Raw genomic sequence first — 272819 nt, 5'->3', positions numbered from 1 at the left:
GTTTGAGAATAGTGCTCTGCATGCTGCAAAACACTTTTCTTCCCCTAAAATGTGCAACCAATTTCTAACTATTAAGGGATTCACCTGCTGTGGGCAACATGCTCTTGCTGGTTTGTTGGGTTTTTTTTGTTTGTTCTTGGTTTTTTTCAGCCCTGAGCAAACTGCAAAGGTTTTGTATCCCTCCTTGATTGCATCATCATTAATGGCATCAAACTGTATGCTTGAAATGCATTATTTTATTGGGAATGAAAATTTAAAAAGGCAGGAAGATGAGAAAAAATTAGAAAGGCAGCATGTAGCTGCATGCAGTCTGTATTTATGTAAATGGACTAGTTCCTGAAAACCAGGTCATGAATGAATTGGGAACTTCTTATAAATCCCATGTGAAATACTTTGGATTTTTAGCTTGTGCGTGCTTTTTTTCTCTCCTTTTTTTTCTGTCTTGTGTCTTATGCTGAAACTGTAAATTCTTAACTAATAAGTTGCTAGGGATTCTCCATGACAGATAATGCAATGTTTATAATCTGCATAATAAACAGTAATTTACTACTTTGACCTTAATTGATTAACTGGCTTCAAAATGCATATCAGAATATTTGAGTATGTTTGGGTTGTTGTTGGAGATTCGGATGAATAAGCATTTGTTAAATGCTAACGAAATCAGAGTTTAAGCAAGTAGTTTTTTGCTTTAACATGGAAAAGGCAGATAAGTAAAATGTATGAAAATGCGAAGTGTAACTTGAAGGATTTTTCAGTTCCTCGCTGCAATCTTGCTTTAAAACACTAGGGTGAGCTCACGATTCATGGTTTCTTTTTTCCAACCTCCTTATGTTTTCCTAATGACAAATAAAAGAGAAACTTTAAACAAAGTGTTGCTTTCTACTCCCTATTGTAGCAACTTTTTTCTCACTGGTTGAAGTGTCATTTAATACAAGACTTAAATAACATTTTCAATAATGAATTAACAAAATTCTATTTTTTTACACATTTGGATGTATTTCTCATCCAAATCCTGTTTGTCGTTGTTGTTTTCAGTTTTGGTTTCTTTGGTTTGGTTGGGTTTGGGTTTTGGTTTGGTTTCTTGGTTGGTTGGGGGTTTTTTTGTTGGGTTGGTTTGGTTGTTTTTTTCACAGTAACAGTTCCAGGTGTTTTGGAACCCATTTGATACAGGGTTTTTTTATAGGGCAGCACAGGCTTTTTAGTGTAATGTTAGAATTTTTATCATGCATTTTTTGAATATTTTCTCTGTCGTAGTGGTCCCAGCTATTCTAAATTTCCGTTGTGGTATTCGGGAGCATTTGGGTAAATGAACCACAAACAATAATAGCATTTCCGTTCCTTGATTGGATGAGCAGTTCTGGCATGAATAACATACTTGTGTGTGTACAGATATAGTCTTTGGAGCCCCAAGTATGCACCCCTGAGATCTTGAAACTGATTTCTTGTAAGTATTTCTGCTAAAAAAAGGAATGCTTGGGTATTTGCTGAGAGCCAATGTAAAAGGTTGTCTGTCCCCAGGTCCTGCGGGAATTCGAGCCTCATTGCATTTGTTACACTATAATTTGAATCAATTCCAGTCCAGCAGATTAGAAACTCGTTCGGGTTTTGTACTCGGAATGTGTGAGAAATTAAGTTTATTGAGATCTGCAGAAAGTACACAGTAATTTGAAATGGTTAATGTTTGGATTGAAAAATAAGGCTGAAGTTAGACATAGGTTTGCAAGCATTTACTTTAAGAGTCATGTATGTGCATATAGGAACAATCATATGGTTTCTCTGGCTGCCATCCTGGCCATTTCTTTTAGTCTTCAGCATTTCCCACCACCAAACACAAGGCAGCTGTGCTGTATATTTTCACCACAGCCCTGGATTATGGCAAACTCCCAAACAATCTTGTTCTAATAAATATGTTTGATTCAGAATTTGATTAACTGATCCAGACCCTATCGCAGGGTTTAGAGTCCAGCTTTTGGAGATAATTCCATAATTTGGAGTACCAAGAGGATAAAATTGTGGGGTTTCTTAGATTCAATCTATCTAGGCCATACTGGATATTTCAAAAGAAGGTACAAGAAAAACTGCAGTGGTCAGGTCTGGCAAAACCTTACTTCTGTTCCTGAAGTCATTATTAATGGCACCCAGCAGACCTCACTTTGATTGGATTCTTTCTTACATTAACAGGTTCTGGAGGTGGGGAAAATCCATCCATGCCTAAAAGATTTTAAAAGCAAAGATTCACAGAAATTTCATAAGGAAGGAGTTTAGTGAAGTCCATAAACAGGAAGTGTTTCTTTTTAATTGGAGAAGAAACATCTCTCATGCAACAGCCCTGGTCACACAGGTTTTGCTGCACACATGAGCCTCCAGAAAAGATTATTAGTTTGGATGTTACCATTTTACCAATTACTTTCCCCATGTTTTAAATTCCAACTGAGAGAGAAAGCCGAGTGGGATCTTCAGCTTTCAACCATAGAGGCTTCACAGAACTGGGCTGTAAGTGCAGAAGGTCAGAGCATAGTTCTACATACTTGCTTCCAAAGAGGTGTCTATCATCTTTTTATTTTGTCCCATTGTTTGTGGATGTTCTCAAAATTTAATCCTTTATTTACTGAGACCTAAGCCCTTCTTATGTTTATGCATGAGCAATTATCTATTTACTCCAGCCTGGCTAAGAGGCCATAAGGTTATGGTTGTTGCTAACATATCTTTTCATTTCAGTTCTTTTGATTGCTTTGTTTTTCAGGGCATTTATTTCCCTCTAACAATGCTTTTCCTTTTTTGAACAGTCGTTCTCATTAGTGTTATGTTGTTTAATAATAATGTCTAATTGTTAGAGCCTGTGCTTCCCCCAGCATTTATCCAGATGTGTGGGGAGGTTTTGTTTGTGTTACAGGACTGTTTGGTGAAAACCTTCATAGAAGTGGCATTGGATTGGAAAGTTGTGTAGGAATTAAATAATGGATTACAACGAGAACATTCAATGGAAATTAGGCACAGTGAAATTCAGGAGAACATAGGAGAAATAAATATGATTTTTAATTGAGATTTTTCGTGGAAAAAAATAAGGTCAAATCTTTCCACTTCAGACAGTCTGTAATTTGCAGCTAACCTACAATTAAAACTTTCAGATGTTAAGTGTTCATCTACTATAATATCAAACTAGTATTTTGATTCGATGTCAGTTGTTTTCTTCCCTCTTGTAACAGACAGTCCCTGAACCTTGAATCTCTTTCAAAATTCGGAGGTATTTTAAATTTGGATTTTAAATGTTTTGTGCCTGAGGTCTGTTCCTACTTCACATGTTCATCTAATTTGAATGAAGACCTTGAGGTCTGTCCAGCCATCAAAAATACTGGAATTTGCTGTTCTGGAGAAACATTACAATTCTTCACTGGGGAAGAGAAAGGTAAAATTCCAATGGAAATTGTATTATATCTTGCCTTTCCAGCAGCCCTAGCATTCATTTATCGTTCTGTTTCCGTTCTTACTGGAGGCATGCCTGCAATATTAGGAGCTTGTTATAAATTACAAGCATCCATAAGGTAGCTTTGAAACATTCATGGCTCTGAAATATTTCTGTGCTCTCTTCAGGATCATCACTCAAACTTTATCAAAAATATCTACGGTCTTATGTTCATGTTTTTTGATAGAAGCTAATTATAGATACTAAAACTAGCTGAAGTGGAGGGATTTTTTTATCTTGTGGAGGCACAAAGCCAAGATCATCATTACAAGGTTGCACAGTTTGTTGCCTGCGCAGGCCTGGGGAGCAGATGGAGGGAGGTAGAGGGACTCTCTCAAATAGAACTGGCTGGGAAACTGTACATCTGCTTCGTGAAAAATGGGGACGGTTCGAAATATGTGTGGAAGCCAGTGTGGAGCTGGGCATGGCGCTTCCATGATAAGAGTGGGAAAGAAAGCAGCTTTCCTGCAACAGCAGGCTTCGCTGCTGAAGACAAGCTCTCAAAGATGTCAAATTCTGCATTTGCAGCAAGATTTGAGCCCAGGTGTTGTCCCCTCTGAGTGATATAACACTGGGAGGGGGGAATAAGGAGAATATGGTTGTGTGCATAACTTGTTTTAAAGTTTTGTAGTCATTCTTCCTCATTTTATGGCAATTTTAGAGGACAGTGCCTTTGAGCTTAAAATTTCACTACCCAGGCTTTTAATAAATTCTGATTCATTGTTAGTTTCACCTTGGTTATACCAGCTTAATACCAAAGGAACTTGTATGATACCAGCGCTAGAGACCCTGTTCATGTCATTTCAGCTTGACAGGGGGAAGTGATCTTGCTTGAGTCAATCTTGCCTCTACTTGGCAAGGTTGTTAGAAATACAGAATTATAGGATCTTTTAGGTTGGAAGGGATCTCTTGAGCTCTCTAGTCCAAGCAGGAATAATTTCAAAGTCAGATCATGTGGCTTGAGGTTTTCATCAGCTGAGTGCTGAAAATCCCCAAGGACAGAGATTCCACAAACACTCCAGGCACCTGTCCCAGTGCTGCACCAGTCTCATGTTCAAAAAGCTGGTCCTTCATGTCCTCCTGAAATTCCCCTTGCTGCAGTTTGTGTCCTTTACCTCTTGTCCTTTCAGTGCGAACCTCTAAGGATAGTCTGGTTTTGTCTTCCCTATAACCTTCCACTAAATAAGTGAAGGCAGAAATTTGATTCTTTGCAATAACCCTTCTTACTCAGTGCAATTGAAACAGAAAAGAAGGATCAATACAGCTAAAGGAAAAGTCATATTAAGATGACCATATATTCATGAACAATTTTGACTGATGACCCAGCTCACCCAATAGAATAGACTTCAGCAGTATGCCCGTATCCCCCAGGCTAATTCCTCTAAGCAACACATATGAGAGAGCAGAATTTTCCTGCTTTTGATTTTAAATGTTCTAAATTAGATAATTACTTAGAGCTCTGACAGTTTTACAAGAGTAATTGCCTAATTTTATGATGCAGCACTACTGAAAACAAAGATTACTTGATCTAAATCATGGATCGAAAAGTCCTGCTGAAGGTGTTTGAATAACGGCTGAGAAATACACTGCCTAATGTCCAGTGAGTCACTGGAAGAGCCAGTTTAGCATCTGGACGTGCCAGCTCCTGAGAAGCATCACAGAGGAACTGGAGATGCACAAAGCATGAGACCCCTTGGTACACAGAGAAGGAGATAAGGGAAGAGAAGGACTATTGAGGGGACACATGTACAGAAAAAATGATTAAAAGACCTTGATAAATCCTTCATGCCAGTCAGCATGCTGAGTTCAATTTAAATCAGCCTTTTTTTCTATTTCTATTTTTTCTTCCCTTTCACTCATTCAAAACAGCTCTGTTCATTCCAGCAGTATCGACCCTGAGATGAGTTTGATCTGCTGTAGCTAGTGCAAGGCATTCTGTCCTCTTTCATATTGACTGGCAGCACTTTTGGACTATTAAAGTGCTGGGGTACTCTAGAAACAGTAGCTATATTGGGAAAAAAAAAATACAAAATTATAGGGTATTTGTCTCCTGTCATTGTCACACTCTGCTCAAGCATTATTCAGACTCTCCTCCCAACTGTACAATGTCATAAGGGCAGCTGTAAATCAAACAGTGGGGTTTTTGGCCTATCTGTTCCTTCCTGGGAAATCAGATGCACAAGTGAGAAGTCCCAATTACATGTGGTATTTTGTCCCCTTGCAATGATACCAAACCAGAACAGTGCCCAGATACATTTCTTACTGTCTTTAGTACTGTTTTCAACACACTGAAATGGATTCTGGAGCCAGGCAGCTTTAGCTCTGAGTCAGTGTTATTATAATTTTATTGTATTTAAACACTTCACAGGCACTTTTCCATGTTGTTTGCAGAATGGAGATGCTGGGAGAGCTAATAATGGGCTCTTCTGCACATTCACTAAATCTGCACCATAAGGAAAAGAAAAAGCTGCCTTCAAAATAAGAGGGCTTTTATACTAAGAGCTTCTACCATGAGAGCAAGTGCTGCACTTTCTTTGTAAAGTGAATGGATTGAGGACACCACAATATATCAGATAACTTAAGGAGCTGGATTAATTTATTCTTGCAACAGGGATCATCTAATTTTGAAGTAGATGCTGATCTTCTGGGTGGCTGAGCTGGGTTGCCTTGCCAGTGAATGAGGAAGGTGCTATTTAGTGAGTGATTTGTGCCATCTGTTTCAGAGGAGCATCTCAAATAGGTGGAGCAGGTCACCTCCTGGAGAAGCCCATTTCTCCATTTACTGATAATGGGAGTCTAGAAGAACAGCTGGGACCCAGTAGCTGGATACACCCACCAACTGAGCAGAGGAGTGAAATTCAATGAAATTATTCCTTCTTGGGTCTCATTCTAGTTTATTTAGTAAACTTTGGTCAGAACAAACACTTAAAGAATTAAAAAAAACCCCAAGATATTCCACTGAAGGTTAAAGGAAGAATATAAGACTGTTGCAGATGTAAAAGTGACACCTTGTCTCCTGTCTTATTCAAATAAGAAATTGTCTTTATGTTGATCAGTGATTAGTAGCACTTACAGTACTAAGGTCTCCATTATCTGTTCATATCATTTTTTTCACTGTTTACCAGTGAATTCAAAATTCCAAACTCCTGTAAAAGAAAATAGTATTTTGGCTCGGTTTATATTTGTTTGTTTGTTTGTTTTCTTCCTACTGTGGCTCTTTATTACAAGTTTTTGTTTGGTTGGTTGGTTTTTGGGAGGTCTGATCTAACAACTGCTGTAATTTTCAAAAGGCTGTGGAAAAAAGAGAACCTGATCTGTGTTCAGTCCCGTTGAAGATGAGGACACCTGAAGAACGTTGGCAGAGCCCTCTCTTTGTGGGGAAAGGTGAGGAGACAAGCAGAAGTTAAAAGCTTTGATTTAACCATTCTGATTATTAACTCATATGTCGTCTTGCTTTTGCTCTGATACAGGGTGCTGATATATCTAGGCATTAAGATTGCTGGTCTTTTAATACTGCTTACTATTGCAGTTCCCTTGCTGAAACAGTGTTTTTTTTTCAGTACCAGCTATCCCACTGCAATTTGCTATGGCAATAGAAATCAAGCACAAAAGCAATTCTTCCCAAACATAGAAAGGTTTATTTACCCTCATTAATTCAACTGCGTACTTTCTCGTGAATATTTTGGGGGTATCAGTCTCAGAACAGAATGAACTGAAAAAAAATTGCATTTAATATGAAAAACACAGATGGCAAAATGACAGATCCTAGATGTCCAGATACCCTGAGGGAACTGACTTGCAGTGACAACAAGCCACTCAGTCCCTGTTGGACTAATTTACTGTCTTGGAAAACAGATCACTACAGACTTGACTGTACTTATCTAGGACATGTCTACACTGTTGACTAACTTGGCTCCCTGCTTTCCAGGGTCTGTGACTTACCGTGTTATTATGTTATTTAATTCCCAGGCCCTCTGTAGGAGTCAAAAATCAGCTTCTCCTGATGTGAAGCTTGGGTTTGTTTCATCCCAGGGTTTCCATGGTCGGTAGAGACAGACCTGAGCTCCTCCTGTCCTCCAGTGCTGCCCTGGCAAACTCTGCTTGCTCAACCTTGTATCATGTCTCCTCCAGTTTACATTTTAAAAGCGTCTGGTCATCTGCTGCGTAGTCTGTTGCCATCAGTATTTTGAGTGGTGGAAAGATGCTCAGTACAACAGGAATTGTTTAATAGCCCTAGTAGTGCCACACAGTTGAGCCAAATGCTCCCAAAGTGAACTCACCCATTTGGGAGGAGCTTCTCTGAGAGCCTGAAGTTGCTCCCTGGTGTCTATACATTTAGCAATATAGAAGCAGTGACAGGAAAACAAAACAAAACAAAACAAAAGCCAAACAACAACATCCAACTGAACAAACAAAAAAGGAAAAAAAAAAACCCAACCAACCAACCAAACAAAAACCACAAAACCAATCAACGAAAACAAAACAACAACAAAAACTAAAATGACACCTTTTGGTGTATTCAAGCTTCTTAAAGTGCAAATGTTTAAACAGAAGACTTGCTTTGTATAAATTCTGCTTTATTGCTAAAATTATAGTCCTTTAAAACACAGTACTACATTTTAGATGTTCTTCCTCAGCGCCGCTTTAAGTCCTTTAAATCACCTCATATTGTCTGAATGCCACCACCAAATTACAGACTAAGGCTTCAAATTCCTTAAATCATTTTAGCAGAGGTATACTTAAGATGCGTTAAGTGTAGACATTCTATGTGAAAATAAATAGACCTGAACTAAGCGTGATAAAGCACTTTCTCTCCAATTAAATCCACCATGTAATTTATCACTGTTTTATTAACAAACTCATAGCTCAACAAGTGATTTTTCATACCATCTTTTAATTAAAGCTGATTTGTGTCTCCATGGAAACTCTAAAGATGAACTACCATTACCATACATTCATAATCAATCATTTGTAGCATGTGAATAGACCAATAACTTCAGATTTTTTTCTCAATATTTGTTAATAAACATTTTTTAAATTTCCCTATTTATAAGTAAATCTCTGTTCTGACAATGCATCTTGTAAAATGATGACTCTAAACTCTTTCAGTTTTCAGCCCAATCAGTAAAGCAATGATGGTAGCCTGTATGTTTACTGGAAAATTAATTTATACCATACTTAAACACAGTTTGGAACAAAGAATGGAAAAATGTTCTGATTTGATTTTATAGAGCCTTTTCTCCTGTGAAAATATCTTCTGGGAGCAATGGAGGAAGCTTTCTGTGATACCTTGAAGATGGGTAGAGAATGGAAGAAGCAGCTATTTCTAAGATCCATTATAAAGTGAAACAACCCCTCCATCCAAAATTAGATACACTCATCAAGGGGTGTCGTAAATCTAAATGGCAACATCAGACACATGCCAATGGGCTTGTAGTAAAGCTCAATCCATAAGAAAAGAAACACTTTTTAACAAGTTGATTACTATGAAAGAACATTTATAGAAGTCCAAATTCAACAACTTTCTCACTAGTGTGTCCTGGGAGAATGATGTTTCATTTGGCTGTTGAGTTGCTGATAAGAACCTGCTGGTCCATTGAAAGAACAACATCTTGTTACTACTTACTGTTTTGAACAACAATAAAAATTACTAGATCCAGCAACAGAAGTTAATAAAATATAAATTAATGACATATTCATAGCAGCAGATATCCCACCCATGCTTACATTGCTCTTCCATTCTTATAAATACTATTATTCTTATGGTCTGTTGTGTTGCTGAGAGTGTTATCTCAACCGCCACCAAGGATGTGCTAAGTAAAGAAATAAACTAATTTAAAAAATATGAATTTGGATACTTTAAGAGAGTGGCTAATGCTCCATAAAGGTTAAAGTAATGCAGTATATTTGTACAGAATTTTGGAGTACACAAGATTTGGCAAATCTTTTCCTGCTTTTGAGGAACACATTCAGATACCACAGTGGTGGTGTACGTTAGTATATAATGTAGACAAAATATTCTTTAGTTAAATTTGAAAAGATGTACTTTTAAAGATAACAAAGATCCCACCCATTCTACCTCCAGCATCGCTGGACGTGGGTGAACTATTTAGAGGTGCCAGTCTGTTCATTGACCATTGCTCTGGGTTTCTCACCTCCTTTGAAAGATGCCAACACATAATAACTTCTTAGGAATATTTCCATTGGCTTCTCACCTTCTGAACTACTGACAGGTTGGCTTGAGTGCTTGTGGCCTGCAGGCAGTTGCATTATTATGTCACAACCATGAACTGGCGCAGGGTTGGGACTTCCCACTCTCATCTGTCCCAAACTGCACCACCTCGGTGTAACTGGCAGGCATTGTTCTGCACTTTCCTTCTTTCACCTGGTTAAATGACGCAAAAAAATAAAAAAGGAAACATAAACCCACTCACTGAGCAATTTCTGGAATGAAGACAGTAGAGATGTGTAAAAATCTATGACAGAAAGTGTGGGTGTTTTTTTCATTTGTGTTTCCTAGGTCGCATATCAGCTGTTAGCTGAGGTTGCTATCTGAGGTATGAAAACATTTTGTAATATCAGCAATTGGTTAAAGGTTTAGCCATGGGAGCTTAATATCTTGCAAAATTCTGATCCTATGTCCTTCTCTGGATTACCTTACCTCATCACTCTTACAGGTCTCAGTAACACGATTCTAAATACTTTGTAGGCAAGATGCAGTTAGGCACCATCTTCTTTTTCATTGTACTCTAGAAATATGATAATTTGGTCTTAAGCTCATCTTGTGATGCTTTTTTGTATTGCAGTGGCATCCACTGAATTTCTTTTTGTTACTTTTTTCATCGCCACAATAAACTGCCAGTAATTGGAGGATGAATGAATGAGTATGATTGCAGGAGAAGAGCTCATTTGACCATATGTGTCACAGACTCTCAAGTCTTTTGAAAGAATTATGCTTCTTTCAGTGGAAAAGTAGTAATTTATGGTTAAAAGCTGCACCAGCGGAGGTTTAGACTGGACGCTAGGAATCGTTTCTTTACCGAGAGAGTGGTCAAAGACTGGAACACGATTCCTAGAGAGGTGGTCGGTGTCCCAAGCCTGTCAGTGTTTAAGAGGAATTTTCACAATGCATTTAATAGTGTGTTTTAATTTGATGAGTCCTGAATTGGTCAGGCAGTTGGACTAGATGATCATTTTAAGTCCTTTCCAATGGAAATATTCTATTCTATTCTATTCTATTCTATTCTATTCTATTCTATTCTATTCTATTCTATTCTATTCTATTCTATTCTATCCTATCCTATCCTATCCTATCCTATCCTGTTCTACTCTACCCTGTTCTGTTCAATTCAATTCTAATTTTTACAACAATATTTGGTATGTAATTTGGGAAAGGTAACTTTTTTTTTTATTTTTTTAAGTTTCCTGTCAGTTAACCTTTGATATCCTTAGTAGGATCACGTGATTTAGAACACAATGCGGGAAAGAGATCTGAAATCCTTAGCTTTCCTACAAATTCTATGAAGGTCAGTGGCAAGGACCTAGCCCACATCAATTGTTGCCCCCAGTGCTGTGAGGGAGGTCAGCTCCATCCCTGGCTTCAAGGGAACCTACACGAGAAAGGAACACTACAAACACCCTGACAGAAGAAGAGCTTTGGTCAGAGCTGAGCCTTGCTTGGAGCGGGACAATCTGAACAGAAGATGTAAAGATCATACTGAATGAGGTTTCCTGTGACCCTCTACTTGCAGACTACTTCTGTTTGCTCTGAAGACACAGCATGTTGAGATTGTGCAGCAGCTTTCTCTTCCCATCTTTGAAACATACACACAAAAAACCCAACGAACCAACCAAAAAAATAAAACACCAAAACCCCAAACCAAGCCAAACTAAACCTAACAAAACAAATACTGAGAGAGCAGCATCTACCCAGGGACTAATATTCACAGTTTCTCAGCTGTTGCAGAAATGTGCCAAAAAGATGCAGTGCAGCTTAATTGAAGGGCAATTCATTTAAAATGAGTAAACAGCCTGCCCATACAGTCAGCTGTATGAGCTTAGAGGATTGTAGCTGGACAGAAACCAGCATCTGTGTTGCAGTTTTCTTTGGCTGCTTTTATAATCTCATGAATGAAATAATGTAGTCAAAGACTGTGATTGTAAGCTGTTGAGTGACGGTTTGCCAAGCATACTGTAATAGTAATTAAGACACAAAAGGTAATAAAAATGTGGATAATTACATCATGTGCAACATGGCTTAACTGTTCTCTACAAGAGCCAGAGGAAATTTCTTCCCCTGTTAAGTGTTATTTTCTTGGATTGGAGGTTTAGTTAGGTATTCTGTTTTTCTTCATAGTATTCTGGTCTCTTCAAGAGGTGATATATGAGAGAGCAATGAATCCTCCTAGGCAAATAATATTTTTTGACTTGTGTTTCTGTGCCCATATGAACACAGAGGGTGTGATACACTCTGAAAGTCATCACCAGCCTCTGTTCTGAAGCCTGTGTGATGAAATATTGTAATAGGGTCAGTCATTGTCAAGTCTTGCTTTAGTTGAGGGTAAACCATGTATTTCCTGTGTGCGATCCACTTACTGTGACTGATGTTCTGGCTTGTGTTGACCTTGGCAGTTTGAAAGCAAACAGCAACTTTGTTCTGCTACTGCAGTTGATCTTGTCAGTAAAAGCTGTGTAAGCACTTTCTTTATTATCCAGATAACAGGATAAAATAGTTGCTAATAGAGAGTCCCAGGAGTTAAGCACTTACTGCCATGGGGCAGTAAGAAGAGGAAGGTGCTTTGTGTCTTGTAGCTGCTTCCTGAGCCTTTGTTTTAAAGTGATTGATAGAAGAATATGAACATCTAACTCCTGACAGCTGGATGAGGATCCTGCTGAATGCTCTGCAAGAAAAATTGATGCTTGGCTTTTAAAACCCTTTCCAGAATTGAGCCTATAGCTCAAAATTGCTACTTTTTTTTCTTTTTTTTTTTTTTTTACTATTATTATTCTAACAAGCAGCTTTATATGCATCCCAAATGTCATAGGAAGATTGCTGGCTCTACAGAGCATTTTTATCCAGACCAAATGCCAGAGCTGATCACCAGAACTTGACCTCAGACTAAGTGTGTGCTAATAATAATATATCCTTATGTCTGCTGGTGCCAGACCTAAAAAAATGAGTGGACAGGAGCCAGAACACCACTTCTTTACAAATGAGATAATGTAATTCTCAGTGAAGCTGTGTGTGAAGTGCAACTGCAATTTCTTAAGCTCTGCTGCTCTCGGGCAACCCAACATCAACTGGGGGGACACGTAAGATAAAAAGAGAAAGATTAGGATACTCAAGACTGCAATCCAGTCTTGCTTTACACAAAAACAATCAGTATGCCAGAGAGCTACCAACTAAATATGTTCTGGTACAACCCGAGCATTGCCTCAGTAGCAAACCTTGCAGCTTTCCTTAGAGTGTTAGTTTTTATGGTCAGGATTTAACTGTAACTTGGAACTGTAAGTGATCAACTCAGAAGGGAGAATTGTTTTTAATTAGCTGTGATTTAATTTGGAAAGGATTGCACTAGTGGTCTGAGATGCTAAATCACTCAGAGCAGCTAATTTTTCTGCTCACCTGACTTAGTTATCAGAATTCAACTTCCTCCGTCTACCACTTCTTTATAATAATTGGGACTGAGATGACAAAGAATTTCCAATCTCTGCCCTGGTGAGAAGCTCCAGGAGGGTCTGACACAGAAAAGAGTCGCTGCCATGTTCTCATTCTCAATGTGTTGTTATTTGGTGTGAAAACTGCCCAGACTCAGGACTACCTGTCCCATGGAGCTGACAGTTGTGCACATTGATCGCAATGGGAACTGAAGGAGGTGGAAGCAAACAAATTGAAAAGAATAAGTAAAAACAAGAATAAAACAGCCTCAGATACACTAACTTATATAGAAAGTCTCTCTCCTTGAGACCTGCACTTCTTTAGCACTCTCTCAAACTGTGATATGGCACAGCGGACTAGAAATTGTAAGATTAGATTTCACTGGTGGAGCAGTTCTCAGTCCTGCATGAGAAAGTCATGCTGTGGATTACGCTCCTTTGCCCTTCCTATGACACTTCAGGTGGAACAAAGAGAAAAAGGCAGAAAGAAAAATCTATTAAATGAAGTTTCTTCTAACATGCAGCTTGCTGGAGCAGAGTGGAATGGATGCTGCTCTGTCGCTTTCCCTGGAGCTTGGGCAGGATGTGGAAAGATGCTCCTCAGCCCAGTTAAGGACCTACAAGGACCATAGGCTATCAAAGTACAGTCAGTTGGTCTCTTTCTTTCTCCACTTGCCATCCTGCTCTTCTCTCAGCCAAGCTGAGGACGGCTTTGTCACTTGTAATGTGTGCCTCTATTTCCCCCAAACCTATCAGTGCTCTGCACCACTCAGAGTCTCTGGGAGGCTGTGCAGGCCATGAGAGGCTTCAGAAATATAATTTTTCACCCCAAATGACAGTGTCAGGGTGAGAAAGCTTATTGTATTTCACACTAACTGGAGTGTAAATGCATCCATATGCAGGGGAAATAGGGGAGAAGAATCAGTCACCTCAACTCGCCTTGATGAGCCTCGTGTTCAAAATAAACACTCTTTGTACTGCACTTGTCATTCATGGTTATGGGGCAGGTGTGGGACCTGGATAGTTTTGTGGCTGGAGCAATTATCTCCCTGAGTCCTGATCTTTGGGACGTGCCCACCATGAGGGAGGTCTGTGACACCCTGAACATGGTGCCAAGACTGACCCTGGATAAGGTAGGCGATCTTTGATGCAGGTGTTTATCTCCGATAGTGCCCTGGGAGAGCTGTTTGGTTGTTTTTGAAGTCTGTAGCTGTCCTTTGGGACAGGACATTGGCATCCAGTGCTGTTCTCCATGCAGAAATCTGTTACACATCCTTGTCTACCAACATGTACAAAAAAGCAGCAAGTTAACCCATGCATTGGGAAAGGAAACCTCAGAAGTGGGGATGCCATTGTAGACTGTAGCAAGTCTCTCACTCTGAATATAATTTTTTAATTCTGTCATTAGTATTGAAATTTTTCGTAGTAAATAACCACTTAAGTGCACTTTCATTGCCCTGTAATGATTTTATTTTTTTGTCCTGAAGGATCTCATCTCATTTTCAAGCACTCCACTAAAAGCAATGACTTGGAGTAAAACCATTTCATCCTATCAATTACTTCCTTTGTGAGGCATAACTATGACCAGTTTTGTCATAAACACAAAAACATGTTTCTTGGAGGTTATGAATTATTGAAATTACATTCTTAATGCTTCAAAATGTCAGGCTTCATCACAGTTGTAGCAATTTTCTTTGGCTGTAAAGTTTTCCTGTCAATACCATTAGTGCACAAGACTGTAAGCCCTTTTCTGAGAGGGAGAAAGGCATTTTAGATAAGGGAGTTGTTTTCTGGGTTAGGCTTCTGGACATGTCCCCAATGACAGTCTTACCAGCATAGTGAACAAAAAGGCTGGTGAAAAATCTAATTGGTACAAAATCATAGAATAGTTTGGGTTGGAAGGGGCCTTCAAAGGTCCTGAGTGCCTCCCAGGACCTTCAGGACATTTTCTGCAAAGTTGTCTTCTAATTGGTCAGTCCCCAGCCCATCCCAGTACATGGAATTTGCATTTCCCTTGGCTGAAGCTCATGAGATTCCTCTTTGCCCACTTCTCCTGCCCCATGGATGGCAGCACAAACAACCACCTGGTGTATGCCTTGCTCCTCCCAGTTCTGTATTGTCTATGAGTCTGCTGAAGGCACACAATCTCAACACGCAAGTAACTAATTTGTAGATTAAACAGTATTGGCCCCAGTATCAGTCCCCTGGGATATAGCACTAGTGACTGGCCTCCAAGTGAACTTCATGCCACTGATCACAACCCTTTAAGTTTGGCGGTTCAGAAAGTTTTCAACCCACTGGACAGAGGTTGCTATCATCCTGCTAGTGGCTTCTTTTTATGGATATGGGGGAGTTATTTGGCCTGATTTTCTGCTAGTTGACGTAGGCAGCTAAGTTGGAGACTTAAATTGGGTCTGTGTGGTCAACAGAAGGATACATTAGCTCTCAGGATGTGACAGCATCTCTACATTGCTTAGAAGAAAAGAAGATGATGTTTTAAGTGTCTGATGTCATATTGGGTCAGTCAGACTTGTTCTCTCTCTAGGCTTCCATTTTATCGTTCATCCTTTTATCATTCATCCTTTTGCCATCTCCCTCTCTTGAAATGTAAGCTTTCAGGGAAATGTTTTCTATCATGTGTTATGCCTGCTCCAGGCCAGGGACAGACTTGTAACAATTCTGCAGTACAAATAACACTAACTGCTTCTGCTCTTCCATTATCATGGCAACTGATCACTTGTTCGACCCATTGACTTCAGTGGATTATTCCTAAAGTATTTCTGCAAGGGAGGAATTTTTAGCTCAAAATTAGGATATAATCCTTGAAAAAAACCCAAAAAGTTTTTAAAAGCCCAGAGCACACCTGTCTGTTACCAAGGGCACAACTATCTTGAAAAGCAAATCATGTCTTTGGGGTTTGGTTATGGCAGCATTAGTAGAGGAGACTTGATGACATTGGGGAAAGAAGTGACTCTCTTTAGCTGCCAGCAATAAAGTGTTTCATCCCTAAATATGACATTTGTGTTTGTGAAATACATATTCCCTGTATAATTTGTATCTTGATAGACAGGGTTATAATATGTATTAGCTACTTGTCATATGAGTTTGAAACAAAAGGACACTTTAATTATGTGTATGTTGGGATCTGGTCAAGTGAGTTGTTAATGTTTGGTCTAGCACTGTTCTCTTGATACCACGAAGACCTTCATTCTGCTGTAGGGCTCGTATGTCACTTTTGAGTAGAAATGTAGATGTAGAAAATAAATGGCTGGATTTGCACAGAAACACAAATTAAATGTTCTCCTGTGGAAGTCCTGAGTGTAATTGCTCAAAGCATTCTGATAGGGGAGAAAATAATCAGATGTTTAGTATGATTCTGTGGAAATAGGTTGTTATAACTCAAATTTCAGTAAAATTTTGCAGATGTGAAATGTAATGAATCCCAAGTTGTAGTAAAAGAAATAGAGAGGGGAAAAAAATTCTTGCAAGGATGAATTGGTGCCCAATTTATGACCAAATTTGGAAGATCAAATTTCAGGCTGTTCTGAGAACAATAACTGTAACGAGTAGACAAAATTACCGGTACTAATTCCATTGCAGTTTGCATTTACTGACAGGATTGGCACCGAATCAGTTATAAACCGTTCCTTTGCTATTCAAACCCTCCTGAACACTTGGATGGTCACTCGGTGGGTGGGCAGACATTGCTTTCTGCAGAAGGCTTTTAGATGAGTCTGCGGCTGGTGCGTAAGTAGGGCTGGTGTAATAACGTTGCTGTGACTGTGGTGGTGAGCAGTCAGCATGTTGGGGCTGCGGTGCACTTTGACGTATTGTATGGAGGCTTCAGGCTGTAGTGCGGAGGTAAAAGAGGGAATTTTCTGTCTGACTTGAGCAAAAATACTGTAAAAAGCTTTAACAGGTTGGTATGAAGCACAGCCTGCCACTATGCTCCAAAGAGACCGGAGACATCTGGACTCTTCTCAGACTCAAGATGGATTTTTTGTGACCCTTTGCAGAAGCCATTTAATCATTTTTCCCTTCAAGTCTTCCAGTACAAAACAAGAATAACTGTCCCTTTCTAACTCTCCTTGACTCTTTCATACTTAGTTTGCAAGTTTTTGGCACCAGACTGCTCTTTTAAGGATGCTACAGCAACTAGCGTAACAAAGCCCATTCTCACTGAGATCCCTGATGCTGACAAAATTAATAGAAATAACGGATATGATGAGAAATCATCACAACCTTCTCTGAAAGTGTTTAATTTTGCAGGGCACTTTGAAAGGGACCTTCAACCAACAGCAGTGGCAGAAGCATTTCCTTTTTCACATCTTTTTGTTAGTTGTTTTAGTAGGGACTAAATTTTTCGCTTCAAAGAAAAGGTTTTGTCAAGCCATGTATCATAGAATCATAGAATCATTTCAGTTGGAAAAGACCCTCAGGATCATCAAGTCCAACTGTAACTTGGTGGACCAGTATTGCTGGGGTGAAAAACATTCAGATATTAGTTGAATGAGCACAGAAATGGGGAGTCTCTGGCTATCAGGGGAAATGTGCTATTTATTGCATTGAAATTTCTAAGTAGCCCTTGTTGAAGCACTTTCTGAAGGATCAATGTTACCTCTGTGCTTTGGGTGATGACAAATCAGTCATTTTACCAAGAACTCTACTGGACAGCCACAGAAGAAGTCATGAAAATTCCAGGTAACATCATCTCAGCAAGAAAAGTTCAATACCTGCTGAATGCTTAGAAACTGGGATGAGAATCAATGTATTGACTTTATGTCTTCAATAGATACATATAGTTTTACCTTAGTAGCAAGAATACTTGGTGATACTGTGCTTCTCTGAATTTCATTCCTATACTCTCCCAAGAAGGTAGTTGAATATATATATATATATGTAATTGTTTATTCTCTGGGAATGAACACGTTAGTTGCTCTAACATTCACATGTGTAGCCAGTATAATTTCTTGTTCTTATTTGAAAACTACTCAGAAAGAAGAACATTACATCCCTACAGACAAAAACAAAGAAAGACAGGGAAACAATAACTAAAAAGCCAAACTGTACTGGTTTTATTAGTGTTCCTAGGAAAGTGCACTAGTATTGAATCAAACAACTAGACAGATGTGGGCTACCTGGGCTGTTCTTCCAAGACCAGTCAGCTGCAAGTCCAAAATTAGCAGCTTTTGACTAGAAACAAGAAGTTAATCTTCCTCATGGCTAAGACTTATCACAGTCTTTCACAGCAATCCAGCTGTACAGTGCTTATGGCTGGCTGACAATATTTAGAAATGTCTCCAAAGGTTTATTTTTTCTTTAAATTTTATTTTTTTTCTTTTGGACAGAGTGGAACTGATAGACATCTGCCTAGAACAGCTCATCTTGCCCATACTTTGGAGATTTGTCATCCTCCTGGCTTATGCTTCTTCCCTGGTAGGAAGGAACAAACCTACTTCTCAGAAGTATCTGAGTTCAGTTACATGTCATAGCTATGGCTGGCAGTATTTTTAAGTAATCTTAAGTCCATATCCAGATGTTCATTCAACCTTACCCTAATTATGTGCAAAAATGTAAGCCCATATACATTTCCAAGTCATTCCTCATAATGTGATATTTATGTTAGATACAGGACCTCAGATGCCTATTGTGTATTATTCTTTCACTTTACACATATTTCTCATCCATTTCTTTAAAAAAAAAAAGAAACCTGAGCTCTTATAGTTCATCACTGGAAGCATATGTGAAGTTTGAGTTCATGAACTTTAATTGATACAAAAAGTAGGAAGGAAAGTTAAGAATCTGGATGATGATGGGGAAGTTTCTGGAGTCAAATCTGAGAAACTGGGCTATTTCTTGAACTATTGCTGCCAGGAATGACTGTAAAGGAATCCCCTAACTCTGCATTCTGTGTTCTTCATACTCATAAAAATGGCACTTATTTTCTTTTAGCTGGGCTTTGTCTTATCTAATGTACTTTCACATTCATAAAGCTGGAGCTTCCTGGCGTGCTGCAGCCTTGACACATCTGTGATGATTATTTGTAAAATCACAAAAGCATGTAGGTTGGAAGTGACCTCTAGAGTGTCTGTTCCCAAATCTTGCTCAGAGCAGTGGTAGCTTCTATCTCAGGGTTTTAGTGGGGTTTTGAAAATCTCCAAACAATGGATCCTTATGAAGCCCATTCAACAAAGGCAAACGCAAAGTGTTGCACCTGAGGAGGAACAACTCATGCATCAGTATGTACTGGGAATGTTCCCTTGTTTGATAGACCCCAAACCACCTTCATGGCCCTCTACTGGCCTCACTCAGGTTTGTCAGCATCTCGCTAGTACAGGAGTCCCCAAAACAGACACAGTATTGCAGATGTGTCCTCACAAGTGCCACATGGAGAGGAGCAATAACTTCCCACAGCCTTCTCAAAGTAGCCAGTATTTTATTAATGCCTGAATATAATTTTGCTGTTAGCATACCTGTCAAATCTTGGACGATACTTTCAGATGCAAGTTCAAAGGTGGTTGAAGTGAGGTGAAATTAATATCCATCCACATCTCAAAAGGAATAATTGATGTTGTGCTAGATGCAGCTCCTCCTTAATCACTTTAGCATCTTTCTGCATGTGCAGCATTTAACTGAGTGTGCAGCTGAAAGAAAATCCTGCTGCTGTCCTGTGACAGCTGGTAAAAATTCTGATATATCCAGAAAATTTGGATATAATGTCTGCAGGAGAAACCAAAGGGGACTAGCAGATAGAGGGAAATCGCTTCCCATTACAGGCAAGGTCACTTGTAGAACATCTGGAGGAGAAGAAAGAGGCATTTATTTAGTTATTTATTTTTTATTATTATTCCTGCTTCTTTGACTGTGTCTCTGTGTTCATTTGTACTCTGCATGCTTGAACAATTAGTTGTTTTTTAACTAGAGCTCGTAGCTGTTCATACAGCCCACTTTTCCCTAGGGTGCTTCTGCTTTCTGGGTTAAGCTTTGCAGTCCTGCTACAAAAGAGTTTGAGGGTGTGTGTGAGACAGGGAAGACCTACAGAGGGGAAATAGCTGGATTTGAGAAAGCCAAACTTGCCAGACAAAGTAAGCTCTTTATATCAGTTCTGGTATTTCAGGAGGGAAAATGTTTGGAAACGATTGATAATTTTCCAGCTGGAAAGAATAGCTGCTGAGATCCTGCAGGAGTGAGTTAACAAGTACAAGCTTCCTCCAGCTACTTGCTACACAGAACATGACTAAAAACGGAGTCTGCTTAGCGACCAGCACCAACCCAAAGAGAAGTCAGGATGCTAAAGGCCAGCAGATCATGATACACTTTCTTTAGCTGGGGTGGATTTTTTGTGCCTTCCCCTGCTCTGTAACTCAAGGGCCTCATCTGCAGGTGGTGTATGTGGCTGCGGGCTCACTGGCTCAATCGCTCAGACAGAGAAGATTGTTGCCCTCATACCGAGCTGGAAATTGAGAATGAAAATAGTTTTGTGGTTTTCTTCCTGAAATCAAAACAATGAGGAAAAGGTCCACTATTTCAAAATATTGGCATTCAATACTGCATTACTGACCATGTGCAGCAGTAATGGGGACCACATGCCTGTTGCGAAGAGCTTAAGGCAAAGGAACATAGGAAATCCTGAGCAACCTGATCTAGTTGAAGATGTTCCTGCTCATTGTAGGGGGGTTGAACTAGATGAACTTTGAAGGTCCCTTCCAACCCAAACTGTTATATGATTCTATGAAATTACAATTCTAAGCTCTCTTTTTCTGTGTCTGCCCCCTCACAACTGTTTCTCTGTCTGGGTAGACATGAACAGAGTGTTAGATTAACTCACTGGACCAAGGTACTAGTATGTTGTTGCATAAGATAACACACAAAGCAAAACCCCCAAGTTACGGTCAGTCTTGACCTCTGGAGAAGCAAGTTCCCAGAAGTTCAGTCTCTTGGAGCCACACAGGGATTTTCTAACACTTAAGGACCTACAGGGATCACCGGCCTATTTCCAACACTTATATCATCTAAGCTGGATTTCAGAACTATTCTTAGTATGTAGAAGACTAAAGATGCAGTTATTTCCTCCCCATACCTCCATTACATACTGACACAAGTTCTTCACACTCATTTCAGGGTCTGCTACCTCCACTCATCAGTTTTAGACCTAGAGCTTGTGAGGGAAAGATCATCTAATATACCTGTCTGAAGGTAGACCTTAGTTTCCAAGTCACTTTAGTACTTTAGAGTTTTCAACTCTTCGTGCTTCAAGACTGAAAAAATTCTGGTCTCAAACATCCCCAGATTCCTAATGGGATTTCATTCCTACTGACTGCTAATGTAGAAGCAGATTCCCATGTATGCGACTGGAGCTGGATTCACTGTCATCAAGTCTACTTGCCAGAGCCATCTATGGTACTTAGTACTGCAGAGCTCATTTTTGTCACAGTTTACTTATTCAGAGATTGTCCCTGAAAGTAAGGTTAACTGATTAGGAATGGTTTTATCCATTAGGAAGAGGCATTAAAATAGAATGTTATGGTGTTCACAGGTGTCTAAATTATATAAAGGTAGCAAATTCTGCAGTGCTTGATGTAGAAATAATAAAAGATTAAGAAACACTTAGAATAGACAGAGTAAATCACAGGGATACATTAATATGAAATAGAGTGGACCAAACTTTCAACTGACAAATCTACATATGGCTCTGTTGGGTTTTGGGGAGCTGCATTAGCATCTGTCAGCTAAAAGCTGAATCAGTTTTGACATAGGCTGAGATACAGTCTGTGTAACCAGTGTGTGTATGAGAGGCAATACTGGTTGATGGCTAAAGCAGTAGACTCAACCCTACAATCATCCATTCTCTCCATGGCTCTATTAAGAGCAAGGTAAGAGATTCTGCGTGAAACAATTGTTCTGCAGTTTCTTATCTGTGTAAATCAAAAGATGATATTGTTTGCTTGGAAGTTGTCTTTGAGCTCTTGTGATAAAAGGACAACATATAAAAGCTAAATGACATTATAATCTGTTTCCCATATCATGCGCACTTCTACCAACCTCCACGTTGCTCTTTATATATATTATATGTATACCATAAACACTTGCTGTGTTTCTAAAATTTATAGTAAAGATGGGAAAAGACTGCACAATCGTAGGGACTAGAGCTCTTGTAATTAAGAAAGTTCCAAAAGATTTGACATCTCTGACAGCACCAGACTCTTTTCTCACAGCAGACTGACTGTGCTTGGTGAAGTTCTGTATTTCCTGACAGTGCAAAACTGAGATGATATTTAAGAGATCAAATGAGGGTTTGTTTTTGTTGTTGTTGGGTGCTTTTTTTTTGTCGTTGTTTATTTCTTTGTGGAACATGTAGCTGCTCTTACAACAATTTATTTAAGCCCACCATGACATTTCTAAATGCACTTCTGCAAAATAATCCTGAAAACAGTATTTTCCCCATGCTGATTTAAAGCCAGGCTCAGGTAATCCTAACTAAACCTGTTATCAGAATCTGCAGACCATGGCCCTTTTGTGACTGAGCCCCCTTTTTTTCTTTATAGAGGCTTCAAGTCAGCTGCCAAGAGTCTCTTTAGTTCCCATCTATCAAAGGTGAACTAGCAGACCTCTGCCCTTGGCTATTTGGCTCTTCAGCTGTGTGTGGAATAGAGCCAAACGTAACAAATGGAAAGACAGGAGCCAGGAAATAAACACAAAATAAACCCTGCCGCTGCTAGAAGGGAGCAGCTGGGGAAAGAGGTGCTCAACTATCCTAAATATGTGTAATGCAACGGCATTGTCGGTGACAGCATTTGAGCTGTCTGGGCAATATTTTGAACTGGGGTGTCTGTCTAGAGGAGCAAGGTTTGTGGGATTGGACAGTGGCTGTCAGCTTCAAAAAACAGCCATGAACTGTGTTCTGTGCCAACCTGATCACATTGTCACCAATGGGCTATGTGCTGGTTTTGAATTGACAGCTACTCTGATATTAACCATCTGTCAGAAGACAGTGAAATGGGCTGTCAGCTGCTGGGAGGGTTTTGCCTGTGGGTGGTGGTGGTGGATCTGAAAATTACCACTGGCAGGAGTAAGCCAATGGATTCTGGGTGGGGGGTAGAAGTGGTGTTGGGAGGAGGGTGTCAGGGCTGGTGTCCAAATGCGCTCACAGTGAAAAGAGCTCTAATTCCAGCTGGGGTGGGGTGGGAAGGTGGCTCTGTCCATGGTGTTGATACATATCGCTCGTTAAGTAGAAGTTTTCTTCCGTTACAGAAGGAAACATTAACACGAAAAGTGCCCTGTCAATAGGAATGAACAGATCAAAACTAAATAGATGCCCTTTTTTGTTTGTGCTAAAAAGTGGGTTTTAGTGCTGACACATGTCAACAGTCAGTCTTGTGGCATGGCTTCAGCTGGTCTCTCTTAAGCTGCTCTGGCTTCCTGCCCTCATCTTATCCCTCCCTTTTTGTGGATATTTCATCTCTACTTGTTCTTGTGACATGCCTGCATCTTTTAATAGCCCTCCTTTACTCCCTATAGTTCTCTTATTTTCTCATTTTTCCCACACCATTATGGCCCTTTGTAGTGCTTCATTCAGAGTAGTAGCCTATTGTAACAATGACTAATTGCAGATGTTGTTGAGGAAGCATAGGAACTGGAAGAAATGAGGTCACAATGCAGATATTGTGGAACTCTCCATGCTCAACAATAAGGATCTGGAGTTTCTATTTATTGTGACCAAAGTATTGTAGATGGTTGATGCTGCTGTATGTCTCATTTTGGCTATAGTTACATTCTTCAGAACTGTAGTTCAGAGTTACAGTGGTTCAGAACATGCAAACCAAGCCTTTAAGCTAGCTGTTAATCTGGATTTCTGAACTGCAGAAAGATCTGCTCTTTTCCAAGACTTGCTGTTTCTGGGCTTGCTGATTTTCCAAGAGCACCTTTGAGATAAGATCCCTTGGCTGGGCTGGGTTGTAGAACCAGCAGTTCGCCCAGGGGTCAAAATCCAGACCAATGTCCACTGTGTCTTTACCCACAGGGACTGATACAAAGAAATAACTCAATGACTTGTCTTTAAGGATCCCCTGACCTTGTGGATCCATCATTCTTCCGAAGCTCTTTCTCTAAGATAAGCATGTAATGCCTACATGTTTTCTAGGCACTTCTACTTCAGAATGTGTATCAGCTTTCTTGTGGTTCTCCTTGTGCACCAAGTGGAACCCTTATTCCTTACGGGCTTTGCTAGGGCCAGATTACAACTTTTGAAAGCTTTTTCTTTTAGCTTAATGTTTCATTGCACTCAAGCTAATACAACTTATTCGAAGTGTCTTTTCCTTTCACTAAAGGCTTTTGTGTCTTCTTCGTCATGTGTATAATTATGCATTCATGTAGCCTGACATTTATTTATATAACTGCTAGCCATAATGGTACTAAAAACGGAATCAAAGGCTAAACACAATAAACTTTAAAGCATAGAGCATGGTGTCTTCAGGGCATGGCACAAAGCTTGCCTAACCCTCTGAGATTTGTTACACAGTGTGTCTATTTATCTACATTTTACAGATATCGAAAACTGAGTTCCAAATACTTTCTACTGTGAAATACCCTGTCTGAGAACTCACAATACAGTTTTGTCTTTGCTTGCCTAAGGATTTATCTTCTCTTCATGGTGGATGTGGGTGGACCACCTGTGTCTAAACTTGAGGATAGCTGAGAGGTTGACTTTTGGTTTTGCCTGCTTATGTATCAGCAAGTGCTTTTCTTACTGTCTGATAGAGAGGAGTGTAGTACCCAAAATGCATGTTGTCTCTGAACCTTTCCTGGATGAAGATTCTCATCCTTGCTGTGACTGCAGTGATGTGTGTGCTGTTTGCCTTTCTTTAGAGATACTGTAAAGTTACCTACTGTTTTTTCCACTTTCCTCTTTAATTAGCCAGAGGTCATGTTAAAAACTCCACTGGCTTCAATATGAATTATGGAGTTTAGAAACAATATGTTCCACAGATTTATTCCACTGCTTTTTCCTAAGCCTTGTGGTTGAATTTTATCCACTCTTCATTTTCATCTGGGATTTGGGGAGAATGTTTCGTGAAGATATGTAGGCCTTAGGTTTTGAGCCATGCATACTTGGGGCTATGACATCTATGACAACCTGGGCAGCAGGGACCATGAAATAGTAGAGTTCAGGACCCTAAGAGAAGGTACAAACCCTGGATTTAAGGAGAGCAAAATCCTGGTTTTGCGTGTCTCTATATATGGACTTTATCTACAGATCTGAAACAGGTTTTTTTTTGTTGTTGTTTGTTTTTTGTTTTTTTTTTTTTTTAAAAAAGGAAAAAGAAAAAGGGAGTCACAAGTACTTTTTATTTACCAATAAGTGTTTCTGTCCTCATGAGAGAGAGTGTGTAAGTCTTGAGTTGCGAGCAGAGCTCCCTAAAGCTGTGAGACAAAACTGTTCACAGTAAGAGGAGCAGGCTAACTCATCCGTAAATTCAAGCAGTAAGCTTCAGATATTTCTTGAAATCTCCTTCACAGTTATGAGTTCACACATTTGTGCTTCCTTGAACTTGCAACTTCAGTGTGAAGTGGGTAACTGTGGGGATTAATGCAGAGCTAAGCAGAGACATTTATATATGAAAGATTTATTCCAAATGCAGTTACTTAAGGCATAATCTTATTCTTACAGTATTTTGGTCACTATGGTGATGAGCAAGCTACATAATTATATGTACATATAAACAAGATTAGGTCTGTGTTAAGGTGCTTAAGTGGCAGAGGAGCTGAGAGCACCTTTTATTCAACCTCATCAGCTTCAATGCAGCTAAATCTGCTAGAACCCCTCTGTTGGAGCCCTACGTTGCATTTTTGAAAGTGGATTAAGCCCAAACAATTGGAAATGTTAAGGTATTTCATCTTTTCTGGATTCAATCGGATGTGTCGTAGCATTTTTGAGAACTCAGCAAGGAACTAATTTTAGATGTTTAAGTATGAGATAATCCAGTTAACTACATGCCAGTTTATTGGATTTTCAGCCCTGAGCAGAATAATGGGAAAGTTGATATGGGATTTGATTAGTGAAGACACAGAGGACGGCAATGCAATTTTAATGTTTGTCAGCATGGCTTTATTGAATGTAAACATGTTGGATGATGACAAACCCACCATGAGCTGGCAATGGGCACTTGCATTCTAGAAAACCAATTGTATCCTGGGCTGCATCAAAAGAAGCATGACCTGCAGGTTGAGGAGGTGATTCTGCCCCTCTGCTCTCACAAGCCCTTGCCTGCAGTGCTCCTTTCAGCTCTGGGGCCTCCAACATAAGAAGGACATGGACTTGTTGGAGCAAATACAGAGAAGGACTGTGAAGATGGTCACAAGGCTGGAGCACCTCTCCTTACGAGGATAGGCTGAGAGAGTTGAGGTTGTTCAGCGTGGAGAAGAGAAGGCTCTAGAGACATCTTAGGTACCTTCCAGTACCTAAAGGGGACCTACAAGAAAGATGGAGAGGGACTATTTACAAAGGCATGTAGTGATAGGACAAAAGCTGATGGTTTCAACTGAAAAAGGGTAGATTTAGGTTAGATATAAGGAAGAAATTCTTCACCATGAGGGTGGCGAGGCACTGGAATGGGATGCCCAGAGAGGTCGTAGATGCCTCATCCCTGGAGACATCCCAGGTCAGGCTGGATGGGGCTCTGAGCAACCTGGTCTAGTGGAAAGTGTCCCTGCCCATGGCAGGGGGGTTGGAACTATGTGATCTTTAAGGTCCCTTCCAACACAAACCATTCTATGATAGGTCTTGTCAGACTTGATAAAGGTAAATTAGAAAGCCTTATGCATAAGTATACCAAAGCATCTTTCAAACATTATTAATTAGTATTGAGCAATATTTTAGACAATAATGAGCAATAGATCATATGAATAGATATTCTTATCTGTGAAAACACTTTCAAGTGATTAAGAACAAAGGAAACAGCTTTCCTGTAGCTAATGAAACAACTGTTTGAGATGCTTTACTGGCATTTCACAAGATTGGCACTGAGCCCAGCTCTAGTCAACAGTGTCATTAATGATCTAAAAGTAAATATGCAATCACAGCTGATAAAATTTGTGGGTGTCAAAATGATGAAGCACCTATAAATAATAAAGAAGACAAGACATTTAGAGAGGGCAATTTTGATTACATGTCAGCTAGGCCTGTGCAAATGGTCTTTTTATTGCAGAGAAATGTAATCTGTTGCCTCTAGGAATGCAGGTAATTCTTGTAGAATAGGTGATAGTGTTTAGAAAACACTGACTCTGAAGACGATCTTGGATATAAGCCTGAGCAGTTCAGTCTGGCTTGGAAGTCACAGACTGGTAGTTGTATGTGGCATGGGGGGTGTCTGATCAACCTTTTAGGCATATTGGGAGAAAAGCGGTAAAAAACCCACCTTATCTGGAAGCATTGGACAGACTCATACTGGTATCTTTTAGTGTCAGGATACAGATAAACTAATAAGGGAGGGGAATCAATGCACAATATTATTTGAGGGCTGAGGAAAACACTTTTGATAAGTGATTTAATGAGCTTACTCTCTTCAATTTTTTAGAAAGGGAGGTGACCTGATTGCACCCCAGAAGTATGTTGGAGTTTTGCACATGAAATGGCAAAGTATTTAAAAGGCTGTCTAAACTAATAGCAACTTAGCAAGAACCAGTGTTCGATGGTGAGGGAAAACTCAGGCAACAAGACTTCTGTTTTTAAGAGAAGCAATCATTGCAGCCAATGAGATGAGGGGCTGAACCCTTCATGTCTCAAAACAAACTCCAAATTCTCTCTGTGAGAAATGCTGTTACCGAAAGTTGCTGGGCTTTGACCCAAGGTAGCAGTGAAATGGCAGATGCTTGGAGGTGATGGGTGACAAATCGTTTCTGGCACTCACAGAGCCTTTGCACTTCAAGCTCTACTTTCAGTCCTGGCCCAGGATCCTAAGTCAACATGGGTGTTTTGGGCAATGTCACTACTGCTGTAGCCGTAGCATCTACCAAGAGCTTTTATAGTTCTTTCAAATTGTTTAGACAAGTGCAGGAACAGTGATATGATCACATTTCATCCTGAGATATCCTAAAACAGCTTCTGGACTTATAGCTGGAGAAAGCCATGTGTGAAGCATCTGGCCACAGGGAACAAGACAAATCTGGGACCCCACTTGCCAGAATGAACCATCTTGGCTCCATTGTCCCTGTGTGCACCCTCTGCAGGGCTGGTTTTAGGAGTTACGCTGTGGACCCAGCTTTAAAACACCATTCTTCTGTACACATCCAATCCAGGTACTCTCTCATCAACTTGGTGCTTATGTGCTGCTTAATGCTTCTCTCCAAGAAAAGAGGCTTTCAGACTGTATTTAATTTTATATATCGGTGTAAAAGGATTCTTTTTATAGCTGAAGCTGCTCAGCTTCACAGTGGTGGTGAGCTCTATCCTTTTATTTCATTACTCTTTCCCTAGAGCTTAGATATAAAACCTTCCTGTTAGTTGCTCTTAATGTAGTTGCAGTCTGTTGCACTGTGTTAACTTGTAAATGCATTGTCTAGCAGACTCATTTTCATGCTAAAAGAAGGCAGGAAGGAGTGGCGGAAAGGAGGCGAGTAAATAGTGTTAATGGAGGCAGCAAGATGGGAACATGTCAGAAATCAGAATAAGCAATCATTAGTGCTGCAGCACTCTGTGTTTTGGATAACCTCTGACAACTGTGCTTCAAGTCAGAGTCTTTGCAGAGACTCCAGTGGCCTTTGGACAAGGTTCTCTGTACTGAGACTGAGTCCTAAACTCCTGCAGGTAGATCATGTGTTTGGAGCCATCCACTCAAGTGCACTTCTGCTCACCTGAAGGACCACTGGGAATCACAGAATCATTTTGGTTGGAATAGACCCTCAGGATCATTTAGTCCAACCATAATGTAAATCTAACACTAAACCATGTCCCTAAGAGCCTCATCTATAAGTCTTTTAAACACCTCCAGGGATAGCAACTCCACCAGTTCCCTGGGCAGCCCATTCTAGTGCCTGACAACCCTTTCTGTGAAGAATTTTTTCCTAATATCCAATCTAAACCTCCCCTGGTGCAACTTGAGGCCATTTCCTCTCATCCTGTCACTTCCTACTTGGGAGAAGAGACCAATCTCCTACATGCTCCAACCTCCTTTCAGGTAGGAATGACTCCCTCTGCCAAATGTAATCCCCTTCAGATCATGGAACCTAAAGTGTCTAACCCTTCGATGCTGGCAATAGCAAGTTTCTTTACACTGGACTAGGTATTGCAGTGTTTGTTGGAACGTCATTATGGAGGTTCAACTGGCTACAGAGATTTCCAGATATTTGAATAGTTGGTGACATCTTGTATAAAATCCATTTTTGCTAAAGAGGTTTGTTCAGAAAAAAGGTCCAGTGACTCATGGAGAGCAAAGCTGTTTGATGTATGTGGTTACTCTTTGTTGGAGAGAGTGGTTCCCCCACATGTTCACTGCTTTTTGTGTGGCACTCCAGCCCTCTCTCTGCTTTGAAACTGCGTATTTTTAGGCTTTGTTTTATGGCTCAGCCTGGGATTTCCAATTGCATTTCCTCTGAGAGATCATTAGGACACTGTTAATCAGAAAAGGACAAGAATTCCTTTTTTAAAAGATCATTCTGGTCTCAAATAATGCTCTGAAAAAAAACCCTCATGATACATGACATAGCTCTTAGAAGCATGAGGAGTATTGAGAAGTGAGACCGAGTCTTCAATTTTCCCCTAATGAAGTTTGATTTTTTTTTTTAAGACTCTTTTACTTCCTTTTTCTTTTCTCCCTTCATTTTTTCTTTCCTTTTCCCTTCTCTCCTCCTTTTCCCCTTTTCCTTTCCCTTCCCTTCCTTTCCCAGACTGAATCGGTTACAGTCACTACCCAGGGGTGGCAGATACAGGAAGGGTTGTCATGTTTAGTGGTCATTTTCACATTGTTTGTTTTAGTTAATACACGAATAAAGTGGCAACACTTTAGTAAATCACTGTGTGCACATTAATCACAGAATCACAGAATGTTAAGGATTGGAAGGGACCTCGAAGATCATCCAGTGCAATCCCCCGCCGGAGCAGGAACACCCAGCTGAGGTTCCACAGGAAGGTGTCCAGGCGGGTTTGAATGTCTGCAGAGAAGGAGACTCCACAAACCCCTGGACAGCCTGTTCCACTGTTCTAATATTATACAAAGAAATGCACTTCACCTGAGACAACTGCAGTTTCCATCTCACTGCAAGAGTTAAACTTTATCCTCTTGTCATTCTCCTGTCGAGGAGGACCCAGTCTTCAAGCATTGGTGCTGGGAAAAAGAGACAGAAGAAAAAAAAATTAATGGAAGAGGAAGAGTTAATAAAGAGGAAGAGGAAAGGGTGTGAGGGTCAAGGGCTCAAACATGGTTTTGGAGAGAATTGCAGGAGAACAGTAAGCAGAGCATCCTTGATGATGCCTGTTGTTCCCCAGAGGCATCCAGGGGGCCAGCTGATGTCACCACAGGTGACATCATTGGATACCTGAGAGGCTAAGATATATGGAATATAGAAAGCAGCCCTGTAATCACCTTCATCTCCTCCATCACTTTTCCTCCTCTTGGTGTCCAGAGGATAAGTTTAGCCAGGGTTAGGAAGAAATCAGTGAGGTGATACCACAGCCTTGAATGGGGCCTTGGGTGGAGAATATAGAGGAGGGTAGCAGTAGAACCAGGATTAGGAGGCTGGGGAGGATCCAGAGAGGAGGACCACAGCTGGGACCATTCAAGATTGCAGCCTGGAGCAGAAATGCTCAAGAACTTCGATTAGGAGCTGAACTACCTGTCACAGACACCATCAAGCATGGAGGTAAGAGGACAGTAAAAGTTCAGAAAAGGCCAAATCATTCCCTCCATCCCCCAAGGAGCTTCTGGAGCATGTGTTTACAGTTTAAAAAGAGGATGGAGGAAATGGAAAAAGCTTTAGTGATTTCAATGAATCAGGCCCAAAGGCAGTTTTAGAGACACATCAAATGCATAGATTTCCAAGAGGACATTTAGGAGGTTCACGTTAAGCACAGCTTTGGCCCTAAGCTCCTTGCAGGATGTTCCAACGGTTTTATTGACTCTATACACTATCAGGCAAAGCTGTCTATTGTTATAAACCAACACATGGTGGGCTTTTATGCGCACCTTGTTGGGAAGAGGGCAGTTCTCCTCAAACAAAATAACTAGTCCCTTCTGGAAAAAAAACTTGGCTTTTATCACTCTGTTATTTTTATTGGCTTCCTAAAATACTGAGTACTTCAGAGGAGAAACAGATGGGCAAAGATGCCCGTTACTACAAGTGTTCATTTTAACGTTAAATATAACATAGTTTTTGGAGAATGAATAGAATAGACAGCTTGGGGGTTACAAAGTACATTCTTCACAGGAACATAACAACATCTGTGTGTCTTTGCTGCTATATAATTTTATCTGTTTAACTACCTGGATTGTGTTTTTTTAAAATTACTTTAAGCCAAAAACTACAGGATTTTACATTAAAGGTTTAAAGGTCAGAGAGCTACTAACAGACAAAGCCAATTTATACCCTATAAATATGACCTTAACATGGGAACTCTGAAACAGGATGCAGTTTAGCCTTTAGGCACTTAATTTTCCCCAGAAATCTTTCTAAAGCAGGAATGTTTATAAAGGTATTATCAAGGTTCATGACCTTTCCCGAGAAATCTGCATCCAATTTGAAGCAAACCTGGACTGTTCAACAGGTTTGCAAGAAACTGGAGTTAAGCTCAACAGAAAGTTCATGATTCTTATTAACTAAATGTTTTGGAAGCCTATCTAAGGGAATTCTAACATTATTTTTAGGCTAAAAATCAAAGAAAGTGGCAAGACCAAAACCAGATGAGCATAACTTGAATGTTCCAGACCTCCTGTTTTTAACATTGGTGTGCAGTAAAGTTTGAATATTTTATATTATTACCTATTTATCCACTGCAGTAACATGTGTTTAACAGTTCAAGAAAATCATATTCTGGATGATACAGAGTTGACAACTATTTCCAGCAGCTCAGGCAACAGAAATGACGTTACCTCTGTCAAGATACAGGACAAACAAAGATGAAGTGAGGTCTCATAGGGATCTCGCAGCAATTCTGCATTAGACACAAGAGTTAATTCCTACTCTGGTGTGTCAAATCCACTGAGATGTCAACTTGGGCATTTGCAGGCAGGTCAATGTGTGGGTCTGTCCTCACAGTGTATTATGTAGGAAAACTGATATTTTCAGAAAGTATTTGGCTTAATTCTCACCTGGTGTAAATAAATCCAGAATTTCTGGATGTACATCAGTCTCAGACTAAGCATCAGCAAATCCACAGGTGTAACAAAACCTCAGATTCCACTCAGTCAAGAAGTCTAAGAAGAAATGCAGGACACGTAATTTATGATGGTCCCATCAAAACTAGACTGTCTTTGCCTGTCATGCAACACATAGGTAGGGAAGAAGACATATATGTGACTTTTATATAACACTTACTGATTGAAATCTTGACCTAGAAAGAAATCTAGGAAGATGAAGAATGTGGACTCTCAGTATAATTGGGCAAATCTCACCCCTTCTTTATATTGAATTCAGGACAACTCAGATGAGTTAAATGCAGACCGAGTATACCTAGCCCATCCATCTCACTTCCCCTCTGCCTCCATCAGTGATGCAGAATCATCACCTGTCTCCAAAGCCCAACAGATGTTAGAGAAATAGTTGCATAGTTCAGCTGTTCAGAATACGTCACTTGGCTTGGGGACCAACACAAATCCGAGCTCCAGATCTGTACTGCTTGATTTTAAAGGCTAGTTGCAGCTTGAGATTTGGACATCTGACTGTCTGAGTTGGTTCTGTGGTCAAAGGAAATCTGGTTAGTGCAGTCCATGGAGCCTAGAGAACAGTTCAGCTGAGTAGATTTAAAGATTGAATTTAGGGTGAGCTGAATAGGTCTGTAGGTTTCACAGAGAGCAATTCCATTACTGCCAATACAACCAGACCCCAAATATGAGTTTGTGCAACCTGATTTGCACTATAAGATCTTCAGGAGTGAAGTGGTGATAAAGAGGAAATGGATCAAACACCTCTGTCTAATCTAGTTGCCAAAATGCTATTAAACTGATATTTAAAAGGACTGAATAAGGACACCTTGAGGGTAAGGGATGCCTTTTAGCTGTTGTATGATCAACACAAGCTAAATTTAAGTCTGAACTCGCTAGAGTGCTTCTGGGCTGGCTCTCATGCAAGTAGCCATTCATACAGCATCACCTTCCACTTAAAAGGGGAAAAGGAGGACATAAGAGAGGCAGTTTGTGCTTATTCAAGTGAAAACTTAGGCATCTGAACAGTGACAGTGAGCTGCATTCAGATCGATTTTTCTCACATCTCAGTACCGCTGCTCCCAAATTCCCTGCGCTCTCCCACTGCACGCAAAAATTGATGCTCCACTCTTTCTTAGCACCTGTGTGCCAAGACTCTGTGAAAGCAATGGATGTAGAAAGGTGCTAAACAATGCCCTATAACATTCTTCATAATGCTATTTAATGGTTATATTTATAATGCCACTTTTTTTTTCCTTAGACTGTGGCTGCGATGGTGCCCTGTGGTGTTTTGTTTGTTCTCTAAAAGCTGTTTCTCTCTCAGGTACTTTTCCTGCTGCACTGTTGAGCTGGTTTCTTGTCATGTCAGCAGCAGTAGTGATGTTATCAGAACGTGCAATTTAATACCTTGTAATTGAGGCAGGATTGGGAGAGATGATGTCTTGGAACTGGAGTCCTGAAATTTGTAGATTTTTCCTTGATCAGCAGCTTCCCAAGACAGAGAGATGCGTTTTGCTGTCATATATATGTCCATTGTAAGGGCTTGCCCTGCGACTTTTGTTCACTGAATATTTTCCTGTGTCATTTAATAATTCGTAGTATCTTACTATCTGATAAGAGTGGCATATATCCACATAGGCTGGTTTCAATTTGTCACTGCAGTTGGCAGTGCACCTTGTAAGGAGGGTAAAGCAAAATATGCCACCCAGAGCTTTAGATAAATTTAGATTCTGTAGGAGAGAGGTATGTGTACAGGGCCAGGAGGAAACCTTTTGTTCTTCAAAAGAAAAAGACTGGAAATTTTTCTACTATGAATAAAATGTTAATGGTGAGTGAGAAAATAATAAACCATGAACTGGTGTTTCTCTTAGTCCAATGATTTTTTAGATCCGACAGACTTTAAGGAATCTCAGTGTAACATACTTTGGTACAGAAGGTATTTCAGGAAGGAATAAGAATATACTACTGGAGCTGGGGCAATTCTAACTCCATAACAAATGCCCTGTTTTTATAAGACTTTTCGTTTTCGAAAGAGCTGTGTGATGCTAGTGTGTCCTGCCAAACAAAGAAAATTCAGAAAGAAATTGAGACTTTTACTCACTTGTGGCCTAGCAAGGACATTTTTTGAGGTTCATGAAGATATATCTGTAAGTACAAATACTATTATCCTGCATGAAGAAAAAAGCATGTTGTTTTCAGGAACTTATGTCAAGCAAATTTCCTACCTGAGTGCGTACCATTTAATTCTGCGTTACGTGCCATAAAAGGAATGAGTTTTCACTTAAAATTACATGTGTTGACTTGTGGGATTAGTCCATCCAAGCTGAGGCTGGACACAATCTGATTCTCCCACCAAGGCTTTTTGGCATTAATACACAATGCATCCAATGATACCTTTATCCAGTTTTCTCCTTTTTCTATTATTATCACTGCCCTAACCAAGAGATAGGCAAGTACTGATTTAACCCAGCACCCACTATGCCTGAAGTCTGTGCATTGTACATGCATAGAAAGACAACATATGGACTCCTTCTGATTTCATGACCTCTGTGAAGTTGTACACTTTGCACAGGCATCTCTCTGTCAATTTATAACAATCATATTTTATAATTGTAAAGTTGAACCTGAGATCAAAGTTCTTGAACAAGATTGCTTGTGTTGAGAAGAAACTCCAAAAATATTACAAAAAGACATGGGTGAGAACCACCCCAAATTGCTTGCAATAGAAGAAATAACAAGTATATAATGACAGAATTTGAATAGAAGTGGAAATCAGAGGTCCACCAAAACTGAAATGAGTGCTGTTAATATTAACACTAGAATATGTTTGCAAGTCCTGTTTTCAGGAGCATTTGAAGATAACTCCATCTCTGTCTAGCATGCCACCTGTTTTAGGAGTGCAAATGTGTTACAGTGGGAAAGAAGGGTAAAAAATCAACATCTGTTTTTGTGTTGTTTTGTGTGTGCCTTTTTGTTTGTTTGGTTGTGTTTTTTTGTCATTTTTGGTTGGTTGGTTGGTTGGTTTGGTTTGGGGCTTGAGGGGTTTTTTGTTTGTTGGTTTTTGTTTGTTTTATTTTTGGTTTTGTTTTGCTTTTCTTTCTGGTTGTTTTGTTTGTTTGCTTTGTTTTTAAATTATGATTATTTTGTGGCTATTAACACAAACTACTAAATTATTTTGGGATTATGTTATCTTTGCTAGAGGTCTTGTCATGACCATCCATTGTTCTGGTGGTGGTCACAGGTGCTTCAGAGCTGCCTCAACCCTGTCTCCAAAAGACAACAGGTCAAGGCAGGCTGTAAATTTTGTTGTGTCCTCTGATCCAAAAACCTTCAGCCAGCTGGATGAAAGAAAGGTGGAGATGGGCAGACAGCTTCTGAAAACCATTTTCTGTCCATTATTCTGTGAAACTGTGATACTGTGATTATAAGATAGAACAGCATTCTCTCAAGAAGAGCCATTCATATATTTTATATCACACTGATTGCTGCTTCTTGGGAACCTGACATTGGTCAGCTAACAGGTGAGCTCTGCATGTTGTCATCTTGCTGCATGACCTTTCTAGATATGTTTAACCCTCTCTCTGATAAGGTTTGTATGAGGAAGACATTCTTTTGTTCTACCATGAATCCATTCTGCAAGAAGGCAGTGCCACAGTGTGCGACTTTGGCCTTGGTTACACTTAGAGAAAAGGACTTAATTTCACCCGTATCAGGTGTAAACGTTTATTGCCCAGCTCCAAATGTGGATACAAGACAAACTGACACCTAAGAGAATTTCTGCTGCAATTTAAATCACTAATTTAAATGCTCCCTAACTGTTTACATCCACAGTAAATGGGCTAATGTCAAGAGGTGATGATAGGTGTGCCTGCTCTTCTGAAAGTGGCTTTTACCCCATAATATATATGTCTTAAACATGAGACTATATCAGTTAAGGTAAACATGTTGATTCAGTGGAATTTTGTATCCAGCAGAAGTGCACTTATTTGATGAAGCACTTCAAAAATAAATTAAAATCTTTCTTTTGCCTCTCATATTGGTGTTTCTTGCTCAGTAATAGTAAAATCAGAACAAGAAGATTCAGTTTTGTCAGAGCAAAATATTTGGCACCAGTGCAGCCTGAAAAAAAATTTGGAAATGTTTTTCTCAGTTTGAAAATTCTAATTTTCAGCAACCTCATATTTTTTGAATGATAACTTGAAGGAAAATCAGAATGTTGCAACAAGCCCTACCTGCAAAATCTCTGTTTAAGGGGTGAATGTGAATATATTTCAAAGCAATAATGGAATTTGGCTTTGTTAGTCACTCTGTAAGGAATATGATAAATGCTGAAGCTTAGCTAACTTCTGTTAGTACTGATAGGCTTATCTATGCTTAGGCTTATCAATGTCTTCAATATATTAGAGAGATGCATGGGATTGGATGCTTTGACCTAATATGTTGTGTATTCCACCTGGACTGTATTACGCACATTTGAGTTAGGGGAATATTTAATAATCTATCAGAGTGTCAATTAGAGGTAGTTTCTCAATACCCATTTATATTATTTTGGACCAAAATGTTGTGAGATTTGCACAACTTTCAACCTCTACGTTAGACTTAATTCAACTGTGACTGAGAGCTCACAATCTGCTTCAGTGCCCAGATGCTTCCCTCTTTATTTGGCACTGTGAATCTCTTCTAGTGCTTAAAATACTGTGTTCCCACAGATGCTTGCAACGTGCTAAAAGTCTGTAAAAATCTGAGTATCCCAGAATGCTTATATAGTCCTTAAATAGTCCTCATTTAAGTCAAAGAGCACATTTCCATGGGAACTCTGGGGCAAAATTCAGTTGCCTGAATACAGGCATCTGGTGCCACTACCCTCTGTGGGTATTTGTATGTGGCTACCAGAGATGATACAGGATTTATGAGAAGCAGCAGAGGCTCTAGAGGCTGAGCAGGGTTCTCCTATAGTGCCTGACACTACAACAGGTGCTAAGACATTTGGGCAGCTGAACTGGGAGTTGAATAGGGCCATACATTTTAACTCTTACCACGTTTGTTCATTAGAAATGTTTTTGAAAAGTTACTTTCCCTCCCATCTCATTTTTTCTCTTAATTTAATTGTTCGGTTAATGGTTGGATTAAATGATCTTAAAGGTCTTTTCCAACCAAAATTATTCTATGATTCTATTTTTTCATGCAGTAATCAGGCAGAGCTCATGCAGCTAAATTCTACTTTATACATCCTGTCACGTAAGATTTATTTTTTTAGGCTTTAACTATATCTGGCTGGGAACAAAGATCTTTGGGAGCAGGTTTACACTGAAGGGTGTTTTGGCGGGGTTGGTTTTGGATTTATTTTTCTTAAATTATGAGTAGGATCAAACTAAACTTCAGGTATATCTTAGTTAAAACTTGACCCAATCTGGTTTTCGCTTACAACTGTGTGACTCATATAATTCTCTCGAAGTTAAGAGCAAGTGAGATAGTCTCTACCCCCATTCTAGCTCACCCAGCTAGTTTGTCTTATTTCTTCTATTTGTGGTGATAGATAATTAGAGGCTGAGAGACTCTTTCAGTGGGTGATTAATTCCTCACCCTCCCATTTTAGCATCAACTGAATCACTCTCTGGAGATACCTTTCTTTTTCCAATGCCTGGAAGCTCATTTAGACCAGAGTCTAAACTCAGGGTAGCGAAATGTCCTTTAAGTGACATGACCAGGGTTTCTCAGGGAGTCAGTGGCAGAGGAGAAAGCAACATGAACCTTGTGTCTCCTGCAGTCCAATGCACTTTACCATCCACTTTGCTTGAAAGCAGTCTAATTCGTATATACAGCATGAAAAAGCCTCCTGAAAAAAATCTTTCCCATGACAATTCTTGTCTGGAGAGTGAAAATCAGAGAGGAGGTGTTTTTTTATTATTATTTTTATTTGTGTAACATGCCAGGATCATATAATGGAAACACCGTAGTGGCAAAGCACTGAGGGAGGCTGAATTCAATTCAGGAAATGGAATCTGATTCTGGATAATATCAACATCTGGGGAAAAGATAACTTATCAGATACAAGGCAATTTCAATTCATTAAAAATGTATGTGCACTCTCCAAAGCACACTGTCATGGGAAAATTAACAAATATGAAAACAAACTCATCAGGACTATTGCTGTAATTAAGTAAAGGATCCTGTTGTTAAAGTGAAACACATGACTAATTCAGAAAGCACATGTCATAGGCAGACGCTGCGGATAATGTGATTAACACCTACGTATGTGCGCTCAGACTCATTACTGTGCTGACTCTTCCAATTTAAACATGCTGAGTTATCACCTCATTCCTCAAAGGTAACATTCACACCATTCTTAATTGCATCTGGTTAAGCAAGAGTCAACATAAAAGTTCTAAGGCAGGAAAAGTGATTATTTTTATTACTTGCTGCAGTTTTCTCAGGCTGGTAGCTCCAATGGATAGAGCTTATCAAGTTTTGGCTGTCAGGACAGTGATGTCCTTTTTCTCTTGCAAAACTCTAGGCTCACTTTCCAAAATGGTTTACCTGTCTGGGACCATCATGAGGTGTTCAGGAAGGCTGGGTGACTTGATCCTGCTGAAACTGGTTACGTGACCCATGAGGGGTCATGTTTGAAAACTCTGCTCAGCAGCTTTTTGTATCACCTGGTACCTTGACTTGGAGGTTCAGGACCCCCACGTCTTCATGTTTCTCCTTCTGAACAATCCCAGAGCAATCCCAGGTTTCAAAAATGCAGAAAATGAGCCCAAATCCCTCCCAGGGGAAGAGTATTTGGATCTATACCTCACTGCATCTCGCAGAAGGACAACATGAACCGCATGGCCGTGTCTGGTGCAGAACTTCTATGCACGTGATTGCAGTTGTGTGCTTGTGCAGCCAAGACTCATCATTCCGTCAGGGCGAATGTAATTACTCTGGCCATGGAGATGCTGTATGAAATCAACCTCTGGTACCTGGTGGGTTTTAGAATGATCAGCTCACTGCCATTTGTTCCTTACTGACTAGGTTTGGGAATCATAAAGTGAGGTGAGCCAGTTTGAGAACTACCCTGGAGAGAGAGAAGCTCTGTTTCATGCATATTACTGCAAACCTAAATACCTACTGCAAGTTATGCCTCCCCAGACCTATAGAAAGATTTACTGTGCCAAGGAGAGGTCTGTAGGTTTCATCAGAGGAAGGCTGTGAACTGTTTGTGAGATGTGGCCCTGAATTTTCATACAGGGTGTTTCAGAAAGAGGACCTAATTTGAAAGCAATATATTTCACGATGACAACATTTACAATTACAAAAAAATTTACAAATGTTTTAAAGAATTATCAAGTAGCCCTAACCCTGTCCTTTCAAATTGTAAGAGTTTAATTCATAGGTAGTTTGTGGTTGCTGAGATACAGTGATTTCAAATTGGGTCTATCTTTTTGAAACACCCTGTAGGTGCCTGGTAGGATTTTACTAAACCGTCTTTCTCGAACTTGAAGCTCTGAAGTAGCTTTGCACCGTTGGTCAGCCAAGGTCTAAGTCACATCCAGTCTATATTCCCACTAACGGTAAGCAAGGAAGTCCTAACTGCACTTCATGCACCATCAGGTTAAGAGTCCTGTCCGTATAAGAAACAGCAAAAAGTCCTATAAAAACCTCATTAAAGTCTTCAGATGCTGGAAATTAGCACAGCTTATTACCTATATGCTTGGAGTGTCAAATACCAGCTGAAAACCTGACCTTGTAGCTGAAAGCTCCCTGTTCTGCTTGCTTTTTCTGGGCTATTAGCTGAGTTTGAGTGTCCAGCTGAGTAGAGCCCGCTACAGAAAGCATCAATCTCCAGAGGGGATCATGTCTTCTGTTGAAAGAAATATCTTGCTGTGCACATCTCACAAGGCAGTTCGGAGATAACCATCCTTATTGCTTCCTGATGTCTGGGTGAAATGGGTTCACCCGCCTCAGGGCAGGCAGCTTCCTAAACTACTCATGCATTTGCAAATGCTTCAGGTGGAGGGACAACAATAAAATGCAGCCAGAAGCGTTCAGCAAGGAAGGAAATGAGCTGCACCACCCCTGCGTGCTCTGCATGCAGTGGGACATCTGGACAGATATGTGTCCCTAGTGAGGAGATGTTACAATCCAGCCAATGGTTCCCTGGATATATATTTTTTTAATGTCGGAAAATGCCAAATCAGAAATAAAAGAAGACCTCTTTGTGTCCACAGCCTTGTGAAATCTTCCTATCAACCCTATTTTTTGCAGCATTGTAAATCAAATTTTGTAGAAAGGTTCAGAAACTGTCCACTGCCTGTATCTGTAGCTCAAAACTGCCTCATCTCCTGCATATGGTAAATCTCAGCTACTGTGACACCCATCGAGTCTAAGATACAAGTCTGTCTTTATTCCCCAGCTTATCTTATTGATTTCAGCTTAATTAACTAGATCAATAAATCATTCAATTGGATGCAAATATGCTAACACGTGCAATCATAAAGGTTTTCAAGCATTAACTAATAGGAGTAGCTAAAAAACCCAAATAACTGCTCTATCCACCTGAAATTGCTCCTCCAACCTTGGAATGACCTTGCAGTACATTTTCTTCTTACCTCTGCCCTGGGCTTGAATTGTGAATAGTTCCTCACCTACACATACATTGTATTTGAAAGTAAATCAAATGTTGCATGGGCAAAGAACCAGGCATCTTGTAATCATATTTCCTATTGATTGGGAAATGCTGGAGCAATATGCAATTGAAGGTGTCTGAAAGGAGCAAAATGCCACCTGGTGACCATCACAATTAATGTACCACTGGGATCATAATAATTAGGAGGTGCCATGCAGTAACACAGCACTGTTACCCAAACGGCTCCTGGTTTAATTTTAAAAACGGTTCAATTTTGTCACTTTAGTAGAGCGGCTCAGAGTATTGGGAAGGGATTATGCAATTATCCCCTATCCTTTCTTCTCTCTCAACCCCTCTTCCTCTGCTAGTAATGCAAATTCAAAGTGGGCCAGAAGAGAATGGAGATCTCAATTTTTATCTAATTAATTAATTAATTAACCAGTTAATTCTTGGTGTTGAGCATCCAAGACTCTTACTGTGTCCTAGATATATGTTTCAGATTGCTTTTTTATTCAAAGGTTAGTTTAGTATTTTTTTTGTTGCATAGGACTGTTGTTTGTGGGACTTTACAATCTTTGTGATCAGATATTGCAGATAATAAGTCTCAGTGACACTGTGGCTTGGTAATTGTTGCAATGTTGTTAAAATGTCTTCAAACCCTTCACAGTTTTCCAGAGTTTACTTCAGTCATGAAAACCACCCTTTTTTTGCATGCTTTCCCTTTGGAAAGAGGAAAGACCAGGGTGTCCATAAAGATGCCAGCTCCAGTCATGCCAATTCCACACCAGTGGTTAGTTTATTTTTTAGCTACAAGGTATTTTTATTATGCTGTGATTTAAATCCCCGCAGTCTGGCTTGCATTATCAAGCTGCTGTACTGCTGCCATGAGAATGGAAACAAAAATTAATGAAGTGACTTGTTACCTGTGGTTAGAACCATAGAATGTCCTGAGCTGGAAGGGACCCACAAGGATCATGGAGTCCAACTCCTGTCCCTGCACAGGACAACCCCACAGTTCACACCGTGTGTCTGAGGGTGTTGTCCAGTCTCTTCTTGAACACTGTCAGGCTTGGGGCCGTGACACCTCCCTGGGGAGCCTGTTCCAGTGTCCAGCACCCTCTGGGTGAAGAACCTTTTCCTCATGTCCAACCTAAACCTCTGCTGGCACATCTTCCTGACATTTCCTTGAGTTCTGTCATTGGTCATTAAGGAGAAAAGTTCAGGACCTACTCTTCCTCCTCCCTTTGTGAGGAAGCTGTTGCACAAATTTCTTCTGGTTTCCCCTGGACACCTGCACTCAGACCTTAACTTCCTCCTATATCATTGCCTGATGATAAGCATTGATATTCAAATGTCCCAGAGGCTCATCTCTCTGTATAATTTTGGGCCTGAAGAATTGTTGTTCACTGGCCTTAAAATAGTTGTGAAATAGATTGTTCTTTATAGCCTCAGGAGAACTATTTGGTCACCGGATGCAATGGACACACAAGCAGCTTCTGTTGGGGTTTTCTGCTGCAGGAGAGTCCACACACCAGGTTCCACTTCAGCCTTGAGCTGTTGGGCTGCTCACATTAAAATTCAGGGCATTCAACCTGTTAACGTAAGGCATCTTTAAAATTTGTGACTCTTTCTATGCATTTTTGTTATTTAAGCAAATTTTATGTAGGTGCAGGAGGGGAGGGGGTGTTCTTTGTTTTAAATTTAGATCAGAGCTTCCCTGCAGGGAAGTAAAAATAAAATCTTCATTTCTACTTTGTTGCAAGAACAGAGTTTGCAAAGACAGTCTCGTTTCTTGTCTCCTTAGAGACAGCATTGACAGCGTGGGATTTCCTCTGCCCCTCTGAGCATTGCTAAAACTGTCACACATCAAGAGTATTTGAGCAGTGGAGCCATGACTTTGGTTTAGAAGCATTTACCCTGGAGCTAACAAAGACTATTGCAGTTCATGACATTCCTTTCTCCTGAGAAGAATGGTGAGGAGCAGGCAGAAGACTTAGGGACCCTTCAGGCTCTCCATTCTCCAGTTAGGCCAATTTCTGCCAGGGGAATGCCGCATGGACTCTTGATTTCCTGGTGTATGTAGCACTAATTCTGTGCTTAGTTCTCTGCTAAGCGAGTTCTCTTTGCAAAATGATGCATCGTATGAACAAAGGCTGTGGAACACCTTCCTGCCAGACGTGCTGGATGTTAAAAATTTACATGGATCCAAAACAGGACTGAAAATTTCATGGTGGAGGAAAAATTAAATCTGTCAAGGCCTATTCAATTTTAAGACAACATCCCTAATGTAGAAAATCCTTAAGCTGCAAAATGATGGAGAGTATTTGGCTATGTTTTTGTCTGTTCTTTCAACCTTCCTTGAGCATCTCCTGGTGGAGCTAAGTGGGGAGATAAATGGTCCTGTCGTCATGAAGCTCTCAAGGTAGAACCTATTATTTGCTTGACAAGGGCTGGAAATGAGACTTGCACATGTCCAAAATACTGCCTGTCTTCCCTGTATCCTTGTTCTGGCAAGAAGAACTGAACCACCTAAAGTAGCTGTGTTTTCAGTTGGGTAGAGATCCCACAGGCAGCACAATCTCCTGCTTGGAAATTTCTGTTGCCGGTGGTTGTTTGACACAGCTGGGACACAGCTGGAGAGGGAAGGGAATCCACACTGCCCAATGGAGCAATTGCCAGAGCAGGTATATTCTGGGAGGTTTTCTTGCAGGGAGGAGCCCAGGGGGCTCAGGCAATCTGGGAGTGATGTCCCACCATGGAGAGGGTGACTCTCACAGTGCTGTGCAAGGCCAAACACAAAGAGGGTTCTTGGCAGGGGGGTCATCACACTTGATCTGGGGCATTTCCCAAATGCACAGCTAAACCATGTGCCTCTATAACGTACAGAAAGAAAGATGCATTGGGTCTGTTGTGGGCATTTGTTGTAAGATGGTGTGAGTGGTACTCTTACAAAAGAGGGATGTCCTTCAAAGATGGGCAGCCATGCTTAGCTTAATCCCTCTCCTGCTTCTGTGCTGAGAAAGTTTTCCTTACAAATAAGGACAAACATCTTATTTTTTCAGGGAATGAAGGAGTGTGCTGAGGCTGCTGTTGGCCCAGACACATCTGGAAGCTTGGCTGCTTTCCTGAAGCACTATTGTGGAAGAACTGATAAATTCAGTCCCGTCATCTGTCTGCCCCTGTTGCCGTCTGCTTGTTTAGAAGGGGATTCAGAGTTGTGTTTAGTTGAGACAGAGCATCCCTGAGCAGGCAGGTCAAGCAGAAGAGCAAAGGGGGAGCTCATCTCCCTGGTTTGTGAGCTGGCCTCAAATCCTGCTCACTCAGGCTTAGTTAACAGGCTAAATTCACATAAAGCCTGACAAGATTTTACTAAGTTTCTCTGCTGCTTTTCACTTTCCTGGCTCCTCTGTACAAAAGCATGAAGTAACATCTCTGTGCAGCTAGTGGCAAAATTCCCACTGACTTCAGCAGGGCCAGGATTTCATGTTAGGCCTAATATTGACTGTAATTTCCCTTCTGATTAAATTAGCGGGCTGAACTGTTCTCAGTGGTGTATTGAGAAAGAGCAGTTCTTTCCACTGCAGGAAATGGCAAGTTCAGTCCTACGTCCTGTACTATTTATAGGAGACCCCCATGCTCCATCCCACCAGTGGAGCTCCTTTGATGCTGGTGAAATTCCATGACTTCTTACCAATGGGAATCTCTGCCCACTTGGTCCTCAAGCTGCTGGAAAAAATTACCCCATGATTAAATTTCTCTCTTCAGTAAAAGCCTTCTAAATTTCTTCAGTGTATGAAACATTTACTTATTTGAGAACTGACCATTGCTCCATTACCGTGAGCCTAGAGATACTAAATCAGAATAATTATGCACCAATGTACTCCTGGTTTTGTTGCCAGCACCACCTTCAGAGCACAAAGTGAATTAACGGGTTTAATTTTCTTTGGTGGCACCCAGTTAGGCTGGTTGATGTTATCTGGGAACTTTGCCCAGAGGTAACATGTAAGACATTTTGCATCTGTCAGATAATAAATACCTACAAACAAATTCATCCCACTCTGTTTTCTGTATCTGAGCTCATGAAGAGATCGTGTTCAAAGTAAACATCCCGAAATCTTACAAAGAACATGAGAAACCTGTGTGCTAACTGGTGAAAACAAGGGAATTCCACAGATTTCTTCCTACCTTTTTTACCATTCAGCAGACAAAATATTTATTACTTAGCCTCTGGGACCTTGCATTTTCCATGTATGTTTGACTGAATCCATTCTGTTTAACCAGTATGTGATGAGAGAGGTAAAGACTGAGATGTTTCCCTGAGCATGCCTGGGTGGCAATTGGCCATGACAGTGTAGCTAGCCCTGCTGGTTTCTCAGAGCTGCTGCTCCTCATTTCAGTAGGTTTAATCCCTTATTAGATGTTGGTGGATGAAAGATAGGTCAAGCTTGCGATGTGTGGGAGTCCAAAGTCTGTCCACATCGTCCATTTAAATTTTGCTCACCAGAGATCCCATCCAAGTAGCCAACACATGGTCAGAGAGGTCAGAAATCTCCCAGAAAATGTTCTGTAGACTGTGCTGGCATAATTGCAATTTATTTGTATGACCACGTGTTCTTAGCTATATACTCACACTAAGCTGTGCTGGATGTGTGCCCTCAAAATCATAGGAGATGCTTGTAGACAAATCTAATTTACAAGGTAAGTAACTGTTCTAATTCCCTCCTAAAGGAGTATTAATACCACAGTCAGCTACATTAGAGCTACAGCCTTTGCTTATGTCCTAATATTTGAACGGTCAGTGGGAGACAGTTCATGGTCCCAACGGAGCTGTCAGCAAAAATCAACTATGCCAAAAAATGAGGCTGTCAGACTTTTGCTCTGTAGGGACTCCGGGACATTTGTGGACTAGGAGACAGTTACTGGTACCTTACACTGCTGGGAAAAAAAGCATGGAAAAACCAACAACTTCCATCTTAAGAGCTGTGTTTAGTTATATCATAACAAGTCCTTACCCTTAAATAATGCCCTCATTTTCTGGTGGGTGAATTGGCAGCTAGGAAAAGCCCAGGTTGCTCCTGCACTTCTGAAGTTGTGGTCAGTGTGACAGCATCAGGCTCGGTCATCTCTCAGTGGTGCTTGGGCAGGTTTTTGCCCCATAAGGAGGCAAAGCATCTTTTCCCATTCCTCCACACCACCTGTGTACAAGGAGAAGGTCTGCTGAGATCAGGCATGCAGGTGTTAATCATTTCTCATGCAGCACCCACACACCTGAAGCCAATTATGTGACGTGCTGTATTATCCCAATTACATAGTGGTTTTTGCCCTAAAGGAATTACAACACCTAAATTGTGCTGTCTCTCTAGCACTGGAGGGAGTCAGTACTATTTTGCTAATCTGATTCTTTTTAAAAAAAGTTTTCTGTGAGCTCTGTGGAGTCTTCTCTATTTTCTGTATTTATTTATCATTTCTACCTGCAGCTTAAATCAGAGATAATTGCTATTTCTTTGCCACAGTGCAAGGTGAGCTGGTTCCCCAGAGTGCTTAGGACCTTCAAAATCTTCCCAGCTATTCCAGCAGCAAGACAGAACATATTGTGAAATGGTTGTCTGCCACCCCCAGCAGAATTTGAACACAGCAAATATAAAATGACAGATTATTCAACCCTAGGTAGGCCAATTAAAGGGGAAAGAACTAACACAGCAGCAGAGGCTGTGTGTATGCTGCTATAGCTGGGCAAAGGTTGATTGAAAAAGGAGTTCAGCATCGTCTAATTTTTAGAAATTAATGGATGCAGCGGGACTGGCTTAGAACAATGCCCTTTTCTCAAAAGGAAAATTCGGTCTCACTGGAATCACAGCTTACGTACACCAATACGAGGAAGCAACAGGGGAAAGGTTCTGTCTTGGTCCCAGCCAAGTTCCATCCATCAGCTGGAGATCCTGGTGCCAGTCAGTGTCAGCTCCTGGTACAGCCGGGGAAGAGACCTCCCTTGATCATACGGGTAAATGTACCCCAGGATTGGGCTGAGTTAATTGGATTTTGGAAGCGATGCCAAAACATTGCTTTGAGAGGCTCATGACACAGATGATTAAAGATGCACGTTGCACAATGCGGAGTTGGAGACACAAGCTGAATCTTCTCATTTGCCACCGGAGAGTTTAATACTGTATGGGGAGTGGTTCAGGCATCACCCTGTTAGACGCCTTCCAAAATCTGAACAATGATATGTGCACTGGGAAGAAAAAAGTGCAGAGGTCAGCTCTCATAGAAATTGCCGTCATTCTGCATACTCCAGGAAAGAGAATTACCCCTCCAAATTTTGGGGCTGGTTTGGATCCAGAGGCACAGCTGGACCCCATTCGGCTCCCTCACAATCCCTCATCTCTGGACAAACACCACGTCACCAGTTTCAGGGGAGGTGTCATACCCGTAATAAATCACCCAAAGCTGCATTCCAGGCAGAGCAGCTTATAAATGGGAAAACATTCTGCAGCCATAAAACCCAATGATAACTAAACCACAAAGCAACTGAAGCTGGAGCAACTTTACTTCAGCTCTATAAAACTAGGAGTCACACAGAGATTTGGAAAAAGCTTTTTTCCCATCCTGGAAGTGTCATCTCAAGCAGTAAATCACAAAGCCAGTGTGCCTGTGGGTGCTGCCTTGGAAGCACTAAGCTTTAACTGGGATAATCTAGAAAAAAGCAAGTCTCTGAGTCTTCTAATTATAAACAGAAAGTCTCCTGAGATACACTGTCTGCTCATATCTTAGAAAGCCAAGGGTCAGAGCAATCAGATTTGCATTTGTTTTGCCAATCACCAGAGGTGTTAGTGTGCTACCAGATGCTGATCTCATCCTTCTTGCTTCCATTGCATCACTGCACTCCAACCATCATCTGCTCCTTATAAAAATCCTTACTGGACCTCAGAGACACTCTGGCTTTTCCTTTTTAGGTAAAAACAAACAAACAAACAAAATATTTAGCTTTGCCTGCATGATTTTTTTTGTGGTTTTGTAGAGAAATGGGAGTGTTTTGGTTTGTGGGGCTTTTTGTTTGTTTCTTTTGTTATTGTTGTTATTTTCCAGTCCCGGCCTTGAAAAGTATGTTTCATTTGCTTTTCCCAAAGTGCTTGTGATTTAAGACAAGACCAAATAAAAATATTAAAAAGTGCTAATCTTTCAGCCGATATATCTGATAGATATGTGAAGGAAGGTATATAGAGAGACAGGTCTTTATTTGTCATCCAGAAGGAGCAAAATTGCAATTCCTAGTGTAGAATTGATCTCTGTTTTGCAAGTACTGGCATGACAACAAAGAAAGTTCTGAAAGGCTCTGTCCTAGTTTATGGGAATAAATGCAAAACATTCAAGAAAGGTATAAAATGGGATCTGGATTTTTCCTGTTGGTCTCCAGAGGAAGGCAGTACTCACGGTTCTCATGGGCTGGTCTCGCTGTTATTGACTCCAGGGTTACATCAAAGAAGGGAACGGAGCTGGTGAGGGGCTGGAGCACAAGTGTGATGGGAGCGGCTGAGGGACCTGGGGGGTTCAGCTGGAGAACAGGAGCTGAGGGGAGACCTTCTGATCTCTGAACTGCCTGAAAGGAGCTTGGAGCATGGAAGGGTTGGTCTCCCAAGTACCAAGCAATAGGACGAAAGGAAATGACCTCAAGTTGTGCCAGGGGAGGTTTAGGTTAGATGTTAGGAAAAATTTCTTCGCTGAAATGGTTTAAGACTATTCACACTAAATCAGTAGGATAAATGCATTCAAGCCTTGAATAAACAATTTTGAGGAATAGCAAGCATTTTGGTTTTGATTGTGGCACTGTCATATAGGAGCCTGAAGGCTTCTATGTAAATACACTCCTTCGTCTGTTCAATAACTGTCTGTGTGTTTGCTTTTACCTTTCAGAAAACAGTAGTAGTAAACAGGAGATAATTTGAATCTCTGTTTTCCTAAGGGATAAACTACCTTCTGTTTACCAGCTGATGCTGCAACCAAGAAAAGTAAACAATTACCATAGAGCAGCTGATGTGCAGTATCTTGTTGGTGGGTCGAAGCCATGGAAAATCAATACTTATGGGACCCAGATCTTCAAAGGGACCTGATTCCTACTAATAGCATTGTGTTTTGGGGACCTGCGGCATTTATACAATCCATGTTCCAGATCCACATTCGAAGTCACAAGTGAAAATTTGATTTAAGGTCTTATAAAACATAGTTCTTTTGAAAATGTTGCCACTTGGAAGCATGACTTATCTCAGATAAACAGAATTCAAGAATTATCATACTCTGGCTCTATGCCTGGAACCAAAATGAAAGGCTATCTGTTGGACTGGGAAGAACCAGACAAACCTTGCAAGGTTAATTTTCAGCCATTTTCATCTCCTGTGTAAAGGCAAGATAAGGGAAAGACAGGAATCAGACCTAATAACAGTCTGTTCTTCATTGAAGCTGGTAATCTTCCTGTTAAGTAAATTAATTTTTATATAAAGGAATACATAAGAAAGGATTTGGTTTTTAATTACGCATAATGCTTTGCTGCTAAGAGCAATACAGAAGCGGCTGCTTTTGTCCATGACTTCGGTTTTAATTGTATGCATGTCTCAGACAAGGTTATCTGCAAAAAGTGTGTGAGGAAGATAGAATAGCCTTCCTATTAGAAGTAGGAGAAAAACTGGGCTTTTGGGGATAGATCTACAGTGGTTGAGATCACCTGGGTGTACATGGGCTTTCATAGTAGAAGCTGTGTAAAGTTTTGACTACAAGGTGTTGAGGTTCTGTCTAACCTCCCTTATCTCTTTTTCCCAATGCCTTTTATTAGTTCACTGCTCTGCTGTAGACAGTTTGTCTTCGGGCTCCTATAGTCCATATACATCTTCTCCTCTTCTATCTGTCCTCTCTGTATTTGGGTTTAGGCAAAATATTTTCCTCCTTGCTGCAGATTGGTAGTAGACTCTCAGGTCAGAATCCTCACTACCTTCCACTCATACTCATCTCCAAGTTATTTAATTTTGTGCTGAATTTATGTTCAAGTTGGGTCCTTTATCACAGTCTAAGATGTTTTCTTTTTTTCTGTCAGCTGCTCTGTTGCTCTCATCCAAAGTATTTTCAAACTCGAGTTCACATGGGTCATTAGACAGTTACCCACATGAGAATATCAGTCACAACCTTTTTAGGGATCTGGGTCAGAGGAGGACTACACTTATTTGTTGAATTTGCTCATAGGTTTGCCCACACAAGAAGTGATACAACCAGAAAAAGGGTCAGAGTGCATTGTGCCAATAAACCTTCCAGCCAGAGTCTTTCCCTGTCTTCTAGAAAACTGGACACTTCCTTTAGTAAACCACACTTAGTGACAAATAAAGATGGGCTCCTATCACAGGGGACCTGCACGGGCTTTACGTCTGCCTGTATCTCACACAGCAACGTGGGCATCTCCTCCTCTGTGAGCTGTGATGGTGGTCTGCCAAAACCATCTAGGGACAACTGCAAGGAGGTCTTCATGGAGCTCTCCTTGTGGTCCTCTGATACTCTTGTTTTCCAGGGACCTTCCTCTGCACTCACAGATTATCTTCTACCACCTTCACCCATTTCTTACAGCAACCTTTTCAAACTCCAATTTGAAATCTTTTGTCTCTCAGGCCCTTAATTTGGCATTCCAGTGTGGGACATCACACTGCCTGTGGTTAGGACTCCAGATTGACAGCTCTTGTTATCATTCAAACTTTTCTCTATTTTTGCTAGAATTGCTTTTCACACAATACACACAAAAAGCAAGTTTCATGGTGCCCATTAGTTACATCTATCTAGTTCACCTTTGCTCCACCAGGTACCAAAAGGATCCCTGCTCTCCTGGTTTTGGGCTGGAGCCTGGGGACTTTGCACCCATTTTAGTCTCTTGCACCAGGCTTACATACTGTCCTATACTGCGTTTCTTTATATTCAGCACTGAATGCCCTTTCTGAGTTCCAGTCTATGATGCAAGATCCTCAACCTAATTCCTTCCTCCTGCTTTGGGCTAAACATCTTCTCTGTGTCCAGGCTAATGTCACACTTCCATCACATCAGTGTCATAGCCAAGCTGTACATATTTAGGTCTTTTTTCTGTGCCTGGCAGTTTCTGTCTTTCTCTGGTGCTCCTGTTTTGGGCATCCTCCTGTGCATGGAGCTGAATGCCCGGGATAAAGTATGATATAAAGATAGTCAGACAGAGAACAGGCCCTGTATTCATGTGTTGAGAAGTCTCTACATTCGCAGTGGCTTTAGTAACCATCTGTTCTGCTCCCACCTACATTCCCACTTCTCCCTTAGTGTTAGCAGTCCTGAGAGCTGTTTTTTCTTTTCCTCAGATCTACTTTTTGTGCAGACATCACTTTGGGTTTCCCTAAGGAAAATCCTATTTTCCTGACTTTAGTGACAGGACACATCTATCCAAAATTACTCTAAGTGTTCTAACAGTGGCCATCTTTATCAGATGGTAGTTTTAGCTACCCTCACACCATGATGTCCCATTTGCAATCCCTTCTCCAATTTCCTTCCACCTTTCAGGAGACATAACGACTCACAGACTAGTCCAGCAACCAGGGTCTGGGCTAGGGTGGAGGTAACTCTCACAGGGAGTAAACTCTCCCGCAAATGTCACTTATTTCTTCAGTTTTGATGGCTTCTTGCATATCTCACAGAAAGGAACCTTGGAGTCCAGATACTGCTCGATCTGCACTCGGAGAACACCACTATCCATCTCACAGTAGTCCTCTTATATAGCTCATGTGTTAGACGTTTCTTCTGTGGGATCCCATTTGGCAACACGCTGATGTGACACAAAAGCAGCTTCTCCAAGACCAAGAGCTAATTTGACTGAGCTGAGGTGTAAAACAATGGGAGACAAATGTTCATAGAATCATAGAATCATAAAATCATTTTGGTTGAAAAAGACCCTTAAGATCATCAAGTGCAATTATAACCTAACCAACCATGTCCTAACTCTAGCACTAAGCCATGTCTCTAAGAACCTCATCTATGTCTCTTAAACATCTCCAGGGATGGTGACTCAAACACTTCCCATGTTAGAGTAAGGGGAAATGTATGCACAAAGTTTTATTACCTACTCTTCACAGAATCACAGAATTACAGAATCATAGAATTATACAGTATCAGAGAATGTCAGGGATAGGAAGGGACCTGGAAAGCTCATCCAGTCCAATCCCCCCATGGAGCAGGAACACCCAGCTGAGGTTCCACAGGAAGGTGTCCAGGCGGGTTTGAATGTCTGCAGAGAAGGAGACTCCACAACCTCCCTGGGCAGCCTGGGCCAGGCTCTGCCACCCTCACTGAGAAGAAGTTTCTTCTCAAATTTAAGTGGAACCTCCTGTGTTCCAGTTTGAACCCATTACCCCCTGTCCTACCATTGGTTGCCACTGAGAAGAGCCTGGCTCCATCCTCCTGACACTCACCCTTTACATATTTATAAACATGAATGAGGTCACCCCTCAGTCTCCTCTTCTCCAGCTCCAGAGCCCCAGCTCCCTCAGCCTTTCCTCACACAGGAGATGCTCCAATCCATCATCTTCGTGGCTCTGCTCTGGACTCTCTCCAGCAGTTCCTTGTCCTTCTGGAACTGAGGGGCCACAACTGGACACAATATTCCAGGTGTGGTCTCCCCAGGGCAGAGTAGAGGGGAAGGAGAACCTCTCTGACCTACTGACCACCCCCTTCTAATCCACCCCAGGTACCATTGGCCTTCCTGGCCACAAGTGCACAGTGCTGGCTCATGGTCATCCTGCTGTCCAGGACCCCCAGGTCCCTTTCCCCTACACTGCTCTCTAACGGATCATTCCCCAACTTATACTGGAATATGGGGTTGTTCCTGCCCAGATGCAAGACTACACTTGCCCTTGTTATATTTCATTAAATTTTTCAATGAAAAAATTATTCTTTAAACACATGCAAATTATGGTGTTTGCACTGGTACTGTTGTTTTCCTCTCTGCAGATTCTCCTCTGTGATGGTTTGTACCAGACACCCAGGGGCTACTGTCAGTAGAGTCTTCCTTTACCTTCTTGGAGGAACTTTTCAGGTGTCCTTGGCTTTCCTAATGTCTAATGCCCAAAAACTTTCATCCTCCCAGGCTGTGACCTCCATTAATGGACCAGTGGATTCTCGCAGGAGCAGCAACCAGACACCAACACACACTGGTTGGTCAAAGGTGACACTGTGCTGTCCTTCACTTTTTCTGCCGTGCCAGTGGAACAGTCACTGGCTTTGTGGCACACTGAACCTCTTGTGGTAAACGGTGCTTTGGGAGCACCTTGTGCATTTAGGATGTAATCTGTGGTAAAACCTTGAAAATTTTTCTGCTCTTTGCAAGTTTGCCCATCACCTTTAGCCTGGCAGAGACGTTTAGTTATTCTACAGTGGTTATACAGTCCCTTTGTACCACCTACATCTTGCCAGTTGCCACTGTTTTTTTGTACAACCTTTCAGCTGGGTTTTCAGACCACAGCGTAAAGACTGAGATTAGGCCAATTTAAACACAAGTTGTGTGCAGGACTCTATTATGTGGATCACAATTACTCCGTTGAAGTGCTTGTAGATTAGACCTGCTTCACTTTCTTCAAGTATTCCTCTTATTGTGCTATATTGAAAAGTAATCACATTTTTAAATGGGCCTGTATTTAAGAAACCTGCCTGACAGACTTTATTCTCTTTCATTATGCGCCTCAGCACACCCTGCATGCATTTCATTTCCATGTAATCAAAAAGGTAAAAGGTATAAAAACCTTCCAGAAAATAATGAAATATCTTATTTTTCATGATGGCAATAAGTAACTTAAGTTGCTACTTACAAATTGATTTTAAACGTTCTTTTACTTTCTTTCAGTGTTTATTCCTGGCATATATTTGAGTCAAAAAGTTCCCAGAAGAAATGGCCTGGTGTGCTGAACAATGGAGAGAACAATATTCAAAATTCAGCCCAGCCTTGCTGTGGCAGATTGCTGTCACATTTAATCACCTGGTTCCATGCAAAACAGCTGTTTGGATGTTTTGTTTTAGTGCAAACTCGTTCCCACATCCAGCTTTCCCCAGAGAGAAGAGCACTGGTCCCCACAAACAGGACTCGTGCCACCCTTGTGAGCAACTTGCAGTCTTAGTGCTTACGAACCATGGCTGTGAGCCAAGGTCTCTCTCTGGTGTTGAGGTTTGCAGGAAAACCACAGTCCCTTTGGGAAAAAGAAAAAAATATATATTAAAGTATCCTAAGGCACCTAAACTGATCTCCTTATGCTCCTTTTAGAGTGAGAGGACAGAAGAAATCTTTAGAGTAATATTTAGCTGACCTGTTGTAGATGCCTTCTTCAATGTGAGCTGAACTATGCTTGAGCAAAGCGGAGATCCTGTAATTGTGTGTTTATGTTCATTGCAATTTCCCACCAGCCATCGAGTGAGCCATCTCATCACAAAGGAGACTGTTGGGAGGCTGGTCCAACCTAGATTTGAGGTCCCTCAAACATGAGTACTCCACCATCAACTGGAAACAGATGAGAACAAGCTGTGGACACTGCCCTTTCTCCATTGTTAGGACTGGAAACCATGGGAAAACTGCTCCTGGGACACCATCTGCCTGAGATGAGGACTGAAATGAATGAAGAGAAATTTTGAGGGAGAAACTGGAGTAAAAAGGCATGAATGGGTGGGTCAGCCTGGGAAAGAGTAGAATATCTACAGCATGTGTTGGTCAGGGAAAGAGCAGACTATCTGCAGCTCGGCTGAGCAGGAGTTCATAGGGCTTAGAGACTAGTCCTCTTGCAGTCTCCAGATATACCCTGCCTATTCTGGGTTTATCTAACCCAGCATGGTATAGAGAAAGACTGTTCACAGGCTTGAGTGACATCAGAGAGTGGAGTCACGTCACTGCAACATCTGGATTGGGTTGAGAATCCAGGGGACCCCCCACTTACCCCACTTGGGGCCAGGCCAGGAGCTGCCTCACCAAGGGGGAGCTCTGGGAGACCTGAGAAAATGCCAAATGAGAGGCTGCAAGAGTCCCCAGACACGCAGATTCGTGACCAGCCCCTAGATCCCGCTGTCTGAGGAGCCCAGAAGGACTAGCTCAGAGGCATTGCTCCCTTAGAGATGCCTATATTTAGTCAGATGAGTTTCTGTTGAAGAGCAGAGAGATGTCACTAACAGAGCTGAAAGCAAAACAGATGCTCGGTCCAACCAGGAGACCATTAAGCTGTGATTATTATTACCGTATGCTTAATTTCCAGCTCTCTAGTGCTTGTCAGTGATGGATGCTGTGGCAGAAAAGTCCTCAATCCTGCAGATAACTGAGAGCATACGGAAATGTAATTCTCTTCCTTTATTCTAGTAAATGTCTATTGTTCAGGTAAACCATCTGGTCATTATCACATATCCACACTTAGGCCCTGGAGGCTTAAACTCAAGTTGAGATAATCCACTGCTGAGCTGACAATGACGAGTGACATGTGGTAAAATTATTTTTTTTATATAGTTAGAGGTATTAAAAAGCCATTCAGTGAAACAAAGTTGTTGTTATCACAAGTAAATTACAGTTCAGCAGGAAAGAATTATATTGAATATTGGTTGACTGTAAAATTAATAGTGTTTTGGGCAATGTGCCTGGTCTTGGCACTTCAGTGAAGTGTCAGGCTGTGGCAGTGATCGCACCAGTACCAGACAGTTCTACACATCCCACCTTTTAGGAGTAACAAGCCTTGCTCACGGTGGCACGGATTACCATATATTGTGGAAGAAAAAGGCACAGTGCTTGTGTGCTATTTGGGCAGAACTTTACAGGGCACATTTTCCCATGTAGATGGCTGGCACAGTACCCATGCACCTTTTATAGTCTCAAAACACGGAGAAGTAGACAATCTGCAGAGCACCTCCACACCGTTTCTATTTTAATCCACGGGTGTATGACAGGAGGAAATGAGTATTTTGATTACCCAAAGGTGAATTTTATTTTGGAGAGTATGTTATTCAAATGTAGTGTTGTCTCCAAAACAGTTGCCATAAATTTAATAGTAATGACCACATCTCCCTAATGCCAACAAATGCACTTATATAAACAATCAACAAGAGGCAGTACAACTTTCTTCACTTGAAGAACTGAGAAAAGCTATCTCAGATCCTATCTGTTGGTATATGATGTGTCTTTGTCCAAGGAAAAGCCAGTTTTATTATATAAATCCTCGTCTCTTCGGAAAATCTCATGCATGAATTATTAGTGGAAGTGCCATGTACATCCTAAAAAAATCAGTCATGCTCAGACTTGTGGCTCTGACACATCTGTGTGTAGAAAAAAAGTTGCTTATGGTTCACATAGGATCTGACTGCTTGAGGACAGCTTGTCTTTACATCTTCCCTGTGCTCTAGACAGGATTTGTTATGCTTCAAAGAGATGGTATGCTTTGGTATGCTTGGTATTTGATATTTAGATAGGATTTGATATGCTTCAAAGAGATGATAAAAAACAAGTGTGTTGCCTATGCTCAAGTTTTTTTGTATACCTGTTCCATCAGCTTATGCCCATTTAGGATAATGTGAGCAGGGTTTTTGGAAGAAAACTTATTTTCATAGCAAACTCCAATTTCCCAGCACTGAGAATGGCTGTGGGTTCAACAAGGTCTTGTGAGGAGGGGATGGAGACAACTACTTTCCTGCTCCAGATTAAATATTGATGGCTTCTCTCAAAAGTTTATTTGCTTCCAGTCTCTCTGTCAGATTTCTCTTGCTGCCCATCCCTTTGAGCAGAAGTGATTTCAACAAAAAGTCCCCGATAGAGTTCCCGATGTCAGAAAATCCTGTTACTAATCCTGATTACGCGGGTATAGCAGATATGCACCACGTTTATAGCTTCATTAAAATTGTGTAGAGAATGAATGGTTTCTAATAAGACCCTTTGAAATACATGTAACTGTGTCAGTCGACTATCTTTCAGCAAGTATCAAGATATAAAAATGTCATTGAAGGCTATATATATTCAAGGAAGAAATAGTTACTATCTTCTGAGTTCACAAATCCTGGCCTTCTCAATGACACGTTATCTGTAATGATCACTCGTTTTTAAAGTTGTCCAAATCTAAAGTTGACTTGCAGTTATTGCTTGTTCTTTTCAGTCTCAGAACAAACTGCAAGAGATGTATATACTTTTGAAATGCTCTTGCCAAGTATCAGTCCCAAAGGCAATTAAAGTAGAGCTCAGTGAGATATGATTAAATAAAAAATAATAAGAACATGCATGTTCCAAAAAAAGTGTTTTCTGGCAAAAATGTATCTGTCTTTAAATTCAGATATGCTGCAGCAACAGAGCTGAACTGTTTAACTCCACTTGGGATAATCTGATACAAATATCACAGTGTGAGATAGCAACATGTGATGAGTAGGTGGTAGCTTATCATGTAGTCTGGAAAGTCCATCTCCTTAACCTGTCTCCATAGTCAGTGGGGCAGGAGGCAGCTTCCATGGGGCACCAGCTCTGAACTACCTGTTTGGGAAGCCCCTCTTCCTTCACTGACACTTGAGGGTGTCTGCAGAGAGGAGTCTTGGGTCTTAGATATCAAATATCAAGCACAGGCTGGAGTAGGGATTTAGCATGATGGAAGAGATGCAGCCAAGTGCATTTTGATGGCATTTGTTTCAGTGATATTAAGGCACATCTTTTTAGAACCGTTGTTTCATTTCAGAGGGGAATTTGCAATTTTACTTCTCAAATCTAAATAAAGCAAAAAAATAAACCGTGGAATGGTCATAATAGTTCACAAGCCACTCCAAGAAAACTTCACTCAAAGGACATTTCTTGCTTATAGGTTTCTATGTGTTTCACTGGGGTTGTAGAGAGACATCCAGGACAGAGCATCCAGCTGACCTAAGTGTGGATGCTGAGCCCACGAGTCGTTGCCTACTGTGTTAACCACTGAGTTAGACCTCCCGTATTAAACGATTACATCAAAAGATACAGAGTCTAGCTCACAGCTTTGCTCCCCTATAAGTCCAGGTTAAATATCAGATTTACAATATCTAGAACTGACATGTATCTTCTCAGCTATTAGAAAGACTACCTCCTGTGGCTCCAATTATGTGTAAGAACTGTAATGAAACCAAAACTGAGCAGACTTTCCAAATACTTTGTGGAATCATAGAATAGTTTGGGTTGGAAGGGATCTTCAAAGCTCATCTAGTCCAAGCCCTGCCATGAACAGGGACATCTTCACCCAGATCAGGTTGCTCAGAGCCCCATCCAGACTGGCCTGGGATGTCTCCAGGGATGGGCAATCCACCACCTCTCTGGGCAACCTGGGACAGTCTTTCAGTGTCCTCAGTGTAAAACATTTCTTCCTCATGTCCAGCTTGAACCTCCCCATGTGCTATCACAACAGGCCCTGTTAAAAAGTCTGCCGTCATCTTTCTTATCATCCCTTTTAAGTTTGGAAAGGCCAAAACAGGTTCTCCCCGGAGCTTAACTTCTCCAGCTGAACACCCCAACTCTCTCAGCCTGTCCTCCCAGCAGAGCTGTTCCAGCCTCGGATCTTTCCTGTGGCTCCTCTGGCCCCTCTCCAGAAGGTCCATGTTTTCCCTGTGTTGAGGAACCAGAGCTGGACCAGCACTGCAGGGGGGTCTCACCAGAGCGGAGCAGAGGGGCAGAATCACCTCCCTTGTCCTGCTGCCCATGCTACTTGTGATGCAGCCCAAATAAATATATGTGTATCCTCAAGCTGCCCTGTTGTACATGGTGAATGTGCCATTACATAAAATCCAGTCCAGACTATTTTAGGTGCTGACAGCATGGGTTATGTGTTTTTCCCATCGCCTGCTGATTTTCGGTCCAGCCTTCTCAGCAGGCACCTCTTCTCTTGAAAAGATAATAAATGTTAAATTATGAGAGTGCATGCATGTCTAAGAGGTAAGGAAGGAAGACAGCATTATGCATCACCTCAAATGGGTTAGGCTGGATTATATTCTCGAGGACTCTAGTGTTTTCTTGATGTCATTTCAGACTCACCATAATTGCAGATTCACGCAGCTCTGAGGGAGACCAGACTGAGGATTTGCCTTTGGGTGATGCGTGCGCCTGCACGGCAATGGAAAATTACCTCAGCAAAACGTGTTGTCACTGAGCAGCAGGGTGTTGATGTCAAAACAGAGCTAACTGCTGTCCCAGCTGACTTGCATCAGCAGCGTGCAAGTCAGCTTCCCTCGCCAAGCTGGAGGAATGAATCTTTCCAATGCATCCTTATGACTGCAGCGAGGCCTGGAATGGCAGACACCAGTGATGTGGGAGGAGAAGTGACTGTCAAGGCTGACATCACATCATTGTTCTCATGACATACTGTTCCCAGTGAAGGCAGCTTATTCCCTGTTTCACACACGTTGAGGTCTGTGAAGTCCCTGGTACTGTTGATTCCAAGGGGTGGCTGTTTCAGTGGGAATGGAGGGACTCATGCAATGAACGTGAAGTCCTTTGGGACCACTTACCTCCACTGGTGGAAATAGCAATGACTGATATCTCCATTTCAGTACTGTAGCAGTTTATTTTGCATGTGTTACCTGGTCCTTAGAGTCTTATAGCCAGAGGCAAGACTGACTGTTGGCAGAGGCAGGGAATAAAATACCTTAGACTGCTGTGCATTTGTGTGGGGATGATGCTAATCCCAGAGTCAGATCTAGACCTATTGGTGCGCTTTCCTGGAGTTAGCAGCTGGTGTGTCATCCCTTACTCAACTCCTAATTTTGCACACATTTCAGAACAGCACACACCAGATAGACCCTATGTCCTTCCAATCCTATTTTCTTCGTTCACTCTTTCTGGAGCTCTGTGCTCCTTTCCATCTTGGATTTATTGACTAAAAGGTCTCTCAGGCCTCAAACACTAGGGCTCTCACCACTGCCCTGCGTTTCCCTACAGATATGCCATGGCTGATGCTTTGCCTTTCAGCTCAGGGGCCTGTAGCCCATTTGTCTTCTGCATGTTCTCATCCACGCTTGGTGGTTTTTGTTTTCTTCCCTACCTTATCCTTGATATAAAAACATCTAGCTGTTAAAGGATCCCAACTTCAGCATGTAAAGTGTTCAGACTGCTAGCTCTGAAGTGATGTTTGTTCATTTCCATCCTCATGAGAAATGTGGCATCTTTGTGAGAGGGCTTTGGTAGATGTATATTGCATATAATGCGTTGTTCATCACATATGAATTGACATGAGGGAAACTGGGGAGGCTCCAGACCTGACAGATAGTCATGGAGAAGGGGCACAGTGAGACAGATGATGGGAACCATGTTCAAGTCTTCTAAAACAAAAAAAATTGCAGTTATGCTAATTATTCTGATATTCAGAATGATATTTGTAGAGGGGAAAGGATCAAGCTATGACAGCAGCAGGGCTATAGACAAATGTGCTGTCTCAGGTTCCTGGTGCCTGCACTGCATACCTTGGATTTGACTATCCTTGGTTTGTTCTGTCTCTACAGACTGTCTGAAAGCGTTAAAGTAGTGAAGAATATTTGCTGTGACCAGCAGTAAACCATGCAGCAAGAGAAAACACTGAAATAAATAAAGTCTGCCTGGCACTATGACCTGGATGGACACAACAATGGTAGATGGTTTCTGTCTGGGAACTCCATTCAATGTCCTGTCTATGTGCTGGAAAGTTAGTTAACATCTCTCAGTCTCTGACTTAAACTTGTATATCCTGTTGCTGCTTACACCTAAACTGCATCCACATGTACTGAGCAGTGATGAAAGAATCCCAGGATCTTTGGTGTAAGTGCTTTATAAGAGCTGGGCCACTCTTCTTGACATGTTATTTATTTTTATTTCTTGAGTTTAGAAAGCCCATTCATTTCGCACAGGGAATTTGTATTGAGTTATTCGTGTTTAGAACCACAGAATAACAGAATCATTCTGATTGGAAAAGACCCTCAAGATCTTTGAGTCCAACCATTAAGGCAACACTGTCACTAACCCATGTCCCTAAGAACCTCATCCATGCATCTTCTAAACCCCTTCAGGGATGGCAACTCCACCACTGCCCTGGGCAGCCTGTTCCAATGCCTGACAACCCTTTCCATGAAGAAATTTTTCCTAATATCCAATTTAAACCTCCCCTGGTGCAATTTGAAATCACTTCCTTTCATTCTATCACTTGATACTTTGGAGAAGAGACCAACACTTCAGGATGCTGTCCTTAGATTGGGAACATCCTTTTAAGCAGGAACCCTGCACAGCCTTTTCCATCTGTACTGTGTTCAATGAGGAGGCTGAGCTCATATGTTACACTGAATTAAAAGCAAGAGCCTCCTTATAGCTCTGTCTCACTGCCACGTAGCAGGTGAGAAGGAAACACACTCTGGGCAGCTTGTGGTCTGACAGAGACCATCTGTGTGGCTGCTGACACATAATTGGAGCACTTTTTCACTGTTCCCAAGTTACGTTGCAAGACGAGACACACAGAAGATGTTGAGGAACTCTAATTCAGCACAGTGATGGGGTCTTTACAAGCACATACTGTCTGGGCAAGAAATTTGCATCTCCCCTGCTGTGGGTTTATTATAAAAGGTATCTTCATGGCTTCTTGAAATGCCCTATTCTCTCCATGAGCCAGTTACTTTTAATGAACTGTCAGCATTTGGCACAGCAAAGCAAATTAAGGATTAATAAAAACCTGGTGCATGAGCTGGCTTGAAGAACCCTGTTAAACATGAAACATCAGGAATAGGCAATATAAAATAGAGTCACTACCAAGATGGGCTGCTTTTGAGCATGAAGGTAAGCATTAGATGCTAAACTGGCTGGACTTTCTGTGTTTGCTTCAAATACAGCTTTTAAAACCTTTCTATAATACCTCAGAGGCCATTTTCCTCTCCAATATCCTTCTGGGGATAAGGGACACAGTCACATTCTTAAAATGGTGTTTGTGACAGATGGAGCGGTGGAGGTGTTTCTGGCAACCTTACAACCGACAAATGCCTTGAGAAAATATACAGGGTGTTTCAAAAAGATGGACCCGATTTGAAATCACTATGCTTTGAAATAAGGTCCATCTTTTTGAAGCACCCTGTACGATACCTTGCTGCCGGCCTTATGGTGATTCTTCTTGCCCTTTCATGGAAGAAAATGGTGGGCAAATGACAGTTTGTCTTGTTGCATAAGCACTGATCAGCAGAGCCTTTCCACAGCAATATATGCAGGAGTACAGGTTTAAGGCGTCCATCCTGCAAGATGCTCAGAGTCCTGCCAGCATGACGAGTGGAAGGGGTTTGGTCTTCTTGTGTGTCTAGGACAGACAGCAGATTGGTGACATAGCTGGTGCCTGCACAGATTTTACTCGCTTTTCAGACTCATGTCAAGAAAGCTCTCCCAGTGCCCCCGGGAGTCCGTTGTGTCAGTGACATTGTGTCATCCAGACGAATGCCAAGCATTCTCTTTCACCTTTTCAGAGCAATAGCAGCCTTACCCCAGAACATCTCTAAGGATTAATAACTGTCTAATTTGCAAGATAGAGAAAAATCACAAATTACTGATGGGACCCACTCAAGGTTGCATAAAAAGACTTGGCCCTTCAGAATAACCAGGGAGGCAACTCTGTCCCACACAGTCTCCAAAGCCAATCTTTACCAACATCACCAGCCAGCTGTTGGACAGGTGGAAGTATCTTTTCCAGGCTGAGCCTGGCACCTTGAGCAGAAGGACCACTATACTTCATAGGCTTGGGTCCCATCTGAGTACACCTAACAGAGCTCAACACACCAACAGACTAGCCCAAAACCCACCTAATTTTACACACCCCAGGATGTGGCAACATGTACAGCCAACCATTAGCAGATGCCTAAGCAGACCCTGTACCCATAATAAAGTTTTGGTGACATGAACAAATAAAAAGCCTCTTGATTGTCTCATTCCATTATGACACAGCTAAAGCTGAGGCATACACTGATTGCAAAGAAAAAGTCATGTATGCTGACAGACAGCATTGAGAGGATTGGGGATAAAATCCCTGTTTCTGTGTTGTGTAAATTGTTGCTTCAGGACACTTTTCCATCAGTGAGCCTCAATGGAAAATGATGTCCCAGGAAAAAAAAGATAGAAGCAGCTTTCTATTTTGGAAAAATCTGGTACTAGTGTGATCTTATGGTCATGGTCATAACACTTTGTTAATTGTGTTCAGATCAAGACTACCCAGTGTTGAGTAAATACAAAGCAAAGGAACCCTCCTTCAAAGAGTGTAGGGTAATGGATGTCCATCTCCTTGAGGAACAGCTAATCATGATCTGGAACGTTGTCACGGTAGCATTTTGCAGGCAGGAGTGAACTGTGCGTATGTAGTCATGACCTTGGTGTTGAACTTGAGTAAATCAGACGTTTCCTGGATGTGCTTTGGAAGCCAAATCATTTTGTGTTGGGCCTCAGCAGAGCTTCAGTGTTAGATTGTGTGATCAAGGGTTAATCACCATAAGCACAAAGGCCTGGTAAGAAGCCAGACTAGCTGGCAGGTGGGCTAAGAGGTCCAAGGCCTGGGTATGGGAGAGACCAGGGGCCAAATAGTGGAGAGACCAGGGGGTATTTGGAGGGACCAGAGGCTACTGGAGGGACTGTAGGTCTGAGTCAGCTACTGGAGAAACTGTTTCCATGCATGTCTGTATAGATCTGAATACCAGAAGCTGGACTGGGGTTGCAGTGCCCATAGACCCAGGTACCAGCGAAAGGGGTGAATGGGATCCAGAGGCCAACTGCTGGACAGGCTGAGTGTCTGAACTATTTACTAGAGGAATTCACATTACATGTACATATTCGACTAACTATATATACATAAATATACACACACATATACTGCTATTTGCATGTATGTATTTGTGTATATGTATTGCACTAACAGACTTCCACCTCAATTAGCAGAAGGAGGAGCAAGGAGCAAGGAGCAATGGTGTTGCTTATGATATTTCTGTGAGTGCTGTGTTTTCTGTTTGCATTGATCCACGTGGCCAGCTGTAAGTGTATGTACATATATATACACATATATATGTTGTATACATGTGTTTGTGTGTGTACCTATGCGAAATACATGCTCAGCCTCACTATTGGCTGGACCTGGGGACATGATGCTACATCAACTTTGTCTCTGGCACGTCACTGGATTTCACAGCTCCCAGACAATCAGCGTGGGAACTCATGTCTTTCAGAAAACTGCACATACAATCTGGTCTCTGCAGAATGGCTTTTAGTCGGCTTATTTTCTTTTTTATTTAGATAACTCTTTTCTTTCTCGCTTTCTTCTTCCCATCTCTAGGTAGGTCCTATGGTATTTGCCACACAGCACCACATTGTGCATGAGGGATGGTTAAACCCAGTTCCCTTCTCATTCTTCCAGACAAATCCCACTGGGCTGTTATGCAGCAAAACTCAACTCACAGGGTCTTTTCCAATAGTATTTTCTAGAGGGATCTATCTTAGCACTGATAACTACTACTTTTTACATGAAGACAGGCAGCCTGCCCTTGTTTGTGCATGCTACTTATACCGAATTGTGTAAACTCAAAAGCGAACTTACTTACAAGTTATGACGACAACTGCAAACTGCAACTTTAAAACCCTGTGATTTAAATCATCTGTAAGTAGCATTTGGTTCTAATAGCCTACTATTCAAGGCTGAACAGCTCAGAAATTGGAGCAATACACAGAATACAATAAACTACTGGAGGGGTAGGGGGAAGTCTTATTCAAGACAACAATGCCAGAAGAAGTGATTACCATTGCAACTCAGGCACTTCTAGGTGTTCAGCACTTCTGTAGCAACATAAGCTCTTTCCAGCTGACTGGGTTTAGCAGAGCTAAAATTGGGAAGAACAAAAACCAAACCAAAATAGGAATAGGAAGAAGCACTAATCTTCTTGGTTCAATCCAAGTAATAGAAACCAGTGGTTGAGGCAGAATGGGGCATACTTTATGAATTTTCCTGGTTTAAAAGGGGGTTTTCTGAATTGGTGTTTGAAGATAAAGATGGTCAATGCAGATTTAACTTCTCCAGTGCAAGAATGAAGTGACCAATCTCGACATAATATGACAATCTTTGCTTTGCCTTGCATTTCTACACACACATTTCTGGTGCTTATTCAGTTCAGAGATCATTTTACAGCATAACTCCTTTTCTCTTGGATTTAACATATTCTCCACATACTGTTACTCCAATAACGTAGAAATGAAAATTATATAAGATTTAGTAGTAAGTCTGGTTTTACAGAACATAAGCTAATGTTTTCTTCTGAGCCGAGTGCTGTACAGGCAGGGTTCAGCTCTGCTTGTACTGAAGCTGTAGACACTTTACCGAAGAGATCAATCTTTTCATGGTTTTGTTCACACTATGATCACTTAATTACATTGGAAATGCTATATTTTAAGAAGCAACCTCTTTCTTGGGGCATAAACTTAAAACTAGCTTTCCAAAGTGCTAATGGCAAAAAATGCTTTGGGCATCTGCATGAAAATGTTAATGCTTCTGATTTCCTAGATTGCTGAGGAACGATGCTCTAAGTCCTGCAGACGGATCTGCTGAATGTCATGTTGTGTGCCCTCTAAGCCCACTATCAAGGGTAAAAATAGAACATTTTAGTCCCAAGAAGATAGATATTATTTGTGTAGTATATGAAAAAAGGAAAGACATCACTACAGCCAATTTCAAAGAGGGGAGGTTAAATCACAGGGCCAGGTTGTCCCACCATCTTCTGACAACAACCGTGGAGACAAACACACCAAAAGAGAAGCTATGTCTTATGGGGAAGAAGAGCGGATGTTTCCAGTATAAGGGCACAGTATTAACAAATTGAGTATATGCAACGGAGAAGCATGGAAATGAGGACAGGGCATGCTTTTTGATATCCAAGGATGACATAGATCCAGCAATATAGAAAAGCCTAACAGAGAAGAGTTAATAGAAACACAGGACTGGGAAAAGAGAAGCTTAGCAGCAGCATTTGAAATCTGGAATCAGTGAAATGTAGAGATGGCAATGACCACACTCTGTTCTGTCATCCGCCCCTGCATTCAGACACAGGAGCAAATACATCAAGAGCATCCCTGATACGTTTGCCCACCCGTGAAGGAACTCCTGACCTCCGCAGTGCCATTTATCACTTGAAATCTTTCCTCTGAGTCCAATCTAAATGTTCACAGAGCATTTTCCTTTCATTTTTTTAGTTCAGTGAATTTGCCTTCACCCTGTCTATTGTAGGAAAGGGTTTCTCATGGACACATGGGTCAGAAAAATGCCAAACAAAGCTCAAAGTATTTGAAATGCTTGGGTTCAACTTGGATTTGTTCAAATACATTGAAATTTCAGACTTTGTCATCATCTAAAACCAGGTAAATATAACACATTTGGAGAGTCTGAAGCGAAAGCTGTATCTTAGCTGAGTCTCTAAGTAAACTCATCCTCTTAAGGTTGTGTGTCCATCTGTCAGATGTCTGTCAGTCTTCTTTCCACTAAATTTTGAATATGAAGAAACCAAGTCTGAGAGAGCATCTGGAAGTTTAACAGAGAATTTCATTCAAGCGTTATGAAAATCAGCACCTGGTTGAATGTGAGAACCCAAACTAACGGTCACTAGGAAAAAGGCAGAAAATACTGAGGTTTATACTATATTTTCAGTGACTGTGGCTTTCTGCGTGGCATGTTTGTAACTCCAGATCAACCAGAGTAATTGCAGTCCTGGGGCTGGTGGGGAAGACTAGGGCAGCTGGCTTGGTTGTGGTGGGACAGTGCAAGAGAAACAGGCTGCAGATCTGGAGGAACTTGAGCTTCACAGGTACCACTTCTTGCTTTTCATTTTCAGGACATCTGCCTATCTGATAGGCTTGTGGCTGCTGGAGGGACAAATCTGCTTTGAAAAGCAGAAGAACAGCACGGCAACATTTGGAAATAATTCTGCTGATTTCAGGAGGCAGAAACACCTCCTCTGCGCCTTGGGACTACTCATGTTTCTCTGAAGACAGCGGGCAGTGGTTTGGCAGGCTCCTCGGACAGCAATGGGAGGGTACTTTGAACACCGCGAAACACACGTCCTTGGGCAAGTGATACACAAAACCTGATGCTGAAGGGGAAAGGCTTATGCAGTTCGCCAAGCTGAAGGTCAAGACTGATATTTGGTTGAAAATAATCCTTTTTTGGATCATTTCTCGTAGAGGGTTTATCAGCATGGTTTTATTTCAGTTCTGGTCTCTCAGCCTGTGGAAATAATGCTTCCAGCCTGCACTTACCACTTTCAAGCATGAATTAAAAATCTGACAGTTTGCCAGGCTGTCTTGTATCGGCACTTCCATTCGCATTGCCAAAGTGAGGTAAAAGAAGGCAAAAATAATAGTTAAGAGAGTGAAGCACTGCTGTGCAGTGAGAAGAAATAATTTGCTGCTAATGCACATGACACACTGAAACATTAGAAGTAAAGGTCATTTTGGGGGTTGTCTTGAAAAGAAATTGGTGCATTTCTAAATCATTGACTAGTGTGCCTTAATACGACTGAATATCCCAAGAGACTAAAGGCATCTGGGGTATTTTCTGAAGGTCTGGGGGAGAGCCCCGTGGGTGCAGCAGGGCAACAAAGATGTCTTTCTACTCCAGCCATCCTGGCTTGGCTTGTAGGCTGGAAAGGACCCTATGAGTGTTTCTCTGCCCATACAACCACCTCTCCAAGTGACCCTAGAGCCACAGCACTGCCTGGTTTATACATGTCACTGTTTGGCCAAGGTAGTCTACACTAAGCTTGGGAAAGAGGCTTTTACTGGACTTTTTTGGGGAAAAATGGACAGTTTTCAGGCACAAAGTCTCTGCATTGAGTCTGATGAGAAGCAAAGAGTCCATGTGGTTTGACTGGAAGATGGTTTCATCTTAAGCATCATGAAAGCAGCTCTCAGGTGCACAGAAACAATGACCTTTTCAAGGAATTTTTTAAGGGAGGAGCTGGCAGAGGTCATAAAATCATGCAGAGCATTTAAATCAGTGATTAAAAGTCAATTCTGCAATGCACATAAACTATAGATCAGGCACTATATATGAAAGAGAGGAGAAAGGGAGCTTTTAGAGCACACAGCATCCCTGAACCAGAGCACAGTGGTCCTGAGTGATGAGACCAGATCTTAAAATCAAGCTCCAGGTGGATTGGAATCATGAGCAGGAGGATTTTGATTTGTCAAAGAGAAGAACCTGAGGGGAAGACGCAAGATGCACTCAAGTCTATGGGTTATCTTTTATTATATTTGGGAAGTGTTCCTTCTTAAGAAATAATAATAATAATAATAAACAAACAAACAAAAAAACCCACAACAACAACAACAACAAAACACAAAACAAAACACAAAAACAAAAACAACAAAAAGGAGACAGGCTGAATCACAAAATAAAGATGTACTAAAACAACATGTGAAAGTTTGGAGAACTCTCTTCTGCATAAAGTGAGACCAGGCTGTGAGCAGCCTAACTAAGGCTGGAATTTGCTGCCTTAGGATAAACAGGACTTGAAAAACATGTTCCTCACTGGGTAGCATGGCCTGTGTCTTCTCTATGTTGTTTGATTTACTGTTTGCAAGTAGGAACTGCACCCCAGCCAGCATCCAGATGGCTCCAGGTTGGACCCCAAGATACTTAGCAATAACACTTGACAATCGAACTTAGGCCATTTTTGCGGTCTACCTACATATGCCTGCATAGTATTTTACATTAATTAAGGTCAGATATAAGTGCACTATTAAGAATAAAAAATTTCTCTGTTAGGTAATGAATATATGAATCCTCACTTGGGTATTATTTTCTTTGTTTTGTATGAACAAATGTGAAATTTCTTTACATTTGTGGAGGTGAAGTGGAATTTATCTGCAATCTGCTTCTATTTCAATCTCTTTTGTCAAGGCTTCTCATTTTCATGCTCTGGAGGTTCGTGTGTTTGACGCTCCGTCGGAGCAATACACCCACACCCTTCATTTTGACCTTGTGTTCTTACAAATTGAGTCCACTGGCAGCACAAGAAATTGAGAGTTAGTGTTAAACAAGGAGTGTGTGGAATAATTTATTTCCAACTCAGGTAAAAATTCCAAACTGTGTATGCAGATAGAGCTGCTGCTAAATTAATTGGATGTGCAGATTTGTTCACACAGAGCAGTGTGAAACTGCTGCCTTTCTGAGCAAGCCTCGGCCACCATCGCACTGCCTTTCTCACCAGTGTTCCCTACTGCTTGTATAATATCATTAAAGATTAACTCTCTGCTAAATTCGCAAGGCTCTAAGTCTTCCTTTATAACCTTTATAAGGCTGGTTGGAAAGTTTGCTGGCAAAACAACGTGAATTTTGGACAGTACATAAATAAGCTTGAGTTTATTCTCCTCCTGATTGTACTGGCCCAAAGGATTTTCTCTCCTTTGGGAAACTGTTACACGACTGAGACTCCACAAAGTGCACTCTTAGCTCAATTTCTAGAAAACTCTTCTTCTTTCAGTGCAAGCCCCATGCTTGCCCAGCTCTTGGCCATGGAGCTTGTGTTTGAGGCTCCTCTGGGGCTCTGCCCTCTTTGCTCAGGAGGTGTTGGTGCAGGACCAGATGTGCTGTCCACTCATCCCCTAAGCATGAACTAGGAATGAGTTTTATTTTACTTTTTAAGTTATTTTTTTAGTTGAGGAATCCATTTCCAAGTACCAGAACTCAAACTTAAGGAGGATATACTCCACTCACCTAGATGATTTTCCTGGGGTCCTTTCTACTGCTTTTGCAAGTCCCATAGTAAAATAATATTTTATTTTTAGTTTAGAATGTTTCTCACTATGTGATTCTTGTGAAGAAATTAATATTTTAGTGCTTCAAACTGATAAATATAAAGGATGTCCCATACATTAAGCAGTTCATGATTTATCTGCCACTATGAAAAGTACAATTTAAATACACATTAGCAACTCACAAAGGAATCTGCAAAGTAAGTGTTCCATTAATATACTTTTGAAGTCACTTAAAAATAACACATTCTCCTCAAAGGTTTTGTTCAGCACAGTGGAAAGTATGTCTGGGCAAATACAGGATACGAATAGCTCCAAAGAGTGATTTTTTATTCATAAAAAGAAAATAACATGGGAATCTACTTGCTAATAAAAGAGTATCTTTCCTCTCTCACATAAAACCAGGACAAGTTAAAGGAAAAAAAATGCAGTGAATTTAAAGAAACATTGAAATCCTCTTTAGAATTATTCCACTTAACTGGGTCAAGCTATTTTGAGGTTTAAAGGGTGATAAGTTTTACTATGAACATAAAACAATGATGTGGACGGATTAGCAAATATCAATGATTTAAAGAGTTACCAGGTCAGAAGCTGAAGATGCAGTGAAAAATTCTATTTGTGGCTGTCTGGTCAACCACTTGCTTTCCTTGGAGGGTGCAGCTATTTCAGGAAGTCTTGACCTATTGGGGATAGATATGTAGTATTAGGCGTTAGTATTTACCATAAACTTATTTTAGAATGTCTTAATGATGATTTCAGAGGGTTAATTAAAGGTGTCAGCTAGATGTGAAATCCATTGTATTGTGGGATCACGGATTTGAGGAGGACATGAGGAGGGGCCGGTGTTGGAGGATCTGATATTGTGTTCAGAATGGCTGAGAGACAGGAGATGGGAGGAGGAGCATCGCTTAAGGCATTTGTTTCTATTTTGATATTTTACTTTCTCCCACTTGCAAAAACTGCCATGCTGTAGCTTCTGCTAAATATGAAAGTCTGAGTGCCTCGAGCATCCATGAGCTTAAGTGGTTACTCAAATATTTTGTTTTTACTTCATCCATTGAACTTTAGGAACCCAAAAAGCGAACACTTGGCCTGAAGTTCAGCCTAATACCTGCTTCTATTCATAGAACATATATGAGATAGATCTTTGAAGAAAGCAGATATCTGTTTAATAGCAAATATATGCATTTGAAAGTAAACTGTGATTGACTGGAGATATATTTGTGTTAGACTTTATAGTTAAATACTATAATAACACTGTCATGCCTTAATTGATGTCCTCACCAAAAACTGATGAAAACATATTTACAGCTCTTGGTCGGATCTCCAAGGAAATTTGAAAGCTTTCATAAAAATAAATTTGGAAGTTGTTGGTTTAAAGAGACAAAAATGTTTTTTTTACATGTCTACTGTCAGACACTGTGATTTGACCAAGAATAGCTGAAATGTGTAACTTTCATTTAGCTCAGCATGGATATCATGCTTGGTATTTCCCATCTGATTTTCCCATGGTATTCAGCCTCTACAGACTGAGTCATGTTCTCTTTATGCCATGGTTCTACCTACTAGCACAGATAGAAAAAAGTCTAGAGAAGAAGCAAATCCTGTCCTATAATGGTTTGTTCACTTTCTCATAGTGTTCTTAGCTGTGAGTGGGTCCTAAGAGTCTGTTGATGAAATAACAGCCAGATTATGCCTTAGATGACTGAAGCCTCAAACTTCAGCCTTGCAGATATTTCGACAGAGGTGCTAACTTGGAACTGAGACCCTGAATCCTTTTGTGGATTATTATTATTTGTTTTTGGTCCAAGACAGACTGGAGTGGAAGACAGAAATGGTCCCTGTCTCTGTTTCACGCTTTGAAAACTACTGTGTTCATAGACATCTACACAGACAGCAGCTGGGTCAAAAACTTATACAGATCTTTGATGCCAAAAGTTTAACTGAACGTCTCTATCTCTTCTGTACTCCTTTCTCCCAAGTAAGCTTTTCAGGATGCTTTTTTAATCCAGCTGCCAGTGAATACCACATCCTAGCTCCCATCAAAGCTATCTTTCATTCTGATATACCTGTTATTTGTATTTATACAACATTTTTATTAAGAACAAGGATTGTGGCAAACAATCCATTTGCAGCATGCACTCTTAGGCATGTGGTACCACTTCAGTTTGTATCACAGATGTGGGAAAATCTTATTTTGTGGGTTTTTTTAGAAATCTTCCTTTACAGAAGTCTTGTGATTGTATGTGTTCTCCATTCTTATCAGGAAAAAAAGAGGCAAATTATAAGTATGTTAGATGAGTAAAGATCTTAGGTTCCTGAAATGGACTCGGAGGTGAATTACATGTTTCTTGAACACATTCCCTGATACAGATCTTCCTGTTCTTTGATATTCACATATATTTTTCACTCTTGAATTTTATTCTTAGTGAGAATTGGCAGCATTTGGGGATTGGATTTTAAATTTCATAAATTTCAAAATGTCCAAAAATGACAACAACACACATGGGTATATGTGAGAGTACATGCACACATTATTCATGGTGGTAGCTGGATAGACAGCTTTATTTTTCACTCCCAGTAATTCTTAGCTAAGGCAATCTCACAGCCATAAATTTGCCACACTAAACATGCTAAAACTTAGGTGAGAAATGAGAAGTGTTTAATTCTGAAAGTGTAAATGTATTCAGCTTCAACTGTGTGAGCAAAACATGCTTTCGCAATTTCTTACCCTGTCTCATTTTATTGTGGCCACAGTTAAAAGTAGTAAGAATGCCTGGATGTAGGGGTTTTAATTGTTTCAAGAAGACGGTACTGAGGGTCTCAGCTCATAATAAATCATTTTGGTTGAGGTTTGACTGTCCCACAGTAACCCATAAAGTCATCCTTGTGCCAGTGAAATGTTCTGTCCCCAGTACCCTGTGTCTATGCTGGTGTGACTCTGCAGATGCTACGATTGACTCCGTGGCAGTGATGCTGTTTGAAATGCCAAGTGACATGGCAGTGGCTCAGGCGAAAGAGCTCTCTAGAACTCTTATTTTGTTCCTTATCATGCTGCTCTTTGGCTTCATTTTACTATCCTAATGTATTACCTTAATAGATCGTAACAGAGCCCTTTCCCGCTGGGTGCATCACTACACACATGCTTAAAATGTACAAGAAAGGCATTATCCTTATTTTCATAGAAAAGTTGCATGGTTCAGAGAGAAAATGGCCATTTCCACCATTATGTCATTTGCTAAATGTTTTTAATGAGGTTTTTTCTTTTTTTTTACCACTTTTCCTAGGGCTTGTCTGCAAAGCATCTCGTATCTTTCATCGCATCTCTCCCAAGACCATGGTGTCAATGCAGGTGGGCATGATTTCAACCTGGTTAGCATTTATATAGGAGCAGGTGAATTTTAATACATCTTCACCATTTCCAAGGCCAAAATAAATAGTTATATTTGTCCTGCACTGCATTGTGATGACACAGACCAGCCTTCTTCTTCCCCTCCCTCAGAACAGAAATCTTCAGAAGCTTATCTTAGTATCAGTTCCATCTGATATGAAAAATGGGGATACTTGGTGTTTTTAAGGCAAATGCACAAACCTTTCCCATATGGTTTGGAGGTTTGTATGGTTTTCATTGGTCGAACCCCACACCAGGCAGTGAGAGAAGGGTTCCTGAAATCAAAGTAGGAAAACAAGTGGTACTGAATGAAGTAGAAAGCAAGATGCACTTTTTTGCTGAAAAATAGTGCAAATGTTACTGGGAGCAATGTGCTTTTGCAAAATACATTTCTGAGTTAGGAAAAAACATTACAATGTGACTTCAGGCAGCACTATTAATTGCTCTAAAGTTATGAAATGATTTCATGTTTAATGATTGAACTTGTCTGTTTTGCCTTGCCACGCAGTCAGTTGTCTCTGATAAGCTAAATGGATGAATGTCATTAATCCAAGCATCCCAGTATCTGTTCCAGACCCTGAACTTCAAATGGCCGCTCATTTTTCTGTGGAAAAAATTGATTTCAGTGACAGTAAGAATTACTCAAATCTCACTGAGGCTTTAAAATCACTGATGTATTGTTCAGCCACCAGTAATCCCTTTGGCTTTACAGACTTGGTAGCGATTACTGCATTAGCTGATTAATTAGGAAAACCTCCGTGGGCAATTGTCTAATTTAGACACCATTTCTATTTCCTTTCATGCCTTTATGAAAACACTGGGGCAGCTTCTCCCTACCGCCTGCACTGGTGTTCGTTAAAGTATTTCAGAAAGGAATTGAAATATACTTTGTCTCTCTGTGATTGTTCTCATCAATAACACAAAGACATTGTGTGGATTCTAGCACATCACCATGAGCCACAGAAACTCTCCTCTGCAATGCATAAAAAGGAAAGGGAGCAGATGGAATTATGATATTTAAATCAGATTCTACGGGGAGTTCTCAAATGATAACAACCTTTGCTACTACCTTTCATTCTTGATGCTTATTGTTGAATGTCTAAAGAGAGCTGCAATTATTGATTGTTCAGCAGGCTGAAAGTGACAGTTAGTAAGAAGTATTAATACCTTGTATAAAGAAGAAAAAAGAAATCATTTTTTTTCAGAGGTTAGGTTCATTCTGGAGATAAATTGCAATTTTATAGCCCTCAACAAAACGAAGTATGGGAGTAAAAAGGTCTGCTCACACTTTCTGCTTGAAGAAACATAGAGATACAGCATAATGTTGTAAGTGAACATTTGTCAGTGAATGCTGAGCCTTTGGTTTAAGTCAATTTACAGCTAATTTATATATTCATAAAGAGTTTTTAGTGTTTTTGTAACCCTCTGTACAATCTATAATTATTGCAATTAAAGCAAGACCGTGGCTTTAGGTCTCGCAAATATTTCAGCAAACTATGCAGTAAATTTATTGGAAAATGACATCTAGTGAGATTAAAACTATGTCTCGTTCTTGGTTAAATTTGGCAAATATCTTTGGCTTGAAAAATATTCAGAAAAAAAGTGAATAGTAAACTACTGCACTCAGATTTGCTAAACAAAACATTTTGTTATTTCGAGAATGGTATTTTAAGTTGAAAATTGACCATAAAAAAAAAATGAAATGGTTTAATCCCCTTATGTTCATAGAAAATTTCACTTCAATTCAAATAAAATTATTCAAAATGAGCTCAAATCATTCTTTCTTCGTGTCATTTGCTCTTCACTTCAGCTAGTTAGAAAAAAAAACTAAATTCCTATCTCTCTGTGTTCAGTTCCTGAGCTGAAACATCCACATTCCTGCCAGCTCTGCATAAACCCCTGTGCATTGGATTCCATGGGTAGTCAGTCAGGTTGCGTTGGAATGGTATTAACAGCACTACAGGATCCAGTCCATAGCATCAGCAGAAAATGTTGACAAATTGCAACAGTAGAAACAATTATAAATTTACAGTAGGATATTGTAGTTGGACTGTGCTCAGATTCATCTCTCTGGGCCCTCTGTGGCCAACTGCAGAAAGAAAGATGAACCTCCTGAAGGCATCTCACACGGCTTAGCCCTCACATGGATTAAGACGACTGCAGAAGGAATGAGTAGGTGAATGAGTAGATATAGAACCTTTAGGTGGCTAATAGAATCACAAAATCACTTTAGTTAGAGGAGACCCTCAGAATCATTGAGTCCAACCATAACCTAACTCTAGCACTAAACCACGTATCTAAGAACCTTGTCTATGCATCTTTTAAACCCCTCTGGCGATGGTGACTCCACCACTGCCCTGGGCAGACTGTTCCAACGCCTGACAACCCTTTCCGTGAAGAATTTTTTCATAATATCCCATCTAAACCTCCCCTGGTGCAACTTGAGGCCAGTTCTTCTCGTCCTAATGGTAGGTGCTGGGAGTGCCCATCCTTTGTGGTTGCTTTGTGTTTGTTTATAATCTCTGAACTCCCTTAAACTTAGAAAGTTCCAGTTTTTACAGAGTTACTGCTAGTTCTGCTGAGGTCTCACCTATCAGCTTGTCATTACTGGATATCTGATTTATTTTTACTGAGCCAAATGCAGACCAAAATTGAGATAATTTAAGTGTTAAGTGCTGTTAATTGTCATTCAGTGCTGTGGGGGTGCTATGTGACAACAAAGCAAACAGCTTGTTCATCTGTAAGTAAGGACTAATACAGATGGTTTTCTTACAGTTGAAGTTCCTTTTACTTTGAAAAATTAATGACTTATTCTATTAAGACGTCTCTCTGGAAGTACACTTTACTGAGATGTTGGCTGGCATTTTGATTTCCCTCACCAAGTGGAAGTGAAATTCAACACATACTGAAACATTTCTTTTTGCATTCAGCAGTATATGATGAAGGTCAAAATGCAGTTGCTGTAGTTTTTTCTTTGATATTACATTGTTTCAATAATGCCATAATATTATTTGTACATCATTTGCTCTTTGTGAGCTCTGTACGCAATCTCTGATTTTTGTATTTCCTGCTCTGCTTGATCATTATTGTAATATTTTGATGTCAGTAATCAAGTAGTATTTTTTAAAAAGCACATGAATCAGAACACATGCAGCACAATTCTGTAACATTTATCCATACAGAATAATTCTTCACTACCTCTATAACAACTGAGTCTGTGAATGGTTCGAGTAAAATACAACTCCAAGAATGTAAGTGGTAGGCTTAAAGCCACAAAGTATGGCTTTTAAATTAAGTATTAAAGTATGCTGAAGTGGTTAAAGAGTCTCATATATTTTTGATATTCAGTGGAACTTAGATTCTTAAATGCCTGTCTGACTTTTAAAAGATGAGACTTACAAGATTTCCAGAAAATATCTGTTAGCCAGGTAACCTAAAGCAATTTGCTGTATAATATAGGAACATTCCAAAGGAGAAAAAATGAAGTAATGGGTGCTATCAAATGAGAATGAAGATCATGAATTGTTCTTCTGCCACATAGTGACATTTAGTTCCCCTCCACCTCCTAACCCTGACATAAGAAATATTAAAAAGTTCAGAACTTGGTGCTTTAGGTGATTGAAAGGTGTCACAAGGCTTGAAAATTGATCATCAAAATAATAAATGTGGGTTCCCTTGTGGGTTCCCATTGGAGGAAACCATCCCCAGAGGATGCCATGAGCACAATCATGGGAAGCTCTAAGGACCATTTCCCATCTGATGGAAACTGGGGTGCCCAGTCAAACTACATCTTGTGTATTGCAAGACTGTCTGGTTAGTTAGTTAAACAGACCCAAAGACTGTTCTTTCTGCTGAAAACAAATAGTGTGACATGGCTTTCATCTTTACGTTAAATTCTGCTCTGCCCGTTCTCTCCAAAATGTGGTGGCCTCATCCATATTGATTCTTAATCTGTTCTCTCTAAGAGCTGGGAAAAGAAAGAGCCATCACCCTGCTCTTAGGGAAGAGGCAAGGTCTGATTTCCCACAAGGAGTGTCCTTACCTTGGGTTTTCTGACTCTGTCCCTTGTGATGCTGGATATTATAAATTGCTGTCTGCCTAATATTGAACACAGGTGGATCTGATTCATCCTCCGCTGGCTCAGGGCTTTCGTCAATAGATGGAAATCATGGTTTTGTTTGCTTGATTCTTTAATCTACATTTTTGCATGCGTTGCTGGAGAGTGACCTGTTTAATGGGAGGATAAATCCCTCTTAACCAAGTGCCCTGTAGCCTGTTCGATTTTAGGGCTTATGGGTCTTCCAGAATTTTTTGATGGAGGGCTTTTTAGTCACCCATGCAATCTCTGATTGACTTTGGCAGCACTGGACAATTTATGTTTGTTCCTCAGTTCCTGACAGAACAGTGTCTCTGGTTAGAAGAAAATAAATGTCCAGGACTCTACCTGAAAAACACATCAGCTACAAAAAGAAATGAAACAAGAAAAGATTAATTTAACACTGCTGACAATTGTGAGATATTTGACTATTCTATGCTCAAAAAATGAAACGCTTTGTTGAACTGAAGAGAACCAAAGCCCTTTGTCAATCAGCACCTCTTATGCCTGAACACCCCATTTTAGTGACTTAATAGACTTATTTTTCACAGATTTCTAGAGGAAGCCTCTTTTAGCTTTCCACAAGGAGTCATGGTTAATTCTTGTTGTATTTTCTGTCTTCTTTAATTTGACAAAACAAGAATAGCTCAAATCAATCATCAGAAAGGATGTCATACATAACAGCTCAAAATGAAATGCTGGGGGAAACAGAGAAGGTGGAATATTAGATGTGCGAATTGCCTGGAAAAACAGGAGGGTATTGAGTCATGCTGCTCTGCCTTGCTGCACATTGGATGCTCTCATTGCTGTCAGCACGTGGTTTGACACAACCTCTGCCTTGAGCTTCATGCTCTACCACCCTGTGAAAACGGGCACGATGGGCAGAGGGAGCACAAAGTCTCATTGATGAATTCATGGTTGGTGCAGGCATTTCTGCTCTATTAATTTCAGACTCAACACCTTCTGCCACAATTGACTCACCACTTTGCCCCAAATGCTCTCTCAGTATCTCCTGTTCTGAGGAGTTGCTTTGCAAGGCACTTGGCACACTGGAAGGAACAGTTTGCAAGTTCATCCCTCTGAATTGTCTTCTATGATGGCTAGTTTAATTTTGAACCTAAATGAACAATTTCAGGTTCTTACTTACATACGATCCTGCAAGCTAAATAACACTGATCAGCATCCAAGTAAATCCCTAGAATTCAGTCAGACAGTACTGCAGCCCTAGTAGATGAACCCCAGAATTCCTGTGGGATTCAAAGAGCAAATGAGGGAATTGATAAGTTTGGCTGTGAGCTGTTATCATCAATTCCAGAAGCCTCTCTCAAAGACTAATGCCAGTTATTTTATGAGCAGGGCCCAAGGGTTGCCCTGGGGTAAGCAGGTGGCAGAAAATCTGCCCACATCCTCATTACCTCTCCCCTCAAATTTGCTGTATCACCTTAAAAAAAGATTGCAATAGCTAGAATACTGCAAGATATTTGTGTTATCGTTGTATAATAACTTCTCCAATCTTCCTTTATTCCTGCCTTGCATGTATCCTGTTGCAACTGGTTTCCTGCACCTCCATGTTCATCAAATGGAAAATTGTTCCCTTCTCTCACTTCTGATTTCGGTATTTTGCATATTTTTGTATGGGTCTTCTTGACTCCTCCACAACAAGAGAGAAATCATATGTATGAGTTGTATTTCCTTTTCTGGGTAAACACAGTTTCTTGCTGGTCTATATTCATATTTTACATTTGACAGTTCATGTCTGGCAATGGAGATTTACTGAAATCACTAGGCGTCCATTAAGGATGTGGCCCCTTTCATGTAAAAACACCATGTGTCCATTTCTGGAGCTGGAGCAAAGAGTCCTCCTGTTCTGAATAAAACCCAGGAAACAAGACTTCTTTCTTAAAAATATGTGAGCAATTATTTGGGTGATCAAAAGTGAATTCAAGCCCTCCTCTGTTGGAAAGCCCCACAAATGGAGGAGGATCCTGCTACTCTGTCTGAACAACAGCAACAGCAAATCCTGAAAATAAGCTCTTTGGAAGAATGTTTCTCATCAGGCCAGTTGAGCTTCATTTGAAACAGCTGCCTGCCACTGGCATCTGATGTTGATATATTTGTGATTTATCTGGAAAGCAATTGAGGTTTTTTTTTATTCTGTCAACACTGGGCACATGAGATTGCCGCAAAACCAGCAATGGGTGGATGGAAATTAGGTCAGAAACAGAGAAGAGGCCCATCCATGTGACTGGTATTCTTTAAGAAGACCCCTGGGCAACCCCCCATGCTCAGAACTACCCTATAGACAGGCCCACTCTATCTAACCAAAGCAAAAAAAGTTAAAAATAAAGAGGCTGAGAGAGTTGGGGTGTTCAGCCTGGAGAAGAGAAGGCTCCGGGGAGACTTTATTGCAGCCTTTCACTACTTAAAAGGGACTGATAAGAAAGATGGGGACAGACTTTTTAGCAGGGCCTGTTGTGATAGGACGAGGGGTGATGGTTTTAAACTATAAGAGGGGAGATTCAGGTCAGACATGGGGAAGAAATGTTTTACACTGCAGGGAGTGAGAGCCTGGCCCAGGTTGATCAGAGAGGTGGTGGATGCACCATCTCCATCCCTGGGATGGAGACATCCCAGGCCAGGCTGGATGGGGCTCTGAGCAACCTGAGGTGGTGAAGGTGTCCCTGCTCATGGCAGGGGGGGCACTGGATGAGCTTTGAAGGTCCCTTCAACCCAAACTATTCTATGCTTCTATGCCTCTGTGATTCTATGGGGATGCCAGAGTCATGTTGACATCGCTTCTCTGTAAGCAAGTTCTCAGCAACAGCAGGTGTATGTGGTCTGTTAAAATTCAGTAAACACCATCAAAATATCACTTAGTAACTTCTGCCCTAATTTTACCACATAGTACCAGCTTTTTCACTGAATGACGAAAGCCCTATGACCAGGAAATAAAATGCACTATTCCTCTGAGGAATGAAAAGAGTGGGATGTAGTCTAGGAACAACAAGGAGACCATTTTGGATGACTTTTGAGGTTTTTTTCAAGGTCATTCTGAAGTTTTCAAGTTGTTACAATTTCTTTCTTTTTTCCCATAATTACTGGGAAGCTATTTGTACTCTGGCCTCAGAGACAGGGAGCACTGGGAAAGCTTCACAACTTATTATTCAGTGAAAAGGGCTTTCAGAGGAAATTTGAATATATAATGAACTGTGAACATGTACGGGGATTTCTCTCCCTCTCTCAGTCTTTTTGCGAATTCCCAGCAGTGTGTGGATTAAATGCAAAATATAGGGTCAAGACAAATGTGGCTGCTAAACTGTGCAACTAATAACTGTGATACCTTATAATAAGGCCATCTACCTAAGCTGCATCGGCTTAGCAAAAAATTATTTATGCAGTAGGGTGTTGTTTCATGCATGCTCTGGAATATGGTGCTCTTTTAAATTACTGTTTTCTTGCTTGCATTGATGTCTTAGGTTCACATGTGTCCTGAAACTGAAAGACAAGAAAACAGGCATGTTAAAAAATATAGGAACAAGAGCAAATCTAAATATGAGGGGACTTCACGATAGAGATCTGAATGGTAACTTCTGTACCAAAGGTGTGTGACATGTGCCACCGTCACATCGGATCAGAGGTGGACTATTTTTAGAAATTAAAATTCATCTTTTATAGCCTCCTGATGTCAAGCTCCCATCCATAGTGAAGGAGGATTATTAGCTGTTGGAAGAGAAGGCAGGGAGGATTTAGAATAAACCTATTAATCCTCAGCAGCTCTCTACAGAAGGGAATTTACAAATCCCTGAAAAAGTCCTTACTCAGCATCCTGGAGTCACAGCAAACAGCTTACCTGTGTGTAAGATTGGGCCTTATATGCACCCGTGTAAAGTGGAAAGAGTTTGTCTCTAGTGGTCTCAGTGTCATCTGGAACCAGCATGGTGAGCTCTGCCCAACCCTGACTCTCTTTGAGCTTTGCCTTGCAGAACATCTTGTACGGAACGTGTCTGTGTGGTCGTGATAATGGATCTCTCTTCTCCAATGTCCAGGTACACGGGACATCTTAAATTTTGGAAAATTTCCTTTGGCTAGCATTGCTGCAAACTCAAAGCCCCACCATTCTGTTCAGAACAAATGTGAGAGCTCAGCTAATTAGGCAAACTTCAGTACTGAGGCTAAAGCTTGCTTTAAAAACCACTTTTCCAGATATAGATTGTGGTGACTTACAACGTACAAATAGATTGCTGATTAGACGATGTTCTATGATCTGAAGGCAAATTTTACTAAAAAAGGTACAACTGCAATTAATAATGCAAATTAAGGAATGAGGAATGTACATCTTGTTTTAATGGTTGCAAAACAATAAAGATGAAAAATATAAATCTATCAGGATAATATGTATCTGTATGCATAGACACAGACTTAACACGCAGAGATCCCATATATCTTGAATGTGCAGTAGTGAATGTAACACAGAATGGTAAAGGAAATGCTAATTTGACTTTGTAACAAAGAGGAAGGCAAAATAGGGGAATATAAAGGGCAAGGCTTCATTAAAGGATATAAAGGACAAACTCGGTATTTTAATGGAGAAGGACAAATCAATTTAGGGTAGTGTCCACTTACAACTCAATGAAACTGTAAAGAAGTGCATACTTGATAAGATCTGCAATTATGTATTGCCTCATTATTTGTACATTATGATTTATCTTTGGCTTTGTTGCATCTAAAGTAAAAGCACCATGGCTGTTTCTTAGATTACACTCTTCTCTGCTTAATGACTTCACCCAGTCTTCATCCTCAGGTTTCATGTGTCACTAATTGAAGGAGACAAACCTCATAAATTATGGAACCTAAAATCAAGTTTTAATTAAACTCAATGGTCTATCCAACAAAAACTAGAGAGTTCTGTCTTGTGAGGGGAAGGTCAGTGTCCTCCCTTGTGAGTAGTGTCAGCTGGCACTTTTAAACAAAGGTCTTTCAAACACTGTTGAGTCACTTCCCCAGTATCAAAAGAGCTAATAAAGCTGGAAATTCAGTGAGTGCATAACTTCTATAGGTTCTCTTGAAAATCCTAATCTCAGGTCATCTGTGGTCCTGTGGAAAATGGACAGACCTCATATTTCCCTCTGTGAAAGTGCTAGGAAAGAGTTTTAATTTCCCTTCCAAATCCTCCTCTATGCCAGAAGAAATCCAAAATTACTTTTCACTTGCTGATTTGTGTAATGCTATCTCCAAAAGAGATAAATGACCCAAGGAAAATAGCTTGAGTTATTCAACCTGAGAAGACCATCTGCACCCTTAGGTGACCAACATCATCTCACACTGGTCTAGAAAATTTATTTTGTGTATTACAGGAACTGGTCAAGTTTTTTATCAGGGGTCATGGCCCCGTGTGCTGCCGAAAAGCAGTGAGAGACAGGTCCTGTTTTACAGAGCTTGTAATGAAAGCTGACAGCTAAGTGTCACAGGAAAGCTGAGACCTGCCAAGCTTGCACAGCAAGTCAGGAGTAGAGCTCTGAGCTGAGCCCAGGTGGGTTTTTTAGAAGTAGTAAATTCAACCCAAATTTTCTTTAACTGAGTAGAGAGTCGACAGCAGAGTGCACAAGGAGAGAAGTCCAGAATGGAGGGCAAACCAGAGATAAGGAGTATCTGTAGGCTACATAAAGCAAACACAGTAAATGCTGGCTATTTGCATCCTCTGGAATCAGAGACATTTGGGGTTTGGTTGCATTTGATGGGGCAGTAAGAAGCTATTTTTACTCTAGTCTTAAAAAGAGCAAAACCAAAACACAGTTTGTCATGGTGCAAATTCTGTTGGGGTGGACGACTCTGTGAAGGAGGAGGCAGCTCCATCCCTCTAGTAGACTGGGGAGTGCTGTTGGACCTCTGTTGGAACATTCCAGTTCAAAACATATACAGTTCTTGTCCACCACCAAGTAGCCTAACAGAGAGACGGTACGTACCCTCCTCCTTCCACCCTCCTGCCTCACTCTACTTTAGCATCCCTTCAGCTGTGATAAGCAAAGGTCCTTGGTGGCAGGTGCTGAGTCCAAATTTTTGACATAGAATTTGACAGGAGCCAGGTAAGAAAAGATTCAAAAGCTTAAGCAGAGTCACCGTAAGTCTGAGAAGCCAGTTTATTTTTATTTATGAGTCCCTTTAACAGTCCAGATGTTTGATACAAAGACAGTATGAAGATTACAGTGTGTTGTGAAGTTCATATCTTTACTAGTTGATGGGACTACCAAGCTGTGGGCTAGCAGCATGAGGAAGGGTTTGATATCAAACTTTGCCAAACCACTTCAAACCACCTGAGGTGTCTTATTTCAATTATCAATTTAAAAATAGAATTGGTTTTCATTCCCTGATCCACTGATTCCTGCTGGGGTTATCTTAGAATCACTTTGAGACTCAGGGGCAGAAAGCATCAAATGAGGATTTAGCTAAATGGATGCTTGTCTGGTCGTGCCTCTTCTGTTCTTGAAATGACAGAAGTTATCCTACATTGGCTGAACTTTTAAAATATGTCACCCGCTTGCTAGTCAGTAGGTAAAGAGTTAAAAAAAAAAAAGGAAGAAAAAAAGTCAGAACTTTTATAGCTGTGCTTCAAGCTTGGTCAGAAGTTATTTTACCCAAAGCTTATACTCATTATACTCAGTCCCAAATCCTGTAAGTTGTAGATGCTCTCTTTTTTCCCCCAAGATCATTTCAAGAGCTGCCTTTTTTTCAGAAAGAAAAGGCCAAAGCTTTCCTTGGAAATTTGACCTTGATTGTGTCCGACCCTCACAGCTTAGCTACTGTGTCATGGTCACCCCCAGCCACTTCTGCAGGTGGCCTTGGCCATCCACTTTATTTGCTTGCTCCCACACTCCAAGACTCTACCAGAAAGGACAGTAGGAAGCAACAACACCATCTTTCTATGTGGGAAGTGAGAGAGCTGCATTAATTATACACTTCCCAAACTCTTCCCACTGGCAACAGCATGTGCAACAACAAGAGGTTATTTAGAGCCAAGGAGGATGCGAGTTTAGGGTTGATGCAGCCTAAGAAGGAATCGCGACGATGACAGCCAGGAGATGTCTGTTTCTCCAGGGATTTCTGATTCATGTAAAAGACAAGTCAACAAATACGCATGTGCTGAGGAATAAAGCAATTTAAAGCCTCATCAGAAATGAAGTTTTCTGTAAACATGGAGGACAACATGAAGGAATTCTGTGTGGTGTTTGTCTGCAGACCAAGGGGGATATGTGGAAAAGAATATTGTTTCTGAGAGCGGGAGATCTGAGGTGTTTGGTACTTGGAGTTTTTTGGGGAGTTTTTCTGGTTTGTTTGTTTTTTTGAAGCAGCTTTCAGGCAATCCATTCAGAGAAGTCTGCAATAAAGCTGTCTCAAGAATGTAAGTCTCCATGTGAAATTGAAATGAGTTTAATGTGTTTCTCTGACTGTCAATAAAATGGGAGAGAGACACAGAGAAATTGTGATGTTGAAAAACCTCACAAAGCTGAACAGTTAGGACTGTCTTCTTAGGTAACTGGAGGCAGGTGAAGATAACATCGATTCAAAGGAACCTCATTAGGTTATGTGATTAATGGCCTTTTCCTTGCACAGAAAGGAGCACAGAAACACATTGGGAGGTGACAGGCCCCAATAATCTACGCAGAGAAACCATTCCTGGACCAGGGTTGCCCCAGGAGAACCTCAGCCTTATGGGCCAGGGTGATGACACCCACCCCATGGGTTGATGAGGACAAGAGGCTCCGTATGGGATGTTTAGGGGAGGAATTAAAGAAGGTGAAAGGACAGTATCTGGCTGGTCTGGGGAGGAAAAAGCGTTTGAAAACAATGGGATAAAGGGGCAGGTCACTTATGAACAGTTTGCTGGTCTGGCCATGCTTGTCTGGCCATGTCCTGGTCCAGATCAGTACAGACTGTCCTGTCTCTTCATTAAACTTCATTTCTAACTACCACCCTGGTTGAGGTGCTCCCTATTCTTCATGCATATGCGTGCATGGCGGTCTGGAGTCACTGGAGTCACACCACAGGTTGAAGGACCTCTGTGTGGTGCCTGCAACTAGAGAGAACAGAGCGGTAACATGTTGTGTGAGTGTGTCCGTGTGCGATCACAAGGGAACACAAGCCACATTAGATGGTGAGAGGGACATGCAGCTTGGCAGACAGATACGGAGGTGGCCATAAGTCTGGACCAGGTACTGGAGAGACACGAGACTGGTGAGTTTTTGCTGGATGGACACAGGGGTCCAAGCCAGACACTGGAGAGACCATGAGGTCTGGGGATCTGCTGAGAGAAGTGTTTTCCTGTGTATGTGTCTGTGCATGAAGCAACTGGAGATGCGAGGATCCACCACACCAGGACACCAGGTATCACAGGATTAATTCCTAGGTGCTGGCTCATCCTGATCCTTCAAAAACTGTTTGCTACAGCTTGTTTGATCCAAATACAGTTAGAGACAACAGACATGAAATAACTCCCCACAGCCATCCATCTGAAAGTAAAATTACCGTTTCTGTACTCTGAATATCCATTTGCAACTTTTAAGGAGTGTTCTGAGATTTGGAGGCAGGCACAGTTTAAGAAGGAATTAGACAGGCAGGTATTTATCTGGCTGTCTAATTTCATTCCTTAAAGCTAATATTCTTTGTTGTCTGGGTATGGGTCTTTTAAATGAAGAGTTTAATACCACTACGGTTTTCTCTTTTTTTTTTTTTTAATTATTATTTTTATGAAGTCTAACCAGTTATTATTTCACAGTGCATTACTGATCTTTTCTGTCATATTTTTCAGTTTCTTATCATAAATTAAGCTTAACTGACTGGTGGGCAAGTCCAAATTCCACACAATGAGGCAGGATCCATTTTTTTATTACACCAGCATAGGCAGACTATTGTATGTATAGTTCCAGGTTATTATTTCTGATTCAACAAAGGTTTCTGAGCACTACTTTAAGTGCTTAACTATATTGAATTTATGATGGTTATGTATCTTTTATGTGCAAAAATGCTGTCTGGAGTTCAGGACAGCAACCTGAGAGCCAAAACTGCTAGATGGGTCATCTGAGGTTCAGAACAACTTCTGGTAAATTGCTGTAGATGACTTCTGTCTGTCTTTCTTCTGATTCCTGCTATGGACAACGGAGGTGTTTTCCAAGGAAAGCCATGGCTGGTTAGACAACTATCTGTGTTTGTAGTCTACATATTTTGTTTGGGTGCTTGGAGGTCTTTGGTGAAGACCATATTATATAAAACAAGCTCAATGACATATTCAGGGTGTGTGAACTGTTCCAGTTCTGAGACAAAGGTTTATCTACACCTGAGTGCCCAATTTGTTTTCTGCTCCTCATTTTCTTTTATTCCTTCGTAAAGTACTGCTTTATGAAGCTATTTGATTAATTGCTTTAATAAACAAAGAGCTGTCAGTCACTGAGCAACATCCCAGCAGTTTACATAGGTTTTCCTGGGTTTCTTAATGGGAACATGGGTTGGCACTTTAAAATGATCCCTATAAATTAGATTTGGCAGAAAGACTACGTAGATGAGAATGTAGATAAATACGACTCAAAATTAGCAAAACATTTCATCCACAATTGCTAGAATAGGATTTTTCCACAGTGTTAAAACACCTTTTCTTCCCTCTGTTTCATTCTGAAAGCCAAGATTTTTGGTAAATCTACCTAGCATTTCAGAAAGTTTCTATTTTGTTCTAACAGCGTATTTTCACGGAACATGTATCCGTTTAAAAAAGAGCTGATCTAGTGATGGTTCATTGATAAATGTGATGGACCCTGCTGCCTTACAACTCGAATTGAGCAAAATACATTGTTGCCATGCCACAAACTTTTATCATCTTCAACCCAGCTCTCTGGTAAACCACGTAAAGGTGAAGACTCAGATTCAAAGGCAAAGTGTGTTTTTCTGCCACATGTATTTGAAACCAACTCTAATCAGCTGTCTGCAAATTCTATGGTCTCTAAGAGATCAGAATAGATAAGAGCCTTTCTGAAAATTTCCCGTTGTTTCATGCAGTTTTTTTTGTCTCATTGTCACCTCTAGGAGAATTTTAAGTTTGTCCTGCACTCGGGGAGTAGTTTGGGCTCAGTCCTAGATGGGAGAACGTCACTGCTGCTCTAGATCCCCAGCTACAAGCACAGTGTGTGTGCTGCTAAAATGCTTTTGCACTGGGCTTCAGAACTATGCGAGAAAGCATAATCCTCCTCAGGATTGTTTTATTTTTTCTTTCCTCTTCCCTTTATAAATATCTGCCTCTGCTTAGAGATAAACATGAAAACACTAGGAGCGAGAAGGCTATAGGTCCATGTGAAGTAGCAGTGCTGGAGGAATAAATTAGAAGCTTAAGAGACTCAGACACTCCGGCCTTAAGTGCAGGAGTTGGAGAAAATCTCTTATTCAGTAGGAATGTTTCCTTACCCCTTGCACGCCTACTTTGCTATGTGTTTTCCCTGTTTTATGTCAGATTTGTAAGTACATGCTCTTTTTGAAAATTCATGAGGGGTTCTTGAGAAAGGCTCCAGTGCCTCATCACGGCCCTTCAGCTCTCCTGAAGCACAAACAGCAATGAGGTAAGGAATGCCAGACTCCAGGAAACAAGTCTTCACTATAATGCATTTTTTATCCTTGGGTTTTGCTTTTAATGCTATGGAATAACCTGCTGTGGGTTTAAAGGTTTGAGAGGATTTTGTTTAAAGACTACAGATAGGTATTTAAGGGCTTGGGCCAAGTAATATTCAAGCAAACTGTTGCAACTGGTGAGCTCTGTGCTGGACTCTCGCCTCACAGCAGTGGTAGAGATGAATGTTGTGTATGTTGGTGATGCTTTTTTGAATACAGAGGAGAGTTAAAAATGGACTGGGTTTCCTGGTCTCTTAACTTACTTGCTAGAAGAAAACATCCATGAAGCCCGTAAAGCCCTCTCAAGATGCAGATGCAAAAAAGCAACAGCAGATTTGTTTTTTCCTTCTTTTCTGCTACTCCTTTAATTCGTATTAGTGTGTTTCTCAGTCACAAGCAAAGATCTGAGATTTTAAAGAGTTACTCTTCCTTCACTGAAGTTCACTGTTAAGTGCATTTTGTAGATGGTCTCATCAGGTGGTAAAACCAAGAGCAAACATATTCTGTCTTCCTGGCTTGTCTGAGTAACAGCACCAGTGATTCAAAGGAGAAACAAACCTCTGGAGTCAGAAGCCAATAGATAAATACACCTGAACGCTGAGCTTTAATGGGAAAAGTGCTTTATATCCTTAGTAATCACCGTACATCAAGCAATGATCTCACCTTGCACATTCAATGAAAAGGTCTGGGGTTTCAAGTAAGCAGCATTAAATTGCGTATGAGGTTTCAAGTGTTTATCATTCAGTAACCTCCTGTTCTCATATGGGGAGAGATAGAAAAGATGCCCACAGAGATGATTTTTCTTAGAAAGAAAGTATTCAGCCCAACAGTATTTAAGTTACACAGACACTGTAATCTTCCAGCTGACTCTCTTGTCTTCACCAGTCTCTGTTTAGTGCTCAGCTCCAGAGAACACTTCGTGCTTCTTGGTCATTCCTGGAGTATCTGCTGAGGGCAAATGATTCCTCTCCAGCCCTGCAGCAAATCAATGCGTTATGGTATCAGGTTGCCCTGATTTTAGTCACTAAATGGAGGTGTTCTCTGAAATGCTCTCTTGTTCATCAAAGGTGACTGACCAGCTGTTTTTTACAAGGTGTGGAAATCTGAAATTGAGCAATGCAATGAGTCAGGGAATAGGACTTGGCAAAGTTCTTCATTGAGAGCGTCAAGTGTTCATGGAGAACAAAGCTGCATGGTCTAGGAAAGGCTGATGGCTTTCATTCCTGCAACAGGGAGGAGACTCTACCAAAGAATGAAAAATTTAACAAACAGAAGTTTAGGTACAGCAACCCTGAGGAAAATAGACAGACCGTTTCATTTTGCTTGCTTGGAGCAAGTGCTTGATCTTCTTCCACTGTCTCCAAAGAGCATTCCTGTCCCTGAAAACGGTTAATCAGGAGCAAATCTCACCGTGCCATTCAGTCCACACCAACTCCAGCCCATGAGCTGGGTACAGAACCTGGAGTTCAGCAGCAGTTGTTGACTGAAGGGCTTAGATGAGTGTAGTGCAAATGTCTCCAAGAAAACCATGCCAAAGTCAACAGCTGCCTCTGATCATCTTTTCCCACCTGTGGGTCTTAGAAAAAACGCAAGTTATTTGTGACTGGGGAAGCTGCCCTTCTTGGCTCTTGCTGGGACAGATGGAATATGCTTTGCACAGAAACGTCATTGTGAAAGTCTGCAGACTGTAGTTTGTGTGAGTGGGTTCTGTTTCCCACTCTTGAGTGTGATGTTGAAAACTTTATACTTGCTATGTTGGAAAATCTGATTTGTCAGGAAAGTTTCCATGAGTTTCTGTTGGTATGGGAGGGAGAAAAAAACTCACCAACAAAACAAACACAGAAACACACAATCAACCAACCAACCAAAAAAACCAACAAAGCTAAAACCAACCAAAAACAGAAAAAAAACCCCAAACCAACCAAAACTCAAAAACCAACACCCTAGCAAAAAACTCTATCAAGTGTCCATGTGGCTTTCTTTGTGGTAATTTCAGCTAATTACTGGCTAACTTATTTAATAGCAGAAGGCATTTTGGGAATCTAATGCCATATCACCTCCTTGTTCCTGGCAGGTGTCTGTGTCTTAAAAAGAAACGAAGTGATGCAAAGCAGAGAGGGATACAAATACTGCAAAGCAGAACAGCAGGAACTTGAACTAGGTGGGTGTCATCAGCACTTGGAATTTTATTACCTTCAGATCCACTAGACTTGATTTTAATAGAGTAAATCTGGAGATGAGGATGCACAAGTGTAGAAATTCCCTTAGGGGACTGAAAATATAGTAGGTAACCTCCCATCTGAGACAGAGACTGAGTCTGAGACATGCAGGGAGTGATAATCTTTTTGTTGTTGGTGGAATGTACAATACACATGGTGTGAGTACAGAAAATTAAGAGAAATAAACAGGAAAGACCAAGTAGACTTACACTGGGTTGAAATTACCATGTAATTACAATGAGTGTATCTCTGTGCTAGGTACATGTTTAGAGGGGTGTATGTGGAGGGAGAGGGCGGTATCATAATGGAGGGTGGTTGCATATAGTCATGTTTAACCACTTTTTGTCACTTCAGAAAGAATCCTTGTCTATATGTACTGGAATGAGGCACGGGTTCAAAACCTTCAGTTCCACCTAGAACAGCTCCAAAAATTATTCATAAAATAGAGATTTGACCCTCTCATTATAGGAGCAGAAAACGTTTTGTCACAGTGAGATTGCCTGTCAGGGTTTAAGGCAAGGCGGCAATAAACCATGGCAGACGCTCCCTGTTACTCTCTTTACCCTCCCTCCACCTAGAAGAACTTAGCTGAAAGGAAGAATCACTATAAGAGAACTGGTCTTGTTTTTAACAAAACCAGGGCATTGCCAGACACTGGAACAGGTTTCTTCTGAGTTTTCAGAGCTTGACTGGAGAAAGCCTTGGGCAACCTCTCGTAACTTCAAAATTATTCGTGCAGCCAGTTCAGAGATATCCAGACAGCTCTTCCCAGACAAATTATTCTGTGATACTAGGATAATAGCTTGTTAGTATTTTTCTCAAGGTTTTATTGAAGCTTCTTTAAAACAAAACAGGATTTTTTTTTTTCCTAAATAGCTGTTGATCTTTTCTGCAACTTGCATGAAAAGAACAAAAGTTTTGAGGGATTTGGGTGTGTATCTAATGGTGATCTTGAGGTGCATCTGTAGAATTCATACCCCAGCACTGCCTCATGCCACTTAACAGCCTTCCCTTTAGATAAGGGCTATCTCTGCACTTGGTATTGAACATGGAAGATCCAGTTAAGCTTTTGGCTTAGCCAGTGGCTTTTAGATCTTTTGCTTTAATAACCTGGATGATTACAGGAAGTTTTCTAAGTGGATCATAAAAATCACTTAAAGACTTTGGAAAATATTCTCTTCTATCCCTTCATCTGTGGCTATAGATGATAATAATTTTTGATGTCGCAGGAAGAATTGTGAGAATTCATGCACCTGTGTTTGTGTGTCATGTCGCTTGTGGTCATAAGTGGCTTTTAAGAGTGTAGATAATTCAATTAGTTCTACTGCATTTTCAGTGTAATGTTACATTCCTCCTGCTCCTTAAACTCAGCCATGCGGAGATGCCAGCATTTAAAAATATATGCCCCCTTTGGAAATGTAGCCAGCATTAAAAGTTGCTTTAAAGCTTTCTCAGAAATTCTGTAAACAGGATAGGGAAGGAATCGACATCTTTAACTTCCATCAAGAGGTCTCTCAAAAGAAGAAGAAATAGTCCTGGCTTAGTAGGCAAGCACAAACAAAAAGATGTTTTTTTCATGATCAGCCCTTCTTCAAAACAGAGATAAACTTGTAAGCCTCAATCTTGACAACAAGAAGCCACTCCAGTATAAGGTTCCATAGGTGAAGGCTTGTAAAGCATACATGGAGAAGAAGAGAATCAGGATGTCTTTTGCTGGGGTAGGTTGGGGTAGACCTTTGAAATACTAATCTCAGCAAAGGGAATATATAGAGGTGTGACAGAAATTAAAAATTCAAGATGGGTCCAAATAGACTTAGACTGAAAAATCTGCTTCATTTTGACTATGTCTCTTTTGTGGCATATTTTTAACACCGTTGTTTAAGCTGTGGCTGATGGGACACAGCAGAATGGACTTTTGTTCCATCTTATGCCAAGACAGTGTGGACCCAGAGGACCTAGAGGGCATCAGTGGTTGGAGCCCAGTCACCTTCTGGCTGATTGTGCTGTGACTCTTTGGGAATAGCCACAGTCAAGTTGACAAACATGCTCCTGACCAACACAGGACAGAGAAAGTTGTCACAGTCCTCACCTTATCAGGAAACCTGCACATCCTGCAGCTTGGCTTGTAGCCAAAGTGACACTTGGGTCCTCAGGGAGAAAGGCCAAACACAAAGAGGACAAATACAAAACTGATCACATTGAAGACCTGTACAGAAATGTCAGCATTTATATAGAACTGTGGCGGGAGTACATAGAACTGATTAACATCAAGGTCAGGGTCAGCCAGGGAAACTGAATGTCATTGTTGTTTAAGCTGGTAAACAAGCGTCTAATCTTCATGCTGGAATCAGATGGCAGCTGCGACAAGCAGGGTAAAACAAACCACTAACAGTGTTTGCAAAAGGTCTCGTCCTGCTCAGTGACTCCTTGGAAGGAATGAATAGGAACATCTGGATCATGAAGTCATTCTGTGAATTTACTGTCCAGAAGAGATAGATTAAATAGTGCTATGGGTTCCAGGTCAAACCTGTCTACCAGTCATGCTTAGTCAATGACTGTGAGGCCTGGGAACTATGTACTGGAAGGCTTTGGTCACCCCAAATGAAACGCTCCAGCAGTAAAATTGGGTCCTTGTGTCAGAACTCCAAGGCTGGATCTGGCTGAAACATGAAAGACTTGGTTGATGGTAAAAAAAATAAAAATATCATGTTAATAAAAAACTTATGTGAAAGTTCTTTCTGTTTAATGTATTCCTTGTGCCAAGCCTCACATTTAACAGAAAAGGCAGACATGAAGGAAACCTGTCAGTGCAGCAAGTTTATCAGCATTCAGAGGGTCGTTAAGGAACGTCTCTTTTAATCCCTTCACATGCAGCAGTTTGTTAAACACCAGTACTAGAGATGGAGTGCAGCGTGTAATGAGATTCATTAGCTTCATCCCCATATGCAGGTTTGCTGTCAGCACACGATCACCCTCTTCAGTAACATCACAGTGTGCCAGATATCATGATGGGGGAGTAGAGAAGAAACTTGAGATGCTGGCAGCAAAATACGAGGAGGAGAGACCTGACACTGAAAGTGAGATGCAGAGATAAGGGCGTAAAACTCTTCTCAGCACTTGGCAGTGGGTATAACAAAGGGCAATAACCACAAATTGCAATTTGGGCAGTTCAGGCTGGTCACTGAGTGTGACATTTCCATTAACAGGGAAGGGTAGCAGCAGAACAGGTTGCTCAGAGAAGTTGTCAGATCTCCATATTTGACTTACCATAAAAGTCTCACCTAGATAAAACCACTTCTGAGTTAATCTAGTGTTTGTGGACAGTCCTGCTTCAAGCAGGAGGTCAGACTGAAGGTCTTACTGAGACCTTTCCAGCCAAGGAGGAGAGATTTAAGATGACAAATGTTCATGAAATTTGATAAATTCATTTGACTGTACTTTCATCTTCACGCTCTACAATCATTATGATGTTCTCCAAATCTCTTCTCATCTTGTTTATTGCTTGCCTTTTTGTTTGTAGACTACACATGGTAAGATATTCTTGGAAAAGCAGTGCTCAGCATATTGAGATTTGTTGCAAGAAACTCCCGGAAAACCTTGCAAACATGGTTTCCTGACAACCTGGAGAGCAGAACAGAGACATTAACAGATTCCTCATTGCCTGCCACGTGCCTTCTGCAGGACCAACAGCTTCAGTGATGGAGCCCAGCTTACAGCTCATGAATTCTCACATGGCACCATTACAGCCCACACAGATGTTGCTATGACTATTTTTTATCTGTAGTACACATTAATATATCTCTCTAGTCATGAACTATTGGGGAAGAATGTTATTTTTTTTCTGGAGAAAGGCTGAATGTGTTCTTTAGTTAGGGTGGTTTTGGACTAGAAAAATCAGCTGCAAATGTATTCTTGTATCTTGCTGGCTGACACTGCAATTCTGTTGTCTTTCCTCCTGCACAGCTCATGCAGGAGTGTGAGTCTCGTTGAAGAGAACGCAGAACATGCTATTTTTGTTCATATTCCTTTCTCATGACTATCCTGAGGACTTACAAATGCGATCAAGTTACCAAGGCCTAACAGGTTATCTAACTCAACTGAATTGTCTGTGCACTTGTTCTTGCATCGGTGCAAATGTCTGGCAATACAAATTATTTCAGACTTACTTCGTTGACAGCTGTGCACCAAAATAAATTACTTCCCATTTCGCATGGGTTGTAAGCATTCGCCATCACCACACAGCTAAAATCAGCAAGGTAGTAGATACCTACAGCTGAGCATGATACCTGGCGCTTCATTTGTCAATGCAGAGAAATGGGAAATTTTAAGACACATGTCACCTGTCACATTTTAGAAGTCTGTTTAGGGTAGGTGAGTAATACCCAGTAAGCACCTATACCTTCTCTTTATCTACACAGAGATAAATAAGAAGATAGTGAAGCAATGTAGAGTAGTTGTGGAAAAACAAAAAGCCAAACAAACACAAAAACAGAAACAAAAAGCCAAACCAGGCTAATTGAGGAGCCCAGTGTCAAAGAGGAAGATACAAAAAATCATCCACTATGCTTTTAGGAAAGAACAATTTATATTAGTACTCACACATATTTGCAGAGAGGGTATTTAAAATTTGGAAACATAATTATTCCCCAAGGAAGCACAATTCTGATAACTTTGTTCCCTATGCAAGGAACCAAAATGCACAGAAGATACCCGACACACCCTGAACTTTGAATCCCTCTGTTCAAACCTACGTAATGAACACTTGTAAAGAAAATACAGACCAAGAACCACTAACAGATGTGACCTCACAAATAAATTCTTTATCTGGACTGTTGCACAAAGCAAGCGTAGTAGGAATATAAGAATAAGCCAAAGTTTATGTGAAACCAGAAACAAATATTTAATGACCATGTCTTGAATATTCACATTTTTAAATTACCAAAATAAAAAGTATATGTACTCAGTTTACTCTGATGTTAAAAAATTCTTCGTATTAACAAATCTACTGCACTTTGAGATTGCTTTTAAACTTGATTTACATTACAGTCAGTCACCTCCATAGCCATATACACAGTAAAACAGAATTTTTCTCACCCTTTGGCTTATGCATCATTCCTGCAGGGGAACAACGGTTTTCTCAGCATAGCAAGCTCAACTTTTTCACTATTCCTGAACCACTTCACAATTTAGGCTTGTCAACTGTTGTCACTGCGGCAGCAAAATGTTACTGTTGTGGGTGGGTGTGGAATTTGAGCCAGCTGTCTCCCACATCCACTTTTGCAAATGATCAACAGGGAGGAAAACAACCCTGACAGGGCTGAAGATTCATCGTAGAATCATAGCATGGTTTGGGTTGGAAGGGACCTTCACAGCTCATCCAGTGCCACCCCTGCCATGAGCAGGGACATCTTCACCAGCTCAGGTTGCCCAGAGCCCCGTCCAGCCTGGCCTGGGATGTCTCCAGGGATGGTTCATCCACCACCTCTCTGGGTAACCTGGGCCAGGCTCTCACCACCCTCAGGGGCAAAAACTTCTTCCTCATGCCTGGCCTGAATCTCCCTCCTCTAGTTTAAAACCATCACCCCTTGTACTGTCACAACAGACGCTGCTAAAAAGTCTGTCCCCATCTTTCCTGTCGGTCCCTTTTAAGCAGTGAAAGGCAGCCATAAGGTCTCTTCAGAGCCTTCTCTTCTCCAGCCGAACACCCCAACTCTCTCAGCCTGTCCTCCCAGCAGAGCTGTTCCAGCCTCGGATCATTTCTGTGGCTCCTCTGCCCCCTCTCCAACAGATCCATGTGTGTCCTGTGCTGAGGAACCAGAGCTGGACCAGCACTGCAGGTGAGAAAACCTACAGATCTGCACAATCACTCCTGCTCATCATGAGTTGGAGGATATGAGATGGACCCTTTCTGCATATCTGCACCCAGTGAACACATACATGAGATGCTAGGCTGTATTGATACGTGGGCTTTGTTGCAAGCCTTGTTTTCAGATGTCAGCACTGCATTATGGAAGAGAATTATGAGTATGCTTATCTTTGAGCACTGCCAGAAACATCGCAATTTGGTAAAGATAAGAACTCCCAAATTAAGTACAAGTTTACATCCTTTCACGCTATAGATCATTGGCTGTCTATAATAATTAGATGACCAAGAATCGTAGTTTCTCTTTGATTAGACTTTTTTATATGGCTTATTGTACATTTTTCTTATGGATGAGTAAATGCCTTTGGGTTCCCATTTAGCGCCTGGTGTCCTGTCATTGCGCCACATACACCAGTGCTGTCCCAGATGGTATGGGCCTCATAAATACATAACACTGTCTTCCCTCTGGATTTCACAGTGTCCCAGAAGTTTGATTAACCTGTTGGTAGAAAGTTCAGCGAGGAGAGACTGATGGATTGCATATGTAAGTTGCTTCTTGACTACAGGAAACATGCGATTTCTGGCACATTTACACATCTATTTTCAGAACTTTGGTTTGTGCTGCAGTTTCTCTAATGCTTACATATGGGACAAAACCATGTCAGAACCCTTCTCATTTGTTAACTAATACCAGCAAAAGAATGAGACAAAGAAAAGACATAGAGAAGAGATTGCTCTGAGAGAGGCCAATGGGATCCCAAGAAGATCTAATCAAGAAATTCCTAGCTTGCTTTATTTTTTTTCCCCCTGGAGAAATATCAGCCTTTAATGGAAATGAGCATAGCATTTCAACAGGGCTGTAACCTCTGGTCAAGGAAGGGTCTGACTAAAGCAACAAGAGTTCACTGTTAATTCCAAGAGCTTTGGAACTGCAATTCAAATCTCTCTTCTGTCAGATTTAGACCGGTGACTTGCACACAGACTCCTGTGTCACTGAGGAGTGCTGGTGCTGAGAGTAAGATTTAGTCTTTAATCAATCAGTACCATATAAAAGCAACTTAGTTGTTTGGGTTTTTTTTCCTCCAATCCATTCACAGTCCTCTAGACACTATCTGCTTTGGCTTTGTGCTTATTTTCAGCCACCCAGTATTCATGATAGCTGAATAACAATAATAAAACAATTATCAGAAAGAAAAGAACAGCTGTAGCATAGCCCAGGAGGGAGCATTGTGAGGGTATGTGCGTGCCCGAACAGGTTTGCAGGAACAGAGAAATGACAGTCAGTCACAGTTATTAGAAATATAAAGACTCGACACAAAGAAAACAACATCCTGGTTTCACAAACACATATGCACAACATAAGAAAGCTCTCTGGGAGGAAGCAGAATCAGACTGCCACAAGCAGTTATAAGTGGACTGGCTGCTGGTTTTAGTGCTGTCACTGTAGGACTCTGTTGGTACCTGAAAAACCCTGGAGGGAAATTTGTCAGGAGAGATGCTCTAATAATGCTGCTTGAATAATGGTCAGGTTTGATTGCCAGTCACTCTGGCCTGTCCAAAAAAAACCAAAAAAACCCCATCTCTGAATTGTGTAGCATTCCTGCCTTTCAGAGTGTAAGGAAAAACAGCAGGAGGGGAGCTGCACCTGCTCAGGGTGGTGCTGGGTGCAAGGATTTACCCTCCACAAAAGCATGTGGAGCAGGAGAAGAATTTGCTACAGCGGAGCAAAATCCCATGTCTGATATGGACAGCTTGCAGTCACTGCCGTGTCAAATCCTTCACCCAGCACAACTCAGCGCTCCTGAGGTCCCTCCAAGTGGTTGCTGGTTACCCTCTGGATACTACAGCAAGTGTGGGGGCCACTCAGTCACATCACTTCACTGACGTCTCTGGGGCCCTTATAATCCACTGCTGCAGATGGGAGAGGAGTTATCTATAGAATCATAGAATCATTTTGGCTGGAAAATACTTTAAGATCATTGACTCCAAACATAACCTAACTCTGGCACTAAACCATGTCCCTGAGAACCTCATCTATGCATCTTTTAAACACCTCTAGGGATGGTGACTCCACCACTGCCCTGGGCAGCCTGTTCCAATGCCCCACAGCCCTTCCCAGGATGAAATTTTTCCTAATATCCAATCCAAGCGTCCCCTGGTGCAACTTGAGGCCATCTCCTCTTGTCCTATCACTTATTACTTGGGAGAAGAGACCAAGCCCCTCCATGCTCCAAGCTCCTTTCAGGCAGTTCAGAGATCAGAAGGTCTCCCCTCAGCTCCTGTTCTCCAGCTGAACCCCCCAGGTCCCTCAGCCGCTCCCATCACACTTGTGCTCCAGACCATTCCCCAGCTCCGTTCCCTTCTCTGAACTCGCTCCAGCACCTCAACATACAGATGCCTGAACAGGTCTATTTTTGTTCCCTGCTGATATCTGCAGCGCTGTTAGTAACTATAAGAAGGGTTGGAACAGCTCATTTTTAGTGAAATTTGCAAAACAATCCTGACAAAAAAAAAAGTGCACAACTCATGATGAGTGTTAGCCAAGCAAATATGACACAAGAACTGACATAAAACATCACACAAAAAACCTCCTCCCTCTTCAGCAGGCTCCAGTGGTTTGAAGGACAAAAAAATGCTTGTTCTTCAATTAAGCCCAGTTCTTAGAAGTATAAAGGCTCGTTACCCAGAAGAGACTATTTACTGCTAATTGCTTCTTCCAGATTTGTAAACATAGCTCTTTGCAATGTGAGGATAAGTCATCTAAAGAGATATCCTCTTTCAAAGAGGACACAGAAACCTACCACAACCTGTCCAAACAAGCTGATTCTTCAATGTCATATTATTCTGCTGCACTCTGGCATTAAACTGCTTGTGAGCAGGCTAGAGAGCATGAGTTACTTGCTGAAGTGTTTTGATATGAATTTTGAGAAGGAGGAAGGGAGGGGCAAAGGGTAAGGAGTAATAACTGTTGGACCAGGACTACTTGTAAACAGAAACAGGAGAATAAGTGACTAATTTAAAGTTATTTCTTCATACTTGATGAATGCGTTACAATCCTCTTTGTGCTCTCTTTCCCTGAATTGCCCTGATCAAGTTATGGTTGACCTTCTTTGTATTTTTAAACAAGGCATTGACTTTGTTTCTATTTTTATTGAACTACATAATCCCTTTATGGACTTGGTGACATTAATATCCTCAGGGGACTGTCTCCATGCCAAGTCAGTGAGCTGCTTAGCTTTCCTTTTCCCATCTATACACAGCAATGGTATAACTACTGGCAATTAATTCAATAATCCACTGGATCGAAGAGAACCTTTCCAAGAATTTTATGTGAAGTGTCTTGTGAAAACATCAGGGCTGATTAGACTTTCAAACTGAGTGTTTAGAACTGACAGTGATTTGTGGTTTAGCAAGTATAAATAAATATGCAGATTTAATCTGCCTTTATTTAGAGTTGAAGGATTCTTATAAAACTATGAAAGAAATTAGGAAGATATCACACGGGTTTTAATCCGTAGGACTGGGAAGATTATTTAGTTAAAAAAATTGGTCTAGTAGCACACAGCACAATTTAGTGACAAGGGATAGGTCCAAGGCTTGGACAAGCGTTGGGACATTGAGATTATTCAAACTTATTTCTTGTTTTTGATAGAACAAGATGGGATGGACTCAAGTTGTGCCAGGGAAGGTTTAAATTGGATATTAGAAAAAAAATCTTCATGGAAAGGGCTGTTGGGCATTGGAACAGGCTGCCCAGGGCAGTGGTGGAGTCACCGTCCCTGGAGGGGTTTAAGAGGCATTCAGACGAGGTTCTTAGGGATTTGGTTAAGTGCTAGAGTTAGGTTAGCTTATGGTTGGACTTCATGATCTGGAAGGTCTTTTCCAACTGAAATTATTCTAATATTCTATGATTCTAAATTCCCATGCTGATTTGGGCACTAGTAGCAGTTCACCCACACTCACTGAGCTCACCAGTGGGAAATATTGAAGAGAAGAATACATCAGAAATGCTTCCACTCTTGATTCAAGCACTTCTGTCTGTAGTTGAGTACTGCCACAAAAATAGGGTTCAGAGTCCAGAAGATCTCCGGGGATCGATGTCTGAATCTCACATGAATATTTCCTTGAACTGAGTCTTAAGATTTGCATTAAATGCTGAGGGGAAAAATATCACTGACTTCAAGGTATGTCAAAGTTTCCACCCCAAAGAATGAACAGTGGTTGGCTTATAAGGCAATTTAAACAACATCTGGGGCAGAGCTGCATGCCTGAACCATCCTGACTGTTTCCTGCTTTGCTTCAGCTTCTCGGAGAACTCAGCTCTTGTCTTTAGGCTCCTTCCTGATGTTCACATGAAAACAACCTGACTTTACTCCTGCTGAAGCCAATGCTAAAGGTCTGACCTTCAGTGCTGTGTCCTCACACCCTTTAGTTTCTCCTACACATAGAAATTAAAGCATGCCAGGAACATTTTATGAAATATCATGGTCTCTCCTGTCAATAGAGTGTGCGCTGTTTGGCACAGCTGTGCCCCAAGCCAACAAGCATCTCCTGGACAGATCAGAAATTACAGGCCAGCATCTGATCCCAACAGGCTCTTTGGTTGTGGACCCCTTGTTTTAATACAACAGATATGGGTCGTTCTGCTCTGGTTGTTCCCCAGGGCCAGGGATTGTATTTAACTTATGGACGCCTGCTCAGATTCCGTTGTATTAATGCAATGCAGTTTTGAAACCATGACCACAAATATCCCAAAACAAAATGCACCAGGTGAGTGGCAGAGGGCTGCTGGCTTACCTGTCACATCACACTCAACTAGTCAGCAGCCTTGTTTAGCACTTCCTGGGGGTTATGAAACATAATCATTGTTCTAGACTATGCTAATGCATTAAACAAATTGCTTTTGGGCATTTGCACGATTACAGAAATCACGTACATCCAATCCTTCTCTTTTCCCCAAATCTTCTGTCCAAGTGACCTCCAGTTTCAATTTGTCTGCCAGGTTTTATTTTGTGCTACATTCTGTCACCACAGTGGTGAAACATCCTCTGTACAAAACCAACTTCAATGGTAAAATTTGACTTTGACATGAACTGGAAAGGAATTGTGATGCCTTGTTCTGCTGTCGCAGTCTAATTCTAGTCTATTTAGTCTATCTTCAGCTCCTTTCACTTAACAGAATTTACCTCGAGTGACTCTTAGACAAAGGAGAACAGACTTAGACTCTTTAAAGCACTCTTTCTAAAAATAAATCGACTGAAGCCCTCACCATGAAAGTCGTGCAGCTGCTGGGATTTCAGTGAAGAATTTTGAAGTCTGGTTCCACCTCCAGGGTCAAAAGCCTCATGGTGACACAACAGGGAAATGCAATGGTGAGTATTCTATGGCAGAGACAGGCAGGAGGTGTTCCCAAACACGCGCTGCTCTTTTTAAAGGAGGTTTGTCTTACAAAACATATGAGTTTGTGCTACAGTTTTAAACAGGAAGCATGCATGTGTGTTTTGTTAATTGGGTGAGTAGAAAGACTGCATTAATTACTCTATTTTTTGAGTGTTTGAAATGGACAGACAGTGGCATGGATGCTGAACACCAGACTAGAAAGGGTTGTGGGAATAGACGAGCAAGCATCAAGTCAATGCAAGAATATCTAGGATGAAAACATGTCTCTAAGTCTCCTAAAACTTTCATGGCTATTATGTCTCCATTATAAAGTATGAAAACCTGTTCAAATAACTTTTCTGCTTCTCCCTGGCTGGCACACTGTAGAAAACCATCAGTGACTCACCATTTGTTACATAAAGTCTTTGATAACTCTCTGCTACCCACCAATTTGGAAAAGCACATATTAACTTCATGCCAGTCCACAGTTCAGTGCTGCCAGCTCACACCCTTCACTGCGAGTACCCTACTAGTTCACACTTCACCTATTTCTCCAGTTTTTGCAGCAAAGCCATTAAAAAAGAACTTAGTGAAGAAAACCCATAGAGCCCTCCAAATTTTTTCTGCACTGACTGGTTGTAGAGAGAGTCCTGAATACTCAGTGCAAAGCAAGCAGATAATCCCTGTAAATATAGGGAAAAGTTTGTAAATAAGCATCTTCAGTACCTGTCTTTTGGAGGATGTCTTACAATTTCCAAAAATTTAGCATTGGCAACACCAATTTTAAAAATTACTACTGGTCTACGTACTTACCAGAAAATGCCAAAGCAGCAGGTCAGATGAGAGTGTGCTAAAGCACAGTGCTGGCTTAGCTTGCTGTTACTAACAGTAATAGTTCTTGGATAACATTTTATCAGATCTTAGTAATTACAATCAAGATTAGCTAACCCTAATGATTAAGACTCGTCAGTGGTTTTTTGGTTGGTTGGCTGATTGGTTGGTTGATTGGGGGGGATGGCTGGTTGTTGTTTTTTGTTTTGGTTTGATGGTGGTTGTTTATTTTAGTTTTATCATGTGAGTTTTTAAATTTTTTTAAGAAGTCTTTCCAAGGCTTTTCAGCAATGAATGCAAACCCTGATTTATGATGTAAAACGGAAGGAGGAGGAAAAAACCAAACTAACCTATCTTTTATTTTCTGCATTTGATTCACAACCCGCTGAGTATCCAGTAATCTTCACTGTGACCAGTATCTCGGAAGTGTGATAGTTATATCTAAGCAGAAATCATGGTTCCATATGGCATTTTCTGCAGCAGCAAAGATGGTTCATGCTCCCTTACTGTTAATTTCCATCTTCTTGTCAGTTCACTTGCACTGTCTTTGAGCTGTTATAATTCTTTGTGAGCCAAGCTGCAAACCAGATCACTAAATCAACTGAAGTGAGAAAAAAGCATCAAAGTAAAAAAAAAGGTTAACCCTTTTAATGACTGTTTTTATAATTTTGCATCTCAAAAATACCACCTAAAACCTCCTCAGATGCGTTGTCTTTCAAAAGGATAATATACGTGTATTTTTTGACCATTAACTCTGAATACTTTGGGATTTGATCTGGAAAATAGTATTGTCATGGTTCAGGTTGATTTGGCAAACATTCTTTAGCTCCATCATCAGCTCAGCCTTTGAAGGAAAAAACCATGAAGTTAGAGACCATAAGCTATTCTTGCAGTAAGTGCTAAACAATCGAAACTTCATTCATTCATCTTGTTACAGAATTAAGTAGCTGCTTATTGGAATAAAGTATTTACAGTTCCCTGTCATGCTCACTTCTTGCATTTGCTGGATATTTAAGGATATCCAAACCTGATCAGCCTGGGTTCATTCAGTTAATGTTACCTGGCTGAAGAAAGAGAGGGGAAAAATGCCTCTTAATGAAAAGCTATATATTAAAATTCCATTTTAATCTACTGGTAGAGTAATTCTTGGCTTAAAAATCAAAAGCTTATCAATATCACTTATAAGTATATAGGCATAAATACTTCATAGGGGAGGTTGTAATTACTCATTGAATATATGCTCCTTTTCAACCTGTTCTTCAATTTTGCTCTCACTGCTATCCAGTGGCAAAAGATAATTTGTTTCCTTCATTTATAAAGGTCACTCTCTCTCCCCACAGATGAGGTTTTGTCTGTAGTGAAATTGGTCACCCCAGGGCTATGAGCTGTTCAACATGGCTGCTGATTAAGCCACATCTCAAGCAATTTTTCAAAATCGCTCACCAAGTCATGAGGGTTTGGCAGTCTTTGCAAAGAGCTGATGTTGTTCCAAGTTGTAGTAGACAGCTGTCATGCAACGGCATGAGCTATAAAATGCCTTTGTCAGGGAGCAGCAATGGCCAGCTGCTTGCTGAGGTGCAGGGAGCCAGGAGCTGAGAGTGATAAACCAGACAGAAGGTCTAGGGCCTCACTGGCCAAGATCCTGCCCCACAGTGCTCCAAAGTGAGACAAATGCAGAAATGGTTCTGCCAAAAGTGAAAATCATCCATCAAGCTGATGCTGATGAGGCAAGTCCAAGGTTAAGCCAGGAAGCCAATGTGTAGGTTAGGATCAGGTCTAGCAATAAGAACCAGTCAGATATAGTCCTGTGATTACCACACAGGTTCTTGGCGACAAGGTAGGTCCAAGATCAAGCTTGGAAGCCAGCCTGTGGGTCAGAGTTTAGATCAATGGCACCCATGTCCAAACATAGCTGTGGCTGAGAAGAAGACTAATACCTAACAACATAACTCAGGCCAGGCATAAAAGATCAGGACTGGACTTAAAGGGAGCCCATGAGCATGGAGTGTGCACAGAGGCCTCAGGAGAGGTTGGTCAGGGTTGCTAAGGCCCATTAGTGTCCTCAGGTCTCTGGTAGCATTTTCTATCCACTGATTATAAAGGGAACAGAGAAAACAAGTTCAGACCCTGCAGCTAATCAGATTAATCTCCTATCAGATCTAACATCAGTGTTTCAAGTCTGTCTTGATTTTTGGTGGATCATAGCCTAAAATCAAGTCCTTCTTCAGGGGAAACTTTTTATCTCAGTTAGAAGCAGGGCACTTTAGATGAGTAGTATTTAAGTTATTGAGTACTATTTAGTTGCTGTAGGATGAATATACTGGCTTCTGTATGCAGAAAAGAGCAACTGAATTAGGTAAAGCCTCTTTAAGATATCTTAAAATCAGTTTGCTCTTGACTGAAGGACGGGAAGCAAGTTAAGGGCCAGGAAACCCAACCTGATGCTGCTGAAATGATAGAATCAGAGTCAAACAATAAGCTGTCTCCTTGAAGAGCATTAAAGACTTTCTTCATGAAGGTGGTATGAAACCTTCCAGCACGGTTTGAATCCTCAGTCTCAGATCTTCCAGATTCTCTTATTGTGGAAGTCCATTCTTACCAAGGATTCCCATCTTTTTCTCCTCATAAATCTCTGTAATCCACGCATTTATCACCTTCAGGCTATGCTACCTTGACTCTCTCTTTGTTACCTGGACATCAGCTGGTACAGAACATGACTATTTGTATCCTGATGTCTCTGTCAATTCAGTGGCTTTTAAACCAAGCCTCATACTCCTGAGTGCTACTGATAGCTGTCAATGGGTCAATCTGCTCAAGAAGTTCAGTTTCCTGGTGTTCTTCAGCAAAGATTTCAAGACGTTAATCTTGGAGAAGATCTCTCCCACACTTTTTCTCACCACCAGAAAACAAAACAACTGAGCAAAAACACATGGTAGCCTTAAATACATTCTGAACCTAAGAAGGAGAAATACCAGAAAATCTGTACAATACTGCTGTTATTCTTGATCATATATGGAAAACAATAACATATTACTGTGATAGATGGTGGCATCTGTGTCCAAAACAGATAGATTATGGATAAGTCTACTGGGAAATATCAACATTCTGCAATGTGTTGCCAAGGCTGAGATACTCAGTCTAATCCCTACCAAGCTAATTCTGGACATAGAAACAATATAGTTGTGTTAGTAGGATGTCCCATTAAGATAAATTAGCCTTACTAATTGACCCAGCATAGCTCCATTTTGAGAGGGATACGGCTGGTGACACTATGAGTTTCCATGACTGTCATCCAAAGCTTCCCACAGAAAGGAGAGCACACATTACTTTAGGAGACAGCAATGTCAAACCCATGGGTAAAACAGACTAGTCTCAGAAGAAGTAAATAATGCCAAATAATAAGAAATTAGTCATGGTTTCTTGTTTCTTTGCTAGTCTCAACCTAAATTTATGCTGATCATTGGAACGGAGTGAGCCCTGGTAGAAATCCACATCTGCTAAGATTAAAGAGTCCATGTCCATGAAGATTTTTGTTGAGTCAGCCAGATTCCCAAGGTCAGCTGGTATTGTCTTTGTATTTAAAACCTCTTATAAAAGTTTCTTCCATTTATCTGCCCATTTTTCCATATATATTTCAATATTCCATATAAAATTAAATTCATTTCTGTTTTTTCTACAGCTCCCTTTCCCTTTCTGGGAGTATATAATGGCTGAAAATATATACTTCTATCCATTCTTCATCATTTAAGGGGGAAAGGAGAATCTGGTTTGTCTGCCCGCTTCCTTAGCCAGGAATCTCTTCCCAGAGCTACACATTGAGTCCTCAAATCCTTCCTTAGAGTAAGCGGGAAAAGATCTGGAATTCTAAGCCATGGTGATGTCATATGATTCTTGAGAACAAACAGCGGCTCTTCTGAATCAGTCCTATTTTTGACCTTATGTGTAGGGGTTGAGTTGCAGGTAAGGAGTTTTCTCACTCAGTACAGCATAAGCAGTTCCTGCAGTTCCTCATTTAGACTATTTTTGTTCCCCCTTTTTTTTTCCTCCTTCTTTCTGGTTCTGTATTCCTACCACAACTTTATAGTACCTGTTTCTATCCAATTTAATAATGTTTTCAGGACTTTAACCATTCCACTTCTCATTAAATCTTCATGAAACATTTGGCTGAATTAAAACTGGAGAAGGAAACAGATTTTCTTTTTCACCTGAAATTCTGACAACTGAAAACAAAATTCAATTTTAAATGGATAATAGGAAAACAAATTTTCCCATGAGATGATATCAACAATAATATTGAATGCTGTTTGTTTGGGGGGCATTGAAAGTGTTTCATTACGATTTCTGCTCTGTTTCATGGGAAATAAAGCAAAACAAAAAACTGTTTTAAAATGGAAAACAAACCCTTCTGCTCCTGAAAAGCTGACAAGAGAATATTTCTATGGATGTGTTCTGTTCTGATTTTCAATATAGTGCCTCATCAAACTTGATGAATTTCCATTATACGTTTTTCTTTTGACAGGTTGACATTTCCCAGCAGGAAAAGATTGCCTAGGAATGTTTCTGATGGGTTGCTTCAGATGCTCTAAAGTTCCTGAAGTAAAGGCACAACTTGCGGGATGCTGAAAAGAGTTACAAGGATTCCATGAGGATTTGGGAAGCAGACAGATTTACATTTGGTGTTCTGCCTTAATGAATCGCATAAACAAATACTTGGGACTAATGAAACAGGTGACCTGATGCCTCTTTATCATGAGAGCACAGCCTCTAGAAAAACCTTAATGTGAGACTTAATGTCTTGACTCTTAATAAGCATTCCCCTACTAATCTCTTAATTCTCCAGATTTAAATGGCTGCTCAGAAGCTCAGCAGACTGAATTTACTCTTCCTGAAAAGTACACTTAGTGAAAAGCATTTATTTATTGAAAACAAATGAGCAGGATTGGGACTCGGTTTTTAAGCAGAGATCCCCACTGAGACTGATGAGAATTACTGTCTTTTGCATGTAATGATGGCAAGATCTGGCTCAGTATTTAGACCATTTTAAAACTATGAAGCTGTATTCTCACTGGCACTAGTATGAAACCAGAATAAATTCAGCAAACCTGGCTTGCTCCAGCAACAGCACATTATCTGTTTTCTGCTTCAGATGATATTCTCACAAAGATCTTTTCCATTACTGAAAAAAAAAAAAAAGCAAACAAAACAAACAAACCCAAACTCATGCACTTTTTTGACCTCTACAAAACGACTGCTTGTTTGCGCTATTGCTTGTACTGACAACCAGTCTTTAACGCTGAACTTTTTACTTAAATGTCTGGACCTCAGAATCATTATGTCCTCAATACTGAGACTAGTAAAATTATTGATCTTAGACCCTGAATTATCGAGAAGGACAGGAGAGGTTGTTAGCCAGTGGACTACAAATGTGTATGGCAAATACAAACAAAAGTGGTTATTTGCTGTGTTATCCTATTTTCATTTCACAATAATATTCTGTGAAATTACAACGAACTATACCACAAACCCATGGTGTCTGAAAGATCTGGAGCCTGCAGAAGGTGATCAGAGAATGATTGTTTACTGTTTCTTTCAATTCAAGAATTAAGCGTCGTAAAACAAAACTGTCAAGGGTCAGTTTCAAAACCAACAGTAGAAAACGATTCTTCACAGTGCATTAACTGTGAAACTCCTAGACATGGCATGTCATGAAAGGTAAGAGTTCACAGGCGTGCAAAATAATGAGCATATGTAGAAATAAATATGGAAGGTATGTGGAATAGAGAAATTCATATAAGTTGGTTTTTTGTTTGTTTGTTTGTTTGTTTGTTTTTTAATGATATTAATGGTTTTTAAATGCAAAGACATGCCTCCTGACCTAGAAAGCTTCTGGGACAGTAATTGTCAGGGGTTGGGTAAATACTCCAAGAAAGCACTACCTGCCTGCCCCATTTTGATGGTCATCATACAGTCTTAGCCCATGGCATGAAGCAAGACAGTCCTTTGTTTTTACCTGGCACAGCCATCATTATGCAGCTATACAGCCTATGGTGCTTTGACAATACTGTGATTTCAAGGTAGCTACTTGTCTTTAACCTGGGGCTCACCGCTGTGCTCACACTGACCTGGACAGGGGTCAGTGGCATCTGCACTTCCTGTGCATTGCAGTCCATATTTTTCATAATCATTTATGTCTTCTCACAGTTGAGGAGCTAAGTATACAATTACAGACCCCAGTTCTGGAAAGAGAGTGTGTGTTTACTTGTGGAGGTTTGTGACATTGAGGCGAGCGGAGCAGATGTGCTTGAAGGATGAATCTGAGCTACAAATGTTTACTCAACACATTTCTCTTTATCCATTTTCCATTGCTGTGTTTCCTCAAACTCTTGTAAAGTTTATCAAGATGTTTATCATCGAAGTTTCCACTTACTTAAAACACCATTAACTGTTGCTACATGAAATTAATCCTAAGACTTCAGATCTGTTCACCTGACTGCAGACCTATTAATAACATTCTTTGCATGCCTCAGTAATCACAAACAAGCCATACATCTAATAAGTGGTTTTGAACTACTGTTAAGCTCCTTTTTAAATCTCATTAAGATTGGATTACTTGGGTATATTAATCCTGGTGGCCTTATGCCAGTGGTCCTGACTCATACTAGTTATTGTAACATATTGGCCATAAGGATACAGGAAATGGCAAATTCAAAGCTGAGAGAAAAGCAAGAAGCTGTCTCCATAGCTCTTCTTATTTCATAGTACTGTCCACAGCATAGATTAATTAAGGAGCCAGCATTCTGTGCTTTCAGGATTAAATTGTTACGTAGTTGAGACACATAACGAGTTGCCTTTAGTCCTCTTCCAACAAACTCAGTGATCAGTGCACCCACCATGCAGTGGATGGAGCTTTCTGCCTGTCATCCAAACACAAAAATATTTCCTGTTGATATAAACACCACAAGCTCCACGCTTTGCATACTGATGTTACATTTTATGGTAACCACAAAAACATCCTGGTTCTTTCCAAATTTACAAGTAGGGAAAGCAACGAAGAGGCAACTTGACTTAAAACACAACATGTCAACAGTTGAACAACCGAGATCTGAATTCTTGGCTCTCATGCATTTGGCCAAGACTCCAAGAATCAAAATATCTTCTATTTGGTTAGTGTTTGATTATTGTGGGAACCACTTGTCCTGGAAAGTCTTATTGTGTAACTTTTGTTGTATGTAAAGCCAGAGGTTAGAAAGGGAAAAAATAAACAGGTTTCCTACACAAACTGACTGGTATAGTGAGAGAATGCAGAGTATTATATCATGGTGCTTGGCAAAGTTGACATAATCTGCAATTTGCATTCTGACAGTCACTCATTATAGGCTTAAAATCATGAACTCATAGAATAGTTTGGGTTGGAAGGGACCTTCAAAGCTCCTCCAGTCAAACCCCTGCCATGAACAGGGACATCTTCACCAGCTCAGGTTGCTCAGAGCCCCATCCAGCCTGGCCTGGGATGTCTCCAGGGATGGTTCATCCACCACCAATCTGGGCAACCTGGGGCAAGGTTCCACCACCCTCATTGTAAAATATTTCTTCCTCACGTCCAGCCTGAATCTCTCCTCTTTTAGTTTAAAACCATCACCCCTTGTCCTATCACAACAGGCCCTGTTAAAAAGTCTGTCCCCACCTTTCTTCTAGGTTCCTTTTCAGTACTGAAAGGCCACAACAATGTGTCTCCTCAGCCTTCTTTTCTCCAGGCTGAATGACACCAACTCTTTCAGCCTGTCCTCATAGCAGAGGTGTTCCATCCCCCTGATCATTTTTGTGGCCCTGCATGGCTTAGCATGGTGAGTGTCCTTTACTGAACAGAAGAAGGAGAAACGGTCATTCCGAAATATTGTTCTGAGTCTCCTTGGATATCATGGAGGAGACATGCTGTCAAAAATGAGCCATTCTTAAAGGCAGCACCACAGGGGAGAGATGCTGCTGAGATGGTTCATCTGCTATACTTGCTACTTCAGTGGCAGATGAGCAAGGCAGATGTCAGATGTATTTAAGATAGTTTTTTCTTGGTTTTAAACTTTACTTCCCCATTGAGCTCACTAGACTAAAGCCCGCTGTCTTTGTTTTAATCCTGATTGTTGCTTAAAGTGGATAAGTGTCGTTCAGAACTCTGCTACAGAAGTTATTTAGATGGCAGATATGACCTCATGCCAGAAGAGTGGACAAATGCCTCTAAAGCAGGTAGTGCTCTGGGGAGACCCACTGCCAAACTTAGAATTCTTGTGGAACACTTGCAGTACTATCTAAATTTTAATTCAGGCCTTAAAAAGATGATGTGATTTTGCAGTCCAGATGCATTTAATCATCATACCTATCATTGATTTACAGGCTGGTACGCAGGAACCACAGGTCTCAGGACATGTTTGTACCCATATGCATCACTGGCATCCTGATATTTTTCATGTGGATTGAAAAAAAGGTCTGTGGGATCTGTCTACCATTCAGTCAGTTTTATCCACAGCTGCAGGTACTTGGGGAATATAATTCTGTCCATCCTTACATGCTTCACCCAGCTGTTTCAAAGATTTCAAATGAGAATTAATAAAGTATTTGTTAAGTTTGTCAAACACCACCTGTATCTGTTCTTGGAGTCAAAGAGAAATTGAACCATTTTATACATAAAATTTCAGTCTTCGTAGACTAGGACTTGCTTTTTTCTGGGAAGTAGCTCAAGACTTCGTGAATTGCTCTTATCAGCTTACCTGGAAAAAGAGGTGCTTGCTTTCCACCTAAAATGAAAACAAACAAGACAGAAATTATACACCCTTAAGCATTTCAGCTGAAGGTACCTTTAGCTCAATCTCTGTTTTCATTAGGCTGTGAATTGCATTAGCCCTAATGATAATATTTTCCTTTCCTTTTCATACTTTAGTGTGTAATGCAGCATTTATTGACAAGCAGCCAATACCCAGAGAACACAATTTCTGAGGAAAAATGAATTTTTTATTACCAGTTCTCTGATAAACAAACATAAAATGATGCATCCCTTTTCTGCTGTCATAAGTCATTCGTTCAAAACTTACTAGAATTAGCTCTTTTCACCAATACTGCAACTTCTCTAAATAAAACCTTTCCTTTCATGAAGGTTTTGTCAGCAGAGCTGATTTTTCACCCTCACATTTTATGGTGGGAAGATGAAAAACCTGAATACATTCAAATGTCCACTTAGAATAAACAGGACCAGGGTTCCCCTTCCACTGCCACATGGTGTGGTACACTAGGTTCTTCAAGTTCGGGTTTTTTTCAAAAAAAGAGGTGGAGAAAGTGTCACGGAGGCACCCCGAGGCTAATTTAAGGGACAACAGGGTCCAAAACAACTTTCATTAAACCAAAAGAAACAGGGTTTTAGCACTCCAAAAGTGACTTAAATATAGGTTCGGGTATCAGTTGAGGAAAATTATTAAGGGGCAGCAACTGGTACAACAGGTGGTCCACAGAGTGCATGCACGTGGTTTCACCCAAAACAATGCCGGAACCACCCCCGAGTCCCAGAGGAGTACACACTTGCCTGAACACGGTGCGGGATTATTCTTAAAGAGATAAAGGTAAAGCGTACGCTCGCGATTGTGCGAGCGTCAATACACTCGCAATTCTGCGAGGGTTAATTTACTTACACGTGCGAATGTGCACGGAATACTACACGTGCTTATGTGGAAGCACGGGAGGAAAATCACTCACGATTGTGCGAGGATAAATTTATAATACACTCGCAATTGTGCGAGGAAATGAAGTTACACCCGCGATTGTGCGAGGAAATAATTTAAAGTACGCGTGCAAATGTGCACGGAATATAAATACACTCGCGATTGTGCGAGGGTTTTACTCACACCCGTGGCGGCGAGGCAAGCGGGGTCTCCATCCCGGGGAGGCGGGGTCTCGGCGGCAGGATCTTCCTCGTGCTCCGAGAGACTGGCGACAATGGTGCCAGTCTCGACGAGAGAGTCCCGTTTTTATACTGGCTGATCAGACCTGACTGTAGGCATTCTAGAAGCTTCTCTGCACCCCCACACCGTGTGTGGGGCGCCCCTGAAGCCTCCAAACATCCCCCACACTGGTCACAGGTGCCCAGCGGCTCACTGGCGCCTCGGCACTCCCTTCTCCTAATGGCCCTGGCCAGGGTGCTCTGGGCCAAACAAAAGAAGCTGTCAGCCTCAAGTAGCAGAGGGAGGGAGATGTGCCTATTCCTTCCATACTGAAGGGGGGGGGAGAGAGGGGGGTTTGCATTCTGCCACAGAAAGTCATCGATAGGAACGTGTTACAACTCAGTACTCTACTTTGAGAAGATCGCTGTCTGTGCAGGCATCTTACAGAGGCATTGGTCTCCATGTTAGAGAAGGACATTTCTGGAAAAGATGAGAGGCAGCACAAAAGGATGGGTCTTTGAGCAAGCAACAAGTCCTGCTGAATGATTTTCAGCACTAACCAGTGTGGTGTTGTGCTCTGATGTATCATTTGCCTGTAATCATTGAATGCTATGCCCTTTTTCCTATAGACAACACATTTTCTAATTGTGTTTGTAAGCCTAGTTTCAGGCATCTGGTGAGACAACTGCTTTTGTTATTACTTACCAACATGGTTGCTCCTTTAGTTCCTGTGGTGGAGGTCTGGGATGTGACGCTGGAAGCCCAAGGATCCAAATCTGAGCCCATCGGTGGCTTTACAGAGGATAGGTAAGAGGATCACGGAAGGTAAAAAGTGGTTGTGGAGGTTGTGATCACCATTTGCTTACATTTCACAGCTTTTCAGAGTCAGAACTGCAGAGCCCAGACATGCTGGAGGAAGACAGGGTTTGGATGGCTTAGTTTCTCCATACAAATAGTCAGTCATAAAAGTGCTGCTGTGCAAAGGGTGGTTTTCAGCTGAAACAGCAGCTCAGTCCTGGATGGATTACAGAATTAGACTAGATGGATGAAAAGATGGTTAAGAAATGCAGAGTGGTGAGCAACCAGCGTAAAAACCTTTTCCTTAAAGAGCTGGAAGGATATTTCTCTAAGTGCTTGGATAACCTCTGATAAGATGAAGAAAGTGTGGGAATTTTATAGGAATGCATATGCAGTTTGATGAGATGTTTCCCTTGGTGATCCATAGGCTGAGTCCACCCACTTTGTCACCTTTTCTTCAGTGTCCATGGAAACATCAAGGTAGAGGTAGTAACAAAGCTCTGTGGACCCCAAAAGCCAAATCTTTTTTATTGGTGAGGTGCACAGCCTTATCCTCTGCAGAACTTTGGAGGATCCACTGCTAACTTCATCTGATCCTTCAAGTGTGAGGTTTCAAGCTGGCATATGATATATAGCTTGGAAATCGTTGAACCATCCTAATCTAAGATGTCATAAGTAAGGCTGTTACCTCTTTGTAAAATAAGTTGTGATCCCCCCAAAATTACGTTTAGTGAAAAAGGAGACTGTTGGAGCTGAAGAGATCAGATGCAAAGAACTCCTGTGGGAAGGGTTTATTATCAGAAGATCTAAAGGGAATGAACACAAGTGATCTTGGCTGAATAACAGTAAGTCTACCAGCATGTATTTTAATTAGATACTGAGCACATGAAGCATTACTCTGTAAAATTTCATACCCGAAGGTATCAAGTTTGAAACTGCTGTAGCTGATTGCTGAAGTATTTAGGAGCGAATTAACATGAATGACTAAAAGTTCCTACAGCTCTCTTGCCTGCAAGAGCTCTCATATAAAATAAGGCAACACATACAGCTTTGATTCACATTCTGGAAGATAGATGTTCATAGTTGAGAAGTATTGCCAAGGGTGGCACTGATAAATTGCTATGAACAAGATGGACGTCAGAAATCAAATGTTCTCATTCCTAAAGGTGATGCCTCTTAGTAAGGATTTAAATATGTTGAATCAGATCTTCAGTTACTGTAAACTGTGATAATACTGTGGAAATGAAGAATAACTAAGTATATGGCAAGTAATAAAAGCTTGCAGTGGAATTTCTTCTCTCATGAAAGATAGGATGGAATTAAATCTCATCTAACTTCAGCTGTCTACAATGTGGCTGTTCCCTCCTGAACTCACTGCTCTCAGGTCTTTTTGTAGTCAAGGGAAGAAACAGAATCAGGACAAAGTCAACAGGCTGCAGACATTGAGTTAAGAGTGTTGGGAAGTAAATCTGGATTTCTCTGACTGTATTCATTAGACATCCACTGACTATAAAGGGAGGTTGAAGAGACCAGATCACCTGTAGATACTTCATAAATAATGACTTTTATTCATAGAATCATAAAATCACAGAACTATAGAGAACTTTGGCTTGGAAGGGACCTTCAAAGGTCATCTAACCAAACCCCCTGCAATGAGCAGGGACATCTTAAACCAGATCAGGTTACTCAGAGCCCTGTCCAGCCTGGCCTTGAATGTCACAGAGACAGGGCATCTGCCACTTCTCTGGGCAACCTGGGCCAGTATTTTACCACCCTTGGTACAAAAAATTTGTACCTCATGTTCAGCCTTTATCTCCCCTTGTCCTGTTGCAATAGGCCCTGCTAAAAAGTCTGTCTCTATCTTTCTTTTCAGCCCCATTTAAGCACTGAAAGGCCACAATAAGGTCTCCCCGGAGCTTCTCTTCTCCAGCTGAACACCCCAACTCTCTCAGCCTGTCCTCCCAGCAGAGCTGTTCCAGCCTCGGATCATTTCTGTGGCTCCTCTGGCCCCTCTCCAGCAGCTCCATGTGTGTCCTGTGCTGAGGAACCAGAGCTGGACCAGGGGGGTCTCAGCAGAATGGAGCAGAGGGGCAGAATCACCTCTCTCCACCTGCTGCCCCTGCTCCTTGTGATGCAGTTATTGCTGGTTCATGTCCAGTCTTTCATCCACCAACACCCCCAAGTCCTTCTCCACAGGGCTGCTCTCAATCCCTTCATCCCCAGCCTGTATTGACACCTGGGATTGCCCTGACCCAGGTGCAGGACCTGGCACTTGGCCTTGTTGAACCTCATGATGCTCATGAGCCCACTTCTCCACCTTGTCCAGGTGCCTCTGAATGGCAAGCCTGATCCTACCTGTGATGGCAGTTTTTTGAGCCAGAAAATTTCCTAGGAACTAATGTCTCATTTCCTATGTCCTTTTTTAAAAGCTCATTGTCCTATATTGGGCATATTATGAATGTCTTATGCAGAGACTGAAATGTTAATAGGAACCTCTGCTTAGTATGCAGTCTGTCTGCTCACGTTCATTTATATTTATCAGCATGACTTCTAAACCTATTGTTTACCAAATGGAGTGTTGCACTGCTGCTGCCTCTAGTAACCAGCAAAACTGAGATGACTGAAGAATGAGAAGTAAAATGAAAAAAAAACCAAAACAGCATTATGTGTAAGATCTTTTTTTTTTTCTTTCCTAATATAAGTAATTTATTTTATGACATTTTTTCAAGCAATTTATACGCCAATGTAAATGTTGCAAAAACAAACTCCGTGGTCACAAGGAACCCAGGGTAAGTTTTTTAACTATGTGTCCAATCTGAGAGTGTTAACTCACAGGGATACCTCATTCTAAATTATTTTGAATGAATACTTAGCTCAGTGAAGTGAGGCTGGTACTTATACACAGATGCATATGTTTACATACTCAATATGGCTTCAAGTGGCTAACTTTAGACACCCAGAATGGAAAATAATGCAGCAGGAACAAACTGAAATAGAAGGCAGTTATTCCTGGGAAAAGAGTGATGGTTTTCTTCAGGGGTGGCATAGCACTATTAGCTTTGACATGAAAAGAGAGAAATTATGTTGACAGCTGAATTCTAGGCAAGTAGAGGTAGAAAATCCCCATTTTCTGCATTCTTTCACTCTCTAAGCCTGGTTGTCCCGTGTGTACCTCCAGTATTACTTCACTGAAATCCACATGGCTACAAAGTGTAAAATTGGAGTATTATTGCAGTGACTGACAAACTAATACTTGTAAAACTGCTTCTGATTCATTTACCGACCAACTACTGAGTCAAAATCTAACACCTCCTCTAGTAGAGCTGACAGTGCAGGCAACTTTGCAAAGAAATATTAATAATATTTTCTGCTTGCTTGTTTGTTTGCTGCCCTGTGAGCTCCCAGAGAGCTTGCAAACAGTTCTTGGGGAAAGAGAAAAACAGAAGTGATTTTCAAATATTTCACTACAAAAGCTAAATCAGCAGTGTTGTCAGATGATGGCGAGAAATAAAACAAACATTGCATTGGCAAAAAGTTTTTCTAAGGAAATTCCTGACATGCTGAGTGTGGTGCTGTGATAACCCCCACAAGGAAATCCAGAAGTGACTTGGCAGTTCTGAGGCCAGAAATTGCTGACAACTCAGCTACTAAAATAATTGAGACCTCAAAGAATTCGGAGCAGCCTGCTCAAGGGAAGGATCTTCTCAAAATTTCATCTGGTGAAACCATACTCGAACAAGGAAGCTTACAAAGTCAATGACGAAGCTTGTCAGAAATGACAGACTGAAATGTAGGGAAATCAGTGAAGATGTAATTGAATTACTGCGCTCTGGCTGCAGTCACCTGCATACGCTCAGTCCACAGCAAACAGAGGCAAAACGCCTTAACTTCCCTGTTTCCCTGAGACTTTTGATGGGTTGGGAACATGCAAACTGTGAAAACATGGTTCAGCTGACACACAGTGCAAGGATTCAGTACAAATATTAAGACAGTGGTGATTTAATGACAGATGTGGTCTGTGATAGGGTCTTCTCTCTCCCCTTGCCCCAGGGTGGGATACCTGATCTCAAAACCTTGCTGGGATGTGTTGCCTTCGTCTTCTCTCCAGGAGGGTCCTGGGCTGAGAAGAGGCTCCTTGCCTGCTCATTTGGACAGAAAATTTGTCTCCAAAACTGCTTTATCAGGGGACTTCAGGATCCCCTCCAGGCTGCCAGTTGCCCTTCACAGTCTGCAAATTCTGACTGCAAGACACTCAGATTGGCATCCCCTGATGTGTCAGCTTTGCTGTCCCCCAGCCAGCCAGGACAAAAAGATCACCTGGCAGCACCTGCAGCCACCAGAACAATTCTCCCAGCCCATATGGGCTTGGTGCTGGCTTAGGTTTGTGTGCTCTAGGGAAGCAATGAGCTGATTGCCTTGGTAATAGGATGTGCAAAACACGAAGCTGGGGATATTGTCGCAAGGAAAAGCTCTATGTCATTCCATGAGAATAATGTGTCCACATGAATTCCACAGTAAAGAAAGCTAGAAAATCTATCTTGTGCCTAAGTGGTGATGCTCCCCCTCATTTTCCTCCTCTTCCCCCAGTCCCAAGGTTTATACTGCACGTCAAAGACTTACTAGTAGGAACCATTTCAAACAATGTAACTTTCTTTAAATATCACCATTTTCTCCTCCATCCTACTTACATTCCTCATTCAAGTGTAATTGCAAGTACTAGCTTGCCGAGGAGGAAGAAACTATGTGCCTTTACTTTGTAAGAGTGAATTCTGTTATCCTGAGCTGTGCTCGTTATCAACTCTGGTCACCATTATTTCAAGAAACCATTACATTCATTATTAAAAAGAGCCCTCCAGCTAACTTTCCAACCTTGCAGACATTATTCTGGTTTGAAATGTCATCATGTCCCTTTGGCATTCTCTTACTTTGCAAGAAGCAGGGGGGACTTGTCCCATTCCCTTCCCCAGCCTGACCTTTTTCAGATCTGGCACACCCAGATCCATTCACCTGCCTCTTGGAAACAGCTGAAACTGATGAAGTCAAAAGGAGACAGAGCAGTACAACACTTTCAGAGATTTGTACCTGTTCTGAACTACCACATCATCTCTGGAATGGGTTTAACTTTATTGGCTTAGGGAATGAATAAAACACGTGATACATACTAAAAATTGGATCCACTCAGATCCTGCACAAGAGACCTAAAACCTACCTGAGGTCCCAAATGGGGATCCAATCTGTCCCTTTTCCCAAAAGCCTGCACCATTTGGTTACTGATACTAGGAATAAAACCTGTATTTTGCACTGAGTATGGAGAGAGCTTAAGTAGAGGTTGAGACTAGGATCAGAAACTGAACCCAGGATCTTTGGCTGTTTTGATCCACTGAAGTTCTAGCAAGAAGTGCAAGGATCACCCTGCATTGGACTATGTATCTGTGATTACCACATACTCATCTCTTCCTGATCCCAGAGCTTTTTCAGTCAAGGCTTGACTTCAAGAGGAGATAGGGACTGTGCTCATTCAAGATACCCGTAGCATGGATACAGCAGCTGGAGCTCAGTCCCAAAAAACTGTCCTATTGCTTAAGACCCATGGTGTCCCACTTTGCAGATGAACAGTTCAGTCGTGTCACCCCTGCCATTGCTCTGCTGGTGACACAACCATAGAACAGGACTCTGGATCTCACTTGAGGGGACATAATTGATATTTTCTGTTGGTTCACTTTACTCTAGCTGAAAGATATCTCTAAGAAGCCATCCAATATTTCAGTGAGACAAAGTTGGCACCAAATTCAGTCTGATTCCACCCTTTGGGTACTTATGTCTTATGTGACATTTGTGATTATTATTAAAACTGTTTATCAAGTTACTTATTTGTACTGTAGAAACTCCTCAGGGTTCCAGACACAGCAGTGACCTTACTGTGTTAGATGTTACACCAAGAGCTGACCGTGCCTTTTTCCTCCGGTGAGGATGCTTTCTGTACAGTTTCACACTGAGACCAGTGGGAATACTTGCAGGTTTAGAGTTGAAGATATGTCTAAGTCCTTTCAGGAGCTTTGAAAATTATAAGTAAATGAATAAATAAATAAACAAATAAACCACCAAACCAAGTAAGAGGGAGTCATCCTTGTACGGGCATGGTTGCAAGCAATATCTGAAAGTCATTTGGGCAAGAAATGAATAGTTGGATCCATGCCATGAAGCCATATGGAGACTTGTTCCATCCAACTGATCAGAATTGTCATGTTCTTCCCCTGCATTCCTGAATCTTTATGTATTTATCTCAAGAGTCTTGGTCTGTTTCCTAAATGAACAAGGCTTACGTTTCATATGCCGTATCCACATGCACAAGTGTGTGTATGTCTCTATCTGTATATGTCTGTCTCCATCTTAAGTCTTGGATCAACTTCACCCATAAAGCCAAACAGTATGATGAATGATCCTACAAGTTTATAAAAGGACATGACCAGGATAAAAGTCCCCAGGCACACCATGACTGAAAGAAAAGCTGCAACATGAGCTCAGGCCATAAGGAACACAAGGGGATCTGAAGAGGAGTGGCCTTATAAGCAACCCACTCAACAAAAAGATTTTAGTAGGACTTTGCAGTCAACTATAAGGGGAAAATCCTTGGAAACGAGACTGTAGGAATGATTAGTTTAATCCTTAGATAGTCACAATTTGGGCTTGTTTTTTCTGTTTCAATACGGCTTTTAACATTACGAGGCTCTGGTTCTGGACAGTGCAATAAACACAGATAAATCATAACAAAGAGCCATGGAGCGGTATGTTGGAAAACCTTTCTGGTTCCAGGGCAGGTGACCTATGTCTGTGCACATGGATCTTCAGGATTCCTTTACCAGTTCTCATGAGTTCACGTAATCCTGTTGCATGTGAGTTTTCAGTCCTGGAGGTGAATGTTTAAATGCAATAAAAATTTGTGCTGGATTTATTCCTCCTTTTGCATTTTCATGAAAACATTCATATTAATTGGAAGCATGCAACTTTGGGTTATGGTTTTGTTTTCTTTTAATAATAAAACGAAACAAATGTTGGTGTGCAACTAACAGAGGAGGAAAAACCAGGCAAGCTTTAAATATTTAAATGCATTAAAATCATTGAATAGCCAGAGGAAAAGAGAAAATAATGCTGCATCGTGAAAACCTTTGTCTGTGTGTTAGGAGAATTCCGTGTCCACTAGTGTATATAAGTGCCCATCTTCCTGCTGTGATATTCATGCTGTATTAAGTGGGATTCCTGCATGGGATATTGGGATCTAAGCCTCCTTGTAAGTGTTTTAGAGAGGGTGAGAAGCTGTTGTTTTATACCTTTCTGAGCAAATTACAAAAACCAAAATAATTCAGCAAGGGCCCAAAGAAAGATGTCCAGGTGCTCCTGTTTCTAAGTAAGACTTGCTAAGATTCTGCAGGCCCTGAGGATTTGTTAGAACTCTTTCCTCTGTGCCACCATGACCTTTGTGCCAATTGATTTGGATTAATTTAAAAAAATAAGGTAGGAGAAAGAAAGTGTCTCATGGAGAAGAAGATACCACCACCATGAAAGGAGACCATTGGCATTGGCAAGAGGTGACCAGGGCAGACTTTGCCCATCAAAGGTGATGGGCAGCGTATGACACTGCTCCCTGTGAATATCCAGCAGCTGGGCTGGGAAGGAGCAGGTCACATCTGCTCCTGCTCCAGAATTGCGACTGAGGCTCGCGTGTCTCAGACACAGTTGGGCTTTCCGGGACAGTCCCAGCTGCAGCTGTGGGCAGGTACAGACTATGATTCACAACACAGCTGGCCGTCCTCTGGGCAGATGGGATGGAGCAGAGGACAAAAAAAAATCTTATTAGGCCTATTTGCTGGCACTGGGAAGAACAGAGCTTGGCCTGATGCCCACAGTCTGACAATACCACAAACACATCCATTGTACAGAGAGGCCTAGCTGGATGCAGAAGGCAGGGAGTAATTAGTCTCTCAGGAACTTATGGGCCCCAACAGGGTTGGGTGTCCAAATCTGTAAGACTCCAATTCGCTTAGCACCAAGAGCCACTCTGGGGCAACAGAGCAAAGAGCCAGAAGCCCCTTGAGAAGTGTGTCACTGCGCATATGGCAAGAAGATATGGGGTGACCTTGCTTTGCCTGTGGTTGCATAGAGGCCCAGACTGGCAAGTACCCATGGATGAGAAGAGCATGACAAATGTCTCTTGTTTTAGAGACAAAGTGCAAGAAATAACCACACAGGCTGCTTTTGGGTTGCTGTCTAGAAGGGTGTATGTTCCCAGCTGAGAGGTGCTGTTGGGGAGTCTTACAAGGCTTGGTGCTGGGGAAGAAAGGGCTTCTCATTGCAGCTGGGGAATAAAAAAGGGGACACCCCACAGGCTTAGAGATTTGTGGAAGGTGTGCTGATGAACTTGGTGACCAACAGGCTGGAACCCTTTTGCCCCAGGGTACCCAGCAAGTCTGGACACTTATTCCTCATTATCTTTGAATCACGGAATCATTTTGGTTGGAAAAGACCTTTCAGATCATGGAGTCCAACCACTAAACTAGCACTGTCAAGGCCACCTCTAAACTATGTCTTTAAGAACCTCATCTATGCATCTTGTAAACCCCTCCAGGGATGGTGACTCAACCACTACCATGGGCAGCCTGTTCTAGTGACTGACAACACTTTTTGGGAAGAAATATTTCCTACTGTCCAATTGAAATCTCCCCTCATGTAACTTGAAGCCATTTCCTCTTGTCCTATCACTTGTTCTTTGGGAGAAGAGACCAACCCCCTCCATGCTCCAAGCTCCTTTCAGGCAGTTCAGAGATCAGAAGGTCTCCCCTCAGCTCCTGTTCTCCAGCTGAACCCCCCAGGTCCCTCAGTTGCTCCCATCACACTTGTGCTCCAGCCCCTTCCCCAGCTCCGTTCCCTTCTCTGAACTCACTCCAGCATCTCAAGGCTTTTCTTGTGGTGAGGGGCCCAAAACTGCATGCAGGATTCAAAGTGCGATAGTGTAGGTTCTCATTGCACCTAGTAATATTGCATGTGGGGTGGCTGTTCCCTTACTCCTGAAGGACTGGCAGGCAGTTCACAATGCACATAGTGTCAGGGAGGATTCCACCATCCTTCTCAAGGCTTATAGGGGATCCACAGTGCACTTTGTACTGGAGCAGTGGTGGAAAGCCATTGCTCCTGAAAGTTTACAAGCAGTGGAGTTAACATTGCAGCTACTGCCTGGCAGAAGTCGGTGCTGGTGAAGTGATTTGTATTGCTCCTGGAGGATTATGGTGGGGGTGTGTGTTGTACCTAATTCTGGAAAGAGGTACCCATTGCACCTAGAGCCTGGGCAATGGGAATCCTCTTGCTCCTGGAAAAAATGAGGCAGTGGAATCTCCAATATATGGAATGGTGGGTAGGATCCCTGTTATTTCTGGAGGCTTGCGTGGAAGGCGTCCCCATTGCACCCACTGCTTGAGGAAAGGCTGAGGGAGCTGGGGTTCTTGAACTTGGAGGAGACTGAGGGGTGACCTCATTAATTGTTATAAATATGTAAAGGGTGAGTGTCAGGAGGATGCAGCCAGGCTCTTCTCGGTGACAACCAACAATAGGGCAAAGGGCAATGGATACAAACTGGAACACAGGAGGTTCCACTTAAATATGAGAAGAAACTTCTCAGTGAGAGGAACAGAACACTGGCCCAGGCTGCCCAGAGAGGTTGTGGAGTCTCCTTCTCTGCAGACATTCAAACCCGCCTGGACCCCTTCCTGTGGAACCTCAGCTGGGTGTTCCTGCTCCAGCAGGGGAATTGGACTGGATGAGCTTTTGAAGTCCCTTCCAATCCCTGACATTCTGTTATTCTGTGATCCTGGGAAATGCACTGGCTCTTTGGATCCCCGTGGAAGAGATTTTAGTAACTGGAGTGTTTTTATCATATTCTGTGATTCTGTGATTCTGTGATTGATTCTGTGATTCTGTGATTCTGTGAAAAGGATCTCCATTGCACTTAGTGCTTGGGAAGGGGGGACTGTGGGCAGTGAAGCCCCTATTGCACCCAGTGCCTGGTGGAGAGCAGGGGGAGGAATCTCTCTTGCATTGTTTGTAGGGAGAAGAGAAATTCCCCCTCGCTCCTGGAGGCGTCGAGGGTCGCGCTCCCCGGTGCTCCCGCAGTCACCTCCATCCCCGAGGCGCCCCGGGCGGAGGGCGGGCTTGGCTCCCCCGCCCGGCTCCCTCCCTCCTTCCCGGGGGTTTGCCCTGGGACACGCCGGCGGCGCTGGGGCCGGCTCCTCGGCCGCGGGCAGGGGTCAAGGGCAGCAGCGGGGAGGTGTTGGGGGAGATGCCAACGCCGGGGCAGCGCGGAGGCTCCGGCTGAGCGGGCAGCGCCAGGCCCGGGGAGACCCCCCCGCCAGTCCGCCGGCCCCATGGCGGGGCGAGCGCCGCAGCGCAGCCTCCCGGCGGCAGCGACCGCCGCGCTCCTGCTCTTGCCCGTAAGTGCCGAGGCCGGGGAAGGGGTGGGTGGTGCGGGGTAGGGAGGGAGGGAGAAGGGGGGGACGCCCCGCGACCGCAGAGAACCCACTAGGGTTCAGGAACCTCACAGATCCCGCCCGCCTCCAGGTGCTGGGGGACTCGTCCCGCGGAGCGTTCCCCGCTCTCTCGCAGATGCGGTTCGTCCCCGGGCTCTCTGTCCGGGGACCGCTACCTGCTTCCTGCCTGTGACCGGGCTCTGAGGGATCTGTCCCGGGGTCATTACTTGCACCCTTACAGGTCCCCCCATCTCCAGGCGCTGAAATACCCCATGGCCGCTCACCTCTGGGTCTTCTCAGAACCCATGACGCTTCCCTGTGAAGTTGCCACCTCCCCGTTCCCCATCCTTGCCAGAGATGTCCACCACAGGGACCCCACTGGAGTCACAGCTGCCTGCCCCAGAGAAAAGGGGTTTTCCTGCCACCACCCAGTTCAGTGGGACTGTGTGGCCACATCTGGTGCCCGTTGTCCCCAAACTCTCTCCCTGGTCCCTCTTCTCCCAGCATTTGTCCTTTTCACCGCAGGGATCAGCAAGAAGTGGTGGGGAAGGGCAGGGCTCAGCCTGTGCATCCACCCCAGTGTTTGCTTCAAGTTTCGCTTGAGCAAAATGTACGAGAGGCTTTTCCTCCTGGTCCTTCCCCATCACGAACCTCCCCCTGGGTGATGCTGGGATGAGGTGGAGATTAAGATTGGTCTATGTCCGACTGGACTTAAAACAGCTTTCTCAGCCCATACTCCTAAGTCAGACTGACTTCTTGCATGTCTTGTTTGTTTCGAGTGATAGTTTTAAGTGTGGGAAGTGATATTTACAAATCAAAAGTGAGCGATTAAGCAGGAGGTTCATTGATGTTTCGCAGAATTTATAAAGGCTGTTCCCACAGCATTAAAAAAGTGACAGTGATCCTTCTGGACTGCAGTTTAATTGGCCCATTTTTAACATTGCCTTAAAGAAAGGAAAAAATCTGTTCTATTTCCTTATGTTTTTGTTTGTTAGTTTCTTTGTTTCTTTTTCCACTCTCTAGTTTACAAACAAAGGTAGAGAGAAGCCAGGTCTGGGAAAGCAAAAGGCTCCAAAGGCAAGCAACAACTTAATATTAAAAGCTTTACCGTAGCTTTCTTAGAGAATATTTTCTCAGCTCTATCCGTGTCTTTTTCCCCAGTCAGAGATCAGTGCACATGGGATCACAGTGTGATGGGTCTACAAAATTGCTATTTTCAATCACAAACCAGTTCTTCCTAATCTCTTTCTTCATTTCTCTTCTCTTCCAGACTATGTTTTCACTTACTGATTTCTTTTGGTGCACAAAATTATTTCAGTTTATGCTCAGAGAGGGGGACTTGCCAGTGACGTTATTAAAAGTGCCCAGGTACTGAGAGCTGCCAGAGCAATTATTTTTCAATGAATCAAAAATCGTTGTGCGCTTCCCCTTTAGATGTAACCTATGGGCAGTTTTCCAGTCACCATGTAGATTTTTGTAATTGGGCTGCCGCTTTAAAAAAAAAAAAGCAATACAGATTAAGACTCAAAATGTCAAGTTTCCATAAAATGCATTTAATCCGAGAGAAATGTGTGCTTGGAGTGTAATTCTGAGTGTTCTTATATGGAGAAGCTTGTTTCGATGTAGCTGCTTGTGTCTGATACAGACCCATGTGTTCGTCTTTACAATACGTGGAAATAATGTGCTGGAAGACAATCTTCATCCTCATGCATAGAACAGCTCTTGTTGCTGCAGCTGTAGCAAAAGCCGAGTTTTTTCTGTTCTTTGGGGGTGTGTTTTCCTCTGCAAATGTTGCTGGTAAATCTGTATCTCTGCTTTACAGCTGGATGAAACTATGCACCAAGAAGCTTAAGAGTAATATTTTAAAACTCTGGCTCAAATCCAAAGCTCTTAAGTTCCTGTTCGACTTGAAAACACTTGAAAATTGACTCAAAGTCAATGGCTCCATTCACATTTGTGGATTTGAGAAAAGGCAGAGCTGCTTGTGGGAACAGACCTGCATACGATTAAGGGAGCTTAAGTTTTCACAGCAGCTGAGCAATTGTGTTTTATGGCAACTGCAGGTTTGCAACACTTAGGAAATGAGGCAACTTTCTAGTACAAAATCAGATCTACCACATAAAAATGCTGGTGCAAATGACCTGTCAGATTTCACAGGGCTGATCAGCAAAAGGGTGAAGACTTGCACAGCAGGCTCTGAGATTTATGTTCTCTTAAAGGGTTTCCGTACATATGACACACTGGAAAATGCATTGACTTGAATGTGAAAAACAAACAAACAAACCATAAAACAAGAGCAAATGAATCTTTTGACATTTTGATCTGTATCAAAATGTCCTTGCTGAGTTCAAGTAATTTGAAGGAGGGGGGGGTTATTAATAAAAAACAAAAGCAAAGCTTGCTATAATTCATATAATCTCCTGAAGCTCCTAAAACAGCCACAACAATTTGAGTTTATCAGCCAGTGGTGACAACTTAAAGAATATTCCTGATGTGAGACTGCCGAAATTCAGTCCCACTGTGAATTAATGCAGCATAAATATCTCATCACGGGGGGAGTATTTTGGCAGGGTTTAAATCTATATCCATCTTGTGGTAATTACTGGATGTTTGAAGGAGGCAGTTATGTGCAAGGATGAACGTCTGATGTTGGATGGCAGGTAGTTTTGCCATGAAATGTTTCAGTGATATTCATAGCTGCCCTGAGCTAGAAAGCGAGCAGCCCTTAGCTTTTGTTCGTATAAGGAATCTGCTCACATATTATTGTTCTGTCAAGAGTGGAAGAGAAATAACAATTAAGTCTTCTCAATTCTGTGGCTATCGTGTTGCAAACCAGAGAGCAGTTGTGCCTCTGCCAAAGATGGTGGAGGAAAAGTGTGGGGATGTCATTGCAGAGCGTTCTCTAGCAGAGCTACATACTTATTTAGTTTCAGTCTCATAGATTCTATCTCTACTAGTATATTAAGACAATCAGGACAGCTCTTAAGCCTTCAATCCGAATGCCAGAAAGTGGTTTCTGCCCCTGCTATTGAGCTCCTTCAGCTTCTAAAATGAGGAGCGTGTGTGCAAGCTGACTATTGAGAACAGTCAGTGGTGCAGCTCAACTTGCACATCCTTCCCTGCAACTGTTTGAGATACCACTAGATTGCTTGGGGCAAAAACGAGGCCAGGAACCACTCTAAAAATGTAGCAGTATAAATGATTAAGTAGTTAAACCAGACCTTTGCACTGTCAGATTTATTAGCTTAGATGGAGTATGCTGTGCTCCCATTGCTCATGGCTCTCAATGAGTGATTGAGGGAGGCATTTTCCTCTCAGACAAACTCTTCATTGCTTTGAATTCAGAGATCAGCTTTCGTTGTGCCAGAGATTACTGTGGGATCCTGCTGGTGATGTGATGATCTGAGAGATTCACAATGAGAAAACAAGCAAGTGGATGATATCAACTTCTAAAGTTTCTGTTTTCTTTTTATTTTCATTTTGTCCTATAAAATATTAAATAAAATATTTTAAAAATACTACCATTAGACCAAGCATTTGCACATTTTTGTATTGTTTTAATAGTTCTTCAGATTCTTTTTTTTGGCTGGAAGAGGCAATGGGGATAGTAAGAACAGGCTGAATTTGATCCTTTTTAGTTTATGTTACTTTCAGGTTTGCAGCACTGCAAACCCAAGAAGGAGGCTTTGGAGAAAGGCTGGTTTACTTTAGATTACAATTCTATCCAGTAAATGACATTTCTGCGGGAAGTTACTTTTTCCGCTCTATGTCTATAAACTGAAACAGATAGATCAAATCTTTTTTATATACACACCCTTCTTTCTTTTAACCTACACCAATTTTAATCCCCAAAGGAGCCTGTTCTCCCTTGAAGTGCAAACATTAATTCTTGGATGTAAAGCTGGAGCTGTCCAGCGAGCCACACGGCAGCTCCTTGCGTCATTTGGAGACACTGATATGGATCAAAGCATTGCATCAACATTGTCTGTGCCTCGTTATATTTCTATTCATAACTAAATGCATTCTCCTGCTTCGCTTTATCAAACAATTTCTTTATAAAGAATTATTTTATTTTACTGCTAATCTGTTTTTTAATCTTAACAGCTTTTAAAATAATTGTATTTGATATGAGCTGGTGAGTGTTGAGTAAAGAGCTTTATGTGTTTTATTTTTTTTTCTCTGAAGAGCTGGATGATTTTTTTTCTATGGCTCTTTTTACAAGAGAAGGCAAATACGAACTAGTCTTTAACCACTGCGATCAGTCAGCTAACAAATACGTTCCTTCAGATTAACAGCTGTTTCAATTTCGTTAGTCATGTCCAAATGTATGAATGAGGGTGGTAAAATACTGGAATAGGTTGAACAAAGAGGTGGTGGATGCCCCAGGGATGCCCTGGGAGACGTCCCAGGCCAGGCTGGACGGGGCTCTGAGCAACCTGAGCTGGTGAAGATGTCCCTGCTCATGGCAGGGGTGGCACTGGATGAGCTGCGAAGATCCCTCCAACCCAAACTATTCTATGAAAATTACACTTCCATTTTCTGGTGCTAGTGTAGGGATAACTTTCCTATAAGGCTCTTTAGCAAATAGCGTGTCATGCTTTCATAAGTCCTGAGCAGTTCTCTGCGCCTGGGTTCATTTGGATTGGCTCTCACAAGCAGAAGTTCTGCCGGCTCTGAATGATCTTGACAAAGGCTGTGCCATTTGGGAAATGCTGTGGCAGGGACAATGACGTTCTGAGAAAGCCAGTTCACAGAGATGGGTTTTGACATTCTCTCCTGACCTCTGGCTCATAGTCCCTCATTGCTGTGCAAGTGAGCCCACATTGAGAGTCAGGAGCTGGGACCATGCTGCTCCTGCTCCAGCACGTCTTATTCCCCAGATTGACAGCTTTATTGTGGCCCTAAATGGGTGGAGAACTTAGAAGATGTCCTTGTCCAAGAATGATCAATTAAACAGCGTGTGTTTGTAAAGAAACATGGTTTGTTTTCACTGAATGAGAAAGAAAATCTATTTGGTATTTCAAAACCTGAAACACTTCTTCAACAGAGCTGTAGGAAATTGAAACTAATTAAAGCTCTACAAACTTCTGCGTAATCCTGGCTGAATAACTATTCACTCTGGGTTGTGTATGCCGGGAAAGTAAATCATGAGCAATGCAGATGGAGATTAAAATACATTGGTTGTCCCCACTGCAATGCTAAACTCTTGCCCTGGTAATAGTAGCTGAAGTGCCAGAGAACTGGAAAGGAGCCACCTGCCTCTGAGGGCTATGGGTCAATCTCTCTTGCTGTTACCTAGGTTCCTGGGACAAGGGGGGCTTTTTAAGTGCTGTTATTTCTGCACTGACTTAATTTTGGGAGTGCTGTCCTCTAGCAGGGGTGGCTTTTACAGTAGAAAGGAAGTTCTGGGAAGAAGGAGGAAAGAAGGTGAAAGCGAATTGAAGGAAGTGTGCTGATGAGTCCGATCAGGTTGCCCGTGGGGCTGCCAGCCAGGCTCTGCTAGCAGCCATTTCAATGCATGGGCTAAAGTATCAATTCCCTTTGAGTGGCAGTAGCAGACTCCACAGCCCAGACACAGCTTGGGTTTCAGGAGGTTCATGCCAGCAGAAGCAGAGATGCTCCATGAGCCAGCACCCACGGTTGTGCTTTCTTGTGCTGCCATCACAGGAGTAACTCTTCTGCACTTGGGTCACAACAGTCCCATGAAAGCTACAGGCTTGGGAAGAGCACCTGGAAAGCTGCCTGCAGGAAAATGATCTGAGGGTGTTGATCAACAGGGGCTGAACATGAGCCAGCATGTGCCCAGGTGGCCAAAAAGGCCACCAGCATCCTGGCTTGTATCAGGAATAGTGTGGCCAGCAGGACCAGGGCAGTGACCATCCCCTGGACTGGGCACTGGGGAGCCCAAACCTCAAATCCTGGGTGTAGTTTTGGGCCCCTTATTCCAAGAAAGGCCTTGAGGTGCTGGAGCAAGTTGAGAGAAGGGAACGGAGCTGAGGAAGGGGCTGGAGCACAAGTGTGATGGGAGCGGCTGAGGGACCTGGGGGGTTCAGCTGGAGAACAGGAGCTGAGGGGAGACCTTCTGATCTCTGAACTGCCTGAAAGGAGCTTGGAGCATGGAGGGGGTTGGTCTCTTCTCCCAAAGAACAAGTGACAGGATGAGAGGAAATGGCCTCAAGTTGTGCCAGGGGAGGTTTAGATTGGATATTAGGAAAAATTTCTTCCCAGAAAGGGTTGTCAGGCATTGGAACAGGCTGCCCAGGGGAGCAGTGGAGTCACCATCCCTGGAGGTGTTTAGTATTTGACATATTTTAATTATGATAAGGCAAACAGAGTTGAAAATATTAGAAACTTGAGTGAAGAAAACAGTGTTCAGGATACACCCTATAAACTGTTAAATACATCATTGCCAATATAAAGGATTTGGAAGTAACTATTACCTATTATTCTTTTACTACAGGAATTATATGTCCTAGAATCAAGGAATAAAAAAATAATTTTTGCTGGAAGGAACTGCTAGAGGTCTCTTGTCCAACATCCTTCTCAAAGCAGAGCTAATTCCAAAACCAGATCATGTTGTTCAGGGCCTCATCCAGTTTACTTGTGAAAATCTACAAATATGGGGATTTCACAGTGTCTCTGAACCTCTTTTCACAACATCTCTGAACTTCTTTTCCGATGTTCAGCCGTTGTTATGGTGCATTATTTTTCCTTCATCCCTGTGAGATTTTCTCTTGCTGCAACTTGTGAATAATATCTGCCTTTTGTCCTTTGTCTGTAAACTTCTGAGAAGAGTCTGACTCCTCTGTAATTCCCCTTCAGGTGGTGAAAGACTGTTGTTAGACTTTCTCTTATTCCAGTCTTGGAGTTAAATATCACTGTGCTATGTGCTTTTCAAATACTAAAGGTGGGCTCCAGCCCAAGATTTAGCAGCTTAAGGAAGAAGCAATAGAAGGAAGGAGAAGAATAAACTAGTGAGGTGACACTGGTCATCAGCTGTGACCTTTCATCAGTCTTGGGTCAAAGAATCATTTTATGGGGGATAGAGAGGCACCATTGTCAGCATTCCATGGACGGTGAGAGAAGATATCACTAGCTGACTGAAGTCTTGATCCAGAATAGGAGATGGGTTTTTACCATTTTTTTAGGTGGGAATGTGCTGGCAGAGTAGCAGTACTATTTTATCAAGCCGCTTGGATTAACTTGGAGACAAGCAATGACAGGGAGTTGAAAGGCCTGAAGGATGACTTGAAAAGGAGACTGGTTTTCTTGAACTGTGCTAGCACTCTTTCCTTTTACTGGAACCTTAGCTGACTCAGGTTTCAGGTTGCAGGTTCCTGTGGAAACTTGTATGTTGACCTTCTACCATAAATGGAAATTATTTTTCTGGTGAAGCAGAACCAAACGATTGTGTACTGCTGAATGCTGTTGCACCAACAAAGTTACTGAGCTGAGGAAAGCCAAAGCTGTCTTGAAGAAGAGGACTGATCTTTTTTGGTTCTTCAACAAGCAAAGTATTTCGTAGAATCATAGAATCATTTTGGATGAAAGACACTCTCAGGATCGAGTGCAACCATAACCTAACCTAACTCTTGTACTAAATCACGTCCCTAAGAACCTTGTCTAAACACCTTTTAAACCCCTTCAGAGATGGTGGCTCCACGAGTTCCCTGGGCAGCCTGACAACCATGCTGGCCCTCTTAGCACTGTCCTTTAATAAGCATCTCTTTTGCATACATCCTGTGCATGAAGTAACCAAATGACACCAAATATAAATCCATCCTGGCCACAGGGAAGACTGTCTTCGCCTCCTCTCCCAGGCTGTCCTCTGTTTTCCTCTTTAAGCAGCATTCTTCACACCCTTGGTTGTGCATATGCCTTCAGGTGATTAGTAGTCTGCAAATATTCTGGCTCTCCTCACTCCACCCCACGTATTGCCATCTCTTGTTAGAGAGAAGGAGCTGCTCAGATGAATGTTGGCATTTGTTGTAGGTGCATTCTGCTGAATACCTGGTGTTTTTTCCCAAAGCATCTGTTTTCACACACAAATACCGGTGATGGCAGGAACCTCCGTAAAACTTGCCAGATGCCACCTGCCCTGGAAACTCCCTGGCTGTATATGAAGAGAGTATGGGTTTTGTCAAGGAAATGTGGGATTCTCTTTGATTTTGCTGCACTGAGCCCTCTCACTAATTATATTTTCATGGCGAAGTTATATGCATCTGTTTCTCTAAACTGAGCTTCCGTAGACACAAACTTCACAGTTTTTGCATTCAATTGGGCCCCTGCTCTGAGTCAGTCCTTCCCAAACATTCAGATGAACACTCAATCTCATTTTAGAAATGCTGCATTTGCAGAGCTTTGATTAATAAGATTACATTTGAGCCAGGAGTATTTTTCAGATTAGCTTATTCTAATTGTTTAATTAAAAAACTAAAAATTAAATACAGGTTTTCCCTTTTATTTTATTTTTTTTTTAGCTCTGGGCAAAACTATGAAGTAGCAGCTTTCTGTGGGCTGGAGACAATTTCATTGCACTGTTGATTATGAAACAAGGTAGAATTTAAGGTGTCAGCGCTCCCAGATGTTTTACAGAAATCCCTGGGAGAAGGTGCCGCAGGAGTCTCAACCACCCACAGAAATGGAGGGTAGGAATAAGCATCCTCCTAACATGATCTATGCCGTTCCTGTAGATGCCTACTCAGGAGGGGAAATTACTTTGATTTTATAAGGAATACAGATTTCCAGTTTAGACTGAAACTTCTTTTTCATGTGGCAATTGAGGCACGACATGGAACCTTCTCTTGTCAACTACAGACTGAGCACATTTTGTAGTTCATAACTACAAAATTGGTTGGTATTAGAAGGTCACTTCATCTTGCTCAGTAAAAGAAAGAAAACAGTAGTAGTCCAGATAATTTGATAAGATGGTGTCGTGTTCCTGTCTCCTGTAGCTGTCAGCTCTAAGAATATTTTTACCTCTCCTTTTGTGTATAGCAGCCAAAGAAAATTTAGGAAGGATTCATCTAAGTTACTCTGTCCTTATAGTAGGGGGTGAGAGGCAGCAAATGCAGTCAGTGGAGAGTTAAAATATGGCAGATGAACCACACCTGAAAATTTCCTACTTCTCTTCTGAATTGCAAAGGAATTTCCCATGTGATCAGCTCAGCTGCTGCTCTCTGTTGTGAAGTTGGTGCTATTTGAAATAAATCCCACAGCTTTTCTGCGAGTGACTTTCTGATGAGATGCTGTTACAGTTCCGTGGGCTGGATTTCTTTAGGTCCTCGTAAGTACTAGGTGCTAGAAAAGGAGAATTTTTGTTCTGTTCTTTAGACTATGTCTCTGATGTCAGCACCTCTGCCTTTGCTCAGCAAGCCACCGGCACATGTTTTACAAGGAGGCGTAACAGTTTTCTGTAAAAAGCTGGCTTTTATTAGACAACTAGAATATAGTATCTGGGAGTTCTTACGTGAGAGTGGGAAAGCAGAGTTTAAGCATCTGTCCATGTTTGGCAGCATTTCTTGCCTGTTGAGCTTCCCTCCCCTATCTCGGTGACAAACATTGTGCTGTCATGTGTCATCCTTTACCACTTCAACTCTTTCCTTCAAGTTTCAGTTGTCTTGACTTCACCTGCTCTGCTGCTTATTTTTAATAGATATTTAAACTTACAAGATGCTGCCCCTTGTATCTCTGTGGTAGCCCCACACCTGCAGTTACAGTTTTGAATCCTATTCACAGCTGTGGGGCTTGTTTATGTTGCTGTAGCCATTTCTTACATATACAAGAGAAGAAAACAACCTGCAATGCAACTAAATTAAGTACAAGTGTTAATTTGCTTATATATACATATATATATAATTACTTAGAGGAACACAATAATCACACCCCCAGGACTCTATGTTGTTTTTTAAAATTAAGTCACAAGTCCTCTCTAATCTGCATGAAACAACCACAAATCCTGTTAGAAACCGAGAGGAGGCAACACCATGATGGGTCAGATATTTGTCTGTGCCCAGAGCTCTCCACATGGTTCCATCAAGTCATGTTACATATATCATATAATGTTACGTATGTGTTTTTATGACTTCGTGTTGATAATTTAGGAGAGCACTTGTGTGACAAATAATAAATTCTGCACAAATAAAGGTATGCAAGGTTGGAACTCTTTTATTTTCAGAAGAGCACACACTACTATTAGTGCCTTACAACTTCTAACAATGTAACACAGCAGTATGTTACTCTTATGTTGTTGCCCTTTTCATGTGCTGTTCCTATATCTAGAGGTGATCTTAGGGTGAGTTCCTCTGGTTGTGTCTCCTAACTGCATACCCTCTGATGGACATAAGGACCTTTCATGGATTAATGAAGAGCGGTGACCATGACCAAGGGGAAAGATCTAACAGAATGACCATGGGAGGCGCAGTGACACACTAGGGAAATTCATCCACTCCTTTTCTGCAAGTCCTCTCAGATTTGAACAGAAAGTTGACCAAGAACTCCACATATTGCTCTGGAGCGGTAGAAACGTCCTACAGAATAGTACTTGGTGCCCTCACTTTAGAAAATAAAGGGCTCCTTTTCACCTTACTCTCTGGATCAGTGCATTATTTTTATTTGTATAAATGTCCATAGTGGCTTAGAGAAATTAAGACAGACATTTCTGTGTGTGTTTCAGGTAAATGTGTGAGACAAAGTAGAACTGATTTGATGGGAAAAGGTCATGGAAAAGTAGCAGTTTGAGTAAAGTACTGCGTTACTCACAGCAACTAATATTTCAAAATACATACACAGTCACAGGCCAGTTAGGATCATAGAATCATAGAATGTCTGAAGTTGGAAGGGATCCACAAGGATCATCTGGTTAAACTCCTGTCCATGCATAGGACAGCCTCACAGTTTACACCATAATCATTTATAATTATTACACCATAATTATCTTTAAAATTCTACTTTACTTAAATGTTTCTCTTTTTTTTGCTGTTCTGTATTTTTAAGAGTTCTTTTAGGCTTTTGGGGCTTGTCTGCTTTAAATACAATTTTTATAAAGTATCACACGAAAGAAAGCTGTTCACTGTGGTTAGTGGAGAGAAAACGAAAGCAAAAGTAACATAGTATGGAGAAGGCGCTTTTCCCTCTAGCCAAATGAACCTAAGTTGACCCTAAACCAAATGTGACATTTAACCTTTCCTGTTCCTACACACGCTGTGCTGAACTAGACCTCTGTCTGTTCTTTCCCATCATCTTACGAAGCGGACAGCTGAACATGCTGTGTATTTACAGTACATGGAGATGTCTCAAGTTTCTCCTTTGAAGTGAGACAGTGCTTTGGCCTGTGAGGTAGCAGAGGGCTGGGGAAGGGAAGAAATGCTTCTGTTATGTCACCTCGTGTGGCTGTGTTGACATGACCACTGCTTTTTGGAAGGCTCATTTGGAGTTCTGTGCCTTATGATATGGCCCTGGCTGAAGAACAGAGCCATTGCCTTTCCCTGTCTCCATGGCTTGACCATGCATGGTCAGTGCCCTGAAAGGTTTTGTGATGGGAGGCAGGAGTTTGAGTCTTCCTGGAGGAAAATAGCACCTTGGTGTTTACTTGAAAAAGAATGAAGTCTGATAAATGTTTTTTGTTTGAAAATGGCCTCAGGTTGCACCAGGGAGGGTTCAGATTGAATATTAGGAAACAATTCTTCATAGTAAGAGTTGTGAAGCAGTTGAACAGGCTGCCCAGGGAAGTGGTGGAGTCACCATCCCTGGAGGTGTATAAAAGATGTATAGATGAGGCTCTTATGGACATGGTTTAGTGCTAGAGATAGTTTAGGGTTGGACTCAATGACCTTGAGGGTCTCTTCCAACCAGAACAACTCTATGATTCGATTATTCTATTATTTTATTTCAAGACTTCCTATTTTGTAAAATAGCAACAGAGTGAGAAGTAGATAGAAACGGTATTGTACAAAGAATAGTTCTTCTTTAGAGACCAACATTGCTGGTGGATTCTATTGTCACGATAATTTACTCCACTTCTTATTAAGCAGCAAGGAATTCAGTGGCATAAAAAGGGTTCTGCAATCACTTAATGCACCTTAAAGCACTGAAATGTAACATCAACATTCAAGGAGCATGGTCATTTCCTTGAGCAAAAGCTGCCTATATTATATTAGTGTCATTCTGCATAAATAGGAAAGCAAAGGCATTTTTGTGTGTTACCATGGCTTTATATCCCCTCAGAAACAGTCAGGAAGATTTTGTTCCACTGTTTGAAAATGGAAGTTTCTGTCAGTGGTGTGTCAGTCCTGAATTTGCTCACGACATTTAGTTCTGTCTTTCTTAAAGGGCTTTTCAAGAGCTTCTCTTGCTCCAAGCAGTACCCCAGCTCAGCTGTACTTTGAGATGTACAGATCTGTTGTCTTCTTTCCTCTGTCTGCAGTGGGCACTTCAGTAGTTTCATTTTTGAGTGTGAAAACGACAATGAATTCCTTAGATTCAACTCTAAACATACATTTCCTAAAACTACTCTTATCCTGTACTGAACCTCCAGCTTTCTTGAAGTGCCCATTTTGATATTACTACTTTCTCAATAACATTTGCCCTCAGTGGAGGGGTTAGCTCTCTGAATTCTGAGGGTCAGAAACTTCTGCCTTTTTTACTGACTAAAAAAGAGCTAAAGATCACCTTCCAGAGGTGATCTTTTTCTTACACAGTCAATGAAAATAGTTTCCTCACACCTTCTGGATTGCCCTTTGCCTATTCCTGTCTCTCCTTCTGGACTGTGTAAGGATCTTTAGCAGCAATATAACTGTTAAAAGTTAGTTGAGAAAAATTCCACACATGATCTTTAATGGGATGTGATTCATCTTCTCTATTTCAAGCATCTGCTTTTAGGTGAGTTAAATTGTGAGCTTTGTTAATGCTATTGACTATCTCCCACAAGAAGAGGTCCAGGATAGGTGGTTCATCTCACTACATATAGTGAGATGAATGCCACCTGATGTCATGGAGCAATTATAACCGTAAATCTTCTCTGTCATGAGGGGATATCTGAGCTAATTATGAATGGGAACTGCTATATAAGTTCTGGGGATTGGAATGATAAAAACGTATCCATGCAGCTGCTTTACTGTTTGTTTTGGTTTGTTTCTGTCTGTTCATCCAGATAGTTCTCCACTGTGAATCTTCTGTGAACCTGCCCTTGTCTGTTCTACTGGAAAAGTACTGTGAAGCTTTGTCAGCCCGCACCAATGTCACAGGTATTTATTTCTTTATTTCTTGTTGGCTTCTTGTTACTGTGGGATCTGTTTTCAAAGTGTCCTTGCTCCAGGAACAACTTTTCTTGCTGAGATAAACATAGTGCCTCCAGCCTTGGGTTTTCATTGGCAACAATCTACACTGCTGTGACATGGAAAGAAAACGTTGAATTTTGCACACCTGGAAAGAGCTTCATGTGAACTAACAGTGACAGATTTTTCTGTAATTTGTTAAGCTGACTGTACTCACTGACTGATATGATCATTGAAGGTCAATATTCTTTAAGTGTCGGTATCCAGACTGGTGGAGATTTATTGACAAAGGCTGTCTGCGTTTCTCCAGGTGCAGAATGAGACACCCAGGCTGGGTAGGCAAAGACCCGTAGATGTGCTAGTAAAATCCAGCCCTTGTGTGATGGTCACTGTGGAAACTGGGGTGCTCTGACCAAACTGACACCTCATATAAGCTAGACCCTGGACCATTTCAGCCAGATCAATATCCCATTAACAGCTCCAGTCCTTCCAATCAAAATACAGTACATACAGCACTGATTCTTGCATTTGATTCTTGACTAAAATGCACCAGCACAAAAATGATGCTGTGAGAGATGTCAAACTGGATCCAGCTTTTCGTCAGAAAAGGGATAGGTATATTCAGAGCCACTCCTCTGTAAGGTGACTGCGGGTTGTGTGCTGTGATTAATGATGTCGCTGGGGGAAAAAGCAGGATTGTTTCTTTCCCCCTCACTTCTCTTTCCCCTGGAAAATCTTCATGCAGGAAGAAGTCTAAAATATCTTGTAATAATGTAGATATTATCATTTAGCCCATTCTCCAGCCCCAAGAAATGACAAAAGAAATGAGGCTGAAGGAAGAAAAAAATCCTGTATCTGATATTATAACAATTGTGTTTTAATCTGACTGTATCAATTCCTTAGGGACAATAAGATGATCTAGATAAGACAATCAGAGTGAAGGCTGAAAGTTCTGTTGCCTTAACTGCCTGTTAATTTGCATATAAATGGTGTGTTGACCTGTATTATGAATCTAGCCTGAGCTTTGCATCTTGTGCCATTGTGTTTCAGGGAGCAATTCTGCCTCATGTTATATTTACTTGTATAAATTTTAATGACCATCTATCACATTCTGTAGCTGAACACAAAAGAATGATAGATGAGGTTCTGCAAAACCTTCCCTAATTCTGGACATTCATTTTAGGTATTCTTTGCCTTGTGAATATTTTTGTAAATAATATTGTAAAACTTGCCATTAATTCATAATGTATTTTTCCTTGTCCAGGGCTTCTATTGAAAAAAAAAAAAAAAATTAAAAATCACACCAGGCTGTCTTAGAAACTGCCAAAAAATTTACTTCTCAATTGTTGACAAAACAATAGTTTTCTGGGCTATTTATATGATGCATGAACATGGGGCATCTTCTCAGGCTGAGTGCAACTACTGTAATAGCATTTTAATATGAAAAGGGAAGAGAGAAGTCACAGAAGCCTCTCCTCTATTTCACATAATTGTAAGGTATCACTGATCAAATAGATAAAGCACTGTTCTCAAATTAATGAAAATTGACTGTCTGTCACATAGAGACAATCCAACATGCAGCTTTTCTAGAACATACCTTCCCATGATGCTTGTGACCGTAGCACTTTCTGCATCATGCTTCAAAATCCTATGAACCGGTACTCTTCTTTGAGCATGGGCTTATACATATAGTATAACACAAAGCTGTTTCATGTTCAGACAGGTTGGACATCGGCCCAGACTCAGGCATAAATGTGAAGTGAACTTTGGGACATACTAGAGACAAAAGTTCACTTTTTTTGCTTAGTTTGGGCCAACGGGCTCTTCTCAATGTGGTGGATAACCAGCGTGGTGCTTCTAACTACTACATGTTCTTTTTCCATACCAATTGTACAATCTTCAAACAGGTCTGGACTATTCAGCTATGATTTTTCTCACTAAAAATGGAAGTTTACAATATAGTGATCTCCTCTTCATAGTCAGTAAAGTTCTAGTCGGTACAGTTAAAGTCCAAAGCACGATTTCATCCTAAACTAAGATCCAAAATGGAGCAGAAATGAAACGCTTTTTCTTTAAAGTAATCCAAGGATCACAAACTCCTGTGACTAATTTTTTGATGTCCAAAATTAGGTGAGCTCTGTGCATCCTTCGCTTTGAACCCTCATAACAGTAAGGATGTATCCCATTGAAACATCGGTGTGCTCCATTGAGCAGCATGGAACCAGACCACAGAGTCTCCAATGTCTGAGGCTTTTCTCTGGCTCACATTCTTTGACACAGTGCAGATATCATATTTTATGGGGTGGGGGAGGAAATCAACCAAAAAAACCCAAGGAGAGCCATATTGAACAATCTTTATTTATAGCTGGGAGAGCAGTAAACATTCAAGTTTTGTAATTGGTTATCTTCCCTGTCTCTTTTCCAGAAGATGCTGTTAATTAGTCCAATATGTTATTTTCTCCCCCTATAATTACTAACTTCCCCCCGCCCAATATGTTCATACTAAGTATCCCAAACAGATGGCATAAAATGCTTTTGAGATTTTAATGTATGTGTAATTTCACTGAATTGCTGAGTGAATGACATTGTAAATTCAGTCTGAAGTGTTTTAAACCAAGTAATATTTTTTTCAGAGGTGTAAGGTGGTAACTTACTCTCTCTTTTGGGTGTTTTTTCCTTGAAAAATCTCTGGATGACACCTTCATGATTGCTTGGGTGCAGCTTTTGAGCTTGATGGGAATGCATGTTTTTATTTGTGGACCTGAAGAATAATTTTATTTAATTATTACTTCGCTTTCATATATAAGAAGAATTGGTTGAAATGGCAGCATTTTTCTATAGCAACTCAGCTGAGGATGTTCCTGATGTTGTAATTGCTTGATATGGTTTGACTAGAGTTAAAGTAATATCCAGGATGACTGAATGACCGTAATCCTATATATCTGGATGATATGTGATCGGAGTTATAGCTTGAATTTTTATAGGAACTTAGCGGAAGTGGGTCCTCAGTTCACACTGATATTCCATGAGTTTTCTCATGCTTCCTTTCACATCTTTTGACTTTCCCATCTTAAATGTTTCCACTAAAGACTAAAAGTCTTGACCTACATCTGATCCTGCTCGCTTTTGATCTCCATGGAAATCTTTTGATCCCACTTTTTGGTCCATTGACATGTTTGGCCGCACAATCTTTAAGACCTTATCAAAAGACCTGAAAACTGGAATTTTGTCCAAAAAAATCAAGTAGAAGATGGATGGCCAGTGCTACTGTGCTGATTGTGTCAGTATAAGAATTAAATTACTATTTTCCTTCTCTTTCTTACCCTTCAGTCATTTTGAAGGTTGTAATTCGCATTTACGGTGTTTAAGGCTCTTCAGACAACCCAGTAGAGGCAATAGATTAGATGTCACACATGTCATTTTATGAAGTTCTGGGATTCACTGAAAGCAAAAATTACTTGAGCCCCGCCTGGTCACTGGATCCTGTTGAGGTAGGGATTGGTTCCTTGACCTTATTCTGGTCATTTTGTATTACGATGAAAGACTCTTGTCTCACAGAAATGGTGTAAATCTCCTGGTTCTGAATGGTGCAGGGTCCCACCTGTACATATTCTGGCTTATACAATATCTGGCTGATGCTGTTTTCTCAAGTCTCTGGGGAAGCTCTGGTTTAAGGAACATGTTGGAGGGTGTGGCAGAAATGTATCCAGGGATAGATTCAAACACACAACTCCTCAAAGATGCCACTGAAGTCCCCAACTAACCTGATATCATTCAGACATTGCCGTAATTGCCCCTGTTGCTGGTAAACAGTCTTATACTAGGGGCTTCTCCAGCACTTGTAATAGCATAAAACTGGAAAGGTATGGAAAGTGATCTTCTTTTTTTAGTTTTTGTTTAGGGCAAGACAGACCTGAAGGGCTGGCAAATATTATATGAAATCTAAAAGAGTCCTGTACCATCTAGGAGAGCTGCTGCTGGCTGGCGAGATGTCTCAGGGCACTGGTGGCACTGGATGCCCGCGTGTGGCCATCTGAATCCTTCCTTAGATCTGCATTGGTTGCACTAGGTGAACTAGATGTGTTGAACTCGATGTTCAGCTCAATCCAAACATTCCCATACAGGCACAGAGGAGTTTCACAGAAATCTGCAAACTAAATGCCATATACCATATAATCTGAAAGATAAGAGTTAAATCTTGAATGCATACATGAAATCTCTGACAAGAGGAATTAATGACAGATGGTTTGGCTATCAAAAACGAAAGAATAGTTATGAGAGTTTTGCCTTGATGCCCCTGCTGCTGAGGGCACACAGGCTGTAGGTTTTTCTTGGCTGATTGTTGTTAATTTTTAGTAGTCAAATTTAATCAATCATTCTTTTAATAGCAGAGTTTCATGACAGACTAACATATTCGGTAACTTGCTTTCTATCCAGAACTGCAAAGGTGAGGCTCTCGCTGCTCTCGGGGTTATTTATTTCTGTACATTGCCCTATTCTGTTTCTTGGAAACAGAAGATTTGACCTCGTTACATCTCTCAACATCCCTCCACGGTAATGGCATGGCAGTAATTCTCGCTCTTTCCCTTCTGATTTTCCCAGCAGGTCACATCAATGAGCACTCCTATTTATAATGATCCTTGGATGAGCTGTTCATTGAAACGTATGCTCTGCACTCTCTTGGCATCAGCTTGCTGGCTGAAGCTCCGGACGCTGCTCTTGCAGCTGCCTGTGGGGCGCTTAGGAATGTGCTTTCATCACATCCACACAACCCAGTTACTGCTCACAGGCATAAAGATAACCTCAATGCATCAACGTTTGCATGATCAAAGCTTGACCTAAAGAAACAGGCAATCTTCCTATTTTCAGATGCTGCAATAACACTATTTAAATAGAGGTGACGATGTTGGTTTACTTTCCTACTGCCTCAAATGACATACCAGGCAGTCTGGCACTACTTTCTTGTGCTTCCCAAAATAAAGCTGATGGTGTTATACGTTGTTGCACAACTTGTATTACTACCACTGGTCCTTACAATTTAAAAAGTTGCATTTCTTAATTCTGGTGCAGTTCCAAGCTGAGGATATGGAAAAACTCTCATGTATTAAGAAACTGTGTAGACAGTCCAACAAGTTCTGTGCTTGATGAGAGATGATTATTTAGAATCATAGGATCATAGAATCATTTGTGTTGGAAAAGACCCTTAAGGACATTGAGTCCAACAATTAATCTAACACTACCAAGTCCACCACTAAACCATGTCTTTAAGCACCACGTCTATTTTGTATGTTTGCTGTACAAAGAAAACCTTTAAATATTTATGGTGGGTTTGTTTTTTCTTTTTGTTTCAGCAGTGGTTGTTTGGTTTTTGGGGGGTGGGTGCAAGTTACTGACAAATTCTTCCAAAATTTACAGCAAAAAATCTCTAAGCTGCATAAATGAGGTTGTAAAGTGCTCAGCTATTATATTCATTCTTGGGGGTGTGGTGGTAGTGTTTGTTTTTTGTTTCCCCATGAGTAGCTATTGTTTGTGGTCTGGCTTTGTGTTGTGATCCTGCATGTGAAACGTGTCTCAGTAAGAAATTGCACCAGTGCATTGATCCTGGTGGACAGCAGGATGACCATGAGCCAGCACTGGGCCCTTGTGGCCAGGAAGGCCAATGGCATCCTCGGGTGGATTAGAAGGGGGGTGGTCAGTAGATCGAGAGAGGTCCTCCTTCCCCTCTACTCCGCCCTGGTGAGACCCCATCTGGAATATTGTGTCCAGTTCTGGGCCCCTCAGTTCAAGAAGGACAGGGAACTGCTGAAAAGGGTCCAGCGGGCAACAAGGATGATTAAGGGAGTGGAGCACCTCCCTTATGAAGAAAGGCTGAGGGAGCTGGGTCTCTTCAGTTTGGAGAAGAGGAGACTGAGGGGGTGACCTTATTAATGTTTATAAATATATAAAGGATGAGTGCCATGAGGATGGAGCCAGGCTCTTCTCAGTGGCAAACAATGATAGGACAAGGAGTAATGGGATCAAGCTGGAACACAAGAGGTTCCACTTAAATTTGAGAAAAAACTTCTCAGTGAGGGTGACAGAGCACTGGCCCAGGCTGCCCAGGGGGGTTGTGGAGTCTCCTTCCCTGGAGACATTCAAAGCCCGCCTGGACACCTTCCTGTGCGACCTCACCTAGGCGTTCCTGCTCCAGCAGGGGGATTGGACTGGATGATCTTTTGAGGTCCCTTCCAATCCCAAACATACTGTGATACTGTGATCCCATGGGTGTTTTTGTAGAACCCCAGGAAACTACCAACCAAGGTAAGCTTAGCTTAGAAGAGGGACCAACCACACTGGAAGCAGTGCTAGTGATATAGAGTGAAATATCAGTAATCGGTTTCCTCAGACTTTACATTATACAGGAAGGTAACAACCCTCTGAACATCTTCATCAAAACAGTCTCTCAATGGCAACAGTTCTGAACTGACTGAAAAGAAAATCTGTAGCAGGTCTGCCTGGAGTCAATAAGATCTTGGGTACGTGGGTCTGAAGAAGGATTGTAGGACAGGGTTGCTGGTGGTACGAAGTCAGGGAAGATTCTATGGTCTAATTAGATGCTGTCAGCATTTACAGTGATCAACCTGAATGACATTGCCATGGTGGTTCCATGCTGCCACCCCGGGATGCTGTGGAGAGTATGGAAAGGGAACAGTGTAAAATTTTAGAGGAATGCAAATCAGACAGCTCATAAACAAAAACATGTTACAGTGGGAAAATGCCATTGAGTTTTGTTTCATATTTCAGAAGAGTGACACCTCAGTCATGGATCTGTCGCTTCTGCATGATATACTCTCAGCAGACTTTCTGTAATGACCGTTACTATGCCACACTTGATCAAATATACTTAAATCTTTGATTTATACAGTTGGTAAAATAAATACCATTTGCCAAATGTGGCTTCTAAATTAGATATCATTTTTTGTACACTTGGCAGATAAAAATATACCCTGTAGAACCTCTCATTTTGTCAAGTTCTACTAACCAGATGGAGTGCCTTTTCCTTTCACATGGAATCACGTCAGTGAATCTGGTCTTAAATGAAAATACCTCCTGTCCTTCAAATCAACATTTCTCTCTGGGTTTGTGGGTTAGTGAGCCTTTCAAGCAGTGAAATAACAGTGTGACTGATCTAGAGAGTAAACCCACACAATAATAACGATACTACAAACTTCACTGTTTGTAACAATGGGTGGTTCTAAAGAATATATAAAATATATAGTGCTGAAGGATAACTGTTTATTAGGAAATGAGAGAGATGGACTTGAATGGGATTTTTTTCTTTGTTACTTCTGATTTCTGTAAAATCCTCAAGATGTTATGAACCCATGACTAAGTTGGCTCTCACCTTCAGGAATGAGCCTCTAGACATGCTCCTTTTGACATGCAGTTGTCCTGCCTTTGTCTTCCTGCTTTTGACAAAATGCATGTTTCCTTGCTTCTTTTGGAGGAATGTCTTTGAGCCACACTCAGAGCCAGATTCACAATATAGACAGATCAAGGTGAGATTTGTCTCCATTTATTTATTTGTGAATATAAAATGGCAAACCGTGTGTCTTAGGTCCCTGTGTACAAACTCATACCTGCCTGCACTGCTGTACTTCATTAGCATCTAATGAAAGCAAAAAAAAAGGTGACCTTCTACTACCTGTTTTTAGTATATTGCAAGATGTGCTCAAAGCTGTTTGAGAACCCAGTGGCTGGTCTGAGGAAGAGAGAGTGGTAGGATGCTTCATGCTTACAGATGCTGTCATGGCCGTGGACAAGAATGTGAACACAGACAATGAATCAGAGGTTCAACTTGCATAAATTACCTATTGTGATTTATCCTTGTGATTTATCCGTTCATCCTTGTTTAGCTCTCAACTGCATCACTTGGTCGACCTTTTCTGAATAAACTCCGTTATGTATGGAATTGATTTGCCTTGGCCTCCCCCCCTGATGTGGGCACAACTTCTTGTATAATCCCATGTATGAAAAAATAGTTAAGCATAAAGCCAGTAAAAATGCAAAGTTGACGCGTAAAGCTCCAGCTCTGTATTGTTCAACTTTCTTATTCCATTACAAAATAAGAACTGTGAGATATTTTTTTTTCCTCCAGGCATTCGTCTTACTCATGAATGTGTCAAAGTGTGGAAACTGGCTGCATAAGAAAGAGATAATGGGAAATGTTAACAGAGTTTATGTAAGCCACTAGGACCTGAACTGTTGAACCACTTCACCCTGAGTGTATCTTTATTTGTATGACTTATTCACTACAGTGATACGCTCCACTGAGTAACGTTGCTCCTGTGCATAAATATATTAGGCAAAAGGTTTGTTTATGGGTGTAAATATCTCAAGTATACATACCCATAGCTAAGAGAGATAAATGAGAAACAGATTCCTAAAGATGTAAATGCTTTGTGGTTTCTCAATGCCATTAATGTGCTACAGGAATTGGATTTCTTCACTCTAAATAGCACTGCTGTAAAAAACCTACTAGCCTATGTGTGGATTTGTTTGTCTTCCCTAAATCCTAAAGAACACCATAGGGAACTGTGCCATTGTAAGATTCTGTCTTCATCCTCTTGAAACTGCATCTTATACAGATGTCCTTGGTACATAAGGCCAAGCACTTAGAAGCTGATCTCTTGACTACTAACACTGTTAAATGCATGGAGGTTTACCACACCAGAGAAACCTTGTTCAGGAAATCCTCTGAGATTAATGAAGGCTGGGAGAGAGCTTATGTGTCTTCTGTTCTTGTGTTCTTCCCTAAGCATCCACTTAAGACAGGCATATCATAGAATCACAGAAAAGTTTGGTTTGGAAGGGACCTTCAAAGCTCATCCAGTGCCACCCCTGCCATGAGCAGGGACATCTTCACCAGCTCAGGTTGCTCAGAGCTCCGTCCAGCCTGGCCTGGGATGTCTCCAGGGATGGGGCATCTACAATCTGACCTTTAGTCGGAACAAATAGGGCTGTTCTGGTATTTTTAAACGAACCTATTTTATCATTGGATATGGAGGCAACCTAAGGCCCACTCAGCTGCAGATGTCTACTTTGCAATATCTGGAGTTAGAAGAAATTAATCACACTCCTAAGAACCTTCTATTTCTTTGAAAGTATCCCTGAGGTAATTTAGTAGCATGTGGAAAACTATTACTTTCTGCCTTCTGTGTAAATAAAGGTGAAAGAGTTAATATCAGAAGGGAGATACAGTTGCAATTTCATTTTTAATCTACCCAAGGAGACCACTTGTGAGTTCATCACTGTGAACGTGTGCATGAAATCTTTAGATGAATCCTCTGTGTTTAGCCACACTTCGGTGGGCATTAGGTCTTTGAAATTTGCATTATGAGCTAAAACCAAGGTTTCTGGCTAAAATGGGTGGCTTCTTATCTATCTGGGCAATCTGTTGTGTTGGGTTTTATATATATATATATATATGTGTACATGCATAAAATTCTATACAAATATGCGTATAAATACATGTAAACACCTGATTATTTTAAGAATGAAAAGTGTCATTATGCTGAAATTGTCCTTCTTCCAGTAGCCACTGGGTGAACTCTGAAACCTTTGAGTTCTAGGATTTTGGAGTATGATGGGTGGTTTTTGCTTTGATCTCTCCAGAAACAAATGTATCCCATTCTCTTGTTTGAGTTACTTTAAAACTTTGCTCAAATCTCCAGTTTCGGCATGGATAAATAAAGTCAATGATTTATGCAGGATGTTCACTATTTTTTTCCCCATTCCTCCTAGACATTTTAGAAGTCTTGAGCTTCAGAGGGGGAAAATACTATTTTATAACAAATGCCCAAGTTACTATGTAAAGTGCCTGTCATTTCTGCTTGGGAGAGACTTTCCGATTCACTCAGACCAGGCTGGTGTTCTCTCATGTTGTTTTGGCTGATTACTGTTCTTCTTTTATTTAATGTCTTACAAAGCATTCTTGGATCCAAAAGTAAAACTTTTATTAGCAGAAAATGTATAGTTTTCTGAGTTGCTATAAAATAGCTCATTATGTTGGTTAGGACACAAATCTCTGAGATAAGTGATACAGAAATTCACCTAGTATATGTATTTTTACAAAAAGCAAGGTTTTTGGTTTTGTTTTAATAAGATGACAATCAAAATTAACATAGTTATATAAGTTATTAAATTTCTGGCTATTGTTTCCCTAACCTGGAGAACAAGATTATATGACCATTTTCAAGAGGGAGATAGGAAGCACAGGGGCATCAGTGGAAACACACACAGTAGAAATTATTATACCTTTTGTTTTTTGGTATTATAATAATTAGAATTTCATCAAAATCCAGGAGAAAATGAAATAAATCTGTCCATTTTATTTGAGAAAACACAGAGTTGAGGAAAAATGTATGCAGCATTATGTAGCTCTATTACTTTGTTTTTATGCAGTTCCATAGTCCGCAGATGAAAAAAGCAAAGCATACTTGATTTTTGATCTGCAATGCAGATTTCAGAGCACATTTTAACTCTTCATCTCTTTTCATGAGGCCTGACTCCCTTATGGATTATTTTCCTTTAAGTCCATCATTTTCGGTTACTTCTCGTTTCCGTTATTAAAATAAATAGGAATCTTTTGCTGTAGTTAGCTTTCCGTATTTTAAAATTTAAACATTTAATAGTGAAAACATTCTTATAGATTTCATGGAAATTGAGGAATGCACATTTTTACCTCTGTTTTATATACGGTGAAAAATTAGATGATCTGCCAAGAATTCAAAGCCAATCAAATCACTAGAGGAACATTTGAACTTGAGATGTTCTCAATCTGTAGCCTGTCTGCAGTACTTGGTTGGTACTAATAATATAGCAATTAGAAGTAAGCAGCTGATATTTTTGCATTGCAAAAGTTTTCAATATTCCATGGTAACCTTGCAAGCTCACATGCAACATAAGAACGTTCAAATTGATTGATGTAACTGCTCTTGCTTTTAGCTGGAGCTCTTATGTATTGATATTTGCAGTTGATCTTCTTCAGAAATTTTAGGAGGTCCAAAGGTGAAACTCACAGGTATGACTCCATGGAAAAATAAGGAGTTAAATTTGGATTCTGATGGCTGGTGTGAACTTCCAGAGAATAGAAGTAATGATTTTGGGGAAGGGAGTGCTGAGGTGTTCACAATGAATAATTACTTAGCATCTATTAGAAATACAAATAAAGGCAAGGGAAATAATTTATCTGAGATCACGACTTTAGCTAGAAGTGGATTTGAAATTCCTCTCTCTCTGCCCCATGCTCCAATAAATACTCTCTTCCCTTATGAAATGTTACAGTCACATATTTTAATGTAAAGAAAGTATATGCATGTTAGCATGACACTGATCATGGCTGGCACGTTATATGTTGTACAAATACCTTTATTCCATACTAATCCCAAAAGACCTGATGGTGTTTAAAAGGTTTATATTTGTATGTAGCAAGGGCAAGGTGATCAGCATAATAAAAATGCCTCTCCTCTTTATCTGTTACAAGTATACAGCTCTTTATGGATATGTAAATGCCACTTATGGATATTCTGAATTGTCAAGATTATTATTGTGTTTATTGGTTGAATATATTAGCTTGGGTAAATAATGGTCAGTGTAGACAAGACTGTTATGAAAGAGAATAATGATGTAGGCAAGCCAACAACTACAGAAGTCCTATCTGATCATGTCCAGCTTTTACCTGATGCACAACGTTGGCTTTGAACAGCACCTGGAAATTCTCAAAGATGACAAAAAGCCCTGACAGGGAAAAACTGAAAGACAGGCCAAGTGACCTGGGTTAAAGAAAACTGTGGGGTCACTCTGGTCCTGAAGGACCCCAGTGAACTGTTGTAGGATATTTTGGCACAAAGCTTTCTTAGGGGATCAGCTGTGGGATTTACCTCAGAGACATGTGTAACCAAACACCTCAGCATATGCAATTATAGAGTTTAATGTGAAAAAAAAAAATGTTGGTGCCCTTATTACTATGGCAGCCTTTGGTATGTACAGCACTTCTGTTCCTGGAGTCTCTCAGAGAGTCTGTTAATAAGCATCAGAAGTGCTACATTCTTAAGCTCTTTTTGAATTTCTTTTTGTACCAGTTCAGTCTGAATCAGTGGTTTCCTTCACCTCCTACACTCTGTTCTCTGTAGCTCATTTGTTGGGCCAAGAGCGCTGTGCAAATATTGGAGGTCAATTCTACTCCCTCATGAGCAACAGTGTGGGCCAAACACTTTCTTCTCATTAATGTTTCTCATGCTTCTTTGCCTTCCACCAAACTCCATCCTGAAGTGTCCATCACCTCTGGCTTCAGGTAGTAGAATACCTCTTCTTGTGGGTTTTTCTCCTATGCTTTATTATTTTCAAGGCCAAATTTAAGACGTTCCTTGTTTTCAATTATTTTTTTTCCGTTTGGCCTTTGGCCCATGATTTCATTACAGCTTGCAAATAATTCTGCTTTGTAATTACTACCCTTTGCCCTCTCCAGCTGAGTTACCAGGGGGTGGAGGAGATGTAGCCCCATTAGTTAAGTGCTACCAAAGACTTTGTGTGGAGAAACAACATTTTTTTTTTCCCATGATGTATTGTCATGGGTAATTTAAAGCCAGTGTTGTTTCAGTTGCTTCTTCCCACTGCTTTCTTCATTATTTATTTTTTGAAATTAGGGGTAGTTGTGAGACAATGACAGTTTGCAGGTAGGCATCTTTGTCCCTTACAACTCGGCAGCTACTGCATGTATCATGTAGTTGTATTTTATTACTGTAGGTTGTGTGATTGTGGTTGCCTGTGGTGAAATAAACTTGCCGCTCCTTGCAAATAGATTTGGCTGAAATGGTTCCTTATAGAGAGCAGAGAGAGTAAAAAGTCAGTGATAATTTGGAAATTCGACTGCATAGGAAGGGGCTGAGGAGTTGGGAGACAGATGGACTATATGTCTTTCTCTTCTTCTCCAGGCTGTTCCTATACTCTCTCTCCTCTGTCTTCCTACTCCTTCACATAATCCTGAGATACCAGACATCCCTTCCCTCCATCCTCCCCTTTGGACCCACAGACCCTCCTCTACATCTTTCCTGTTGTAGGTGTCTAGAAGTCCCTACCAGTCCCTAATCATCTTACTGAGCCTGCCAAGCTGTGAGAAAGATGAAGGCGGTGGAGATGACATAGCGCAGGATCCAGATCTAAGCTTTGGTCTTAAGATCAGAGTTGTGGTGGGTATCTGGAAGATGTTAAAGTTTTCTTCTCCTGTTGACATTTCTGCACAAGCTCGTTGGTTTACGACTTAATGGAGAAGCAATTGTCATGGGATATTACTACCATGATTTTAAAAAAATGCTTGAAAACTCATATTTGTGTTAATTGGATGCTAGGTCAAGGTCAAAGTTTAAATCAGAATTGTTTTGGTACCTCTAGAAAAGCAATATTTTGAGTAATTTTTAGCAAGGCAGGTATTTAACAACATACATTCTTTAAAAGTGTCAAGAAGCACTTAAACATGATCTTATTAGTAAATTAATTTCTAAATATGACCTAGGTTAAAAATAACAACACACAGTAGCAGAAAAGCAACATAAAGCAAGTAGTGTGAGAATGCGCCTAGATTCAGTACCTTTTCTTTCAGTTCCCCTAAGGTACTGAGGGGTTCCCAAGCACTAAATATAATTAGAGTCAGTGTTTGGTATTCCTGTCTGTTTAGGAATTTTCAACACAATTTATTAAGGCAATGATAATGTAAAATTTCCACTAGGCAAAAGCAAACTTAACAAAAAATCAACTTAAAATCTTAATACTTCTGATTGCTAGTAGATGTCTAGGTGAAAATAAAACAACTTTTACCTTTAGGAAGATTTTTATTTTATAAGATATTGAAAATACTTTGGAAACTACTTTCAAATGTATTAAAACCTTCAGAAAAGATAAAACAGACCTCGCTTAAATGGCTGATTTTTTTAATTAAAAAAAAATAAAGAACAGTGACAGCCTTGAAGAAAAGCAACAGTGTGTTTTATTTAGGGTACAGTCAAGTAATTACTTGTTATCACAGCCCACTTTTAAGAAGGCATTTCTGAACTCCTCTTTCTTACATGCTGAAGCTGATTTAGGCAAAACCAGTTTGCTTTTCTTTCTAGCTGATGGTCCTTTGTTAGGAGTTCGAGAGATGGAAACTTCTCAATCTGTGCAAATCTTATCACGATTGACCACATGTATTTTTCAGTAGTTGACTCATCTGCTGACAGCTGACTCCAGTAAGTGTATAAACTATATTGAGTGAAGACCAAATAACCTTCAGGGGGGATCAATCATAATCTGATGAGCTCTTCATTTCCAGGCATCCATCGGGCACTGGTGGGTGGTGGAATCCTAGACACAACCCAGAGAAGTCTGCTGACTCCTGATACCCTTTAAAATAGGATGAATGTTTTCTTCCAATAATTCCAAAACACTCCAGTTTCAACTTCAGGAATGTGTTTTATTTTTCGAACAAATGTTGCCAGAGGAAAAAAAAATAATCTGGATATACATAGATGTGTATATTTTCTTTTGACAAGATAAGGTTGTCTTGGAAACCTTAATTTTCTATACCTTGCTCTTTGCAAATCCGTGTACACTCTATATGTAGATTCCCAGCCACATTCTAGAATAATAGTTTTTCCTTTATTTTTTGCAGTTTCAGCCCAGTAATTAAAGCTTTTAGGAGCCCAATGAGTTTGCATTTTCTGGGGCACTTCTAACCTCAGAAATGAAAAATCAAAGTCTGACCTGTGGTTATAAATCATGTTGTTATTATTCAATTTCTCATTATGATAGTAAACAGAAGCTACATCAGATCAGCCTGTCTCTTGGTATGAACACTGTGCAGATCTCAACATGCTCAGAAAAAATGAGGTTTTTATCCTTTAAGAGTTTATAGCTGTTTACTTGCCTCCTTTCTTCCCTTTGTATTTATTTTGAAAAACGTGGGCTTCAATGAGATTTTCTGCTCATAACTAATGCTCTTAAAATTGCATCAGTCCTGAATTGATGGGCTCTATTAACAGTAGAAGTGTAAACTCTAGGAAATCAAAATCTATTTTCTATGCAAATGGAATCTATTCAGCAGAAAATCCCCAAACTCAGCATTTTGCAGGAGCTGGATGTTTTCTGAGTGCTTTGTAGGAATCTCATATTTTCTGCACTCATGCTGAGCTCTTAATCCTGAGCCATTTGACTCCTCCTTGGTCCAGAAAATGAGGCAAAATGGGTTGTTTTGGTGTCATTGTTTAACTGGGGAGCTTGTTAGAGCCTCAGGTTTAGCTCTGTATATTAAGATAACTTTTGCTTCAGCTTTCCCACAGTGTGTTTTACTGGGCTGGGTGGTAGCATGAGACAGCTTTGTTTCCTAATTCAATTAATCTTAGGTTTAAAGCTAATCACAGAAAGGTCAGTCTTACATGACAAGTGTCCAGCCTGTTCTGACTCAGTGCTACAGGTACTAAACACATTAAAGGTGAATTTAAGACAATTTTCACTCCTCCTCTGCCCAGAATTGAGTGCAAATAGATGTCAGCTGGGTTAAATAATTTTATAATAGTTTGCTCTCTGCAAATTCCTGTGAAGAACACTGTTTTTTCTGCAATATAGAAAATTATCTCCATAAGTATTTCCTACTTCAAAGACCCTGATGGTTATTTTGGGGAGCAGGACACGGCTACATGTACCAATGAAATTAAAAACTGTACTTGATCTCTTCGAGAAATTCTGGGTCTGTTGTCTGGTTTATCAAGGCCAATCCACTAGGAGGCCCAAAATTTAATGATGGCTAGTTTTAGAGATTAAAAAGCCAAAGTCATGCCGTTTAAACTATGTGTAAATAAAACCGTGGAAATTATTTCTAATTCGTTGTTCACTTTTCTCTCATTTGGTGCTATTGGTTGGTGAAAACCAGTCATTCATTAATTAAAGACACTGTGATCAAGAACAGGATTCCTATGCAGCCATAAAAAACAGCATAATGGAAAATTTTATGAAAATGAAAGTAACAGCAAAGACCCAGTGGAAACATTCAGCTCCCCACAAGTGGAGGCTATTTTTACAGAGAGATTTTTCTGGGCCTGATTTTTCTTTTATATTCCTTACAGATGGGATTCCTGTCCCTAAGTTTAGACATTTATAGTACAGACAGGTCTCAGTGAGCAGGTCAGCCCAGGTTGCCTTTATACTTAATGGTGAGAAAGAGAGACTTTTAGAAGACAATTTATCTGACCCAATATAATTATCTTCTTCATGGTAACAGAAATCATCCCATAGAGTCCACTGACTGCACTGTCCACATCTCTTTCGACTTTTAAGGGAGCTTAGAGATTTCTCTGCCCCTGACAGCCACTCTATAGATTATTAAACTGAGACAAATGATCCCGTCCTCATCATCTGCAAATCAGAGGAGAACTGGCTGGAGCATTGTCCATCTATCAATTATTTTCTGGACTACTTGGTTTATATTTCCTACACATTTTGCCTCCAGCAATGACTTTTAGGGAACATAATCCATAAAAAACTAGTACAATTGTTCTGAAGAGAAGTGGTATTTTCTTCTAAAAAATACAATTTGCTTCTTATTCTCAGAAGTTCCTTATAAGGAGGTTATTGGTTTTTATCTGAAGAGGGTAGAAGGGGCTGTTCTTTTGTCTCCATAAAATAATCAGTTATTTCAAATGTGATTGTGGCTTTCTTGGTGTGGAAGGATACTCGACTATTGATTTCAGTGGAGACTGGAATATTAACGTTAGACTGACAGGACTCTATTGGAGTAATAACCTTTGCTCATAATCAGAGGTGGTAAAAGAATTCAGCTCACCTAATGTCAGGTATCTATAATGCAGACAATTGCAATGAAGTCAGACACCTCAGGCTTCTTTTATAGGCAGAAATATTAACAGCAATACACTAATGATATCATGAGGACCTTTCAGATAAGCTAATCAACATCTAAAATTTGAGGATCTCAACCATATATTTTGTTCAGGAAACTGCAGATTTCAGAAAAGTCTAGGAAACTGTTAACTCCTGCTCCAGATTTTAAACTTCTGTTTTTCTCCTATCTACATTTTCTGTCACCTGGCAAATGAAAAAGCCCATGGAATTCAGACCAAATAATTAAAATGTAATTTAAATGACCCCTAGGTTGTTCCAGCCCAACTAACTAATCTCATATTCAAAGGCAGAAGCAGAGTCACAGAGGCCAAGAAAATCCATTTGTCCATTATTGTAGGTAGTTTTTCTGTCTGCGTTACAGTATCTCAGAGGATCTGGGATAAAATGGTCACAGTCTGGACTGTTTATTCAAACTGGTGTCCTTCTGGACGTGGACATCTTTCTGTGAGGCCTGTGAAAGACATTGTGCTCTCTTCATCTAAATAAAGTTCACTTTAATGGGGTTAAGGAAAAGAGAAAAGAGATTTTGATTCAAGATTTACCTAAGAGTTTGCTGGAGTGGTGAGTGAAAATGGTATGGGGCAAAACTGAGTGAAACAGGGTTCCACACTTGGATTTCCTTTATGACAAGAGAAAGTCCATTCCCAATTATTATTCTGAGGTGGTGAAAGCTATTTGACTCTTATTTTGGCACTGGAAATACTGTCCTAAGAAAAGATTTAACAAACTCTTCTGTTTCCAGAAGACAATTTTGCTTTAAGCAACTCAGTCGTTTTGATTCATAAAAACCAACCAACCAACCAACAAAACTGAATGAAAACAAACACCAAAACAAACAAAATGGAAAAAAAAAAAGAGGAAACTGTCAGAAATTCGTAGCTGGCAGCAGTATGTATGTAGGTCCTTGTGGCAGTGTGGATGTTGCCTCTCCCCAAAGGGGAGAACAGCATTAATGTGGAAAGGATAAGATGATTGATCCATCAGCGTTTCCATCAGGAGAAAATTGACCCAGCCAGGAGAATTGGTCTCGAGGTGGTGAAATAAGTTGGAAATCAGATGACAGAGGGCTGAAAGCACAGTTACTTGTAAAATGCATTGCGTTGTGGAGTGTTTTCAGAGTGAAACGATGCGGTATGGGGAGGAATGGGTGATGAGGACTGACTTTGCTGTGCATCTCAAACACATAATCTCTTGTGAAGTTGATAATCTTGTGTGTAGAAGGAAATTTTCTCTTTAGTGAAATAAATCTTTTACTATAGTGACATTTTTGCTGCTTAAGAAGCAGAGGCAGTAAAATACAGTTTGTCCGCAGGCAGATCTGTGTATGAACTAGCAAATTGTCATGTTTTGGTGGCTGATGGTTTTGTATTCAGGTAACTATAAACACATATACGATGTTTTGAAACTCAATCAAACTTTTCCATTGCAGTAACGGAGAATAAGGAGAGCCCTCCAGTGGCCGAACAATATAAACCAGCATTGCTCTGGCTTTGATGCAAGTCTGGAATCTAGGGGGAGAAATATGTGCTACATATATCAAAGGCAGCAACTTACAATCCTGTTACAGATGGTTTATATCTTGCTTACATCAGTCCTTCGATCCATAAGAATTCCATAGCCCTTCACAAACCCTCTATTTACCTCTGAAAGAAATAGTCTGTGTTTACTTATTCATCATTTCTGTCTAGAAAGGGCTATTTGCATGAAGGGGAAAATAGGGCTAAACTAATAGGTTTAATATTTAATAATTTTACATTAAATGGGAATGAAGCAAACTTGATCCTCACTGAAGTAATTCTTAGTATTCCAAATGCAATAACCGCAGGAAAACCTCTTCACGAAAAATAATTATGTCTTCATTAATCAGCCCCCAAGGGCAAAGATGTGATGCCCAGGTGCTTGTTGCGTGCGATGTTGCTGTAATTAATGATTCTGGTAATTTTATTAGCTGGAGAAGGGAAGAAGTGCTGGAACAGAATATATTTTCCATGTATCAGTCTACAGAGTTTGACATCTGCTTATGACAACTGTTCAGTTACCATCATAGTGAATGGCTACTCTGGTTGGAGGAAGGAGATTTTGAAAGGTTAATGAGGAGATTTACTGAGTCCATAAAAGAATCAGCACTCGCTTAGCAATAAGATATCTGCTTTTTGAATTGTGTGACAGCATATGAATGACAAAAGGCTTAATAAGAATGTTCCATGTTTTCCCAAAACTCTTTCTTTAATATTCATTGGTATGAGATGTGCAGTTTACCAAATACAAAACAGATTAACACATCATGGGAAAAGAAACCCAGCTGTGCTGTCGAGTAGATTGGAAGTGCCACACTTCCCAGGATTAATATTTGCTGCACCTGTTACTAAAATATCTATCACAATATCAGCTATTTTATTTTACATGATGACAGTTACATGCATTTTATATCCATAACAAAATGAATCTATTTTAATGTTGGTGCTTATTTCAGTCTTCAGCTGTTTTCCACTGAATTCCTGAGAACTGATCCTTGGCTTTTGTAAAACTCCACTGTAATCAGGACTGATGTAACCAGCTATGGATCGAGCTTTCCCTATCTAAATACTTGATAAGAACAGAAAAACATTAATTTTAAGGCTTTAGACTGTTTTCCAAGGTTTATTCTTCTTGCGAAAGTTCTTACCCATAAAACGGATGCAGTCAGTTTACAGGTGCTTCAAAAAGTATGTTTTGGAATAACAACCTTCCGTAATCTTTATACAAGACCAATAAAATCCAAAGGAAAACATAATATTTGAACAAACATATGTACATTTCAACCAAAGCAGCATTTAAGTCCTAGTTCAAGAAATTAACTCTACCAAGTCATTCAAACTCCTTCTTAATTCCTGAAGTGGAAGTTAAGTGAGAGTTTAAAGTTAAGCAGTGTTTAAGTGCAAAAGCGCTCATCAATGAAACCGATTTTGAACAAGAAAACAGCTTTTACCAAAGACTATATCCCCCAAAGGTGGGCATGTGTAGAAAAAAACCCCAAAAAATAATGAAAGACCTAAAGCGTATTTGACAGTGTGTCATTATAATGTGAGCAGGGCATTTTTATGATACAAAATTTTAAGCTGAGGTCTGTCACGAAACTTAAAGGTGTCAAAGAAGAGTGTCATAGTTTAACACCACCCAGCAACTAAGTAGAACACAGCTACTCCCTCACTAATCCTGGTGGGATGGGGGAGAGAATCTGAAGAGTAAAAGTGAGAAAACACGTCGGTTGAGTTAAAGACAGTTTAATAGGTAAAGCAAAAGCTGCATACACAAGAAAGCAAAATAAGGGATTCATTCATCACTTCCTATGGGCAGGCAGGTGTTCAGCCATCCCCAGGAGAGATGGGATCCATCACGTGTAACAGTGATGCCAAACATCCTCTGCTTCCTTCTTCTTCCCCAGCTTTATATGCTGAGTGTGACATCATATGGTATGGAATATCTGTTTGGTCATTTGGGGTCAGCTGTCCCACCTGTGTCACCTCCCAACTTCTTGTGCTTCCTCACTGGTGGGGTGGTGTGAGGAGCAGAAAACACCTTGGCTCTGTGTAAGCCCTGCTTAGCAGTAGTAAAACCTTCCCTGTATTATCCACAGTTTCAACACAAATTCAAAACATATCCCCAGAGTATCTACTAGGAAGAAAACTAACTCTATCCCAGCCAAAACCAGCACAGAACTTAATGATCTTAAAGCATTTTTCTGTTCCATAGTGTGCAACATGTAAATGTGACCACACCGATTACTTTTTTTTCTCAGAAGCTGCTGTATGTGAGCATCAGTGTGTGTGTGTAGAGTTCCCCAGCACAATTCCTGGTACACAAGGCTTGATGAAATGGAGATGCTCCTCTGCCTTCTGTGGAATGTCTTCCCATCCAACCATCTCTATAAACAGTAGTTAATATAATGTATCTTGTAAAGATAGTTTAATGTAGGCATTTTTGTTCCAGCTTTGAAAAACACTGTGCTGCACTGCATGATTTGTCCTTTTCGTTTTGGCCTAACATATATCTACAGCTCCAATATCCATCTCAGATATGTGATGTATGGGCAGGAGAAAGCTCTATATAAAATACAGCTGTATCTAACAATTTCTTGGGCTGAATTACATCCTACTAAGTACAATATCGAAGACTTGCGAATTTGAGGATCATATTTGGCTCCACATAAATGAATCATCATTCTCTGAAAGTGGCCATTTCCCTGGAGACTGTTAGAGAGCCTAGATGTCTGGCTTAGTCTAGACAACTGAATTTTAGGTGCCTGAAATTAGGTGAAATGAATCCCTTTGCTACTATGGACCTCTCAAATATCCAACCTATACCTATTTAAGATCTGAGTTACCCTGTGATATAGAATCTGAAATACTGGCCCTGGTAATAAAAAGGTCAAAGGGTAGTGAGTCAATCTGGGGAATGGATTTGAAACGAGGTACTTGGATTTGTTATCCTTGGCGGTACCCAAAATTATATAGATAGCAATGGTCACTGATTCTAGATACAGGCACAAATTAATGCTACAGAGATACGTCCTTTCATCCATTCTGTTCTTCTGAGGCTGCAATCTCATATGGCAGCAGTTCAAAAGTGCTTTGCAATCACAAATCAGGGGTTCATTAGGTTATTTTTCCTCAGTTATCATGGCCCTAATCATATTCTGATAATTCATTTTCATGCCTAATCATTCCAGCTTCTGCCTAGTGTGACTGGACCCTCCCTCACTATCTGTCACAGAACGATGTTCCTGAGAACCACTGTCTCACTTCTTGAAGTTGACATGATGGCTCATTTTTTCTTCCACTTAATTTCCAAGCATTTTTTCCGGTGGTTGCTGACCTGTAGTCCTTATAATAAATTGGCTAGCAGAGAGACACAAATCCATTATAGAGTGTTTGTGCTGTATTGGTTTCCTCTTGTAAATAATTGCATTAAATATAAGACATAGAATCTCCAAACGTAATTATATATTAGTAGCTTGTGACAGTCCTGTCATAATAAGGTATTTTTATTCTCATCTTTATTCTTGATGTGTTTAATTTAAAATATTTTAATTTGATCTCTCGTGAAATGATAGGCCTGAATTAATGACATTACTCTTTCCAAATGCTCTAGAGAGATAAGGTAATGTAAGCCAGCAGGAAAAAGCTCAGCAAACAATTTGATCTTTGTTCTAGGCACCTGGAACGAGATTCACTTGAATAAATACAGATATTTACATTAGTTCAAATTGCTATATGTTCCTCCTACAGACAACAGAGATCTACTCAAGGTATTGGATGGAGCTGAGGGAAAAATCAGTCTCATCTTAACACAGGCAACTACAAAAGATCAAGTGAAATGCATTATAAAAGTTCCTATTTCCTTCCTTTGGCTGCAGAGGAAACCTAGGGTGAGTGACACCTCTGGCAACATCTGTACTGGAGATACTGTAAGAGGTGTGACATGTCCAGAATTTGTTACCTCTCTGAGAGGATGTTCTAAGCATAACAGTTCAACCAAGAGAAGAAAATTGTCAGGAAATCTTCATCTGCTCTACAAGGCTACTACTTGTGCTACTCCATGTTTGTGTTTTAGGAGGTTTCCCGTATTTATGAAGGATTCAAGTTAGATAACCCCAGGAATAAAAATCGATTACATAGGGTAAAGCTTACATAATAATAGTGAAAGACTTTTCCTAGTGACATGCTGATGGTGGAAGATCCAGTTCTTGCTCTAATATCCAGTAGAGAGTGGAGTGGAGATACAAAGTAGAAGACCAAGCGCTTGTAAGAAAATTTGCTATTGTTACTCCTTGTTGAGTTTGACAATGGGGAGGCACTTGCAGGAATTGAGGAGCAATGTGCCCTGATGTTGTTCTGCTAGCTGGAATTCAGATTAAATCTTCAAGATTATGTGTCCATGCACACATATATTCAAGTGAGATCTGATCAGCCCTTATAATCAATGGATATCTGAGGCTTGATTTGGTTGCTTAGATATGGTTGGCCCAGAACACTTGAGATGCTTGAGGACAAAATGACTGACCTTTGGCTGCTGTTTCAGAAGAGGTGGATCTTCCCTAAGTCCTGTGTTTATCTGCCAGCCTCATGTGGCCATCTCAGATATGCTAGAGTATCTCACATGGTGCTGCACATGTATTTCTGGGCAATCGAATCAAAATATAGATCATCCTTGGCTATAATGGCAGCTTAGACACCTCATGAAAAGCGGCAGTCAAAGAAACCTGAATCTGAGAGCTGGCAACTCTACAGAGTTTGAATCTGTTACAAGTCCCAGATTTTGCAGCTGAGTTGGGCAGAGATGCCCCAAGGAGTATATAAGCCACTAATCCAGGGTGTCAAAGCCAGACTGCTGATGCTTCTTAAAAAAACCAAGCAAATACAAGTTGGATGGTTTAAAACTATGAGTTACAATACTGTAGCTACAATGTTGTGTACTGGTCCATAACTCAAATAATTAATTATCTTATTGCATATGTTAAGGTTGCTTAAGATGTCCCAGTAATTAGATCATGGCAATTCAGAGCTGGCTGGTTTTTTTGGTGGGCTAAATCATTTTCTGAAGCATCTGATTTTGGTCATTCTGAGAGATTGGAACCTGGGCAACATGATCATAGGATCACAGAATCATAGAATGGTTTGGGTTGGAAGGGACCTCCAGAGGTCTTCTAGTCCAACCGCCCCTGCAATGAGCAGGGACATCTTCAAGTAGATCAAATATTATTTCTATCTTGTTCTCTGCTTTCTGACCTATATGATGTTTCAAATTCAGTTGTGCAGAGTGTCTGTGTCCTTTTGGAGGAAATGGTAGATTGACTTCTGAACATTTTATTGCCCTCTAACTTTTCTTTCTGTGCTTCTTCCCAATTTAAGTTCATATGGGATGACTACTCGGATCTTCCCAGCATGCACTGAAAGTCAGCACAATGAAGCAGTGGGAGGCAGGGAGAGCAAAAGCTTGACTGGCATGGCCTGAGTTAAGCCACAAGGAATCTTGTTGCCTAATGTGTTGTGAGGAGGAGAGCAGGGCAAGACCTCTGATTCTATACATCTTATTTGGCAACGCTCCCATTGTACTCAACAGAAAGAAAGTGGGACTAATGAGACACGTTGTCATTATTTGTTGAGATGTGACCTAACCCCTGTATTTTTTTTTTCAAATTTTATTTGCTTATGCTGTAAACAGAGGACCAGGCCATTGCCAGGCATAAGTAAATTAATATATAAAAGGGGTCCTTTGTGTTCTTGTACGTCTGTGAAACATTGACCCTGAATTTGACCTTGTATAAAATCACAGTTATTCTGGAATGAATGCTTCTGTGCTGTCATATGGTAGATAGTGTTCTGCGCGTTCATCCAAAACACTTCACTTTAAAAAAAAAATTACATTGGTGGTTTGTGAGTGTGTCAAGGTTGTTTCCTTTGTGTGTTCTTACAATCTCCCTGCAATGTCTCGTAATTTGTCTCATGTAACATGATTCACTTATACAGGTTTTATAGCTGTAGAGAATGACAAGTGCATTAATGTGCTGAAAGAAGTATGTTAGTATGAAGCTACAAGCCATTTATTATTTATGCTGTTGAATCTTTTTACACCCACAATAAATATTTTCCAACATCAATGAAGCTGCAAAGATTCAGCACCACAGACCTGCATTTTTAAATGATAAATATCTTTGCTCACTACCGTCATACTTCATTTCTAGCAATAAAGGATGTCTCCTATTTCTAACAAATAAGTCTATCAACTGAAACAAAGATCTGTATTTATCTAGGTCTCATATTCCTGTCTACATACAACAATTTGTAGCTCTGCGCATTCTGTGTAAATTTACCTGAGTGGCAGTACATGCACTAGAGACCAGATTTTGATTAGAAGTGTAGTACTCAATTTGAGAAGTTTTCTTCAACAGTCTACTCATGTAGCAGAGTATATAATTCACTGTGAGAAGCTACAGCATGGTGTGACACAGGAGACAGCCAGATATGATACTCCTATGGTAGTTCTCGAGGTGTAATGTCTTTAGAAGGTCTTCAAGCTGCTGTCAACCTCTTTTGCTTCTTGATTTGTCTTGCTTCACATTATGAGGCTGTTCTGTTCCCACTCTGAAAATTGCCATTACATTCATTGCTGGCATACGTGCAATAAGAAGGAAAGATAAATATTTTACCAGGTAATGGTAAAATTGAAGGTGGAGTCTGATCAGTTTTGCAGTGCATGTTGAGAAGAAGGGTCTTCAGGTCTATGGCCCAGAATCCACTCTGGGAAAATAATACCAAGGCAATTTGTTCATCACCTCTGTATTTATTTTTGGGGTGAGTTCTTTTGGTTGTTAAATATATGGAATGCAATAGTATATCTGTGCAATATGTACTGCTTCTGATTTTCTAAAATTAGCTGAACTGATGGAAGAACAATTTTAGATTAAAGATTTTCTAGCACTTCTCACTTAAATGAAGAAATTATTCAATTAATCCTGAAATCAAACAAACAAGCCAATCAGACCAAACCGACAAGAAAAACCCGCCACATTTAGTTTAATTCAGGGTTGTTGTTTTGGCTGTTAACCACTATAAGGAACAGATTTCAAATGAAATGCATCTTAGTGTTCGACTCTGTAATATTTGAACTATTTGAAAAATCTTCAAGTGTTTATGCTGGAAAATACAGGGCAGCATTTAGGAAACCGAAACATTTACCAAATATAAAACTAGGTTTGTTGGTTTTTTTTTAAACTTTCTCTTTGTGATTTATTACGAGATGCATTCCTCCAAAAAATTCAGGAAACTGGTACCCAAAGCCTCCAGCCAAGTTTTTGGTTCCAGTGTGGTAGACGCTGCACAAATAATGTGCAAAAGTAGACAAGGCAGACAGTAGGTGAGAAATGAAGACTTTTAGCCAGACTATGTGATTTTTGCTCTGCCGAGGGGCAGCATCTCGGACAAGTGTCCTCCTCACTGATCAGTTCTGCCTCAATGGAAATGGCCACTGGGTCAGCGATACCTCTGGGCACTTTCAGGTGGTGTCTTCTGAAAAGATCTCATAGCCGTCACTGGACCAAGGGTTGGACTTGGTCATCTCTGAGGTCTTTTCCAACCCAGTCGATTCTGTGATTCTGTGGCTTTCAAGCGGTGTCTTCTGAAAAGATCTCATAGCCGTCACTGAGACGCTCTGCTTGAGGAAAAAAAGTAGATTTTCTGAACCCAACTGCACTGTCAGGAAGAAGCAAAGCAACTCAAAATGTGGAGTTGAAGATACTCTGAAGATACTCTGAGGGACAGATGCCTGTGAACTGCTTAAAGGTTTAGAGCGCCCTTTGAACCGCTCACTTGAAAGTTTAAGGAATACGGTTTTCTCCTCAAAGCCCCGTTTAAAGACAACCAGTATGTTGGTGGTGTTGTGTAAGTGATGCTAAAGATGTTTTCTCTCTTGCTTCTTGGGATTAGAGATGTGTGGGACAAAGAGATCTGGTGCTGTTGACAAGGGTCAATTTGTCAAAATGCTGATTTCTCAAGAAGGACTGCAGTGTTGGAAATATTCACTCGAGAAGGAGACCATGGCTCCAGAGAGATGTATTCACTTACCTCAGAATATCATGCTGCCTGGAGAGTTAGGACACTTGTTATTTTTGTGGGTTTTTACATACTTAAAATGAAAATATTCACCCAAAACCCACGATGGCACTCCTCCCCACATGGCAATCTGAAAATGTTAAAAAATCTCCAAATTCCCAGATGGCAAAAGAGCATCCTGGCTAGTTCTCTCATCAGTGCATGTTGTCAATTTATTTGCTGCTCTAAGCCAAGGATTTTTTCTTCTTCCTTTCTTTGGATACCACAGTCCTTTTGGTCCTTGAAGATGAAGAATAAAGCCCTTCAGTCTTAAGTATGAGTAAGGGGAAAGTCCAGGCCATTGTAGGGTGGGAGATAGATGGTATAGCAAGTCCTATGCAACTGCTTTTAACTCATTTTAAGCACCATGTCTGACCTAAAGCTGTGCACACAGGCTGTAAACAGGAGTTCATTTCTGGGCCCCTTTCTTTCTGCCAAAGCTTCTTTATTGTCCTTGCCTTCTGTTTCTGCATTCATGTCTGCTACTAGCATACATACTTGTCTTGTTTTTCTCCCTTACAAGCCAGTTTTCTATTTGCTTCCTAAGATCTTTCTGAATCAATGATCCTCCGTAACAAGTTTTTGCCACTTTTTTCATACATATTTCCTCATATCCTCCTGTAGCAAGCCAGAAAGGCTGGTTAGGTCTAAGCTGCTCTCCAGCATGTCCCACAGTGGCTGAAAGATGTGTTGCCTCTGTGCCTTGCTTCATCCACACCGGGTTCCCGAACCTTCTCTTACTCCCCACTCAACCTCTCCCATGGGTCATTACTCCAAATTCCTTTGTTCTGGTATCTCCCTTCATAGAATCATAGAGTAGTTTGGGTTGAAGGGACGTCCAAAGCTCATCCAGTGCCACCCCTGCCATGAGCAGGGACATCTTCACCAGCTCAGGTTGCTCAGAGCCCCATCCAGCCTGGCCTGGGATGTCTCCAGGGATGGTCCATCCACCACCTCTCTGGGCAACCTGGGCCAGGCTCTCACCACCCTCAGTGTCAAAAATTTCTTCCTCGTGTCCAGTCTGAATCTCCTCCCCTCTAATTTAAAACCATCACCCCTTGTCCTAACACAACAACCCCTGCTAAAAAGTCTGTCAATTCTATCAGACCATCTCCTTCATCCCAGCTTTTATTATTTCTCTTCATGCTCAGGCCAACTCAGCATCCAGTCCTACAGCTCCTGGGCTGGGTCCCTTCTCCTCCCTCCTTGTCCAAGCATCTCTGCACATCCTCACTTCCACACAGCAAAGGCAGGAATTTCTTTACTTCCCAAAAAGCCGGAGGAGTCATATTCATCTGATAGCTTTTCCTTTTCTCCCTGGCTCCAATTTGCAGCGAGTATTTTTTTTTTGCAAAAGCGCTCATCCCCGAAGCTAACAATAAAACTGTGTGTGCGTGTGTGAGCAAGAAGAGGGAGGGAGAGAGCAATACAACAGCCTGGCAATGTGAGACGGCATCGGAGAGCTGCGAGACCAGGGGAGCTGGTGAAGAGACGCAAACCCCTCGCCCTGGGCTCGGTGTGAGCCCATTGGTTCCTCAGCTGCTGGTTTAAAGCAGAGAAGAGCTTGGAGGATCGGAGTGCACAGCCAAGCGCAGACTCTCAGCCAAGTTGTCAGCACGCTGGGAAGAAGAGAAGCTCACACACGCACACACACAGGAGATTGCAGGGTGTCCGCAGCTTGATGTGCTCTTTTTTTTTTTTTTTCCAGAAGGGAAGAGAGGGGACCAAATAAATCACAAAAGGGGGAAGGAGCTTGATCCAGCCCAGCAGTTCTGCGGGGAATAATGGATGTGACCATATCTCAGTTCATCCTAGAAGAATTTGATGTCAACTGCAGCCTCCTGGATCGTTTACAAGAGACTTTTTTAGAGAGTTCCTCTATCCCTTTCCTGGGCTTTGATGGTAGGAAACATTACCTAGCAGGGCTCCGCAAAGATTCCGTTTGCTTTGTGATGCAAAGTGTGTCGCTTTTGTGCTTACTCAGCTGCTGCTTTTTCTCTTTCTGTCTCCCTTTTCTATTGCAAAAGGTCCGTACTGCAATGCCACAACCGATCAGATCGGGACCTGCTGGCCCAGAACCTCGGCAGGGGAACTGGTAGAGAGACCCTGCCCGGAGTTCTTCAATGGGATCAAATACAACACCACGAGTAAGTACAAACCTCTCTCTGTCTCCCACATATCCAGTGTTGAGAAGGCACCTGGGGAGACCCAAAATATATTTTCCATTTAAAAAAAAAAAGAGTGTTTGCCTGGGAATCAACATTTCCTCCACATTCCAGCCTGTATATTCAAAATTCCTGCCTGGAATGATGCAGATTTCTCAAAAGCACAGACTTTTGTACATTGATTCTTCTTAAGTGTGTTTATGCAGATCTGGGCAAAAATACCCTCTGCAATCTAAGGAGATTATACTGTGCTTTCTGTGTTTGTTCATGTGTAGATGTGTATAGATGAATGTATTTGTAGCAGCACTTCAACCATTTGCATAACTAAAGATCCTTTTACTTATGAGTAAAAGACTTGAGAGTCTGTCGGTCTGAGCAGGGGGACAAACTGGGCTGGAAGTTGTATCTAACAAACAAGGCTGGGGTCTGGAATCTGTTTAATAACTTCATCAGCAGTTGGCTTGTGAGGCTGGGGTGGCTGCGTCGTTACTGCAAGGGAAACAGTAGAGGATATTATGAGGCAAATAATATTCAAAGCAAGGGAGCATGGGGGCTCCTTAGAAATCTCTTGGAATGGATACTTTGGTCTTAGAGGTAAACAATGATGATGACTCACTAAAAATTCATTATTCAGGCTGTTGGACCCAGGGATTCATTTCCTTTTCCTTATCTGTCAACACTATTTGGACATTCATTAAGAGTTTTTAACATACCAGTTCCAACTATGTGTACCCACTTGTTTGTCACTCATTTTTCAGTGTGCTTTTGACTGTGGGGACATCTCATTCTGTGTTTCACTTCGAACTGTTGCTGGGGTGCTAGCTGTCTAAATTTCAGGTAGTTCTATTTCGTGTGGCTAGCATTCTCAATAAGTCCCATAAAAGAACGGCCCTGCCGTCTTAGGCCTTATATTTTAACTTGTTGAAAGCTAATTTATTATTCCCCAGCTCTAGGTGTCAAGGATCATATAACTAGACAAAAGTTCTGTGTATTTGCTGTGCAAAACAAAGCCCTGCTCCAGATTTGTTCTTAGGGACCACCTTCTGTCATCCTTGACTTGGAGCAGAATAAGGAGGTTACCTCAGAGAACTGCAAGATCATCCTCAAACCTTATATTCCCGACCTGTGCTCTTCGCAGTAAAATAGGTGGGAATATACAGGTTATGCTGTCTTGGATTAGAGCTCTTAGTTCGCTATCTTTAGAGTCTCAGTTGAGATCTGAAGAAAATTTCTGAAAATTAAGGACAACTCAGACAAGAGCAAGTGTAGCAGAACGGACTCTTAAAGAACAGCTATAGAAAATGTACCTCAGAGAAGCATGGCAATTTTTTTTCCGATTCCTCTTTTTTGGTGGGGGTTGTCACTATTTCCACTGCTTTATTTTTGTTTCTCCAAAAGGAAAGAGGGAAGGAAAAGAAAAAAAAAAGAAAAAAGCATTATGGATGATTCTTTATGTATATCATAACCACAGTGGAGAGAATGTAAAGGCTTTTTCTGTGCAGGGAAGAAAAAAAATCTTGAATACCCCATTTTATTTTGGTAAGCTCTGTAATTTATTAACAATCTGATTTAAAGTTCTTCCCTGCACCTCTCCCTCACAATGGTGGCTAATGCTTGTATTACAGCACTAATATATATACTGAAATTCCTTGCTTTTAAAACAACGGCATGTTAAGTAAATTAAAGACTGATAAAAATATGTTGCGGAAATGCTGAAGCATTATTTTGTCATAGTCTGTGGAAATGGACATTTTTCTCATTTCACAATGTAACAGTCGCAACATAAAATGTGAATAGTCACATTGAGAAAATGTGTGTCTGAAGGAGGTTCACACTGGTGCCCAGATGTGGTAGCGTATGCAGCTTGCAACAGAGAACTAAATTACACTGAAGCCACTGGAGGTGCCTTTCAGTTGATCTTATGCTTTTCCATGTGTGTCGCTCCTCCAAGTTGTGGTGTAGACAAGGAAGGGAAGGACTATACCAAGATTTGAGTCAACTTGTAAAATCAGTGGCTTCTTGGGCAATAGTAGTTGACTATTAAGGCTTGGGAAAGCAGTAGGACAGCAGGTTAAGATTTGAACACGGCGGTACAATCTCTCTTGCGATTTGAAAAATGTGGTGATTAGTACACACAGAACATGCCCAAAGTTTGGGAAATCCAAATATTGACACGCTCTCGCTACTTTTACTTGCGTGATTTCACCAAGTTGATTTGTGGGCTGACTAGAGGGTCATTCGTAATGAGACTCAACGTGCTTAAAAACTAGACTGTGAACTTCGTGCAGGTAATAGAATAAGCACAACTGATAAAAAATGGGAAATGGATCTTGCAGATTTCAGAGGTGAATAATACAGCTGCAAAGTGAAGGTCTGATCAGGAGGTGGCTTGGATTAATATAAAATTTCTGCCTAGGACATGTAGTGTAGTTTTTTCCTGTTTCATTTTCCATTTTGGTGAGGTAAAGGGAGAAATGGTGGTGTGTAGCATTTTACTGAATTGTTTTTGAGAAGGAAATCAGACAAATTTAAAAAAAGCCCCATGCAATGCCTTTCTTGTACTAAAGGCTTATCCAGTTCTAGGTCATAACTCAGCTATTTATTATACTGTCACGCATCCCGTGTTTGCGAGCTGCCACCTTTTGGGATCTATATTTAGTTTGGTTTTGTATAGCGGTGAGTATAGTGCTCATTCTAATGTGTATAAAACTTTTGGATCAATTTCAGTGATTTTTTTTTTGGTTTTAGAAATTAATCTCTCAAATATTGCAAGTTCATTGCAGGTTCATAAAAGTAGCTCATCAGCTGGAATGAACTCAGTAGCATTCTCTGTAAATGAAAGCTTTTGCATTGTAGACACCAGAAAATCCAGACTTGGAAATGCCCAAACTGTATTAAAAACTTAGACCAGACTCAGTCAAGCACAAAACGCTGAACCATAGCAAACCAGGCTGCCCAAATTCTGGTACTCACGGGGCTATTTCTGCGCCTTATTGTAGTTTCTGTGCACAAAGTATACGGAATTCAAGACAAAATGCGACAAATAGTTCACATCACCGCAGATCAGGTCATCAAAGGCTTTGGATGGACCTACCCTGGCTTGGTATCCATCTCACCGTCTTGCTTTGGTTGTCGCTCTAAGTGAGAACCCTTTAGTGCTCAGATGGGAAACACTATCAAATCCTGCAATAGGCCAGCAAAATATAACTAAAGGATATTTGAGTCCAAAACCTTAAGAAAAAGAACTGATGCATAAAAAAATCCCCTCCTGTTTGCTACTATAGAATAAACTGTTTGCATAAAATATTTCCATTCCAACTGCAAAAAATTCCCGTGGTGATTTTGTGCCTGTGTCTGTGTTTCTGTGTCTCTTGGGAACTGCTGAGTGACTCAGATAAGTTTCAGTTGGCTCCGTAAAACAAAGTCTGTCAGTCTGTGAGTATTTTTCATCTCTGACACTTTGTTATTTTGGTAATTTTTTTTTTCTCCCTTTCTGTTTGGGAAATAAAGTCATGCTGATAGATCAAGATCTGGTTACCCTTTAGTACGATTTGACGATAGAGGCAAAATGTTCTTTGACCAAAAATCTAAAAATTGTTTCATTCACTTACAACTTTGTAATTTTGCAGAAAAGCTTATGTATTATTCTCAAAGGGGAAAAAAAAAAAGAAGGAAAAAATGTGTGTGTTGGTGCCGTGGGTGGCTGTGCACTTGTCTCTGCTCAGCATCTATATTTAGCTAAAGATGACAATATCATTGCTGCCCTCTAGATGTGTTTGTGCTTTGACAGTGTGAAGCTTTTATTCTTGTTTTAAGAAACACATTTATTCACTTATTAGGATATCCTGAAGCTTGATTAATTCAGCAAATGGGCAGTAATGAGACTCTTTTTTCCTGCTTGCAAAAAAGTGGTTGTGCATGCAAGTAGAGCACGTTACAAGCTCAACTTTAGCTCTTTCCTTTCCCTACAAATCGCGCTGTGGAATGGTGAAATCTGGGATTAGATGTTCACCTGATGGTCAATAAGTGTTGACTCTTGTAGCATTAGCTGTCTGATTTGAGTTTGTCTACAACAAGAGGTGTAGCAGAGGGTGTTCTGTGGTGAGACCATGGCGGGGCTGGTCAGCTTGGTTTGTGCTGGTTGCAGGCAGAAGGTGGAAACATTGGAAGGTCTCCGACTTGCAGATTAAGACACATAAATCTAGGTATTTCCAAGTAGGTATCAACAGCTAATCTAAGTATCTAAACTGTAATACAAGTTACGGGGGCTCTAATTAATGCAGGGGATGAAGCCTAGAGAGTTACAGAACAGCTCAGTAGCCCATGCAGAAGTGCTATTACCATTTTATATGTTCGGGTGTATTTTTCCCTAGTTCCTGTTTCAGAAGCCCCAGGTCTTGTTTAGGTTTGTGTTTATCTTGCAGGCCACATACGTGTTGCAGACACGCCAAGACAGATGATACGGTGCCTGTGTTTAGGGAGCTGAATTCATCCCTGGGTGCCTATTGAGCTGAACTAAACCCACACCTGGGGATCAACGTGAGGAGGTCAGACTGGTTTTGTGATCAACAGGAACAAAAGGTCTTTACAGCTCCAGCTCCCTCTCTGCAAATCCCCTTCTCTCACACTCTCAGCATAGGAAAGCTCTTGGAGATAGCCACTTCAGATGAGTGGTTTGGGTATTGCAAAAAGCATCCTCATCTTCTCCAGGGACTATGCTGCTGAAAACAGGCACATAAGTGCTGCTAACCTTGCACTGATGGGGATTTGGTCTCTCCCTGCCTACTCCTTGTTCTGACGGTGTTTACACCACAGTGCACACACCATGTCCTGGGGTGTACCAAGCACAGCATCGCCAGCTGGTCAAGGGAGGTGATTGTCCCACTCTACACTTCACTGGTGTGCCCCCCCCATGAGTACTGTGTGATGTTTTGGGCACTGCAGTATAAGAAGGACATCAGACTGTTGGAGTGTGTCCAGAGGAGGGTGACCAAGACAGTGAAAGACCTTGAGGGCAAGATGTACGAGGCATGGCTGAGGTCGCTTGGTTGTTCAGCTTGGAGAAAAAAGGCTGAGGGGGGACTTTGTCACAGTCTACACCTTCCTCACGGGGGGGCAGTGGAGGGAAAGGTGTTGATCTCCTCTCTCTGGTGACCAACGATAGGACATGAGGAAATGGAATGAAGCTGCATCAAGGGAAGTTCACAATGCACATTAGGAAAAGGTTCTGCACTGAGAGGGCGGTCGGTCACTGGAACAGGCTCCCCAGAGTAATGCTTATTGGCACCAAGCTTGTCAGAGTTCAAGGAGCAACTAGAGAATGCTCTTAGTTAGATGGTTTAGTTTCAGTTAGATCTGCAAGGAGCATGGAGTTGTACTCAATGATCTTTATGAGTCTCTTCCAACTTGAGATATTTTGTGATTCCATGATTTGATTACTCCTTGGTAGCTCTATAACCAGCTGCCTAGTTGAGAATGATTTTGAGAGGGTTGGTGACTTAGGAGTTGGGCTGTTGGTCACAGGGATGGACATGGGAGAAAGGACAACTGGCACAAGTATCACAGTTGTACCTATTGATGTGGCTTACTGCACACTGAAAGAAAAATCCCTGTAGTTCTTTGTTGTCTCATTTTGAAGAGAGGCAAATAGTCTGTTGTGTGCTGAGGGAAGGCTGAAGAAGTAAATTAATAACTTTTCTGTTTTGCATCTCCTCTCTTTTGAAAGAGGTTAAAGAGAAGACGTAATTTTTTAAAGAGCTAATTTTCATAGGTTAAACAATCATTCTTTTGTCAAAATCTAACCTCTGCTGCCTTTCTTTCTGGTTAATTATTGTTCAAAGTTCTTCTGCAGTGGTGGCTTCAGCTTGCACATAAAACACTAGCCTTGCTTGGAAATCATTGGTCACAGAGTCTTTTTCATACTATGTGAGTAAGATCTGTCCTGGTAATTGCAGAAATGTGCACTTTTATAAATGGCTAGCCTAGAGGTTCAATTAACATTTTCACTCATGCTTTATCTCACATATTTTAGTGTCTTAAGCACTTCTGTTGATCACATTCACACAACTCTGTCCTCGGAGGTTATTCTGGTTCCATTTCTAAAGGGTGTGTTTTTGAACCCTAACTCCCTTTGAGGGGACTCTTTATGTTCTGTTGGCCTTTCATCTTTATTGGAGAGAGAGAAACAAGATGTCCATCAACACAACCTTGTAAGCATGAGCAGACGTACAGCTGGATTCAGCGAGGAGATGCAGCTGAGGTGCATCTCAAGGACAAGGTGAGAGGCAGCAGATGTTAAGCAGCTCTGGTGCACTGCCATTTGGATTTAAAGGCTCTTTAAATATTAAAAACACATTTCTGAAAGAAGAGTTTTGAAGGTCAAATACACTATTTTCTCTTTTTGCTAGGCAATGAGTTTGTGTTTTCACACTCAGTACTACAAAGCCTTAAAACCACTCACACCTCATCTCTCTTCTGTAACCTTGTTAGATGTCCAGAATGCTTTTATTCCACTGGACCACTTAATGACTTAGGGTAAGAAGAGGTATTTTGTAGGCCACTTTAATTACAAGCTAACTATAAGAAGTCTATTTAAAAAAGATAAAAGTCTACCATTTTGAATAAGCCTTGTTTTAGCCATCCTGGGGTGACCAACACAATATTTGTCAGATAGTGAGTCAAGAGTAGGTGAGAGTTCAAAGGAGGAGACTGAGGAGAAACACAGCAGACGAAAAGGAAAGCTGGAATTGGAATTCTAGGGGAGGCAATAAAACACAATTTTTAAACTCATAAAGCTTGTCTCTGGGGAGAAAAAATCTACAGTTTATTAGGTCAGCTTGATTGCAATGGTGTTCTATCTAGATGAAGAGTTCAACCATCTTTGTTCATTTTCTCTTCCTAGCTTAGGTTGAATTCTTCCACAAAAACAGCAGTGGGAGGCTCTTGATTTGAGTGCATGCACAGATGGGAGAGGTTTTTTTTTTTCCTTAAGCTTTTTGTTTGTTTGTTTTTTTCTTTCTTTCCATTGTGAAGCGTAATTCGTGGTAAGAGATCACTCTGATTTTGCAGTTTGGAAGAAGAGTGCTGAAAGCAATACTTAAAAGGCGGAGTGAAAATAACCCATCTTTCTTTCTCACGCTACTATCATCCTGTGAAATGTGATTTCTTCACTAAGCATAGAATAGAAACCAATTGCATGTGGTAAAATAAGGTTATTAATGTTCCTTCAGTCATGTTCGGGGACCTTTTCACAAGCTAGTTAAATATGGATTAATAATTTTATTCTTCACTAGTAAGTTACTAGTGAAGGTAGCTTTGCTATGATCTGATTGTGTCTGTTTGGGATTCTCTTAAGTTTAGGCTTGACTTTCAGAGCAGCCTTCACACATTTCCCAGAGCCAGGAACTGCTGCTGCTGCTTTGGACCAAGTCCATCAGTAGCAGGAGCCCCAGTCCCTTGCTTTGCTCCTCAGGGTGGTGACCCTGAATTTGAACTTGTGGCAGAGGGGTCATCACCCAAAACTTCTGGGCTGGTCATGAGAAAATGATGATGAGTCTTTGAGAGGGCTCTGAACCTTGTGGCCCTCAGGAGGGTCAGCAAACAGAGGGTTCCTCATGTTTTTTTGGGAGGCTTCTGTGACCTAAGGAAGCTGCACCATCCATCTCTCCATCACTTGCATGAGATATTGAGCTGTTGCCTAAGCTGACGGCAACTACCAGCTGGCAAACAGATGGACTGAGGTTCAGTTTCTTCCCACAAGCTAGGAATTAGATAGTACTTGCAAAATCGTGTGCTTCTGGGGCCAAGGGAGGAGTAAAAAAGGGAATGGCTCGGAAACATATGGGGAAGAGAAGGAATTAAATACATCACAAAGGGAGACAAAGCAAGAAATCCTCATCTCAGAATGTCAAAATGAGAGGGAAAAAAATCCCACCCAGCTACATCTAGTGTGGGCGCTGTCTTGTGGATGTGGGATTTCTTGTTTTATTCTGCCTTATGACCCGTTTTCTCTCCAGCCAAGCTGCGGGGGGATGAGGTCTGGAACCCTGCTGGAGAACATGGAATCAGGCTCTTCTCTCCAGTAGCTGAACACTTGAAACTGCGCCTCACTGGGTTCCAGCCTCTGTGTTTATTGTCACAAAACCTTAGGGAGAGTGTTACGGAAAGAATGGTCACCCGTAATTCTGCCTCTCAACCACAGGGTGTCACTTAAAGTGTAGGTAAACTGTCCATGGGCATCTGTACTGAGTCACTCAGGGGTGGAAATGATGGACGGGATAAAAGAAACCTGGTGTGAATGGTGGCCCTGGACCTTGTCCTGCTCTAATTACCCCCAGTGCTGCCTCTGCAGCTTCCCCATCCTGCTGGGTGGTAAAAGAGACTCATTGAAGTGGTACCAAGAACATAGAGGAGGATGAGGAGGATGTTCTGGAAGGAACCCTGCTGTCCCTGCCTTTGTGGAGCACTTGCTTGAGAGCAGGTCACTGGCTGAAGGCAGGTGGTTGGTGGTAGCTTCACCAGTGCTAATCTTTGTTCCCAAGCAGATCTGTGTTATGTTAGAAGATGTGGAGCTACACAAAGCACAATGTAGCCATTCTGGGGTGAAGCAACCCTATCAAAGAAGCTTAAGCAGTCACCAAGAACCTGCATTTGGATGATGCATGGAGCTCTCCCTGCTCACTGCTGGACTGCTTCCCACTGCATCAACCTGATCTTTCCTGCCTGAGTGCTGCCCCCTGAAGGTGCTGTCAGATTGTCCCTGTGGACCCTCAGGTACCTGAGAGAAGCTTTATGTGCTCCTGCTTAACAAGAAAAATAAATTGTCATATTAACAGTGGGACAACACCTTACTCAGCTGTGACCACTGAACTTGGCTGTTGATCATGGGAAGGGTGTTCTGCAGATCAGTACGTTCATAGACTGGATTTAGGTTCTTTGTGTTTTAAAGTGTCAAGTGTAGGGTCCTTTACCTGGGGAAGAATAACCCCAGGCACCAGTACAGGTGAGGGGCAGACCTGCTGGAAAGCAGCTCTGGACCATCTTTCTTATGAGGAGAGACTGAGAGAGCTGGGGCTGTTCAGCCTGGAGAAGAGAAACTGAGAGGGGATCTCATCAATGTTTATAAATATCTCAGGGTGGGTGTCAAGAGGATGGACCAGACTCTGTTCAGTGGTGCCCAGTGACAGGATGAGGGGCAATGGGCACAGACTGAAACACAGGAGGTTCCATCTGAATATGAGGAGAAACTTCTTTCCTTTGAGGTGCCAGAGCCTGGCCCAGGCTGCCCAGAGAGGTTGTGGAGTCTCCTTCTCTGGAGACATTCAAACCCACCTGGACACCTTCCTGTGTGATCTGCTCTGGTGACCTTGCATTAGCAGGTGGGTTGGACTGGATGATCTCCAGAGGTCCCTTCCAACTCCAATCACTCTGTGATTCTGTGATTCTGTGTTTTCCTCTGTGCTCTTCAGTGGCATGAAAGTATCTTTGCTGTTCACATAACAGTGAATCTTTGCAACTTCTGTGACTTGGAAGAACAGTATGTCAAGCAGTGTCCTGGTCCCAGTAAAGTTCTCAGACTCCAAAAGTCATGCAAGGCTTTTACTCATGTTTTGCTCTCCTGTGAAAGCGAGACTCTTACTTGGTTTTGGACTACACATTGCTTATGACTTGACATCCAGATTACAATACCAGCTCTTAATAGCTTGGGTAGGTGATGAGAAATACGTTTTCCCATTGAAATAGGAGGGGGATGGTTTTTTAGCAGATGTTTTCCTTTTTTGGTTTAGTTTCATTCCCCTCAGCTCTTATTCATGGAATTTGCAATTGGTAGCTCTTGGGACAAACTCATAAAAAATCAATAAAATTTGGATTACTTAATGCTGACTTCTTTTTCTGCAGTGCCGGAAATAACAGAGGGCCAGATGCTGCTCTATATGAGACTTGGGCAGTGGGAAGTAATCCATTGAAAAAAATTAGAAGAATAGAAACTCAACAAGGTTGGTTTGTTTGTTTTAAAAAAGGTGAACAAACAAAAAACTCTCCAGATCTCATGAAGCGTTTTCCCTGGGAAAACAGAAAAAGAAAGAACCATTCCTAATGTAGTTGCACTGTCCAAAACACCTGGTGGTTGTAAAGCACTGACCATAATGACACAAGGATTAATGCAGTTCCTTATCCTCCTGAGTAAGTCAAGGGGCAAAGAATGATTTGGAAAACAGAAAATGTGTTATAGAAATGAAACAAACAAAGAAAATAGGAAATTACTTTGCTAGTGCATCATGAAGATTTTAACTAAGTGAATATCTAGTGATTCTTTTTCTCACTGCTAAGAATTTTAACTTAATTATTGCTGAATTATGCCAGTAATATCTGAAATGTCAGCATTTGTGTACTTCAAAGTACACAATGAGCAGTCATTACTTCGTGCAGGATCTCCAGGCTTGCTACATTGATTTCTGCTTTTCGAGTAGAGCAGCTAAGACAGATTTTGGAAGCAGAGTGTATTTTCAAGAATCCTGATTTCTGTGCAGATCTTAATACACTTGAACAACCAAATGCTCTGAGCTCTACTTGGAAACCAAGTGGGGACAACAGGTGTTTAGTTGCTGGAAATTGATTTCTAGGTATCATTAACCAGGGACACCCTATTCCTTTCCAAGACAACAGAATAAAAAGCAGTGGATGATGGATTTTGGGGATTGCAGCAAGAAGCTTCAGGTAAGACAACAAAGGAGGTACCAAAAAGGAGGTTGTAGCATGGAGGGAGTTGGTCTCTTCTCCCAAGTAGCAATAATATGATGAGAGGAAATGGCCTCAAGTTGTGTCAGGGGAGGTTCAGATTGAATATTAGGGAAAATTTATTGATTGAAAGGGCTGTCGGGCATCAGAACAGGCTGCCTAGGGCAATAGTGGAGTCACCCTCCCTAGAGGGGTTTAAAAGACACGTGGATGAGGTTCTCAGGGACATGGGTTAGTGACAGAGTTGGGTTAATGGTTGGACTCAATGACCATAAAGGTATTTTCCAACTAAAATGATTCTATGGGGGTGATGAAAAGCAGGGCCACTTCAGAGACACCTCTCAGCATTGGGCTTCCATAGACAAAGCACTTAGCATGTCCCTGCCTAGTAGGAGTTTATTCTGTCCCAGAAGCTCTGGAGGGAGATAGAGAGATCCCTGACTTGGGAAACCCTTTTCATCAAGGGCTTATGTGCCCGTTCTGAGAGCTCCTTGTCTCAGGATGTACATGGTGACATCTTGGGTGGGAAACTGCAGGGATTTGCAGAGTTGTGCACTTGTTCTGTGAGTGGTGTGGGGTTGTGTGGGAGTCGGGCAACACTGTCACCAGATCACAAGAAGTAAAGTAGATTTCTCTCATTCTTTCTTGTCAACACTTTTTTATTAAAGAAAGCCAGGTTTCCACAGATCTACATGTGGTTTATTTTGGCCATCGAATCTGATCTTCCGAATTTCCCACTTCGCACAAATCTCATGTGTAAACTCAGCCACTTGCCCCAGTACTGTGCCAATGTTTAACAAATGTCTCCCTCTCGTTAGGCCTCTCTAAAAATGAACATTTCCACCTGTCAGCTGGCAGCTCTGCGCCAAAGCTGACTGTGATTAAGGAAGCCTTCTTTGCAGCACTAAAATAAGAAGGTTTTTGGTTTGTTTTGTTTGAGAAGTGAGGGAACAAAGTACTATTTGGATCTGCCTTCTGTTTCAAACCTAAGTCTCAAAAAGGACAGGGATGGATCCAAATGTAGCTATGGTGGTGCATTGCATTGCCCAATCCAAGGGAAGTAGCTGTAGCAATACGAATATGGAGTTTTGCTGCTGTTCTTACGCTTTCTTGAGGGAGAACTGAAAGATCACCACCAAGGTCTTATCTTGTAGTTAAGTCATCCCGATCCACCTACAAACCTGGTTCTCAGCCTGGCCTTGACTTTTTCATCCAAATCTGTTCTTAATCCTTCCATCTCTCCTGTATTCACTGCACGTTTCTCTTGTAAAATGAATCCCGGCAACAATAATAACAACAGTTTTGTTCTCACAGAAGCACTTTGTTTTATTCCTTCAGTGAATGCTGAGGGTCTGTGAGCTGAACCAGAGAGGCGAGTGTGTCAGGAGATCATAGATGTCATATGATGTGTTTGTTTATAATGTCAAAAGGGTAGGTAAAATGCTCTCCTGTAACTAGAAATACGATAAATAGTAGCTTCATTTTTCAGTGAATGGGTGTAAAGTATTTCCTGGAGAGTCCTATTTGACTGATTCTCTGTTAAATCTCAGCTGCAGATCCACAACTGAGTTACTGTGATTACTTCAGCACACGGATGAGCAGAGGTGGAACTTGTGCTGTTATTTTTTCATCACTTTTTCAGCTGGTTACGTAACATCATTCCTCCTGTCTGCCTTCACGGTGTTACCTCTTCCAGGCTCTCTATCAAACCCCATTCCCTGCAGTGACCTGACTGGCACAGAGAGCACCGTGAATGGGGTAGACACAAGAATGAGTCACTGATGCTCTGGGACCGTATGGAAATCGACTGTGTGTGCAGTCAGCTTCTGGGAAACCTGGGCTAAAATTCACCTTCTGAAATCTCAGGGAAGTAAATTGATTTCACTGTGGGAAGTAAATTACATGTCCAAGTGCTTAGGTTCATGAGTAGTTTCGAAAATGTTACTCTGATTTTACTAGTACCTTCTGGAAACAAAGCATTTCTAGTGATTTTGAGTGCTGAGCTGAGGAAGCCTTATATTTTCTTGGTGAAAATAAACATGGTGTAGCAACATAAGATATGGCAAGTTGGACTAGGTGAACCCAACTGCTCCCAGCCAGAATTTCTGTGGTTTTGTGATATACCAACAGACTTCAAATGGATCCTTCAGTTGTCTTTATCATCAATATTTTGTTCTTTAAGGCACTGTCATGGCACTTAGTAGTGGTGTTTTTTAGCCTCTAAGATACTTGAACCATAAGCAGAATATGAAGAATGCGTATTATGTTATGTGTAACAGAGCAAGAGTAGTATCAATCTCTTGTTTGGATTCCATATACCTATCAATGTGTAATGAATAATTTTTCTACACCATTTTCCTTGTTTTATTTCATCCTCTGCTTGCTTTTAGGGCAATCAAGCGAGATTCACAGGGCACTGACCTTTGTCTCGTTGCCATGCTACCTTAATGAAAATCAGCTGGAAAAGGCAGGGCTAATTGCTTTGATTTGATCCTGAAATGTTGATGACTCATTGATGGCTCATTCAGAAAAGCAGATACTCAAGGTAGAAGGACCAGATAAAAATAGCTTTCTTGAGATGAAGTCAAGCAGTTTAAGTGCTAGAAGTTTCAAATGTCTAGGTCCTGAGTGTTGCATGATGCTTACTGGAACTTGTTGCTCTTGCTCTGGCATCTGCATCATCTTCTACCTCAAGGTAAGAGGAATAAACCCTCTGCTCAGCTCTTAGAAGGGAGCACTGGTGATTTGGTTCAGATGTCCCTCTGACAAGGCTGGAGCCTGCATCCAAGCAGTGAGCTAAATATCTGATATAGGAGCCCTGCAACACCTGGAAGATGATACTTTCTGAGGCCTTCTGGGACATATGTAGAATAGTTTTCAAAATTAAAATATTTTGCTCTTCACTAGGACTGCCTGGCTTCCACTGCTAATTTATATCTCTTCTACAAAAGGGAAGGCATTACAGAAGCTTGCAGGAAGAGTAAAAATAGGGGAAAAAAAATAGGTAAAGAGCCAAGTATGGACACAGCAGACTGGAAATGGAAGTTACTGGTTGAGGTGGAAGTGAGCAGAGAGACAGAGACCTTGTGCCAGGAGAAGAACATGAGTTAAGTGTTGTTGTGGGTGTGGAGTCCCTGTAGAAGACTTTAGTGACCAGGTTAGGTGATTTAAAATGTAGAAATTCCTTTGTGCAGGTGAAAGAGTAATAATGCATGCAGTGTAGCATGTCAGGTTGTGTGGAGCAAGAAGCAGCAACCAGCTTGTAAACAAATAAGGACAAAGTGTTGTGAAGTTAGATGGAAAGGTGGCACAACAAAACATAGGTGAGGAGTGGTTCAGGTATTAGTACCATCAAAGAATGTAGCGTATGAACCCTGACAGAAGGATGTGGCAAACATTAGGAGACACAGAAAATGTTTCTGGGCAAGAACTGTAGTGCTATACAAGCCATCTGCCACCTGTGAGACAACAAGCAAAAGTACCCCAGAAAAACAGTAGATGAGAGAGGGAAGTTGTTAGTTAAATACCAGGTATAAAGAGTAGGTGTGATATGTGCTGTACTGCATCCAAGGTATGCAGGATAGAACAGGTGTAATTACTGACCACGGTGCCAACAGAGTCTCTGAGTGAATTAAAACTCGACAGAAGAAAATGTCAAAGCCAATGTATCTTGTTTTGTGAGTGAGAAGCTGATGTGCAGCTTGATTTGTAGCATGTTTGGCCTAAGTGCTTTCTCTCTTTCCATGCTCCTGTGGGAAGAGATGTCCATTGACTGGTTTCCTTCATGATCTTTTCTTGCAGTCTCCCCTCTGGCTTTCCTGTCCCCTGAGCTGGTGGGCAGGTGGCTGACAGAACCACAACCTCACATTAAAACCACTTTGGTTCTATGTTGCCTTGAAAGAGCAGCTTTCAACATTAATTGGAAGACTTGCCTGGATTCGTCTGGGACACGTGGGGTTGTTCTGGTACTCTCCTACAGTCAAGAGACAGTGTTTGTAGTTAAGCCAGTTTGAAAGGGATAGGAATACGGTACTTTCACACCAAATGTGCCTTGTAACTCTCAGAACAAAATATTTCATACCCTGCTACTGACTTCAGACAGCCTGTTTCAGTCTCCTATCCTTCGGTCTTGCCCTTTGTAAAGTAACTCCAATAAATCAGGAACTATGAGGCTTTTCAGCTTCATAAAGACTTCTCTCCTGCTTTTTTGGTTTAGAGTGCAAGAAGTTCCCTATTAATATGTGACCTCTGTTATTTAGTGCTGTTAATTTCTGCTGAGCAGGACAGTTTTGAGGACAGAATCTGTTTTGCAGTCCTTGTAACGGTTTTCATTTGAAGACTTGAAGGCACACAAAGTTCTAAGCAGAAGTTGGATTTCAATATCTTTATCGTGATCTCCAGGGCTCTCTTTCAAAGATCAAAATCTTCTATTCTCAACACAGAAATATGAGCTGAACAGAAAGTATCCTTTTGTGTGGTCTGGGAAACACTAAAGTTACTGTAATTAACACACTCAGATTTGCAAAAATATCCTTGGTTTTGGATATTTAATCTGTGTAACTGGTCACTACAATTGCCAATATATTTCTGTGTTTAACCATATATTTTCACAGCTTATCTAGATCTCTTTATTTTCATGCCGTACTGTCTTGGTGCAGGTCTGTAGCACCTGCAATTTTTCTGTGTGCCAAAGGAAATGCTTAGTTATCAAAATCACATTTATTCAGCTACTCTGTGCTGTTCTCTGCAATGCAGAGTTGTTTCCTAGGCTACATTTTGCTACTATAATACATATTCTGTTGACAGATATTCCATCCAGTGGATTCCACCTCATTCCTTGATCCAGTGAAGATAAATTATTGAACTGTCCTGCTTTATCGGTGGAAATTGTCTCCCTTTTCCATAAGCTGAGTTTAGTTTGTTCAAATATATATATATATATATAATTTTTTCTGCAAATACATTTAAAATACATCCTGTCACATTGTGACACAAATGAAAAACAGAAATTCAAACCCTCAGGCAATGACATGAGAAAGACTATATGTTAGAAGAAAACAGCCTTTGATCAGGCTCTGCATTTCCTCTTTGTGTTAAAACCAAAGTAACAGTATATTGATTCTCTAAAGGTTTACTGCCTGTTTAATATCAGCTCTGTGAATGCAGTTGTGACTTGTCCATCTGTGAGCAATGCGGGTGGGTGATGGGGTGTCCCTGGTGTCACAGCCCACGGGAGTAAGAAATGGAGTAATACTGAAACCAGTAACTTAACTCTAGGTTAAGTGCAGAATCAGGGCATATACTTAGGTGATTAAGTACTAGAAAGACATACAAAACTATTGTCAGGGCGAGTGATAGAAGAAAAGTAAAGAAAACTAGGAATGGGGGAGGAAGATTTTAAGTACTTTGCAAAAACAGCAGTGTGATGAGCATATAACAAATTTCCAGCACGTGAGCAGTCCCACTGAAATAATGAAGGACTTGCTAAGATACTTTGCTGAACTGAGACCAAAAATACTCTGTGACTCTGTCTGTGTTTCTGTTATATGAGATTTGTTCAGTGCTGAGTAGTACCAGAAATGACCAAAAAAAAAACCCCTCCAAATCAACCAGGTGAGAACAGCAAAACAATGTAAAGACTCATGGTGGTGCTTGTTAATATTAAAAATTTATATAGACTTTTATTATTTTTCTTTCCAAAGAAGGAAAAATAAGTGTTTCCTTATTCATATTATAGCTGGGAAACTGAGGCCAGAGATCTGTTCACAGACTGAGTGCTGTGCTTAACTGGAGCCTCAAGGTAGAGTTTTGCATCTACTGAACAAAATTAAAAAAATGTCTGATTCAAGATAAATAAAATTGTACGCTACATTATTAAGAATATTTTCACAGTTACGTTGCCCAGAGAGGTGGTGGATGAACCATTCCTGGAGACATCCCAGGCCAGGCTGGACGGGGCTCTGAGCAACCTGAGCTGGTGAAGATGTCCCTGCTCATGGCAGGGGTGGCATTAATATTTATGAGCTATGGAAGTCCCTTCCAAACCAAACAATTTGATGATTCTATGATTTTTTTAATTTTTATTTACTATGGGGCTTCGTTGCATCAGTGGGGCTGATGTAGCCTGACACTGAAGCTGAGGATACTGTGTTTGACTGTTCATCCCCTGCCCCAGCTCACAGACAGATTAATCTGTTTACAAGTCAGCTTCTGGTTTACTGCAGTTTACAGCAGCTATTTGCTATCAATCGGTGTCTTTTAAGTGTCTCTGGTTAATGGTCATCTCAGCTTTCTGTGCTCTGAGACAGAACGGGTGACTAGAAAGAACCAGTTTTACAGTTGCGATCCTTAATCATTAATGGATGTCATTGACTTTCCCCTCTGTTCAACTTTCACAGCTATTTCCATTGCCAGCAATGACTGAGTTCAGCTAATTACACAGATCATGCAATTTTGCTGTACATAATATGTACAATTTTGTAATGAAGGAGCTGTGCTACGTAGTGACAGTTTGCATAAACTACAAGGGTCTGGCAGGAATCTTCGCAAGAGAAACTTTGCATGAAAGAAATCTAATAGTCAGATCCCTGATAGGGAAATAGATCTTGAGATATTTCTATATTCTTTTGCAAGTGCGATTATATCCATAAAAGTTTTCTAATAAGTAGGTTTCAACTCCAGTATTAGCAATGTTCGGAGTGCTTAGATGAACCTCATGAATGCATGCAAATGTAAATGATGCTGTGTGGTTTTAGAAGAAATTATTTCATTTTTTGTAATATTAAGTGAGAGGTTTGTTTGTTTGTTTGTCTGCTGTGGTATTGTGGTTTATTGTCATGGTGTTGTTTGTTTGTTGCAATATTTTCTTGTTTGCTTCTTCTTGTAATGGACCAGATTATTGATGATTATTGATAGCAAAAGTCGCCTTCGTTTTGTTTACATTGTTGTGGTGCTTAGGGACAAGATGTGTTTTGGTAGACTGGATGGAACCAGCTTCAGCTCTGTTTTAATTAAAGTGTCTTAATCTAGAACCACACATTTTTCATTTTATTTTATCGTCCTGTCCTGACGAGGAGAGGCAGAGAGTCAGTGGTCCGGTGAGCACCTGATGGCCAGACAATGTCAACTCACCATAGGATGTTATGAAATTAATACAGCAAAATTCTGCCTTTTTTTTTTTGTTTTTCTTCAAAATTCTTCCAGCTTGGAAATATTGTTTTGGGGACTGAATGCTACAGTGCACAGGCTAGTGTCCTGGAGAAGTGCCTCCAGAAAGATAGCCTAGGACATTTGAATGGAATTTGTGGATTTCAATTTCAATGCAGTCCACCCAAGATGATTTAGTTTTTAGTGGCACATCCCACATTGAATATGGAAAGAGATAAGTTATTTCTCCAAAGAACTGTGCAAAGCGGTAGCTCTACTCTGCAGATGGGTTTGGTATAAGTGGTTGATGGTTACAATGCACCTAGTGCACCAAGTCCTAATCCCACCAAAGCTGTAACAGCACAACCACCAGTTTCTGATGCTCTGGGCTAAAAGGCAGAGATGTCAATACTTGGGTATCTACTGCAGTCTCCCTGCCCAGTTTGGCTTGATTATGTTCTCATCACTTCTCTGTAAAGACTCCCCACAGACCTGGTTCTCTTATAGCTGTTTTGGTGGTCTCTGGCTGTATTTTAAGGTAGGTGTTAATGTTTAATATTCAACACATGATCTATAGCTACATACACTAACTGTTTTTAGTCTCAGAAAACAATGGGGATTCAGTGTGCTGACCGAAGGACAGATTTATCTCATAACAGTGAAGTCATATGGAGAAATTCTCTCTGCCTGCAGCACATGTTCTTTCCCAAAACAGCCACCAAACTAAACTGACTTTATTTTTACCTGAAGTTTGAGGTTGTTTGTCTTACTTCGAACGATTTCAAAATTGATCTGCTTTCTTTGAAACAAACTCGCTGTCCAGTAGTAGTTATCTTCATTCCCTACGAATATTTCTAAACTTTCGTGGAGTTTCTGATATCATGCCCTATTTAACGTGGTCCTTAAAATTCCACAGGGCTGTGAAAGCTGAATGCACTTTTCTACCTTCTCTAATTCAACTCCAAAGACAAGGTTCTCAGTTTTCAGATGGTTTGGTGGCATCTGCTGAATGTCAAGGAACTACATCATGACACCTCCAGGCTTTCCTTCACTACCTGCTCTCCATTCAACAGGTCTTGAGGGACTTCAGTTTCCACTATTTCAGCAGCATTTGTAAATCCATTTCCCCCACAGTTTTCACAAGGGAAATTGTCTTTTTATGCTGCTGTTTCATAGGATATAGGAAAGGGCAAGTGGTGAAGCTCTTGTTCTTCAGTATTTTTTTCACCTTTAATGAGGTAGGACTCTCCTAAAAGCTCTCTGAATGTTGCTAAAGGAACAAACACTGATGTGTAACTGCATTAACTGCTTATTTCTGTTGATCCAGATGTTTCATCTGGTTACAGAATGAAGACGTGCTTAGAAAGCCGCAACAGTTAAGGATGTGTTAGTGCTTCTATATGGCTCACGAAGTCCTCCTATAAATGTATGTGTAAGTTGGTACTTAAGTTTTGAGATCAGTTATTTTGACTGGTCGTGAACAACATTAATTAAGGATGGAAAAATGTGTAAGTGGTAAAAAGGAAGAAGCTAGAAAGATTTAAAGGAGGATTTGTAAACTGGCTGTGGTTACATGTAATCAAGGAGCATTCTCTGGAACCTTAAGCAGCTTGTTAATAGTTTTCATAAATGGTTTTCAATAGTAAGGTAACAGAGGCACTTGAAGTAATTGATTTATGAGTACTGCATTGTAAATCTATTTAAACAGAGAAAACGAACTATATTCTTCTCTTAGACCAAACTAAATCCCGAGTAATTCTCTGAAGTTAAGTGTTTCTTCCTATCATATTCTGGATGTACAACCATGTAACAGCTAATTATAGCGATTAACTGAATTTCATAGATGATGACCAGAAGAAACTGGTACTTTTTATGTTACATCTCCTTCATGTTTCAAAAATAATGAGAACAAATTTTAGTTAACATTCTACTCTCAGCAATAAGTCTGCTAACTTTCTGTTGATTGATCCAAAGATAAATTCTTGTGCACAGGAAGGGAAAAGACATTTTATCCTAAATACTTCATGTGGAATCATAAAAAGAGTCTTCTGCCTATATAAAGATTTAGATTCTGTTTGAAGAGTAGAAGAGTTAAAGGGTAGTGCATCAAATGATCTCATTTTACATGATAAAATTAAGGGCAGATAGCTGAGAAGAACACAATTCTTGGTAATGATTTATTTTAAAAAAATCTTTAGTGGGAACTGCTCCAGGATGTTGTAACCATGTAAGTGACAATAAAGCTATCTCTTAGTAATTTTTCATTTGGGAAGTGTTACACAAAAAACCTCTCTTTGGCAATTACAGGAGGCCAAACGAAGATTTAGCTGTGAGCTCCCTCATCTCATGTTTTCTTGAGCCTGGCTTTTACCTGACTGTCAGGAGCACTTAAATAAAAGTTGTCCTTCCCTTGGTGTATCATCCCTTCTTTGGGAATGCTGGTGTGTTCCATGCTGTGGGAGTTTGGTGGAGCCTGATGGCAACTCTGAATGTATCTGAATTATACTAATATCTGAATGATAACTAATCTAAGCCTGTCTTCTCAGTTGCATATCTGGTCAACAGAGAAAGCTGCATAGACCAAATCACCCTCTGGACATGCCCCTCTTCAGTAATAAGCCAAGAAGGTTCCACATCTGTAGTACTTTTATTATTAAAACCCTGTTTTACCTTGGCTTAAAGATGGATAAGCTGCTTGAATGAGCTTTGAGAACCATCATTGCAATGAAAGCAAAAGAGGAACCTCGTAGTATTCTTTGGGGGTAATTTGTGACAGCTAATTAGACAGCCCTGCCAGACTGGGTGAGATGCTGAAACAGCTAAATAGAACTTAGCACTATGGATCTTTGTACCAGATTCCATTACTTTTTAAAAAACTTTGTTCATTTTCTCTATTCCTCTCCTTCTATCTTGTCTAGAGATAAGGTCTGACCCCCCATATGGAATTATATTCCTTCAGGGGTGGCAAATGTATTACCGAAGGAAAAACTGCAGGTCTTCCAGAAGATCTTTGCCATTTTGCATTACACTGTGAGAAGGAGATGACAGAGCAGTTGGAGATAGATTGGGTCTCCCTATTGCAGTATTCTAAAATAAAATTCATAGACTAAAAATGAAAACAGTGTTAGAGCTTAATAGAAGAGCACTTACTTAGCCTCTTGAGGCACAGGGCCAAAATGAACATTTTCAGTGGAACCTGTGACCACTTATTTTTCTTACAGACAAGGCTTCAGGGTTTAGATGCTCATTTGTGCAGAGGCCAGAGGCTTTATGTTGCACTGCAGATTATTTTGTGCTCACATTAAACTAAAAGTATGTCCAAACTGTCAAGCTCACGTACTTTTCAACAATATTATGTAGCTTTTCTGTACCCCAATCACAACATGCGCATGAATGTTGTATAAAACATAATTTGCTGTTCTGTAAAGGCAATCAAAATGTCACCCTAATTTAAAAAGTATAGAAGTTACCTTATAATTTGTTGATCAAAGAAAACACACCTAAAATCAACTTTTCCACATTTGATATATAAGCCAGTAGCAGAAGCTCATTGTTAGGTGGCAGAAGTTGTCAAAGCTGTGTTCCTTTGGAAAGTGTTATAAATTTAAGACACCTTTTCATGCACTTTGGATTCTTTGAAGTCCAGTGCAGTTTGTCTGCCCATTCACACCTCTGGGCATTTTTGTGTGTGTGGTTTTGTTTTGTTTGGTTTTGTTCTGTTGTGGGGTTTTCTGTTTTATTTTGTGGAGGTTTGTGTATGTTTTTTGGTTTGGGTTTTTGTTGTTGTTTGGTTTTGTTTTTTAATTTCTGGGTTTTGGTGGTGGTTTCTTTGTGTGTGTGTGTGTGTGTGTGGCTGTTGTTTGGGTTTGTTTTTCCTCTACAACACAGTTGTTCATGACAAACTTGGGATTTAGGATTTTATGGCTTTGTACTAAGGTCATGAATTAAGCAGTCCCCACTTGAATATCCAATGGTTAAATAGTGCACACTCAATTTGCTCTCAGGGGGTTAATTCTGTGGTCAAAATGGAAATGGTACTGTGGATAAATCTGCCTTGGTATAAGAAATGTCACTGGACACAATAAAGTTAGCAAACCTTCCATTGTCGTAAAGTCTCTGTTGCTTTTTGGCACTAAAAGGCTGCCCAGATGCTTCTGTATTACCTTGACTCTGGTGCTGGGAGAGAAATACAAGACCTACTCCATGGAGCAGCCATGGTCTTTCCCTACCAGAACGTAGTTTGCATTCAGGGGATTTAATGTACTTTACCATTGTGAAGATGGCTCTTGGCCTGATCCTTTTCATGGTAGGGCTTTATGGAGAGTATTACAGAGAGCAATGAGATCACAGGTACCTAGGTCTCAAAAAGACTTGTATGTGGTGTGGCAGCTTCAATATCACCATTTGCCAGGCTATGGTGAACCCAAAACCATGCAGGATGGTTCAGAGGCGGCCTGCTAATCATTTCTAGTTTAAATGAGCTTGGGCTCTGAAGTTTCATCAGAGCTTAGCCAAGAAATGAAGCTGGTGAAATGCTTTTCTCAGATTGTCACAGCATGTGCTGACAGCACCCATTATTCGCTACAAAATTAGAAGAGATTTTAAAATCGCCTTTCTCCCTCCCATGCCATTTCAAACCCCCAAAGAGACAATAATTATCAGGTGATAAGAAAGCACCTTCCCACATAACAGCAGGTTTTCCACATCAGTGATGCATTGTGTTAATAAGGTTATGTCAGGGGAACAGACTCTTTTTGTCTTTTCCACCTGCTTGAGTTTTGGCAGATTATTCATGGTCTGGCTCAACTCCTTGTGCTCAGGGAGGTTTCTTGTGAGGAGGATCATTTGTGTGCAAGTTGGGAGGTGTTTTTGGAATCTCAACTGAAATAGAGACCAAAGAGCACTGCAGACAGTCCCATCTTGCACTCAGGGTGCCAAATGCTTATCTTTAATCTGCCTTTTCTGATTCATGGGCTGGTATGTGCATGAAAACAACCCCTACAGAACAATATGGTCCTTCACAGTTCCCTCTCAAAATTAATCTCATACTTCTTCACTTCCTTTTTTGATATCACTTGCAAACTTCATTTCCTGGTATCTGCCCAGTGCTAGCATACAGTAGTTGAAATATTATTTTTCATAGGTTTTTGATCTGAAAGTTTTGACTCATGCTGTTCTGGAGGGAAGGATTGGCACATGATTCATGTTTCATGCTACAGTTTGGGAAAGCATGCAAATGCGGCAGTGTTTACAGCAATGGAAGCAGTAATATAAAGCGTAGGAAGGGGAGCCCTGGGTGGTTTAGCAGTTGATGGACTTTCAAATTAATGCTCTAACAAGTAGGTACATTATTGATGTAGCACATAACGTAACTATAAAGTCAGCTAATGCCTGCCACCCTTCTTACCTAAAACATCTTTGGACACAGTGTTCCCCCAGCTGTGCCGTGCTTGGTTTATGTTATTTATTCAATAAACTTTTCAGCACTATTTTCAAGGATGGGAAGAGAAAAACTGATAGACAGGGAGGCAAAACCAGAGCTCAAACTCAGTCCTTTTAAAGCCAATTTATTTAATGAATGTTTCCTGTTCACCTGTGTAAGAAAGAAGATCTGAGCTGGGTGTTGCTTTTCTCCTGGCAAGTGTTTTCATGCAGTTGTTTTAAACCTTATTCTGTTCCCCAGTGGGAGAGGGGGAGTGTTTTTAGGGAAACAGATTCAGCATCAACTGTAGCACCATTGTTAGCTGTAATAGGTCTTTAAGACTTAGAAATACTTTTGTATTTCCCTGTATTTGCAGGGACTTTACTTTCTCATCTCAAAGAAATGTAATCTATGATGGCTTAAAGCAGCTATTTATAACCTGGTCACATCCCATCTCCACAACCAAAATTCAGGCTCTTGGTGTTGCTGAATATTTTGCTCATCCTATAAAATAGTATGATTATGGAGGATTTGATATTAAGAAGAATCAGGTTGACTACACAGAAACTGAGAGAAATTGCCCATTTTTATCCCCTTTCTGAAGCTGGATTTTTAGAAGGAGAATTTTGGTTTAGCAAAATGGGCTCATATTTGCCAAGAAGCATCTGAAATTTTTGTGCTCATATCAGGTTAAGCTATGAAAATGGTCATTTGTCTTGTGCCTTTTTTATTTCTTTTCTTGTAGGCAGTCTGTTTCTACCTGGCATTCCCTGCTGGATATTTAGGCTAAAGGAAGACACGGTGCTTTCTGGCAACCAAATCCAGCAGAAGGTGACAGATGCATATGTTGCACTTTTGTCCAGACATCGTAAGATATACAAATGTGACAGGATCTGTCTGAATCATCCTGTAAGACTAATTTTTTTTTTTCTAAAAGGCAATTATTTTTATAAAACGCTGCATCTATGATCTGGACAAGAGTTTGACATGAAAAAAAAACCAACCAAAATATAAGTTCGGTAAATCCAAAAGAGCTGCTCTTGTTCCTGGTGGAGGTTATTGTGGTGCAGACAAAATGCCAATGATTGATCTGTGGTAACCAGGTCCTGTAGGCTTTTAGCAAGATGCATTCCCTGTGTCGTGTGTGATATCTTCGTGTTCCTGGGTTACTCTTATTTTCCGAGGGTCCTTTTTTCTCCTACGTGCTGCTTTCCTGTCTCAACTTCAGCTCTTGGTCTGGAGGCTTCACCTGAATCCCATGTCAACAGGTATTTGAATCTTACTAGGCAAATATCCCATTTTGGAATCCAGTCCCATCCCTAGTCGCCATCTCCTTCTTATCTCAGCCACCTTTCTTATTATTTTTGCAGAGCTCTTAATTGGGAAGAGGTCAGGATGCCCAGGGAACCCTGACTCTGTGCTCCATCGTGAACCATTCAGACACCTCCTGTGCTTTGCTTATGTTTTTGCAACTCAGATTTCATAAGGTCACCAGACTTCTAAATAAAATCCAGGCAGTGAAGTCTCCCTAAGAAGATCGTTGCTCCCTGCATTCCCCCTTACCTCAACAGAAATTAAATGATAAGGAGGCTGCGCACTGGGACTCATTTGCCTCAACAAGCCGTACAAATTGTCTTCTTGAGTCAGCTGTCCTAGGAGACCTCCAGTCTTGGGCTGCTTTCCCCTTTCTCCCACTCTTGTGTTAATCAGATCATAGTGTTTCTCAATTCCACTGTGTTTTACCATGGGTAATAAAGTACAGTTACACCACTCATTGTCATTGCCACATCTCTGTGTGTTCAGTAATTATGGCAAGTGACTAATTGAATTCTGAATTTCAACTAAGAAGCAATTACTATAAAGATCAAACATCATTATCATCTGGTGCCCTGACAGCTTTGCAGAAGGGGGTTAGGTGGGGAGCTTTGTTGCTCTATGCTCTCCTAGTCTGTCAGGCTGAGAAACAAACTCTGCTTGAGCCCTGGGTAATGACTTTCCTCCTCCAGCCTTAGTGTTTTGCTACCACTGCAGAACAGTGGGAGAATTAATGACCTGTTGGACTAACCAGCAGTGAGAACCTTTTCTTAGACTACACCTTTTTTGCTCATGTTTTTTAGGTATCTGTGTAGGTGGATGTTCCCACATGTTCTGGGCGATAGAAGTTTTTCTAGCGATTTGTGCATGATTCCTATGAGCATTAGTTAGATGATAGCCTATTTTACTTAAAACACTTACATCATCCAGACTCAAGAGAGGGAAGTATTTAAAACAGAAATAGGAGTCATTGTTCAACATCAAATTCAGGCCCATCCAGGCCAATATTTTGTTTAGCCCAAGCATCTAGAGTTAGTTGTCTACATCAAGGTGCTTATATGTGCTCTAGGTGGTTAAGTTCCTCTTATTGTCATCAGAAATGCAGCTAATGGAAGGAAAATTCAACTCCGTGAGGTAAACAGCCACTAATCAACTGAAGCTGAATCTGTCTAGACTGTGCTGGTTGCAATCACTAGAGGTCAATTCAGTTGCTTTGACTTCATAATCCCGCACTATCTGGATGCCCTGGCTTGAGTGGATGCCATAGATGACACAAAATTGAGTGGGAGTGTTGATCTGCTGGAGGGTAGGAAGGCCATACAGAGGGATCTGGACTGGCTGGATCATTGGGCTGAGGCCAATTGTCTGAGGTTTAACAAGGTCCTGCGCTTGGGTCACAACAACTTCAGGCAGTGCTGCAGGCTTGGGGAAGAGCACCTGGAAAGCTGCCCAGCAGAAAGGGATCTGTGGATGTTGGTTGACAGCCAGCTATATGTGAGCCAGTGTGTGTCCAGGTGGCCAAAGAGGCTAACAGCATCCTGGCTTGTGTCAGGAATAGCATGGCCAGCAGGACTAGAGAAGTGATTGTGCCACTGTACTTGGCACTGGTGAGGCCCCACCTTGAATCCTAGGATCAGTTTTGGGTCCCTCATCATAAGAAGGACATTGAGATGCTGGAGAGAGTGCAGAGGAAGGTGATGAAGCTGGTGAAGGGTCTGAAGCACAAGTGTGGTGGGAACGGCTGAGGGACCTGGGGGTTCAGCTGGAGAACAGGAGCTGAGGGGAGACCTTCTGATCTCTGAACTGCCTGAAAGGAGGCTGAAGCATAGAGGGGGTTGGTCTCTTCTCCCAAGTAACAAGTGATAGGACGAGAGGAAATGTCCTCAGGTTTTGCCAGGGGAAGTTTAGATTAGATCTTCGGAAAAAATTCTTCATGGAAAGGGTTGTCAGACATTGGAACAGGCTGCCCAGGGCAGTGGTAGAGTCACCACCCCTGGAGGTGTTTAAAAGGCATTTAGATGAGGTTCTTAGAGACATGGTTTAGTGCCAGAGTTAGGTTATGGTTGCACTTGATGATTCTGAGAGTCTCTTCCATCCCAAATTATTCTATGATTCTATGGACACCATGGGACATCTCAAATAGTACCAAATGTCTATATAGCAGCACTTACACTATAACCTTTACTTACACATGAACATCTGCATCATGACATCAGAATTTATATGTCTTAATCTTGAGCTCTGTTTCATCTGTAGGGAGGAATGTAAAAATAGGGCAAGCATGAAGACAAACTGCTCTTGGCTGCTGTTTGTTTCCAGCAATCCCAAGTTTCTGTGACTTGCTGAACTAGAAGTGGAGTCTGTGCATGTTAAGGGAGTAACACGTCTGGTCTGTTGTGTGACACCTGTCCTTTCAGCAAAGATTAGTTTGATTAGGTGTGTGTGGAAATGTTGAGCCCAGAATGAATTTCAGACTTTTACTTTGGTTTTTGGGACTCAAATTTTCATTTCTGTACAGCTATGAGGAAGAGGTTTGGGTTGGTTTGTGTGTTTTGGGGGGGTTGTTTGCATGTTTGTTTGTTTTGTTTGCTGTTGTTGTTTTAGTTTGGTTGGTTTTGTTTTTGTGTTGATTTTGTTTTGTTTTTTCCCCCATGTGCTGACAAGCAGATGAATGGGAAAGGTGGCAACCTGAGTAATAGCTCAATACAGATTGCTTCATAATCTCCTTCTTTTATCTTTTTTGCTTAAAGACACGTGCAAATCTTAGTGGAAGACCACTGGGTCTTATATATATTCATGTTTGTCTCAGAATTATCTGCAAAGTGCAAATAGCTTTGGGGGGTTGCAGACTCACCCTGAATCTACATGTTAAGTTCAGAACAGTAACCCTGGTTTGTTTCAAAATGATGAACTTTGCAGGTTATCACAGGGTACACTTTTAATTTCAGGTACTGCAGCACCTTTTGACAAACACTAAAAAGGAGGGATTGTTTTCCTTGTGTTTGACATGTGGCTCAAACTCCAGATGTGAATAAGCACGAGGAAAAAAACTGTATACTTGTATGATTGTGCAAGTAGGATTAACTGAGCATTTATCAAATGCTATAGTGAGCCTGTTCCCTTGTCTCTGTCTCCTTGTCTTCTTCATGTTCTCTCAGTTTTTTCTGTAACAGCATGATTCTGGTATTTCAAAACAAGAGTTTTCTTAATCACAAACCATGAAATAATTTCCTCAGGTAATTAATAGTTTATAAGGGTAATGATTACAGACATGAATAATAATTCTGTTTTGTTGAATGATTAATAACATATTTACAACAGGAGACATAAGGAGATGTTACAAAGAAAGCAGCTTCCAGGATAATTCCCCAATCATCCCTCTAAGGAGTGATTGTTTTAGGAAAGGGCAATGACCTGGGGATTCCCTGACACTGTCCACACCTCAATGAAGCTGTAAAGACACAGAATATGCAGTGCAATATGATGTATTTTACAGAATACTTTTTCTTAACCCTGGAGGAATGGAAAGAGTGAAAAATATTGCAAGAAATCGTGTTTTTATTTATTGAGGAGAACTGTGTGGGGTTGACTTGCAAGGGATTGTAAAGTCAAAAAGAATGTTCAATTGAATACCTGTTAATATAAAACCATACATAAAAGAAAGTAAACAAAGTTAAAACCAGCCATTTTTCAGACAGCTTTGCACAATTCAGTCTATGGGATCTTTCTTAAAGTGGTAAAATGGCAACGCTTGTCACCAGGCAGCCCCAGCCTAGGACAAGAGTGACCTGCTGAGCACAATGGAGACATATCAGAAACTCTGAGTTGGGACCTACTTAGGTCAATCATGGGAGTGTGGAGAAAAGAGGTAGGGACACAGAGGTCAGGCTGTGGGACCTGGAATCAGCTTTTGTTAAGAAGGTGAAAGTATAGACCATGATATTTTCTTCACAGAAAGGGCTGTCAGGCATTGGAACAGGCTGCCCAGGGCAGTGGTGGAGTCACCATCCCTGGAGGTGCTTAGAAGACAGGTAGATGAGGCTCTTAGGGACATGGTTTAATGCTAAATTTAGGTTATGGTTGGACTCGATGATCTTGAGGGTCTTTTCCAACCAAAATGATTCTATGATCTAACCACAGTCCAGAACTGAGGTGCATCTCAGAAATGAGAACCAAGGGAACAGCTGCCTGGTCCAGGAAAGAGATGCACATGGGATCCCACCCTCAGTAGTATTTTCAGTGACCAGGACAACACACCAAGTAGGTTCTGAGTCAACCTGTCTAGGAGGCAGCCAGAGGTTGCCTGAAGAAGGTTTACTTAAAGGTTGGTCCGTGGACTTCAGCGCTTAGGTGAAAAAACAGGAGATGGAAAAACAGGTACAGACAAACATAAGTGTATACTTGTGGTGTCATTTTATATTCCTGTAGTCCTGGAAGCATTAAACTTGCTCAACTTGTCTGAGGCAAGTTGTGTTTGGAAGTGCTGTGTATATGAGCAAGAGAATCTATATGAGAGTGAGCAAGACCATCTTTATCAATACGCCTAATGGATCAATATGCCTAATGGAGAAGGCTTTGGGCTTGAAATACAGAGAAATGCTTTTCAAAACTGAAGAAGTCTGGAGAACTTCTATTCCTGCTTTTGCCTTTGACATATTATATGACCTGGGTAAATCACTTGAGCTTTTTAGCAGATAGGAAATCGATACAGAAAGTGAGAATAATTAGACTGCTTGAGCTTCTCATAAAGCATTTTAGGACTTCTTGGCAAAAGAAAACACTAGAAAGCAGAGAAGAGTTGCCTGTGTGCCTGAAAACCTGAAGAAACACCAGGTTGGTGAGCAAAACAGAGCTGAGGTCAGAAATATTTTTCTAGGGGAACATTTCTTGCCTGAAGTATTATTTGTCTGCCTTCTAAAACTCTCCTATAAGTGCATTATAATTCTACAGGAATAGCAAAACATACCCCAATCATAACATGTAAGAAAACCTCTCTTTATACAAAGCTTCCCTTTCAGGATGATGTTGGCTGATGTACAAAGTAATAAGCATTGGTTGGATAACTGTTCTTTCCTTATTTTTGTCTGAATATTCCTCATTCACAAAGCATGTGGACAGATAATTTTCTTTTCAATCTCCTGGGTGTCTGACCACTGTTACAATTACACAATGTCACTTCTGATTTCTAGAAATAGCAAGAGGTTTACTGGTGCATTGTGAATCCTACCTGGCTCTATCTTGTCACTGCAACAATCAGAAAAACCCACCAAAGAGGAAGGACGGCACATGAATAAATAGTTGCTAGCCCCATGATTCAGTCCCTATTTTTAGATGCTTGCTGTTTTTCTGAGACTTTGAAAAAGGGCTAAGAATAGCATACACATGAAGTGACATATCCTTTATGCAACACAGGTTTTTTCTGTCTCATTTTATCTGAATCCTCTGAAATCTGAGTAGTTAATCTAAGGAATTCATGTCATGCAGTTCCTGTTGGATTTACTGGGGATCATGGCAAATAAGTACCCAAGAGAAAAAAATTTGCTTAATACCAAGCAAAATGTCTTATTTTGAACATTCAATTAATAGAAATTATTTGGAGGAGACACTGGGAGAATCTCGCAACATCCCCATGGTTAGGACATTCTGAAAAGCAGGAATCCATTGAGCTGGGTTCAAGTTCCTCTTGAAGTCCAACGTGGAAGGACTAGAGTCAAAGTACTCAATGTTGTGAGTAACTTTTGGGCTACGATGTCCAACGCTGGAATGTTTTGTTTTACTCCTATGTTCTTTGAATTTTTCTAATTTTTCTCTCCTTGAAGGGTAAAACCTGGGTCAAATTTACCAGGCTTAACGAGCAATTCTTGTTGCCCCAAAAATGTATATTTCAGAAATCATTTATTCAGCTCAGAAAATGTCACCCAACTTTAGGCCTGGCACTGAGACAAGACAGGTGTTCTCCACTGTCTATTCTGATTTTAAAGGCCAGTATTTCACAGAACCTGTTTTAATTGTGCACACCTAGGGAAAAACCTCACTTATTTGTGTTTGATTTCAGTTGGCAAACTTCACATAAATACCTCCATTTTGGTGGCACCATTGATTTGGTGCTACGCATCCTGCTTTGCTGTACCCTGAAGCCAGTGTAGGAAAGAACTGGTAAAATGTGCTGAACAAGGTTACCTTGCAAGTATTCTAAAATTACAAGGTTGAACTCTGCCTTGATAAATATGTAAGTTTAGCCTACCCTAAAAAGGAAAGCAACTTATTCAACTTGGTCTGAGGGCAATACAGAGACAAAAAGAGCTTAATGGTTGTCTTAAAAGGGAGGTAAAATGTGTATATATATATATATATATATATATATATATATATATATATATATATTTAAGGTATTAGAAAAAATGTTCCCAGTGGAGAGATTTAATAGACTGTCTCAAGTAGTTGTACAAAGCAATTACTAGAAATTCTTGGGGCATATGCTTTTAAATTTGGACTGAATAAATCCTGTTGGTAGTGAGATGGACGACATAACCCACTGTGCTTTCAGTTGTTTGCTGCATCTGTGATTCTCTGAGATTGGCACAGTCACTGCTAACTCCACTTTCCAAAACTTTGCACTTCCTGGTGAGTTTGTTCAGTGGGGGGTTTGGTTTTTCTGCTTGATGGACCCTTCGTTTCAGCTTGGCTGACAGATAACATGGATCAGCAAGCTGTCACAGCAGTCAGATTCCCTGAGCTGTGCATAGCTCTAAACAGACTATGTTTTATTTATTTATTCATTTGCCTATTTATTCCCTTCACACCAGTAGGAGACTTACTTGTCTCCTGATTATAGGGCCACTCTGTGCATGGGATCCAGGGACAAAAGGCATAAATAGAGAAGGCAGATTTCCATTTTAATGATGACTGAAAATGTAAACCTTGTCAGAAAGTCATCTACATGAGACACAGCAAGATGACTAAAATCTTTCTGGAAACCATCTTAGTTCCAGTTGTCAAGGACAAGATACACTACAGTAGTGCTTGCACACAGTGTTTGGAATTTTCTTTCACCCGCTAATGACTTGAAGGACGTGCTTAACTTCCTGTAGAGAATTACATCCACTTACCTTTACCCTCTGTTCCTGTCTGTTGTTTGTTTCATGCTTCTAATGGACTTTTACTGACTGAATACAAGCCTACCACAAGGCAAATCTATACTGATTGAGTTTCCGCTACCTAAAAGGCTTTATGTTCTTCAACAGAGTCAATAAAAAAATAAATTAAAAAATCATCAAATACTCCTCTTTGCGTACTCTATTCGGAAGTGCAACGTCATCTGCAGCTGGAAATTAAATTAGGGTCAAGGTTTTACCTCCTGAACTCTCATAAAACATTGGACCTAAGCTGCATTTTAGAGTTGTTCCAGAGCATAATAGTGTCCTGCTAATCAGAGAATCATGGGATGGTTGAGGTTGGAAGGGGCCTGTGGAGGTCATCTGGTCCCACCCTCTGCTCAAGCAGGGTCACCTGGAGCTGGTTGCCCAGGACTGTCTCTAGATGCCTATCCAAGGATGGAGACTCCACAACCTCCCTGGACAACCTGTGCTGGTGCTCAGTCACCCTCACAGTGAAAATGTGTTTCCTGATGTTCAGAGGGAACCTCCTGCAATTCAGTTTGTATCTGTGGTCTCTGGTCTTGTCACTGGGCACCACTGAAAAGATCGTGGCTCCATCTGCTTTGCACCCCCTCTTTGGGCATTTGTATGCATCAATGAGATCCTCCACTGAGGCTTCTCTTTTCCAGACTGACCTGTCCCAGCTCTTTCAGCCTCTCCTCATATGTGAGGTGCTTCAGCCCCTGTGTCCCTCTGTTGAGCTCTCTCCTGTATGTCTATCTCTTGTACTGGTGAGTCCAGACCTGCACACAGTACTTCAGAGGTGGCCTCATCAATGCTGAGTAGAAGAGAAGGATCATGTCACTTGACCTGCTGGCAATGCCTCCTTGCTTGTCCCCTGGACTGATGGTTAAGCAGAAGCAATCAAGTGCCGAGAGTGTTGCTAATAGTCTACAACAAAAGGAAATCAACATTTTCAAAGTCAAAGAGGCCATAGACTGAAGCATAGAAATGAATGTTGGATGATGTGTCAAAAGCCATGTATATAAAAGCTGTGTGTTGCCTGTGTCATTATGAGTTATCTACTGTTTGTTACTCCTTTGCATGAAGATTAAATCTGCTTGTCCAGTTGTATGAGTGCAAGTGCACACAGAGCACAAGTAACCACAAGATATAACCACCAAAACCCTCTTAATTTATTTTGTTTATCTGTTCTTCAGAATAAAATCAGTAAGGAAGGAAAAAATAAGAGAAAAGAAAGTATACCAAGCTCTTCAGCATGACATTTGTCTGCAGAAATGATAACTGCCACATTTTTTCTTATCAAGGAAAAAAGGGATGATGTTAACCATTCTCATTAGCTAATTGTTGCCCTAGAAAGATCATGTAACTGTTCTTTTCCTCTTGAGTGTTCATTTTTTGTTTCTACAATGGAGTTCTCCATCATGACTCTTCCATTTTCTCCCTGTTTTTCAAGACGATCATTAAGAAAAATTCAACTTAATCCAGTCTTTTTCTATACACGGTGCTTTAAAGAAAAGGGCAACAATGCTTGTAGTACAAAGCACATTAACCCCAGTTCTCACTGGAAGATCAGGTTGAAAGGAATATTCTTCAATATCATCAACCACCAAAGATATCATAAAAGTCTTTTGGTAAGATCCCTCTTCTTTTCCTTTGCATGGAGAACACATCTTCCATTGCTGTCTTTCACAGAACCAATGGATCTGTCATCTTTTTGACATCTCTTTGCTACTTTGATCACTACTACAACTCTGTGTGTCCCAGTGACTCAGCCTGTTATTGAGTCCAGAGTCTGTTATTTCTCCATCTTCTTGTGCTGCTTTTGACAGTAAGTAGGGATGCTATGAAGCAGCTGTTTGCTGCTATGAAAAAGACTAAGCTGACTACCAGAAGTCACCCAGGGTCTTCTGTGCAGAGACATACAAGCTCACACGGGAAGTCCAGCACATGCCAGATGTGACTGAGTGTCTGCGAACGCAGCGAGTGTCTCTCCAGTGCATATGCGGTCAGTCCAATGTCCGCAAGAAATGCTAAACTCACTTACTATGTGCCATGGGATTCATCTGTGCACGAACAAGAGCTGCTTCTTCCAGATGCCTGGAGTGAAGCTCTTGCTCTCTAATATTACCTCATTCACTAAATCAGATATTTCTCCTTTAAAGCACTGGGTAAAGATCTCTATTACGTTATTAAAATAGATATACGAAAACACATTCAGTATGACTGGAAACTTGTTTCCATGTGGCTATTAGAACTAATGCTGTAAGGCATTTGGAAGAAAGAAAGACCTTTGCTTTTGGGTATAAATCACTTATGACTACTGGAGTTTGGAATTAGACATTCCCAGAAGTCAGATCTACTTGATGTGTTTGTTTCTGAGAAGTGGCTGATACTGGAGGAGATTCTGGACTTTGTTTGATTTTTGATTTTATCCTCCTCTTGACCAAATACTTGCTGTGTAAGAGATCTGGTGTGACAGCTCATAAACCCAAACCACTCTTTCTCGAAGAACTTTGATGTGAGTGTTGTATAGGACTCCTAAATCTCCACTGAAAGAGAGCTCAGAGGCACATTTTATGACCCCTAATATTCTAAGATTACACATCAAAATGGAGGTGGAAGTGAATGGCATTCGTTATGCTCCATCTCGCTTTGCTTATCACAACCCTTTCTCTAATACTTCTTTTAGGTAATAAACATGAGGCACATATTTATCCTCCTGAAAAGAAGGTTATAATGAGCAGGGAAGGTGTAGTGTGGGAGACAGAGGTATCATGGTCTGAGAAGGTAGAACACATGGTTTGTGATGGTTTGCAACTCTGCCATGGTCCTGCCAGGTCATTTTCAGGAAATCATATATACACGGTTTGCTTCTGTTACTGTACCTGGAAAATGGAAAGAACAATGAGAAGAGTGAAGGAAGAAGTTAGTATGGGTAGGGAGAGCACCCCTAAGCTCTCTTTTTCAGCTAAGAGAAATCTTTGAAAGGAGTTTTGGGGTCAAATGGGTCCTCTTTCCCTAGTTTTGCTACAGAGTCTCAGCATCAGTAACCGTTTTGCAGAGAGAGCTTCAGCACTGGCCAAAAGGAGAGGCCAAGTACAAGGGCTCTTCAGGATGTAACTCAGATCCAACCACCTGAATCCCACTCAGACCTGGTCTCAGAGGAAGAAAGTAAAAGATGTCCCAAGACAGATTTAGCCTGAGATGTTGAATAATAATAAACACAACACTGAGTAGTGAAGTTTAATCATCTGCTTACCCTTCAGGGGAAAAATGTACAAAAAGAAAACAGCCCAGATAATTGTAGTTTATACCTCATTTTCCAGTAAGAAAGAGAGGGAAATGGGTAAGGTTGTCTGTAAACTAGTGAGAGAAATGGAAACTGAGATCCTTAACCTTTAGCTCAAGTTTCTGTAGTTAATCCAACTGTAATGTCATTATTTTATTTGGCCTTGTCACTCCAAAAAGAAACACTGAAAAATTACAAATAGACAAAAGCAACATGATATCGTGTTCTTTATGGATATGGTGTAATCTGGAGCATCTAGTGAACTGCTATTTGCTGCTTTCCATGTGGACTTTCCTTCTGTGTAAGAAAAAGCACTTTTTTCAAAAAGTCTGTTTACCTTTTTCAAAGGCTGCTGTCAACAGTGCTTTTAGCAAAACATTGAGTCTCCTGCTTTTATTTGACATCTTGTTTTCCTGATGGTTGGGTGCTGAACTAGCACTGAATGACCATGGCAAAGACTCAAGAAGAAATTGGGTAAAGGGCAGCAAGAACATCGTGAAGAGTTCATTAGGAAGTTGCTTTATGTGTCCTTTGGGGATCTTTCTGAATTTCCTGTTTTATTTTAATTTTCTTGTTTCTAAGACACAGTTCAAAATAAGCATGGAAAGAAACCATTGCTTCGGGTTGGGTGTGCTTCTGATGAGTGGAGGAAAGTAGTTGGTACAGCAAAACTGTGTAGTTTTCTCTCTGCATTCCTTGGGATGAAGAGCACTGCTTTCCAGAAATCAGCCTCTCCTTCTCACCCCCAATATTACTGCACACAGTTCCCAGAACTCCTCAGGGTGACATTGCAAATGGACATTAAATCTCTCTGCTTCAGTAAAGGAATTAATGATTTTCGCTTATAATACACTCTGGGAGAACTGGCACTTTGGAAAGAGATCAAAAGTGGTTTCGTTTTCACAGAGGATGGGTGAACACATCCTAACCTCAGAGTACCTGTTTCTGAACCCTGCTCGTGGACATTGTTGTGTGGACTCCCAGCCTGCCTGCTCCAGGATTGGGAGATGTGCTTGTCTTGCTTCTTTTTCAGGTTCTTTGAAGAAGTTTTACAAATAATGTTATTGCATAGGAAGACTCTAGAAAATTAGTACCTCCAGGAATGTTGCTTCTAGTTTACAGTGGGGTAAATGAGAGGGGAGTAGAGCAATAATTTTACCATACACATACCATTCTCCTAGGTGGAACACTAAAGACCTAAATGTTTCTGTCCACTTTTGAATACATCATTTAATTGTTTTCTAAAACACAATACTAACATTAGCTTTCTCTTGCAACACTCTTTCCATACCTTTACTGTCTTCTGGACCCATATGCTGTAAGAAAACATTATCAATAAGTATCTTCAAATATTTCATGTCTCCCAATATGTTCAAGTTCTTTATTTCTCTTCTTCCCTCTTCAGTGGCTGCTCTAGTCCTCATAGAGGTGGGATAAGTCTATTTGCCTTGTGAATAATCTATTCTGTAACCTTTTCTTAAAACTGTGAAATTACTAGGCTTTTTAATGTCCAGCACAGAGTGTTCATCTCTCTTTTATTTTGGTCCATACCAGGAAATGCCTACAGAGAATGCCTGGGCAACGGGACATGGGCTTCCAAGATAAACTACTCCCAGTGCGAGCCTATTTTGGATGACAAGGTCTGTATTTTTCCCTTCATTTTTCTCAATGATATTTCTCAGCATACATGAATGAAAACTAAGCTTAAGGTTAACGTACTAATTTGGGACTTCTGAGACTGATTCCATTTCTGTTTCTGCAACAAACCCTTCCTGTGAATCCAGGCAAATCACTTGTCCTCTCTCCATATCCCCTACTCACATGTTTTTTGTAAAAGGGTGCTTTATTACACTTGGTCCCTGATGATGTATGTATGTTTATGCAGATCATTCCTCTTTGTTCAGATCCTACAGCTGCTACCGTAGTTGTTAGTAATAATAATAATAAGACCAAAAGCTTCTTTGGCACTGAAAAATAAGCTTTCACCAGCTGATTGCATCCTGTACCTATCAGTTCTAAGGTCTCATCAACAACTGACCTTTGTGGATCTCAATTTCGTTTTTCTTCAGGAAATATGTAAAGGGGCAGAAGCAGAAAAAATACATAAAAAGCAGACTCAGGTCCCAGCTGTCTTAAAAACATTGAACCAATCTTTCATTACATAGAAATTTACAGAATGAAATTAGCTTGTAGGGTTAAGCTACTCCAGGAAGGCTGCAAGTAATTGTGCAAAGCCTTTTTCTTGTCAAATGACTCAGCTTTTCTTGAAGGTACCATAGACATTCACCAGCACAGTTTAAAGCTTCAAGCCTTTCATGTCATGTTCTACTTCTCTTCCTCCTGTTGGAGTGCTATGGTGGGACATGAGGCCAAAGAGGTGGTGTGTGCCCCATCCCTGGAGACATCCCAGGCCAGGCTGGACGGGGCTCTGACCAACCTGATCTGGGTGAAGATGTCCCTGCTCATGGCAGGGGTGGCACTGGATGAGCTTTGAAGGTCCCTTCCAACCTGAACTATTCTACAACAGTCTTTGTGCTGCCTCTCTGCCAGGTGAGACTTTCCCCCTAATAACCTGGGTGGAGCCCCGCATCTCAGACCTGGATATGTCTTGGGATTCATTCCACCCACTCTGTCATTGGAGTTGTGCCACGCTGGTTACAAACAGAGAAGAAGTCAAAGTCTCACCTGCTGAGGGCTACTTGCAGAGCTAATCTGGATTTAGTATGCAGGAACTATCTGAACTGGTGCTGTGCCCAGACCAGTCATGATGTGCTTTGGTTGTAGCTCAGCACCCATCCTGAAAGATCCATGTTATTGCTGAATGTGGGCTTTGACAAGTGAATCGGAAAACAAATAACTACACACCAGCTGCTGAAGAATGCCCACTCTTGCCCACTGGCTAGGTGATTTGGTGGTAGCCCACTCTCTCACACATTTGCTAGAGGCTTTTAGAATGGAAGAAAAAATATACAAATATATAACTGCCATCCAGAGAGACCGACACACAAACAAGCTGGTCCAGCACAGTGAAGAGGTTCCCATGATGATTTAAGCTGATCTAAGCTGGGACCACCCCGGTGGACATTTCTTTCCAAGTTGAAGTGAAAAACTAATTTTTGCTGGGAATATTTTCAGATGGATCAGTTCCCTAAACCATCTTAATGCCTTACTGCAGGAGTGCTGGGGCCAGCACAAGCAAGGGAAGGGACAGTGTGGCTGAAGCTGAGAGGGATGGTAGACCATGGTCACAGACCATCTCTGAATGAAGTGGATTTACACTTCTGCAAAACCACCCCCTCAAAAATGAGTAAGAGGGGGTGTACATAGCAGCCAGGGCTGAGTTAGAGATTGGGGAACAGAGCTGGGCAAAGACTTGAAATTTTTGGTGTGGTGTAGCTGGTATAAGATCTTGAACTGACAGTAAGAGTCTGCTGTACCAGCTCTGGAAAATGCTGCTGTACTTTAATGGCACTCTATGTGTTTCACTGCATGACTTGACGAGTTGCTATCTCTGCACAAGCAAATACAGAGGAATTCAATTTGAAGAGGCTGGAGGAGTATTGTGACTAGAGGACAGGATTATTTCCTTTACTCTGTTTGAAAAACTTTGCAGCTATGGTGATAGCTTAAAACTTCTTAACTAGCACGTTCCTTAAACAGATGAAAGTGCAGATGTTCTCCCACCCTTGTTTGCAAAAGCTTAAAATCTCATATATTAGATCTTTAAAGATTTACAGCAAGCTTTACAAATAATAATATTTGTGAATATTTTTGAAATCTCTACATAATGCTCAGTGTTACATATGAATATTTGGGTTGTTTGGTGATCCTAAAAAAAAAAAAGAAGAAATCCCCATGGATTTTTCTAATCCTCTGTTTTGATTAAAGGTGAGATGCAAGCACACATATGGGTCTATTGTTATTTCTTGACTGCTCCTAGCAGGTACTATGCATCAGACAGGAGGTACCCCTGTGTTTCATGTTTATTTTTAATGCACAAAACAATGCTACTTTCAGACTTGGCCACTCACAGCCAGAGTGCTAAAGAATTACATGGCTTGCCCTCAAATGCAGTGGCTGATACATGGGACAAGAACAGGAATTTTCAAGATCAGCCCTCAATCCAGTGCTACATGCTTTATGCCAAAGTGCTGGTGATATGTAGCAAAGGAAATTTTATGTTTTATTTTCACTTGTGGGTCATCCTTAGAGGCATAAGCTCCTGTAGCAAACATTCACCGATGGGTTACATTAGCACATTATTGCTTTACTTGAGGCCGAGACCCATGGCAGCAGCTGATAAAACTGTGCTCTAGGACTGCTTTTCTCCCAGATTCCCACTTTGGCTGGGATCTAGTTGCCTGCATGTAGTTATACAGTGTAGTTTAAAATGCCTCACTGTGTTTCCATGCACCTGGAATTCCTTCCGGAATACCTGTGTCCCTCAGCAGCAATAACTGGAGGTCAGTCACCAGGACCAACGGGGAAGAAGAGTCCCCTGAATACAACTGAAGGGACATGAGATGCCTGCATGTGTATAACTGTGTGTAATTGTTTCAGATGATGGTTTAGATGTTGGGTAGATACACAAATGTTGATGTCCTAATATCAGACTGCATCCCATCTTCTGTATGATCAGTTAACTCTTTCTCCAGGCACAAGAATTAGGTACAGAAATAATTTTGATCCAACTGGCTATTTGATGACATAATAAATGACAAATGGAAAGCTTCTACTCAGCCAACAAGCTCCTGTTGTCAAAGGGACCTTTGCTGAATCTAGCGTAAGTCTGTGCTCATCTTAGAAGACAAGTAAAGAGTCTCAGGCAGCAAAAAATATGTCTTAGCCTCCAAAAAAGAGCTATAAATTAGGAACTTTGGTCTTGTGTATGTTGCATTTGACAGTTGGATATAAATTTGGCTCTACTAATGTTTTGAGGTGGTTTGAAGCTGTGTAGCTGAGTTAGCATCATGCTGGGCTTAAGTTAGTGTATCCTGCTTAGGAGCACGGTTACATTAGCCACAACTACCCAGCTTCCAGCTGGCTCAGAACAGGAAACAGTGAACTCAGAGGCATCTTGGATGACAAACATACTTCCCAGTTGCTTCTGGAAGTCTATGGAGAGGAGATATGGTGTCTTTAAACCAGCCTGGTGATGAGATCATCCTGGCAACAGAGAGAAATTTAAATGACTGAATGGGGAAGGGAAAGCAAAGCCTTGCAGGAAGATCTGTGATGCAAAGACTGTCGGGACCTGTCAGGAAGTTCTGTTAGATGGAGAAAGATCCTTGTCATATAGAGACCTAAGAGTGCTGCCATTAGGTGGTTGATTGTTCGAATCATTAGCTGATTTGGTTTAGAATCATAGAATTGTTTGGGTTGGAAAGGACCTTCCAAGCTCATCCAGTGCAGCCCATGAGCAGGGACATCTTCACCCAGCTCAGATTGTTCAGAGCCCCATCCAGCCTGGCCTGGGATGTCTCCAGGGATGGGGCACCCACCACCTCTCTGGGCAACCTGGGCCGGGCTCTCAACACCCTTATTTCACCCAGTTTCTTCCTCATGTCTGGCCTGAATCTATCCTCTTTTAGTTTAAAACCATCACCCCTTGTCCTATCGTGACAGGCCCTGCTAAAAAGTCTGTGCCCATCTTTCTTACAGACCTCTTTTAAGTATTGAAAGACCACAATAAGACCTTCTGTTCTCCAGGCTGCACAATCCCAACTCTCTCAGCATATTGTTGTAGGAGGAAGGGCAGGTGAGCAGTTCCATTCTACCTTAAAGCAAAGGAAAAACGTCCTCTGGACAGAATCTTTCATTAGCCTGCAGGGAGCCCAGTGTGGTTTAGATTTCCAAAGCTGGTGGAAGTAAAGACATGAGGTTGTGCTTCCTCAGTTTACCTGTTAGGAGCTGGCTGGTAGATAACTCTGCACTGTTGGATTGATGTGATGTCATTGTTGTGCATAAGGTACAACATGAAGAGGATTCCAGTGATATGACCAGCTGTGGTCCAGACAGCAAGGCTAACAGAACGTCTGACCATCTCATTTCTATCTCCTTCCTAATGTAACAAGCCTCCTCCTAAGCCTGAATAGGATTTAAATCTACATTATAGTGGAGTGAAACATGTTGCTGGAAGCAGAGGAATGTTGGGTACCCATAGAAGGTTGTTAGCATGCTAAATGTATCTGCCTTCAAGAGGGTGAGACAGAAAAGAGTTACGCAAGTATTTTACATGAACTGAGCTTTGACCAACACATGACTGATTCTGGGCACTTGTTCTTCATACCTGAAGGTATTGTCTCCAATTCTATCAGAGATGCAGATTGCATGTACGCTGATGGAAAGTGATCTTGCCACCCTGTCAGCTTAGTTTTCATAGACGCTGAGGCAGTTGTTGTTTCTATGGTATTTGAATTTGCCTTCAGGAAACCTTATTAATGTCAGCAAGAGGAAAAAAAAAAAAAAAAAAGAAGTCGTTTCTGTTTTTTGTTCTGCATCAGTGTTTTAAATAAGAGCTTAATTATTTTTTTCCCCATTAATTTTATCACGTTTTGAACCGTACCATCTTAAAACTTCAGCAAAGTTGAAAGAGGTTAGGAGCCAAAGGAGGGAGCTGAAGGGTCAGATTCAATGAGCAGGATCCTTGGCTTGGGAGGAACATCATCATCTTCTAGAAGATTTCTAGCACCACATGAGCAATTCTGGACAACGCTTTTAGTTATATGGTTTAAAGAGTCCTGTGAGAAGCATGACATTGGGCTTTATGATCCTTATGGGTCCCTTCCAACTTGAGATATTTGGTGATTCTATAATTCTGGGAACTAAGTAGGAAAGTAAATAAGCAATGCAGTTTGCCAGTGATAGTACAACATTGCATTTCAGGTAGGCACATCAGTTTGACTTTTCCTGTGTCCCTCTGACTTAAGGATAAATGAAACTCAGTGTGGAATTCGGATCTTGTGGTGTTTTGTTTTGTGTTTTTTCTCCTCAAGACTATTCAGAAAATGGGCCTGTGTATGGGGAAGTTTATTTTAGCGGATTCTATAATAGACTTAAAAATACCTTACATGGTTGAGTTCTGTCCAGAAACAGCACATTATATCTGAAGATATAGGCAGATTTCATAATGAAAATGATTCCAGGAGGGCATGCTCGCTCTCTGGCAGAGTGTTGGGAGATGCTATCTTCAAAAACAATGGAACAGATTCCCTACAGCAGCTGGTTGTAGTTTCATCCAAACATTCATTCACTAGCAAATTCCTTTGGCTATAATAAAATGTTTCGGGAAATCGTTAGGGGAAAAAAAAAAAAATGAAACAAAGGAAGTTCAACCAAAATTAGAAAACTGGTGCCATTGGTAGGATTCTACTTTTATATTTTTATCACAAGGGAGGAAATTTAGGTGGTTAGTTTTCAGAGGTCTCGTTCTTCTGAAGGAGGACAACATCCCAAAGTTCGGAAAGACCTGCTTAACCTGAGAAGAAACAAATGCCAAAACTAATAAATATATATTGTTTTTAAAGGGATTTATTCTTTTAGTAGCAAACACCTTTCAACTTTTGATCAGCTTCAGTATTTATCCGAATAGTGTTTTTCTACCAGTTCCTATCCATCAGGTTAAGAGAGAAGAAATTTCCATTATTTTGAGGCCAGCAATAGCCCACCAATAAAGAATGTTCCAGTTATGTCAAGGTCCAATTTTTGGTCACATCACTAAATACACTGACTTAGGTGAGAGCACTTTTGTACTTATTTTCTTGTTTGCTGGGTCGAGAACCTACCAATAATCTCCTCAGCATCCTGGGAAGTAGACAATGATATATTAAGTTTCACCGCATACTTGGGTTGCTGCTGAAAGCAACAGGTTTTGTGGTTTGTCAGGCTCTCTCAAAACCAAAAGGATGCCACCGGATTCCACCTCTTTCAGTCTGCATTGGTTCTGTCCTCAATTTGAAAGATAAGCATCATAGCTTGCAAGGAATGTGCCTCAGAGAAAAATCCCACTCTGTGGAAAGGGCTTATTTTTTATTCTTACTGACAACTGATTTGGTTTTGTGTGAAAACCAAACCATTTGAGTAGGTAAGTGGCATAATCTGGCTCTTTTAGACCAGGCAGTTTCCTTACACAATAATGTTTTATAATTTTTAAAACTGTAGGAAGATGTGTCTTTGGCAGCTTTGTCAGCCTAAAACAACAAAGTTTAAAAATAGTGTAATAATGAAAAAAACAAATCCTGAGGAAATTGCAGTGAAAAAAAAAAAAAAAAGGAGAAAAAATAGTTTTTTTTTCTGACATTTGTAACAAACCGCAGACAAATCAGTCCCAAACTGAAATGAAACCAAGCTTGTACTCCTGTGCAGCGCATTTTGCTTATACATAAGCATCAGCTCTGCGGCTATTATATCATTTTAAAGTTGAGAAAAGTAATTACTGTTTCCTAAACTGATTTACTGTTCCGTAATGTCAGTGCTTAGAGAGTCATGCTGATTTAATCATGTTATCTCTTTACCTCCAGAGGAAGTATGCGCTCCATTACAAGATTGCTCTCATCATAAACTACCTGGGGCACTGTATATCAGTAGGGGCCCTTATAGTTGCCTTTATGCTTTTCTTGTGCTTGAGGTGAGTAATCTGTTTGCATGCTTTAAACTTGGTTGGGTGTACGACACTTACCGGCTTACTCAAGCCTCCTAATAACACTGTCCAGGTTGTGTATGGTGTTGAAAAATGGCTGTGGCTTTTACATTCCCAAGCATGTACATGGTTTCTTTGACTGATGTATTGGGTGAGTTGTAATAGCTAATCTCCACATAGGACCGAAAGCCTATTTATATGCAGGAAGAGAACTGTGCATGATTTATTGATGCAGCAAAAAAATCAGTGAGCACAGAGCGCTTCATAAGGGGAAACTGGGATTTAAATGTGTCGTGTTGCAAGTTTAGGGGGCAAGTTTTATTTTTTTATAACCTAAGGCATTTTACATTTTCTGACAGATAATGCCCAGATCTAGACCAAAGGAGATAGAATGAAATCTTTCCATTTTTCTTCGGGTTAGTTTCAATTTTCCTTCTGCTAAAGAACTTAGAAGTTTTCTTAAACAGCAAGAGAAACATCTCTTGAGTAGCTTTTTCCCCATCAGTGTTCACAAAGTCATGAATACAAATCAATGAAACTGTGTAGAAACATTTCCCTGATTCAGAGGTACAGAAGGGAGTTTGTCAGGTCAAATGGACATGTCAGTGAAAGAAAGTCTGTGAGGAAGAGTTAGGGCTACAGAGAGAAAAGACAGGAGAGAAGGAAACTTAGTAGGAAGTAATGGGTAGATGTGTATCAGTCATCATAAGTATTGTATGTATTCAGCCTGAGTCACAGGAATATGTTTTAATAGGAGTGGCCTGATTGGGTATTTCTGTATTTGTTGGATTACCTGACTGGTATTTCTGTACTATTTGTGCTGTCCTGTCTAGGAGCATTACACCTGAGCCTAGAACTAAGCACACTAAGTGCTATGCAATGATAGCCCTTAAGAAAAATCTTATACTGGTAGCAGAGGAGAAACAGGTGGAGGAACCTCCCCCGGGATTCCAACAAGATGACAGACAGTGACCTAAGTGAAAGAATTACTGCTGTCCTAGAATGGAGCATCCCTACAAAGCCTTATGCTAAGTCTTCCTCTTGAGCATTTCTATCAAGAGGGTCTTCCGTATTAACAACAGGAATCTGCTTTTCAAAGCAGCACCTACAAACAGAATAATCTATGCTAATGGGAAGGAAAAAAAGCTTAAAACATTCAACAGGAACTTTTACAGTGCATCAGTTTAAACTTCCATTTCATCATTTTCATTGTGCGTGTAATGTTGATTCCCATAGTGCTTGGAGACCTGAATTAATTTATGCTGAATAAAGAATGCAAATTTTTCGTTGTAACTATATTCCCTGCTTTTATGCTGAATTTTTTATAAATGCTTGAGTAAATAATGCATAAACAGACAATATAGTATAAATGTATCCAGCTTCTAACACACAAGTGTCCTAGCTGATCTCTTTTAAAGTATTCTTCAGGTATTTAAAGTTTGACTTTCAGTTTCATATTTTGTAATCATCTTCAGCATTAAAATGACTGCAGCAATTAAGTACTTCCTAGTATACGTTGTGAATTAAGGTAGTCCACCTTTTTAAATTCACACTGTATCATGCAAAAAAATAAAATCTAGTGTCCAGCAAGCATTAACCAGCATGAACTAACTCAGTGTCTGTAGAGTTACTCTTGTTTTCAAAAGTTCTAAATATGCCCTAGTGAAGGCAGTCCAGATTCATGTTGCATTACAGATTTCCCCTACACAAATTGAAGGTTTTGCACATCTTCATCATACCAAGAGCAAATCAATTTTGATAATTCTGTCCTCTTATTTGGGTCTTTTTTTCCTGTTGCAATTTGGATGGAAGAAGGCATCTGCTAAGTGGGTGAAACGTGAAAATTTAGGCAATGCCTGGCTAAAAAAAAACAATAGAAGAACCTGAAGGCTAAATCTGATAGTCCTGAACCTTGGCCCAAAGTAGAAATCTATCGGTTCCTTATTCCTGCCCCACTCCATCCATCTGCCTCACTCTGTGAGTGCCTGCTGAATTGAAAACAGACAAGACGTCCAGTAAGGTTCAAGTTCTGCATATGCTCCATATTTTTCTGGTTCTCACACATCACTTGCTTGATATTCCTTTGTTCTGTCAGTGCAGCTGGAGTCCCAAAGGCAGTTCTGTCTGAAGGGACTGGAGCACAGCTGCTGTATTGTAACGTAACTGCTAGGAAGGGTTTGGGGTCTCTCACACTGGATTTTTTAAGACCAGGTTGAATATCTAGTTGACATGGCAAAGAGTGTTGCTTTGGTGATCAACTAGTGAGATGGGTGTTTTGCTTTTGGAAATGAGCTTCACCATTACTGTTGCCCCAGCCCACGTAGCTGCTGCATTGATGGGAAGCTTAGTCCTCAGTTGTGCTGAAGTTGGAGGGAGGAAAGAACTGGATCTAGTCCCTGTTCTTCCAAATCTATCTTCTGACATCTTGTCCTCAGTTCCTTATGCAACCCTCTGTCCTCCATTCACAATCCGCCCTTCACACCAGTAGAAACGTTCTTCTGTCCTAAACTCTAGGCAACCATACATCAAAAGAAATTATGAGGATTGGAAAGTTCAGATGTAGCAACAAGTAATAAAATCGTCTGTCATCTGTGTTTGTGCTGCCAGGAGAGACACCAACACAACTGAGAATGGAGGAGAACACATCCAGAAATTCCCTTTGACTGCAAAAACCTATTCCAGCCTTGTTTTCTCCAGTTCTGTCCTTCTTTGTTGGCTGCACAATGAAAAATAAGCCAGAAAACATTTCATTTAGCACCCAAATATTAAAAAGTGAAACCCAGCTTATAGGAGAGGACTCGATTTTTGTTGACATGCTGCTTGAATGGAAATGAGTCATTGACATTGCTCCTAAAGATCTAAGTCAGGGATGGCTCCTCAGGGTCCAAATGTAGGTGGTCTTAGAGAAAAAAAAAATTAAAAAATACACAAACAGAATATGCTGAGAAGAAAAAATGAAGAAAGAGAAAGAGAAGAAAAATGGTTCATTTGTAAATGAACCAAATGTCCTGTAGAGCTGCATTGACCTCCAACTCAAGATCTGGAGAGATTTGCTCAGGACACATCACAGGGCATTGTTAAATGTATCTGCACTGCTGTGAATCTCGTAGTCTGTATGTTATCATCAATAGCAAAAGTTGGGTCGGTCCCTCAGGTGCACACAGGCAGCTCCTGCTGACTCGTCTCTCACCGTCCCACAAAATCACATTCCATAGGAGGAATCCTGCTACCAGTAATACCAATCAAGCTAAAGAAAAAAAAAATAACAGGCAAAAGGATTAAAACACTTATTTTGTTGTTTTGAATGATATTTTTCCTTTACTCTTGCAGAAACCCAAATTGTTTTGTCTTGGTTTTTCCCTTATTAGTGTACTGTTATACCAGCCTCTGAGGTGGAATAAGAGTCCCTTGTAAAACTCCTGACTTGTTATTAAAAAATGTGCTAGCAATGGCCAGCAGTGATCTGACTGGGTTCCATCAGAAGATGCTTTATTTGTGCAGTAGTGATCAAGGAAGAAGTACGGGAAGACAAGTATTCATTCTGGGAAACGTCGAAGTCCCTGCTGAGTTTTGAATCCAATAAAGAAGGATGGTGCTGAAAGGAAGACAGTCTGGACATTACAAATGACATATCCTTCTGCACAGGTTGCTGGATAAAGGCAGCTCTAAAAAAAGCCAAACCCACAAACACTGAAATAATTTCTTTTGTCACTGTATGGTGGTAATGAAAGCAAACTGGTGATTTGAGGGAAACTTTGCTTTCCTGTTGCCCCTAAAGTTACTTCTTTCTATTTCCCCTTTAAAATATCTGATTCTTTTTTTTCTTACAGGCTGGAGGCAGTGTCCCCTTTCTTTCTTGTGATTACAGCCAGATTTCCTAAATCTCACGTATTTTTTCTCCCAAAAGGCTGAAACATTTTTTTCTTGAAACAACATAGTTGCTTTTTTTCTTTTTTTCCCTTAACCCTCTCCAAGGGTTTAGGTGAGGAAGATGTACATTCCTTCATCCTCCCCATTCCAAACTCACTTGAACTGCCTCTTGAACTTCAGTCTGATGTGCAGTTGATAAGACTGCTGCTGCATGCCTCTGTTAGTAAGAATGGAAGAGCTTGATTAAATGATTTGTACAAGCCCATGAAAAGAAATGCAGAGCATCCATACAGAGGAGGTCTCATAAAGCAAGCTCATCTGACACCTATCAGCACCTAGATACTAAGGGTATATAAAGTGGATGGGTGATCTGCACAATTAGTACTGGTTTACACTTAAAAGTAAAGTGGTATCTGATGTGATTAGTGCAGAGCAGACTCCAGATCTAAGGCACACCCCTCCCATACACACCTTTCTGTTGTGGAACAAGGGGAAAAAGAGCATCAGCTAAATGAATTCACAGGTTCATGTTACTACTCCATTTTCCCCTCCATCTCCTGGTTTTCCACCTGGCCTTGTTAAGTCTTTTCCATCTGCCACTTAGAACAGCAGAACTTTAAATAAAGATTCAGGCAAATGGCATTTTTTAAACTTCATCATAAAAACCAGTCATTGCAGAGCGTGTGCTTGGTGGATGCAGTGGTTGTTGGTTTGGAGACAGCACTGTCCCACCTTGTAACGGTCCATGACAAAGTTCTCAAAGCAAGGCAGGAATGAAAACAATAGAGCTGTGTAAATAAGCACAAATGCAATGAGACCGTCACCTTGGAATACAAAACATCTGAAGTACATGTACTCCTTGAAACTATCTGAAATGTCTTGTCTCATGAACTCAAAGAACAGAAACAAATCTATCGATTAACCTTAGGTCAGTGTCTTTGGATCCCACTGCCTTTACTCACCCACCTTCTCATCTCATATCTGTATCACTTGTTCTTTAAACTCTTTGTATAGAACCTACCTAGCACAAAAACCACAGAGGAGAGCAGAGCCCTCATGAAGTCCTAGAATAATACCAGTAATTAAAAGTACGACCAGAGAGCTATATTCTTAAAATGTGGAAGGTTTCATAAGATGCCTCTGAAACAGTGGTATTGTAGCCTAGCAATATGAAAGCTGGCAAGAAGTATTATTATTGCCTGTAAATACATCATTGTTGGGTAAACATTAGAAACTGAAGAGCCACTTACAGTCAAGGACAATGTCAGTGCAGAAAGAAATGGGTATAGACACTCTATAGATAGACTTGTGAATGGATATTAGAGGATGATTTCCAACCCACAGAGCAGAGGGGTTCCAGAAGCAATGGAATGGAGGAAAAAATTAACTTGGAGTTAAAACAGAGTTTCAGGAAGGACTCTTACTCAATGGCTTCTTCACATGGGGTTGGGAGGATCAGGTGGCCACTTCCTATCCTGTGCTTGAAATATGTTCCTAGTGGCATATTTCTGTCATTGCCAAGATTTTAGCAATGAGACAATGTTTTTGGAGATGGACAATAACTTGATTAAAATCTGGTAATATAACAAGATTAGATCTTTGTTGACTGACTTGTAAAACTTGTCTGTGCTCTGTTCTCCTGATGATGTTGGAATCATTTTGGGAATAGTGGAGCAAGCTTTGCTACTTTTCCAAGGCTTCAGATGAAGGAAGAAAGTAAAGGTTAGTGCTTATAGTTTAGATATGAATCATGCTCAGGAGTGCAATTTACTTCAAAAAATAACAAGTCCTGATTCATCTCTGGAAAGGAGAATTAGAGAAGATATTTTCAAGCCTAGATGTTTAGAGTCACCCACTACAAATGCATCTGCTGGTGTTCAAGTACTAAATGGTTCAATTGCTGTTTTCAGCCAAGATTGGATGGACGTCTCTATCCATTGCTAACTCCACTGTAGTTGTCCAGTACCTAAATAATTTCTGTCTAATCTAAAAAATGTATGCTGCTGCTTCACATTACTCTGTCAAATAAAACATGAGACAGATTGAAAATCCCTGATTTGTGTCACCTCAAAATGGGGCACATGAACTCCTGCTGCTGGGTGGACTCCCTGTGTGTGCTATGGAAGCAGCAGCTTCCTTGGGGAGGTGCCCGGGTTGAACCATCACAAACATTTCCACACATGCAGTGAGCACCATGAGGCAAATGAGTTTAGACCAAGCACAGGAATGAGTATTCGGAAGGAGCAGGCTATGAATGATCCTATGTGGTCTTTCCTGAATTCCTGGCCAAATACTCAAAATTAATGGAATATTTTGTACCATATTTTGGTAGAAATGAGGCCAAGGAGATCGTGGACAGCAGCATCAGTGCCTCAGACTTCCCTTGTTAGTTTATTCACACAGTATCTGCAAAGGTGGATAATTTAATAAGCATTGCTAATTATATAATTATATTAAAAGCAACAAAAAACATATACCCTGAATTCCCAAGCTGGTAATTCAATTTTTTTTCTTTTCTTTTTCAACAATCCCACCAGAGGATTTTGCTTGAGGATCTTGCATGAGGACAGCTGTGCACACTTACAGCTCCCAGATCAACCGCTATCAACTCTCAGTGTTTGGCTTCTGAAATCTTGACTTGAATTTGTGCAATCCAGCTACAATGGTCCCTCCTAATAGAAAACATTCACCCTTTCATGGTCTGGAGTAATAATTACAGCCTGTGTGAACAGGACAATGATTTATATAAATCCCAGAGCGCTGTAGCCACGTACTATGCCCCTGCTATTCTAAAAGTAGTTTGTTACGTGGTACTAAAACCTGAGCTGCAAGATAGCTTCTGCTAAAAAGACACTTCACAGGTCTGTTTCCTGTTTGTTTCAAGAACTACTGACATCTGACCTCCATTTACCAAAGCAAATTAGAGCAGACTCCTAAATCTGTTTCAACTAGCTAAACCACGAGCATGTGCTATACTAAATGAAGCCATCTGCATCCGACTTTGTCATTCCTCTGAAAATAAGAGACATTTCCTCCAGTGAAAGAGCTGATTGCACAGTCAAGATTGGAGCCATATTCTTAGACCAGAGTATCCTCTGACTGGATTTCAATTAGCCTGTATTTAACCTTGCAGTTCTCAGGGACTACATTTGGAGCACTGTGTCTGTCCGGTTCTGGGCTCCTCAGTTTAAGAAGGACAAGGAATTACTGGATGGAGTCCAGCAGAGAGCTATAAAGACGATGAGGAATCTGGAGCATCTTTCTTAAGAGGAGAGACTGAGAGAGCTGGGTCTGTTCAGCCTGGAGAAGAGAAGCTGAGAGGGGATCTCATCAATGTTTATAAATATCTCAAGGGTGGGTGTCAAGAGGACGGACCAGACTCTGTTCAGTGGTGCCCAATGACAGGGTGAGGGGCAATGGGCACAGACTGAAACACAGGAGGTTCCATCTGAATATGAGGAGAAACTTCTTTCCTTTGAGTTGTCAGAGCCTGGACCAGGCTGCCCAGAGAGGCTGTGGAGTCTCCTTTTCTGGAGACATTCAAACCCACCCGGACATGATCCTGTGCGATCTGCTCTGGTGAACCTGCTTTGAATGGACTACTTGATCGCCTCCCACCCCAACCAGTCTGTGATTCTGCTTCTCTTTGTACACTGGCCAGGAACAAAGCACGGGCTGATGCAGTGTCCTATAGTTAACAATGCTGTTCATGGGTAGTATGCAGAGGGCCATTTTTGACACACCATGCTATGCAGCCACGCAATGCTTGGCACACATATTGACAGTGAACACGGTTGGTCTGGTCCTGCCCTGGGGCTGTCCTACCTGTGCTCCTGTTCTGTGTTGTGTTGGTTGCATCCTTCTAACCACAGGAACAACAGTGCTTTAAGCCTTCATGTCTGAATGCTTTGTGTCCTGTGATTAAAAATTGGCTTGAAGGCAGGAGAAAGAAGTTTTGGAAAAGGCTTAGTGGAGCGCAGATGGTTCCACAATGGGTTTATTTTTAGGGTCTATGCATATCCTAAACACTGTTGCTGCTTCTCCTCTTCACCTGAGCATTTCACCTCTGTCCTCATAAAAAAAGCTGTTATTCTTCTCCAGGCTTTTTTTTTATTTCCTTTGCAACTGCCCCTTGCATTTCCTGTGGGAATATTTATATTCCCCTGGGCAACTGCCACCAAGGAGCTCGTTTTCCCTGCCAACCTCTCCAACTGCTTTTCCCATCTGTAAGCATTAGTACCAGAATACATGTAGAGACTGAACATGCATGCAGAGGAAACCATGAGGACCTCAAGGGAGTCGTCTGTGTGGATGAAAGCAAACAGGCCATGACAGACATTGAGCCTGGGAAATAACTCGTTGTTAGGTATTTTTCCCACTCCATGCCATTTATGGCTTGTCCATGAGCTTTGCCTGCCCTAGAAAATACTAAAGGGGAAAATATACTTTTTTAAGTATTGTCCATGATTCTCCTTCCTGCTGGTTCAACAGCAATGGAATGGGAAGGACTCAAGCAAAGCAGTCTCAGATTTTTGCTGCCAACCATTTTCAGACAGACTTTGGGACAGTAGTTTTAATTTAACATCAGTATTAATAGAATACTACATGAATTAATAGAAAGTTTCCATGCTTCTTTATTAAAGCTATCATTTGCAATTATTAATATTTCCATGCAGATGATTCAAGTAAGTCAGCTTGCTTTCAGCCATGCTGGTGTATTATTGTGATTGCTAATGTTAATTGTTTGTGTCATGCTTTGAATCGGAAAATAATAGTCCTGCATATCCCAGAGGGAAAATATCACCGTATGGATAGAGAAAAAAAAAACCCAAACAAACACAAACAACAACCAAAAAAACCCACACCCAAAACCCATGAATCAACAGAAAGTCTAATTTGAGTCTTACCAGTGCTATTTTTTAAACTCTTACAGATCTCTGTTTCTGAGCCAATGAAAGTAGCAGAAAGACTTGATCATATTTTCTGTCTTTTCAGATCTCAGCATTTCCCAAGTCAAAATCATGGATTTTCTAACCCTCTGCTTTCTATATCCAACCATACAATTGAGGTCATTGGAGGGTAATAATTAGCAAAGCGTGCTTTCTCTATCAACAATCCAAAACTCTTTCTGCCCACCTCTGACACAGGCTGCAGCCAACTGCTGGAGAATTTGGCTATTTTTTTCATTTGCTGCTATTGTTCCTAACATGGAAGCTCAGTTACAACACACATCAAGCAGTTCAGGATGCCAGTGGTACGATATTGAGTCAGGGAATGGCATTTGGGCTTGAAACCCAGCATGTTCTTAAATCAAATAAAGAGATCATTATGTGTAATTTCCCACCATACACCTGGCTTTTGATTTATTAATTAGGAAGGCCAGAGAAGTATGTTTGCTTTCACCTTAATTACTTCTTTGTGTCTAGCTGCAGAGCTGCAGCTGATGCTTTTACAGGGCTCCCTGTGTATATGGTAAGCAGGAGATACATGGTCCCAAATCATCTTGTCTGGTTTTGGCCAGCACAACCAGAGACACTCTGGGGCTCATGACTTACTGAAACACACAAATTTTTCTATACCATTGTCTCCCAATTCCTGTAGATATCAAACAAGGTACTTCAGAATTTAGCACCTTTTTCCCTTTAAGTCAGAAACCGTAAGTTCTTATTTTCTCCTCTTTTCAAGGAAATCCTTTTCCTTCTGCTCCTTCACTCAGTGTAACACACACCACTTGCTTGTACCTGTCTGACACCACTTGCTGTATTTCAGAGGGATATTTCAGGCCCAAAAGCTGCTGCCAGGCACAGCCAGAAATGAAATTGCTGTGGGAACTGTGCTAGTTCAGGAGAACATGTTGGAGACAAAGCACCAGCCGCTCCTCCCAGCTTGCTCCTGTAGCCCATGGGACCAGCAGTTTCCTGCTGTCCATTCCAGGCTCTTTCTATTGCTCCTCCCTGGAATTCCCGCAGGACAAGAGGGAATGTAGTTGTGAGGAAATGCCTCCTTATCCATCCCTTGGGAGGGGAAAGGCAAGTGGAGAAGAGGAACCAACATAGACAAACCTATTTTTACTGCAAATAACATCTTATGAGCTCTTTGGTCCAGCATGTTAGTAGCATAAGCTATGGCGTGACCCCAATGAGCATAAACCACAAAAGGAATTCAGTGACTGCTGTGAGGAGTTGGGGCCACCAACAGGGTGATTTAATGTGATAAAATGTGATCCCTGAATCAGGAATATCTTAAAACCTCTGACTGCCAGAAGCAAGGAGATAGGAACAAAGGACAACTGACAATCTACCTCCCCTGTTTCCCATACTGTCTTTTACTGATCACCACTGAGGACGAGGTCACAGCCTATGTGGCTCGTTGGTCTGATTGAACATGGAAGTTCTTATGTCTTCATGTTATGGCCTCAGTCCTTAAGTCTATCCTGACTGAATTGCTGCAATTTCTTTTCTTATTCCTTCCATATTTGAACCTATGCACAGGGAAGAGTCAGCAGGAGAGTCAAAACAAGGCCTTGACCAGCACTTGTTGTCTGAAAAGCATCAGGGCAGGAAGCAAATATAGGAAAAGGTTCTTTGATGGAAGTTGGTAGCCTCAGTCCATGGTATCTTGTGATGTGCCAGACTCTTTGCCCTCCTGAGAAGGTAGCTCTCTGCTGTCTGTGCTTTCATTTTCCTGATGTCGTCACTGCCCCAGTCCCCAAATTGTGATATCTCCCTACAGAGGTTAGAATAATGCCAAATTTCTTAGCTTCTGAATTGTGATGGAGTTCATTCATGCCAATCACTGTGCCTCTAGAGAAGCTCAATTCACTAACTTATAATACAGCTCAATGTGTTTCAAATTTCACCTCCTCTCCTTTACAATGTGATGTGAATTCATTTTCAGTGCTGCCTGTAAGGGCAGTTATTGCTGTTTCTGGAGCACAGACTTCCTTTTTCACTCTACAGAGTGAAGGCAATAATTAATCAAGGAGAAAATAAGTGCGTCATCAAAGACTGTTGTAACTCTAAGTTTAACAGGCTTTCAAAAAGGGACAGGTCGTTTATATAAGTAACAGAATTATTTCAGTATAAATTAAGGCTTATAAATTTAAGACAGAATCCATCAATCAAAAGCTGGGAAAAGACCTGTGGAGGACAAATTACCCCTGTGGGTATTATGAGTTTCTTCCTCAGTCTTTGAGATGAGTGAATACGACAAGGTCAGCTTTGTGCCTTCGCTAAACATTAGCTGCACTGCAGATCTTCTATTAGTTATTAGCTTTGTTGCCCAATCTGGGCCATGTCCTTCATTCACTGTCCACCTCAGACTCCAATCTGGCCACATAGATAAACTTTATGCATCGGGTAAGCTCCTGAGCCCAACAGAACAATCTCATGTGAATAGTACCTGTAGTGAATCATAGAATCATAGTATCTTTTTCAGTTGGAAGAGACCCTCTGGATCATCAAGTCCAACCATAACCTAACCTAACACTAAACCATGTCCCTAAGAACCTCATCTAAACACCTTTTAAATCCTTCCAAGGATGGTGACTCCACCACTGCCCTGGGAAGCCTGTTCCAATGTCCAACAACCCTTTCTATGAAGAATTTTTTCCCAATATCCAATCTAAACCTCCCCGGTGCAACTTGAGGCCATTTCCTCTTGTCCTGTCACTTGTTACTTGGGAGAAGAGACCAACCCCCTCCATGCTCCAGGCTCCTTTCAGGTAGTTGTAGACAGCAATAAGGTCTCACCTCAGCCTCCTTTTCTCCAGGCTGAACCCCCGAGGTCCCTCAACGGCTCCTCATCAGACTTGCGGTCCAGGCTCTTGTCTCAGTCAGTGTCCCTCTAGATGCTTTACCCATACTAAATAACAATAATAACATTCACCAGCAGTGCCTGTAAATGAGAGCAGCTTTCTCAGGTGGCTGGCAAGAGATCTCTTTCCCTTTTTACATCAATGGACTTCGCTGTAGTCCCTCCACTGCTCTGCCCTGAAGCCTCCATACACTATATTAACCCTCCTGCTTCTCCTTCCCCAGTATGAACCTGACACAATGATTTCTCAAGCTTTTCCTGCCCTTGGCTAGGAATTGCATTAATGCAATTCATACTGTGATTTCTGTGCTAGTTGTAGTTAGGAGACAGATACAAACAGAAACCATGTGCTCTGGGCTCTTTACAAACAAAAACAAATTTTGGACCCCTAGTTGGTACTCCTATTAAACTAAAAGTATAGGGAAAAAAAAAAATAAAAAGAGAAAAGGTTGCAACCATTCTGGAGTCATTGAGATATTCTGCAGAACTTTCAGACCTGTGTTTCTCAGCCTGACTGTACCAGTGGTTCCATTAAAACCCTAATTAACACCAGCAGAATAATGACCCAGACATCACAAATGCAAATCCAGCCCCAAACTTGTTCGCTGCTTTGACAAAGCAGTAACATAGTGGGGAATGTGACTGGAGAGAGACTGCAGCTAGAAAAGCAAAATGCTTGCTCTACAACATCTTCTTCATTGCTCTCTTAGCCCCAAAAACATGAAGGTTTTTGGCAGATGAAACCATCTACTTAACATCTATGCCACACACAGAGCGTCTCAGGAAGAAAACAAGGCTGTGGTACCAGGTTGCTGATACTCAACGTATGGCTTTTGCTACAGGTAGTGAGACTCGGGAACCAACTCTCCCTGTTGCATAACCAAAGCCTTATTTGACAAGGCTTCAGGCCTCATTTTGGTAAATTTCAACTGTTGCTCATATTTATACTTTACTTAATTTTATACCAGCAACACATCTTCCCTCTGCCCCTGTGGCTTTTTGTAAAGAAGGAGAGTTTTGATCATAATTATCTGGAAATCTTGGGAGTTCTCAACACAGATCAGACCCCCTTGCTCTGGATCCTTAACACAAATTGCTAAAACTTCGTCTCTGTCCCAAGCATCTTGGAATCCAAGCAAAAGCCAACGGCTGGATGCAGACAGATGGGCAAAGAAGACAAAACAGTGTGAAACAAGAAGTAGAGAGGAGAGCAAAGATCATGCAGCAAATAGATGCCAAGGTTGTCTTTACGTTCCAAGACACAGAAGAGAATGTGATTTTGATGACTAAGATCCTACTGAGGGGGAAAGCTCTTTTTAGGAACTGTTTGTTTGATCCCATTTGTCCCTGTGGCCAGTCCAATGTCCTGCCGTAAATCTTGCGGGAATAAGGCTTCTTCCACCAGATTTAGTGGTGTTCCAGAATATGGGATGATTAAACTACACCTAAATGGAGACATGCAACATGGATTCTTTTTTTTTTCCACTCCCTTATCTTCTCTTAGTCAAGAAGTACATATAGGTGTCAAATGTGCCAGATCTGTTTTGTTGTTAGAGCTCTCAAAAGCAATTAATTTCATGCCAGTAGCTCTACAGTTTGACCTGAATTTTCTCAGTTTCTAGTCCCCTGCCTCCCTCTCCCCCTAGAAGCAGCATTTCAAATTCCCTCCTTAATCTGCTAATCCTTAACCTGAAGGGAGTGAATATAACACGGAGATGAACAACAGCTTCAGGAAATTTACGTGCAGAATGATAAACAAAGAACAGACCTCAATAACAAGTTTCAAAGTCTGTCCAGAGACAGATGGGTTCTTGGGGTTCAGCATGAAAGGCAGTAGGTGTTGGTTGGGTAGTTTCTTCGAAAGCCTAATGTGAACCTTTGCCTTTGTTAGAAGTGAAATTCTTGAAGTGAGATGTGTCTCTGATGTCTTCCCTGGCAGCAGAGGTTACATTGAGAGCAACGCTTTGGGGTTTTGTACCCTAAATCAAAGTAAACGGATCTGAGCAGCTGGAGATTTGTTTTCCAAATTGACTCCAGTCGTGAGTCACTGAGGCTCTCAAAACCAAATACCAATTTCATACCTGGAGCCTGAGTTGTTAAACTCAGAAGCTATTTTAACATTGACTTAATAGGGTTGTACCTCTGAGCATTTTTCTGTAAATTGGAGTACCTAGTATGTAGGAGGACTTCTATTTGGGTTTTTTTTCTGGATTTCTGCGAAATCTCTAAGAGATTTGTGAGGCTGAAGGACATAACAGAATTGCTTCTGGCTCTAAAACTGACTAATCAAGTCCTAGGAAGAGGGCAATAAGTGTTTCATGGTAAAAAAATAGTATTTGTTTAAGAAGGCTGGCTTGTTTTTCATGCACAAAAACCCTGAGGCAACAGCAAAGTTGGTTGCTGGATTGTGCTTTCTCTTTTTGCTGTCAGTGGGATGAGCTACAGTCAGCTACAGTTGAGCATGTTTGAGACCATGACTTCCCATGGCTGTCCCACGTTATTTGACAGTTTCATTTGCAAGCAGGGGGGCTGAGGTGGCAAATGCAGAATCCTAACCTGATGACACTTACCTTCAGGGTGAGTGTCAGGAGGATGGAGCCAGGCTTTTCTTGGTGACAACCAACGGTAGGACAAGCGGTAATGGGTTCAAATTGGAGCACGAGGTTCCACTTAAATTTGAGAAGAAACTTCTTCTCAGTAAGGGTTACAGAACACTGAACCAGGCTGCCCAGGGGGGGTGTGGAGTCTCCTTCTCTGCAGACATCCAAACCCGCCTGGACACCTTCCTGTGGAACCTCAGCTGGGTGTTCCTGCTCCATGGGGGGATTGCACTGGATGAGCTTTCCAGGTCCCTTCCAATCCCTGACATTCTGGGATTCTGTGATCCTGGGAAATGCACTGGCTCTTTGGATCGCCGTGGAAGAGAGTTTAGTAACTGGAGTGTTTTTGTGTTTAGCAACTTTGCACTCACCTTCCTTTATGGCTTCACAAAGAATGAGAAAACAAAATGCTCTTGTCTCAGGTGATGGAACGAATAACTTTCTGTCTAGTTTCAGTGATACTTCAGTTGCTGGCATCAGCATCATGCACTGGCCACCTCCTGGAGTCATTTTCAGCAGCAAGCACTATTTAAGATGTCCATTCTTTTGTTTTATGGCACTGTGCCCCAACTCATTGTGGCTCATATTTTACATTGTGCTCATCTTTTGCATTGCATCTGAAAGGGAGCTGGCAAATGACTAAAAACAGACACAAAGATTTTCTGGTGAAGGAGGATACACAGCTTTACCTTGTTTGAGAAAGCTTGATACAGCCAGCTGAGCCCAGGACTGGAAACCAGGCAGTTGATGCTCTCCTATCATATTAATGTGCCTGTTCAAGAGACCAACCAAATGCAAACCATTCCAGTTTTGCCAGTCCAGAGATGATATTTGTCATTAAATCTCTTCCTGTGAACAATGCAACACACTCCAGTGCAACCTTGTTTAGGGGCTTATCAGTTTTAGTTGACATTGTAATAGAGCTGATGGGATGGGGCAGAGGGGAGCAAAAATGATAACCAAGGATGAAATAACCATTTGAATCTTTGGGTCTTTCCAGTAGATCATGTTTCACTTGCTTGAACTGATTTAGTGTCAAAGAGAGCATCTCATCAAGACAAATTGTTGTATGTGGCTTTGCAAAAGTTATTATGTGGTTCCTGGAAGAAAGGTATATAATGAGGAAGAGAAGCAGCACAGATTTTTCCATTCTCCGGTTGCTGCTTGATATTTATGTCATTTATTTGTGTTGTGACTACACTGCAAAATCCAAGTTTTGGCTTTGGTACTGGCTGTGCAATTTACTCTGAGAAACAGAGAATGGGATCAGACCCAGATCTGTTAGCTGGTAAAGATATAGGCTACAGACAGCATGTAAAGCGTTATTGCTGACCCACTGGACAGACAAACCTCCTGTTTCATAGTGTAAGAAAAGTAATGGAGAGGGATAAACCATGAGGAATTTTGAAAGCGAATAGAATTAGCTTGGTTTTTTTATACAGTCATTAGCATGTATGTGTATTTCTTCCCTATATGTGATGATGATTTAAATGTATTTCCGTGTTTAGGAGTATCAGATGCCTGCGGAATATTATCCACTGGAACCTGATCACCACTTTCATCCTGAGGAATGTGATGTGGTTTCTACTTCAAATGATAGATCACAACATACATGAAAGCAATGAAGTAAGTGCCTAGAGGTAGCCTGTCTGTGCCGTGTAGTTTGGGGGCAGGCAGGGGTGCTGAATTTGTTCAACTGATAGAAATATTACAAAGGACACATACACGTGCTCAGAGTGATTTTCATGTGATTTCAAAAATATTAAGAAAAGCAGCTTAGATTTTCTGATTTTTCATTTATTTCCTCATTACTGAATATCAAACATTTTTTAAAAGTAAAAATCCCTCCCAAAAACTTATTTCTTATCTTCACCGACTATAGGTACTTTCCAAATTTATATCCTGTGAGACACAGTATTGTGCAAGACACTAAATTTGGTAGTTCTTGAACATTGTTTTTTGTCAGACCATCTTGCGGTGGTGTGCGCTGGTGTAGGGAAAGCATTCGTTCCAGAGGGCAATCTCTGTGAACACAGTACAAAAATAATTGATTTGGCTGTTGAGGCTCTGAGTCAGCTTTGTCTGATGACAGTGGACTTCTTGCTGTCTAGGGTCAGTGAGACTTCCAAGAAAATAAGAAATAGGGCCTGAAACAGTACAGTTTTTGTTTCTTGATATCGTCGTGGGAAAAAAAAATGAATAAATCCAATTTTCTGCTAATCCCTTCTACACCATGCTGACCTTGAGGATGAGGATCTGTGATATGAGCTGCATCCAGCTCCCTGCCACTAAACAGGTTGGCTCCTTCCTTCAGGGACCCAAATGCTTCACTCCAGCTCCTGCTGCTTCTTTTGAACCGCTTCCGTTACTTTTCTTGATCCCTTGGGAAGGACTGAACACTTGGAGACTGAAGTCACCGAACTGGTGGAAAACTAAACAAGCCAGCAAAAATTTGAGCAAGAGTTTTCTGCTGGTGTAGTGATCTAAACCAGCTTTCCAATGGGTGACTGAGAGTCAGAGCCAGTTCAAGGGACTGGATGGATACACACAATAAAATTGGGAAGGCTGAAGGGGGTGAGAAGTGAGACATCTTCTTCGTGTGGCTTTGAGCACTCTTGAGGAATACAGCATGCCACAGCACTCTCATGTCTCTTACTATCTACATTATTTTTTGTTCACTCAAGTAACCCACAAACCTCAATATTTTTTTACACTGAGGGTGGTGAAACACCGTCCTGAATTTCCCAGAGAGGTGGTGGATGAACCATCCCTGGAGACATCCCAGGCCAGGCTGGACAGGGCTCTGAGCAACCTGAGCTGGTGAAGATGTCCCTGCTCATGGGTGGGACTGGATGAGCTTTGAAGGTCCCTTCAACCCAAATTATTCTGTGATTCTAACTGCAGATGTTTGTTTGAGTGAGGACATTAAATCAGTCCCTATGTCACTGCAGTAATGTCTCCCTCCATTTAGTCACACAGCAGCCCCAATAATATAAGGATTTTTCAGTGGATTAAAAGTATTCACTCCACAAGAAAAAGCAATTTTCTTGGAGAATAATTCTACATTTCCTTGGCGAGTGGTCCTTTTTGATAGTCCCTTAGCAGGGTTTTTTACTGTTCTCTTTCCCTTGTAATATTCTTATAGTGGAGTATTCTCCTTTTAGGACTGTCCCCTGGTATTTACCTCCCTAATAAAGAAGAAACAGCATGCTACAGACATTTATGCACACACATACACACACATACCCCCTTCGTTATCTCTTTGGACAGAGAGTGGACTAAAGTGTCTATAGATTAGAAGCTAGAAAACAAATAGCAGTCATTAGTACCTAGATAAAAAAAGAGTATGAGATTCTAAGGGTTTTGGGATATCTGTGCATAACTATTATTCTTCAAGCGGATACTCCTTTGAGATGTTATAGCATCTATTAATTCTCTGTTTGCTTTGTATTTCTGACATTTTCAGGCTACAGAAGGTGGTGGTATATGAGCTTTATTGTTGACAGTTTTATACTGTGTGATTTAATCTCAAGGTGCTGCTGCAAATCTTAATACAGATTTTTACAGATATCTAGAAAAAAATTGTTGGAGTCAGGCACTCAAATACCTTTTAAAATGTGACCACAAAGTGTCGAGGAAAATATAAACCTGCAAACATAAGGACAGATCCTCACATGCCTCAGTTTTCATTAATTCATCTCTTCTCTGCAGAACACTGCAGTCTTTTTGGGAAGGTACTTTATACAAGCTTAGTAATAACTTTGTTAAATTCCTATTGTGATAGAAGTCACAGTCAAAATAACACCACCAAAATCAATGAGAGCAACATCACTATGCTAGCTAATGATGAGATCTCTGCTGATCAGTAAAAATTTAGTTACAGAAGCATCAAGGACTCAATGTGGAAACATTTTGCATGAAGTTATAGCGCTTGTGTTAATAAATCAAGAAGGGGGATTGCTGAAGATATCTGGAGTCCAATGGTGGATACACATGGGGATCAAGAATCCTCAGTCAAATAAATGAAATTGTATAAATTAATGAGTTCTGCTAATTGGGTTTATTATTTAGTATGAACAAATCCACTATTCCTAAAGGAATTGCTCAAAATTCATTTTATTCTGGTTTTCTATGGAAACGATGCAGTGGAAGATTTCACTACTCTCATGTGTATTTGTATTGGTCCTGGTATCTTCGCAACCCCCTGCCCAATTCCACTCAGTTCTAACACAGGAGCAACAAGCTCAAATATAATTGGGATTTTTATAATTTTTGTGAAAATAGGCAACTGTGGAGAGGACAAAAAGTGTGTAAGTGTTGCAACTGAGGGGTAGAGTGGAACAGGAGTCTAGATATTATATCAGAAAATGTTCATGAGATTAGGACCACAGGGAAAGATTTAATTCATACTCGTACTTTCAAAAAATTGAATGTGAGACTTAGAGTCATTGGAAACAAAGTCCTGTTGGTTTGGGGGGTCAATCAGGAATGGAGCAAAAATATTTGTTTGGTGTTATCCAAAAATAGGATTTTGTTTGTTTGTGGTTTTATTTTACTTTGCTCAGGCCAAAAGGAGAACAAAAAACCAATTTGGTTTAATCAAAGCTTCGAAAACAAAATGTTTCATCTTCTGAGTTTTGTTTTTTTAATCTTATATTAAAGACGAAGATGAAGCCAAACTAAATTTCAAATCCTAATTAAATTATACAAAAATGAAAGCTTTAACACATCCGAAAGGTTTATTCTGTTTATTTCAGCTCAATAAACAGAAGTGATTACAATGTGTTAATGGCTTATCATTTTGTAACTGTGTTTCTTGTCCAATAAATTTGCAGAATATGCTGAATGCCCACTTGGTCAGAAAGAAGCTTTCCCAGTCTTCTGTGTGTAGCACTGTGGAAATTACCATGAGCAGTTACTTGTGATTTATTGATGCGATGTTGCCGTCTACCTCTCTATAGCTAATAGTGTATTCCACACCTGTGCTCTCTCTGCACAGCCATCAGGAGAAGATGCCTTTATTGAACCTGACCAAAAAATCCTGTTGAAGTCATGGCAAAATTCAAACTGAAGCGCTAATGGCATGAATAGGGTGGATGAAGTAGCTGGCAAAAGCATGTCTTCAAAATAAGATGTATTTTTTCTGAATGTCAGTGGTGCTCTTTCCCTTCAGTGGAAGTGAAGCAAGACTGTGACATTCACTTCATTCACTTCTATCTCATATTTTCTTTGAATTTCTCAGGAGGTGGGTTGTAGTGCCTAAGGTATGCTTAGACTCTTACATCGTCTTTGGATAGGACCCTAGGCTATAGCTGTACCTCTCTGAAATATCATCTGTAGTCAAATTACCTCCCTCCTCTTGTCTTCTTTCCGCACATCTGCTTCTTAAACCGCTTGGGGATCACTGGTCTGGACGTGTCTTATGGTGTGTTAACTTTCCAGACATGCTCAGGTGCAGGAGATCCTGCATGCTGTGGTCAAGGACGAGCTTCAGACATAGTTGTGAGGTCCCAATAGAACCTAATATATTCTGATTCCAAATCACAGGTATAAATCTGCATCCCATGAACGTTTTAGTGTAACAGTTGGACTCAATGATCTTCGAGATTCTTTTCCAACCAAAATGACTCTATGGTTCTATGGATTCTACTATTTATTTTTAATGGAATAACAATATATATTTTTTTAAATGTTCTCACTATTATTTTAAAATGTTATTTTCTATTTTCTTTCCAGCCCTGGTGTCGATGTATTACCACTATCTACAATTATTTTGTGGTGACCAACTTCTTCTGGATGTTTGTGGAAGGCTGCTATTTACACACTGCTATAGTGATGACTTATTCCACAGATAAGCTGCGGAAATGGGTCTTTCTCTTCATAGGATGGTGTAAGTGACTCGTGTTTAAAATGGCGTTACATGGTACCTGGCATTAAAGCGATAAAAAGAAAAGCAGAAAGAATAAATGCTAAAAATCCCACTGTGGTGAAATCTAACATTCAAACCTAACTTTATGTCAGAACAACGTGAGATTGAGTTTAGTTCTTCACTGTGATGATGATATAAACCAAATAGGTTATTGCTGGATTTATCTTCTTCATTTAGATCCTCAGATAACTGATGTTAAGGAACAAAAGAGAAGTCCCAGGCTCAAGACTTTGGGAATGTAGCAGTTCATACCATGTCCCTTTCACTTTGATCAGCAAAGCAGCAATCACAACCCCTTATGCATGAAACAGAAAAGGCACTTGTCCGTGCCCTGTGGACCACTCGGTCTCAAGAGACAGATGAGACACATCTAAGTGAAGAACTGGTTATAAGAGAATCCTAATTATCTGCCAGTCTTTTGGGCTGCTGAAGGGTTTGTTCCTAGAAAACCACCTTTAACAAAGAGTCACATGTCATCTTTGTATTATACTTGTGGCTACTCAAAGGCAGAAAAATAGCTCATTGCATGCCGTAGCCTTCTTTCTACTGTGCCAGCCTGGACCAGCACAAAGGAGCATCTCCTTCACCATCACTGCATCCATATAAGCTGGTCTGTTGGTAACAGGCTGGGAACGGACTGTGAGAGTAAGAGTACTGCTAAAAAAGACGTAGAGCTTGCGATGGATGCAAGCTGAGTATGAGCCATCAGTGCCTTCTTATAAATAAGGTAAAAGACATACTGTGTGGAGAGAAGATTGAGGGAAGTTACTACTGCTTTCTATTCAGCTTTGGTAAGGCTGCCTTTGGAATACTGTGGTCAGTATTGGGTCTTTTTGGTAAAAAGAGCTGTGGAAAATCTGGAGATCAGGCAGTAGAAGGCTGTCAACATGATTAGGGATCTAGAGGACATGACCTGTGAAGTGAGGCTGAAGGAGCTGAGCTTATTTAATCTGGCAAGGAGGAAGCTAAGGAAGAATCTGTTAGGTACCAAGAATTATTTGAAGGATAATATTCCTGGTAATAGTAGATGTTATGAGAAAGAGCAAGAGCCACAGATTACAGACTGGGAGATTACGACTGGATGTTAAGAAAACACAAAATTTATCAAGAAATAGTACAACACTGGAACAGATGACTAAGAAGCTCTGGAATCTCTGGAGGTATTGAAAATTCAGCAAGGTCGTTCCTTGGCTGAGGTGGGTTAGTGTTGATAGTTCTGCTCTTAGCAGGAGATCGGAGTGGATACCTTCAGAGTTCAGGTTGGACTAGATCACATTTGAAGGTTCCTTCTGGCTCAAACTATTTTATGATTCTATGAACATATCCATGATTTGAACTTGGCCAGGACAGGTTTGACAATACAAGCCCCGTGCGGGCAACTTATTCACTTGAAAGCAAAATCTGAAGTCAAACAGAACTAGTGAATTTGGCAGTTCTTCTTCTATTGAAAGAAGAAAGATGGAAAAAAAGTTGCAAATATTTTCTTTTCTGGAAGTAGAATGACGCTTGGTTCAGAAATGCTTCTGCTTTTCAGAACCGAGCAGAAGTAATTGAATTGCACTTCTGAAGGCAGAAACAGCCTTTAAAACAAAATATGTCATTCAATCCAGAATCAAATGGGAGGAAAGAAGAGTTGTGGTAGAAAGAAAATGTTTATGTGGGGCAATTGATTCAATTTTTTTTTTTAATATTTTCAATTCTCTTGCCAAACTGGACAATCAGCTGCTCACACAGCTCTCACATATCCCCCCACTGGTTTGGTCCCTACCTCACTCAGAGCCCTCTGGGTTTCTGATTAATGATATACGAGTGACGTGAGCTGAATATGCCTTTTCCCTCACCCTTTTGGGTGCTTTCTGGCTCTGCTTTGCTCTCCCATACACAATCTTTTACCATCTTCATTCTCAAGTCACTATTCTTTGCTTCACAAGGAAAAATAAAATGTTTTACTCTAGGAGCAAGGACATGGCTACAAAAACCTGGGGGGAAATGAGGGCACCAGACCGTGTGAGTCAATGGTGAACAAGACGGAAGACAACACAATCACTTGCAGGGCACAGGAGCCACCAGAGCTTGGTGGGTCAGGAGATGAGAGCTGCACTGTACTTCTTGCTGAGGTTAAAGTTGACCGCTTAGCAATTCAGTCCCACCCCTATTGTGTTCTGGTTCTCTTTCCTCTCTGCTTTGCCTCTTTATAGCCTCCATTTCCCACAGAAGAGGCAACAAATGGGAGGTTAAAAAGCAGTGGTTGACACTTTTCCGAGCTGACTCCTTCATGAGGATTTAAGTCATGTTGCTTCCAGTGGGAAAAAGCAGATACTAGTGGGGTCGCTGAATCTGGGCTTCTGCCCATGCATTTGCCTGAGAGTAGCAGTGATTTCAGAGGAATATGATCCTGGAGGTTGGAATATGAGATGGAGCTGTTGTTTGTTTTTGCCTGAGGTGACAGGTTAAAGGTACGGGGGAAATGGGAAAGAGAAAACTCTCTTCCTCTAATTTTGGCAACAATCCAGTCTTTGCCTGGGGAATACCTGGGTGAAAAAGTTCCCATTTTGCCCAGAAAATCTGTGTCAAAAGGCCAGTTCCACTTAGTTCTCATTTCCAGTTTCCTGCTCCAGCAAATCCCCCTGAAACCAGCTGGACTCTGAAGGCCTGACATGAAACAAGTGCAATAAGTCTTGATAAGAAATCACATGCAAACACAACATATTGCATGTTGTAAGTAGAATCATATATATAAAATTAAGACTGTCTGGATCCTTTAGAAAGGTCAAACAATGAATGAATTCTGATGGTGCAAGATATCAAGAGATTCTCTCTCATAATCCTGTTTCACAGAGAAGACTCAACTAAAAAGTTCATTGAAAATTTTGAGAATGGTCTTCATCTGTATGTTTACGAGCTTCTTGCAGCCTGGGAAATAAAAATCTAAACACCCATCTACAAGTGATATCTCTAAAGTTTTGCCATATAACTGCAGGAAAATGGAAAGCAACCAAAATAGCCTTTAAGCCAGTCAAAATTGTTCTGATCACTTATATAGACACTTGCGTATATATGTGTGTGTTTGTTAATAATTTTCTAAACTTTTCTTAGTGGTTCTACAGTTTTCTCTTTTTCAGATGATCTTTTTTGTAGATACATAAAGAGGTCTTAGTAATTGTAGTGTCTCAAGTATACCAAGATACGACTGTTTGTATTTATGCTCTTCCAGTTCATTAACCAAGACCCTCCTCACACAAATCTGTATCTACATCTGTATCTACATCTGTATCATCCATCCATCCATCCATAGGCGGTGATTAACTCCTTATTTTTTGCTGTTGCAGGTATTCCTTGCCCAATCATCATTGCCTGGGCCATTGGCAAACTATATTACGAAAATGAACAGTAAGTGATGTTAACAATTGTGTTTATGTGGCTCTGTAAATAAATTAAGAAATGCTTGCAGTATGAACTGGTAATTAAGAAATAAGGCTGACCCATAGAAAAGAGGAAAGCTCAAATCACCTCCATCCAAATCCAGACCATCTTAAATTTCAGAGCACTACTTGAAAATATCTGTCCCAAATATCCCTGGCCAAGCCCTGAAGCTCCCATTTGATATCTTTATACATGATTTATAGTCAGGCTAACCTCCTTCAATGGGAGTTTTACTTGAGTAAGACCTTGGTAAAAAACTACAGTTGAGTGCTAAAGGATTTGTCTTCCTGGGTGTGCAGAATTCAGGTGACAGTCTGCCAAGAATAGGCATACAGCTGGCGTTTTTACATTTCTGTTTCTGGCTTTTCCAATTGGAAACAGTGCATGAAATTGAAAAATATGAGAGATAAAAAGGCATCTATGTTTTGGGAATTTTTCCCCCAAGCATTGACACTGGTCAGATAAAGCTCAGCTTGTACTTTTCAACTAGTGTTTGGATCAATGTCTTGCTTGTTATAGCTCCCTTCCCTAACCTTAAAAATATTATTTTCCCTATGAATCTGTTTTTCATATGACCACGCTGTTTGTCTATCTGTAGTGCATCTGATTAAAAGTAAGCATCTACCTTGTAGGTGTTTGCATCTGCACTAATCTCTGGTCTCTTATGACCAGGGGTGAGCAGTCTAAGCAATAAATGCCGTCTGGGGTGTATTTCATCTCATCTAGAAGAAAATGTCCAAAGTAGGTTGGATGAATTAGAGTTACATGCGGTATTTCTCCTGACTCTAGGAGAGGTGGATAGGATGACCGGCTGAGCTTTGAGCATCCATGCTGTAGGCACGGCAGGAATTCTGCTACACACTACTAAGTTCCTCTTCTCTGCTCACAACAAACATTTGAGCCATTGACCGGTCTCTTCTGTAGTTTTAATGGTGACTTTGAAGGTGATAATCTAATTCCCGGGAGTTACACATATTGGCAGACAGACAGACACTTTCTGAGTGAGGGAAAAGTTTTGTGTGATTCCACACCACCCATAGTAATCATACAGGAGAATTCATACTGTAGTCTCAAAATAGCAGGAAAAACTTCAGTTGGAATCTGTTCCTTGGGTGTTCAAGTCAAACAGCCCTGAGAGTTAACCTCAGATCGCTAGAATTCCCTAATTCCTGTGCTCACAGACCTTGTTTCTGGATAGGTAATGGATCAGAACATTCTGGGTCTTCTTCACGGTCAGGTTCCTTGTAGTTCTTGCCTTGCACAAGCCAGGGGAGCATGGCAGCCGTCTCATTGTGCTAAAGTAGGACATTAAACTCTAGAAGTAAGAGCTGAAGGAATGAGTCAGCTTCAACAGCACAAAACAAAATAACCAAAACTTGTGTCTTGAAACCAGGAGAGGCAAGGCACCACATGCATTAATAATGGTGACGCACATTAAACATTCCTGTTGTGAGTTCCACGCCAAAGTTTAAATGTCTCATTTTGGAAGACTGCTCATCACTCCCAAAAGAGATAACGGAAAATAGGATCCTTGATAGAAACATGCCACAACACCTGTGGTCACACTGCACACAAGGTAGCTAGATGGAGAAACCACTGCATCATTTGTACCAGTGCCTTCTTGCACCATTATTGTATACCTGCAAAGTGAATGTGAAATAATCTCTCCTTGCTGTATCATAAATATGAAAAAAGACATATATTTATATAGGTATGTGTGTTACTCTTACCAGCAAAGGTATAACTGGCTCAGATCCTACACAACAACAACAAAAAAGGGGGATACAAAATACTGTCAGCAGGGCAATGAAGACAAAGTGATCCACTTCAGTGTGGAGAGTATCCAGGCTGTTTCTGTTGAGTCTCTAGGCTCAAGCTCTCCCCCTTGGGTGGATTATCAAATAAAGCTTGTGCTTCTAAATCCATGTCATAGACAAACCTGTACTTTCCAATTCATACACATCATCTGTCTTATGTGCTTACTGATGAGGGAGGTGTCAGGTACTCATGGTAGACCCAGACAATTAAACCTAATGCCTTGGGATGTTTCCACCTTTCTGTCTTTATTGCTGATGTTTGCCTTGGAGTAAAACATTCACACACCCCCTCACTGCACATCATAGCTACATCAAATTCATCCAGAAAGTCCTTTTGGCTTCTGCCCACCATAGTGTGAGGTATAATAGCCCGGAACCTCAGATTTGTGCTCGCTTATTGTCAGTGGTTGAGCCAAGATTCACTTTACTCTGCTTGAGAAATCAAGAGCGGATGCTTCAATAGTGCCTTTCCTTTGATGCAGCACATGCACCTAGGCAGAGCTCTTGTAAATTAATCGCTGACAAGGGCATTAAGTTGTAAGGCCAAGGCTATTAAATGAAATCTGCTTTTCACATTTGTAGTAATGTCATACGCAGGGGAGACTCAGTGAAGTAAATGAACTGAAGCGAAATATAAATTGATAACTTGCTGAGGGCCTGTCAGTTGTCATAAGTATTCAGACACCTTCTCAAGCATTAAAGCATGGGATGGTTCAGAGAGCCTCTGCTCTGTCTCCCGGCCTGAGGAAAGGAGTAGATTCTGCTGAACAGTCGAATTGAAGCACATGTAGGAAAGCACCTACATGTACTGTGTGTGAGATATGTACCTGTGTGTATTTAACTTATGGTCCGTTTTCCTCTCCAGTCCATCAGCCATTGGGACAGTTTGGACTACACTTTGTGGCATTTAGATAATAGTTTCTCTGTGTGGGGATAATATAGAAATCATGCCTTTACTTTGAATTCTGTGTGTGCAAATATAGGCAGATGAGAGAAAACTAATCCCTGGCTTTAAAAAAAAAAACAGTCACTCTTTGCATACTGGAGCATCTCTTATGAGAGCAGAGGCTGAGAGTTGGGATTGTTTAGACTGGAGATGAGAGACCTCAGGGGGATCTTATCAATGTTTATAAATATCTTGTAGGAGGATATAAAGAAAGTGGAGCCAGACACTTCTCGGTGGTGCCCAGTGACCGGACAAGTGGCAGTGGCACAAACTGAAACACATGAAATTCCATCTGAACATCAAGAAACAACTTTTTACTGTGGGGTGGTAGAATAGGTTGCCCAGGAAAATTCTGGTGTCTTCATCCTTGGAATTACTCAAAAGCCAGCTGAGCACAGCTCTGAGCAATCTGTTTCAGCCAACCCTGCTGTGAGCGGGGAGCAGGACTAGGAAATCTCCAGAAGTCCCTGCCAGCCCCACTTATTCTGTGAGAACAGGCTGTTCCCCCCAGTCAACCCACCTGTCATGCTCCATTTATCTTGACCACTGGAGAAATCACGTGTTATTACCCCATGAGGTCAGACCTAGCACACTGGACACATGCAGAAAACATGGACTCTCCTGCAGCTTCCAACACTCTTTGGATAGAGAATCATAAATCATAGAATACTCTGAGTTGGAAAGGACCTTTAAAGATCATCTAGTCCAACCCTTTTGCCATGGTCAAGCACATCTTTCACTAGATAGAATCACAAAATCATTCCAGTTGGAAGAGACCCTCAAGATCATTGAGTCCAACTATAACCTAACTCTAACACTAAACCACATCCCTAAGAACCGTATCTATAAGTTTTCTAAACCCCTCGAGGGATGGTGACTCCACCACTGCCCTGGGCAGCCTGTTCCAATGCTTGACGACCCTTTTTGGGAAGAATTTTTTCCTAATATCCAATCTAAACCTCCCCTGGTGCAACTTGAGGCCATTTCCTTTCATCCTATCACTTGTTCCTTGGGAGAAGAGACCAACCCCCTCCATGCTCCAAGCTCCTTTCAGGCAGTTCAGAGATCAGAAGGTCTCCCCTCAGCTCCTGTTCTCCAGCTGAACCCCCCAGGTCCCTCAGCTGCTCCCATCACACTTGTGCTCCAGACCCTTCACCAGCTCCGTTCCCTTCTCTGAACTCACTCCAGCACCTCAAGAGCTTTTCTGTAGTGAGGGACGCCAAAGTGAATACAATATTCAAGGTATCCCAGTGGACAGCCCAAAATTCAGAACAAAATGGGAAACTTCTCCATCTGAGTACACATTTGATCTGTAACTTAATTGTTGGGAGGTTGAACTGGGGTTCAAGTTATGTAGCTTGTAATAACTTAAGAGCTCTAAATAGCACACAGGAAGAATGTTCAGAAAATGCTTCAAACAGCTTCCTAATTTTTTCATTTTTGTTCTTGTTAGAGACCATGTCCTGAGTATCGAGGCAAATATAATTGGTACTGTGGCAAATATCCTGTCTGGGGTTTAGTTGTTCTTTAGCAAAATCTGACAACTCTGGAAAAAGTACGGTTAAGTCTCAATTAAAAATAATAATAATAATAATAAAAAACCCCACAACACGTAAGTGATTAAGAATTATTGTAGTAATTTCATTGATGAACAGTTGGTAAGGGGAAGAATGTTATTAAGATGTAATTAGCGATAATGACAAAACCAGTGGTGCTTTTTGTTATATACAGAACTATCAGAGAACGATGAATAGTATTAATTAGTACTATTCAGTAGAAGCATGTTTACGTATCTGAGCCTAATCAGAGCTGTCTTCCTAAATTGTGCTCTTCAATATTCACTGAGTGTTTGTTTATTCTTTCAGAGGCAGGGAAAGAAAAAAGCTTTTATTTCACACAGATGGAATTAAAATTCTGATGCACCAAATGATTTTCAGTCATTTATGTTTCTCTTTTTGGTTTTAAAGAAATGTGCAGTGCTGATTTTGTTGCAGAAATAATGGATTATGTTGTATTTAAAGTAAGAGTTAAGACGACAGGCAGAAAAGTTTGCAGTATCTCAGCTAAGTTCCCAGCTTGACCAATTTGACTATAAATATGAAATATAGCTAATCAAATGCAGACATATGTGATGTCAATGGTGTATCTGTCTTCTCACCATTACTTGCCTGATTTAATGGGTATATTAGAAATGTTTAGATGACAATGTAACAGATCTGTTTTGTAGCCTAATGAGATTAACGACATCCTGGAAAAGCCACTATTTTCTGTTTGTTTCCATTAACTCCTGGAGCATCAAGCTCCTGTGGAGATGCCTGTTGTGTAGAAGTCTACCTTTGGCCACACACTTATTCTCCCGAATTATGTGAAAGATTGTACAAACACATCATGCTTCACTCAATACAACATTGGTCTAATACTTCAGATAATAAATGTCAGCATTTTGCTCTTCAGAATGTTCTTACACTTAAGCAATATTTAAATTCCAAAGAGCAATGAGCAGATTGTTCTCTGGAACCTCATTTGGGCTCTACCAGCTCTGTTCCAAATTCTCTGCTGACTTTTTCTGGCCCACCAAGTTCTGCCAATGCCCCAGCCTGTTTCTTATTAGGCCCCCTGCTAGATCCTCTGCTAGAACAGTCAGCTGCCCAGAAACTCCAAGTAGCTCTTGGTTCCCTGAGTTTCAGGCAATATATAATAGTTCTCCCAAAATGCCCTTCAAAAAACATTCTCAAATTTAGGTCTAGCAAGTTCAGGAGAGTTGTGTTTCCCATCTTAGCATATCTTGCAATCCATTTCTCTTCATATCTTTCCATCTCCATAACTAGGAAAAAAAGAAACGTGAAACAAAAAAAAAAAACACCAATCTCCTCAGTCTCCCTCATTTAAGGTTGCCCTGTGGATTCTTCTAGGATGATAACTTGGGTGCAGGAAGAACCTTATTCTGAGTCTTGCTCTCATCACCAAATTTTGAAGATTAGTTGGAAAATTATCAATCTAAACTAATTTTCAGTCAGTGCACCAGGGAATAACAGACATGTTTTGTATTTAAAAATATTCAAAGGTCTCTCATTTATTTGGAACTTAAAATATGTAAGAAATTGAATCAAGAAAATGCTAACAATTGTGTGATACTGATTTCTGCTTCTAGATATCTGCTACACATCTCAATATTTCTGTGCATTCAGTTCAATAAAAGCACTTTGCAATGGGAAAACAGCTCCTTCAGTTTTAGCAAGCAATACCTTTTGGAGAAAACTTTGGGGGCACTATGTGATTCACAATATTTCCATCTGAACCATAGCTTTTCTTATCCCAATTTATCTGCTTTGGATTCATGAGGTTGTGTCTTACAACTACAACCTCTTCAAGGTAACAAGTGTTATTTCTTGAATGCTTGTAAAAGTTCAAATCTGCACTTCTCCTCGTGGCCTCCTTGGATCAGAAATTACCTTTGGTTTAATGTCCCCAGTGGCACTAAGCTTATCTTTCGTCACAAGGCATACACAGGAAAGATGTATTATTTGCTCTGTAAACTTTTTGCATTATATCCACTAAAGGTAAAAAAACTCTCAGACTTTTGAACTCCAAAATCTACTTCTTAAGGGAGCTGGAGCTACAATGATCTAAACCTTAAGGCATTGTGGTAGCAAAGTTGTCTCTTCTGGGTGGAACCAGGATCCAGACCATGTGGCTGTATCTGCAGTATTAAATTAGCTAGACCTGGAATCAATCCTTAGTCTGGAGTTGAAATAGCATGGAATAGTTCACATCTGTATTATTAAACTCTCTTGTCTTCCAGATCAGGGTAGCTGCAGTTTGTAGGCTATTGGGAATGTCCTCTGGTTCACGGTACTCCAAATTGGTTCCCCAAGACCGTACCAAGGAAAATTTAATAGTGTAAGTGATTGAGTCCAGGCCTAATCTCAGTTCTGTTTCATTTGCTGACACAAGTATAACTGGTTTATTAATCAGTTAGAAGAATGAAGTAAACACCAGTACCGGTCACTGTGAAATCACAGGTTTATTCTGGTGTACAAGAAAGAGAGCAGGGAGCAAACACTTGTAATTAGTGGAAGTGAAAGTCAAGACAGAACTCCTAATTCATGCGGTACCTTATTTAGACAGCATTTCCACACAGATTGAGACATATTTGCTGTAAGTAACAGCCCCTTACTTTATGAAATTGAAGTGTTGCTGGACACTGCAATAGATAACAGATTTTTTTTCCTTTCAAAGAGTATTTCATGCCTTTTTCAGACCCAGCAGGACACATCTTCTGTATCCTACTTTATAGCAGGTTCTCCCATTTCTTGGAAATATTTACATGGGCAATAGCAAAAAATATAGTGAGAACACGAATGTGCTAATGGGATGGGAAAATGGGGCTCAGATCTATGTCCAAGCAAACAGTGGCTTTATAGCAGAAAACTCAATCACTTGTCAATTATGTACATGATTAAACAACTTGGGCAACAAGGGAACATCTCTCTATGGCGTTTTATATATTAAAATACAAAAGAAGTGCATTCCCCTTTATAAATTATTTTCTTATTTGTTTGTTTTCTTACAGGTGCTGGTTTGGAAAGGAGCCAGGGAAATATATCGACTACATATATCAAGGGCCAGTGATTCTTGTTCTTCTGGTAAGTGTGTATGTGGGTGGAAGGACGTTGCCACCTCCCATTGAGGGATAATTTAATAGGCATACGTGATGTTCCACATCCACTTGTAAGTAAAATAAAACACAAACAAGGTCGAAAGTCTTCAGCTGTTCTCTAAAGTTGCCACAGTAGCAAACACTGCAAGTCATAATTACAGTGATTTGGTTTTGGCTGTTTCCTTGACCTTAGGCCATTCTTCCCTTCTCCCTCTGTAGTGCCATTTGCCTTCCTTTGTATGTTTTGAGATGCAGAATGATAAAAAGTTCAAAAACAGGAGGTACAGTACAATATCTGCTCATCCACTCGAGGTTCTTGAGAACAAAAGCAATTCTATCATGCACATTGATTAGAAAAATGTAGGAATCCTGGTATAGAATTGCATCTCCTTGTACAACCTTCTAGATCTTCATTCCCCATCACTGCTGGGTATTTGTTTGTCAGGTTTCCTTTTCAGTACTGCCTATAGTTAACAGGCTGTTTATCTGTTTGCCCAACACAGTCCCCTGTGCTAGTGAAGAGTAGGAAGAGGAAGAAGGAAGCTCATTCATAAGCCATTTTAAACCTTTAACTAAAAGGTAGCGATGCCTTCCCAGAAAATACTGGGTGTGAATGGAAAAGGTCAATACTACTAGAATGGACAATGCTGAAAAACATGATTCTACTCTTCCACTCCTTTGTGGTAAAAGCCACCTAGGAATAAGGCAGATGTTCTAACGGAGAATTCATAGGGCTTGGTTAGGTCCCCTCTCTTAGGGATCCGAGACTCAGTATAGCTGTCCCTTTTGTTATTCCAACACCCACAGAGAACATTCAAATGCTCCAGAATAGGAGCCACTGCCAGCTTTTTCAAGGCTCTCACCTTATCAGTGCTGTGCCTAGGAAGACAGCTGTTAATCTGAATGATTCCAAACCTGAAATCAGGAAAATCAATTTCTGTGTTAATTGATAAAATGCAGCAAACAGAACATATTATGCACAGCTGAAAAGAGAAAAAAAGGTGGGAGGAGCCTGGTTTTATGTAAAAATTATTTTCTTCATGTTCTAAGGAGAGAAATACAATCGGTGTGATACACACAATATGACTGTGTGTCACCTGGGGAGTCATCCCAACAACACAAACAGCGTCACAGTAGATTGACTCACTGATATAAAGACTAACTCACAAACAAATCCTATTTAAACAATACAAGGTAGCAAGTCTGCAATTTGGTTTTCACATCATTTCTTAGAAGTCTGTGAATCTACTGCAACTCATCTAGTCAACAAGATCAGTAAAATCCTTGGACAGCATCTCTGACAGATACCATAGGTAGCTTAGAGTCATGAAAATAGCTTTTTTTTTTGTTTTCTTCTCCCCAGAACAGTATTTTATTTAAACACCCCAAAGAGACACAGAAAATGGAAGTAGATTTGGAGGCTTCCTCTTTATATACAGGTCATTATATCTGCCTTTAATTTAGAGCAGCCTTGAGACCCCTCAAAACTGAGCCAATAACTACAATCCCCTGAACTGACATTGTGTGTTGAACCTTTCTACATGGGCCTGCACTTGAGCTTTAATTAAAACACTAATGAGATAACAACAGTAATTGCACCGTGGGGTGGAGAACAGCTGACACAATTTAGAGAAATAACATAAGGACAAACCCTTCCTTTCCTCTCCTTATGGTTACTCCTTCAGAAATCACTGCCGGGTGAGGAAAAGAGCCCTCTGGAAATACAGTTTAAAAGGCAAATCTGAAAAGTCATGTTACAACACACTCCTGATTGCTAAAATGTGATGCTTCTTTCCCTCCTCCCCCTTTTTTTTAACTTGCAGTTGAGTCTTGTGTTTGTAATTAAAATACACAGCCCCACAGAGCATTAAAGCAACTTGACAGGCTCATTTTTTGATCCTTACCCAGATAAAATCAAATCATATATAATGACTCAAGCATCGCTTATTATTATTGGAGTTACTGACCCTTTCAAGGTGCCGTGAGAAACGCTGGATTAAGAGCGCTAAAGTTTGACATCTGCCATGTTTGCAGGGCAACACAGCCCAGCATCACCCCCCTGTATGTCAGTATGACTCTGCCTTAACATAGATGAAGACGAAGTGCTGCTTTCCTCTTCTCTTCAGTGAACAATAGTGACCAGAAATGCAAGACGCAAAGATTTCAAAAATAGTACAACTCTGTGACCCCTTTCAGTCACAGCTAATAAGTCGCATTTGCACTAATGATGAATTGAAATGTTCAACTGAAGTTCGTGTTTTATGAAAGAACACACAGGACAATTCTGTGTCCTGCTGGAAAGAGAAACATCGAATGTTACTAGAAGAACTTAATGTTATTTCCAAAACAGGGCTCACACTAAAAGCCAAAGGTTTAAAAACTCAATCAAATTGCAGTTCCTGTCCATATGAAAGCATTTAGTATGTGGCAGTTAAAATTTATCTCACTCAGCTAGTTAAGAGCCAAGTGCCCAGCTGAGATTTGGTTACCTGTTAGACAAAGGTGGCACCATTATGTGTTCTAGACACATCATTACACCAATCAGTGGTAACATGATTAAAGCGTTCTTGTGGGTAAACATTTTTAGTTCCAGAAGAGTAAAACCTGCTTCTAAAGATGCCAGCTCACTTTGAAAGACAGGAGGATTTTGTCTATTAAAAATTATTTCCTCTAGTTTTGGTTTCTCATTTCCTGGACTCTATGCATTGAACCTGCTGCAGTACAAGGTAGTGTAACACCAAGAAACAGATCATGCAGTTCTGAGCCTCACCAGGAAATGCAAACTGGTCAAAAATAAAGCCCTTTGATCATCATAGCAGTCCTCAAGTCCATCTTTAAACCATTTTATTCTTTATTATATTGCAGGGTACAAAAACAATGCAGTAGAGAAATTTGTTTGATTGCTTTCCTACTTGTCTTTAGAAGAAACTTGAACATTGACTTGTGCTCAAAACAGTTTCAGAGACAATTTCTGAGACAGTTTCAGAGGCAAAGAAAACTGGGTATAAATGCTGGTCCTAAATATTGGGCGAGAAATCTGTATTTTTACTGACAAAAAATACGAGGGAGAAAATGTAGGTAATCATTCTTCTTTGTTTCATTCCTGAATGGATTTTGGCTTGAAAATATCCCAAGAGATATCTAACCATTCAGTACACTGAATGCTTTGAAATTCAATTTCTGATAGCACTAGAAAAATACACCGTTAGGTATTTTCCCTTCAAATTAGTATTCCCTTCAAATTCTAGTATCTTTCCTCAGAGTGGCATAGCCATGTTTCAATCATAAATCCCTCTCTGAAGGTAAAGAAGGAGCAAATGAATGGAAATACATTCCAGGGAACTGCCGTTCAGGCTGATTTTATTAAGAAAAAATATATTTCTTATGTGCAATTTTAAATGTAATCCCTGCCAAAGAACTGGTGAACCATGAAAACACAGCCATAACAGAGGACAAACCTCAGAAAATAGGCACCAGAGGCAGTTAACTGAGATGCTTTTTTTCTCAGTAACTGCTGCTGTGAACTGACCCCAGACATGAACTGCTTTGCAATATTTCTCAGAGCTGAAATTGTATTAAATGTTCAGGTTTTCAAACAGGCAGATCAAATATATGTTTTTTTTTTTTTTTTTTTTTACAAACCTTACCTTCAGCTTTAATAGATTTTTTTTCCCTTGTGCTTGAGAATTTAACAGTTTTCTCACCTCTGCTTTTTGGGTCTCGTTGAAAATAATTCATCACAATCAATTAACTGCTGGCATAGTGGGTGTCTGAGCTGATAGGAAGAACAATTCACTTCTGCCTCTGCTTTCATCAGCTATTTACTTTTGAACAAGTTAGATTGCTGCTCTAGGTCTCAGTTTCCCCGGCTATAAGGCAGTTTAATGATACTTATCTTCCTTTGCAAAATGCTTTGAGATCCCTGGATGATAAGTGCTGTAGAAGAGTTAAGTGTTCTTAAGACGATGGGCTGATCCTTATTGCAATGTGGAATTTTGTGGAGACAGCTGACAGGTGAACTGAAGTGTTTTTTATGATGTGCTAATCGTTAAATATGTAGCATCTTTGTGATGGCAAGATCAAGCTTATCCCGATACTCAAGTTGTGACCACACAAATGGATTTTGATAGCAGCATCCTGTTCTCTGTTTTATCTTCTTTTCTTTCTCAGTAACCCCAAACACTTTTTGTTTCCTTCCTTGAGTGCCACTCAAAACTGAGATGAAGTTTTCAGGGACCCATCTAGTGTAATTCCAACTTTTATGAATGAAAATACCCAAAGCTCATAACTCTTCATGTAAAGTTAAGATTGCTTTACTTCCCCATTGTGTCACCTTTATATCGTGTGATTTCATATGGCACGTTATTGCCTGGTCACTTAGTATTGCGAGTCCCTATATAGCTCTTTGCAAACAGCTTTTATTTTTACTATTCTGAATCAGCTTAGTGTCAGTTAAAATCTGTCAGCGTGCTCTTCGTTCCCCTCTATAGATACACAAAGGTCTATGTAAGAGAGCACAGAACTGCCAGTACCCTCTCTCAAGTGAGAAAACAGACTATATACATTCCCACTCTTTCTTGTATTTCTATACATTATACTCTTCCCTCCAAACCTATAGCAGCCAAATTTCTATATGACCCTTTGTAGAAACAAATTCATATTCCTTTCAGAAACCTGAGTAAACTATCAATTGGATTTTCTGTGTCCCCACGCTGATTCTTTCAGAGGATTTTCAAACTGTATTATTCTTCCCCTTTATATTTTATTTCTACAAATTATTTTCTTTACAGTGTTTGCAAAGAATTTGTCCAGCTCCTGTTCACCTTCAGGTTATGAGATATAGCATTATCCCATACACACCAACCACTGGCCAGTGTTCTGGAAGACCATGTCATGGAGAAAGTTCCCGTAAATATCTAAGTTTGTTTAGCTTTCCAAAACCAAGACTGTGGAAAGATATGTTTTTTATAAGGACATCACAGAGGAGAGTTAATTAATTTTAATAATGTTGTTAACAAAAAGGATATTTTCATGAATGACCATTAACATATTTAAGACTTCTAGCATTTCCAGAAGTAGGCTCCATTATCTGTCTTCCAATAGAAGAAAAGGAATAATTTCTTCAATATTGGCCGCTTATACAAAGGATGCTTCAGTACAACTGTTTACAACAGCTATAGGACTTGGCTCAATAACTCTTCCTGTCCTGTGCCCCAGTTTATCAGTGTGATGATACTGTATGCTGTTCATGCTTTTTTTTTGGTGAAATATGCTTCTCCATGCTTTTGCGTTATTATCCTAACACCAAATAGATACTTCTGCAGAGCACACCTGTCTTTCTGCCATCCTGTTACACACATTTGTTTCCAACATGTCTTTAAAGGTGTTACAGGCAGGCAAAATAGGTTTATTAAGCAACTTAAACAATATTCTTAGAATCTATTCCTTTCTGATATTATCAAATAAGATAAAATCTGTAACGCATCTTAATCTTGATCTTCACTTCCCTTTGCTTGACTGTAATTCTCCACTCACAGTGTTCCAGTCCACATTATTAAAGTTCCTTTCTTTTGATATTCTACAAAGGTTTGTTCACTTTCCATTTTATATATAGAAGCACTGTACCTATGTATGTATCTGTATGCATTTCATTTTTGTTTTATCTGAAAAGTATCCCCTAGTTCTGTGCAAATTACTTCCTTGCTGATGTAATTGCATCTCTGAATATTTTCTGAGTTTCTGCAGTCTGTCTCCACACTTCTGCTTCCACTTCTGCGTTATTCTGTTTAAAGACTGACAATATTATTTTATTATTAATATAGGTATATCTTTTTCATTTTCCCTTCTCCTTCCTATCTGATTGCTTATGGTGTTTGGGGTTTTTGTTTGGTTGTTTGTTTTTTTTTGTTTCAACCACTCGATTGTTGATTAATTTAGTTTTTCTATCAATCAATTTTTTATGTTTCCTTCTTTCTACAGCTTCCCAGTTCTTCCACTGCTAGTAGGGTTCATGACCTGCAAACTGTTGACATCTCTGAGCTTTTCTTACAAGACATTTATCATCATTTTCACTGGTCTGCAAGCATGCTGTCATAGCTATACACAGGATAAAGATAATAGGCTAATTTGATTACAGTCCTTCCAGAATTTAATCTCAAATTCTGCTGTCATTGCTATTACTGTTTTCCTGTTTACATTTTGTAGCTGTAGAGTCAGTGGTGTCAAACAAGGTTTCCAGTACCGTGTACACTCCTATAATGTCTCTTTCTTTTCATAATTTCTTTCTGAAAGGGAAACTTTTGTGATAAAAGGCCCTGGCTGAGAATCATGTCAGGACAGTCCAACTGAACAATTAAAAGGAGGCATTAATAAACTGCCAGACTATTAATTTGAGGTCAGGATGACGGTGTATAATGCTCCAGCTGAAATGACTGCTCTGATGCCAGTTTGGGTTACTCAGTCCTGGGGTGGATTTTACCATGTTGCATAAAAATGTGAAGTCTAAATAGAATAATATTTACATTTCCTGGGAGTGAAGAAGATAAAAATTCTGGAAAGCGCACAAGTTTTCTGTGAAGCATAAAATAGGAAGCAGAAATGATCAAAATAAATTCTAATTGCTCATTAAGCTCTCAAAAGAGAGGAAAAGACCATCAAGATTTCCCATTTAACTCCTGAGCTTAAGGAAAACTGCAAAGAAGCCCTCACAGTCTGAGCTCCCTCTTACATGCATCTTGGAATATTTTGGCTATTTCATCTCACTAAGGGAGAAAAATCTGGAGCTGGTTTTTATGACCGAAATTTTTTATGACTGAATTTTTTTATGACAAAAATCTTTCACTGGAAAGTATCTTTTGGTTCAAAACAGCTTCTGGGTTTCTATGTTCAGATTATAACTGATCAGTGCCAAAACAGGTCATCCAAATATTTTTTGGATTACTAGCTTATAACTCAAATTTGGGGCTCTGAATTTTCATCTCAATTTATAAATGGAAACACTAACCTTCCAAAGTCCTGGCAAGATATGAAAACTACTCCTTCCTCCTCTGTAGTTGGAGAGGATCTTATTCCACCAATATGGATATTCTTACCACATCATAAATATAAGTAAGAGAATATGGAATAAGCTGGTTTATTCTGTCCTCAAGACGTCACCTTTGGATTAATTTTATCTATCAATAAACATCAAGGGAAAAATCCTTAGTTCTAGTTTACAATATGAAGTAGAAAACATGTATAAACAAAAAGGAATAAAAATATCAAGTGAGATTAAAGATGAATAAAAAGGCTGTACTCCCTGTCATCATTACTTCCATTCATCAGTCTCCATTTATGGAACCGATGTGTGGGTTTTGTTAGACCTGTCCAGTTCTAAGAGAAATTAATCTGTTGATACAGAGCTCCAATAATAACAAGAAAGTCCTTGATAAATAATTGTGTGCTTTCCTAGGTACAGTACAGGGGCTCTTTTATAGGAAAACTCGCTTTGCAGTAGTAAGATCTTTCTTCCTTAGAAACTTTACAATGTATATATATAAGGAATAAACACCAGAGGCTTCATCTTCCTTGTCTGTAAATCACAATCATTCTGGTAGCCACTAGAACTGTATGGATTCTCTCCAGCTATGAAAATAGCTCCATTTTCCTTTCAAAGACTTCAGCTTTTGTAGGTTGTCTGCAGCAGTCTGTTCCCTGTTTGATTCCCAGGTTGTGTCTTTTGTCCTGATAAACTCAAGCTATCAACCCTGTGAACTGTGGTGTCAGGCCCAGTGTGGACAAACGGACGATAAAAATCCATTTAATTATGCTGCAAAAATTTATCTTCAGATTAGACCTCTTTAGGACCTACTAAAAGGTCCTGCTGAGCCAGATACCTTTCTGAAATGAAGTGTCATTCTAAAGGAAGTCATTGAAATCGAACACACTGAAATGTGTTTCTAGTTGGCAAAACCAGAAATAAGTATTTTGATGTTATCACATTTGCATCTTTTGCCTTGGGATTTTTTACTTGCTAAGCTCTGCCTTTGAGAGGTTATCCTGTTCAAGTCGTAAATATCTCCCATAGGAACCTTCACAGAGACAAAAGGGAACCCTTGATGTTGGTGCCTCAAAACATTTTTAAGCTTGCATATAACATAATATCACAGATCCTCAACAGACATAGCTGTGCTCGGTTCAAACTCAGGTAGGATACCTGGGTTAGATCCATTCAGGGAGGAAAAGCTCATTGAGACACAGAGATGAGTCTCTAAAACTTGTCTTAAAATGTCCTCAGAGTTGTCTGTTGCTGAAAGCCAGGACTCCATACTTGGTGTACAGTGTCAGTTGAATGTTTGCCATCATGTTCTTTCTTTACACATCGAGGTGATCAGATGACAGGGTGTCAGCTCTGACATTTGTCCTTACGTGAATACCAAGGCTTTGATGGGCATTTTAAATTCATTTATTAAATGTTAGCCAAGTATAATTGTGTGAGTAAATGTCAGGTCTGGAGTTTGGAACAGCTTAAACTTGGGACCCTTCCTAAGAATCCAGAGGAGTTTGGATCCAGGTTTGCTATTTACAGAACAGCTGTTTATGAGGATCAGACCAGGACATAAAAATCCCAGGACTGAGTTTATTTCTGCAGTTAGACAAGGTGGTATTTGGGATCTGTTTCTGGAGCCTTGGGTGAGCAGTGGAACATATTTTCTACAAACAATTGCTATTGTTGTAACACCAAAATGCCAAATGGATTAAGGTCACCAACCATTAGCCAAAGAAGTCTTCTTCTGTACCTTCATGCTTTTCAAAAAAATCCATGTGACTTTGTATTCACAGCAGTTCCATTGGGAAATGTTAAGACTATAAAGATAGGCTTTATTTAACCTAACAAAGAGGAGAGATCTTTTTGCTTAAACGTAGGTTCATAGTACTTTTTCAGATGTTCTATCAGCCCCACATGGGTCTGGAAAAGATACAGGTCCTCTAGAAAGCCCATGCTGTTCTGAAGTAGGAGTTTGAGGTCAGGCACCAAATCTATCTCTCAGTGACTGAGTTTAGACAACTAATTGCAGCCCTGTAATAGAGCCCTATAATATTAATATATGCCCTCCCAACAGGTCTGTCTATGCAAGTCACACAAAGAGGCATTTCAAAGTGGGGAGAGTCACCTCGTGCTGAAGTAAACAATAAAAAGAGAGGGAGGAACCGTAATGTAAAAGTAGCTAATTTTCTCCATTGGTTATTCAAGGAGCATATTCAATGCCTAAACTAGCAAGGGGAGTCAGGGTGAGTGGCTGGTCCCCCTGTTCTGGCATCAGTGTTCCTCTCTCCTAGAAAATATTATAGAAATAATGTCCTTAGCAGACTTTCTTCTGACACCTGGGCAGCTTGTTAGAAGGAAGAACCAAGGTATCTGCCTTCTTGTTGCTGCTGTTGTGGTCTCTTGTTGCTGCTGAGTTGTGGTCTCTTATCAGCCCCGTCACAGGTACCAGTGCCACCATAGCCCTTATGTCACCATTGCTTTCTTTCTGCACCCCTTGGATGGAAGGAGCTTAGGGGAAAGAGTGGGAGAAGGAAAAATAGATTTATATAGAAGAAGAGTATTTTTAGTGAAGCAGCTCCTAAACATTGCAGCTAGCAAATCTCCCTCTGGACTGATGAATCAGACTTCTGCAATTTAATTTCAGAAATTATCAAAATCAGTAATTTTTCTGATGCAGCCCGTGGCAATTTGAATTTCCAGTTCCCTGCTATCACATCAGGCGAGGACTCATGAAACTTGAAATGCTTTCTCCAATCCAGTTCATCATGTTAATCCCATGTAATTAGTCATACTTATATCTGGAACTTGGCATTGCCTACGAGTCTATAATTCCATCTGGCACCCTCTATTATGAGTGCAAAAGTGGCAAGTTTTGGGTTGGTGCCTATTTTGTGCCCTCAATAGAAGTAACCCAAACCTGGCTCTGAGCTGATGAAGAACCTCAAGATTTGTTAGCAGAATATCAGAGGTGGAAGATTTCTCCCTGTGAATAAATGCCACCCCATCCACCTCACCCTTGGTAGAGACTGCCTGAACATTTCTCATTCTTTTATTGAAGAACGGTGCAGTCACCAGTGTCAGGAGTTTAAGATTCAAGTCAAACCAGTGATGTGAAGCTGGTTTTGTCTCTGATAAATGAAGTGAGAACCAGCTGACTCCGAGCTCTTAAATAAAATAAAGACGATTTTAGCAATAACAACTATATAAACTGCACTGTTTTATTTATTTCTTATACTCCCTAAGGCCCTGCTCTGCGAAGAAAATAATTTCAAAAATGTCACATGTTAACTCCTAGAGCAGCATTTTTGTATCTCACTTAATAACCGTTTAATGTACATGATTCCCAACGCTGTCAGTCTCCCAGTGTCTATTCAGGTGCTTATTGCACCTTTTGTTATAAATCATGCTACAGTAACCACAGGGAATGATATGATGGATGCCAAGATACTATAATCATTGAAATATAACACATTGCATGGGAAAAACAACAACAACAACAAAAAAGATAAAAGGAGAATATTTTGAGAACACCTTGAAATTGGCAGCTCTGCTACAGTGTTAATAGTCGGAAAACAATCACAGAATTGTTCTGTTCTTAGGCTGCAAAATGCCAGGAGCCCTGGGGCTCTGGAAATGGGTGTGAGATAAATACCTTCTTAGAAGCTTGGGTTGTGGCCTCAGCAGTCCTGAGGTAGCAGTTCTGCAGTTCCGAGATTGTACATCATCGACAATCTTGAGACAAATCAGTGTTTGCAAGCTACACCATCTTATGTGTTGAAAGCAACCCAAAATTTTCTTCTAGGTGCCAAATCCTTCTGCTGATCACAGTCTACAAATCAGAATCTTCTTTTTTATTATCTCTTTCCTGTTTACACTGAGAGGAAACTTATGTAAGAAACTTGCCAGCAGATGCTACAACAGTAATTAGAGCAAATTTCAATTCTCAGCGGTGAGATTGTAACAGAAATAATAATTACCCAGCTCAGCAGATTAAGAAGGGAAGTGGCAAATCCATCATCTCACCTTTAAAGATAGTGAAGAAAAAAAAAAAAGAAAAACAAAGAAACCTGGCATTTTTCAGGTATGATTCATCTGCTGTGTTTTAAATGGAGTGATCACATTCAGGTCTCTGCAATGCAGTCGTGTGCTTTGGGGAGCCCTACACAACCATCACAGTGTGCTGTGGAATGGGGGGGTGGTTTCAAACACCTGCCCTATTGACACAACACAGGGCTCCCAGATCTGCTAGACAGGGAGCCCTGGATGAGCCGAGCCAGAGACGGATGCAAATAGTCAAACAAATCCCATCCTTAGTTCATTGTAGCACCCAGGAAATGAGGGAGTTCCTTGCCAGGACCATTAATTCTGTACTCCATTTTCATTGCTGCTTTGAAAACTTTAATAGTTGCTGGATATTTAGTGAATAATCTGATATTTCCAGTAAAATACTGAGTCTGTTGCAAGCAATGGTAAAACCAAGAGGCTGTTTCCAATTGGATTTGAACTGTAAAATGTGCCTTTTAAGGTGTAACACATCTTTTAGGCCACTGTTCGGACTCAATGGTTTGATTTTTTCCTCTCTCTTCCTTCTTTTCCAGATAAACTTTGTATTTCTATTTAACATAGTTAGGATTTTAATGACAAAGCTGAGAGCTTCAACCACTTCAGAAACAATACAGTACAGGTAAGTCAGCTGGCGCTTCTTGCTGTTTATGGTGCTAACAAAGAACCTCTTTGCCTGCCTCGTCCTTGTCCCAACTTTTTCTTTCCACGAGCCACTTTTGATCTCAGAGGGTGACTTTGTAGCTCTGTGAGCTCAGACAATAAGGTACAATGTGTTTATTTTTGCAAACAGCCTTGGCATACAGGCACAGACACATGAGCTGCCACAGCCACCAGCCTCTTCACCACCTTCAGGCTTGCACACACCCCAAAGCACACATTAAATTTCCCCCCCTCCAACGAAATCTGAAGGATTCAATTTCAAGTGAGGATAGGAACTTTATCAATTCCTATGTGTATGCAAGAATATTTATTATATAAAGCCTGCTCTTGGCTTTGGAGGCAGTTCTGCTGCAGTAAGGGGGGGGGGTTGTTTTGCTTGATTCTTTCCTTTTCATGCTCTCTCAGGTTTGGGGACAAATGTGAAATTAATGCAGTGGTCTGATTTTCTTGTTCTGACTCTTCCCTGCACATTTTCTGAGAAATGAAAGGGAAAAATACCCCTTTTTCATGCTCAAACCTCATGCCATAAAACTAAAACTAGAAGGAAAAAGAAAAATACTGATACCAGTCTCAGTACGTTTTCCTTCCTGCTGCAGTTCGCAGGGAGCATAGAGATATTAGATTTTGAGGCAATCTAATGTAGCTGTCTCCGTCCTTGAACAGATTACAACGATCTTATCCTTGCTACAAGCTCTGCAAGGGAATCTTCTTTTTTCCACAGCCTAAATAGAAATCATTACAATTCCAGGAAGGCCTGGGGCAAACCTTGCTGCTCTGAGGCTGTGTAGTCCAAACACTTGTTAAGCAAGTATTAAATTATGTGGCAGCTACTTTGTTAAGACTGTCATTCTATCCTGACACTGGCATTTTTTTGTTGTATTCCCCTGCCTGCCTACCTGCCTGTCTTTGTCTACCTGTTATGGCATTATACAAAGATTTAGAAAGAATTGGCAAAATTGCAGTCTTCTGTATTTCTACAGTGTCTAACACGATGTGCTGTTCTGCAGCTGACATGCCAAGACGCTGTTATAGCACCAATAATTAAGATTAGCCCCTAATAACCGTGTTAATAAGCACTTATGCTTCGTTGTGCACTTTCAGCTTGTTTATTATTTATAAGACAGCCATAATTGTGCTGGTTGTGCAGGTGTTGCAGAGAGAGAGAGCACATTTGCACCCCAGACAGAATCAAAAGATGGGCATAGAGCTGGTCTCACGGGCACAGCATTCTTGCCCTGGTCAGCAGCTAAATTGTGCACTTATTACATCACCCTGCGGTGTCAGAAATCACTCACGGAGCCTGCAGAGACTCGTGAGGTTTGAGCCAAATTCAAACCTCATTGCTAGGACAGAAATGGTCTGGAGGAAAAAGAGGGAAAGGGATTGATATAAAAAAGGATCCCATTTGTCCCCTGGAGTTCAGAGTGTGGGGACAAACAGCAGCATTCAAAGGCAAAGGCTTCCCCAGAACACCCACCTTTCTCCAAGTGGTCAGGAAGTGTTCACTAACAAATTCACCTTTGGCTTCACAACCCAAAGTAGAGGCTGTCACTCTCCCCATGCTTCCCTGCTAAACTCTATTCAGCCTTTCAGATGGATCAGACTCCATCCTTTCCCAAACGCTAAGAAACCTGAGTCTTCATTGTCTGAGGACTGTAGGAGCCTCCACTTGGGTTACACAATAAGGTGATGATGAACCTTGGGGCTGTTCCTGTGCAGGTGGGCTGAGAAGCGTCTAAAACTTAGATACCCTCCTGGGAAAAAGCTCAGTTAATTGAGTATTGTGCAAATACAGGCTTCCACTACAAATGTACTCGCAGCATGCCTCAAGAGATGGGGATACCCACAGAGAATGCTTGTGTTCCCTATCTCTGGTCACCTGTCTTAGACACTGGACAGAAGTCGACATGTGAATTTCTGTCTTAAAATTCTCCTTTCCTTCAGTGGCTGTACATATTGGACAGACCTGAGCAGACATTTCTTAGGCCATTCATTCGTTTTCTTCTCAGATACTCCCTGTTTGACATGTGCAAGTGCTAAACTGCCTCAAGGTAGCACCTAAGTTCCCTCTCCAGCTAATGGAGCTACTTCAGTTCCCTCTGAATTCCTCTGAGATTCGTCCCTTCTCTCCACTACAAGACCAATTTGTTTGGATTGGGTCATTCTAGAGTGGTTCAGAGAGCACAGTTGTTCTTTCCTGTGTTCATTTGTGTTTTCTCTTTGCTCCCCACAGGAAGGCAGTCAAGGCAACATTAGTTCTTCTGCCTCTTCTAGGCATCACCTATATGCTTTTCTTTGTCAACCCTGGTGAAGATGACATTTCCCAGATCGTCTTCATCTATTTCAATTCCTTCCTGCAGTCTTTTCAGGTAAGAGAACAAGTTTACAGCTGGTATCAGGTACTGCAGAAAGGATCTTGAGTACCTTTCAAACATTGAACTTATGGCAATGAAAACCATGGTAGAAATAATAAATGAAACTGCTCGGCTTTGTTCATGTTTATATAATGGACATATCAGCATGTCATATGAAGCGGAGATCCCCTCTCAGGCGTGTACTGGGTGGATTAATCTCCATTAACATGAGCACTATGTTCAGTCTATAGCTACAGCCCCTCACCTGGGCTCCAGCTAAAGTCAATGAAGACAAATGATGTTTCATCCTATCCTAAACTGCCTGAGAGAGGACGATGAATCACTCTCCCAGGGTACCTCTCCACAGAGCACAGCTGAGCTGAGACTTAGACTAGACGTGGCTAAAGCAAAGGGAGACAACTCATACCTGTTGGGCTCACTTGATTAAGACATGAGCTACATTCCCCAACCTCCCACTCCAGCTGTCCTCAGCTATCAGACCATAATAACTGAGAACTCATCCCCTATCTCCTCCTTCCCCTGAATTGAACAGGAGTTCTGCCAGGATGTAAAGGACGGTAGAATCTGAGTAATTGCCCCAGCTTTCTGTATTCGGCACAAAATCAAAAGAAAATGAAGGTCTTGAATGGTGTTTAGCCACACATTTCTGCTTAGGTCTGTCCTACACCTTTATGTCTGCTTAAAGACCTTCTTGACCTGGGGTGGAACTATGTTTCACATTAATGTTTTACCTCTGATACCTGCAGGAGCAAGAATTATGATACCCAGGATATTCAACACAAATACACAGCAAACACACTGTCAAATCCAATCTAGGGTTATGGGTTACAAAAGTTTCGAGCTTTGAATTATTAGTCTTACTGATTGCATGTTTAGCTTTGAAACACAGTGCATCCCACCATAATTGAAACTGAAAATCCAAAACGAAAAATGATCCTTTTAATCTACAAAGAAAGGAACTTTAGCCTATATCAGTGAAGCAACCCACATTTTCCATTCCTTAAAATTAATTGTATTTTTTATCTGCTGATTTACAGTGTCTCCAAAAATGCTACACTGCTTGTAAGAAGGCAAGCACAGGGAATCTGTCCTTTATGGTGACAATAATTATAGTCCATTGCTGAAAGCAAAATGGGTAGGACCCCACTCACATCTTTAGAGATGAAAGCATCATCCTGTTGTCATGTGAGCTCCCATTGTAGTCATCACAGTCTTTGCAGTCATTACAGGGGTCCAGTCACTGCTGTCACCAGGTTCCATGGAACAATTCAGCTCAGATGAACATAAGCAACCTGATGAAACACTTGTCCACACGAGATTGCCTAGGGCCATTTGCCATGCCCCATAGTGTCTGAGACATCTACAAAAGGTGGCAAACATGACCTGTGAGGGGTCTGTGCCCTTCTTGGGGGGGCAGCTGGAGGCTGTGGATGAACTTTAGCACAGCTGGAATGGCAATTCCTTCTGTCAGTGAAGAGCTGTGTAGATTCTAACTCTTACATCTCACCTGAGGGCTCCAAGACATTTAGTATTTTCTCATGAAGTTGTAGGTTAAAGATTTCATCTATCTAGAAATGGATGATCTCAACAAAATTATGTTTATACTCAGGATGATCCCAGGATAAAGTTCCATCCCCAATTCTCCATGGTAAAATACCTAATAATTGATTGCCTTCTTTTCTTTCCAGGGTTTCTTTGTGTCAGTATTTTACTGCTTCTTGAATGGTGAGGTAAGTAGTGTCCCCTGCTGTCAGTCTAATTAATTCTTGGGAGGTGGAACTTACTTAAATGCCTGGTTATAGATGTGAGATGTTTTTACATGGGGTCATAGTCTCATCAGTCTGTTGCTCTTGCAGAAGTTTCTCTTAATGTGCATCTCAATTTCCCAGCCCTCTTTGTAGGTGCCCTTTGTTCACAAAGCTTTATCAAATTCAGGTTATTACCTGGGAGGTCAGGGCAGAGGAAAATAAGTCTTCTCAGATTATAAAATTTTTGTTCTTCAGTTTCAGACTTCTTTGAATTTTCTCATTAATTACAAATATGATTTCTGGGCATACAGAAGTATTACTTCTGAGCTGGGCTCTTGTTAAGGATACGTTGCAAGTGACTCATTTTTATAATGAGATTTCCCTGCTGAGTTGAACTAGTCAGTTTTTCTGTGTGGATATCTATCTCTGAACGAGTCAGTCTTTCTGTGTGAATATCTATCTCTGTGTGATCAATATCTATTACATTCAGAAAAGAGAACTGAGGACAAAGTTGGTGGTGTTTCTCAGAATTAATTTTAGCTGCTGCTACTCAAGTCATAAATGTTTCACTAATATCCCTCAGTGCTTGACTTAAACCCCAAAGTGTGAGAGATTTATAACTTTACCCCCACTTATACTGCCAGTGTCTCATTTACCTGCATTTAAGTGCATCAGCTTTGTCCAGTTAAAATTTGTTTCTCTGCAGAAATTAATTCCATGCCTTAATTATTCCTGCTGTATCATTGTATATTTTCTTTGTGGCGCTTCTTAATTTCATTAATTTCTGTGTGGTGCTATCAGAAAGAACGGACAGGTCTTCTCACCCAGCTGCTCTGCAACACTTTCTAGACCTCAGCCAGTGAAGCAGCAGTTTGGTTTTGGCTGGGTTTACTTGTTTATTTTTGTTTGTTGTTATTTTGGTTGGTTGGTTGGTTTCGGTTTTATTTCAGTTTGTTTGGATTGGTTTGGTTTATTTTTCTTCATTTTCTCCCTTCTTCATTAATTCCAAGGTGGTGTTAACCAGAAGCAACACTGCTTTCTCAGGTTAGGCCCATGCTACTTTTATATACTGGCAGCAGAGTGTTTTCAGTTCTCTTTGCAACTTCCCTTCAATAAATTCCATTTGCTTCTTAATAAATATGGAGGTGAAGTCTTTCCCCTAAAGCATGGACACCTTAACTGTGACTACAGTTACCTCAAAACCTTGCCATATATTTCAGTTTGCTTTGCGACTACACTTTTCTTTTTCTTTTGTGAGCCAATGTGCTGCACAATCTGATGAGGTTAAAGGCATCAGAAGTCTGACATGTCTCTTCAGTAGCACTTGTCATAGTCATCAGGTTTACACTGTTAACGCAGAAGGAGAATCTTCCATGTAGACAGCAGGCTTTTTTTTCTATCTTTTTTGGGTTTTTTTTCTTATTTTTCTGCTGGTATCACAGTGAACATGAGGGGCTGGAACCTGGGAGACATCGTTTCATAGTCACTTTGTATTACACTCATGCACTTCCATTTTGTGGACTTGGCCCAAGATCAGTTGGCTCTTCATACCAAGCTTTCACTTTTTTATCTGTACTGGGATTCTTTCAGCTGTCTTATAGTGGGAAAAATATCTCCTTCAGCACAGTAGTCTGAAGTTCCGTGTCCAAGGCCATGAGCCAACTTCCCATCTCCCATAACCTAAATGAGTTCAGACGTAATCAGGCTTGTTGAAAGGCAGGATGAGTCACCTCGTGTACTTCTTCTAGGCCTTGATAACAATCTACTAGCAGTTCTGGAATGATGTCCGTAACAGTGATTTTCCCAGCTATATCACACTATTATTACAGTTTGAATGGGCATTTCTGGGAGTCACTTCAGGGGTAAGACACCCAACTTGGATGATGTAGATGATCTTGATTCATTTCCCTAAACACAGATATCTAGTGTCACTTCAGAGGCTAGAAAGTATCTGGGACATCCACATGGATCTACTAGATATGATACAAGATCTGTAGAAGATCCACACCTTCTGACTTGGAAGTGGGAAGCCAAGTGGTTTACAGGGGGGCTTCCCAAATGGCACAAGCTTTCAATGTCACTAATTCAAGCCAGTCAATACAGTCTTTTTTTTTTTATTTTAATCAGCTTAGCCTTCAGTAGAAACCTCCATTTGCTCACCTGAACAACTCTAGTCTTCATTGACGGTATGGACTAGCTCTCCACTGACTCTAACGCATGCCTAGGCACTCTGCTCATATATAGACACCTACAAATAGATGACTTTGTGAGCAAAATCTTCCCTGAAGCCATATGTTTACATAAAACGTACAATTTCCACTTGACTAGCTAAACCATGGCAACTTCTTAAGTGCTTCTTTGAGATATAACATAACTCTAAACCTCCCAAATACTGTAGCATTGTCTATTTCAAAACTGTAAAAGGACTTAATGTACTGTGGCAATGCTTTTGAAGTATCATAAAGGTTTTAAAGGGTGAAATTTCCTGCTCTTTTTTTAGCTTCAGCTCTGCACAGCTTAGAAACAAGTAGCGAATTTAGTGAATTTTCAGGGCTTTCTGGGTTTGTAATCAGATCGTGGAGAAAAATAATTGCATCTTGTAGCACACTATTTAAAAAGCTCTCCCTTGTGATAGTGTCTATCCTCCCTAGATCTCCACATACTGATAGTACATTCTAAAAAGAGCTTATGCTTCTCAGGTCACATCCTGAAGGCCACACCACATTGCAAAACCTTGTAATAACACTGTGCCTTGCCCCCTTGGGAAGACAAAGTCCTGTACAGCTACATTGCCAGTTGGGGCATATATGGAGGCCTTGGCTGGCAGCACAGCAAAAGTCTGTTTTCCTACTGTAAACTTCCATGTCTACGCAGTGAAAGCCATACCCATTTACTGCTCCGTTAGATTTGCAGTGCATGGTTTTCCTCAATTATCTGCTATGAAACAACCTGTATTTCTTGAAATATCATTTACATTCTCCTGGCATCAGTTGCTCTCAGAGAGACATCCCTATGAGAAGTGTTGATGAAGGTAATGCCACTCAATCCACATTAGGTACCAGCATTTTTAGTGAGATACACAGCAGATTTTGCTCTAAAACCAAAATAACTTCTAAGTAGTAGCCTTGCAGCAGCCTGAGATCTTTATAAATATCACTGAAGGCTTGTTGAATTATTATTTCTTCAGTGAATCCAATATTCCTGTCTCTGTGATAGATGAGCTGATGACTTGCGCTCCCAGCATGGTTTAAATACTGCAGGTTTTCAAGTTATGACAGAGTTGGGTTCTTTAAATGCATTTAATAGTCTTTATTCATCCCACACCATGCCAGGCCTGCTCTTAATGATGACACAAGCAAAAAGGTTAGAAAATCCATTAATTTAAAGCTTTAATAATGCTGTGATCTCAGCTGCATCTCTACCATTTCATATTTGATACAGATGCCACTAGGCACTTAGGAACTTCCAATAAGTGTCTGTAGTAGAGCTCAAACAATATGGGTTGCAGATGAAAGTTATCAAAGTTTCTGCCTTTTTGTCAGTGTTCTATCCATGCAATCTGAAAAAAAAGGAATAGAAAAGAGTTTTTTCTCTGTAACATCTTGTAGTCTTCCTTGGTTTAAACAACTTCTCCTTAGGACTTAAAGTGTTTCTCTTGCTCTGAGCTTTTTGCCCCAGATGAGAGCAGTTACACAGCTTTGCTGCTTGAATAGATCTGAGTTTCTGGTGGAGAAGGCAGCACCTCCAGCACTCTGAAGATAGCACCTTGGTAATACAAGATATCACCATAAAAGCTCTTGGTCCTGATTTTGCAGCGATTTGCTCTGACGGTTCAGCAGTGGGACCGCTGAAAGGAAAAAGTGAAGCTATTAACTTGAAGTCCATGCAAAGAATTTTAAATGGGACAAGTTTAGTTTAGAGCGGGTGTTTGACCTGGGAGTGCAAACATCTTCCTTTCCCTCATTTCCATAACTCATGATGGGCCAGGTCTTGACCAAGTGTGTATCGAGATATGATCCTTCAGATTTTGAAAATCAATGTTGTTCAAGCTAACACATTATACACAAATTATTCCAGTGAACCTAAGGAGAGGCACCTAAGAAGTTCAGCTAAAAACTGAACAGGTTTTTTTGTTTCCTTGCTCTCTGAAAAGTTCTGCAGTTGTTTTGAGAAAACCGTGTGTGCCATGGATGAGCATGAGAGGCCATTGGCACTTGACTCATATTAATTTGTCTAGAGACTCTATGGAAAAAGTTGTAATTTTTTGGACACAGAGAAAATCTACTAGCACTAGAGGGCAAAATTATGTAAATGTAATTTAATCTGTGTGGTAAAGCGCATCCCTGGATTTCCAAGAAAATTGAGAATGAGAGGTTTCTGAGAATTTAAGATGTTATGAAAAGTGGCATAATAAAAAATATATATGCATTTGTGTTAAATGTCAGCTAAAAAGAATGAATTAAGGTTGTGAACTTTTTTCCAATGACTGCAAATTCAGGATACTCCTCTAAAATTTTTCTATCAATTAACAGGTCACAAGACTGAGTTTAATTTTGCAAAACACTGGATGAAAAAATATATTTATGACAGAGTTTCTTTGGAACAAGGATAGATACAATGGCATGAAGCTGTGCTGAAGAGAATATGTTTCCACAAAACTCCTGTTGGACAATTTTTATTGCAGTTCACTAAAAAGATCTTTAGGTTTTTTTAGGTAATTAAATTTATTCTACCTAGATCAGTTTGCTTATAACAAGCTAATAATTTATAATCAGGGATATGCATTCATGGTATCTCATCCTTATGTAAGTTTAGATGAGAATATAGATTCACAGAAACTACTAAATTGTGTCTTCAGCCTCTGTAGTTCAAGCTGATGAATTCAGTCCAGTAACTGAGCATGTCTTTAATTAAAGCCTGTCTTTCAAAAGGGTGTCTGGTGAGGGATTCACCTCAAGGGGTACCTCTGATTTTTCTGACAATGGCCTTTAGAACTGATTGTTGGATAAAAAACATCAGTATCCCATCCGGGTCACAGCCGGACCTGAAACTGAAAAAAGTCTCAGCGAAGGTGATAGTTGTTAGGCATATAAAGACTAGCCTTATAATTGCATGATATGAAACCCAGGAAAAATATTCATCATAGTCTCAGTACTGAAAGAGACTCTGTTATTAGGCCAATGAAGACAGCTGTCACCTTTGGCTTTTCATAGGAGAGCACCAAGAGAAGCCAACAGAAGGCAGCAGTGGCACTCACTAGCACTACAATCACTCTCTGTCAATCTCTAGGATCACACCTCACCTAGAGGTTCTTCATACTTTTGTCTCCAGAGTCTTCTTTCAGTTCTTTAGTATGTACTTCCTGCTCACACCACATGGGTACAAAATTCCCAGCATCTCTCATTGACTGATTCCAGATAAAGCATCTCTAAAGGAAGACAGATCTTCCCTCCAGTTCCCTTTCTAGTGTGGTATCTACTTTCACAGCCAGACCTCCTTGCTAGTGATGGTTTTCTCCTGCGACAAGCGGTGCTTGTGAATGAAGGCGATGATAGATGAGAATGACCCAAACTTATAGTGATAGCTCTTGATGAAGGGCTAGATAGAGAAGAGCAGTCTCCACTGAATGAAGAAAACAAGGGAAATACAAATTAAACATGGAGGGTGTTTAAGCACTAGGAGAAAGCACCAGAAGCATTTTGAATCTCTGTCCTTTGATATGCTCAAAATGACTGGGTAAGGCCTGACATATTTTCAAAACTGCATATAATTTCTACGCTGGATTTGCTTTGATTATGACATTGGACCAGAGGACTTCTGAGATCCCTTTCAACCTTAATTATTCTATAATTCATGAATCTTGTGTTTATAATGAGGTGGCTGTCCTTTATTTCTAACTGTGTCCTGAAGGGGTATATAACTATCAAGGCCTGTGTCTGAAATCATCCTGCAAAGCATGAATTCTCAGCTCAAACAGGTCTCAGATTCTAGTATGATCTGCTCAATATTGATAGCCATCTATGAATTAACATTTAAAATGGAAAGCAATTAACTGACTTAGAGAGAAACCATAACCAGAGATGAACAGAACAGGTTACCTTGTCAGATGGCACCGTAAATTATTCTCACAACAAGGTGCAAGGCAAGAATAAATATGTTTAATTTTTTTTGTGTTGACCCTTTACCCAGGCACCATCTGTCTCTCAAAATCTATTAAGCTCAAAGTGGTTTACTTTGATCTGATCATGTTGGGAGGCCATTCATTATAGTTGTCAGCTATGGATCACCACCTAAATGGTTAGTCATCTACCTGCCTACCAATCTAAGCAGGCTTCACATTTATCATTCTGAATCCAAAGGACATGCATTAAGCATTCCTTCAAATAACTGAATAAATATGAATATGGAGGTGGATTAGAGGGTTAAAGTTTAATTCTATCTCCCACAATGATTGTTTTCTGAGCAAAGGTAGCCAAGAGTTGAGCATGGTTATTAATACTAAATGCCCTTGAGGATGTCTGATCATTATAGAGTCAACTGAAGGGATCAAACCTTCCCTTTTGGACCACCAGGCAGCAGTTTGTCTGCAGTCTCCCGTCTCACACACCCAAGTGTGTTTTGGTAGAAAGCCTCCTTCATTGCTGTGACCCCAGTTGGTCTCTTCAGACCGGGATCCTGCCAGAGAGGGTAAAATGAGAAGTCCAGGCATGGTGAACAGGAGCAACTGGTCTGAGGGTCCTTCCCCAACTCATATTCTTTTTCACTACACCACTGCTGTTGTGAGCTGCTGTTCACCTACTCTAGGTGACCCTGCTTCAGCAGGTGGGTTGGACCCAATGATCTCCAGAGGTCCCTTCCAACCCCAGCCATTCCGTGATCCTGTGATTCTGTGCCTCCAGAGCACTTCACAACAAAACCACAGCTGCTTGGAGTGGGCTGATTGCATTCGTGGCCTCCCTCTCTAGTGGTAATTTCTGGTCCTTCGTGGTCCAGAAGAAAGGAGCAGCATCTGCTTCCACCCCAAAATCTGTGGCAAATCTTTATATCTAGTCAGAGCTATTCTAGCTTCTTGAACATTTATTTATGATAACAAAATTTCACTGTTGTGGTCTTGGAAATAAGATTTAAACATTCCAATCTGGCAGGTGTTGCAAAACTACCCACCTGTTGTTGCCAAATTCTCTGGCAAAAAAATGAATTCCAGACCAGTAAAGCTGGATCTCTTTTTTTTTTCTTAGGGAGAAAAAGAAATTTTAAAATGTTACATAAAATAGTGGTGTGATGTAGGCTATTTGAGAAAGAAAAAAAGTTCCATCTGAGCTTCTTTTTGTTTCCTTTGAGCCTTACCATTTGTTTTGACTACATCCCTTCCCTACCTTAGGATGATTAAACACTGATAATGGCTTATGTATAAAGATGTTTGATTCAGCGTTTTGTCTAATGGTAGCATGACCACCTTTGCCCTGAGGGGTTGGCTCTACCAGAGGCCTTGCACAAACGTACTAATAGGGTGAGAGGTAGCTGTAGGACATATGTATATTTGCTCAGTAATGTACATTAATTGCAAAAAAATAGATAAAGACTCAGACCTGTGTTTTCGAGAGTGTTAGCTTTCCTCATCTGCAGATCCCCAGGTCTGTCAGTCTACTGGTCTCTGCACTTAGGCCCTTCTGTTTCTTTACTTCCATTCAGGATGGCATTTCATCCTTCCAAGGATCTGGAGAGGCTCGACCCATAGGCTTCTTCACAGCATTTATGATGAAATCCAGAATTTACTGTCCCTCCTCCCTTGAGGGACACTCTGACCCTTTGGAAAACATTCAAGGTATCCTGTAAGGCATCATCTTACCTTAGTTTAAGTTCTATTATGTAATGATGGGATTATCCTCCTAACATTAGACATCGAATATACACACATATGCAGTAGAACTGATCACCCTCAGCTTCATTTAGAGGCAATGATTCACCCAAATGAGGCTGGATTTCAACTGAACTATTTTAGTTGTCTCTTTTTAATGAACTGTTGCTAACATCTTACGGCTTTTCTTACACCTCTGCTGGATACAGAGCGAGACCAGGGCTTCAGAAACTTCATGGAAGTGGATTACACTGCAGAGTCAAACACAGTGAGACCAGTATCTTGAAATGTAAAGTCTGCATAGCCAGTTTCCTTTTGTTGATCCAGACTTTGCCTGAAAGTCCCTCTTGTTCTGTAGTTTGCAATAAAGTTGAATAAATCTTCATCAACTTTTCCACAATTTGCACTGCTGTTAATACAATCATAGAATCATTTTGGTTGGAAAAGACCTTTAAGGTCATCGCGTCCAACTGTTAACTGGAGTCCATCACTAAACCAAGTCCCTAAGGTCCTCATCTACATATCTTTTAAATACCTCCAGGCATGGTGACTTCGCCACTGCCCTGGGCAGCCTGTTCCAATGCCTGACAACCCTTTCCAGGAAGAAATCTTTCCTGAGGTCCAATCTAAACCTCCCCTGGTGCAACCAGAGGCCATTTCTTCTCATCCTGTCACTTGTTACTTGGGAGAAGAGACCAACCCGCTCCATGCTCCAACCTCCTTTCAGATAGTTGCAGAGAGTGATAGGTCTCCCCTCAGCCTCCTGTTCTCCAAAACCATATATGTTTAAAGTCCAAAGTTATTCTCCATTTACCTCCAATGGCAGCACAAGGATTCGAAACATGTCACAAAGCTGCTTAAGTGTAGGTGGAACTTGATGAATTCATCAGAGATCTGTTCTCATAGAGCAAAAATTGGTTTGTTTCAAAGCCCATTGAGATCTATATAAACCTTTTTCATTTATTTCATTTGCCTTTGGATCAGGTTTTCTGGGACTAAAAAGCTGCATCTGAGCAAAGTAAGAACTTAATTAGTGTTATGTAGTCATAGACTACTGAACACTGATTATTCTGTAGTCAGATACCTGCTGTCCCTCTGCCCCTCACTTGTTAGCACTTTCGTATGAGAGGTGTTCTCTGGGTAGATAGTATGACGGCATCCCAATAGTCCAGCTTCCATTATCATGACAGCTTATTTAATCCCAGTCTCCTTATCAGACCCTTCCTTTTTACCTTAATCACCAATATTATATTTTAGTACTACGTCAAGAAGCCCCAGATGAATTGGCCTTTTTGTTCTAAGCAGTGTGTAAATGGATTGTTTTCTTCCTTTCTGCTAAGAAGACATGACATTGCTTCCAAAACCTGATTTTTAATGTCGCTAAAGGTTTTCTTCAGCTCATTTCTAATCAATGGCTGCATGAAGTTAGCCAGCAGCCACTGTCTAGCATAAGTAATAGCAATACAAAGCTGATGTCTGTTTTATCAAAAGCAAATTTTCTCTGTGTGTTTTCATCCTTCTCTCTATCTCTTTCATTCTTTTTGTTGTTCTTCTTCAGAGGCGGATAGGTTTTTAAGTATTTTTATGAACAGGCCTGGGTTTTAGTGATTTTCAGATGTGATCTGAAAGTCTGAGAACTCCTCAGTTAGGTGATCCAATCAGGGAAGAAATCAAATCACCCACCAACTTCTCTCCATCCCATGGCGTGAATTCTTTCTCTTGGCTGTTCTAAAGCAATCCTGCGCCCACACTCCATAGGCACAAATATGCTGGTAAATCTGATTTGACCACACATTCAGAAACTGTGATTATTCAAAGCATGCAAAGAGCTGAAAAGGGTAATTCTGAGAGAGCAGCTGTTTGCAAGAGAAAGACAGACCAAGGGTCAACACAGAGAACTGAGCTCTCTGCTCAGCAGCACAAATAAACTTTGTCTTCTCAAGCAACTGAAGTTACACAGAGGTGAAGCTGATAATTTTTATTTCAGAACCTCTTTGTTAAGCTTTAAACACTGATGATACCCTGTGCATCTTGGGCTATTACAGGCAAGTGTTGTTAATTCCAGGTCATAGATGTGCTAATGCTGACTCTAGGACGTGGTACTGATTCTACAAATGCTTAACAGATAGAGGTAATTGCTCTCATGGAGATTAACAACCAGGTTTGAAGTTACTATTTTGCCTTATCTTTTTCAATTACTCTTCTGCTGTGTAATAGCTTTTTTTAACATGTTATTATAGCGGTCACAGCCATTTTTCTTTTTTCTTTTCTATCTTAAAATTAAGCTAGAATTTTGTTTCTGAGTTTAATTGTAAGAGCTAAATTTGAGTTTAAGCTTTTCTGCTTGTGCTCTTGCCACATCCTAATTGCAGTGAATTATCCTGTCATTAAGAAATGCTTTGCACTCTCCCCTTTAAGTGTAGAGTCTATTTCCAAGTGCCCGGTCCATTAGGAACAGCTCCAGCTGTACAAGACAGAGTTTGTGTTGCTACTTTTTATCTTTTCTCGAAGCTTGTAAGCAAACCATATAATAAAACCATTCAGACAACTGCTTGTTTAGACTCACGTCTTTATCTCCAGGTGACTCTTTTTGACTTGATTGGTTTGAAGCGCAAATGATAAATCTAATCTGGCGTCGCTGGCTGAGTAAGTACCTGTTCACGCAAGTTTCTCAGAAACACAAAAAGCTCACCAGGTGACTCCCCATTTCCATGACCTGATGGAATAGTGCTGCAGGAGTACCTGGGATACACCAGCTCACAGGACTGACACTCTGCTACTGATGTCTTTTGCAAGACTGTGCTGTACACAGAGATTTATTCTCTTTTGCACCAGAGACGAAGAAATTCAACTATTTGAAGGACTTAAGTGGATCACCATCTCCCTGTACAAGGGTGAATTTCACTCCAGAAGAGAGGGGGAAAAACTTTCTAATATCTCAACATTTGGTGACATCTGGGGAGAAGTGAGCATTTGAGAGGCAACTTCCCTCTGCAAATCAAGTCCCATGTTCTTTATGGGACACTTCCAGGACACTGGTTACTCCCAAGACACTTTGCACGTTACTCATACCACTTGCCTTAGGTGCCCAACATCTAGCTAAGTTGGTTTTCTGCTCAGAGGAGCAAGATGAAGCAAGGACTTATTCATTCCACATATCTAAGTCACCTTCTTATGGAGATCATCCCTCTTTCTCCATTTTCTATACTGAAAACATAATTAGCCAAGACTAGGTATCAAGATTTCAGATGAGATGTATCCCCCCTTTTATGTACTCTGGTACATGGATTTGCCTTTGGGTGCATATTATATTCTCCCTTAAATCCAAAATCAGAAATAAGTATCCCTTGGCCAGTTCAGGTAGAACTGTGAGAGGTTTGCGAACACTGGGCATTGAGGAAGGTGCAACACCATAACACATATTCTTTCCACTTATTCTTGTGTTGCAGAAGGAAGGTTTAGTGTTTCATAATAAGAAGCTTTTCCAGACATCCCCTGCACTCTTGTTTAATCACATTTTTCTCATTCTCATCATAAATTCATTTGGGATGACCATGTTCCTCCTAGCAGTGCTGTCTTTTAACTTTAATTCTTCTTTCACAGGACGTTCATTCTTCCCCTTTTCCATGCAAGCAGCCCTGTCTCCTCATAGCCTTTATTCTTTATTCATCTGTCCCACCTGTTAAGTGCAAACCCCATTATTTCATATTGAAACAAATCATTGATTCAAAATCAAAAGAAAAAAAAAACCATGTGGCACACTTCTCACCTTACTATAAATATCTACATCTACTTAAGGGTCAGACCAAGCAGTAAAGATCACACACAGTCAAGAAAACAACCAAAGAAAGAGATCCTCAGGTCCGTTTTGTCCAATCTGCACCTTCTGGAAGGGCTCTGATAGAAAAGCCAGCTTTCCAGCTTCAGGGTTCCCCTGACAAGGCACTAAAAAGGGCAAATTGCAAAACTGTTTTCCAAGTTGATACTCACAGACCTGAAATGGGGTGTATTTAATGGACAAAGCTGGTGATGAGAAGGGATTGTTAGGTGCCACACCACAGCAATGTAGAGTTTCTAAGTAGTAGTGCTGCAGACTATGAGTCTTTCTAAGGCGGTAAAGGCTGACCAAGACATGGAGGATTGGAACCACTTAAGAGAAGTGCAGATCCCCCCTTCCCATGACCTCTTTATGAAGTGTTGTATGTTTTAATTATGAAGCCATTATTCCTGTTAATCTATGACACACAATATTGACAGTGCGTGGTTTGGGAAATAACTCTGCTGCTAGACCTCATCAGTTCATCCAACCACCTGTTAGACGTGTTGCAGCTGATCTGATGTGGGGTTGGGGAGTGTGTTCCTTATGTTTTGGGTAGAATTAACACTGTGCCTGAAGGCAGGCCACAAGTTTTAAAAGAAATGGAGAAAGCAGCGGCCGTGGACCTTTGGACAATTTGATCAACACCTTCTTCCCTGCAATCCCAGTGGTGATTATAGATACACCCAGGACGGCTTTGATCTACCTCAGGTGCTGATAGCTGAGAAGCTGTGTCAGCATGGGTTTCACCCAGGCTGTGCAAGCTCACCTTGTACAGTTGCCATGGTAGCTGATCCGTGTTGAGGATCTCTACAACATCACTGCTATTAATACCCAAGCTTTAACCTACCAGTGGTAAAATGGGAGTTAGAAAACTCCCTTACTTTTGGGGGGTACAGTGAAGATAAGTATGTTAAAGACAGAAAAACAGTCAGGGTAAGATATAAATATTGTCTAAATGCAGCTAAATTTATAATCCAGACATCTAAAGCAGAGCTAGTTGTCTAGACACACTTTATAACTAATGAAAGGAAATAGGTATTTTTTCATCTGATCACAGTATCTAGACTGCTTTGGACACCTGCTTTAGGAGGAGATGAATTGTATCCCCTGACTATACTGACTGTTTCTCTTGTGGTCAGGAAGAGATCTATGGGTCAGTAGCTGAGGTGTAATGTCTGTGTTATATTATTTATAACCCCACCTTCTAAACAAATGTGCTTCTGGAAAAGGAGGCCCTGGCTTGATAAAGAAGTTGTGTGTAAAAATGCTCTTTTTTCAAACTTGACTGGATTTCAGGTTGGCAGCAAACTGTGAACATCCTTTCCAAGTGTTGTGAGTAGAATTACCCATTGACTGTTCGAGAAGTCAGGCTCAGGTTCATCTCACCTGACTTTGTAGAATTACCTCACCACCTCAGTTAGGGGTCTGAGTTTCTCTTGTCCCTACAGTAAGAAGAGATCAACAAGAATACCCAGAAATTCATCTAAACATTTCATTACAGCTTCTGACTTTGAGTCTTCCGTTCCAATGATTTGGCAGAAATTGATTACAGTCTATGTTAGAAGTATCTCAAGCTTTCCCTTTGTGTTTGAGGTTGGGGTTCCTATGCTTTGACTTCTCCTGCTTTTATACATTATATCTGAGCTAGAGCTCCTGGGCTGCCTCTTTGGTTCATGTCACAAAATACTCACTTAAAGAAGATTCATCTGTCCTATTTGTAACCATCTGAGGATGGCCTTCTGTTGACTGTGGAGTAGCTCTCCACCGCCTGCACAAGTTGCTCATAGGGATTAGCTCAGGTGTGTCTGTGTTGTAGACACCAATGTTTACTTAGATAATATGGGATTCCCCGTCATATGTAAGGGAAGCTGGGGCAGCTACAGGCCCTGTGATAGGTCTCTGTAAGACCTCCATCAGGTGCATCCATCTCAGAAGGTTGATTCAATTGCATAAGCTTAGGTATTTATTGCCATTTGAAATGCTCTGCGGTATTTAAGAAATAAAATGTGAGACACGAGATAGGTGAAACCCATGCTTTTCCTAGAGTGCAGCACCTTGAAGAATATCAAGTGAGCTAGATGTCCATGTTTAGACAACTGAATCAATGATTCACTGGTTTGACACGTATCATCATTCATCTTGAGCTGTCTAGTGTCCCTTTACAGAGGACACCTGAGTATTCTAAGTGTTCACGTTCCTACTTTTGTTTGTTTTCTTTCTTTTTCGCCAGGTCCGTTCTGCCGCCAGGAAAAGATGGCACCGCTGGCAAGACCATCACTCCCTCCGAGTGCGTGTGGCACGTGCCATGTCCATCCCCACCTCTCCGACACGGATCAGCTTCCACAGCATCAAACAGACCGCAGCTGTGTGAAACGCCCCGCACGTACACGCACAACGTGGTGGCCTTCAGGGTTTTTCTTTCGTCACTCTCCCCAAACCCCTTTCTTCAAACTTTCTTCCTTTATTCTGCACTGCTCTCTTTCACAATGAGGTGCCCATCATATTTTTGTGGACTCTCATCTCCCATATTCGTGATGCTGCTTTAAGGCAAACAGGCAAAAGCCTCTTGGAGTAGGTGCTGGCGAAACAGATTCAATGAAGAAAGAGATTCAACACTGACTGTACTTTGTGGAAGTTCACAGTGAAAAGTCTAAAACAGCACACTGACAGGAACAATCATTTTTTTTCCTCCTTTCTTTTTGATTTGTTTTTCCTGCCGTATTACGGTGAATGAAGACTATTTTTAACATACTGCCCATCTCACTATGTACATTGATTCCCAATGATTTCAACAGTTTGGTGTGTAGATAGCCTTTCTGTTTCTTTGTAATAATTTCTTCTCTGCAGAACTGTCATTTGAGAACATGTGGCAGCAAGAAAAAGAGCATCTGAGAGGTGGTGTGAAAACTCCGAATTTATCTACCTTACCCATTTCTCCCTTTGGTAGACTGGGAGTTGGCCAGGGCATCGCTGGACTTTTTAACACAGAGCATGTTGCCTTGCAAGAACCATGCCCTGTTCATACACAAAATCTTGAAAAGGACAATAATATCTCTAGATAGCTCTATAAATTATCCTTATTCCTCTTAGCCCCACACTTTCGAAACAATGTAAGTAGCCTTTGGAAAGTCTTTGTTTTTCTTCAACTAAGAGGACTGGGGTGGGGAAGGACAATAAAGCGTGTTTTCTGGATTTAAAAAACATAAAAGGGAAGCACTGTAAAAATAAGAAGGAGAAGAGGAAGTTTGTATTATGAGGATAGTGCTATGTGATGCACAAAGATTATCTATTGAGCATTTTGAAGTAGACCAGATGTATCTACTAGGCTTTTTATGTGATGTTCAAAAATACTGTATATTTTCAATAATAAACACTACTCTGGGTTGGTTTCAATAAAACCAGGCATCATGTTCTTTACTCTGGAAAGGAAGAGCATACCTATCTTGAGAGTGTTTTTGTACCTAAGATCAGGGAAATAAATCCTGTTTGATAATGAGACAATAAGAAGAACAACCTCATGATAGAATTGAACAAGAGGGCATTTAAATGCAAGATGACTTGTCTCCCTTCTCAGCTCATGGTGTCACACTGGATCCCTGTCCCTCCGCACTCCCCTTCCCTTCAATGGGTTTTGCAACACCAGAAATTAAAAAGCAAGTTGTGTAATACATTCTCCATCACCTGTATCTCACCAGTGCTGGAGTAATTCATTCTTTGCACCATAGCATGCTTATTCTGAATATTCTTCGCACATTTTAGAGTACTTGCCAGCACAAGCTGGATTTAAATCTCCAGATTTAAATTGGTTTCTCTCTAGTTTTCAGGTCTACACAGGACTGGAAAATACCTTAGAAGACATTGATGTTAATCCCCTACTTTTGGAGGCATTCTGACCTAACAGCTCAATCACATTCAACTTTTAGCTGATTGGAAATGCACAACAAATTTAAATTTACAAATTAATTTCGTAACTTTTCCCCCTCCTAGCTCTCCATTTGGATTCATGTGCCTCAATGAGATAACTGAGGGAGGAGGGAGAAAGGAGATTTGGGACTCTGTCTAGTTAGACCTGCCATCTCTGCCAAAGAAGGGGAGAAGGGAAGAGTCTTCACATAGATCTCCATGTGACATGCCAACAAGCTTGATAGACCCCAGTGTGGCAGAGATACAAATAAGACTGGAGACGTGCCTGCCTGTGCCATGTACCCTGAGCTCTGCAAAGTGATGCAAACCATCTTCGTGGTAGCTGAGAAACAAAAAGTGCCTGATGAGAGAGGACTGTGTCAGTGCTTTTATTCATCGCCTGCATCACAATAGGGATGGGCAGCCTCTAGCATTTTGTTTTTGAATAGATGGATATACCTAGAAGTTAGAAATATGTGAACTGAATACCTCTGTGTCTGCTCTGTCTCTAGGCCAGTCTGGGATGAAAAAGGGATTTGCAATGCACCAGCTACTCTCAGAAATTGACAGTTATTGTTCCTACCAGGAGTATATTTTCACAAAAAATGAAATTGTTCTTATTAATTAGTATTTGTTCAAAGCAGAGATTTTCAGTCCTTCCATCATTGGACCCTGTTTCAAGCCAGCATGGTGGACATACAGCATTAATGAGAGACTGCTTATGTTAATTGTGAGGTGATTGCTATGCTAACACATAGGCTACCTCTACTTGTTCTGCCATGGAAACTTTCCAAAGTCTGTCATGCCTGAGGTGTGGACAGCCACAGTGCATTTTATCTAGAGCACTGTGGTGAAAATCAAGCTTGAATTTCTATAGTCAGCTTTTTAAGAGCAAGATTTCAGAACATCCCCGGAAGAGCAACAAGAAATTTTGTTGGTGGCTTTTTTTGTCTTCTCAGAGAGTGCAGAGCAAAGGAGAATGATGGAGATAGGTAGGTGTGTAACTCTGAGCACCGCATACATGGAGTGGAGGTGGCCATAAAGGCTGGGATTTGAGAAAAAAAAACAAGGTGTATGTTTTATTAGGCAAATTCCTAGGAGGTGACTGCTTTGTGACAGCTAGTGGAAGG

The 272819-nt window shown here is 40.9% G+C and overlaps 1 protein-coding gene across 3 annotated transcripts; it reads left to right on the top strand.

Moving 5' to 3' along the window:
* Positions 1-123272: 123272 nt before the first annotated feature.
* CRHR2 (corticotropin releasing hormone receptor 2) lies at positions 123273-271184 on the top strand. Of its 3 annotated transcripts, none has more exons than XM_065832670.2 (13): positions 123273-123473; positions 136660-136753; positions 165369-165488; positions 202090-202175; positions 209055-209161; positions 224967-225084; positions 229195-229348; positions 232717-232777; positions 240147-240219; positions 251859-251944; positions 254219-254354; positions 256049-256090; positions 270017-271184. In XM_065832670.2, exons 1-13 carry the CDS (start codon positions 123408-123410, stop codon positions 270155-270157), a joined length of 1284 nt encoding a protein of 427 aa, XP_065688742.1. In that variant the 5' UTR covers positions 123273-123407; the 3' UTR covers positions 270158-271184. The 3 variants fall into 3 exon arrangements, with proteins under 3 accessions (XP_065688742.1, XP_065688743.1, XP_065688744.1); XM_065832671.2 differs by lacking the exon at positions 123273-123473 and adding an exon at positions 165050-165243; XM_065832672.2 differs by lacking the exons at positions 123273-123473; positions 136660-136753 and adding an exon at positions 164508-165243.
* Positions 271185-272819: the final 1635 nt, after the last annotated feature.

The sequence above is a fragment of the Patagioenas fasciata genome, chromosome 2, assembly GCF_037038585.1.
Source record: "Patagioenas fasciata isolate bPatFas1 chromosome 2, bPatFas1.hap1, whole genome shotgun sequence".
NCBI classification, from domain to species: Eukaryota; Metazoa; Chordata; class Aves; order Columbiformes; family Columbidae; genus Patagioenas; species Patagioenas fasciata.
This window is presented reverse-complemented; position numbering and strand designations above follow the sequence as displayed.

What these genes read in the sequence shown, in the direction of transcription:
- CRHR2 (XM_065832670.2), top strand. Translation starts at nt 123,408, where the DNA reads ATGGCGGGGCGAGCGCCGCAGCGCAGCCTCCCGGCGGCAGCGACCGCC. An exon ending in CAGTGATTCTTGTTCTTCTG is followed by an intron (nt 240,220 to 251,858) that starts GTAAGTGTGTAT and finishes CTTCTTTTCCAG; the next exon opens with ATAAACTTTGTATTTCTATT. An exon ending in TCAGAAACAATACAGTACAG is followed by an intron (nt 251,945 to 254,218) that starts GTAAGTCAGCTG and finishes TGCTCCCCACAG; the next exon opens with GAAGGCAGTCAAGGCAACAT.